This window comes from Colossoma macropomum, unplaced genomic scaffold (genome assembly GCF_904425465.1).
Source record: "Colossoma macropomum unplaced genomic scaffold, Colossoma_macropomum, whole genome shotgun sequence".
Classification (NCBI taxonomy): domain Eukaryota; kingdom Metazoa; phylum Chordata; class Actinopteri; order Characiformes; family Serrasalmidae; genus Colossoma; species Colossoma macropomum.
Window position 1 is genome coordinate 9,035,137 of NW_023494803.1, and position 288,358 is coordinate 9,323,494.

General features: G+C 39.6%; 7 protein-coding genes across 10 annotated transcripts; 3 read left to right on the forward strand and 4 right to left on the reverse strand.

The window, feature by feature from the left end:
• The first annotated feature begins 50,727 nt into the window (after positions 1-50,727).
• On the forward strand, positions 50,728-77,423 carry ccdc6a (coiled-coil domain containing 6a). Its single transcript, XM_036593020.1, has 9 exons — positions 50,728-51,120; positions 54,251-54,400; positions 61,556-61,684; positions 62,645-62,748; positions 63,745-63,905; positions 65,093-65,249; positions 66,476-66,576; positions 69,639-69,760; positions 74,715-77,423. The coding sequence occupies exons 1-9, from the start codon at positions 50,824-50,826 to the stop codon at positions 74,898-74,900; spliced, it is 1,407 nt and encodes a 468-aa protein (XP_036448913.1). The 5' UTR covers positions 50,728-50,823; the 3' UTR covers positions 74,901-77,423.
• Positions 77,424-88,899: 11,476 nt separating this feature from the next.
• On the forward strand, positions 88,900-104,853 carry slc16a9a (solute carrier family 16 member 9a). 3 transcript variants are annotated; one of them, XM_036593060.1, is made up of 6 exons: positions 88,900-89,042; positions 91,546-91,792; positions 97,224-97,367; positions 99,969-100,064; positions 101,539-102,384; positions 102,757-104,853. In XM_036593060.1, exons 2-6 carry the CDS (start codon positions 91,603-91,605, stop codon positions 102,951-102,953), a joined length of 1,473 nt encoding a protein of 490 aa, XP_036448953.1. In that variant the 5' UTR covers positions 88,900-89,042; positions 91,546-91,602; the 3' UTR covers positions 102,954-104,853. The 3 variants fall into 3 exon arrangements, with proteins under 3 accessions (XP_036448953.1, XP_036448952.1, XP_036448955.1); XM_036593059.1 differs by lacking the exon at positions 88,900-89,042 and adding an exon at positions 90,648-90,737; XM_036593062.1 differs by lacking the exons at positions 88,900-89,042; positions 91,546-91,792 and adding an exon at positions 94,148-94,255.
• Positions 104,854-108,076: 3,223 nt separating this feature from the next.
• LOC118823818 (protein FAM13B-like) lies at positions 108,077-132,774 on the forward strand. The gene is made up of 18 exons (XM_036593653.1): positions 108,077-108,388; positions 110,129-110,312; positions 112,403-112,609; positions 113,727-113,907; positions 117,609-117,777; positions 117,866-117,972; positions 118,904-118,969; positions 119,257-119,305; positions 120,715-121,687; positions 124,076-124,193; positions 124,527-124,665; positions 125,718-125,799; positions 126,005-126,177; positions 127,153-127,236; positions 127,397-127,495; positions 129,408-129,562; positions 129,719-129,820; positions 132,079-132,774. The coding sequence occupies exons 1-18, from the start codon at positions 108,359-108,361 to the stop codon at positions 132,203-132,205; spliced, it is 3,045 nt and encodes a 1,014-aa protein (XP_036449546.1). The 5' UTR covers positions 108,077-108,358; the 3' UTR covers positions 132,206-132,774.
• A 1,945-nt stretch (positions 132,775-134,719) lies between these two features.
• On the reverse strand, positions 134,720-160,320 carry phyhipla (phytanoyl-CoA 2-hydroxylase interacting protein-like a). 2 transcript variants are annotated; one of them, XM_036593996.1, is made up of 5 exons: positions 160,218-160,320; positions 140,301-140,491; positions 140,035-140,209; positions 138,743-138,860; positions 134,720-138,601 (listed from the first exon to the last, which is right to left on the reverse strand). In XM_036593996.1, exons 1-5 carry the CDS (start codon positions 160,315-160,317, stop codon positions 138,064-138,066), a joined length of 1,122 nt encoding a protein of 373 aa, XP_036449889.1. In that variant the 5' UTR covers positions 160,318-160,320; the 3' UTR covers positions 134,720-138,063. The 2 variants fall into 2 exon arrangements, with proteins under 2 accessions (XP_036449889.1, XP_036449890.1); XM_036593997.1 differs by lacking the exon at positions 160,218-160,320 and adding an exon at positions 142,791-142,846.
• Positions 160,321-168,755: 8,435 nt separating this feature from the next.
• On the reverse strand, positions 168,756-241,003 carry bicc1a (BicC family RNA binding protein 1a). Its single transcript, XM_036593797.1, has 21 exons — positions 240,506-241,003; positions 219,762-219,808; positions 202,495-202,564; positions 197,943-198,022; positions 197,632-197,790; positions 194,921-194,974; positions 194,645-194,830; positions 191,709-191,978; positions 189,894-190,025; positions 188,114-188,378; positions 183,200-183,424; positions 181,579-181,781; positions 180,685-180,826; positions 180,113-180,254; positions 178,076-178,181; positions 176,483-176,522; positions 175,582-175,736; positions 172,967-173,126; positions 171,683-171,846; positions 171,322-171,421; positions 168,756-169,849 (listed from the first exon to the last, which is right to left on the reverse strand). The coding sequence occupies exons 1-21, from the start codon at positions 240,699-240,701 to the stop codon at positions 169,719-169,721; spliced, it is 3,027 nt and encodes a 1,008-aa protein (XP_036449690.1). The 5' UTR covers positions 240,702-241,003; the 3' UTR covers positions 168,756-169,718.
• A 3,099-nt stretch (positions 241,004-244,102) lies between these two features.
• On the reverse strand, positions 244,103-256,099 carry ube2d1a (ubiquitin-conjugating enzyme E2D 1a). Its single transcript, XM_036594016.1, has 7 exons — positions 256,009-256,099; positions 251,543-251,606; positions 249,762-249,793; positions 249,305-249,382; positions 246,552-246,657; positions 246,157-246,250; positions 244,103-244,566 (listed from the first exon to the last, which is right to left on the reverse strand). The coding sequence occupies exons 1-7, from the start codon at positions 256,030-256,032 to the stop codon at positions 244,521-244,523; spliced, it is 444 nt and encodes a 147-aa protein (XP_036449909.1). The 5' UTR covers positions 256,033-256,099; the 3' UTR covers positions 244,103-244,520.
• A 12,584-nt stretch (positions 256,100-268,683) lies between these two features.
• On the reverse strand, positions 268,684-273,467 carry vsx1 (visual system homeobox 1 homolog, chx10-like). The gene is made up of 5 exons (XM_036593749.1): positions 273,128-273,467; positions 270,917-270,995; positions 270,697-270,820; positions 269,658-269,850; positions 268,684-268,937 (listed from the first exon to the last, which is right to left on the reverse strand). The coding sequence occupies exons 1-5, from the start codon at positions 273,465-273,467 to the stop codon at positions 268,684-268,686; spliced, it is 990 nt and encodes a 329-aa protein (XP_036449642.1).
• Positions 273,468-288,358: the final 14,891 nt, after the last annotated feature.

A 288,358-nucleotide genomic window follows, 5' to 3' on the forward strand; every position in this document is an offset into this window, starting at 1 on the left:
TTTGGACCCACCGGTAGGCCCTGGCTATTTAAGGGGCTAAATGCATGAGACTGTATTCATACATTCATGGTATCACTGTACATGTACATCATAATACTCCCTACCACCTAATGACCTTAAACATAAAAGACATTAAGCAGATTTGTTTCAAGGCTGCATTGCAGGGGGTTGACCTACATCTCAGAAGCAAATCAAAGAGCCTCATGAATTTTCTTCTGTATCTCTGCATATTTCTCACGGTTCAATGTAACTGACACAGACCAATAGTAATGCAGTAGTAACTGACACAGACCAATAGTAATGCAGTAGTAACTGACACAGACCAATAGTAATGCAGTAGTAACTGACACAGACCAATAGTAATGCAGTAGTAACTGAAACCGACCAAAAGTAATGCAGTAGTAACTAACACAGACCAATAGTAATGCAGTAGTAACTAACACAGGCCAATGGTAATACAGTATTAACTGACACAGACCAATAGTAATGCAGTAGTAACTGACACAGACCAATAGTAATGCAGTAGTAACTGACACAGACCATTAGTAATGCAGTAGTAACTAAACCAAACCAATAGTTATGCAGCAGTAACTGACACAGACCAATAGTAATGCAGTAGTAACTAACACAGACCAATAGTAATGCAGTAGTAACTAACACAGACCAATAGTAATGCAGTAGTAACTAACACAGACCAATAGTAATGCAGTATTAACTAAAACAGACCAATAGCAATGCAGTATTAACTAACACAGACCAATAGTAATGCAGTAGTAACTAACACAGACCAATAGTAATGCAGTAGTAACTAACACAGGCAAATAGTAATGCAGTATTAACTAACACAGGCCAATAGTAATGCAGTATTAACTAACACAGACCAATAGTAATGCAGTAGTAACTAACACAGACCAATAGTAATGCAGTAGTAACTGACACAGACCATTAGTAATGCAGTAGTAACTAAACCAAACCAATAGTAATGCAGTAGTAACTAACACAGACCAATAGTAATGCAGTAGTAACTGACACAGACCAATAGTAATGCAGTAGTAACTAACACAGACCAATAGTAATGCAGTATTAACTAACACAGACCAATAGTGATGCAGTAGTAACTAACACAGACAAATAGCAATGCAGTAGTAACTAACACAGGCCAATAGTAATGCAGTAGTAACTAACACAGACCAATAGTAATGCAGTAGTAACTAACACAGACCAATAGTAATGCAGTAGTAACTAACACAGGCCAATAGTAATGCAGTAGTAACTAACACAGACCAATAGTAATGCAGTATTAACTAACACAGACCAATAGTAATGCAGTAGTAACTGACACAGACCAATAGTAATGCAGTAGTAACTAACACAGACCAATAGTAATGCAGTAGTAACTAACACAGGCAAATAGTAATGCAGTAGTAACTAACACAGACCAATAGTACCAGTAACTGCAACAGTAACTAAACCTCCTCCAGTGCACTTGATGCCCTGCACTTATTGCTTAATCATGAAAGTCAATGAGGCAGACAGAATTACACACTCAGAGCACAAAGCAAAATCACCTGGATTAAATGAAACTGCTGAAGAAGAGCTATTAAAATGAGTCAAACTGAACTCAGTGTGTGCACATTTAATGAAGTGTGAGTCCATTTAACACACACTGATTTTCCTACTGTGAAAAGTATGAAGCCTCTACACATCACTACTCTCCAGAAAATCAATATATTTTTGTTATTTGTTGTTTCAAGAAAGCTACTTTACATTACAATACATTTAAGTAAAACTCCAGAGTTTTTGGTAACATCTGTGTTGTATAATTTATTAACACAGGCATTTTTGCAGACATTCTTCCTTGTATTTAGAAAAGAACTAAAAACCTGAGGAACTGAACATAAAGAAACATTGCTGAGTTCCATCAATACAGGAACATAAACATGAAATACGGACATTTCTGTAGAATGACCCTTAAATAAATGAAGGGTGGTCTCTGAATTTTGCACAGTCCTGGATAAACTAAGCCATAAAATGTGCTTTAAAGTGTGTGTCTAACTTGCAAACACCAAAGCTGGGCGGTAAAATTCCATTTACTCTATAGATGCGACTTTTACAGATAAGGCTAAAAGAAAGCTTGAGTATTCCTTCAGGTCTTATAGGGCCACTGACAGTATTTGGGGAGTTTCAGGCTTTAAGGACTTTAGTCATTTTATTATCTCATTGTAAACACTGTAATTAATTACAGTTCTACCACAGTCAATGGCTCTTGATCAATATTGTGATCAATGTTCCTTTCCACAGCAACATATTGAACGTTACAGCACGCTCCAACACTCTACACTAACTCTCTAGGGTAAATCTACCTCCATACAAATCAGTTTTACTTCCCTCTCAGAAGAGAAGGTACTGAACTGTCACTACGGTGGGACCCCTCGTCACTGGGGTGGTACCCTCAGGGGTACATCTTCAGTACCTTTAGTTAGGTAGCATTATTGCACTATAATCCAATGCAGTTATATTTTTTAAGATGTTTTGACTCGATACACCCCGTCTCCTCTCCAGCCTTTTTATTGGATTGTTCTGCTTTAAGAAGTGAATCTGTACCTTTTGCCTGGGAAAAACTTCTTTAAGGTACACAGTCAGGCCTTAAAACCATTGTTGTACCTTTGAGGGGAAACTTACATTGTTTGCAACATGATCAACGTAAAATGTACCTGCACAGTACCTTTTCACTGACAGTGTACACTGATCAGGCATAACATTATGACCACCTCCTTGTTTCTACACTCATTGTCCATTTTATCAGCTCCACTTACTATATAGGAGCACTTTGTAGTTCTACAATTACAGACTGCATACTTTGTTAGCCACCTTTTACCCTGTTCTTCAGTGGTCAGGACCCCCCCATGGACCCTCACAGAGCAGGTACTATTTGGGTGGTGGATCATTCTCAGCAGTAACACTGATGTGGTGGTGGTGTGTTAGCGTGTGTTGTGCTGGTCTGAGTGGATCAGACACAGCAGTGCTGCTGGAGTTTTTAAACACTGTGTCCACTTACTGTCCACTCTGTTAGACACTCCTACCTTGTCAGTCCACCTTGTAGATGTAAAGTCAGAGACAGTAGCTCATCTGCTGCTGCACAGTTCATGTTGGTCATCCTCTAGTCCTTCATCAGTGGTCACAGGACGCTGCCCACAGGATGCTCTTGGCTGGATATTTTTGGTTGGTGGACTATTCTCAGTCCAGCAGTGATACTGAGGTGTTTAAAACTACAGCAGCACTGCTGTGTCTGATCCACTCAGACCAGTGCAACAGACACTAACACACCACCACCACCACGTCAGAGTTACTGCAGTGCTGAGAATGATCCACCACCCAAATTGTACCTGCTCTGTGAGGGTCCATGGAGGTCCTGACCACTGAAGAACAGGGTAAAAGGGGGCTAACAAAGTATGCAGTCTGTAATTGTAGAACTACAAAGTGCTCCTATATAGTAAGTGGAGCTGATAAAATTGACAGTGAGCATAGAAACAACGAGGTGGTCACAATGTTATGCCTGATCGGTGGATATTCAACATTTCTGAAGTGAAATTCAGTCACTGACACCTGCATTTGAAACATTTATCTGCTCTCAGATATTTTCTTCAGCTTTGAACGCCAAGAAATGTGGGATTAATTATTCATGTCTTGCACAGAAAGAGCGGAGGGGGGTTCTTTCATGAAAGAGAATTCAGGCAGAATAAGAACAGTACTTTGATTTATGGCCTTGAAAATAAGCTCCTCAGTTTTACTGTAAGGACTGTTCATGGTACGTCATTAAGAACACCCTGTCGCCATTTTGGTAGGTGAGCTGTAACTCTAACTGTGCTCTGATTGAGCTCAACTTGTTGCCTTTGCTGCAGCTGCAACACTGCAAGTGGATGAAGGCCAAGCGAAATAGACCAGAATGACCACAAAATCCATGAGAAGATATGTGGAGACTTTAGATGCTGAAAGCTCTACAGGCAGAAGCTCAATTGGTGGACTGGATCTCTGGACTTCAGATGTTTCTAGTGCTTGACATTTTACAAAACGAATAAAAAAATGGTGACCAAAAATGCCCAAGGGGTTCTATTTTGAACCATAAGTTCTACAAAGAACCATTTCATGCTTAAATGGTTCTTTACATGGTGATAGTGTTCTTCAGAATGACAGAGAATGTGTTGTGTATGGTTCTATGTTGGTGCTATGCAGAACAATTTTCAAAAAGGTTCTATATAGAACCACATACAAAACGTTCTCTTTCAATCTAAAGAACTATTTCACCATGAAATAGAACCATCAGTGTATATACATGGATATGGATGGATAATTAAAGTTGGCTTCCTATTCACCAGCTTCATTTGAATTTTCTGTTCCACCTTAAACGGTTCTACAGTTGCATTCAAGGTGCCTTAAATGTAGAACGGATTTCAAGTAGAAGCTGGTAAAGCCAACACCAGCTTACCTCATTAAAAGTATTTATTTACCTCAGTAAATACATCCTTAATCAACAAATACAGTAAACATTCACTTGGATAGTTTTAATAAGCAGCTAATGAGCAGCAAAGCACAGCTAATCAGCCAGTGGAGCTACAGGATTGTTGAATGTATCTCACTGGCTGATCTAACACAGCGCCCAAACCACACACTTCTATACTTCACCTACTACACTAATGAGTGCATTTGTAAAGGTATATGTAATATTCATTGCATACTATCCTGTGTGCTGGTATGGTAGGTTCGGAACGTGGCAATAATAACGCAGCTTTCATTTGTCATCACTACAGCAACAAATCAAATAAAATATATCAGTTAAATATAAAATACTGAAACGTATCAATTAATATGCTTCAAAAATTTGTTTTAAACTGAAGTTTTTTTTTTTAAAAAAAAAAGCATGTTTTACTGCCTTCTTAGCATCCGTTTGTTATCTCATGACAAACTGCCACTGTACTGCTGAATGAGCTTGAAGTTGCCTACCCAAGTGGTGGCAGCAATTGCATGATATCATCAGAATACTATGAATTAATTTGTTTAACCCTTAGAATTCATAATCATGGACAGCAATAGCAAAAGCCTGCTGTAATTTTACAGTTTATCAGTTATTTCTCACTCGTAGCTCACTGAAAGAAGTGGAGAAATTTCGTTGATTCTAAACTGTCAATCCATACCACATTTGTTTGTACCATTTTTTTGTCACTTCTTGACATCCAAACTGCCTAAACAGAAAGTAAACAGAATGAAAATGTAATTCGTCATGCAAATAACTGCATAAGTATAACTTTACAGTTAATTACTATGTAATTACTATATAATAATTATGTAACTACACAATTATGTTTTTAAACAGTGCAGCAAAACAATTCCTAACAATGTAATAATATTACATTCCTAAGAGTTGATTCCATGATGCTGCTGTGCTAATATTTTCTGATTTAGGGCTATAAATGCAGTTTTACGTTTAGAAAGTATAATAGTCCTCTTGTTCCCACTCTTTTTCCACCTTTCAGAATGCTGCATGATTCATGTCTGTTTCAGTATAACACATTTTCCCATGGTTTTAAATGCCTGTCACAGTGAGCTACACCGTGCAAACTTGAGCGGCGTTCAGAGTGCCACTTACCCCACTATGGTCACACTAATTTACTGATAACAGGTTCAGCTGAAAAACACATTTACTTTAAGCAGCCTCTGTCTGAGAGATACTGACAGCAAACAGAGTTCATAAAAGAATAATACCTGTTAGAAAGTGTGAACTTGTGTGAGCTTGTGTGAGCTACGATGAGCTAAGTACTTTTAGGGCCAATCCCATTTCTTATTCTTACCCATACCCCTTGTTTTCAAGTGTCACCTTGACCGGAGTTACAAAGGGTAGTGGTGGAAATCTTCCCCTATGAAATGGGACCCTCAAATAAAAAAGAACATTACTTCATTAACAGGCTACTAGCGCAGAACGGTAAAGTTCAGCAGCCTCACTGCTGGGCTTTAGTTACATTTAGGGAATAATATGCCTTCAAATTGGGGAAAGCAATTATTAATTACCACCCACCCCTAATTCCTCAGTGATATGAAGCTGAAGTCAGATATTCACCAGCTTCTTGTTCGAATTTTCTCATTTCACTTTAAATTGTGCAGCGATTACTTTCTGGCGCCTCTGGCATTTAAGGTGGAATGGGGAAATTTAGCTAGCTAGCTTCCGAGACATCAGCAAACTACTAGCAATTTTATGCTTGCTTGAAGAAAAGGAGCATAATACATTGAAACAACATTAAACTAACATAATATAATGGTTATCATACTTTTTTAATAAAGAAAATTCTCACATTTGTGGGTTTCTTTGGTCTCTTGCTCAGCCATCTTGCCCGTTTTTCTTTTTTTCTCATAATTCTATTTGGAGTGTGCCTCTGAAAAACCTCCATTTGGAGGGCCACGTAGCCCTAACACTTCACCCTACCCCTCTATCTCAACAAGAATCAGGACACCCTACCCTTAGACAAGAACACGCAAAACGGAGGGCTAAGGGCTAAGTGGTAGGGACGAGGCATGAAATAGGATTGGTCCTTAGTCTCTAAACCAGTAGTGGTCAGTTCCAGACTTTTACAGCCACTGCAATGCACAGTTTAGTGATTAGTGGACACATTGAATCACTCTAATTGGCTAATTAACTCTTGATAAGTGGAAAAAAAAACAACACCACAATATACTGTGAAGTGAATATAACATATAACTATAACAGAAAGTTTGTGAACAATCTTAATAAAGCTTTCCAAAGCCAGCTTATAACATTCAATTAATAACAAGAATATTGCATTTCCACAATGTGATTGTGCAGTGTAATCAGTTAATAATAGTTTGGTATTGCTATGGAGTTGCTATGGTGTCTCAGATGGTTGCCAAAGGGATTGCTAAGTGGTTGGTATGGTATTGCAGGTGGTTGCTAGGGTGTTGGTAAGTGGTTGCTATGCTATCTCTGGTGGTTCCTAGGTAGTTGATATGGTGTTCAAAGTGGTTGCTAAGGTGTTGCTTGGCCATTGTATTCCAGGTGGTTGCTAAAGTGGTGCTAGACCATGCTGAGTTTTCTTAGGGGGTTGATAATGTTTTTCTATGCTGTTGCTATGGTATTCTGCGTGGCTGCTAAGGTGTTGCTAAGTTGTTGCTTTGTTCTCCTAGATGATTGATAAGGTGTTGGTAAGCCACATCTATGGCCTCCCAGGTGTTTGCCAAGATGTTGCCAGGCTATTGCTAGGCTGTCTCAGGTGATTGTGAATATATATGTGACAGTTAGATTTAAATTTACTAAATATCCTGCAAATTTATTTGTATGGGGACAAAAATAATGTTCTATCATGATTCTAGAATGCAAGTTGTAGGAGGAGTAGTAATAATAATTTGTTGAAAATAAAGAAAAATGTAGCTTCATGATACATTGTATGTCCAATGATATCCAGACATGCCTTCTAATTTGTGAATTCAGTGTGTAGATTAATATGACAATTTTATAAATTGATGGAAAAAATCTGTATAAAAACCAAAGAAGGAATGTTCTGTAAAAAAAACAGAAAAAGTACCAGACATGACCCTGCCAGTACTTTCCGTTTTTTTACAGATTTCTTTTTTTTTTTTTTACAGTGTACGTTAAGGTGTCCCATTGCTGATCCAGCCAGTTGTGCTCTCACAGCTTGTGTAAAAAAGAAAGGAGTGCCCAATAGAATGGGAGGCTCTTGAGCAGCCGCACATGGGCCATCATGCCTAGTGCCAAGTGTGGGCTAGAGGGAATTAAAGTCTGGAGTGATGGAACTCCATCAAATACCTTTGGGATGAGCTGGAGTGATCCAGAACTGACCATGCAACATCAGCACCTGACCTCACTAATGCTCAATCAAATCCTCACAGTAATGTTTCAACATCTACTGTAAAGCCTTCCCAGAAGAGTAGGTGCACAAACTCAGTCCATTGAAAAGAACAGCAGGTGTCTACAGATTTACATATCCTACATGAGATGTGCACTTATGTGGAAGTCTGGTGATCTTTGCTGGATATCTGTTTCAAATCACCATCGCACCTCACACCTGCACTGTAACCATATCAGTTTCAGACGTTCACCTGTTTCCTGTGTGATCACAGCAGATGTCGCTGGGATTTGGAGGAATCTCTAGCTTACAGCTTCTTCACACAGAGCAGGACGTCATTTCAGCTCCTTCACTCATCTCAGATTTCTCTGTCATCTGTATCATCAGTGCCTGACAAAGTGGGCATCTCCAGCACTCCTGATAAAACACTGCTGAAAAAAAGGCACGCTATTATTATGCGCATACAAATGTGTCAACTTACCCCGCAGAGAGCGTAACGAGAGAAAGAGATAGAGAGGAGAAAGAGTAAAATGCATTTAAAGGTTGAATGCCTAATTGTAAAAACGAGTAATTTAAGATGCTCTATGTTATATTTCTCTGTTAAAATTGAAAGAAGTATTATTACTAAAAATCGGGTCAGATTTCGAGAGTTTTTCAGACCCAAAACTGCAAAATCAACTTTATATGGTTCAAATATGATGACAATAGTAGATAATTCACTCTTATCCTCATTCACCAAGTTTTGATTGAGTTCTCTTTGAATTCTCCTTCAAACATCAGCTTCATCCATTCAAGGAAGGAATCCGAAACACCCCACGTTACAAATGTTCTTCTGCATGTTGTGTTCAATTACACATTTCCACCACAGGAAATGTACATAGTGCAGCCTTGAACATGTAATGAATTGTTTTGGTATTATACGTTTTTTTGCAATGGCACAATTTTTCAGAAAATAATTTAAGCTTATTATTAATAATTGACATCAACAAGTATTCCGCCAAGAAATGTAGTTCCTTTAGAGTATGGTATTGTTGCCAAGCAACCATGGACTGCTAAATGAGGAGAACGTTCGGTTGCCCATCGCTGTATATTATGGTCATTTCATGATTTTTTGGTCACCAAATTACCACTGCGAGTCTTATTGAGCAAATGGCTCCCTGCTCCCTACATAGTGCACTATGTTTTTGAATACTGGATCCTGCAGCCCAACAGTGCATAATATAGTTACAAATAGTCATTTGGGACTCTTGTAAACTTTCACAGCTAGCACACTATTTAGGGAGAACGGAGCCATTCGGGTTTCAGCCTGAGTTTAACGTGACTTCTGACTAAAACACGAAGATTTGAAGTCATTCAAGTGACATTCTTTAGTGTTTTATATTGTCCTTTACAATGAATCATATCATAAGTACTTTAAGCCTGTGATATTAACAATGGAGCTGTATAGGCTGTTAGCTATCTTTTAGCCTGTTAGCTAGCTGACCATTCCAGTTCTAGTTAAGAAAATAAGGTGCCAGCTGCTCAGTTTAAACAAAAACCCGGTTCTTACCATACACTCAATGGTCCATGCGAGCGGCATTAAAGTCAAAGATTATTACGACAGATTAACACAACAAGGATTTTTGTGCTGTGAAGCAGTAATGCAGAGTTCAGTCACTGTGAGGCGGTCACAGGTGTGCGTACATTGTGGATTGTACAACGGCTTTGAACGCGGCTCAGCCAATCAGATTTTAGGACCAGAGCTATCCATTTTTCAAGTGTATGTAACTTCTGTAATGTGATGTTCAGTTCATGCTGAGATTAATAAACAGTCCTACACTGTTTAATAGCCTGATTGTTGTCTTGGCATCAATTGCTAGAAAGATTTGTTGTATTGAAAAAACTACAACTGTATTATGAAATACAGTAAAACACTGTAACTGCATAATACGGTATAAGTACTGTAAATAAACAGTAAAACACTGAAGGCTTTGATTCAAGCAGATTATAATAATGTTATACTTTTTTACAGTGTAGATAACAAGGGCACCATAATGCCCCCTCTACACACAATACAATATAATTGAAATAATTTGTATGAAACAATAAGCTTTTATATTGCTAGCAATAAAAAGTGTTTAATCCATACAACATCATTTTGCAGTAAGAATCATGGAGATGTATCAGGTGGCAATTTTTGTATGCCCAACCAGCATAAACCCCTTAAGTGGCCTGGCAGATCCAGTCTGCACAGCTTTAATTTCAGAATAACTCAGCCATTTGACATTGATTTCCATCTAATTACTGAATAATAATCAGTAATAATAAGTATGTTACACGGCTGGAAATTTAAGAGGTTAAACAGCAGCTGGTTATGATCAAAGCAGATGTGTTTTGGGATGGTTGGATTGTAGTTAGCATTCGAAGCGCCTGCTAACTCCACAGCCCTCCAGGCGCGTTGGAGTAGGACAAACCCTGACGAAAGCTGAACCTCTACTGAGCTGTGAATGTGGAATGGAGCAAAATGCACCTTCTGAATTCTGAACTTCACAGAACTGTATCTGAGCCTTTAAGGCCAGTCGAGCTATTACAGTGAGGCTTTTCCTTACAGAACCATATCGAAAAGGACCAGTACGTATTATTCCCCTGTAGGCCTCTCTCTCCCTCTCTCTCTCTATCTCTCTCGCCCTCCTTCCCTCTCTATGTACGGCAGGGATTTAAAACTAATTTGCTCAAATCCCACTGATCTTCAGCCACATGAATGAAACATGCTAGTTATATCTCGCTAACACAGGCTAGCCTCAGAGAGAGGAAATTGCCACGGCTTTCCCTTAGTTTCCTATACATTATTGCCACATTTGGTTCGGTAATATAGGCCCCAGTGGTGAAGGATTTGAGTCACCAATGCACAAATCATAGATAAATGTAATAAACAGGTTGCATGCATATTTTGCGATAGATGGAGAAATTTTATTTAGTTATGTTTGTTAAGTAAAATGAACTTATCCGTACAGATAAGGGCACTATATCTATTTGGCAAATTAAATCAGCCATTATTTTAAACATTTGTCAACATAAGTGTCCCCAGCGTAAACAGCAATATTCAGTAATGGTGTATAATACATTTATTACAAACAACAAATATTTCTCTTTGGTTTAAAATACATATATTTTGTGCACCCCATTGTCTATTAAGTACTGAGTACATTTATATGCAGTTAACAATCCGACAACTGCAGAAAATCTGATTCTGTCAGTAAGCCAATCAATGTGTTTACATGCACTTTGGTATTCAGATTATGGAAAAATTCTTCCTTTTGTCAAGACTGTAGTTGGTTTCAGCATCGCTCCAAAAGTGTTTTGTTGCCATCTCATTGGTTCTTTGTTAAACGCTGGTTAGTATTCGCACATGCACAGACTGATAAAAATGAAAGAAATCAGAGTAAGAGTTTACATGTACTCAGAAATCTGATTACTGAGCTAAAGATTAAAAAATATCAGATGGATTTTAGCTCAGTAATCAGATTTCTCAGTAAACTCTTACTCTGATTTCTTTCATTTTTATCAGTCTGCGCATGTGCGAATACTGACCAGCATTTAACAAAGATTTCTGAATGCTGTTGAATTTGCTGTTGGTGAATTTAATTGTTATATTTATATAATATAATATAATAAATATTTAATTGTGATAGGAAACAGAAAGCTCCAATTCTATGTGCTGATATTTTAAAAACGTAATAATAATAATCTATAATCAGATTTTTACAGTTATCTGATTATGGATTATTACAGATTATTAAGTGCATGTAAATGCACTCACTGTCGAGGTGTGGACCACCTTTCACTATGACTAGTTGAGGTCAATACTGTACTGAAGAAAAAAAAATTCTGAGAAGATTTGATAGATAATAATCCTCCAGATTGTACCTGAGGGCAGAAATATTATTCACAAATGATTCAAAATATTATGTTTTTAAAATATCAGCACATAGAATTGGAGCCTTTTGTTTCCTATCACAATTAAATATTTATTATATTATACAATTATAACAATAAAACTCACCAACAGCATTCAGAAATCACTTTAATAAATCAGAAGAACAGATTAAACAGCATAAAGAGAGTTTTTGTTCGGCCTTAAAAATGTAGTATTTACTGAACTGCTGATTTGCTCTCAGAAGTCGGTGCTGTGAGACTCGAGTAGCTGCAGCTGCTTTAGTTTCTCAGCCCTCTCCTGAGTATTTATTGTGACGTCTATGCTTTGTTTAATGTCTATTACTGTTAAATTCATTACAGTCTTTTGACATATGAGGCACAAGCATTTGCTGTGAGATGGAGACTTTGCTGCACATAAATTTCTGTAATTTCACAAATTTTCTGTTTTTTTACAAATGTGTATTAAAATTTCCAATCTCATCAAATTCACCCATTCTCAATGTTAAGGCTGTAGTCTGGATTAAATGTGGGCCAGTAAATGAAGCTACAGGTCTGGTCAGAAAAAAACAAAACACGAGGATCTTAAACTTTAGGTAACTTCGTTACCACAGTGCAGCGCACTACACTGTGGGTTTACAGCACTGCTGCCACCATCAGATGAAAGAAGGAATTGCAGCATACTGGCTGGCCATAACACACTCTTAAACAGGAGCCACGTGCCAAATAAAATCTGTCCATGGGCATTTGGCCCTGGGGCCAGATTTTGTGCACCTCTGATCTGACACTTTTTACAGTGTAGGAAGACTGATTAATTGAACAACTGATTGATTGATAGTCAGATAGATACAGTACTTTCTTAATCCTTTTGGAGTTTTTAAAGCAGCACATAGGACAATAAACAGAATAAATTGCACTTAAAAATCAGCAGATATAAATAAATCATAAAAAATGAACGCTGAAATGTTTATATTGTCCTATATTGTCAATGACTGCATCTCAATCTCTACCCATACAAACGATCCACTTATTGAGTGTGTATAATTGGAATTAATTGCTCTGAAATTGCATTAATTGCCACTAAGCTGCAGAATCACCGATGGGATTAGTCATTAGGACAATACTGACAGCACTGTGTTTGTTTAATTAGCCTGTTCATTTTCCTCCTCTCTTCCCAACAGGACCAACTCTGACAAGCGAACTATAAAGACAGAGAGGGGATTCATAATTTCACATCATGAATGTAAACCCCCCTGCAATTAGCATTAAGTCAGCTCTCTATTACACTTTCACTCTTTCACTCCTTTGCTTCTCTTTCTGCCATCCATCTCCTCCTTCCTCTCTCTCTCTCCCTCTTATAGCATTAATGGACATTTCCTTTAGAAGTCTGATTGTCATTTTGCCTTACATTTGAGGCACATGTTCTTTATTACATGTAATTACATGATTATTACATATTAAAATACATAAATAATTGTATTTACCATCAGTGTACATTCTGTATAGACATCCTTGAGCTTTTTAATGTCAAACATTGGCAAGACTATATGAACACAAAAGTATAGATAAAGCTAAATCTGTATTAAAGGTGTAGTGTGTAAGATTTAGTGCCATCTAGCGATCTAGCAGTGAGGTTGCAGGTTGCAACCAACTGAATCCCTCTCCCTCACCCCTCCCTTTCCAAGCATGTAGTAGAACCTACAGTGCCTGTCCTGATTTCATGTCTTTAACGACGAGGATTCAACCTCCTTTGCTTTTTCTTGTGCTAAATAATAAGTATGATGCTCTATTTGTCAAAATTTGGCTTCTCAAACTTTTCACAACACAAAATGGTCAGCCAGCACCAGCAGCAACCACTGATTCTACTTTTTTCTACATCTTGAAACTGGTGGTATAGTGCCACCAAATTAAAGACACCCTCCAGAGCCAGTGTAGAAACATAGTGGCGCAACATGGCGGCCTCTATTGGAAGAGGACTCACTCCCTATGTAGATATAAAGAGCTCATTCTAAGCTAACGGAAACACAATGAATCACAGTTACAGGTGATTATACACTAATGACAACATCCTTTTGTATACTATATTCCATGTCTGCAAATAGATCCCCCTAAATCTTACACACTGCACCTTAAACAGAAAAGGTTTCTACCAGCATGTTAGCTTCAGCCTATTGATCCAGAGTGTCTTAACACCTTGACGTTTCTTGAACCTTTTGCCTTTTGAGGCTGGTGTGTACATGACTACAGATTCATATTGACCATGGACAATTACAGTAAACTCAGCAACCCATAACCCAGCCTCAGAGCTGAATCAGTTTAGCTTGGGGCTAAAGGTGAAACTAACCTGCATTCTAATGCGCAATGTGTAAAACATTGGTTAACTCAAGGCTAAAAGCTTCCTTAGCCTAGGGATACCACTGCCTTAGCCCTGAGCCAAACACAGCCTAGAAATCCCCACAGAGTAAAGGCTAAGAGGATAAGACTCGCTCAAAAAGTTGAGGAAAATAAATGAACTATATGTAGACGCATTGCAATCTGCTTTTAATATAACTGGAAATGTTTTAGCACTTTCTTAAAAATGTCCACTCTGAACACACTGTAGGATGGTGGATCATTCTCAGCACTGCAGTGACTGGTGGTGGTGTGTTAGTGTGTATTGTGCTGGTCTGAGTGGATCAGACACAGCAGTGCTGCTGGAGTTTTTAAACACCTCAGTGTCACTGCTGGACTGAGAGTAGTCCACCAACCAAAAATATCCAGCTGACAGCGTCCTGTGACCACTGATGAAGGACTAGAGGATGACCAACATGAACTGTGTAGCAGCAGATGAGCTACTGTCTCTGACTTTACATCTACAAGGTGTGTACAAGGAGTGTCTAATAGAGTGGACAGTGAGTGGACACTGGAAAAACTCCAGCAGCACTGCCATGTCTGATCCACTCAGACCAGCGCAACACACACTAACACACCACCACCACGTCAGTGTTACTGCAGTGCTGAGAATGATCCACCAGCCAAATAGTACCTGCTCTGTGGTGGTCCTGTGGTGGTCCTGACCACTGAAGAACAAGTATCTATCTATCTATCTAGGTTGAAAATAATTTTCTTGCTTTGAACTCGAAGTAGCTGGCCATTTAAGGTGAGAGAGAGAAAGAGAGAGAGAGAGAGAGAGCGAGAGAGGAGGGGGGCCAGCCAGGTTGCTTATCCAGTCTCTTTATAGGTCAGCCAGTGCAATCAGTAGCTCAGCTCTGCGCTCCTGCGTCTCAGAGTCCAGTTGAAAGCGTGGCCTTTGCTGCTCTCTCCAGATTAGAGCGGACAGACGCTCCGCTTCATCTCAAAGCTAAAGCGCTCCAGCGGGCCGCAGCCATGCAACAAGCAAGGAAAACAAGAAAGGATGGGAGAGAGAGGAGGCGAAAGAAGAGGGAGGGATAGGGAGAGATAGTAAGAGGAGAAACTATAAGACAAGTGATTGAAAGAGAGAGTAGATAGAGCGTTACAGGGATTATGAGGCTGTGAGAGGACGGTGGGTGGGACGGCGGTGGGCGCGTTTGAGTCTTATCTGAAATGAAACGAAATGAAATGCGGGGAGCTTGTGCCTTCACACTCTCTTACTCTCTTACAGCCTCTCATACTCACAAACACACACAAGAACTGCATGCAGTAAAGATTAACCCTTAAAGCCACCGGACTTGCTGGGCAACCAGAGGAGAAGATCTGGGGATCAGCCTAATCTTGGGGTGTCCTCCCCTAGATTCTGTTTTTTTCTGTAAAAGTGTGCAATTTAGACATTTTTCTTAACAAATGTTAACAAAACTTGCAGCACTGTTCATTGGTATAAGCATAAAAATTAGAAAAGTGCATATGAGAAGCTTAAGCAAGTCCCAGGTAGTTGTGCAGCTTAAGCAATTCCCAGGTGGTTGCTAGGGTGTCGCCAAAGGTTTACTGTAACATTCCTGCCCTGTCCCGACGCATTTGTTGTCTGTTTTTCATCTCCGCCCTCTTGTTTCTCTCCAGTCTAGTTTCCCTGCCATGTGCCCTGCCTTTTGGTTCCTTTGCTCCTCCATCCTCAGCCCTCGTATTCTCCTCACCTGATGTCTGTTGGTTTCTCCTCCCCTCTGTTATCCATCCCAGCTGTGTCTTGTTCGCTGTATGCTTTGTATACGTCCTGTTTTCAGTCTTGCCTTTGTCGTGCTTTGTTGTTCTCATGATTGGTTTCCCAGCCCTGCTCCATGCCCATCATTTCCCTGTCTCCATGATTCTTTGCTCTGTTCCTGCTCCTGGTCTTTTGTTTCTGGTTTGTCCATGTCACTGTCTGATTTGAACCAGAAGCCCGGTGTGGACCACGCATGCATGAAAAAGTGGGTCATTTACGCCACTGTTTTAAGGCTGAAATGTAATAAATGCTGCCGACTCATACAGTATTCCGAGGCAGTAAGTCAGCCAGTCACGTCCGAACTGAATGTTTATGTATGTTTATGGAAATGTCCTTAAAACCTCTGCTGTACCATTTGAGGGAACATTTACATTGTTTGTATCCTGATGAATGAAAATGTACCTGCACAGAACCTTTAATTCTAACAGTGCACAAATCTAACAAAGGCATCGTGGCTGGGTGTGAAGTCAAGACCCAGACCGTCTAGATGATTCGACAGTGAATGTGGATTCAAAGAACTGTGAAGTGAGGAGGATGCGAGGATGGCAAATTTACAAATGGTTGAAGAGGCTATTAGAATTACAATACAGCAGACATCCTGAGCCTGAGACCTACATCCTTAGTCTAAATAACATATATCTAAATTAAATATATGAAAAATACAGAATCTAACATTACGGTGTTGATGTCTTGGAAACTGGAGTCCACCAGAAATACCACTATGACAATCAGAAGAATAAATTTTGCATTCCTTTGTCTTGTTGGCCTTGTTTTCTATCAACTAATATTGTATATCTGCAGTATATTTTTATAAAAATGTCTCACACTCATGCATTTCTAGTATATAATCTCTATGGTTTCTCTTTTCTCACAAATAAGTTTGTTTAAACTCTAATAAGTCCACATTCCTGAGTTATGAGATCTGGTTTGATTAGAGTCTGTAATTGTATTTTTCATTTTTCAGTTGAAAAGCATGGTAAAAATATGAATGCAGCTTTTTTATTCCACTATGCGAGACACACAGCAATAACTTATTATTAAGACACACAAACACAAATGTAGTGTGGAGTGAAGGTTTAGAATCTGTGCTTTAAACAGTATTTTGTTACTTGTTTCTGTGATCTTTGAGTGAGAATTTATTCATCTAAAACTTTTTTGTTATTGCTATTATAGCTTTTACTATGCAACTTCTATGGGTCACACATTTAAAAGTGCACAGTCAGTGTTTACTATTATTTATTTAGATGATTTTGCTTTCCTTTCTCTCTGTCTTACTGACATCAACCTGTTTCTCTTTTCTCTGATGGCTGGTGTGAGTGTCCAGTGTGCATTGACAGGAGGATGGAGCGCTGAAAGCTAAAAGCTAGAACACACACACACACACACACACACACACATACACACACACATAGTCAGGACGCTCTAGGGATTCACTTTTGATGGTTATAGCCACAGAAACAAGCAGCTGTCAAATTCATCACTCTCTCTCTCCCTCTCTCTCTCTCTCTCTCTCTCTCTCTATATATATATATATATATGCCCTGCGATGGACTAGTGACCTGTCCAGGGTGTATCCTGCCTTCCGCCCAATGACAGCTGGGATAGGCTCCAGCACCCCAACGCAACCCAGAAGGATAAGCGGTTTAGATGATGTATGTATATATATATATATATATATATATATAGAGAGAGAGAGAGAGAGAGAGAGAGAGAGAGTTATAGAGTTATGTATATATATAACTCTCTCTATATTAGGCGTGGGAATCTCTAGACACCTGACGATTCGATTATGATTCAGAGGCTGCACTGCGATTATAAAATGATCATTGATGCATCTTTTTTCTATACAGGATTTCTATTTCCTCACTGTGTGAGGACTTGGAATTTTTAAAGCAAAGTATTTGTAATAATCCATAACGAATTTACTTCCAATATCTTTTATTAATAAATTAAATGGAAGTGATGTGGCAAGTGAACTAGAAGGCTCTCATTCACTGCTCTTGTTTGGAGCACATGAGACGCTGCTGCCACTCATCTGTGATAAAATGTGCAGTTATGGTGAAATAAGATCCTGTGGCAATGGGTGTCCATGCATTACGTTACAGCGATCCCGTTCTCTTTAGAGATTTCATAACTTCTGTTTTGGTCTCGTTGTAGAGTGTGTGGGGGGGTTCGCTGTGCAGTAAAATATCTTCAAGATGGGGCGCTGTATCTCAGCTCCAAAGCGTACAACAAAGCTTGTTCTGAAAGACTAAGAACGGACGCAAATCCTTGGCAGTAAATGTTGTGATAGAGTTTGTAATTCGCTTCGTTCTTTCCGAGTTGGGTGGAAGCTCTGACATCACTTGCTCGATGGTCCTCTGGTTGGCAGCAACTACAACCGGGTGGAAAACAGATGGAAACGTGTAATATGGTTTTCCCCCTCAACTCCATAGAAGCGAAAGTGCTTCCATGCGCTAGCTCAGGGGTCGGCAACCTGCAGCTCTTTTACTCGCCGGTTGTGGGTCCACATCAGAGTTAGATTTCTAGGTCAAAATAAAATAATCCTCCTTTGCTGTAAAATAAAGCTCTGCTGATCATTCAAACACAGTTTTAACAATAAATGGTCTTAAACTCTGGAATTAATGTAGCCTATAACTGCTAGTTCACCTAGCTAGTAGCTAACGAAAAGGCAAGGAGAAAGATTTAAGACCAACATCCATTATTTGAAGAAACTATTCTACTTTTGTGGGAAAGTTTCCAGCTGGTGATGCAAGAAAAGCAGCTACAGCTGAGCTAAAGCTTAAAGGAGAGCAAAGTAAGTCTGTTTTTTTGTTTGTATTATATTTTTACCCTACCCTAGGACATTAGCATGTACTGAGACAGCCAAGTTAATAAAATGGACTCAAACTGTTGTGGCTGTCAAGGTGGTTTGAATTTTATTGAAAGGGCAAAATGACTCTTATTAACATTTGGGTTGCAACCTGCACTAGCTGTTAATGTAGTGTGCGCGTCACAGACTGTCCGTGCGCTGCACTTCCGCACTTTGCAAAGTTCCGCCTTTTGCGTTCCGTCAACAATAAGTTATCAATTAAAATTTAGAAAATTGATTTTTGGCATTCTTCAATCGATTCAAAATTGTCCACATCCGCTAAAAATCGATATAGAGTTGTCCCAATCCTTTTCTCCATATATAACATATAAAGGCTTCCACTCTTCTGGGAAGCTTTCTACAAGATTTTGGAGAGTGTCTGTGGGAATTTTTGCCCATTCGTCCAGAAGAGCATTTATCAGGTCAGACACTGATGTTGGACAAGAAGGCCTGGCTCACAATCTCCGTTCTCACCAAACTCACCCAGCCATGCCTTTATGGACTTTGCTTTGTGCACTGGGGCTCAATCATGCTGGAACAGAAAAGGTTCTTCACCAAACTGTTCCCACAAAGTTGGAAGCATAGAAGTGTCCAAAATGTCTTGGTCAGCTGAAGCGTTAAGATTTCCCTTCACTGGAGCTAAGGGGCCTAGACCAACCCCTGAAAAACAACCTCATAGCATTATCCCTCCTCCACCAGACTTTACAGTTGGCACAGTGCAGTCAGACAGGTATTGTTCTCCTGGCATTGGCCAAACCCAGATTCGTCCATCAGACTGCCAGATAGAGAAGCGTGATTCGTCACTCCACAGAATACTGCTCCAGAGTGCAGTGGTGCTGTGCTTGACTTTATTGTATGTAAGATAATGTAACAAGAGTTACAAGTAATTGTAGAACCACAAAGTGCTCCCATAAGGTAAGTGGAGCTAACAAAATGGACAATGAGTGTTTAAACAAGGAGGTGGGTTTAATGGAGTGTCCAGTCAGTGTGTGTGTGTATATGTCACAGAAAAGTTCTAAAGTTCAGTCTTAGAAGTTGGTTGTGGTTTCTGCTTCTCCTGATCCATGTAACCTCAATTACACAGGTGGGGTCAGTTTTGGATTTGATACCCAGGCTCAGATTTGCTCCACAGAGACTCAAGCCTTGATGTGGACTCACATACTCAAAGACTCGAGATTCAACTCACATATATATGTCTTGCAAGGAACAATGGGCTCCTGCTGGACCTGACCGCACAAACCTCTGACTTTTGACCCTTCAGTCAGGATGAGCGAGAAACTGAGCACTAACAGGACTGCCCTGAGCACACACTCATTTATGTTACAGTGAGAGGGACAGACAGCAGTGACCTTTCGTCTTTGACAGCTCTCAAGACGTCTCTGAAAGACAGGATAAGGAGTGTATGGGTGCGTGCATCACGAGTCACTGTTCTGCTGTACTCTGAATAGCCAAGACCTGGACAGATGCCTTAACAATGCTGCAAAGTGAACTCTGTACAGTAAGACTTCACCCCTTAGGGCCAATTTATAGTCCAGGCAAGTGTAGCTCGACAAAAAAAAAGCTGTGGCATGACCTTGTAGGCTCATAGTCCTGCGCCAGTGACAAAACGTCAGAACGTGTGTAGTTTCTATGAAACTTGTACGTCAACGTAGTTAATAAAACAGCAGTGAAACCACAAAGTACAGCTTTGAAACAGCTGCTACAGTGAAACTGCATGAACGGTAGGGATTATAATCTGCAGGGTCACTACAGCAAGTAGACATACTGCCTGTTTTCCATATGCGTGTTTTACTAACGAGTTTCCGTCACACAAGATTACCAAAACTGGTCAGTCTGAAACTGCAGCGCGAGTGTAATTACACTGTCACAAGGTGCATTTTCTGCTTGGACAACTTCCAGAATTAACCGCAGCTGCAGAAAAAGGTTTGAAAATAAAAACGAATCGACTTCTGAATGTATATTGATCCTAGTTTTAAATAGCTGGCAACCCATTCTATTTTTGCGAGTGGTGACCTGCCTGACCGTTACAGCTTGCACGTGCTGCCCAGCAGTGAAGCAGCAAGAAAGTAAACACAGCCTCACACTGTGACCATGCAAGCACCAGAGCCGGTTTGTGAGGAGCCTGGCCACTTCCTATTTCCCTCGTTATACCAAAAACAGGACTGCAAAACAGCAGAGGGCGCCCATGAGTGAATCCTCAACAAATGGGAGTAAATGGGGCAAAACAGCTAAAAATAAAAAGTTAAAATAGTTTCTAATCACTCGCCCAGAGCTTTCTTTTAAATTTAGAGATTAAAAAGGATGCATTTTACTAAAAAAAGGAAAGAAAACTCACCTGTATGTTTCCTTTTTCTACAGCAAACAGGTTTTGGGCAGTACTGCTACTGAGTGCTGATTGGTTGGTGAGTGGAGCAGCTCATTGGCTGTGTTCAGGATATACATGTATTCTTTTATCTTAAAAGTGTTTAAGCATTTATAAACTATGATTTTACTCAAATGCTCCATATGAACCCATTCATTTTGGACTCGCTCGGGAGCGCCCTCTAGCATCTGAGAAACCCGGAAGACATTACAGAATGGTAATTTTCCTCTCTACAAGTTCTCTGGAAGCACTACAGAATGTAGAACTTTTAACAGCCTCTACTCTTCTGGGAAGGCTTTGCAGGAGATGTTGGAACATTGCTGTGAGGATTTGATTGAGCATTAGTGAGGTCAGGTACTGATGTTGGATAGTCAGTTTTGGATCACTCCAACTCATCCCAGAGGTATTGGATGGAGCGCCCTCACTCCAAAAATCACATTTCCACTGCTTCACAGCCTCTTCACAGTGCTGGGGGGCTTTATATCCCTCTAGCCAATGCTTAGCATTGAGCATGGTGACTCATTTACAGCTCCTCCAGATTGTCCCATTCTACTGGCAAAGCTTTTCTATGCAAGCTGCATGTCAGTGTCACTGCTAGGTTAAGAGCGGACCACCGACCAAAAATATCCAGCCAAGAACAAATCTGTGGTCAGAAACTGACCGCTGATGAAGGGCAAGAGAATGGATAACGCAGTCTCTCCATGAACAGACGGGCCACAGTCTTCAGCTGTAGAGAAAGTACTGGAAATATGACAGCATCCGTGCATTTTCTTTTTCCTGACGTTTGAAAAGATCACAGAAACTTTTCAGATATAATGGGGTTTGCAGGATCCCGAGATGCACTGGGACACATTACCTTGAAGTGTTTGGAACATAATGAGCGTGAACTATGAACTAGTGGTATTCAGTAAGGACTGCACTCCAAGACTCTGAGCTTTTTTTACCCTTACCAGGAAAAGTTTCAGGAGGAGCTGTGGAGTGACTGAGATGGCTTCTGCACAAGCTTGGTGATCATAATCAGACATAATACACTGATCAGGCATAACATTATGACCACCTCCTTGTTTCTGCACTCATTGTCCATTTTATCAGCTCCACTTACTATATAGGTGCACTTTGTAGTTCTACAATTACAGACTGTAGTCCATCTGTTTCTCTGCATACTTTCTCAGCCCCATTTTACCCTGTTCTTCAGTGGTCAGGACCCTCACAGAGCAGGTACTATTTGGCCAGTGGATCATTCTCAGCACTGCAGTAACACTGACGTGGTGGTGGTGTGTTAGTGTGTGTTGTGCTGGTACGAGTGGCTCAGACAGCAGTGCTGCTGGAGTTTTTAAATACTGTGTCCACTCATTGTCCACTCTATTAGACACTCCTACCTTGTCAGTCCACCTTGTAGATGTAAAGTCAGAGACGATAGCTCATCTGCTGCTGCACAGTTTGTTTTGGTCATCCTCTAGTCTTTCATCAGTGGTCACAGGATGCTGGCCACAGGACACTGTTGGCTGGATATTTTTGGTTGGTGGACTATTCTCAGTCCAGCAGTGACACTGAGGTGTTTAAAAACTCCAGCAGCACTGCTGTGTCTGATCCACTCAGACCAGCGCAACACACACTAACACACCACCACCACATCGGTGTTACTAATGATCCACCACCCAAATAGTACCTGCTCTGTGAGGGTCCATGGGGGTCCTGACCACTGAAGAACAGGGTAAAAGGGGGATAACAAAGTATGCAGAGAAACAGATGGACTACAGTCTGTAATTGTAGAACTACAAAGTGCACCTATACAGTAAGTGGAGCTGATAAAATGGACAATGAGCGTAGAAACAAGGAGGTGGTCATAATGTTATGCCTGATCAGTGCATATTCAAAAAGGTATTTCGTTACAGTTACATTAAAAGAATACAGAAAACCAGAGTGACTACTAGGGATTGCATGACTTCAGATATTTAAAAGTTGACAGTTTTGCAATGAAATTAGAGATGATGACAGAAATTAGTATTAGCATAGAGATGTTTTTTCTATTTTTTTTTACATGTATTGCCAAAACTGAAGGCCTAGCAAGCTTCAAACACCAAACACGTCTTAGCTGTAAAACACTGCATTTGGAATAAAGCAGGAATGTTGTGAAAATCTGATTTTGTGCCAAACTATTCCTTTAACATCTGAGAAAAGCTGTATATATACTGTAAATGTTCACTGTTAGCACTAACCCAGTCCATACCAGTCCAAGTCCACTATGTCAGCCAACACAGTTATACATACACAAATAGCTGCAAAAAGCAGAGACAAAAGCTGTCATCCCAAAATCTACTGTTAAAGTGATAATTCTTTTTTTAATTCTGTATAATTAAAGCATTGAGCTGTAAGAAAAGTCATTCAGAGTGGTTTGGTGTGAAATGGTCCATCAACTGAGTCACAGTGTTAGCCTACTCTTAAAAACAGTAGTTCTTCAATTGTTCACAGTGGTGGTGATAGGAACCAGACGTCTGAAGAGTTTAATGCAAAGTTATTACAGTTGTATGCAAAAGATTTTTATGTTTATTTTTTTCCAGTATGCTGAATTCAGCAAATAAACCATAATTGTGTGTTCTCTGTAGAGGATATGTACTTTTTTTCCCACAAAACATGTAACTTGACCAGGGGTGCCCAAACATTTGCATACGACTGTACATGAGATGGTTCTGAACAGCCTGCCTGATGTCTGAAACATCGCTTTATAATAGTTTTGAAACGAGTTTTTGAAATCATTTTGAATGCATTTGGCAGAGAGGTACATGCAGGGTGTTGTAAGGCAAAATAGTCCCCAAAGAAAATGTATATTTTCAGATAGATGACTATTTTACCATCATCACCACTACATATATAACTCAGAAGACATGTGTAGGTTCACTGGTGGTTTTGGATAGTAAATAAACTGGCTATATATGTGTTGTAGTCATGGCGACCCCTGGTTCCTATCACCACCACTGTAACGAAATCGGAGTCTCTACAATCAACCATTTCACACCAACCCACTCCGAATGACTTAGCTTGAAAAATCAGAGGAATTGCCCTTTAAGAGAGCATCTGAGTGGTGTGAAATGATCCGCATGCTATCTGAGCTGGATGCTTCAACCCATCACTGCTAATCCGCGCTAACAAGTTGACTAGCGCTCATCTCGGCCTGCCAGTTCACTCAAACACCACAGAACGATGGAAAGAGAGAGAGAGAGAGAGAGCAGGGTCAGATAGAGGAAGACAGACGAAAGGAGCGGGAACAGAATGAAAGGAAATAGCAGAGAAAGAGAGATGGCGAGAGAAGAGAACAGAAGGAGAGAGAGAGCTAGCGAAGGAAGCTGGAGAGAGGGCTCGAGAAAGAGAGAGAGAGACAGCAGCAAAGAGAACAAAGAGAGAGGAAAGGAACAGAGAGACTGAGAGAGTAAAGGGACTGGGAGTGCAGGAGCCGGTGGGTTGACAGGCGGAGAAAGACAGACTGTTTGAAACGAAGCGTCATATCTTCTCAGCTCCGCTGGTGAGAGACATGCTAACGTAGCACTCACAGTGGAAGTGACTGCACTGCCTGTGTGTGTTTATGGGTTTTTATCTCGTTGTCGGGATGGTGTGCCCTCAGGATGATGAGAAACACAAACATTTTGACAATGTGGGGATATATTTCATACATTTTTTGTACAAAATCTGCAGCTTTTAATAGAAAAAGAGGCCAAAAACTCACTTTGAATTTCTGAGGTTAAACTTTTGGTTGTGCACTCATACTTAAGTACTAACTGCTCAAGTTGTCAGTATTCAAATACACCAGGCAGATGTTGCCTCTCAGTAGAAAATACAGGTTTTTGATCACTGCTGTTCTCCATATTTAGTCTCTTAGCGCATGTATGCTAATGTTAATTCCCAAATTGAGAAACGATGGACATTTTGGAGGAGTGTTTCGACCATTTGCTTGCTCTGGGTGGTGGAATTTTGGCTCCATCTACTCTAATGTTAGGCCTTAGTTCCAGTGAAGGGTGATATAAAGATATTTTAGTCACATATATGCTTCCAACTTTGTGGTAACATTTTGGGGAAGGCTGTTACAGCATGACTGTGTCCGTGTTTACAGAGTAAAGTCCATAAAGACATGGTTTGTGTGGTCTACCGGTTTGTAGCCAAGCTGTTGCTCCTAGACTTTTCCACCTCACAATAATAGCACTTACAGTTGACCAGGGCAGATCTAGCAGGGCAGAAATTTCACAAACTCACTTCTTCCCACTCTACTGCCAGTGTTTGTCTATGGACAATGAATGGCTAAGTGCTTGATTTTATACACTTCTTAGCAATGGTTGTGTCTGAAACACCTGGACTCAATAATTAAAAGGGTGGTCTTCCCACCAAACAGGAACATTTTGACAAAGTGGGGATTTTTGGCTACTTTTTGTACAAAATCTGCAGCTTTTAATAGCAAAACTAAAAACAGGCCGTAGATTAGCCTTAATTTCTGAGGTCAACCCCTTTAAACCCCAGGTTGTTTACATACTAAGGCTTATCATTCAGGGACTTCAAACTGTTTGAGCCATTCGTAGGTTACAGAAGTGTGCAATAAAACTTTGGGCACAGGCCTTTTAGAGGGTTAAGGTTACAGTTGGGCTTAGGAATGTGCACAGATACTCAAGTACTTAGTACAAATGTTGCCACATGTTGGAAAAAAAAGCTTTCTGACCGCTGCTGCTTGCCATACTTAGTCTCCTAGCACATGTATGTTAATGTTAACTTTCCAAACCATGAATCAATGGATGCCTTGGATGAGCCTTTCAACCATTTGCTTACTCTGGGTGGAAGAACGTCAATCAGAAAAGCAAGATTGTGAAGACTTGATTTGATTATAATGGCAGCTACAAATACAACACATTACTTTATAATAACACTATACTGACATATGCACATTGGGCCTCATTCACCAACCTTTCTTAACAAAAAATGTCTTCTTTATACCCACTTACGCAGTTTTCACTATTCATATTGACCAGTTTTTTTTTCTTATTTGAGATTTGTTCTTAGGTAAGAACAGAATCTACACACACTCAAGAGCATAAAGGTGTGAACAATTCTGTGGTTTATGAACACATCATGAATCTGACGTAGACTTTTTCTTAGCAAATTCTCAAGAACAATTTAAGAAAAAACATCGGAAGATAGTGGAGAATAAGGCCCATTGTCGTTAATTTTTAGTCCTCTGCTGAAATTCACTGTTGGCACTACGCACTCTGGTAGGTAGTGTTCTGCTGACATCCATTAAACACTGATTCATTCATCAGACGTTCAGATATTATTATAGCAATATTCAACACTCCAGAGAACACGTTTCCTTTGCTCCACAAACCACTGTTGGCATCCTTTACACCCCTCTAGCCAACGCTTGGCATTGCGCATAGAGATCTTAGGCTTGTGTGCAACAGCTCAGCTGTGAAAACCCATTTCATGAAGCTACCAACACACAGTTCTTGTGCTGATGTTGCTTCCAGAGGCAGTTCTGTAGTGAGTGATGCAACAAAGGACAGACGATTTTTACGTTACGTGCTTCAGCACTCGGCTGCCACACTCTGTGGGTCTACTGCTTTGTGCCTGAGCTGCTGCTGCTCCTAGATGCTTTCATTGCACAATATTAGCACTTTTGGTCAACCGGGGCAGACATTTCACTGACTTGTGATGGAGGTGGCATCCTATGACAGTGCCATGTTTAAAGACTGACCTCTTTAGTGTGACCCTTTCTACTGCCAGTGTCTGTCTGTGGAGATTGCATGGCTATATGCCTGATTACATATATCTATCAGCAATGGATTTTGCTGAAACACCTGAAGTCAATAATCAGGAGGACTGTCCATATACTTTTGGCCATATACAACCCACTTGAAACTTGCTCATTCATTTTATTGCTGTCTGCATGTGGGTGTTATAACTAAGACGATGTATAAACATGTTATTACAGATGTCCCCAGATAAGCCTATGATTGTATTAAATAAAATAAACAAAAATTACAAATATGTATTTTTAGTTCCCAGAAAGCATTGGGAGTCCTCTGACAGCCCACAAGGCCCAAAGAGCTTTACTATGATTGCTACTATAACTAGCTAGGCTAACGTAGACTATTTCTGGCTAGTATTCAAGCTAATGCTAAAGCTTAAAAAAGGTAGTTCTTCAAGGTTGTTTAGTAAAGGGAATAGTTCAGTTTAGAACCAGAAGTACTATGTAGAACCATTTCAAGCTTAAATGGTTCTTTGCATGGTGAAATGGTTCTTCAGACTGATGGAATATGCATTATATATGGTTCTACATAGAATATTTTTGAAAATGGTTCTATATAGCACCGAAAAGGTTCTTCTGTCATTATGATGTCAAGATTGTAACAATAGCAGAACCCTTTTTGGAACCATATTCTCCATCAATCTGAAAAAACATTTCACCATGCAAACAACCATATAAGCATGAACTGGTTGTATATAGAGCTAAGAGGTAAATAAAACCATTCCCTCTACTAAAGAACCCTTGAAGAACCATCTTTTTTAGGAGTGCATGACAAATGCAAATAAGCTTCCATAGATGTTGTTAGTTAAAATTTTAATCGAATATTTGTTCAACTTTATAAATATTTCCACAGACACAGACTTGCACTGGTGTAGGGTTTGACATCTGTTCTGGATGCCGAGTCGATATGTTTTGCACGGTTCTGACGTCTGAATATGAACAGCAAGGAGTGAAATCGTCTCCCTCACCCTTCCTTCCCAGTGACAGCCGCTCGTCTTCCCATGATGCACTGCCATCGACCCCCTCTGTGATGGACAGGAGGGGTGAGAGAGAGGGAGGAAATAGGAGGGGGAGTAATAAAACTCTGGGGAAAGAGAGAGCGAGGGAGGAGGGAAAGATGAATATCTGTCTGTCACTCACACTGTGAGTTATTAGCAGCACCTCTCAGAGAGAAAGAGAGAGAGCAAGAGACAGAGAAAGAGAGGGAGAGAGAGAGAGAGAAAGCAAGAGACTCAGCTATTCTTCTGAAATGTGCTTATTCTCTCAGATAAAATGTTTATTCACAAAATTCAGCATCAGCCCATTGACTTCTATTAGAAGTATGTTTGAATCAATGAGTGTGTTTACGTGCACTCAATAATCCGATCATAATCAGATTTCTGCAGTTATCTGATTTTTCAAATGGTCATGTAAACAGCTCACCCTGATTTCTTACATCAGACTAAGGTCTAGAAATCCGATTAAGAAATCCGACAAAGAGAGCTGGATTTTAGCACAGCAATCAGATTCCTGAGTGCATGTAAACCCTTACTCTGATTTCTTTCATTTTTCTCAGTCTGCGCATGTGCGGATCAGACTGCTGTATCAGAAAAATTGAGCAGTGTTGCCGCAAGACGCAGCAAAACAGCTTTGGAGTGACGCTGAAACCAAATACATGCTTGACGAAATAAAGGATTTAAATATTCTTCATCTTCTAGATGATTTACATTCATATTTTCAGGTAAAGTGGTACGATGTTAAAAAAAAAGGAAAGGCATGACGTTTGAGGTTTACGTTACGCTTATGTCACGTCGTCTTCTGTGAGTTTATTGGCTTGTTGCAAAGCAAAATTTTGGTGACTGTCTGACTCATTTAGACCCAGAGTTTTCGGATTATTAAGTGCATGTAAATGCATTCAATGTGTTTTCTGATCTTCTCTCACAAATATACTGCTAGAAATGTACACAAAATCCATCAAAATTTGTAATTATGTTTATGAATTTGAGAAAAGTGGACTATAAAAGTTTATAGACTCATCTGCTCATCTAACTTCAGAAATCAAGGATATTAAATGAATGGTTTGGTAAAAAAATGAGATTTTCCACTTACCCCAGATGTAGCCGATCAGCCATGACATGTTTGGTGTCCAAATTGCTTTTTTAGTTTAGCACTAAAGCTATGAAGCTAACACTGCTAACAAACACTAGAAGTCAACAGTCACCCAAATTTTCTTTGTAAATATATATTTCTCTCAACTTGCCCAAACCACATCCTGCTCTTCATATAGACTGTGCAGACTCGTTTTGACTTCATGCATGCAAGTCATGCAGGCATATAGACGCTAGACTAAGGCCCAGTCCCATTTCTTATTTTTACTCCTGCCCCTTGGAACTGAGTTACAAGGAGTAGTGGTTGAAATCTTCCCTATGAAATGGGACCCTCAAATAAAGAGAACATTACTTCTAATGCTACTAGCGCTGCTCTGTAGGTGACCCTGCCAGTCTGCAGTGATAGCAGAGGAGGGTAAAGTTCAGCTCCTCACTGCTGGGCTTTAGTTACATTTAGGGCATCATATGACTTCAAAGGCTGGGGGGGGTAATTATTTATTATCGCCCACCCCTAATTCTTCAGTGATATGAAGCTGTAGTCAGCTATTAGCCAGCTTCTTGTTCGGATTTTCCCGTTCCACCTTAAATGGAGCAGCAGTTCTGATGCCTGAGGTGCCAAAATGTAACTGCTGCACCATTTAAGGTGGAATGGGAAATTTAGCTAGCTAGCTACCGAGACATCAGCATAGTACTAGTTTTATGCTTGTTATGAAGAAAAGAACTGTAATACAATGAAACGACATTAAATCATAATATAATGATTACCTTTTTTTTAAAGAGACAATTCTCACATTTGTGGGTTTCTTTGGTCTCTTGCTCAGCCATCTTGCAGGTTTTTCTTTTTTTCTCATAACACTCTGTTTGGAGTGCCTCTGAAAAACTTCCATTTGGAGGGCCATGTAGCTCTACCCCTCTATCTCAACAAGAATCGGGACACCCTACTCCTACTCATGAACATGCAAAACAAAGGGCTAAGGGCTAAGTGGTAGGGGTGAGGGGTGAAATGGGATTGGGCCTAAGTTTGTGGTTTTTGTTGTTTATTTATAGACATTTATTTCTTGATATTTTCTATTTATAGACAAATTTCTTCAGTTATAAATGTGAAATAGAGTCAGCTTCTGAAGGGAGAGTGGAGTTTAGGTTTGTTAAGCTAGATGGGGAAGTTTAGTTTATTTTTATAGCTCGCAGTAAGTTATACTGTGTCCTCAACTACATCCATAAGTCTGAACTACATCAGTGGAGACTTGGATGTAGTTTGAGAGAAGTTTTAGTGATGTATTTTTACGGAAAAGATTTGGGTGACTATTGACTTCTACGGTTTGTTAGCAACTTTAGTCTCATGGCTCCAGTGCTAAACAAAAGAAGCAAAGTTTGGACACCAAACTTGTCTTTGCTGATTGGCTACATCTGGGGTAAGGTGAGAATTATGCAAATTAGATTTTTTACCAACCTGTTCCTTTAAAGTCTACTCTTCCAGAAAGGCTTTACACTAGATGATAGAACATTGCTGTGAGGATTTGACTGCATCAAGCCACATTGCATACAGCGCAAAAGCAAAACAGAGTTGAATTTACTACATTTAATGCATGTCGTTCAGGAACTATACTGAAAAAGTTATTGAAGGGCCAGAACTACTTTAACTGGGATGAAGCGGAATTTTGAAACATTTCGAGGCCAAGAGAATCCTGGAACATTCTTTTCCAGAACTTTCTGCAGTGTTCTAGTTCTCTTGGAGAGAGAGACCTTGAGACACAGAGAGAGAGAGAGAGAGAGAGAGAGAGAGAGAGAGAGAGCGAGAGTGACAGGACAGAAACTGTAATTCACAGGCTGAATCCAAACTCGTGTCTGATACTGGGCCACTATATGTGTGCGCATCTCCAACAATAGCATCCATAACTCGGTTTGCACCCGTGATGCGAAAAAGAAAAAAAAAGGGGGCGGCAGTCAAAACTGGCCGATCGATAGCGTATTTTCCAAAGTCTTTATTTTTAGAGTGAACTTCTCCACAGCAGACAGCCTCAGTCAGGCGAGCCTCAGGCAGCGAGTCCCGGGCCTCTCCCAGGACCCAAAATAACAGCTGCCAACACTCATTACTGTCACCCGGAGCTGGACGATCCTGAAAAAATAAATAAATAAAAAAGCAACAGAGCACAGAGATTTTTCACTCAGATTCGGTCGGAAAACCCTGCCCAAGCTCAGGCGTCTGCGTTCAACAGGCCAGAAATGAATTAAACATCGCAGTTTCCACAAAACTCACCAATTAAAGTACTGAAAACGATTTGTTTGCACAACACAACTTCACTCACTATTTCTGTGTATACTTCTGTATTTGGCCCAAGGGTGAAAGTCATAGGGAAATAGTGTTTTCTCATCAGAACAGGGTGTCCTTATGAAACAGTAATGGCCGGTTAAAGAATCCGCTCCATGCTAAAGTTACAGGACAGATGGAAATCAATTCTCCCATTGATACATCCCACAAAAGCTGAGGAAAAAGATATAGAATATGTTTGCTTCTTTAGTTTTTCATTGAAGATGGGCAGCTAATGTAGTTAGCATGTAATGGAAGCTTATGCACATTTAGCAAACGTTGTCTGGGTTTGTTCTGGCCCAGTACATGGCTGGGTCTTTCATCCAAATTGGGCCCACACACTGCAAAGTGGATAAAACTAGTGGATGTGGCCCAAATCTGGCCCGATTACACTGTTGCTCTACAACACTTGTGCCAGAATTGGCCCACAAATATAGGCATGAGGCAAAAATATATGAAGCTGTCCAGCATTCGGCCCTTTTGTGGCCCGCATGCCTGCCTGCTAGTCCACCACCACTCGCAAAGGAAAGCCAGAATCGGCCCAAAACTGTTTTCTATCTGGGATCAACTACCATAGACTGAGTTTTTTGACTCACCATTTTTGAGGCGTGTCACTCCTACAATACACAAGAAGCCCCTCACAACACAAGGGAGATGAGAAGATGGCAAAGAGTGAATTATTTGGTTCAAATGCACCCTCAGCTAGGTTAGCCTCAGTGAGGTTATTAGCGAGCCTTGTGAACTTTGCAATAAAAGCATTTTTTTGAGAAGATGCGGATACGTTTTGTAAATAATTGCTTTGTCAGGCTCTAAGCTTTGGCTTACAACTGTGGTATACTGACTTTATATTTCGTTAATGCTTGCTGTGTCCCTGCTAAAACAAAAGCTGGTATATGCTAATCTGGTGCTTGTTTAGCTGGTCACCCAGCGTGGTCATGCTGGTTGACCAGCATACCAGCATTCAAAACACAACACATGCTAGTTTTGCTGGTGACCAGCCATGTTGGTCTATGCTGGGTTTTATAGCAGGCTAGCCTTTAGCTTGCTAACACTAGCAAACTAGCAGAAAAAAGTAATGAAACTGCATCAGCAGTTATGTATAGCAGATGGAATAGTTTGCTACATAAAGCCAGTTTGAACACACAGTTTTAAGTAATATTCTGTTAAGTTTTTTTTTATTGCTATGGCTTATAGACAGCTTCTATGCCATTTTGTCCTATTGAAAAAGGTAAATGTGATAAAATAGTCCAACCACATTTCCAAAAAATTTGGGACGCTGCGCAAAATGTTAATAAAAACAAGATGCAATGATGTGCAAATCATTTAAACCCTATATTTCATTGAAAATAGTACAAAGACAACAGAGCAAATGTTAAAACTAAAAAATTTGATTGCTTTTTGAAAAATATATGCCCATTTGAATTTGATGCCAACAACACCATACAAAAAAGAAGGGACGGGGGCAACAAAAGGCTAAGTTGTGTAATGCTAAAAACAAACACCTGGTGGCTAATTGGCAACAGGTCAGTAACATGATTGGGTCTAAAAGCAGCATCCCAGAGAGGCTGGGTCTTTCAGAAGTAAAGATAAGGAGAGGTTCACCACTCTGTGAAAGACTGCACGATCAAATAGTGCAACAATTCAAGAATAACATTTGTCAAAGTAAAATAGCAAAGAACTTTTGCTTTTCATCATCTACGGTACATAATATCATTAAATGATTCAGAGAATCTGGAGAAATATCTGTAGGCAAGGGACAAGGCCAAAAAATAGTATCGGCTGTCCGTGATCTTTGGGCCCTCATACGGCACTGCATTAAAAGCAGACATGATTCTGTAGTGGAAATCACTGCATGGGCTCTGGAACAGTTCTGAAAAACACTGTCTGTGAAAACAGTTTGTCACGGGATCCACAAATGCAAGCTAAAACTCTAAAACGCAAAGAAAAAAAGCATATATAAACAGGATCCAGAAACACTGCCACCTTCTCTGGGCCTGAGCTCATTTAAAATGGACTGAGGTGAAGTAGAAAATTGTTCTGTGGTCCGACAAATCAATATTAGAAATTCTTATGGACACTGCGTCCTCCGGGCTAAAGACCACTCACCTTGTTATCAGTGCACACTTCAAGAGTCAACATTCATGATGGTATAGGGGGCATTAGTGCACATGGCATGGGTGCACATCTGTGAGGCACCATTAATGCTGAACAATATATACAGGTTTTGGCAACATATGCTGCTATCCAGACGACGTCTTTTTCAGGGAAGGCCTTGATTATTTCAGCAAGACAATATAAAACCACATTCTGCATGTATTACAACAGCATGGATCTGTATTAAGATAGCCCAGGTACTGAACTGTCCTGCCTGCAGTCCAGACCTGTCACCACTGAAAACATCTGGCACATTATGAAATGAAAAATACGATAAATGAGACCCTGAACTGTTAAGCAGCTGAAATCCCATATCAAACAAGAATGCAAAAATATTTTACTTTCTAAACTACAGCAATTGGTCTCCTCAGTTCCCAAACGGGTTGTTAAAAGAAGAGGTGATGAAACACAGTGGTAAACATGCCCCCATCCCAACTTTTTTTGGAATGTGTTGTTGGCATCAAATTCAAAAATTTCTCAGTTTTCGATATTTGATATGCTGTCTTTGTAGTATTTTCCTTTTAAAAATATGGTTCACATGATTTGCATATCATTGCATCCTATTTTTATTTACATTCTGCACAGCTTCCCAACTTTTTTGGAAATGAGGTTTTAATAGAACCGCCCTTAAAATGCATCAAATTGCTAAGCAGTTTGACACAGTGAGCCCATATATATTTTGCGTTAACATGCGTTTTTGGTGATCAGATCACATTCAAGATTTCGCTTGAAAAGCCAGCTGTAAACACTCACAGGACACTCTGTAAGCAGATTACAATTGGATCACTCAAACCACATTCGGTGGTCAGAGACAGATCTTGACCGCATTTAACACAAGTGTAAACAGAATGCGTTTTTGTGATCAGTATACAATTACATGAGCGGAAATGCATCTGCTAAGCCAGGCATGTCAAACTGGGGACCTTCCGGGCCAGAGTGCTGCGGAGATTAGTGTTTACCCTCATCTAACGCCCTGAATTCAGTTCATGAAGGCCTTGCTAATTAGCTGATGAGCTGAATCAGGTGTATTTAATGAAGTCTGCAGTGCTTTGGCCTGCGAGGACTGGAGCCTGACACATGTGAGCTAAGCGCTGACAAGCAGGTGAGAGGATTAACCACGAAATGAAAGATGGAGGACATGCAAGGCATTTCAGGCTGATGAAAGTGTCCAGGCCGAGCTTGTCCTCTTGTATCGTAACAGGAAAAAGAGTAAACAAAAGTAAAACGGTAATGACGTATGTGTTTACATGCTTTTTAGGCCGGAAAAGCACAAGTGGATCTTGCATTTTAATGAAAAGTTTAAAAGGAGGTTCCTCCAGATATGGTCTGGACAATAAACACATGTTCATGCAAGGTGTAAACAGGCTCTGTATGACATACTGCGATCTATAAAAATGGATGAAAGTATGTTGTATGACTAAATCTTGAAGCCAGAATTTTCTCCGTAATTGTCTAAGCTTACAGATAACAGTGTGTCATACACTTTCAGAAACCATTTGACCAACTCTATTTAAGATTACTTAGCAACTCATTGCAATTAATATAAATGAGCTTCCATTACTTGTTAGCTATTAGCCTTCTAGCTCCAGAGCACAACTAAGGCAGCAAACTACAGACACCAAACATCTTGGTAGACCTACTAAGAAAGATTGTGCAAATAAGCTTGTTTTAATGAATCTGCTCCACACTAACTTCGCAGCAAAGCTAGAACGTAGCATCTGCTCTCCAGGTGAAGCACTCCGGCGAAGCTGCTGCAGGCCTACAGTCAGCAAATGAGCCTGCATGATGAAAGAGATTTGCAATGTAACCACCGCCAACTGTGCTTCGACTTGAGGAAGCCGAGATTGACTGGACGAGAAACTTTTCGACGTGAGCCAAGAACTGTGGGAGAAACTGATGAACTGCCTGAGGCAATGAGGCCGAGAAACGGACGCAACGCCCTGCCCCCGCTGACCTTCCTCTCTCTGCCCTCTGTCCACCTCCCTCATGGTCCATACTGCTGCATCCTCCTCTCTGTCCTCCATTATTTTTTGCTTTTCCTCTCTCCTTTTCTCTCTCCTCTATCTTTCTCTCGTTCTTCCCTTCCTTCAATTCAATTCAAATCCCCATCATTCTTTCTCTCTCTCTGCCTGTAGGAAGGTACAGAAAGGTGTTGTTAATTAGCTAAGTCCACTTCTATAACTCTGCCCCAGCCCACAGCTAAGTCATTTAATAGAAAATCCATTTAAAATGGTTTTGCTGAGGGAGTCTACTAAAGAAATAGTTCAGCAAAAAATCAAATTTACACTGTTTTCCTCCCCCTTCCTCAAAAGCAGTCGATCAGCCTAGACATTAGCTTAACCTGGAGCTATGATGCGAATGGAGCAAACAAGTCTCAAACTGTGTCAGACTTGCTTTTCCGACACTGGTATCCATAAAAGGTGGATATATAGTACTTTAGGGTGGCTGCTGCTGTTTTTTATGTGATGTACTTTTCTCCATACTTTTTATCCATGTTGATAACAGCATGGAATCTATTACTTCTTAGCTACATTAGCTTTGTAGGCCCAATGCAAAAACAATGAAGGAAACTTCAGACAGCAAATATGTCTTAGCTGATATCTGAAAGTATATTTTGGCCCAATCCCATTTCACCCCTCGCCCCTACCACTTAGCCCTTAGCCCTCTGTTTTGCGCGGTCACGTCTAGGGGTAGGGTGTCCCAATTTTTGTTGAGATAGAGGGGTAGGGCGAAGTGTTAGGGCTACCTGGCCTTCCAAACTGAGGTTTTTCAGAGGCGCCCCCCATATGGAGCGTTATGAGAAAAAAAGAAAAACCTGTAAGATGGTGACCAAAGAAACCCACGAATGGGAGAATTTTCTCTGTTAAAACATTACGATGACCATTGTATTATCTTAGTTTAATGTCGTTTTAATGTATTATGGTCCTTTTCTTCATAACAAGCATAAAAAATTGCTAATAGCGTACTAATACTAATCTCAGTAGCTAGCTAGCTAACTTTCCCATTCCACCTTAAATAGTTCAGCAGTACTGACGACTGAAGCACCAGAATGTAACTGCTGCACAATTTAAGGTGGAACGGGAAAATTCTAACAAGAAGCTGGTGATTAGCTGACTTCAGCTTCATATCACTGAAGAATTAGCGGTGTGTGGTAATAAATAATTGTCTTATCCCCCCTCTTTAAAAGCATTTGATGCCCTAAATGTAACTAAAGCCCAGCAGTGAGGTTGCTGAACTTTACCCTCCTTTGCTGTCACTGCAGACTGGCAGGGTCGCCTGCAGAGTAGCGCTAGTAGCTGTTATTGAAGCAATTTTTTCTTTTTTTTCTTTTGAGGGTCCCATTTCGTATGGGAGGTTTCAATCACTACTCCGTGTAACTCAGTTCCAAGGGGTTAGGGTGACACTCGAAAACAAGGGGTCGGGGTAAAAAGAAAAAATGGGATTGGGCCTTTGGCACCAGACCAAGCATTTAAAAGGGGAATTTTACTGGTGTAAAATTAGCATTAAATACATTATTTGTCATGCTTTGTAATATTCTGTAGCACAGCATTGCATCCCTCGGCCATCTACGTTCTCTCATTATTTTACCCAGTACTTCATGCAACCATTGGCCCCACATATCGCTGCTGTCAGAACAAAACCTCATATCTCCATTTTTATCGTTTTTCAGTTTTTGACAGAATTTGAAAATGCCTGTTGCTCTTTACATTGTGTGTAAATTTCATAGTAAATGAACCAAAAGAAATGGCCCAGAAATACTTGGAAAAACATCTGGTTCCACTGACTTACATTAAAAGTAAAGTATGTTTTTTACTTCTTCTGTAAAGTTCTCATTTTGGAGATACAGGGTTTTGTTCTGACGACAGCGATATACAGCTGGGGTACTAGCTAGCATTAATGGTTTACTACCTAACCTCAGCTGGTTATTTTTTTTTCTTTGTCAAAGAAATAATTCAGTTGAAGAATAAAAAAGGAAAGAAATTAGAGCAGCCCACCCTCAAGTGTCCACCCCAAAGCACTCATAGTCTTTAAAATGTGCTTCCACCTTCCAGATACATCATCAAATGAGGGGTTTCGTAGTCTTTACAGAAGGAAATCTCGCTCCTGAGACTGTAGTGACACAGTGAAAGGAGGTGTGTAGGCATGTCTACAACAGACGTAGTGATGGGTACATTTTTCATTTTGTCCAAAGTGTTTCTTCAAGTCCTTTTAACATTTAAGCCCGTATGGCGAAATTGTAAAAGTCATATATGCATAGTATGGCATCGTTTGATGTCCTGTATTTAAAATAAAGGAGTCATTAAAATGGAAATAAAGCAAGGTTTAACTTTTTAACCCCTTAAAATCCCAGAATTATTACATACTAAGGCTAATTATCCAGTAACTACAAAGGCTTCAAACTAGCTGAACTATTCTATAACTATAAGGTTGTAGAAGTGTGTGATAAAACTTTGGGCCCACCTGCGGACCCTGGGCATGTAAGGGGTTAATGTAAAAGTTTGTACAAAATATAACAGAAGAGAAAGAAATTCCAAAAAAAGGGTGGAATGTTAATGTTTTTTATTGAAGGGGCTCATTTGTTCCCCATGTAGACCAGCATTTTCATCATCCTGGAAACTTTTGGTACCAACTAAGAGCTAAAAATGCTCAGAAACACAAATTGGTTGGAACATTTATTATTCACACAAAGACCTAAAGTCCCAAGAAATGCAAATACGTTTTGTCTGGCTGTAAAATATAAGACTAAATGAATTATTAATTGCACTGTGTGCGGTCTCTGGGATTTTAAACCCCAAATGGGAGCCATATTAAGATTTATCGACACCACAGGATTCTTAACAAAGCTACTCAGAGTTCGGCTAAAAACAGGCCTGCATTAAACTGAACTTAAAGTTACTCCAGCTATCCCCAGTTCAACCCAAACCTAAGCTCGCTGCAAACTGTGCAATAAAAGCAGTGTTATAGGCTTACTGCATGTCACACTATACGAGATGATGCCAATGAAATCTCTGCCAACTCACAGGCAAGGATCATGGTCTCACTAGGCCCCTGGGCGCAAGTGTCTTTGGTGGCCTTCCGTACCTCCACACTTTGTCCATAATGCATAAAATGACAAAAAAAAAACAGGCTTTTAAAGGACCCACAGCGTGGACAATTGGCTTCCCCCACTATTTTGCACCGCTTTTTATTCAACTGTTCAGCATTTTAGGCCCCATTGAGTGTTTCAGTGTTTCTGCTTTTTGAATGAGGCCTAATACATTGTTTATAGTACATATCTATCCATCTATCTATTGCAGCCAATCAGAACACAGGTCATTTGCATATTTCCATCTTAAAGGCACAGTTGCAAAAATAACCTGTTTATTTCTAAGGGATAAAGAGAAGCTGGAAAATGGTGATGTAAAAATGAATTTTGCCTGTTTTTTGTTATTAATCATTAAATAACATGCATATCCTCCTATTTCCTGCAGTTATATTTCTGCACATTTTTGGTGTTGGGGGCTTTCATTTCTATTTACATTTACAGCATTTAGCAGATGATCTTATCCAGAGCGACTTACAAAAAGTGCTTTGTCTACCTAGAGAAAGTATCTTTGGTAGTTACAAATAGGTTAGAGAGAAAGCTCGTCCTGAGCTCAGATACTGCTAGAAACAGAGGTCTATGTTGATACCTAGAGATAAGGAACAGAATTAAACACAGCGCAGTACAATACAATACAATGAACACTTAACTCAGTGCTCATTTAAGTGCTGTATAAAGAGAGAAGTCTTCAGTCTGCGTTTGAAGACCGCGAGAGACTCTGCTGTTCGAACGGCCAGTGGGAGTTCGTTCCACCACCTTAGTGCCAGTGCAGAGAAAAAGTCTTGATGCTTGTCTTCCACGTGTCTTGAAGGATGGCGGGTCAAGTCGAGCTGTATTTGAAGTTCGAAGGGCTCGTGGTACAGTTCAAGTTTTGACCATTGCCGTCAGGTACGGAGGGGCTGGTCCATTTTTGGCTTTGTAGGCATCAGGGTTTTAAATCTGATGCATGAGCCTACAGGAAGCCAGTGAAGGGAGCGCAGCAGTGGAGTGACGTGACTAAACTTTGAAGAAAGATTGAAGACGAGCCGCGCTGCTGCATTCTGGATGAGTTGCAGAGGCTTGATGTGCTGCATAGGAAGACCAGCCAAGAGCGAGTTGTAGTAGTCAAGCCTTGAAATGACAAGAGACTGAACGAGCACCTGGGTGGCTTCTCGAGTGAGAAAGGGTCGGATCCTCCAGATGTTGTACAGGAGAAACCTGCGTGACCAAGTTAGGTTTGCGATATCAGCCGAGAACGATAACTGGCCATCCAGAATCACACCAAGACTTCTTGCCTCTTCAGACGGAACAATCAGAGAGTTCTCGAATGAGATGGCAAGATCATGATGAGGACCTGTAGTTGCAGGGATGAATAGCAGCTCAGTCTTGCTAGGATTGAGGTTCAGGTGCTGAGCTGCCATCCATGAAGAGATGTCAGTCAGACATGCCGAGATGCGACTGGAAACCTGTGTGTCAGAGGGTGAGAAAGAAAGCATTAGTTCATCAGCATAGCAGTAGTTATAACAAATGTAGTGGCAGGGTAAGGGCATTTATTTATAACAGCGCCATATGTTCGTCCAATTTTGGCATTTGCAGTGAACTGTCCCTACACATTTGAAAATGATGTTTCTTCATGGGTTCTATATAGAACCATCTACAGCACATTCTCCACCAGTCTGAAGAACCCTTTCATGATGCCAAAAACCTTTTAATCATGCAACGGGTTCTTTGAGTGTTCATGCTTCCATGTAGTACCATTTTCTTAGTAAAGACCTGAAGACTAAAGAACCCTTGAAGAACCATCATTTTAAGTGCATAGTCTTTGAGGCAGTGGTCTGAGGCTCACAGAGGCCTCTGGCAGTCAGAGGCCCCTGGGCACTGGCCCCACTGGCCCAGTCAGTAATCCATCCCTGAGTCTGCAGCAGACTGACATGATGATATCATCTAAGATCACATGTGCAGCATTGTATAATCCAGATTATACAATAAATATTGTTTGACCATTGGTCTAGGGCGCAAGAAAAGAACCATATCCTGTTTCTGTTGCCATAATTGTAGTTACTGTGAGTTGTACTTCATTCAGTGGGGAACTCTCAGGGCCTTCAGGCTGTCAGACAAGGCCTAATGATTTTTGGGGCACTAAAAAATACATGACAGTGATTTTAATGAATGTTTATTCAATAAAGTTGTAATGCATGTTGCATTTAAACTCTGTGATGATTGTAGTACTCTCATTTTATCATCTGGAAACAAAAGAATTAAAATCTCAGAACGGCAAAAGAAATATTATTCAAGCCAAGATACAGCTGAGATACAGCTCCTCCCATTGGTCAGGCCTTCAGGAGCTGGACTGAAGGCTTTGCACAACAGATTAACTAACAGTATAATCAGGAGTGGACAGAGGAATCGACCAATTATGTTTTGATTTCCAATGGGACCAATTTCATGAGAAAAAAAAGGTCACTTTAGTCCTCATGGAAGCTCCAGATATGTCACTAGCCACATTTACAACAGCCTGGTAATCCATTAATAATCGACTAATAGCTCAGTCGGAATAGAATATGTCCATGTATACACCTCAATCAGTATAAACTAGTCTGATTGAAGCCATTCGGGATACAGTTTCTATCCGATTTAACAAAGTGGGTATTCCTGTAAATAATCTGTTAAATAGAAAAATAATAACCTTGTAAACGCCTGTATCTGATTACATTCCCAATCAGAAAGTTTAAGTACGTTCTGTGCATGTCCGTCGCATCATAGTGAAAGTTTATAACATTCAACATGGCGGGAGCAGAAAAAGTTTATGCTCTGATCTTTAAAAGACGGTGGTGGGACGGGCGTTCATCTTATGTGTCTCAGAACACGACGTCTTCCTCTCGGCCTTCTTTAATAAGTACATGTAAAGGACACAAGCACTGCTCACTGCTGCTCATCTCACTCTGAACGGGCCCACGTGATGCTCGTTGTGATGGTAATGACTGTACTAAGTGGTTCTCTACGCATGCGTATAATTTTGCATTGGATTACTTGTAGTGAGCATGTAAATGGAGATTTTCCATCAGATTGTTGAGTAGAGTGAGCACATAAACACCTCAGTCTTAATCTATAATCGGGATGGATTTAATCGGATTAGCAAAAGTCTTTGCACGTAAACACAGCCACTGATTGTAAATACAAGTTGTTAGGAATGGAAAACAGTGGTGGCAGCTCAATGCAAAGACTCTTTGCTGAAAGAGTCACTGCAAAACTGGTACATACAAGCTCAAATATATGTTAATGGCTGTTACAAGCTTCAGATAAAATATATGGCATGTCTTTTTCAACCTTTAAATATCCAGGTTTAATGTAAGACAGCCAAAATATGTTTATGTGCACCAGCATTAGATTAGCGCTAACATACTATTAGAAACCACATAGAGGTGCTAGCAAAAAGCAGTACAATAGAAGTGGGTTCTTTTCTAGTTATGAGACTAAACATTTATGGGCCGAACTGAAGGCCTCAGTCACTATTTATCATTTGTGATGATTATTGTGACAAAATTCATAGCGTTTGAAGCCTTTAGCACACAAAGTCTACATTGATTCATATTCACCTGGTGTCACAGTGCATCCAGCAATAAAGGCAGCATGGAGCTTCTTTTATGTGATAGGAAACACTCTAGCACACAGAAAGCTCCAATTCCACACGCTGATCCAATTTAGTATGACCAAAGTGGACACACGTGATCACTACGCATGCAAATTTGAATCACTTTTAACCATCTGAAGTCTCTGAATGTGTCGCCAATGTGACGACAGAGTTCAGATAAATGCACTTTCTCCCAGCTGTTGATGCAAAGACTTTGAAAATGATGTGCTGTGTGTACAAAAACGAAGCCTCGGCCCTGATCTCACACTTGATTCCCCCCGTGTCATCTCTCTTTTCAGTCAAAGGCAACAGGACGCCTGACAGCCGCTCTCAAGCACAAGCGTGGCCGCGTTTATTGTGTGCCATAAAACCCAGACTCTTCTCCCCATTGCCCCAATTTGCTCGATTCTGTGGAAAATACTGGAAATACAGAGACAGATCAACAAATAAGCAAGTAAACAAGAAAAAAACAATATAAACAGAGCGTGCTCCAGTTCGCCACAGGTCTCGTTATTTGTAATAAGGCCTCATAAGTGAATTAAATGAAGGAACACGTGACACAAGTCGCACGTGAGTCACGTTTCCACCTTATCTAGAGTAAACACCATACTTCAGAGGTGACAGGGAGAGTTTAAGGGGGAATTTCATAGAATTTTCTGAATTTCAGCATAATTCAATCGTTGCGCTGTCATTCAGAGTAGTTTGATGTGAAATGGTTCATTGTAGAGAAACTGAGTGATTCTGATTTCTTTACAGTGGAGGTGATAGGAATCAGGGGGTGCAACACAAAATAGCCATTTTATATCTGTCCAGATTGACCAGTAAACCTTCATGTGAGTTTTTCATCACTGCTATCAGATCAAAACCTTGTATCCACAAAATCGGAGAGTAACTTTATAGTTACAGGAAAAGGAAAAAAAGGTTCTCAACTTAGAAATTAGAAATTCAGGTACCAAGAAATTTTGTGATAATTCTGGACCATTTCTGTTCTGTTCATAAGAAAACTTTAACAGTAATTTTCACTAGAACGGAACATTTCACATCAGACCAGTCTGAATGATTCTGTTTACATCTTCCCTGCTAGAAAAACCAGTATATCATCACTGTCCAATGAAAACCACGTATCTCCATTTTTGTTGATTTTTTAGTTTTCTAGATCAGTTCAACGCACCAGCCGTCCTTTACATTGTATAGAAATTTCATGATGAATGGACCAATACAAATGCGCTAAAATCACTTGGAACAAAATCTTTTTACATTAACTTACATTGAAAGGTAAGAGTGTTTTTTCCCTCTCCTGTAAAGTTCATTTTTGGAGATACTTGTTTTTCATTGGACAGTGACGATATGTTGTGTTTTGGAGGCTGGTGTGATGGTCAACCAGCATGACCATGCTGGGTGACCAGTTTAACCAACACTAAACCAGCATTAGAACAGCGTAAACCAATGTGGAGTTTTGTTTTTAAAAGAAGAATTTACTTCTAACCTTTTGAACTTCCAGTTATTGTCATTCTGATGTTAAGTCAATTTAATTGACATGATTATTTAAATGCAGTTACATAATTACATAGAAATACACATAATTACACAACTACCATCGTGTGAATTACATGTACTCCTTTTGTTCAGTATCAAAAGTACAAAAGCATGACAAATATGTTGGCTAACATTTTTAACAGTTTTTTCTGGTCACAAAATAAAAAAAAGGACAAAAGTACAGTCAAAAATACAATAATCATGATAACATTATGTCAATATAGATTGAACAGATAGAACAGTATGGTTCACAGTGTGAGAAACTACTCTATTAGTCTATTAGTGATTACTGAACAAGTCAGCACAGTCTGTGATGTTAGCATCATGCTAACTGGTCTACATTAGCAACCGTTTCATGTTAGCAACATTAGCCTCCTGAAGCCAACTTCAGACACCATACACGTTAGCAAAACCAGCATAGGCCAGCATAGCTGGTCACCTGTAAAACCAGCAGCTTGTAGCAAAACTAGCATATGTTGTGTTTTGGATGCTGGTCAACCAGCATGACCATGTGTGACCAGCAAAAACAGCACCAGACCAGCATAAACCAGTTTAGACCAGCATGGGCTAACTGAGTCTAACCAATCCAATGACTCATGAAGATGGAGCTCAAAGTAAGCCTGTTGTTAGCCCATGTAGCATGAATTGGCATGGCTGACTAGCATTTAAGCACACAGATGTGATCCACATGTGCAGGAAACACATAAAATCAAGGAAAAAGCAGCTCTGTTAACTAAGGATAGTGTTTTGCTAGCTAGTTTGTTCTGCTTGAGTTATCCGTTGTACTCCAGGGCACAGACTATCAGAATCTGAGGGGCAGTTTTTAGAGAGCGTACCCTTGTTAGCGGCACAACCCAGCACCAAAACTTTAATGAGTTGTCCCCAGACGTGCATTCTCGTTAGAAGATCACGTCTAGCCCTGTGAGACCACATTAATAGCCCCGATGCTGCCTACTGTTCTACTTCGGAATCCACAGAAGTTCAATTATAGGTTCTAATGAAGAAGCAAATGGCCTCAGATTGCACAGAACCACTCTTGCTGACGCACCAACCTCCGGGTCAATAATGACACGTAAGAGAAAGCGGTCAGAAAACATGATCAGAGATCTATATGGCTTGGTTTACACAGTACTGCACTACAGCACTATTTTGGTGTAGCAATTAAAGGAGCACTACAGTGTTTATTCAACTTAATCTCTATCCGTTGCATCTGTGTCACAGGGTTGATTACCACAGAAAATAAGTTTGATGCGTTTCTCTGGTCGTAAAGAAGAATAAAAAAACGTGTTGACTTGAAACTCACTTATAATAGAAGTCAATGGGCAGTTGTCTTACATAAACTGTTAGGATGTTTTATCTTACTTTTTCCAGCCGCCCAATAGCTTCTAAATGTTCTCCGACAGGTTTTCAGCAGAGAAATGCATCAAAATTACTGTCTGCAGTAGCTGTATGATACAGATAGAGATTAGCCTAACTGTAAATTTGCATTTTCGTTGCAAATATATCTACGTTTAAATAGCAATTGCATGCACAGCATTAACTTGGCATTACAACAGGTCGACGTGTCAGTTCTAAGTGGTCAGAACATAATGGATTGTCTCTGGAAACATTCAGTTCACTCCCAGTCCTCACAAATATCCATCAGATATAGCACACATATACTTTCATGCATGCACCCCCATCCTACCAGCTTTGACGAAATTTTCTCTGGCCTCTCAGCTTTCGCAATGCCCTTCTGTTTTTCAGCCTGCCTGAAAGAACAGGATATGAAAACTGGCCATATCGCACAGCAATAGTCGCCTCAGAACTGATAGCGCACAGACCATCACATGCTTACTTACAGAGGACACTGAATTTACAGCTTCAGTATTTCATTGTGCATCTACACCTTCATAGACAGCCTAGGAACAGCTCTGTAGAGGAATAGGTTTGTGAAACGAGTAATGTTATTGAAGCTAATAGCCATAGATCAATTATTTTACAGCTTGGAACAGTACAAATCATCCTCTCTGACTGTAAACCCAAAGCTCCCTGTGAGAAGGCTGGGCAATTCTCTGTTTGACCTTAAAGATGTTTTAAAGCTAAGAAACAATATTCAGACAGTAAAAATGACTTAAAACAGACGCTGGCTAATCAAGAACAGGTACTGTGTGGTCCAGTGAATGAAGCTGCAAGAGGAGCATTCAAGTACAAATATACTACAGTGCCATCTAGTGGTGACATTGCATCATCACAACATGTGTGAAAGGGGAGCTCCACTGATTGCTCAAATTTTCTGCATAATTAACATGTTAATGTGTCAACAGAGTGATTCAGAGTGGTTTGGTGTGAAATGTTCTGTTCTGTAGAAACTTGAATTGTTCACAGTGGTGGTGATGGGAACCAGACGTCCACCTCTAAAAGCTCCCGCACAGAAAGTTATTACATGAAATGGTTATGAATGCACTGCCTGATGTCTGAGGCATTGTTTTACAGTAGTTTTGTGATAAAGTTTTAATCTAAACATATTTTAATCAATTTATTTTAATCTGTTTATTGCAAAAGGATACAAGAGTGCTGTGATGCAAAATAGTCCCCTGAGGAAAACTTATTTTCTCAGATTGACCACTATTTTAGCATCATAAACATTATATATAAAACGGAGAAGACATGTGTAGGTTCACTGGTGGTTTTGGATAGTAAATAAAATGGCTATATTTGTGTCGTAGTCATGGTGACCCCTGGTTCCTATCATCACCACTGTAAAGAAATGAGTCTCCATAATCATTTTGCACCAAACCACTCTGAATGACTTTGTTTATTTTGTTATTGTTGTTGTTTATCAACCACTGAATTATGCCAAAATTTTGAAAAAGCACTGGAATTTCCTTTAAGAGCTGTTAAAAATACAAAAGACCATACATATTTTTTACATGTGATCTGATATATAATATGTACATTGTGTCTTTAATGGATTGTGGAGTGTCATTCTGAGAGCCTTTTGGGAAATGTAGTTCTGTCAGTTTAAGTGGATGTCGAGTTATCAGTGCCAATCTCAAGGATTGCCTTTAAAGGGGAATTCCACCACTTTTTCAAAATTTCTGCATAATTCAATGGGTAAAATATAAAAGTTTTTCGGGGTGGTTTAATGTGAAATGGTACATTTGCAGGAAAACTTGCACTCAGATTTCTTTACAGTGGTGCTGATAGGAACCAGGAGTCACCATGTCTACCATGTAATAACTTTCTGTGCGGGAGCTTTTAGAGGTGGACGTCTGGTTCCTATCACCACCACTGTGATTCAGTCTGACTCTAGCTTCTCTAGAACAGAGCGTTTCACACCAAACCACTCTGAATGACCCTGTCGACATGTTAACCATTAGTCTTGTGGTGGATTTCAGACTCCAGGAATTGGGTGAGGCCTCGGAGAATGACCAAAATCCAATCCTTGAGGATTTTAAGAAGACATTTGTCACTCTAATTATACGACTTTCTAACAAAGCCTAATGTACATTCACCATGTCAGTGACCACTTCACTCAGCCAATGAAGTGATCAGCTCATCAACCAATCAGTGTTCAGTTGCTGTAATGCTAGCATCCATCTAGCAATTGTGTTTTCTGTAGATACTGGAAGAATTTCATGGATTTCTTTCATGCAATGCCTCCTTTTACTTACCAGCATTAAAGGAAATCTCTGTGTGAAAGACTAGAAAGATATTTAATTAGCATTTTAGGCACTGAGCTTCATAGGACCCCTTTCAGCAGCTAATTTTCCTTTGACTTACTGTGTAACCAACATGTGATAATATAAAAATGTAAAAAAAACTTTACTGTTTGTTCTACGGGGTATGTGAGAGAAATGTGGTACATTACCTTAAAGTTATGCACAAATGATTACATTATATGCATTATTTTTCATGAAAATCCTTCAGATTATAGCAGATTTATAGCAGTTTTAGGTATCGACAAACACATTTTCCACTAATATTAACCAAAAAAATGTTTTGTTGACATTCATACAATAATAGCAACAATGTATGTTTCCATAGTCTAGATCAACAAATATTTGAAGGTTTTTAAATGCTATTGAGGGCTGGCCTCATGTTGATGGTATAGGAATAGGAAGTGGCCAGGCTCCTCTCAAAGGGAAATCCCACCATTTTTTTCAAAATTGCTGTATTATTCAAGGTTTAAGATGCCAACAGAGTCATTCAGAGAGGTTTGGTGTGAAATGTTCTGTTCTAGAGAAACTTACTGAGTCAGAATTGTTCACAGTGGTGGTGTTAGGAACCGGAAGTCCACCTTTAAAAGCTCCCTCACAGAGAGATATTATATGAAATGAATACACTGCCTGTGGTCTGAGACATTGTTTCATGATAGTTTTCAGATATGTGTTTTTTAAAAGCTATTCATGGTGGAGGGATGCATACTTTAGATGTTTTAAGGCCATATAATTCCCAAAGAAAATTTATTTTTTTCAGATTTTTCACTTTTTTCCATCATCAATATTCCATATAGAACTCGTGTAGACACGTGTAGGTTCACTGGTCGTTTTGGATAGTAAATACAATGTCTATATTTGTGTTCTAGTCATGGTGACCCCTGGTTCCTATCACCACCACTGCAAAGAAATCTGAGTCTGTAAGTTTTTCTACAATGAAGCTTTTCAGACCTAAACACTCTGAGTATGTTTACATCTGAAGGATTTAATCATGCAGAGACGTTAAAAAATCAGTGGAATTTCCCTTTAAACTAGCTGTGCCAAGACTTCTTTGCTCCAGTTTTCAGGAAAGGCTGCTTTCAGTGTGGTTTTGTGCAGTAAACTTTTGTGCATTTGGGAAATAGGACACACTTGGATATTTGCACATCAGTTTGTTTTCTAAAAGTATTTTGGTTTTGAGAAAAGAGGACACTGGGGGCAGGAAGACGGCACAGGGCAGGCTGTAGAAAGCAGCTCTTGACAATTTAGAACTTGTTTCTAGGTTGTGAAAACAGGAGCTGAATAAAGAGGATGTGTGGTCACACTGACAACAATGTCTGTAAGCCCATTCCTGCAGCTTCCTTCTGGCACCAGTATGTCAAAATATTGACGTAGCATCTTGCGATATTATATAACATGGGCGGCACAGTGCCACAGTGGGTAGCGCTGTCGCCTCACAGCAAGAAGGGTCTGGGTTCGATTGCTGGTATAGGCTTCAGCTCCCCCCATGACCCAGAAGGATATATAAAAGTGTGTGTGTTATATATCATATGTATACACTGACCAGGCATAACATTATGACCACCTCCTTGTTTTATCAGCTCCACTTACTATATAGGTGCACTTTGTAGTTCTACAGTTACAGACTGTAGTCCATCTGTTTCTCTGCATACTTTGTTAGCCCCCTTTTACCCTGTTCTTCAGTGGTCAGGACCCCCATGGACCCTCACAGAGCAGGTACTATTTGGCTGGTGGATCGTTCTCAGCACTGCAGTGACACTGACGTGGTGGTGGTGTGTTAGTGTGTGTTGTGCTGGTCTGAGTGGATCAGACACAGCAGTGCTGCTGGAGTTTTTAAACACTGTGTCCACTCACTGTCCACTCTATTAGACGCACCTGCGTTGTTGGTCCACCCTGTAGATGTACAGCCAGAGACAGTAGCTCATCTCTTGCTGTACAGTATGAGCTAATCATCCTCTAGTCCTTCACTGGTGGCCACAGGACGCTGTTGACTGGATATTTTTAGTTGGTGGACTATTCTCAGTCCAGCAGTGACACTGAGGTGTTTCCACTCAGACCAGCGCAACACACAATAACACACCACCACCACATCAGTGTTACTGCAGTGCTGAGAATGATCCACCACCCAAATAGTACCTGCTCTGTGAGGGTCCATGGGGGTCCTGACCACTGAAGAACAGGGTAAAAGGGGGCTAACAAAGTATGCAGAGAAACAGATGGACTACAGTCTGTAATTGTAGGACTACAAAGTGCACCTATATAGTAAGTGGAGCTGATAAAATGGACAATGAGCGTAGAAACAAGGAGGTGATCATAATGTTATGCCTGGTTGGTGTACATCAGATATGACATCAGGTCACATTTTCATTGGCTTAGTATGTCAAAATAACTGAAATACTGACTCAATATCTTAAAATAATTACATATTTTCTCTATTTTGAGATACTATGTGAAAATAGTGATACAGTTTCAAGAAAGTAAGCAATTATTTTGTTGTAATATGTCATTATGTATTTATTTTTTCAATACAGCTGTTATGCTTTTGAGTGCCTTTGAACTCCCCATATATAGGACTATTTGTTTATTTATTTTTATTAAAGTTTCATTTTCAATGTATATGTATGTATTTTAAAAACCACATGTATAAAATAAAATGCACATAAGATGCACAAAAATAAACAAAAGAAGGAAAACAAAAAGTACTAGGGGTTAACGTAACTCACAATCAAGTAAAACCTTTAAAAACAGAAAAAAGGGTCTTCAGTGCTGGTTGAAGCAGAAATACTGTCTATGTAGATATTGTTTATTTCCTTAATAAAGAGGTCGTTCGTTGTTAAATTTACTTTTGATAAGTATTAGAAAGCTGATCAGAAAATGTTTGTTTTCCTCCCTTTACACATATTGTAAAACCCAAGTAGTACCCAAGTAGTAGTAGTAAAATAAAGAGAAATCATTTTGGTGTATAAAGGTTTAGAAATTTCAAAATCAATAAAAAAATATAGCTACAGTTTCTACACCAGCATCACAAAATGAACAGCTAACATCATCTAAACGTTTTTAAAAGCTTTGCCAGAAACGTTCAGAATTATAAATTCTGTGCAATAGTTTGTCATTATTTTCTTAATATTATATTTATCATAAAATATCTTCAGCCAATAAACACTCCACAAGATCGAAACTACTTGTTTTCCCCCAACAGGATCGAATCGATTGTCGGTGGTACCGCTCACCCGCCCACCCCTCACTGTCGCGTCACTCCCTCACAGCTCTCGCGCTCGTCGCGCGCTCTTCTCGCGCACACGCACGCTCTCAGCTCGCGCTGGTCGTGTTTTCTCGCACTCACAGACACACTCGGAGACACGCTCTCGGATCGCGCACCCCTCGCGTCCTCCTTGCCCGGCGGCGCGGCCATGGCAGACAGCGCCAGCGAGAGCGACACGGACGGCGCGGGCTGCAGCGCCTCAGTCCCGCCGCTCTCCTCATCGTCCTCTTCGGCCGCCTCAGCGCCCGGTGGCGGCGGCGGCGGTAGCAGCGGCGGCAAGCAGGGCGTCGTCATCTCGCAGTCTCGGCTGGAGGAGCTGACGAACCGCCTGGCCTCGCTGCAGCAGGAGAACAAAGTGCTGAAGATCGAGCTGGAGACGTTCAAGCTGAAGTGCAAGTCCCTGCAGGAGGAGAACCGGGACCTGCGCAAAGCCAGCGTTACCATCGTAGGTTAAGGCTCACACCAAGCTGCAAGTCAGCTTCATATTTTTATTCGCCAGCTTCTTGGTCGAATTTTCCCGTTCCACCTTAAATAGTGCAGCAGTTACCTTCTGGCGCCTGAGGTGCTAGAATGCAACTGCTGCACCATTTAAGGTGGAACGGGGAAATACGAACAAGAAGCTGGCGAATCAGGCTTTTACTTATTTTAGCTTCTCAACTGATGATGACAGGCGTTTCTAATATTAGACTGAACCCCTAGATACAAATGTCACGCATTTTCTTGCAACAGAACGGCTAGGTTTTCAGGTTTTGTCGCCTTTAAAACAACAGCACGTTGGTTGCTAAGCTAGCCCACCCAGGTTAGATGGCTAACACTGTTGCTAAGTGAATAGCAACAGTAGCTAGCTAGCTAACGTTGTTATTATTTATTGATTAGCTAATGCTAAATTTATGTAACATGTTTAGAAATAGTCTCTGAGTTCGGAGAAGAGAAAAAAATGTGATTTGTCACCTTAACGTTAACGTTAGTACTTGTTGTTTTGCGAAGGAGTGAGTAGCATCCCGGCTAGGCTAAGCTAAACTAAGCTAGCTGCCATAACAAAGACAGTTCAGCCCAGTTAGCTGTGTTAACGTTTACATATGTGTTTTAAAATGCTGTGTGGACACGTTAGCTCGTATATAAGCTCATTAAAGTTATTAAATGCGTTTGAGAATCGTTATTGTTGGTGTGCCAAATTCAGCCAAATTGAAAGACCCGTTAAGTTTAGCTAGAGTCTGAGTCATCACTGGCAACTAAATCTCTGCCAGAGCAGCCAGCTGTCTGACCATCCAGCACTTTTAATGGAAAAAATGTGTCGTTTTGGGCGTTTTTGTGTCCCAGTGAGTTATGAGCTAAGCTGCAGTACTCCATCTTTAGGCCTGGATATAGGTTAGAACTGATTTAACACCTGAGCATTCTCTGAGTTGGACAATACCTGGGATGGAGACAAGTAGGAAAAGTTGGAAAGTAGCTACTGCCTTACTTTCAGCTGGTTTCTAAACTAAGCCAGTAATATTACACTTATTTTGTGAGCTTGCTGAGAGGGAAATCTCTAAACTTTATTGCCTTTTAGTGCATTATGCACAGCTGAGAATGATTTAACCCTTTTGTTATGTTAAAAAATACATCCATTATGGCTTGTCAGAAAATTTAGAAAGACAAATATAAGAACAGATGGCATATACGCCATATTTAATAATTCAGTAAACATTTTCCTCACAAACTGTAGCATTTTGATAACATTAATATTATGCAAAGATTTCCAGATTCTTCAAGATGGCCTCACTTACTCTTTCAGCATTTCTGTCAATAATACAGTAAAACAGTGTTGTAGAAAATCACCAAATGACCAAAAATATTGGCCTCTCCTTTTCCTTATTCCATAGACTGGCATTCACTTCTCCGTTTCACATGTATGCATTGATACATGCATGATTCAGTGGCTTCCAGTTCTTACAAAACTTACAATCCAGTGGTTTCCAGTTCTGATGAAACTCACAAAATGGTGGCTTCCAGTTCTGACCAAATTCACGGTCCTGTGACTCTCAATCCATTGGCTTCCAGTTCTTGCAAAACTCTCGATTCGATGGCTTCCAGTTCTTATGAAGTGTCTGATCCGGTGGCTTCCAGTTCTTTTGAAACATACGATCCAGTAGCTTCCAGTTCTTAGGAGACTTACAATCTGATTGCTTCCAGGTCTTAAGAAACTTATGATCCAGTGGCTTCCAAATTTTATGAAACTCTAGATCTGGTGGTTTCCAGTTGTCGTGTGAAGAGGTCAAAAACTGACTGTCATAGACTCAAGTGTCTGGAAATCCTATACGCCCTGGCACCATTTTGATGACATTAGAAGCTGAAAGTCTTTTCCGTGCCTGTGTGTGACGAAATTTTTCGCAGTGCAAACAAGAAATGCGGGGAAGCTTCTTTTCACACCTCCCAGAACATCAGTACACATCAAAGATGTTTTTTATGTTAGGTCTTTGAACCCATCGCTGTTCATAAAAGCATCAAAACATCACCTTTGTGTAGAAATATTTTACAGACTCTCCACAACACATCAGTATGACGACACTTTGCGTGTAAGTTCGTTACCCTAATTAAGGAAAAGTCAAAGAATTTTCTGGAGAAAAAGAGAGGTTGGCCAGTATTTCAGGCACCTGAAAAGTAGAAATGGGTCAGACTGACCTGTCACATAATAGGAAAGTTAAAATTGAGATCTAACTCACTGAATGTCTCACTGTTCTTAGTGTTCGGTAGTACAAAATAATTTTACACTCTAATAAAATGCTAAAACCAAAGGGGTGCTGGAAAATAATCTCTTAATTAGGGCATGACAAATGCCTCTGGCTGGCTCGGAGATGGACTGGAGCTGGTATTTGGGTTTCCAGTGTAGCAAAGAATAGTGCAAAGCTTAGGGCTTTGTCAGGGGCTTACGTTGGTGCCATTGTTTGGTTTAGGTAATTTGGAGCATTTCAGAAAGGCTTGATTTGCAATGGTGATCAGAATTGAACTCCCCATCACCAGATCCAGTATCTTGATTTGGGACACTGCAGGCTACTGTGCAAATTTGGATCTTTAAAACAGATACAATGAGCATCACATATGAACAGATGAACTTTTCAGAAATGGTGCTGTTTGTCTGTTTGAATGTACTCTACGTTTGGCAATATTGTGTCATTATCATAATAAACAGCGCCACAGTATGGTTTTCTGAGCATAGACTTTCATAGATCTTGTAAAGCACTGGTATTAAAGCAACTAGTATTAAAAACGATAGATTTAGATGTATTTTAAAGAGGCTATAAACAAACGTGGTGTATAGTAACTGCAAAAACTGCTTAGTAATAAGTAGCTGATTGGATGTCAGTCTGTTACGCCATTATATTATTTTATTACTTTATTTTTACAAACTCTTATATATGTTTTTGTGAACTCTTCAATAAACAAACAAAAATGACTTTGCCGGCAATATTTCCTAGCCTTTTTTTAAAAAATGTGGCTCTACTGGTGCAAAAACGTACATGTTGTGATGCATATCTTGTGAAAATTTGAGCTTGTGAGCATGATCTAAATTTATGTTTGATCTGTGTCAACAGCAAGCGAGGGCAGAACAAGAAGAGGAGTTCATCTCAAACACCTTGTTTAAGAAGATCCAGGCTCTGCAGAAGGAGAAAGAGACGCTTGCCGTGAACTATGAAAAGGAGGAGGAGTTCCTCACTAACGACCTGTCCCGGAAACTCATGCAGGTGAGACCCCAGACCAGAGAACCGTTAAAAAAAAACTTATGGAAAACATAGGCATGGACTGTGTAACAGATTTTTGAGAGTGGGGCCTTTGAGATGTCAGGTGCATACAGTCACATATTTGATTTGAAGAAATGTACTATTGTTCAGCAGTTCTTCCTGTTTTTGCTCTGTAGCAGTTGTTTACTGTAGTTTATGCTGCTATCAAAGTGTTAATCTGATCCCAGAATCATCTGATTTGTCACTACTTGCAGAGAGCGAGCTGATTGGTTGTATTCAAACTGACACAGATGTAAACCAATTATCTCAAATTCTCAGATTATTTGATTGTGTTGATTGTGATGCAGCTAGACCCAGTAAGTTACAGAATAATATCAGCATAGGCGAGTAAATTTCAAATCATCATTTGATTATGTATTTATTGTACTCCAGAAGAGCAGAATGTTTAGATTACCCCTGAGTACATGTTTATTACTAGCTAGATCTAGTACCAGTGTATAAGTTTTATAATGTATACATTGTATAATGTCTACAATTACAGACTGTAGTCCATCTTTTTCTCTGCATACTTTGTTAGCCTCCTTTTACCCTGTTCTTCAGTGGTCAGGACCCCCATGGCAGTAAAACTGATGTGGTGGTGGTGTGTTAGTGTGTGTTGTGCTGGTCTGAGTGGATCAGATACAGCAGTGCTGCTGGAGTTTTTAAACACCTCAGTGTCACTGCTGGACTGATAATAGTCCACCAACCAAAACATCCAGCCAACAGTGTCCTGTGGGCAGCATCCTGTGACCACTGATGAAGGACTAGAGGATGACCAACACAAACTGTGTAGCAGCAGATGAGCTACTGTCTCTGACTTTACATCTACAAGGTGGACTGACAAGGTAGGAGTGTCTAATAGAGTGGAGAGTGAGTGGACAAAGTGTTTAAAAACTCCAGCAGCACTGCTGTGTCTGATCCACTCAGACCAGCACAACACACACTAACACACCACCACCACGTCAGAGTTACTGCAGTGCTGAGAATGATCCACCACCCGAATAGTCTGCTTTGTAAGGGTCCATGGGGGTCCTGACCACTGAAGAAAAGGTGGCTAACAAAGTATGCAGAGGAACAGATGGGCAGCAGTCTGTAATTGTAGAACTACAAAGTGCATATGTGTGTGTATATGTATGTATATATATATATATATATATATATATAGGTCAGGCCACTATACTTGCTTACAGGTTGGAAACTCCTCTAGATCAGTGGTTCTCAAATGGGGCATCAGGGCTCCCTGTGGACCTGTTTGAGAACTATTGCTGAGAACATGCAGACCAAAGACTGTGGGCCTTCAGAGCCCCCCAGATGGTCCGCATGAATTCCGTCTTTCATACATGTTGTAATTTGGGTTACACAATAAATATGGGCTGTCTGGGGTCCCTGAGGATGAGCTTGAGGATCACTGTCCTAGACAAATCTGTTACCTGTTTAAGTTTTCTGGACCTGTCTTTGGTTTGCATGCATTTTCTAGACTAGTGCTTAGTGTTCTGGATATATGTGAGGTCCATGTCTTGTAACGACTCGCATTATCTAGATAGAGCAGTGCTTCCAAACCCAGTCTTCAGGGCGCCTTAGACGGTCCACATTTTTGCTCTGTCCCTATGTGTTGGAAGCTGAGAGGAAGCAAAAATATGGGCCATCTAGGGGGGCCCTGAGGACCAGGGTGGGTAGCACTGGTCTAGAAAATTCACCTGTCCAGAAATCTGCTCAGGCAATAAACTTGTCTTCAGAAGCATATTTTCCAGAAAGTCTGTGCAGTCTAGAAACCTCCAGGGCATAAACTCTTTCCAGTTCACCCACCTGGCCGATTTGTGCTGTATTCTAAATTTTCATAAGGGTTAACTGTCTGAAGACCTTTTTCACAGAGGGCTGCCTTGAAACTATGCATGTTCTGACTAATTTTAATGTTTGTGTGTCCATAAAAATTAATGAACAAATATTGGGTTAACTACAAGGAAGAAGACAACAAATAACTCTTTGCAGTTAAATCCATAAGTGCAGATCTAGGATCTGTTTCTGCATTGTGCTTTATTGGACAGTAGAGATGCACAATATGTCAGCAGACAGTGTTATTTTCCAGTAAAATAAATTAAATTATTAATAGCAGATTTATCAGATATTGCAATTACAGCTGTGCAGTACAACTGATGACTTCAACTTTTTTGCGTGTGTATGCAGTGGTACAGGTATAGTCACACTCTGCATAGTGAAAATGTCAGTAGTTTTTCTTGGTTATATCAGAGAAATGAAATTGTAGTTTGATAGACATGTTCGGCTGAAGTACAGTGATAAACGAATTTCAGCATTAATCTAAAGTAACTAGTCTTTCAAAGAGTCATGTTTCCAGTGCTATGAGATAGTTAGCATCGTTAAACTTTACCTTACATCATTTTGCATATATAAATGATGTGAGTGCTCTGGGGATAAAAGTCAAACATCTAGGGATGCACCGATATGGCAGTTTTGGGCCAATGCGGTTATCCAATATTTTTCGTGAAAGCATCTGCTGATGCCGATACAAAAACATTTCTAAAATGTGGAAATTAGGACCATATCTACAACCCCATTTCCAAAAAAGTTGGGATGCTGTGCAGAATGTAAATAAAAATAGAATGCAGTGATACGCAAATCATGCAGACCATATTTTTAATAGTAAAAAAATAATAAAAGGACAACATATCAAATGTTGAAACTGAGAAATTTTATTGTTTTTTGAAAAATATATGCTCATTTTGAATTTGATTCCAAAGCACATTCCAAAAAAGTTGGGACGGGGGCCTGTTTACCACTGTGTTTCATCACCTCTTCTTTTAACAAACTCTAAGTGTTTGGGAACTGAGGAGACACTGCTGTGGTTTTGAAAGTAAAATGGTTTCCTGTTCTTGTTTGATACAGGATTTCAGCTGCCCAACAGTTCAAGGTCTCATTTGTCATATTTTTCATTTCATAATGCACCAAATGTTTTCAGTGGTGACAGGTCTGGACTGCAGGCAGGACAGTTCAGCACCTGGACTATCTTAATACAGAGCCATGCTGTTGTAATACATGCAGAATGTGGTTTTATATTGTCTTGCTGAAATAAGCGAGGCCTTCCCTGAAAAAGATGTCGTCTGGATGGCAGCATATTTTGCCCAAACCTGTATATATTGTTCAGCATTAACGGTGCCTTCACAGATGTGCACATCGTCTATGCCATGTGCACTAATGCACCCCTATACCATCATGAATACTGGCCTTTGAACTGTGCACTGATAACAAGGTGAGTGGTCTTTAGCCTGGAGGACAGTGTCCATAAGATTTTCAAAATGAAATTTCAAATGTTGATTCATCGGACCACAGGATACTTTTCTACTTCACCTCAGTCCATTTTAAATGAGCTCAGGCCCAGAGAAGGTGGCAGCTTTTCTGGATCCTGTTTATATATAAGTTCTTCTTTGCGTTTTAGAGGTTTAACTTGCATTTGTGGATGCAGCGACGAACTGTTTTCACAGACAGTGTTCCTGAGCCCTTGCAGTGATTTCCACTACAGAATCATGTCTGCTTTTAACGCTGTGCCACCTGAGGGCCCAAAAATCATGGCCAGCAAATACTGGTTTTTGGCCTTGTCCCTTGCATACAGATATTTCTCCAGATTCTCTTAACCTTTTAATGTTATTATGTACCGTAGATTATGAAAAGCAAAAGTTCTTTGCTATTTTACGTTGAGAATTCTTGAATTGTTGCACCATTTGATCGTGTAGTCTTTCACAGTGACAAACCTCTCCTCATCTTTACTTCTGAAAGACTCAGCCTCTCTGAGATGCTCTTTTTATGCCCAATCATGTTGCTGACCTGTTGACCAGGTGTTTTTTTTTGTTTGTTTGTTTTTTTAAGCATTACACAACTTTACCAGCCTTTTATTGCCCCTGTCCCAACATTTATGGAACGTGTTGTTGGCATCAAATTCAAAATGGGCAAATATTTTTCAGAAAACAATAAAGTTCCTCTATTTCAACATTTGATATGTTGGGGTGTACTTGGATTAGCAGTGCAAAGAAAAGCACCATTTATATCTGTAAAGTTACAAAAGCAGTAAAGTAAATAAAATGCAGATGTTTTAGTGCAGTAACCTAGCTTCACTTAAACATTCTGCTCTTCCAGAGTACAATGTAAGAATCAAATATTTCTTTGAGATATTGGCAAAATCTAAACATCTGTCTGATTCCAATTTTTACAAGCAAGTATCTACCGATAACAGTATGATTCCGATGTTATTGTGCATCTCTTAAAATGCTAATAGTATCAGTATCTGCACAAGGTGTAAATATCGGTTGTTGCACTTTAATACTAGAAGCCGACTGTCCTTCAGCGTTTCTACAGTACAAACCCTGATATTTAGCCTCTTCCACCCACAGTTTGGATGAATCAGTGGAATTGGTGCTGGGAGGCCACGATGGGTTTGGGTTCAGTTCTACAGTGATTTTGAACACCCACAGTTTGTGTGGTTTTGGGCAGGTGCTGTGAGTAAGGAGAGAGTGAGTCAGTCTCCAGTTGATCTGACTAGATGACACATTTTAAGGGGGATGTGTGGGTGTTGTGGGGGGGCGTAACTGGACAGTGCACTCTGTGTATGCGTATGAGTGCGAGTGATTTGCATGTGGTGTATGTACTGTACATGAGACATCATGGCTAAGTGTAAATGTGCATCTTTATCTGTTCCCTTTTGTTTAATGCTAGGCAAAGTGGTAACGAAATGTTGAAAAATCTTATCTTAAAGCCATAGTTTGGTGAAAAAAATAAGATATAGAAAAGTACTCTAACGTAACTTTCAACATTTTATTTCTTTTTTGGTACTTCTGAAAAAAATCCCCCAAAAAAGGCAGCAGTGCTTGTTGGGGCTGGATAACTGCCACATGTTGCTGTCTTAGACACAAAATACATTAAAAAATTTAAAAGGTTTGCAAATACATAGTATAGCTCATAATAAAAAGAAAGAAATTGTAGTCTACAAGGCTACATCTCAAAATTAAATGATCTGAGCTCTACAAGTTCATGTACAGTCAGATTTTGTACATAAAGGTGTGGCTCTTACCTTCTAACTGAAGTGAGTGATGAATGGATTTTCTAACATGGCTCAACCACTCCCAGCAAACTGCGGATTCCCTGACTCTCTGCAACTCATTAGCTATCTTAAGCTGTAACATCTCTGTGGAGTTACTTGTTTGGCCTATTCAGAATTGGCTAAGTGGCTGTTTGAATCCTGTGTTGAGAAGTACCTGCTGCGACTTGTCATTGTTCTGTGCTTTACTTTGTCCACATTTTGTCATTTCAAGCAGTTTGTCTAATCATCCATCCCAGCTGGACAGAGCTGAAGCTTCTTATTCGCCATCTATTTTACTCCGGTGTCAGTGTGTAACTGCTGCACCCTTAAGGTGAAACTTGTATGAAGCTGGCCATAAGAAACAGATTTGTCCAGGGTAGGCTGACCAAACCAGTTTTTTGTCCAGTTCTGGGAGCTTTGCAGCAGAGGTTTTGTTCATGGTAAACTTCTTTAAGAATATCATGGATTGTGAAATGAAAAGTGACATTGACATGTGTCTCAGCCCTAGCTTTCAGGCTTCGAGATGGCTGCTAATGTTTTTAGCTTGAGGCTTTTTAATGGACAAAAGCAAGTTTTTCTTAGTTCATTTGGAAGCAGATGTCCAAGCATTAGCCTTCCAGACTTTGCTTCATACGTTGGTCCCTGTCAATGGTTGCCGACTCTCTCAAATCACACATGGGCGTTTTTATCAGGTGAATGCCATATCTTTATGGCATTTCCCATAGTCCCTCACATTTGCTCTAGTACGCCTACAGCATGCGTAAAGGGGAATTCCAATGATGTTTCATTTGTTGAGAAGTGAATTCAGAGTTATAGAGTGGCTTGATGTGAAATGGTTAATTGTAGGAAATTTCTTTACTGTTGTGGTGATGAGAATCATGGTTTGCAGTGTGTGTACAAACACAAATACAGCTGTTTTATTTACTATCCAAAACAACTAGAGAACCTAAATATGTTTTTATATGTAATATGTAATGGCAAAGTAGTGGTAAAGCTGAAAAAAATAGATTTTAGAGATTGTTTTGCTTTATCTCTGCATGTACCTCTCTGCCAAGAATGGAAAAAATACATGTAAGGCCCAAAGTTAATTTTAAAACCATCATAAAACAAAGTCTCAGGCATCAAGCAGTGCATTCATAACCATTTATTCTGGTTATGGGAGCTTTTAGAGGCATTAAACTCCTCAGACGTCTGGTTTCTATCGCCAGCTGTAAACAAGTTTCTCTTGAACGGAGCATTTCACATCAAACCGTTCTAAATGACTTTGTTTACATCTTAGAGATTTAATTATGCAGAAACTTAGGAATTCCCCTTTAAGAGAGAAGCTCAGATCAGCAGCCTGTAGCAGTTAATGACATGTGAGCTGAAATCAGGAATGTAGGTTCAGTTTATAGTAGCTGGAAGCACATGATCAAATGATACATATTCTCTAAGTTGCCTTCCTTTAGTAAGGCAGTCAGGTGCTCTCTTGTTCAGCTCAAAGTACTACTGTAAAACAGGAGGACATGTGGGAAGCATGGCTGGGTGTTGTGGGGGCATCCGCGCAGGGTAAAGTTCACCGAAATAACAAGGCTTTGTCAGGAATCGGCTGCACTGGGAAGAATGCCGGGCATCTGAGCAGGGTTGTTGAGTCACCACCTCCACCGTATGTGCCTTAGTAGGATGTAGTGACACATTATCTGGACTACAACCAAACCTCCCGTAGAAATAACATGATTGTGTTCATTTCATGCTGTATATTTATTTTAGTTAGTCACTGTGTGGTTTAACCCCTTTTAAATACAAGGAACTTCCATTCTTCACTCTTGGTACATTTTAACTTATTATTAGTTTTATCATAGATTAGGTACTGAATGAATCAGAATAGTTACTGAATAATAGACGGTCAGGTGGAAATTTTTCAGCACATCCTGGAGAACTTAACCACATAAGGAACTCAGTAGAGAGTAGGGAGAGCTGTAAAACTGTTCCTTTGCTCATGTTCATTAATTCGTCCTTACTCAAACGTTATCTCTCCCTTTATCTTCCTCTAGCTCCAGCATGAGAAGGCTGAGCTGGAACAGCACTTGGAGCAGGAGCAGGAGTTTCAGGTTAACAAACTGATGAAGAAGATCAAGAAGCTGGAGAACGACACCATCTCCAAGCAGCTCACCCTAGAACAAGTACGACTGCCACGTTTTTACAGTGTACACAGACCACATGAACCATGGAGTTTGCTTAAGGGTTTTGTACATACTCTTTATAAAACAAATAATATTTGAATGGTGCTGCTTCATCTGGAGACACAAATAGGACTGGGTTTCGAAATTCAATACTTTTATGGTACCACCCAAATTAGTTTAATACTACAGACTATCAAATAATGCATTGTTGTTTAAAAAACTAAATTTAAATACCTAAGTTGTCAGGCGTAGAGGCATAGAGCCCTTAATCATTCCTGTTCAAAATCCAAATTGCTGATTGTCTGTCTAAATTATCTGGACCACAACCAAACCTTATGTAGAAATAACACGTGGCCTGATTGTGTTCATACTGTATATTTATTTTAGTTAGTCTCAGAGTTAATACCATGCATGTAAATGCTCTCTGTAATTACATGTATAGTATTAAAGGGAAAATCCACTATGTTCAAAATATGTGCGTAATTCAGTTGTGACATTAACAAAATTTTTCACACCAGTTTGATGTGAAATGTGTTTTGGAGAAACTTACCAAGTTGGATTTCTCTACAATGGTGGCAGCAGGAACTTTGATGTCCACAGCACAATTGTAGCCATTTTATTTACTATCCAAAACCACCAGTCAACCTACACTTGACTTCAGCATTTTATATGTAATATTGATGGTAAAATAGTGGTAAATCTGAAAAATCAATTATACTATGTTAATTTTCTGACCAAAATCATGTTATTGGTGTAAATATCAAAAGTTGTGTAATGAAAGCCAGCCTTAGGTACAGCTCATGTTGTGACTGCTTTTCTTTCCTCATTATTAACTAGTTTAATTATAGGGCATTTCATGGCTGGTTTGTTACTTAATAGCAGTTCCTTGCAGGCTTGGATCACACACTATAGGCACCTGCTGCAGCCTGGAGTTGAATGTTTTGTTTGTGTGTGTTTCAGCTGCGTCGTGAGAAGATAGACTTGGAGAACACTCTAGAACAGGAGCAGGAGGCGCTGGTTAACCGGCTCTGGAAGCGTATGGACAAGCTGGAGGCTGAGAAAAGGTACTGTTATTTGTTGTCTATTAAGTGTGTTGATAAATTTATTGCAACTTTGAAGAAGATGGGCCACTAGAACTTGTAGCATCCATGTGACATATAATTGAGAGGCTACTCTTAATCAAAGTTTATACTTTAGCTATTATAGTATTACTTTGGTGTAAGTACAGCTTCAAAATCACTTAATTCACATGCATGTTTGGTGAGGGGAAAAGAGGTTTTAAGAGGTTGATATGATGCCAAAGATGTGCATCTCTGAGGGTTCAGAAAGCGCTTTTAGTCTAATGTTATTGTGCCTGGAAAATCAACCAATGATGCTGTTGTTTAGGCTCTAAACTGAAATCCTCTGAAATCCATCCTTGGAAACTTCATGGGAAGATTGGTTGGTTATGTAACATCCCAGAGTAGAACTGCTGATTCACCGTCAGATCCTTCCCCAGGTTATAGTAATCCTAGTCATGTTATCTGACCCTAGATCAAATCTTTTTTTTACACGCTGCATGCTAGTCTGAATGAAACCACAGTCAAGTCTTTGCATACTTAACTAAATAGAATTTTGCTGTTGCTCCAGCTGTAATAAGTCAAGACTTTTAAGTTTTTGTGCTGGAGCAACTAGGCTAATGTAGTTAATAAGTGATGGAAACCTATACTCGGAAGTAGCAGAAGCAGAAACCACATAAGCTGGTTTTATATTATTTAACAACTCAGCATAGCTTAAGGCATTTGATTTAGGCACACAATACTAATACTAAAAGCTGTTAGCCTCATAGCTGCAATGTGAAACTAAAGAAGCAAACTTCACTAAACATGTCTTGGCTGATCAACTACATTTGGACCAAGAGGGAAAATGTGTAACTTACTTTTATTTCCAAACTCCCCCTTTAATGATACAAAGACGCAGATCAGGTTATGCTAATTGAAGCTTATAGAGTACTGGCCCAGATCAGACATCACTGCTGTTTTTTTATTCTGTCCCTGACCTCCTCTTTTTTTGATTGGCAGGATCCTGCAGGAGAAGCTTGACCAGCCTGTGTCGGCCCCACCTTCTCCAAGGGAGGTTTCCATGGAGATCGACTCTCCTGAGAACATGATGCGGCACATTCGCTTCCTGAAGAGCGAGGTGGAGAGGCTCAAACGCAGCCTGCGCACAACCGAGCTACAGCGTGAGCAGCACATACACACAGCTGAGTTGCACCAACAAATGCACGACAACAGAGTAAACATACAGTACTGGGAAAAAGTCAGAGACCACCTTTCTTTTATTAATTTTCAGTCAGTACAGCAGGCTAAGTATAAGTTATTTATTTTTCAGGAGATAGTTCTGATCAGATTAGGGCTGAAATAATCCACTTGCATAAGGAAGAAGAAAGTCAATGAAAAAACAGAAGATCAGAAAAGATTAAAAGAGAAAATGGGCCTCCTCACAACCACCTGGAAGACCTGGTAGACACCAACACTGTCCTCATCAGATAAACAGCACTTAAAAGCTTGCACCTTTGCAAAAGAGGAGAAAATCAAGGTGATGTAGATCTGAAAACATCCACAGGTGTTTCTGTCCATCCTTCCACTGTGAGAAGACAACTCAGCGCTATGGGTCTAAAAGGATGTGTAGCTGTCAAGAAGAACCTCACTGAGAAAAGGAGACACAAACATCAAACAAATAAGCTGGACAATGGACTGATCATAACATCACTGAATTTTGGTACTTGGATGGCATGAAGCAGAAAATGCAAAACCAACTTCTAAGACTGAACTTTAGAGGTGTGGCTGCAGATTTCTTTGAAAAACTGAAAGTCTCTTTAAAAGAATGTATGATGTAATAAAGGTAAAGAGTGGATAAAATACTGAAAATACTGAGAAAAAATAATATATTTAGTTATTGAGGCTTCTGTGCAATTTTCTGTAAAATATTTGTTTTCTGCTTTTTACTGATGCTGAAAAATGTTAGTGGCTGTTTTGGCTGGAAGTTAAATGAATAAAGGGTGGTCTCACTTTTATGCAGTACTGTAGCTGGGCACATACATAGTTCTGTCTGACCTCATGTGATTGATTTACTCAGTCTGCTGTGTTTTTTCATAGTGTGTCTGTGTATGTGTTAGTGGTATTGACCCACTAGAGGGAGCTCTCTGAGCAATGATGTAATAAGTTGAAATAACCTATCTTTTGTAGGCTTATCCTTCAGCTTTTAAAAGGGCAAAGTGATATGTTTTGAAAAACATGTATAAAATTATTCAGGGAGCAGTTCAGCTGATGTACTATGCACTAAAAACATGTTGTTTTTTCTGTATTTTCTGTTTGCTACTCTTTCACACAGCCTTTCTTCCTTTTGTTTGTTCTTTTGTTCTCACAGACACAGAGAAGAGGGCTCAGTACATTGAGGAGGAGCGGCAGATGCGTGAGGAAAACATGCGTCTGCAGAGGAAGCTGCAGAGAGAGATGGAGAGGAGGGAGGCTCTGTGCAGGCAGCTTAGTGAGAGTGAGAGCAGCCTGGAGATGGACGATGAGAGGTACCACCATCTACACATCAAACTCAAAAACACAAGACCGCTTCTGCACAGCCAGACATTATTGTTATAATATTTTCCAGCATGACAGATCTGCAGGATGCTTTATCAGAGTGTTTTAGCAGGTCTGGAAAAATATGGAAAATGCTCAGGTTCAGACCTGAAAAAGTATGTAGATTCTGTTGTTGGTGGGATGTAAACCCTAGAGAAAATCTGAGAGGGAAAACAAAAATCACAGTGGCTGTTATTCATCAGAGTTACTTACGGTCAAATCTAATTGTAAAATGAGTGCACGCAGAGTTCATGGACAGGTTTGCTATTCATGAAATTAATGTCTGTATGATCAAACTCAAACTCGTCTGGCAGGAGTGCGAGTAAATTTGAGAGTAATTGTTTAACAAAAAATGTTTCATATGCAGTTAACTAACCAAAGCTATATTACCTATAATACCAATAATGAGAATAAAAATAGAAAATAACAACACTACTAATACTTTGTGTGCATGGCAGCCCAGTACACAAGTATATATACTTCTTTTACGTGCACATTGGTATAATCAAATGCTGCAACGATTCCATTTTCCATTCACAGACACATTACACTGTGCTTATGTTTTGGGCTTCTGACTCCACCCTAAAAAATAAACAATACAAAACACAGCTAGTGCAGGAGCATCTCATAGACTGCAAAAAAAAAACAACCATTAAATATGACGTTTTGAGAAAATAGTCATACTACACAATCAGATTCTATCATCTAAGATGTTTTATTCTTTCCATTTATGTCATTTTCATTTTAACACTATAAAGTTAGGTCAGTAGGGGGAGACATGCACTCACGGTGCTCAAATCTCCCTTCTTCCACACTGTTTGAAAGTTTCATGAATCAGACACTTTGTGTGTCATTGGAGGCAGTCAAATCTACACTATTTATTATGCAACTTTGATGAATAAAGGCCAAAGTCTGCAGATAATCTCTTTTTCTAGTATAGTCTCAGTAATACATATTACATCAAACCATGTGCCATGGGTTAGTTGATGACTTTTCTAGAAAGAAAGAAAACTATACATAAATTTTGCTAAGCTTACAAAAAAAATGTGGGTAAAGTCTTTCTACACGAGGAAAGGCCAAAAACTGTTACCTTTAATGGTAATGATGTCATTGATGTTACTGTAGAATGTTCAGTTTTATCATTTGTTTCTATCTCTTTCTCTCTGTCTTTCTGTAGGTATTTTAATGAGATGTCTGCTCAGGGATTGAGAGCCCGTACCGTGTCCAGTCCCATACCCTACACCCCCTCGCCCTCCTCCAGCCGCCCTATATCCCCAGGTACGTTACTACGACAAACCTACATCACCTAACCTCACACCAGGCTCACCGGATCTGTCTTTCTGTGTCCAGTGGGCAGTTCTAGCTGGAGGCACTATAAAGCGTTCTCCACGTATAGATTCTGATAAACACCTACTATTATTTAGCCTAGGGCTGTTTAGTTTTTCATATGGTTTGGTATTGAGTATTTCTTCATAATTGTTACATGCGTTTTGTAGCGCTCAGTTTTCATTTTGAGTAGCATTTTGAATCCTAAAGAAAGCTAAAGGCTTATTCTGAGCGCTCTGTGCTGCATCTGACCTCAGAAATCTGAGCCAGTTCCACACTACAGACGTTGTGACCTTTTTTGCCACAGTCTTCTCTTGTTCAGCCACTCTATTCAAATCCACAGCCTTTTTCACTCACTGTAATTTAACACCGAAAATAGCTTGCGACGACCTATTGGTTTGAACTGTTTTGAGTGAATGGCTAGACTTCTTCCTCCCTGTCTAGCAATTAAAAGGCATGTACTGCCACGTAGTGTGCTACTTATTTATTTCCTTTGCTGCTTGGATCAAGGAATGCAGAGGCATAATCATTTAACCAAACACACCTCAAATGTTTATCAATATTGAGTGGAAAAAAACTTAATTCTGATAATATTATTATCACATTATCATTGTTTTATCACACTGGCCTACTGATATCTCTGTGTTCTCCAGTTTCTGAGAAACTGTACAAACTGATCTGTTACCATGGAGGCCAAGGATTAATTGGTTCGTCAAACTGCGTCTTTCAACTTGGACCAGAACATTGGGTGATACAGAAAGTAGGCTAATGATTACAGGAGCGTAAAAGGGCTGCTGGCACTCTGCCAGGTCTCAGCCAAATAAAGAAGTGTCTCCGTTATCTCATTAGCTCTTGTTTGAAGAGTTTAAGGGCCTGTTGCCCCAGCCACAGTCTCTCGCTAAAAAGATTTTTCAGTGGAGAACCACCGTTAAACATCTCGTGTAGTCGAAGATAAGATGTTGTCTACGTGTGGAGGAAGCTGTTACCGAAAGGTCAACACAGAAATTTAGTGCAAACAAGCCTGAATCGTTACTGTAGATGATTGTAAACTAGCCAGTTTATCTCTAACAAGAGTTTGTTTGTTCCCCAGTACAGCATTAAGACAAGGGGATATAAGTTAAGAGTCTGTGGATGGTTTGCATCAACAAGGATTATATTAAGTTTAGAGCTAATCAAGCATTTGTTAACCTAGGTTTTATTTTAAATCAAGTTGTGTTGCAGCACACAATTTTAAATATGGATTAACTAACATTATCAAAGATTTAATCTGCGATTAAAACCTCAACCTGAAATGATTTGATTGTGTTTAGCCAGCTCTCAAAAGGCTGCTTAAAATATACACAAAGCCTGTATATTTCAGCCATTTTCTTCATATAGAACCCGTGTGTCAAACACAAGGCCCGCGGGCCTGATCACATTCCTCTCCGGCCCGCAAAAGGATTTTAATTTTCTATTAATGTTAGCTCGTTTCACAATGCACTGCACTACAATCACCAGCATGCACTGCAATGTAATATGTGCTCCGACTGTCCTACCCCAACAATAGTCTTGGACACCTAAAGGTTTAATTAATAAATTCGCAGCAAAGAGAAGATGCCAGGTGTCTAGTTCCTGGAGACTTTAAAATTTTGAATATTTTAAGTATTCATGTAATATTTTACTGCTGAATTTTTCGCATATTTCGAATAATTAATGGTCAGTTCGGTTTATAGCAAAAAAGTTAAATAAAAATTAAACTTAATTTTTGGCCCACAAATTTGTTGAGATTTTTTATATGGCCCTTTTAGTGCTTGAGTTTGACACCCCTGATATAGACGCAGTTTGTAACTGCAAAGCGAATGTGCCTTAGGCCAGAAACATATTCAAGACAAGTATGCGAACGTAAATGACCGTGCTTGGCCAACTCTTTGGAAACGCTCTGTCCCTATGTACAAACTCAATGTGCTTTCTTACGATGCTGTCGCGGTAAAACCACACAGTGCTCAAGGGGGAGACAGAGGACAAATCAGAGAGGGATCTACCATCATTCCAGCAGCAATAACAACTAAATGTGGACTGTAGAGGAGAGTGAGCTGCGTTACCTGCTCTGTTGGAATGCAAAGGCAAAAACATATCATACATGTTTATGTAATTCATTTTTCCGTGAGACTCAGCTGCTCATCTTCAGTTGGCGGTTCAAGACCACTTGGACAGGCTTGGCTGTTGCTGTAGCGCCCTTTGCTGTATAGCGCTTAGAATACAGCTCGGGCTTGCTTTGCGTTACAGAATACGCCTTTTTTGAACGCAACTATGCGCAAAACCCCGTCTGCGTAGCTCGAAGCATCAGCGTTCGCATCCTTGCGTGAAGTATGTTTTGGGCCTCAGTAAGATCCTGCTGGTGTGTTTTTCTTCTATTTCAGTGATGCGCACAGGAGCTTCTTTAGTGCTGCTAGCTCCCCCTTGTGGGGAGAAAGGTTAACCATCAGTGAGTAAGTGTAAACTACGAGCAGTGTTTCAGAGCTGCTCTATATCCATCGTTTTACAGAGAGATAGAGAAATTTTTCTGTTCTGCATAAAACACTCATTTTCAAACACGCTGTAAATTTAAACTACCTGAGTTGGAAGGTTAAATTTAGTTCCTGAATCAAATTTAAGTCTTGTGTTTAAAGTAATGGTGCAACAGGATTAAATTTAATCTAGATTTACAGTAAAAGTAATCCAGGGTCAAATTAACGGTTTAAATATAAATATTTGCAATAAGGTTTGATACCACGAGATAAATTGATGAGCCTTTATTTTAAAAAGTTTAAGTTGGTGCAACCCACCCTATGTTGTTAATAACTAGATTTACTTATTTTAGCATAGTTTAGGTTTAAAATGAATAATGTGGTGAATTGGGAATTTATTTATTTATTGAGAATTTGTCTTGTGAAAAATGTATTTTGTATAGAGGAAAACATTTGTAACAATGGTTTAACATGATTCAGGTGTCAGTACATGAAGTTGTTGATGACATTTTATCTCGTGTCGTGCAGGTTTGTCGTACGCCAGTCACACGGTGGGCTTCACACCACCAGCCACACTCAGCCGGGCCCCCCTTCCCCACTACACCCCTCCAGGACTGCACATCCACCCAGGACCCTCCCACGGAGTTCAGGTATACATTTGCATATAGGCACAGTACACGTTCACAAGTTTGCATTAATGATTACTCTGTTCAGTGCTGTCTTGTACAGTGTAGATTTAAATGCTGTAAGTTAGACACCAGAAGATGTTTCTGGAATCATTAAAAAGTTATTACATGATAGATAATACTGTTAAAAATTATTTATTTTGCGTCATTGTGTGATGTTATCCGCTGAGATTTCATCACCACATGTCAAATACGTGGCCTTCTTGATGGTGAATTAATTATACCTTATTCTCAATGAGTTTGCAGGTTTGTTGATAGCAGAATTCCTAAACTTTTGAATTCTCGAGGTAACCCAGCACTGCCCCACTCCCACCCTGAAAGAGATTACTTAAAGGTCAGGTGTGGTGTCACACCCCTGACTGACGAAAACATCCACTCAGGATTAGGACAAACCTCTCATCCTCTGTTTCTCTTTTGTTCTCTGCTGTCCTCATGCTATTGAGACTGTATGTGCTAAACGTAATATGCTGCCACGCCTGCCAATTCTCTGGTATAGAGTTTAAGCCGTTGCTCATCTGTAATTATTTTAACGTTCCCATGACTGAGCAGGACATGCCGTTCTCCTGCTCCTTCTTTTGTTTGTTTTTTGTTTTAATTATTTTTTAGACTGCAGTGTCCTCCTTATTTTGCTTTCTCTTTTTTCTTTTTCTTAAGACTATTTTAAGGTCTTTGTCTTCATATAGCAGTTTCAGTATTCCAGTATGCTAACAACGTGGTGTCCATTCTTCCACGAGCACTGTACATATACTGAAAGGACAAACCTGGCAGATCTATTTTAGACACTACACTGTGTGTGTACACACACATGCTCTGTTTTGCTTTGTATCAATATTAGGCATCTTGGAAAAATTGACAGATCAGGACAAAAGTGTTGATAAATATCTGTATTTTCATTTTTTAATGCAGCTTAAGGCGCTTTTGCATTGCATGATACCGACGCAACTCGACTCTACCTGGGTTGGTACCTAGTACCTGGTTCCGAGCGAGCTGAGCTGTTGCCAAAGGGTGACCGAAAAGCACTACAGACTACTGATTGGTCGGAGAGAATCACTGAACACATATGTTAAAGTTAGCTATCAGGTTAGCACGGCCTTTTTTGAGCTACCAGAATCGTCTCGTCATCTGGACTCTGTTTGACAAACTGTCCTTTTTTTTTTTGTTAGCAGTCTTTTGTCTTGCTGCCATCAGGATCTTCTGAACACAGTTTGTCTCCTTCACATCATGGCAGTTTCATTTGGCGTTGCTATGACGACCAGCTACATTAAGGGGGGTACTGTATCTGCAGTGGTAAACAAAGTAGATGGTACCAAAAGCGAGTCAGGCCAAACCAAGTGGAGCTGTACTATGCAGAGGAAAAGCAGCTTTACACTCAGTGTGCTTGGAAAAATTTATCCTGCAAATTGAGGCCATTCAGAATACAGTTTCTGTCCGATTGAATGAGGTGGGTAATCCTGTAAATAATCTGTTAAACAGAATAATAATAGCCGTGTAAACGCCTGTATCAGATTACATTCCCAATCTGAAAGTTTAAGTACGTTCTGATCATGTGCGTCGCGCCATATTGAAAGTTTATACCGGGAGCAGAAACTGGTCTGCAGAGGAGACAAAGTTTATGCTTTAATCTTTAAAAGACGGCGGTGGGACGGGCGTCCAGCTTATGTGTCTCAGAACACGACGTCTTCCTCTCGCCCTTCTTTAATAAGGACATGTGAAGTACGTTTTTCTGAGTCTGACATCATTTTAAAGTAATTAAATACACAAGCACTGCTTACCACTGCTTGTCTCACTCTGACTGGACTCATGTGATGCTCGTTGTCATGGTAACATCTACACTAAGTGGTTCTCTACGCATGTGCATAATTTTGGAGCAGATTACTTACAGAGTACTGTGTATGAAAACGGAGATTTTCCATCAGATTGTTGAGTAGAGTGTTAATAAACACCTCAGTCTTAATCTATAATCAGAATGTATTCAATCGGATTGTCAAAACCTTTGCGTGTGAAGCCAGTGTTTGTGAAAAAGAAGTAAAACCAAGACTGGTGGTTTGGATGATGGATCAGCATGGAAAACGCTAAAAAAGCTCCCTACTAAACGATTTCATAACTGCTGTTAATCGTTATCAATAAATTAGTAAGTGGTCCCAGCCTTAGTTAGAATCCTAAGCCCCCATTAGGACGTTAGGCTAAAAAAAAAAGAGACATTTTTTACATAACATGAAGCTTAAAGAAGAAAATACCCCCCTCACACACACAAAATGTAGCTTTCAATGCATATAGCCAAAATATTTTCTTTAGACATAAGTAGCTACAGTAGTACAGTTTCTCATAAAACAGCAACTTTTTAATATGGTTTTGTGTTTTTATGTCTCTGTGTCCCTTCAGTGGGATTATAACAATGCACTTGGCACATGCTGTACTGCCTGAGTGTCAGCACATTCAGCATGTGAGCACATCAGACTTTGAAAATGCGACAATCCGTCCCATGTCAGAAGTGCATGTTCTTACTGGATTATTCTCGTGACGTTTGCGTTTTCTTTTTTTCTTAAGCTCCTGTAGTTTTTGCTCCTCTCAGAGTGTTTTGGTTCCTTAAAGCTGCTCTCAAAGGCGCTGGATTAAAGCAGAGCTGGTTGCTATGGGGATGAGTGGTTGCCGAGGGATGTTTGTTTTGGCGACGGAAGGTTCAGGTCCTTTGATGTTCTGTCGTGCCCTGGACACTGTCCACTCGCACGGATAAAGCCAGAACAACAGAGGAGCTGGCATCTCTCATATACACAGACGTGGTTATTCACTCAGTCAGTAACTTCACGTCAAAGGCCTGTTCACGTTCACATACTCTGTGTCCGTGTGAATTACAGAGCTGCTCAGAATTGGGGCTGAACGATGTGGGGAAAATATCTAATTGCCAATTTAAATTGCAATGATTTCATATAAATTAAGGACCTTTTTTAACCAAGAAAACCAGATTATCTTTTGTTAGCTTGAGGCTTGACTGCTTCATGTAGTGTGCCAGAAAGCCAGTAAGTTGTGGTTGTGATGGCACAACAAATGGAGGTTTGATTGCCTCTGATTGGTCAGGCTCTACAGACAGTATACAACTCTGTTATTAGGTTAAGGCATTTTTGATAATGTAGACTATAGTGTAAAAAAGTGCAGGTCTTGCGATTTGAAAATTGGACTCTATAAAAAAATTGTGATTTTAATTGTCTAGTAATTATGCTGCCCAATTCAATATGATTTACTAGCTTGTCCCAATCTGATCCAAAGGATCAGAGCAAATCCAGGCATATTTTATTGGATGAGGTATCAGCTGTGTTAAACAGCTTCATTTATGTGTTTTGCATTCTACTTGCACAGCTGTCATAGAGGTGATATAAACGAGCATTATCCACAACCTGTTGCAATGAGGTGTGTTTTCAGAAGTTACCAGAGACCTAAATGTCTGTAGTGTGGAGTTCTTTAACAGTAGACAATGAAAGCATCGTCATCATGTTTAGTCTAAACGGTAACGTGAAAATCTGAGCGAGGGCCTAGTTTGCTTTGACTTTTCTTTCTGCCACTTAGCACAAACAATATGACAGACTCGCATACAAAATACATTCCCACTATGTTTTCACTCGTGAGTCTGTTGAAAATGAAACTACTACTGCTTTTGGTTTTAAACCAGCATTAGTAGAAACACTGTGTACAGCTACTGTGCACACATTAGTGATATGAAATCAGTTGTTCCATGTATGTAGATAACAAAAAAAACAGACATCAGGTCAAAGTGTGTATCGCTGTTCATATCAAAAATGGAACAATTTTACTGCAGAATATTAAAGTAACTAGTAGCCAAATCAAAATTAGGGACAATATACACTGATCACCACCTCCTTGTTTCTGCACTCATTGTCCATTTTATCAGCTCCACTTACTATATAGGTGCACTTTGTAGTTCTACAATTACAGACTGTAGTCCATCTGTTTCTCTGCATACTTTGTTAGCCCCCTTTTACTCTGTGCTTCAGTGGTCAGGTCCTCCATGGACCCTCACAGAGCAGGTACTGTTTGGGTGGTGGATCATTCTCAGCACTGCAGTAACACTGATGTGGTGGTGGTGGTGGTATGTTAGTGTGTGTTGTGCTGGTACGAGTGGATCAGACACAGCAGTGCTGCTGGAGTTTTTAAACACCTCAGTGTCACTGCTGGACTGAGAATAGTCCACCAACCAAAAATATCCAGCCAACAGTGTACTGTGGGCAGCGCCCTGTGACCACTGATGAAGGACTAGAGGATGACCAACACAAACTGTGCAGCAGCAGATGAGCTATCGTCTCTGACTTTACATCTACAAGGTGGACTGACAAGGTAGGAGTGTCTAATAGAGTGGACAGTGAGTGGACATAGTGTTTTTAAAAACTCCAGCAGTACTGCTGTCTGATCCACTCGTACCAGCACAACACACACTAACACACCACCACCACGTCAGTGTTACTGCAGTGCTGAGAATGATCCACCACCCAAATAGTACCTGCTCTGTGAGGGTCCATGGGGGTCCTGACCACTGAAGAAGAGGGTAAAAGGGGGCTAACAAAGTATGCAGAGAAACAGATGGACTACAGTCTGTTATTGTACAACTACAAAGTGCTCCTATATAGTAAGTGGAGCTGAAAAATGGACAATGAGCGTAGAAACAAGGTCATAATGTTATGCCTGATCGGTGTAAAATGTCATTTTAAAGAACTAGGCCCAAAAAACAAAACTAAAAGTGGTGAAATCTTACTGTGGTATTAATTATAGCAAGTATCTAATATTATATGTAGTTTTATATAATAACAATCTAGGATATTCGCTGTTGTCGGAACAAAACCTCGTATCTCCAGTTTTTTAGTTTTGACATCATTGACAGCAATTTTCCTCATTTTTTGTCTCCACACAGAGGCCGTCCCCCAGGAGAAGCAACAGCCCGGACAAGTTCAAGCGCCCCACGCCCCCACCTTCCCCAAACACACACTCCGGGGCGCAGCAACACCCTCCTCCTCCGCCCCCTCCTCCAGCACAGCCAGGGGTCCAGTCCGGTCCCTCCCACTCGGCCATGTCCCAGCATCCCCCTGTCCAGCCTTAATGCATGCGCCGCGCACCATCACACGCTAGGCTAGGCTACAAACCACCAAGAAACCAGGCCATCCTCCACTGGGCCACTGCTAAAGCGGGCAAGAATGGGGCGGCTTTGGACGGACTGGACGAGAGAAAAGTGGACTGTGAGGTTTTAGCAACAGAGAGCTGAGTCGAACGGTGGCCACGTCTTGATTTGGGCTCAAACTCAGCGGTCATGTCACGTGTTTTGCTTTAGAATGGAAGAGATGCTTATGAAAAGCATAGAGATGATTTTGGGTTTTTTTTTTGTTTTGTTTTGTTTTGTTTTTTTTTGTGTTTGGTTTTTTAGGTTCGCTGTCTGGCGCTTCCCAGCCCTGATCCCTCTGGCTAGCACTGTGGCTAGCTCACAGCTAAACTGGGCATAACAAAACACCTGAGACTGTATCCTGCAATATACTGCTTTTAGATTCTAGGATTCAAAACGATCAAATACGTAAGTGGAGAAAATCAAACTACGTGTAGATACGATGGCGAACAGCTCAGCCGGAGGGAAAGCTCCAGAAGGAGTGAAGGGGAATGGGAAGTGCTCTGGATAGCTCAGCTGACATGGGAGAGCTAAACGCAGGTTGGTTTGTTTGTTCGTTTGTTTTTTAGGTTGGTTTAAATCCCATGTAAGGCTGTTAAGCACAGTGTGTAGAGAAGGCAAAGGCAGGACAGTCATGGAAACTTCGACAGCACTTGTTGCCACTTTTGCATGTGTGTATAAAGCTGAAAGAGTGCAGTGTGAGTGTGCGTGAATTGGTGTTGGTGGAAGTTGCTCTTTTACACTGATCTGAGGCCACTTTTGCAGTTTTTCAAACTGTTAAGAGGTTTCAGCCAACTCTAAACATGGCTTTCAGTTCTTAGCAAACAATATGGCCTGGCCAGACGGAGCTGCGGCCATGGAACCGCCCACTCGAGAACACATTAGGGCTGCACGATATGGACAGAATACTAGCACTGCGATGATGTTGCTGTTGAACTATACCTTGCAATGTATTAAAGGGCCTTTATTATATTACCTTCTTTAAAATAAGAGATATGGCATGAAATTGAGTTTTAAAGCAAATCAAACACTCCCCAAACCATACAGGCCACGTATAACAACCAGCCCATTTTGAATTGTGATGTCACAAACAAACATCCATTTAGCCCCGCCCAGTCACGTCAACGTCATAAGAAGTGTTACACCGTGAATTATATTTTGAATTAGGTGCAATACAGGATAGCCTACCAGAACAGAGTTAATTTACATATGTCAGTCTTAAAGGCACAGTAGCAAAAATAGCCTTTTTAATACTAAGGAATGAAGAGAGGTTTAAAATGGTCAAGTAAAAAAGTTTTTTCTTTTGGTACATAAAATAATACAAAGGCTTTAAGGAGAAAAAAAATACAATAACAACTTAGGATATGGGCCCTTTTTTAAAGTGTACAGGTGAATCAGTAATGCGACATTAAATATTTGGATTGCACGAATACCTTAATTCATCAAAATACCTACAGAAACACTAATGTGGTCATTTGCGTATTACATCCTTCTGTGATATCAGTATTGCCAGAGCCAGTGTTGCAATACTAATTAACAAAGAACATATTATGCAGCCCTAATTCAGACACGTCCTTTCCTTCTTGTAAGCTGCAGCAAAGTAAGAAGGTAGGAGTAACCTCCTCCTTTCTGTCTGTGGGATATTTCCCTGTGTTAGCTATTGGACAGTCTTTATTTTAAGCCCAAAGTGAGGATGGTCCAGTAGTATTGTCTTGCACCTCTTCTTGAGGCTAATTTTCGTATTTGAACAGGCTTGATTTGGCGCTTGAAGGAATACTCCATTGTTTTCAGCCTGATATCTCTGCATCTGTAGCATAGTTTGATTACCATGGATAGAAATGTCTGCACTTAACTCAAAACATACTCATATTGGCTTTATTATTATTATTATCATTATTATTATTATTATTTAAAGTTCTTTTACTAAGTGCCAGGAAACCTCCAAGGTAAGCTACTGATGCAGCAGATGGAGATCAGGTTGGGGTACTCCTTTAAATTGCCCAGCTTCAGAATCCCGCTTTGTTAAATCAACTGATTACCAAATCTGTAGAGGTTGTAATTTGGATATTACGACAAAACCAAAACACTAAATGTGCAGTGGTTCCCTTTGGAACAACATAATTGGGAAACAGTGACTTTAGGCCTCCGCATATAGTTGTCAAAGTTCCTCAGAAGTCTTGGGATCCTGATCTCCGCATCGTGGTTCCCAGATCTTCACAGAAGTCTTGAAAAGTCAAAATTGGTCTCAGATCAGCAGGCATGGGCCGCTCCTCCACATCTCCTCTCTATCCACCCCGCCATAAGGCTCTGGAGCAGAACAGAGGGAAGGATGAGGAAGACGAAGTAAGTGCCCTCAACTTAACTGTCACTGTCATAAACAAAATGTACCAACAGCAACAGGTGAGATACAAGGTACTGTTGAACAAATTAACCTTGATACGATTAAAAGCTTGTACAAAAATGTGACTTTGTGCTGTTTATTAAACCTGAAGTGTAAGTGTTTGGTGCTCTGAGCCTTCATACATCTGTGCATTCGACCGCAAAGAGGTGTTCAAGCAACAGCGGTGCAGCGGTGGCTCAGTTTAGCACTAGTAACTAGTTCCCTGCTGTAGTCCTTACATCCAAAATGGCACAAGGGCCCCCGAGTCAATGTTACTCAGGGCTTCCAGATGTTTAGAAACACCTCTGAGTTCAATGTAAGGTTGTGCCGAGTTGTGTCAAACAGCTGAGCTCTACCTTAAGATGTTTTATTCATTAACCACTGAACCTGTGCACCCCCGGCAGAATGGTTGATAAAGCTAATTATCTCTTAGCTAAGATAACTTGAGTTGAACATGACTATTCCTGGTAAACAGGCTTCACGTGTAGCTCATACACTGCGTGTCCAAAAGTTTGTCAACACCAGCGTTTCTTCTGAAATGATGAGTGTTAATAGTGACCTATTATAAAAGCAGGACCTTCCCCCATGCTCTCAATAATCCGATGATAATCGGATTTCTGCAGTTATCTGATTATTCAAATGGTTATGTAAACTGCACACTCCTGATTTCCTACACTGGAATAAGGTCTAGAAATCTGATTAAGAAATCCGATAACGAGAGCTGGTTTTTATCTCAGTAATCAGATTTCTCAGCACATGTGAGCTCTTACTCTGATTTCTTTCGGATTTCTCAGTCTGCACACGTGCGAAACACAGCGGTACTGGAAATAAGCAAACGGCTTTGAAGCATTGATGCAGAGATGCAGCAAAACACTTTTGGAGCAACGCTGAAACCGACTACATGCTTGACGAAGTGAAAGATTGAAATATTCTTTGTAGGTTCATATTTTCAGGTAAAGTGGCACGATGTTTAAAGTCACATCTTCTGTGAGTTTATTGCCTTGTTGCAAAGCAGAAATCAGATTATTGTCTGATTCATGTAGACCTGGAGTTTCCCCATTATCTGATAATAATATTATAAAAAACATTCCTTGAAACATTATATGAACTCCTAACTCAGTTCATATAACATCAGCAAAACGTAGTTTTCTAGCTAGTATGCTGTAAAATTGAAGGCTAACTTATAGCAACTTATAGCACAGGTGCAAATTATGTGGGGAAAAAAAAAGTCAATTTGATGTTCTTATTTTCCGAGCAAAAACCTGCAAAAACAGCAAAACCGTAAACCAAAACAAGTTAAACAGTCATGCCCATGTTCCAACCTATGCCTCTTTCAAAAAGAAGTCCAGGCTGAAACAGTACAATTTCAGCATGAATAGGCAGAGCTAAACTGCTGTATGTTAAAAAGGTAAATATATTGTAAATGTGCTGGTGTGACATCACAAATACTATTTAAAATGGTCGTTTTGCAGTGTAGTTTTCACATATGGAGTGAAAATAATGTGTTGAAACTCTAACAGTATTTACACTACATGAAAGTCTCTAATTTAAAAAGAAAGGTGGGTAAATTTGGTTTTCCCTGATATGTTCCATATGTAGTCTAGACATTGTTGTTACCCTGGACAGATGGCCAATCAGAATCCTCGACCATGGGAGAGTTACAGGCCCGCAGTCCTCAGTGCTGGACTGAACTCTGACTCACCTCCACTGCTTTCCTCACAAAGCTCAGTGATATTCGCTAAATGTGCCCCCCTCACTCACACGCTCACTCCCTGAGCTGTGTAATAATCTCCTCTGAGGTATTTGAGTTTAAGCAATTCGGGGAAAGAAAGGCTCTCTGGCCGCTGCTGGTCCAACCTGGTTCTGACCGGCTTGGACCCGTCCTGACCAGAGTGTGTGACCAACCCAAGCGCTGACTCTGATGTGATGGAGTGTGAAGTGTGCACTGCTAAAAAGTCATTCATACAAAATAGAAGAAATATGTTTAAAATGAGATTTTAGCAAGAAAATCTGCTAATGAGGCCAACAAGTAGTCAAATCTCTTTAAATGGACAAAAATATCAAACCTAATTCCAGCAAAATAAGAATGTATAAAAGAAAAACTGAAAGCAATGATTTGTAAATCGCTTATTTGCTTAAATCTGTATGTACGTAGATAGAGATCTGTATTTAAACAAAAGCAGGACAAGAGATTTAATGTTTAATCTTATCAACTTGATTGTTTTTTGCTAATACATGCACATTCTGAAATTGATGCTGCCAAAATTTTCCTAAAAAATTAGAACAGGACAATTTACGACTAGGAACATTGCTGAATGTTCAGAAAACACTTTTAAAAAGGTAATGTAACCATGCTTGAGCATAATAAGAAGCACCCAGGAAAAGCCTTGAGCGAGGATGGGTCGAGGCTCACCTATAGTCCAGCTGTTTCAGAACAATGTTGCTCAACAAGCGTTTGCAAGGATTTTAGGTATTTCACCCTCAACGGTGCATATCTAACAGATTCAAGGAATCTGGAGAAATCTCTGTGCATAAAAGGCAAGGCCGAAAACCATCTCTGGATGCCCTTTGACCTTCAAACCCTCAGACGGCACTGCATTACAAACCAGCATCCTTCTGAGATGGAGGTCAACGCATGGGCTCGAGAATACTTGTCAGCAAACACCATCCATCGCTGCGTCCTTAAAAGTAAGTTAAGACTGTACTATGCACAGTGGAAGCCAATGCCAATAGTGTCCAGAAATGCCGCCAACTTCTCTGGGCTCAAGCTTATCTCTTGGACAAAGAAGAGAAGGACCATATAGTTTGTTACCAGTATAAAGCTCAAAATCCAGCGCCTGTCATGGTATGAGGGTGTATTAATGGGTTTAAGAATATAAACACATTTTGGAGCACTATGCTGCCTTTTAGATGCTGTCTTTTTCAGGGACATCACTTGTTTCAACATAACAATGCAAGAAAGATTCTGCATGTGTTACACCAGCATGGCTGCATAAGCAGAGAGTGCGGCTGGTAGACGAGAATTTTATATTGAAAATGTATGACGCAATAATGAAGGCCTCATACAGTTGCACAGCGGAAGACTTGTGTAACTGAAGAATGGCAAAAAAATCCAGTTTCAGAATTGGTTCAGTTTGTGTCTTCAGTCCCCAAATGATTCTTAAGTTAAAAAGAAAGTTGATGTAACACAATGCTAAACAAATTTTTTGGAATATGCTGCAGGCATCAAATTTGGAATAAGTGTATATATATATATATATATATATATATATATATATGTGTGTGTGTATATATATATATATATATATATATATATATATATATATATATATATATATATACATATAAAACAATAAATATTGTGTTTTGTACTGTTTTCAATTAATACAGATCAAACTGTATTTAATAATATCTACTTTTTTGTTTTTTTATCACCTTGATTACCTTAAAGTAGACAATATGTAAATATAGCATTTTAAACTTTTATTATTTAAGATATAACCATTAAAGGTCCTTTTTTTATAATCAATAATATGATACAGTGACTTAATGTACTATACATCTGTTTCTCTCATTCGTCTTTTTTTAAAACTGTATTGTTCACAACCTGAGACAAAATAAACGTTACATTTCGTACTCCAAATAAGTCATCATGAGCCAAGCCAAACAACAGAAGATCAGAACTTTATTTCATATTTTACCAACTTCAGATCACATCTGAAGATACTACAACAAGGCAACTTCTAAGAAATCTAGCAAAATCAGTTTAAAGTCCTAAATTCGGTGCTTAACTTTCAAATAGCATCAGAAATCTCAGAATCCTTAAAGTAATACAATGTAAGAACATGAAAAACATTAAAGCTAATGACGCAACCATCACAACCTGGTCCCAAAAGTGTCTTAGTGTTAAGTTAATTTTAACTGGTGGAGAAAGTGTTCAGCCATTTAACAATCACCTTTGTGCTAAGATGCTTTTGGGAGACCCAGTCTGGATCCCTTTGTACTAGTTTTGATTAAAAATAAGGCAAAATATCTGTGCAAGACTGATTAATATAATTATACTTAAAACTAGAAATGTGCATTTCTGGAAGAAAATGAAGAGTGATCGCGCAGCTTAAGCCGTTGCTAGGTGGTTGCGAGGGATGTTGTTAGGGATATTGTTAGGTGGTTGCAATGGTATCCCAGGTGGTTGCCAGGATGTTGCTAGGTGGTTCCTATGGTTCCCCACATAGTTAATAAAGTATTGCTAAAGGACTTGTATAAACATAAGTTAGGTGCGCAAACTTGCGCACCTCATTCATTCCTATGGGAAAAAAAATTGTCATTTAACGATGATTGTAAGAAAACTGCATCTGTTCAAAAAGCTGGAAGGAGTTGGAACAGTGTCGATCTCTCCAAAACTGCGGGATGATTTTGCAAACAGATGTCCAGCAGAAAAATACAGATAATAAGAACAATATTCCATTGGATCACAGGGTGGATCGTACACTCAGGGATTTACAGCCTTGATATGAGATCATTTTACTTGCTAAGACTTTGCTTCTCTGAGAAAATGAATGCGAATGTGTTCCGGGGTTTTCTCGGGCTGTGAAACCTGACGCTCATGAGGAAATCTCTGAGGGGTGAAAGAACAACAGAGAGCGAGAGCCATGCTGAGGTTTTGATTGACATGCTTGTCTTAGGGCCTCCCTGGTGCTGCTGGGAACAGCCTGCGCTTGCAGAATTATGATAGGACACTTCATCTCTCACTGAAAGAAGTCTGAAGTTGAAAGGAGTTCACATGCAAGTCAGCACTATGTGCGAAAAAGCATAGACTGTAAAAAAAAATACTAACAAAAAATCTTATTGAATTTGTGAATAGGCTATTTTACATTGTAACCTGATGTTGTTGTTGGAAGTAATCTGGAAAGCAATCATGATACGAGACATTCGGAATTCTCGACTGTGGGGTTTGACCGGTTTTTACTCTTAAGTCCTTCATCAGTGGCAGGTCAAACATTGTGAGTTTTGTTTTCCTCGAAGGGGATGTGGCCTAATATTATAGTTTATATCGTGTTATATAGTGTTATAGTGTTATTTGTCGTGTTATGCAGTATTCTGTGGTGCAGCATTATATCCTTCGGCCTTTTTGGTTTGACAGATTTTGTGATTTCATTCATCAGTGTTCTCTCACTACAATACCCAGCATGCATTACACAAACACCTCAGCCAACCACTGAGAATTCCCTCCACCTGTGATATTCAGCATTGAAGAAGTAATGCTGGCTAGCTGATTTTCTTCTGCATTAGCAAGCTAGCAAGAGGATATAGCATTTCCAATGTCCCCCAAACATCCACTCCAGCTTTTCAGAAGTTCTTCTCACCTTCAAGATACATCAGAAGGTGTTTTTTCTGTCCTGTAAACTGGAAAAGCTCACTCCTGTGGTTCCACTGCAAGAGGTAAGTAGGTATGTTTACAACTGATGTAGTGATGGTTACAGTTTTCATTTTGACTGAATGCCGAAAGTTTTCTAGCTTTGATGGCACAAAAACAATAACAATAATAGCTTAAGTGCCCCTGAAATGGGGGACCACGTATAAAAATCAGTATACAAGCTTGCCTTTACATTATGGGAACAAACATTCCAAGAGAATTATCCAATTATATGGATAGAAATGAAACTAAGAAATAAAATCCAATTGTCCAATCAGGATTTTTCCCCCTGTGGTATTTAGGCAGATACAACCAAGCAAGCTCTCTCATTGGCGAGGACTTCAGGAGCTGAACAGAAGGCCTAACACTTCAGATGAACCACTAACATAATTATGAAATGACTGACTGCGAATACCAAAGGCAGCCTAATGAATGTGTTTTTGTCTGATGTTAGAAATGGAAAACATCATCAGCTCTTTGCCAACTTTGCTCAAAGAGTCTTTGTGAAACTGTAATAGAAGGTAATATATATGCCTATATGTCTACTACTAACATCAAATAAAACTTATGGAATGTCTTTTATAAGCTTCGAATGTCCACATTTGATCTAGAATGGCCCAAAAAATGGTCATGTGCATTGCTGTTAGCTTAGCACTAACATACTACTTGAATCCCATAGGGATGCTAGCAGGTATTAGCATTATCGAGGTAGGTTTTTCCCTTTTTTGACACTTTTTGCCCTTTTGTCATGTTTTGACAGTTTTGACATTTATGGCCCAAACTGAAGGCCTAGCTGCAATCGTCACGGTTTGCTGCTAGTCAGAAGCCACATAAGCAATTATCTAATTATTTGGACCAGTAGAAATGGTGCAAATTACTAGGAGCAAAATCTCATTACATTAACAACTGTAAAGTTTTGGAAATATAATTATATATAACCACTGTTTCCATATATACATACACCGATCAGGCATAACATTATGACCACCTCCTTGTTTCTACGCTCACTGTCCATTTTATCAACTCCACTTACTATATAGGTGCACTTTGTAGTTCTACAGTTACAGACTGTAGTCCATCTGTTTCTCTGCATACTTTGTTAGCCCCCTTTTACCCTGTTCTTCAGTGGTCAGGACCCCCATGGACCCTTACAGAGCAGGTACTATTTGGATGGTGGACATATATATTTCAATTTAAACCACATAACTACCCTTGGATACCCATAGATAATAAGTGCATGTGCTCAAAGCCTACAGTGTTCATCATCTCACGTTTGTAAACAGGCCCCAGTGCCAACTCATTTGGGCCATCTCCACTGACCCCACTGCTCCAGGCAATGTGTCGTCCGAGAGACAGAATGAAGAATTTTCTAAAATGAGCGCCCTTCACAGACAGATGACGATTTGAACTGTTCCTTTCACAGCATGATTCAAACTGCTGGCAGTGCTCAGATCGTTAGCTTAGCAACCCGGACAACAACCCTAAGCCTGTCTTAATCATCTACATTAGTATTTAAGAACAGCTCATTTGAGGTTTGAGGTTGATTCACTGATTTGAAACTGCGCTCTCCACCCTTCATCTACCATCTCTGACATGTTTCAAACAATCAGGGACCACTAAGGTGTTAAAATCAGCGCGTTCAAAGTGTTCCTTGCTCTGTAATCTTTTAATTACGTGCTAGAAAGATTTGCTGAAATTAATCCCAGCTGCTATTAATGTGCTGCGGCTATCGCTCCAAAAGCTCAGCTTGATCTGATACGTTTGTTGGGTAATTGTTTTTTGGCCAGTTACTGAAGTGAGTGTAATCAGGCAGCTTTTACTCCTTTGGACATCAGTTCTGAAGGGTCAGAAACAGAGGAGAACCCTCAATGCCTTCTCAAGGCCAAGAGGGCCTTCATGGTTCCCCTATGTTTCTGACAGAGGGAAGAACATGTCTATTTATTTAGTCATTTTTATTCAATAGAACCAGGCTTGTATTTAACTCTGCAAGTTTTACAGTACTGTTTTATTAAGTTTTGTTTGGAAACAAAAGGGTTAAATTCTTGAAGCGCCAAACGGAAAATTGTCCAATCAAGATTTTTTTCCCTCCTTAGTATCTAGGTAGATACACCCAGGTGAGCTCTTCCATGAGGAGGACTGAAGTGAGGACTTCAGGAGCTGAACTAAAGGCCTAACACTTCCACTGTCCCTTGGTAATTATGCTAAGGGTTAATCTAAAGTGTGATGCCTTCAGTTCAGCCCCTGAAATCCTCACCAACAAAAAATTGCCCAATCAGGATTTTTCCCCTTCCTTGGTATCCAGGTAGATACAGCCAAGCGAGCTTTCTCATTGGTGAGGACTTCAGGAGCTGAAGTAAAGGCCTAACACTTCAGATTACCCACTAACATAAAATAAAATGACAATGAAATTAATCACATTTTTGATTTGGACCAACTTCTTGAGAAAAAAACATCACTTGAGACTTTCTGGAAGTCTGAGATACGTGGCTAACTGTGAATACCAGAGGCAGCCTAACAAATGCATGTCTGCCAGACTTTAGAAATGTCTGTTACTAGCTTCATACAAAACATGGAATGTCTGTTACGAACTCTAAATGTCCATGATTAATCTAGAACAGTCAAAAAACTGTCATGTGCACTGCCATTAGCTTAGCGCTACTAGAATCCCAAGGGTGCTAACAGAAACTAGCATTATTGTAGAGGTGGGTTGGTTTGTTTTTCAAAGTATGACATCTATATCACAGACTGAAGGCCTAGTTCTAATATTAGAGATTACTTACACACTCAGTATGATTGTGTGATGATTTAAGCCTGCAGTTAGCACTATGCTAATTGGTATTCCTAAGCCTCCATTATTTGTTAGCTGCATTAGCCTTGTAGCTCCATTATAAACCCACAGAAGCAAACTTCAGACACCAGAACATGCCCTGCCTGATCTGCTACTTTTGAGGTAAGGAGGGAAAACTGCGAATGTGATATTTCACCAAGCAATTCATTTAAAGTCACTGCAATGCAGTGGCCAGTAACAGCACACCGGAAGGTTTTTACACAGAAAAAGTGTTTCCATCAGGCATCTATCAAGCTTTTCTCCAATTTATCTCACATTATGGTAGTGCCACAGTGAGTGGACAATGAGGTTATGCAAGCAAGGTCAGCGTTCCTCTACTGAAAGTAATTAACTGTACTGTTTTGTCCTTATACTCTCTCTCTCTCTCTCCCTCTCTCTCTCTCTCTCTCTCTCTCCAGGAGATTAGAGGTGTGTGACGGCCGAGAGCTCTGTGGGAACCGTCCAAAAACTCTCCAAACTCTGACATTCTCACCCAGAGAGGGAATTAAACCGGCCACCCTGGAGAAAAAAAGAGACAGGGTGAGAGACTTGTCGACTGGAGGGAGAGAGTGAAGGAAAGAGTGGAGGAGATGAGACGAAAGGTAGGCTGAATTCCGGCTCCCGCCTGGTAGGGATTAAGTTCATTTTTAAGCATAGCAAGAAAAACCAAACACAAAACCCCCAATGACACTTACTGTTTTTGCAGGTGTGGTGAGTTTCGCAGTAGACCAACATTCCTAATGATCTACATAGCATCACTGTTTAAAACGTATCCGATTTTTATTTTTCTACATCTTTTTGGATCCTTGCAAAGCAGTAATGATCATTTGCTTACTGACAGCCAGGAACAGCACAACGTTTAATCATTTTCCCCACATTATAAATAACCCTCTTCATGGGCGGAGCTATAATTCTGATAGCTGTGGTCATCTTAGTGTACAGTAAATAACAGATGACCTATGTACCTTTGTGTATACTCAAATGTACAATAATGTGTTTTTTTAATGTACAGGAACAGTTTTTATCTTTTATAACCTTGTGAACATGATAACTGCCAAAGTAATCTTATCTTGTGTTATCACTTTGAGACGTCCAAATCAGTGGACAGTGTATTTTTTGCTGATTCATGGCTAGATTGCATCATCACAGTCCGCAGTCCAGTATTATAATGGCTGTTGGCTGGCTTACAGGAGTGTGTGCAGGTTTCAGTTTGCAGAAATGGAGGCGTGGACTGCAGCCCGTGAGAATGATGAACATGCAGGAAAGCCATTATGAGAGACTAGGGATGAATTATTTGTGAAGAGCATGCGTGCGTTTGTGTGTGTGTGTGTGTTAGAGTGGTGCTGAAAGCTGAAATGCTGTGTTTACCAGTGCACCAACACTTGACAATTGCACCACAGCTGCTGCAAGCTTGAACCCAGCCACACGTGTATGTGTACACTCACTGACCGATTTATTAGCTACATCCACCTTGTATCTACTCTTTTTGTCCATTTTATAAGGTCCACTTTTGCTGCCCTGTCAAACTCTGCTTCCACAGTGAAAAGTGTACGGTCCAACTCCATTACCGCATTGAAGAATCTCCTAGCTGTGGCCCAGTCAAACTCTGCAACCACTATGAAAAGTTTTCCAGCCTGTGGCCCAGTCAAACTCCGCTGCTGCGGTGCATAATTGTTTAGGCCCGTGGCTTACACAAATTATGCCACTGCAGTAAAGAACATCCCGGCCCCTGTCCAGTCAAACTGCAACTGGAGTAAAAAGTGTTCTTGCTCGCAGCCCAGTTGAACTCCACAATCATGGCAAAATATGTCCCTTTTACGGTCTAGTCATGTTCCACAACAGCATTGAAAAATGTTCCTTTTATGGCCCAGTCAAATTCCACAACTGCGGTGAAAATTGTCCTGTTTACAGCCCAGTTAGACTCCAGAACCATGGTGAAATGTATCCTGATTCATAGTCCAGTTAAACTCCATAACTGCACTGAAAAGAGTCCTGGCTCATGGCCCAGTCAAATTCCACAATCATGGTAAAAAGTATCCTGCTCACAGCCCAGTTAAACTCCACAGCTGTGGAGCAATGTGTCCTGCTCATGGCCCACTAAGACTCCATAACCATGGTGAAATGTGTCGCGATTCATGGTCCATAACTACAGTGAAAATTGTCCTAGCTCACGGCCCAGTTAAACTTTATAACTGCAGTGAAAAGTGTCCTGGCTCACGGACCAGTCAAATACTACAAATGTGCCCACAGCCCAGTTAAACTCCACAGCTGTGGTAGAATGTTTCCTGCTCATGGCCCAGTTAAACACCATAACCGCAGTGAAAAGTGTCCTGACTCACGGGCCAGTCAAATACTACAAAGGTGGTGAAAAGTTTCCAGCTCACATTTCAGTTACACTCCGCAAGTGCAGTGAAAAGTGTCCACTCATGGCCCAGTCAACCCCTCTATTGCAGTGAAAAGTGTCCTAGCCCAGTCAAGTTCCACCACTGCTGTGATAAGTGTCCCCTCTGCTAAGTTGGTTAAGAATCTCCCAGGCCACGACCCAGTCAAAGTTCACAACTGTGGTAAAAAGGTATTCCAGTTCATGGCCCAGTTGAACTTCATTACTGTGGTGAAAGGTGTCCCAGCTTGCAGCCCAGTCATTTTCAGTACTGCCAAAAAGTACTGAAACCACCAGTGGTGAAAAGTGTCCCAGCTCACGGCCCAGTCAATTCCACAAGTGACCTCACCAGATCATGATAGTCAATGGAAATGTTCCTGGGCCTGTGGGAAAAGTTTGAAACAAAACGAATCAAAAACATACCATAAACAAAAACCTGATGTACAGTGGAAGCTAAAATGATCACACACTAACATGTCACTGCCTTGTCCATGCTGAGAATGATCCACCACCTATATAATACCAGCTCAGTGGTGGTCCTGTGGGGGTCCTGACCACTGATGAGTGCAGTAAATCACACAGAGAAACAGATGGACTACAATCTGTAATAGTAAACCTACAATGTGTACCTGTAAGTAGACCATAACAATGAATGTAGATGTAAGGTAGGAGAACCTAATAAAGTGTCTAGCATGTGTATGTGTTTGTAAATGAGTGTAAGTACTACAGTCTCTGTACAAATCCATGTGAATCATATTCACTGATGTATATTTATGTTTGTATTCTCTACTGTTCCACCACATGCTCCAGTTCAGAAGTGACACCGGCTGATGTTCCGTTGCCTCTCGCACTCAGGACTGCCCCCACCCCACCCCCCTCTGGTAACTGGTTCAAACTGACCGTGTTTCCCCCACACCAGCACCCCACTTCCCTTCACACTCCTTTATTACAAACACTACTGAGAATATCATACACTCATCACCGGCATGAGCTTCAAAGCCTTTGATAAACATTTGTTTTATTGAAAAATTAAAAACCTTTGCAATCCAGAGGACCATAAGGAGCTGGAGGAGCCTGCTTTTGAGGTATGTAGATAAAATAAAGCCCTACTATGTCCTACTATAGAAATGATTACTGTTTTATCAAAATAACATCAGTAACCTGTAAAGAATTGTATTGATCATATTGATTATGAGCTACTTTCAGGGTTGGGATGTAAGGGAATACTGGGAATATGTATTCAGAATATAGAAATGAATGATCTGTATTCAGCCCATATTACATAAAAAAACAGTATTCAGGGTAGTTACTTGTACATATTTAAGAGATTTTTTTTTTTTACAAAATATACTTGATAAATTTAAATAAATGCTTGTTTATTTACTATTATATATATATATGTATATATATTAATAACTGATCGCCACATTGATTTATCAGTCTACTCATATATATATATATATATATATATATATATATATATATATATATATATATATATATATATATATATATGCATGGTGCTTAAGAAGCACACTGGTTAAATGGACTCTAAAGAGGAAACAGATTCTTTGTGAACACTGAGGTTCCTACCAAAGCCTGAGTAGACCGATAAATCAATGTGACGATCATTTATTAATCTCAGTGTTACTGAGCTCTGCTAAAGCCTGAGTAGACCGATAAATCAATGTGACGATCGGTTATTAATCTCATTGTTACTGAGCTCTGCTAAAGCCTGAGTAGACCGATAAATCAATGTGACGATCAGTTATTAATCTCAGTGTTACTGAGCTCTGCTAAAGCCTGAGTAGACTGATAAATCAATGTGACGATCAGTTATTAATCTCAGTGTTACTGAGCTCTGCTAAAGCCTGAGTAGACCGATAAATCAATGTGACGATCAGTTATTAATCTCAGTGTTACTGAGCTCTGCTAAAGCCTGAGTAGACTGATAAATCAATGTGGCGATCAGTTATTAATCTCAGTGTTACAGAGCTCTGCTAAAGCCTGAGTAGACTGATAAATCAATGTGATGATCAGTTATTAATCTCAGTGTTACTCAGCTCTGCTAAAGCCTGAGTAGACTGATAAATCAATGTGGCGATCAGTTATTAATCTCAGTGTTACTCAGCTCTGCTAAAGCCTGAGTAGACTGATAAATCAATGTGATGATCAGTTATTAATCTCAGTGTTACTGAGCTCTGCTAAAGCCTGAGTAGACTAATAAATCAATGATAAATCACTGCAAAGGAGGATTATTTTATTTTTACCTAAAAGTCTAATCCTGCTGTTGAGCCAACAGGGCAAGAAAAGGGCCGCATGCGGCTCCGGAGCTGCATGCTGCCGAACCCTGGTCTACATTCTGAGCTATAACAACATGTACACTCGATAAATCAGCCATGCTTCATAAATCTGTTATTATTTACTAATAACTAGAGACTGAACTGTACGTAAACGACCCCCCACCCCCACCCCTTTCCCCCCACCCCCACCCCTTTCCCCCCACCCCTCCTGGTTCTCATTGCGCGTGCGACAGAGCAACAGCGCGCGAATAAAAACACACTGAGCGCGCGGGGCCGTTTAGCTCGCTCGCTCACAGGCGCGAGAAGGTGACGCAGAGCTTTCGAGGCGGTCCGGTCTGGAGAGAGAGGTGTGGTCTCTGCGCTCTCTGGTCAAAACGCGGTTTGTGAGCGCGCGGAGGTGCAGCGGCGGAGCCCCAGGGCGCAAGACGGAGCCGGAGCGCCACTCCGCCCGGCACGAGAGCAGCGGACACCGCGGAGGTAGCGCGAGACTCCGTTATTACTCTTCTAGGCTATGAGAGAGCTGAGAGATATACAGACTACAGGAGTTACAGTTTGGGTCTTATTGACGTGTAGAAGCATTTAAAGTTACCGTGTTAAAGCATCTCTCTCTCTCTCTCTCTCTCTCTCTCTCTTTCACTCTTTCACTCAGTCACTTCTTTTCTTTCCTCTTCATCCTCTATCTTTCTTTCTTTCTTTCTTTCTTTCTTTCTTTCTTTCTTTCTTTCTTTCTTTTTCTTCTCCTAATTATGGTCCATATTTCTATTTGTATGGCATCTCTCTCTCTCTCTCTTTCTCTCTCTCTTTCACTCAGTCACTTCTTTTCTTTCCTCTTCATCTTCTATCTATCTATCTTTCTTTCTTTCTTTCTTTTTTTTCTCCAAATTATGGTCCATATTTTTTATTTGTATGGCATCTCTCTCTCTCTCTCTCTCTCTCTCTCTCTCTCTCTCTCACTCACTCACTTCTTTCCTCTTCATCTTCTTTCTTTTTTTCTTTCTTTCTTTCTTTCTTTCTTTCTTTCTTTCTGTCTTTTTTTTCTCCAAATTATGGTCCATATTTTTATTTGTATGGCATCTCTCTCTCTCTCTCTCTCTCTCTCTCTCTCTCTGTCTCTCTCTCATTCTCTCTTTCAGACTTTAGATTTTATTCTAAGTACTTTTGTTCAGTCATGTTTGGTCTGTGTATCATATCTACTCATCACTGTTCACACAATGTAAAGAAGATGATAATTTTCTAATGGGCTTTTATTATGATTCATATACACAGTGTGTATTTCTCTCTGCAGGTCCCCGCGTGTGGGTGTGTGTGTTTAATCTAGCCGCTGTGTGGTCCAGCTGTGGTGATGGCCGCGTCTCTGGACGGAGGCTGGTCCTGGGTCATTGTGCTGGCCTCCTTCATGGCCCAGCTGCTGGCGTTCGGCTCGCCCCAGGCGGTGGGCGTCCTGTACCCGGAGTGGCTCAGCGCCTTCCACGAGAGCAAGGGCATGACCGCCTGGGTGGGCTCCATGGTGTCAGGGGTGGCACTCATCGCAAGTGAGTACACAAACACGTGACACAGGGGCGAAGTGAAGGACTGTTACTGACCTCTCAGTGGATCAAACACAGCTCTACACCACACGTGTTCTCAGTGTGAGTTTATTAAAGGGATATTCAGGCCTAAGACTACAGTTTATAGGATATTAGTCTGGGTAATGTAGAATCCCCTCTTCTGTTTGAATGTGAAAATATTTTTTTACTGTATTTAAAATCTCTGAATAGCGACAATTAAAAAAAAAAAAATTATTTTTATAAAATAGTATAATATTTATATTATTTTATTATTTGCAAAGAAGGTACAGTAAATACTGACAAAAAAGAGAATGTTCAAGGAAAGTGGAAAAGCCCAGAAAAGATTTCCCTAAAAAAAATTATTAAATAAAAAAAAAAATAGATATGGTCATTTATTTTCACAAAATATTACCTTAAGATCTCAAAATAATCACTTTTTAAAAATATTGTCTTTAAATGTAAAAAGAAATGTATTTTCACAAAATATTGGCTCAAATTGTTTATTTATTTTTGCAAAAGTTTGACTTGTTATCTTGAAATAATGACTTGTTTTCAAGTCAAGATCTTGAGAAAACTGGTAATTATTTGGGGATTCAGGAGAAGTCAGTATTTTGCAAAAATAGTAAAAAAAAATTGGACAGAAACAGAGGATGAGAAAAAAGTGACTCGCTGGGAATGGGTTTCCTTATGATTATGATACTGCTATCTCACAATAATGACTTATGTTCATGAAATGTTGACTTAATATGTCAAAAAAGACTTATTTTCACAAAACATTGACTTAGTAGCTTAAAATAATTTATTATTTTCTCAAAATATTGACTGAGTATTGTGAAAAAAATTGTCATGAAATATTGACTTAGTATTTTGAAATAATTACCTATTTTCTTATTAATATTAAATATTGAGTTAGTGTCTCAAAATAGTGATTTATTTTCACAAATCATTGACATTTGTAATTATTGTGAACTCTCAATGTGTCCAGTTCACTGTGTTATTGTGTGTATTGTGAGGTTTCTATTGTTATATAATAGTTCACACCTGATGGGGCAGGAGGGGGCAGTGTGTGTATGTGTGTGTGTGTGTGTGTGTGTGTGTGTGTGTGTGTGTGTGTGCGCACAGGCTTTCGGTTACAGGACGTGTTTATTACACTGTGCTTTAAGGCTGGTTTGAACCAGTTGCTGCCATAAAGAGCAGCAGTGAGAGCTGAGCAGGTTTGGGGGGGTTACATTGGTGTTACCGCAGTAAAGTGGGTTTATACGTGTGAAGCTCATCTGAAGCTTACACGGCACCTGATAGTGGAGGTGTGTAAAGTTCAGAGAAAGAGAACAAGAGAGAGGAATGACTGCTGTGAAGCTGTTTACTCCTGTGTTAACCTTTCCTTTAGTTTCAAATGACCGGTCACTGATTGGCTCTAGTGTTAATTAGTTAAGCTGGACCTGATGACCTTCTCTTCTCTGGGACACTGAGCTCTCTGATCTGTCATCTGAGTGTGTTTGATCTGAACATCACACACACACACGGTTCAGCTGTAGTTCAGTGCTGTGTGTGCTCTTACTGAGAAAAAGGAAAGAGCAGAGAGAGAGACAGAGAGAGAGAGCGGGAGAGAGAGAGAGAGAGAGGGAGAGAGAGAGAGAGAGAGAGAGAGAGTGAGAGAGAGAGAGGACCCTCACTTTATTTGTGTGTGAAGAGAAGGAAGACCTGCTGAGTCAGCATCATTTTACAGTGTGATGTAAATCCTCAGTTCAGCTGCGGTCAGTTCAGTTAACTTTAGTTCAATCCAGTTTTCAGTTGCGTTCAGTTTAATACAGTTTATTTCAGTTCAGTTTGATTTTATTTTTATTCAATTCACTAAGTTATTTTAGTTCTTTCATTTCAGTTCCACTTAATTCCATTCATGTTGGTTCAGTTTAATTTTATTCAATTCAGTAAATGTAATTCTATTCAGTTTAAATTCATTTCAGTTTGATTTAATTCAGTATAGTCAATTGAGTTCTTATCTGTTCAATTCAGTTCAGTTCAACATGATCAAATTCATTTCATTTCGATTACATTTGATTTGTTTCTATTTGATTCTGTTGAGTTTAAGCCAATTCAGTTCATTTAAATGACTGTGACTATAAGGTGAACTATTGCTAAGGCTTAGAAAGGAGATGTTTTACAGTGTAAATGTATTCAACAAAAGTAGTAGCAGAGTAGAGTCAATAACAACAACAACAGCAGCAACAAAAACAACTAGAACCACATTATAAGAGAGAAGGAGAGAGAGGACAAGTGTGAGAAAAAAGAGAAATGGAGAGGAAAAGCAAGACGAGTGTATCAGAGGGCAAGAGGGAGAGAGAGAGAGAGAGAGAGAGAGAGAGAGAGAGGGAATAAACAGTAAACAATACAGCATGTTCCAAGAGAAGGGCAGATACAGCAGTTTCATGTTACAGGAGTTAACAGCAGGTGAGTGTGTGTCAGAGTGTGTGTGTGTGTGTGTGTGTGTGTGTGTGTGTGTGAGGTTAATTTCAAATGGAGTTAAATTCTGTCATTGTTCCAAACAGGCTAGAGAAAGGGCATGACTGGAACTGTGTGTGTGTGTGTGTGTGTGTGTGTGTGTGTGACTCTGCAACATTTGTTCACACCAGTACTGATACACACATGCACACACACACACACACTTTGTTCACTGTTGCAGACCTTAAGGCAGGGGTCTTAAACTCAAATAATCTGGGGGCCTCCAGCCTGTTGCCTAGTATATAAAATCTTTTGTGTATATTTCTACATGTGGGTAATGCCCACATGGGAACTAACACAGATGCTGGCTTTTGAACTTCACACTGGTCAAGGTCATCTTTTCTTCTTTAGCCGAAAAGTCAGATCATAATGATAGGCGTTTCCACTGTGCATCAGTCCATTTCAGATGAGCTTGAGCCCAGAGAAGTTGGCGGCGTTTATGGACATATAGCTTCTGCTGTGCTTAGAACAGCCTTAATTTGTATATCATCGCTTTTAAAAAACATGTATCTCCATTGTGTTGATTTTTATTTTTCTGCAGCTGTCCTTTACATCGTGTGAATATTTCATGATAAATGGACCAATTGAAATCACTTGGAATAACATCTCTTCACATTAACTTTCATTGAAAGTTAGGAACGTTTCTGCTTTCTCCTGTAAAGTTGGTATTTTGGAGACGTATGTTTTTCTTTGGACAGTGTATAAAGGAAGACACAGCAACGTTTGTGTTTATTGACAACGGTTTGTCAAAGTATTCTCGAGCCAATGAGGTGGTATCCATCACAGAAGGATGCTGTTTTTTTAATGCAGTGCCTGAGCAGTCGGCCAGTTGTGGTGTTCAGTTTTGCGTCTTTACACACAAATTTCTCCAGATTCCCTGAATCCTTTAAGATATTATGCACTGTAGAGAGTGAAATCTTGTTCAGAAATGTTGTTCTGTTGGGTTATTCACTGGCAAAGTGGCGAGTTTTAACACATCCTTGCTTATAAAGGACTCGGCCTTACCTGGATGCTCCTTTTATACCCAAGCTTGATGGCATCATCTAGTTGAGATGTTTATTTCACCATGTTCCTCATCTTAAGTTGCCAAGTTACAAAAGCAATGGCTCATTATACAGTTTACAAACAGGTCTGAGTGTGTTTACAAATGACTGCTTTATGTATTTCTTCAGTTGTTACAGATGCGTCCAAAGACATTTGTACTCAGGGGCCTCGCAACTCCATGATCTAGTCTGGATATGATATGTCCTTGTGAGCTCACAACACACACACACACACACACACACACACACACACACACACACACACTATTGACGCTTTCTGGACACCATACACCAATACTGCCTTTAGCACAATAGATGACACATATAAAACTAGGACTAGGTAGCACTGGCCTCTAAACACACACACACACACACACCCTTCGACCTAGACAGTGTGGCCTGTATTAACTCTATCTGTGTCAGAATAACTGTGTTATTGTCTCGTATCTACTTTCTCTGAGTCAAAATAACTGTGTTATTAGCCAGCATTTACAAGTTTTGTGTTACAATAAATGTGTTATTACCCTGTATTTACTCTCTGTGTTAGAATAACTGTGTTATTGGACCATATTTACTCTACATGTCAGAATAACTGTATTATCAGACCATATTTACTCTATGTGTCAGAATAACTGTGTTATCAGACCATATTTACTCTACATGTCAGAATAACTGTGTTATTGGACCATATTTACTCTATGTGTCAGAATAACTGTGTTATCGGACCATATTTACTTTATGTGTCAGAATAACTGTGTTATCAGACCATATTTACTCTATGTGTCAGAATAACTGTGTTATCGGACCATATTTACTCTACGTGTCAGAATAACTGTGTTATCAGATCATATTTACTCTTCATGTCAGAATAACTGTGTTATCAGATCATATTTACTCTTCATGTCAGAATAACTGTGTTACTGACCCATGATTACTTTCTCTGTCAACACAACTGTGCCTACATCAATAGTCAAATACATTAATAGTCGGGTCAGTTTGGTAAATATATATCTACCAGTTTGCTGTGCTTAATAAGCCTCTTTGATTTTCTCACTGTCATACATACAATACAAGTTAAAATATGGACAGACTTAATTGATTGTATGTTTTATATTATTTATTAAGACAATTTGATCTAAAGACTTAACACTTAAATACATGAAATTAATTTGAGAGCTAAAGAGTATAGTGATACTGACGCTTATGCATGAATTTATTTCTAAAAGACATAAACATAAACATTTACATAAAGAGACACATTGAAGAGCTCAGTGACTTTTAACATGACACTTCACGACAATTTCCTGATTCCACCTTTCATCAGTTCATCAAATTTCTGCTCTGCTAGAGTTGCCCTGATCAGCTGTAAGTGCCATTATTATGAAGTGGAAATGTCTATTAGCCACATCAGCTCAAACTGAGTTCCAAACTCCTTCTGGTAGCAATGTTAGCACATTTAATAAGCTTTTTGGATTGGGTTGCCATGGTAACCACAGCGGCCGAGCAGCCACACACATGCCTAAGATCAGCGTCAGCTAGAGTGGAAATGTGTTGTCTTGGTTGATGAATCACGCTTCACTGTGGCAGGATGATTCTGAGTTTGGTGGAGGTGAGAGAACACTACCTGCCCAAATAAAGAGGGACAAGAGTATGTATGTTTCTTAAATAAATGACCCCCCTCCAACCCCCCACCCCCGGCAGCATGGTGGCATGTGTGTCTTCTTCAGTCCTGGTCAAAAAGCCCAGGTGGCTCCTCATGAAGCTGCATGAGAGAACGGCAAGAGTGTGTCAAGAATACTGCTCAAGCATGTAATAACCTCTCTCTCTCTCTCTCTCTCTCTCTCTCTCTCTCTCTCTCTCTCTCTCTCTCTCAGGTCCACTTTGCAGTGCATGTGTGGATAATTTTGGTGCCCGGCCGGTCACTATATTCAGTGGTGTGATGGTGGCAGGAGGGCTGATGCTCAGCGCTTTTGCCCCTAACGTCTCCTTCCTCATCTTCTCATATGGCATCGTCGTCGGTAAAACTTTTACAATGTCGTGCTCTCCTCCTCTCAGTGGGCATCTCTTCTCCTGTTTCCTCTTCCCTTCTTTTCTCCTTTCGTCTCTTCCCTTTTCTTTTATTATCTACACCACTTTCCTCTTCTATTTCCTTCTCTTTGCTTCTCTTCTCATCTTCTCCTTTCTTCTCTTTTCTTCTCTTCTCCTCTTTTCTCTTCCCTTCTCTTCTCCTCTATTTCCTCTCTCATCTCTAGACTGGGGTGTTTAATTCTTGAAAGTCAATAATCCTCTTGTTTTACAGAGTCCTTTGCAGTCTGTAATGTAATGCTTGTAGTGCAGATCCAAGCAGGAGAATCCTCTGAGCATGAGGGAGTCAATACTGAATCAATATGTCTGATCTTGACGTTTTACCTTTAAGAACTGATGCTTAAATAAAAGTATCATTACTAACTGTTTTAGCTGTAATGTTTATGCTGAAAAAGTTCTGATGGCACACAAATGCACATACGGTAATCTTCGGCACCTGAGAGAATTATGTTCAATATGCTAATTATCTGGGTAGTAAGCCTTTAATTTGCTCATAAAAACAATGTTGGAACTAGATTTGCATTTCCTGAAGGAAGTACAAAACATATGATAAAAGAATATTTCTGAGAAAAATGTTTACAGAAATCAAATGTAATAAAGAAAGAAAGAAACAAACAAACAAACAACCAAATGTATGTACAACTTCCAGAAGGCCAAGAATGCCAAGACCCATTGTAAATCAAAGCATCTATCTATCTATCTATCTATCTATCTATCTATCTATCTATCTATCTATCTATCTATCAAATCCTTATATATACATTTTTGTTGTTTTCCAGTTTTTGATGTAATTTGAAAATACCTGATGCCCAAAATTATTTGGAAAAACATCTGGTTCCATTGACTTACATTATATATATTGGCATAAGACATAATATAAGTACAAGAGAAGAGTTTGATAAATTCCTGCTCTAACAGGAAATCACCAAGCTGTTTTGACTGCAGCTCTGCAGGACCAGAGCTGGATGTCCCTGGTTTAGAGTGATCATCCAGGGGGATTCTCACATTTTAGTCTGGATTCTCCAGCCTGGCTCTGCTCTACAGGCATTACATTACGCACTTTAAAGAGCTTAAGTGTACTGTGAAACAAGAGGGTTATTGACTGGAGCTATTTCAGGAATAACAAATGTGTGTGTGTGTCTGTGTGTGTGTGTGTGTGTGTGTGTGTGAGAGTGTTTGCGTGTCCACTGAAGTCTGACCTTCAGAAGTTTATTCACAACTTGTGTTTACATAAATCTAATCAAGAACGTCCTGTAGTTATTTATATCACAGCTTATGGTGTTGTTGCCTTATGTTCGTGTATGTAGGTGTGTGTATGTGTGTGTGTGTGTGGATGTGTGGAAAAGTCACTGTATTTATAGTTATGTTCGTGTGTGTGAGATCCACCAGACATTAGTTGTTTTTATCAAACTTGACAGGGACAGCTTGTCCACATAAATCAATCCCCCACCATGACACATTGCTACAACCTGCATAACATACAGTACCCTGCAAAAGTCAGCCTTTCTTTTATGTAATACCCAGTCAAATAACCATTAAAAACAAGTTAGTCATTTTTCAGGAGATGTTTCTAAACAGATTAGATGAAAAATAATCCACTTTTATAATGAAGGAGAAGGTCAAAGATAAATAAGGGAACTTTCCAAAACTGGAGTTCAAAAACTGAACTGAGAAAATGTGTCTCCTAACAACCACCTGGAAGACCTGATAGACCACCAGAACTGCCCCCAGCAGGTAAACAGCACTTAAAGCTTCCATCTTTGAGAGAGAGGAGAAAATCAAGCTGCTTCAGATCTGTCCATCCTACCACTGTGAGAAGACGACTCAGTGCTATGGGTCTGAAAGGATGTGTAGCTGTCAAGAAGACCTCACTGAGAAAAGGAGACGGACACATCAAACAAAGAAGCTCAACAATGGACTGACCACCCCAGAGTCCAGACCTCAACACCACTGAATGTGTTTGATTACTTCAGAAAAGGATCAACCAACTTCTAAGACTGAACTTTGGAGGTGTGTCTGCAGATTTACTTGAGAAACTGAAAGTGAGTCTCCTGAAAAGAATGGAAGCTGGAATAAAGTAGAGTGGACACACAGAATACTGAAAATGAGTATTATATTTAGTTAAATATGTTTTCTGCACTTCCTTGAAATATTAATATCATGTACGATATATAAGAAAATATCAGAACAGTTTGTAACTTTTGCATGATACTGTACACGACACATACATATCTGAATGAGTAATATTAAATGCTCACATTCAGAATGATCCAGTTTTGTCTGTAAGAGACTAATCTTTTTATACCCCTTTAATCAGATAATACAGAGAGTTCTAGAAAGCGTAAACACAAGTTCATTTCTGAACAAACATTAGTCATCAGCTATTAGTCATCGATTACTCATTAAATATCACACATCAGATATTATTCAGTCTGGATTTGCTGATGTGTTTACAGCAGATTGTCTGACATTTGACGTTTGGTAGGCTGTATGTGTGTTTTTGAGTGCTTGTTTGTTTGTTTGTTTGTTGTCAGGTATGGGCTGTGGTCTCGTCTATGCAGCCACACTCACCATCACCTGTCAGTATTTTGACAAGAGGCGTGGCCTCGCCCTGGGCATCGTTACAACAGGTATGGCTCCGCTCCCTTAGCATGCAAACTCCAGGCTAATTATTAACTTAAGACTTATTATCTAGCAACTACAGTAAGTTATATGATAACTACTATGTTATGTAGGTTATGTAAGTTACATCTACACAATTGTATGCAGAAGTCTGAACACTCAGTCAAATTTTATGTTACAAGTGAAAATAAGTTCACAGCTTCAAACTTAAATTTGGCATTTTTCTATAAATTTTGGTGCACAATTTCTATCAATTTGTTTAGCATACAAAATTATATAACATAACTTTTGCACAGGCCACATTTTATGTTTGTTTTTTTCCCAATATATTGAATTCAGCAAATAAATAGTAATTGTGCATTAAAATATGCAGAAGTATGTTTTTTATCTAGGATGTGTCAACTTATTTATTTACTTAGAAAACCAACAACAAAATATATTAATGTGACTAGGGGTGCAATTCAAGTCTATTTTTTTTCTCTGCGGACAAAACATAAAGAATTTTTTTTTCTTTTTCGGCTTCTTCTACGATAACGTTTCTTTGACTTACAAACGCAAATGTGCTGTCAGTCGAAAGTTTAGAATCCACAGTTTCAACAGAATTTCTCTGCTTGTTTCAACAGTCTGTGAGTGAGAATTAATTTGTATTTGTGTTATAAAAAAACATCCTTGTGTTAAAGGAGCACGATACGATTCTGGAGAAAGATTGTTGATATTTGAACGCAGCAGGAAAACAAACACATCCCTCCCTTCAATGCTTCTTCTGAAACTCCGCCCCCCCAAACTTGAGGACATGCATTGTTGAGGCCCACACTCCGTTTTATTATCTTTGTGGCCAAAAAACACTTCACAAACATTGTACACACAAATACCATGATATAACGTTAGAGTGAACCGCAATGCAGCAAGCTAACGTTAGCTCGGTAGTGGGTTAGCAAACTGTCGCTACAGTTGCTGCTGTGAAGCTAACCAGTTGCTAGCATAAACATTTGCAAACAAGACAAGACAATACTGACATATTGTTTCTGTGAAACAGCAAAAATGAGCTAATGTTATCTTCCTGTCCAGCAAGATCGACCTCCTCATCCATTTTCAGGCATTTCAATTCTCAATGAAGCTGAAGTCAGCGGCTTTTTCACCAGTTTCTTGTTCGAATTTTCCCGTTCTGCCCTAAAAGGTGCAGCAGATAGACCATATTCAGTTGCCTTAGTTTCTTATTCGGATTTTGCCGTTCCATCTTGAATTGTGCATGCACACTTTTTGGGCGGTCCCTTTTTGGGGAGGGCAAAACAAAACGTGGGTAGGGCCGACATGTTCACAAAACGGGATAACATGCGTACGGGGAAATGTTCTCTGCTTAGGACGCCATTCCTCTACTATATCTTTACTTAGAAACTAGTTGTTTGCTGCTATATTAATGTCTAAAATGTCAAATATATTATATTTAAAGGCTAATTTCATTATTGTGTGTCTCTTTCTCAGGAACCAGTGTGGGTGGGTTTCTGTACGCAACGGCGCAGAATGAGCTGATTGACCTGTTCGGATTGGACGGCTGCTTGCTGATCATCGGTGCTCTGGCGCTGAACCTGATGGCATGCGCCGGCCCCATGCGACCCTTGAACCTTCCAGGCTATTACCTCAAACAAAAGGCCGCTCTTGCCCACAAAGATGGACCACTCTACGACAAACCAGCTGCCATCATCATCATTGATTCCAGTACCATGAATGGCTCCGCCCACAAGTCCCCCGTGAAGGAGCTCTTGATCTCCATGGAGACCGGAGAGCCGAGGGCAGAGCCTGTGTGCTCCCAAGTGGTGCAGGTCGTCAAAAAGCGCCTCCGACCGCACGTGGATTACCTTCACACGATGGCTGAATATTTCCAGGACCGCAGCTTTACAGCCTTTTGCATCTCCATCTTCCTCTTCAGCCTAGGCGCATTCCCACCTGTCCTGTTTATGGAGGACGTAGCCCAGAGCGAGGGCCTCATCGAGCACGTGGCCCTAATCCCACTCGTCTCCATTGTTGCTGTGGCAACTGGCATGGGCAAGTTGGTCCTGGGTGCCCTGGTTGATGTGCGGTGGGTCAGCGGCCTGCTCCTCTATGCCCTGACGGTGATGGGCTCAGGTGTGGCCCTGCTGTTGGTGCCCGCATGGAAGAGCTACGTGGGACTGCAGGTGCTGTCTGCCACTCTTGGCTTCTTCTCAGGCAACTGGTCACTCACATCCTACATTACCACGCACATCGTAGGCATTGAGCGCCTCAGCCAGGCGCATGGCGTCCTCATGTGCTTTGGAGGCTTCGGGATCATGCTGGGACCTCCTGTTGTAGGTACGGAGACAGAGTCCTCAAATGCACCTGTGTACCAGCTCATACAAATACACACACTAGTGGACAACAGCCAGCAACAAATCTGTTTATCACACACACACACATTGTAACTTTGGAGCATTTCTATTGCTCCATTTAATGATGATCACCCAACAGTGATGATAATATAGAACCAATAAAAGCTGGAACCCTCAGGGTCATTCTGGGACCTGTTATTGTAAGTATGGAGACAGAGTTCTCAGATGCAGCCGTGCACCAACTCACACCAACACATACCAATCCACGTCAATCCTCAGCCACTACCACTTTTACAGACTTTCTAATACAGTTAACAAAGCTTTCTTAGCTAACTCTCTCTTTTCTCCACCTCAGGCTGGTTCTTCGACTGGACCCAGTCATATGACCTGGCGTTCTACTTCAGTGGGTCCTGTGTGGTGTTGGGAGGCGTGGTTCTGTTTCTGGCTGCCTTGCCTTGCTGGGACCGGGAGAAGAAAGAGAAGAACATGTCTGCAATTGATCCAGATAAACAAAGTACATCTGACTGTGACAAAGTGGCTTCAGTGGCCTGAGACACCTTAAAGCAATGGTTCAGCCAAGACACAGTTTTCCATCTACCCCCAAGTGTCGTCAATTAGCCAATACATGTTTGCTTCTTTAGCTTTGCACTGGAGCTAGTGTAGCTAACAAGTAATGGAAGATTCTAGATACTAGTTAAAATACTTGTTTATGTAGTTTTTGACACTGTGTGACATGCTGTATATTACATAGCTAAATCTAGTGGTACCAGCCATCTTGAAGCGAATACATTAAAAAAATTCAGGTATCAAGACTACTACTGTTTGTCCATTACTTGTCAGCTACATTAGCCTCATAGCGCCAGTGCAAGCCAAAGAAGCAAACGTTAGACACCAAACATGTCTTGGTGGATTGACCACATTTTAGGTTAGTGGAATGTACGTATTACCCGTGTGTTGATTCAGCTGTGTAATTTTTACCTAAACCATTGTTTTCGCATAACACTAAGCTGATTGACCTCTCTCCTTAACGCCTTAAAGCTGCCATATATCTACAGGAGTCTATATTGACACTTTCATGCATTAGCTTATCTTTCTTTCTTTCTTTATTTCTTTTTGCTCTCACCAGCTAAGAATAGCTAGTTCTAGCTAGAGGCGTTTCAGTGCCAGATTTGGTCATAAAAAGCGCACAGAAATAGACTTTTTGATTGATTTTGAATGCAATTTTTATGCTTTCTGTATTTCATAGTGATGCACAGTTCTATTTTCTGTATCTTGTAACTGTAATTAATATAATTATTGCCTCATTTCTAGAGGCCTATAAGGTTTATAGTAGACAAGCGTGTATTAGGTTACATTTAGCAGACAGTGGGTTTTGTACAATTCACTCACTTGAAATGAGCCTTTGTTTAGTAACAGGACATGATGTGCAGTCAAAGTACTGTAGCCTGGATTTCAAGGCGTCTAGAATCAAGACTTAATGTGAAACAGTAAAGACAGCCTGGGAATTCTACACTGTAACAGTCAATAATAAGAAAAAGGCATTAGACTGTTCGGATCAGTCACAGAACGCATGGTGTTTGTTTTTAGGCTGTCTCGCTCTACCATCCATGCCAAACTCCAAAGATTTGATGGTGTTCCAGGGAATGTTGACAGGGACTGGAATCACGGAGGGAATCTGTTTTGAAGGCCCAGTCAAGGACTGCAGGGCTAAGTCCTGAGCTCTTTGCTAACCTTTTTGCTAAAGGTTGGAGAAGCTTAAATTTGCCTAGCATGTCCTGACTGGTTCCCGAAATTGCCAAAAATGAAATTTACACAGTTTCCATCCTTACTCCAAATCCATCCCCTCCAGAGCAAAGTCACCAAGGTGCTGCAGAAATCAATGAGGTTACACAATAGGAAAGTACATGAGTTAAATGCTAATTTGTGGTCATTACCACAAGCAAAAAGCACAAGATGTGCTTTCAAAGAGTGGTGCTTTAAAAGAATAACACAATACTATGATTTCACTTTAGGATATTTGAATACTGTTTGTTTTTAAAAATCTATGTCCATGATACACCGTTTACAGTGATCACCTAAATGTTTCAGGCTTTATCAGACATATTAGCGCTATGTAAATTAATTAGTCTTTGTACTATACTACAAGAGCCGTTCAAGTCATGTCGCTGTGATACGTTTGGTGTTCTACGTTTGCTTCTTTTGGTTTGTACTTGGCCTGTACTAGCCAGGCAAACGTAGCTAAGAAGGAACAATTATCCTTGCGCACACTGAACGCTTAAATCATCACCTGCTTTGTTGGAAGACTTGCTTGTGTAGCATAGATACATACAATTATTTTTGTAAAAATGGGCAAAAGTACATCACAGCTAAAAAGAAGTAGGGGACATTTCGAAGCCTAAATTTTGTCGATAATTTTGTCCACATAAGCATGACATCCCTCCCCAAAAAAAAAGCATGACTTGCATGCTAGCCTACAGTAGTTTGTGCTGGCTAATGCTGGTCTGGTCCTGCTTTAGCTGATCACCCAGCATGGTCATGCTGGTTGACCCGCATACGAGCATTCAAAACACAACATATCACTGCTGTCGGAACAAAACCCCAAATCTCCATTTTTGTCATTTTTCTGTTTTTGACATAATTTGAAAATGTCTGTTGCCCTTTACATTGTTTGTAAATTTCATGATGAATGGACCAACAGAAATAGCCCAAAATTACTTGGAAAAAAGTCTGGTTCCATTGACTTACATTAAAGGTAAAGTGTGTTTTTTCCTTCTCCTGTAAAGTTAGCGTTTTTAAGATACAAGGTTTTGTTCTGACAGCAGTGATATGCTGGTTTTGCTGGTGATCAGCCATGTTGGTCAATGCTGCTTTTTCTAGCAGCTCATTTGAACCAAGTGTGCCACTATTTAAGCATGTATTTTGCACAATGCTAACTGGTAACACATAAATTTACATTACTTGTTAGCTAAGCCGTGCTCACACTGGACTGCCGCTTTGTTATTTTCTTCACTAAGGTTTTGGAGCTAACGTTAGCTAGTTCAATAGTTTGTTGTACGCCACAAGTGACGTGGTGTGATTTTGTAGGAAACATATAGTACACTCAGCGGCTAACGTCAGCTAGTTAACTCATTTATGTGGGCAACAAGCAACATGTTAACTAAGTAAATCGAGGAGTTAGCTTGTTTTGCATTGGCTCACATTTCCAAAGTTAGCAAATCCGTGAGAGTAAAGTTGGGCGCCACCAAATTTTAATGCTACTGTTTTTCGCCAGGAAAATATTATTTGCATTCGTTTTAGCCTCGTAGCTTTAGGGCAAAACTTTACCAACTAAGCGAACATAAGACACCAAACATGTCTTGGCCAGTCAACTACATATGAGGTAATGGGGAAACTGTGTAAATTAGATTCTTCAATAAACTCTTCCTAAGCAACACTTCGAGTTGCTTTCATAGCGCATAGATTTTCCTTTCACATTTTCATTGTTTTTATTCATACTTTCCTTCTCTTTGTGATTCCTCCTAGCTTCTTTTCCTTCAGTGTTAAACCAAAGTTGCTGGTGGACTGACCACCCTGGCCACCACACATGCTATGCCTGACCAGAAAATAGCCTTACTGTATAAAAAATGTTATGTTTTTTAAAGGAAGAACCACAACATGTTTGCTGGCCGTTTTGTGCTGTCTACTGGGTGAACAACAGTACAAGACTTTCAAGCAATGCAAACATGCTGTAGAAAAAAAAGACAAAAAATAACAAAAAAGACAAAAATAAATGTTAAAAAAAGGTTCGACTTTCATAACGACGTTGTTCTAGCCACCCGCAGTCCTTCAGCAGGCTGGTCCCTGAATATGGAACTTCTTGTATTTTTGTTTTGTTGTCATTTTTTGTGATAATTACTGTGAATGTAAAAATTGCCCCTAGGAAACGTTTTTTAGACATGCACTGAGCAAAGTGTATTGACATACAGAGTTTGTGTTTGTCACAAAAGTCACATTTTTTTTTTCATGTAATGTTTTTGTCTGCTTGTTTGTTTTTAGGACTAAAGACTTTTTTTGAGTCTGAAAGGTTTTACAAATGTGCAGAAAAGGTTATGCCACTAAATCCTGATGTTGTTTTAGATACCCACTCTGTCTTATTCTCTCCTTTTTTAAATATAAGTGTTACAGTATTTTGTGTGTTTTTTTTAAGTGCCAATAAAAAACAACTTGGTCAAAGTCAGACTCTGGAAACTTCATTTAAACAACTCTTATCAGTGTCTGTGAATGATAAGAGGCGATCGACCTAATTAAGGTTCTTATGGATAGAGTTGACCGAGGAAAATGATGTGAATTTCATTTAAATTATTTATATAGTTTAGCATTTCTGTAAAATATTTAAGGAGAATTACACTTAATATGGATAACTTAGTCATTAAGATGTGGTTTGGTGGTTTGATTGAAATAGTTCATTACAGAGAAACTTACTGACTCAGATTTCTTTACAGTGGTGGTGATAGGAACCAGACGTCACAAGCCATTTCTTTTATTGTCGAAAAAACCCAGTGAACCTACACCTGTCTTCTGAGTTTTATATGTAGTACTGACTGTGGCAAATTTAAAGTGAAAGCTGGACAATAAAAAAGCAGGACAGGAAATATATTGATGCCCTTGAACTTTAAAAATAAATAAATTTCCTTTAACACCCAATACTGCACCATGTGACCACAAACTGCCTCTGATAGGTACAGAACCCCTGAGGTGACATGGTCATTATTGTTTAATAAGGCGTGGCCACAAAAGAATATACTGAGACCACAGTTTACTATATTGAGACCACAAATTACTATATTAAGGCCACAAATTAATATATCGAGGCCACAAATTACTGTATTGAGACTATGAACTATATTGAGGCCACAAATTAATAAATTGAGCCCACCAATTACTATATTCAGGCCAGAAATTAACATATTGCGGCCACAAATTACTGTATTGATGCCACAGTTTACTATATTGAGACCACAGATTACTATATTGAGACAACAAATTAATATATTGAGGCCACAAATTACTGTATTGAGGTCATGAACTATATTGAGGCTACAAATTAATATGTTGAGGCCACAAATTACTATATTGAGGCGACCAGTTACTATATTCAGGCCACAAATTAATAAATTGATGCCACCAATTACCATATTGAAGCCAGAAACATATTGCGGCCACGAATTACTGTACTGACGCCACAGTTTACTATATTGAGACCACCAATTACTATATTAAGGCCACAAATTAATATATCGAGGCCACAAATTACTGTATTGAGACTATGAACTATATTGAGGCCACAAATTAATAAATTGAGCCCACCAATTACTATATTCAGGCCAGAAATTAACATATTGCGGCCACAAATTACTGTATTGATGCCACAGTTTACTATATTGAGACCACTAATTACTATATTAAGGCCACTAATATATGTAAACCACAAATTACTATACTGAGGCCTCAAATTAATGTTGTGAGGCCTCATAACTCGTGGCCTCAATATATTAATTCATGGCCACGCCTTATTGAAACAGGGGCTCCTGGGGGTAGGACTAGTGTTCAAGCAGAGCATCTGTAACCTAGACAACCATCTAAGAGTCACCGTCTCCATGGAAACGTAATTGCGGTCATGTGACTAGCAACTTGTAAACAGCAAGTGTGGGCAGCGAGTTTACAGCTAGCACGGATGCTAACCGCGCACACCACCGAGCCGACACTGAGACGGGAGCTGTCAGTTTTCAATAAAAATTGTATTTTTTATTAAGGAGGTAAAGAATGTGGTCGTACTGGTCAAAACTTCAGAAAATTGCGAAACGGGGGCGACGTTGTTGGCACTGCTAGCTAACGTTAGCTGGCTGGCTAACGCTAAACCCGTCCAGGCTGGATGGCGGCGTTGAGGAGGATGGAGACTGCAGAGCAAGGAGACTAAAATGGGAGCCGGAGCTTCAGTATCACTCTGTGTGAGTAAATAAAGACGAGTTTAAGTCAACTTCTTATTCGCCAGCTTCTTGTTCGAATTTTCTCGTTCCACCTTAAAAGCGCAGCAGTTACATTCTGGCGCCTCAGGCGTTGTCACAATGAACTGATGCACCATTTAAGGTGGAACGGTAAGCTGGGGAATAGAAAGCCAACTTCAGCCTCTTTAACTAAAGTTACTCCAGAGGGTGTGAAAGGACAGCAGACCGCCGGTCAGCTGGTGTTAGCCGCGTAGCTAACTGCACAAGCGGGTGGATGAGACTAGAAAGCGCTGCTACTGTAGTAAAGTAGCAAATGACTGACGAAGCTACCGAAAAATACCGAACTGAAACGTATCCGGTCCAAAACGTACAGAGGTCATTAATTCCTGAAGTGCTGGAGAACTTCTTGGTACATCCAGCATCTGTCAGCATAGAAACCGAAGTTTTTGATAGGCTTTGTTTTTCTCTGTTATTTCTCTCTTACGAAGCCCCTAAGGTGACATGGTGATGATTTTTTTTTAAATAAAGCGAGGCCACAAATTGCTATATTGAGGCCACAAATTAAAATATTAAAGCCACAGGTTAATATATTGAGGCCAAGCGGTATGAGAAGCTTAACTTGTGGCCTCAATTCGCTAATTTGTGGCCTTAAAATTGAAAGTTATACTGAATTGTCACCTTAATATATTAATTTGTGGCCACATCTTATTAAACATTAATCACCATTTAACCATTTCACTTTAGGGCCTCTGTGCTTTTTGGATCTTTCTGGAGTAAAACAATGCTAAAGCTCCGAAGTGAGAGGTGTGAGCAACAGCAAAACCCTCCAGGAGCTCAACCATCCCAACAGAATGAAGTTAAAGGAGAAACCCACCTTTTTCAATTTTTCTGCATAATCAAATGGCTAAGATGTGGTTTCGATATGGTTCAAACTGCTCTGTTTTAGAGAAAACTGGTCAGCATTCTTTACAGTGGTGGTGATAGGAACCAGACGTCTGAAGGGTTTCATGCCTTTAAAAATACCTCACAAAACGTTATTTCATGAAATGGAAATGGATGGTTGAGACATTGTTACATGAGTTTTGAGAAAAGAATTTGGCCAAAAACAGAGTTTTTAAAATTACATTCATAGTGGAAGGGTACATGCAGGGCATTATAGGGTAAAACAGTAGCTAAAGAAAATGTTCTTATTTTTGATTTGCCGTTATTTTACCTTTATCGACATTATATTTAAAACATGCAGGTTCTCAGATTTTGGATAGTAAATAAAAAACGGCTGTATATGTGTAATAGAGACCATGACCCCTGGTTCCTGCCGCCACCACTGTAAAGAAATCAAAGTTGGTAAATTTCTCTACAGTTAATTGTTTCATATCAAACCTTTCACAAACAACTTGTTTATCTCATTTGAATAAATCACACGTTAAACCCTGCCAAAAACGAACCAGGAACTAAGTGTGGAGGACTAAAATTGAACTGAATTGAGTTCATATGACTAGTTACCACCAATTCTGGCTAATTAATGCTTCAAACCAAGTATCTAGTCCTTTTAAATTCACAGCTGCTCAGTTGAACTTAAGTGCTTAGTCTTTTTTGGTGCAAATGAATGCATTGTTAGGGTGTTTGTGTAAGTATGACATATGCAAGTTTCTACTTGCACATGTTAAATTAAGCTTAGAACTAAATCTTACTGTAGTTTGCATTCTACTTGTTTCATCCTTGCTTGTTTTTGCATGATTTTAGCAAACTGCGTCATCAGTGAGGGTGCTGAAGCACAGCGCTCGTGTAGAACCAGAGTCAAGGATCCCAGAGCCAGACCCCGGGGCAGTATTTGGGGTACCACTGTCAAGACTGAGGGATGCTGGAAAGCTGCAGCATGGTGTACCCCTGGTGGTCAAAACCATGGTGGAGTTCCTGGAAAAGTATGGTGAGCATGTTGGGTCTCGAATTGATGCTGAACTGTAGCTATGTTACACAATCTCCCCGTACCGAAAATGCTGTTACACAGCCAAGACGTGGAACTGGAAACCAGAACATTCCTTCACGGGTTAAATTTCCAACTTTTGTAATCAATCAACTGTGGAATAAACCAGATGTTGTTATTTGGGAGCCCATCAAGTCCAGGTGCTCCCAGTATTATACAACAAAAAGTAAAGTACAGAAAACCGTTGACAATGCTAAAGCGTCTGTTAAGCGTTGTTTCAGTGCAAACGTAAATGCAGTGATGCTTTTAAAAATGGGCAAGAGGAATAAATATGTCGCATAGCTAATATACAATAAAACACTCTTTAATGGTAAAAACTGAGAGTTTGTGTAACCTGTTTACCCAAAAGAATTTAACATTTCCTGATTCAAGCCAATAGTAATTAGACAGAAGCAGCAGAGACAGTTATTCAAATAGGATAATTCACCCAACTTGACGTTTTCCTTAGCCAGTGTTGAAAAGATAGTATGGTTAGTTTAAGCCACCGCAAGTGAAATCATTCCTACTAAGATCTGATTGGACAATTGTTTTTGGCCAATTGAAAAACACCCACGTTCCCACAAGATTTTTGTGATTAGGTGGTTGAAAGCCCTCACCCTCTATTCCGAGATTTACATACACATGTGCCCACCCATAGAGAACCAAATGCCAGGCTTAATATTTGGGTCAGGCAACGGGTCTGAAATTACATAACAAACGACACAGTTTGAGGTAGTAGTGGGCGGTACGGTATGATTAAGGTTTCGGTATATCATGGTGTAGTGTATTTATGTACATATTTTTTCAAATAAAACCATTTTGGATGCTTAAGTAAACCTTTTTTTGTTGATTAACTGTACCATATTATTCTGGATGACGTTCACTTTTAAAAAGAAACATATTTAACGACTGAAGTAGCATATTTTTATTGGCCAAAGTAGTAAAAACAGAAATTAACAATGTATAGACATATGTTAAAATTGCTTTCTAACAAGAGGTAAAGAGGTAAGCGGCTTCTCTGAAGGCAGCAAAAATGGTATTAAGCTGAAGTCAGTTTCTTATTCACCAGTTTCTTGTTAAAATTTTCCCATTCCACCTTAAATGCTGCAACTGTTACATACTGGCCTGAGGCACCAGAATGTAACTGAAGCTGACTTCAGCCTCATAAAAACAGTGCTGAATGGTGTTTTATGTCTGAAGGTCATTAGTCTCATATGTGCGTCTCTTACACTTGAGCTTTAATCTAAGACCATCAGGTGCTGCTGAAATTTTGTAAATATTACAAACTGTTCACAGTATCACTTTTAGCTGCAGAGCCTCTTAGCTTGTTGGCCGAGACTGCGGTGTTGGCTGAAGCAGCTGGCTGAGCGAGGAGCGCTGCACACAGACATCTGGCTAGTCCTCATGCTAGTCTAATGGCTAAAAGCTAACTCTAAGAGACTGGCTCTTCCCTCCACTCTCTTTTTACCACGTTAACTCATTAAATTATTACAATCTTATCTGCTCCTTTGACAATAAACTGGAATAACTTACTATACTATAACTTACTATGCTTACTATAATAACTTACTATAATAACTGCAATAACTTCAGGCTGCAACTCACTACACAAGAGTTGAGGGAATCAGCATGTTTTGCTCTGTTTGAACATCATGTTATCTTCATTAACTTGCATACTTAATGACAAAACTAACACGTTAAAAAGAATTTTAATCTGTAAACTGGATGAACTGGTATACTGGATAACTGCACCATGGGTGGAGCCACCGCTGTGACTGGGCTCTTGTACGACCAAGACAAGAGTTCTTATATTTCTTGCACTGATGAAAGTCTGTTGACTGAAACATCTGCTGCGCTGTTTATATTTCACCCTGTGCACTTTGCACTTGAGCACCATGTCTGGCTAATAAAACAAAAGTCGATATGTCAGCTCTTTTTCAATTTGTGGCCTGTTTGGCCTTTTGCTTTGCTGTGCTAGTCACTTGCTTAGTTTTTCCATTTAGAGCACAATAAAACTGCCCTCACGCCCTCATCATATGTGTGTGATGTTACAGGTCTCCAGCAGAGCGGTGTGTTCAGAGTGTGTGGGTCGGCACCGCGCTGCAGGACGTTGCGCGTGTGTTTGGACCGTGGGGAGCGTATGGATCTGGAGAGGGGAGATGTTCCGATTGTGGCCTCTCTGCTCAAACTGTACCTGAGGGAACTGCCCTGTGGACTCATTCCGAACACGCACAGCAAACGCATGCAGCAGGCACTCATGGGTATACAAACAGATACAAAATATAAAAGATATACCCACAAATTTGACACCTGCAGCACATTCCAAAAAGTTTGGGGCAAGAGTTTACCACTGTTATATTAGTTTTTCCTTTGAACAACATTTGGTAATCGTTTGGAGAGTAAAGACACCAAGTGGTCAGTTCTTCCATTATACAAGTCTTCAGTTAAAAAACCATACAGTACCTTTGCTGTCATATTTTGTGCTTCGTATTGCCACACAGTTTCAATGGGAGACACATTTGGACTGCAGGCAGGTTTTTAATTTTGACATGGCTGCACACTGCAGAGTTTTCCCTGTTGTGGGGTTAATAAAAAAAAAAGTGAGCAGTGCGTTTTGAAATTTGAGAAGTTGAAAAGTTTGCTTTTCCAGTCCGGTACAACACTGATGATAAGCTTACCACTCGTGAACAGATCCTCTTTTGAAGAGAATGATCAGTTTTATCATATCTCAAAGGACACTAATAGTAGTAAAGCATTAAGAACTGACTCATTGCATACTAAGATATATATTTAAAGCCAAGATGGTAAAATGGACATAAAATGTTGTGGCTCCCAAGGTGGTTTGATTTTTGTTGAATGGTTTTTAAAGTTTTTTTTTTTGAAAGATTAATAACTGATCATCACATTGATTTATCAGTCTACTCAGGCTTTAGCAGAGCTCAGTAACACTGAGATTAATAACTGATCATCACATTGATTTATTAGTCTACTCAGGCTTTAGCAGAGCTCAGTAACACTGAGATTAATAACTGATCACATTGATTTATCAGTCTATTCAGGCTTTAGCAGAGCTCAGTAACACTGAGATTAATAACTGATCACATTGATTTATCAGTCTATTCAGGCTTTAGCAGAGCTCAGTAACACTGAGATTAGTAACAGATCATCACGTTCATTTAGTATTAAGTAAAAGTATTCTGCAGATGTAAAAAATAATTGTATTCTGAATTCTACCTTAACAAAATGTAACTTAGATACTTCTGTTTTCTGATTACCTACTCCCAATACTCGTATTCCATTACATCCCAACCCTAGATATGAACCCTTTTAAAATGAGACGTTTGTAGGGTGTTTATATGAATGTATTTGTATGCTCAGACTCTACAGACGGGACAGAGCTGTCTGAGGCGCTGAAGCAAATCCTGACCCGTCTCCCTGACGACAATTACAACATCCTGTCCTACCTCCTGCACTTCCTGTCCCGAGTGGCCGCCCACAGCCAGTGGAATCACATGACTTCGGAGAACCTGGCCACAGTGTTTGGGCCTTGCATTTTCCGGTGAGTCTAAAAGAGAGGGTTTATGTGCATGCATGTATTTGTGAATTCTCACAGCGTCGAGCTGAGCATTTTAAGTTTCTGTTAATGTTCTCTCTGGAGTCTTCACTGACAGCTGAGTGTGTTGAGTGAAGCTTTTTTAAAGCAGGGAAAGAGCTTTGGGATCATATTGTCCCCTAGGGAGAGGTGAACAGGGCTAAGTGCTTCACTCTGAGCCAAAGAGACAGTGCTGAGAGCTCAGGCAGCTTAGAGCCTGCAGCCTTGCACTACCAACAGTGCTGTAGCTACTAGCCTGTCTGCCTAACCACTGTTTTAAAGGAGACCCTGTATGACATATTCTTATCTGTAAAAACAGACAAAAGCACAGGCGAGATCCATGCTTCAAGATGACTCCAGCTGCTATTTTTATCCATGCAGTGTGCTTTTGTCCATGTTTATAGACAACAGTGTGTCATACAGTGTCAGAAACCACATAAGGAAGTCTGATTATTTAGCAACTCAGCCCAGCATCAGGCGAATGTTTGATGATATAGGCATGCAACATACTTTTATTCATTTTTATAGATAATATTGTGTAATCTGACAGTGCCAGAAGTAATGGAGTGTAATAAGCCTGCTCGATAGGGCAATAGGGTGACGTAATGTAAACCCATGATGATGTTTCAAAGGCAAAAATCACTGTATTGGGAAAGAGAACTGAAGGAGAACTAGCAGTGACAAATTTAATTTAATTTTTACCAGTTAGATTAAATATGTGCATATTTGCTTTTACTGTTAAAACAGTGGATTATTACAGGGTTTTAATAAGCTGTTGGGTTAAATTCCCCACAGTCTCAGCTTGGGATTTCCCAGAGCACCACATGTGATCAAAACGCACAGCATTTTCTGTACATCTGTACACAGTTGTACCCAATTGTTCAGGTCACTTGTAAAATTATTAAAATATGATATGACATGGTATGACATGGTCATCCCATAGGCAGCTGCACTGTTAGAAATAAAGGGTCTGTGCTGGTACATTCTTCGTTCATCAAGGTACAACAATGTAAACGTTCCCTCAAAGGTACAATTTTTTTAAGGTCCAATGGTTTTAATGGTTTTAAGGTCCAATTAAACATGTTTTTTTCACGTATTTGTACCTTTTCATAACCTAATGCTTTAAAACAGAACAATAAAATAAAAAGCCTGGAGACGAGACGGGGTGTGTGGAATCAACACAACTTAGAAAATTATAATTTTAATGGATTATGGTACATTTATGTTCCCTGACTAAAGGTACTGATATGTATACCACCCCAGTGACATGGAAACCCATTTTGTAAAGCTCCTAACACACATTTCTTATGCTGATGTTGCTTCCAGAGGCAATTTGGAACCCTTTAGTGAGTGATTCAGCAGAGGATAGGCTTGGTGCGCTTCAGCACTCGGCACTCTGTGAGTTTGCATGGTCTAACATGGTCTAACAGCACTTACAGTTGACATGGGCAGATCTAGCAGGACAGGAATTTCACACACTGACTTGTGGCAGAGGTGGCATCCTGTGACAGTGCCATGTTTAAGTCACTGAGCTCTTCAGTGCAGCCCATTCTACTGCCAGTGCTTGTCTATGAAGACTGCAAAGCTATGTGCTTAATTTTATCCACCTGTTAGCGATGAGTGTTGCTAAAACACCTGAACTCAATAATTAGGAGGTGTGTCCCAATACTTTTGTTCATATAGTGTGTGTAATAATCCTGGGATTTTAAGGGGTTAACAAAAATGTGCATAGTGGCACTTTAAATTGAAACTTAAGTTGAAGTACCATGCACTGCACAGGACATCCTGCCCCGCCTTAATCCTCCAGACAGGCCTTGCATGGGCAGGCCGGAAACAGGAGAATGCACGCATCTGTGTTGGCGAGCGCATGTTGAAGCTTCTGTTTACAGAAGCTGTAAGTAAACAGGCATGACCCTGTTTAATTCCTCCCTCTGCCCTTCCAGACGGAAAAAATCTTTATTTATACTTCGGGCACAGTGCTCCGTGTCCCCCCTGCGTGTTGGATTGCTCTGTATGTGTGTCTGGACAGAGCTGTGTCAGTGCGGCTGATCCCAACCCAAACACCACAGGAAATGTGAGAGCAAGAGAGAGAGAGTGAGTGAGAGAGAGACAGAGAGAGAGAGAGAGATCTTCCAGGCTCTTCATTACATAAAAGAAGGACAGTGTGGAAAGAGATGGATGTAGAAGCACTCAGACAAACAGGCACTTGATAGATGAGGGCTTCTCCTTTACATAAGAGAGAGACACAGTGCTTCTTAGATGCCATCACTTCCTAATAAACAGCCCTATTAATATCATTCTGCCATCTTTGGCATGTTGTTTTCCCATGATCCCCTGCTGCGCTCCTCCGCCGCTTCAAACGATGCAACACAAACAACAACAAGAGCACCTGCCACAAACGCACCCACAGACTGACCCCAGGTTAAAAACATAGACATAGACATAGACATCCCCACCCACCCACTCACTCATACATATACATATATAGCAGTGGGCTGTCAGAATGGAAATCTACAGCTTGGCAGTGATGTTGAGATGATGAGCTTGTTTTGATCAGATTCATTCACAATCTAGTCGATATGATCATGTAATTTGGAATTTAGTGCTCCACAGGTTTTGAATTGTATTAACAATGCAATTCAGTTATTTCTGTGGTTTTGCTAAATGTTTATGTCAGTGTTACGTCATTATTTAAGACAATTAATTATACTAGTTTTGGATTACACTATATGTATGTGGACATAGTATGTGGACACCTGTCCTAATTTTTGATTTCAGATGTTTCAGCCATGCAGTATCTGTAGACAAACACAGGCAGTAGAATGGGTCATACTGAAGAGCTCAGTGTCTTTAAATGTGGCACTGTTGTAAGATGCCACCTTTGCTACAAGTCAGTTTATAAAATTTCTGCCCTGCTAGATCTGTCCTGGTCAACTGTAAGAGCTGTTATTGTAAAATTGAACCATTTAGGAGCAACAACAGTTCGGCCACAAAGCGGTAGACGACACAAGTCACCAAGTGCTAAAGTGCGTAGCGCATAAAAATCATCTATCCTCTGTTGCATCACTCACTACTAGAACTGTACATCGGGAGCTTCATGAAATGGGTTTCTATGGCTGAGTTGCTGCACGCAGGCCTTTGATCACCATGTGCAATGGCAAGTGTCGGCTAGAGTGGTGGCACGCTGCCACTGCGCTCACTGGTCATCATTTTACTTCATTTTAATTTTGCTCAAACTATCTTGAGAACACTAACTCATGGACCCAGTATCACAAATCGAATCAAATCATGGGCTAAATGTGGTTACGCCCCTAATAATAACAGTAATATCTGTTCTTCTGCTTACAAACACAAATGTGGAACTGATTGAAAGTTGGTTCTGCGCTTTCAACAGAATTCATCTGGTTGATTCAGTGAGCTACGGGTGAAAAACAATGCATATATAATTACACCTATAAATGACCTCACAAGGGTAACCATGCAGTAGGGGGCTCTCTTGAGCTCATGGGCTTCTTCATAAACAGTGAGACCTGAATGATTTATATACTGTTTAAATATTCTCTATTATCCGTAGCTTAGTATACACTGTACTAAATTATCAGGAAACTTTAATAATCTGTTTTATAAAATATAAAAACATATAATTGCTGTATGATGCATGTGTGCAGTGTCCCTGAGGGTCCCAGGATGCTGGAGGAACAGACAGTGTGCAACACCCTCACACTGTACCTTCTGGAGAAGCATTCACACCTGATCCCAGACACACACACTCACACACACAGCGGGGACTTCGCACTGCCCCTCCCTCTGCTCGCTGATATGACACAGATACAGGAGGTGAGAAAAACTGGTTCTGTGTTTGTATAAATATAAGATTTGTTTACAAGTTTATATGCTTTCATATTCATATTTGCTCATCTCTCAGGAGCAGTCTTGTAATCAGGGCACCATGTGTGGCATTAGTGTGGAAGAAACCAAAGATATGAGGGCCCACCAGCTGACCGCAGCAGAGACGCAACCACTGTCCAGCAGGTGTGTGGACCATAAAACTGGACTTCTTCTTCTTGTCATTTTTCTTCTTATTTTTATGTCAAATTTTTGTCGAAATATTCGGCACCAAACCAGCTTCAGAATGTTTGGTCCAATTGTGAGATGTTGCTTTGTGTATATAGCTTTTTGGGTGTTGTACAGTTTCTGCACGGCAACCATTAACCATAGGAATGAATGGCCAAATGAGCTATGTGGTCAGATGCACCCCTCTTATGTCACCATGAGACAAATACTGTACAGACACCCTAGCAGCCAATAGCATATCAACCTAGCAGATACCATAGCTACCCTTCAGTAATAACCTAGCAACCAACAGAGATATCATATCAACTGGTTGGAATCACCCCAGCCACTACCTGGGATAACTTAACAACTGCTTAGCAACACCCAAGGAACCGCTTAGCAACACCAAAGAAACCACCTGGAATACCATAGCAACCATTTAGCAACACCCTAGCCACCACCTGGGATAACAGAGGAACCGCTTAACAACACCCAAGAAACTGCTTAGCAACACCCAAAAAACCACATGGAATACCATAACAACCATTTAGCAACACCCTAGCCAACATGTGGGATAACATAGGAACCACTTAGCAACACCCAAGAAACTGCTTAGCAACACCCAAGAAACCACCTGGAATACCATAGCAACCATTTAGCAACACCCTAGCCACCACCTGGGATATCTTTGCAAGCAACTAGCAACACCCAAGCAATACTGGAAAATTGCTTAATATGCGCAATGACTCTGCATTTTTTAATGAAATGCCCTTTTCTAGTTCATTTTAAATCATTTTTATTTTGTATGCTAAGATTTAGAATAGATTGAGGGCAGTTTTTGTTGTGTAACTGAGCTTTGTGTGACAGATTTGTCATTGTCATTTCCAACCTGTCTGATTTCTGTGGACAGTGGAGTGGAGAAAGAAAGTGAGGCAAAAAAAGAAGAGAAAGAAGAAGGAATACACCCCAAACAAGAGTGAGTGTTACCCACAACACATTAATCTGTATGTTTTTTTTTACTGTTCTGTACTGTTCTCAAACTGCTCAGTCTGAAAAAACTTTCTCTTTCTGCTCCTGTCTGCTTCTGAATGCTGTTGTGCATTTGTGTTTTTCAGAGCGATATTTAAAGCAACTTAAACAAATCTACAAACTGAGTTACAAATACATGGCATCTATTTGAAGAGTGCATGTAATATTCCTTAAATGAGTAGAGATGGTCAGGGCTGGAGATTGAGTCAGAAACCTTCCCCTCTCTCTCTCTAGATCCTGCATCCTTGAGGAAGATCAGTCCTGCTTCGCTTGCTCAGATACGGTAAATAGCATTATCTATTAAAGGACCAAACTGTGTTTTCCTTTCTATTTTTTACTAAAAGAGTATGATGTGCTGTTAGAACATTTTCAGAGTTTTCGATCTGTACCTTTTACTCCCTAGCTCAAACAATCCATATTTGGAAAGAACATTGCAAAATATGCCTGCATTAAATACATTTACATAAGACTGCCTGTGCATCCTGCAGCAGTTTAGCCCTGTTTATTGATGTTGAAGTAACGTGGACTGTTGTTCCTGCAGACTCAGGATATCAATCCCAATTTAAAGGGGAATTCCAGCAATTTTTCTGTATTTTTGCTAAGTTCAGTCACTAAGGTGTAAGCAAAGTAATTCAGAGTGTTAGAATGTAAAGTAGTTAATTGTGATGAAACGTACAAACTCGGATTTCTTTTCTTTGGATTTCTTGGTGGTGATAGGAACCAGGGGTCACCATGACTACTACACAAATATAGCCATTTTATTTACAATGCAAAACCACCAGTGAAATTAGTTGTTTCCTCTGAGTTTTTATATGTAAATGATGGTAAAATAGTAGCAAATCCAAAAGAAATCTCTTAGTACTGTTTTGCCGTATTGCTCCCCACCACATGTAGGCTTTAAAAATACATTTTAGGCCAAAAATCATAAAACAACTTCAGGCAATGTACAGTATATGGCCAAAAGTACTTGGACAACCCTCCTAATTATTGAGTTCAGGTGTTTCAGCCACACCCAGTGCAACAGTGTATAAAATCGAGACACTGGCAGATTTGGTCGTATTGAAGAGTTCAGTGACTTTGAATATGGCACTGTCATAGGATGCCACCTTTGCCACAAGTCAGTTCATAAAATTTCCGTCCTGCTAGATCTGCCCCAGTCAACTGTAAGTGCTATTATTGTGAAATGGAAATGCCAACAGTTGAGCCACAAAGTGGTAGACCACCAAACTCAGAACAGTGCTGAAGCATGTGGCTTAAAAAATGCCTATTCTCTGCTACATAACTCACTACAGAGTTCCAGACTAGCTCTGGAAGCAACATCAGCACAAGAACTGTGTGGCAGCAGCTTCGTGAAATGGTTTTTCATGGCCAGGTTGCTGCATGCAAGGCTAAGATCACTATGTGCGATACCAAAACATCTGCTGGAGTGGTGTAAAACCTACAGTTGGAATCTGAAGCAGTTGAAACGTTCCCTGGAGTGATGAATGAGTGCTTTTTGACCGGGGCAGCCAATCAGGACAAAGGGCTTTTTTATTTTTTTTATTTTATTTTAATTCTAAAGGATAGAAGAGGTTGGACTACTAGTCAAATACAAAAAAATTGAAATGGAGATTGGACCTTTTAAATGTGACTGCAGTGAATGCGTGACTGTTCAAACACAATTAATCTCTACATCTGTTCTTTTTTTTACAGAGCCCATCTCTGCTGCAGCGCGCTGTGGAGCCCCCGTCCCCAAACAACAACAACAACAACGTTCACTTATATACACACCCGGGTAGCAACAAAGACACTGAGAGTAATAACACTCACTCAGAGACCCGCAACAAAACACACTCCAAGAGCAGAAAGACGCACAGCGGACACACACACACTCCAAACAGCGCACACGTTACAACCATCACACCCTTTAAACCCAGGAACACACACTCTCACAGCTCTGAGTCCAGCCACACACTCTCTGAGAGCAGCATCTTACATCCACAGAGTAACCACACACACTCTGAGTCCAGCCACACACTCTCTGAGGCCAGCCACACACTCTCTGAGAGCAGCATCTCACATCCACAGAGTAACCACACACACTCTGAGTCCAGCCACACACTCTCTGAGAACAGCATCTCACATCCACAGAGTAACCACACACACTCTGAGTCCAGCCACACACTCTCTGAGAGCAGCATCTCACATCCACAGAGTAACCACACACACTCTGATTCCAGCCACACACTCTCTGAGAACAGCATCTCACATCCACAGAGTAACCACACACACCCTGAGTCCAGCCACACACTCTCTGAGAACAGCATCTCACATCCACAGAGTAACCACACACACCCTGAGTCCAGCCACACACTCTCTGAGAACAGCATCTCACACACACAGAGCAACCACACACACTCTGAGTCCAGCCACACACTCTCTGAGAGCAGCATCTCACACACACAGAGCAACCACACACACTCTGAGTCCAGCCACACACTCTCTGAGAACAGCATCTCACACACACAGAGCAACCACACACTTTCTGAGAGCAGCATCTCACACATGCAGAGCAACCACACACACTCTAAGTCCAGCCACACACACACTAATACTGCTTACACACACACTGAGGAAGAACCCAGACCAGCGTCCATCTGTGAACAGTCCAGCCACAACAGCAGGGGTAAAACATCATCATCTTCATCATCTCTGGCCTTCTCTCATCTCGTCTTGTCTTCTGTTCTTTTCTCTTATCTTTTTCCTCTGGCCTTCTCTCATCTCATCTTGCCTCATCTTCTCTTCTTCCTCTGGCCTTCTCTTATCTTCATCATCATCATCATCATCGTTAACCGCTTAGTCCAGATAGGGTCGCGGTAGCAGTTGGGAGAGCAGAGAATCCTAGATGACCCTGTCCCCCGCAACTTCCTCCAGCTCATTCCCGGGGACCCCAAGCCGCTCCCAGGCCAACTTGGAGATATTTATCCCTCCAGCGGGTCCTAGGACGACCCCGGGGTCTTATTCCGGTAGGCCGTGCCTGGTACACCCCCACCGGGAGGCGTCCAGGGGGCATCCGGATCAGATGCCCGAACCACCTCAGCTGGCTCCTCTCAATGCGGAGGAGTAGCGGCTCTACTCCGAGCTCTTCCCGGATGGCCGAGCTCCTCACCCTATCAAATAGAGTGTAGCCCACCACCCTGCGAAGAAAGCTCATTTCTGCCGCTTGTATTCGCGATCTCATTCTTTCGGTCATTACCCACAGCTCATGACCATAGGTGAGGGTCGGGATGTAGACCGATCGGTAAACAGACAAACTCTTCACCACTACAGTCCGGTACAGTGACCGCATTACTGCTGCCGCTTGTCCCAGCCTGCGGTCGATCTCACGATCCTTCTTCCCATCACTCGTGAACAAGACCCCGAGATACTTAAACTCCTCCACCTGGGGCAAGTCCTTTCCCCTTACCTGGAGCGGGCATACCATCCTTTTCCGGGCTAAGACCATGGACTCAGACTTGGAGGTGCTGATCCGCATACCAACCGCTTCACACTCTGCAAACCGCTCCAGTGCACGCTGGAGGCATCCATGTGATCCAGCCAAAAGAACAACATCATCTGCAAATAGCAGAGACGCCACCCTCCGGCCTCCACACATAATGCCCTCCTGACCACGGCTACGCCTTGACACCCTGTCCATGAATATCACAAACAGGAGTGGAGACAGGGCACAACCCTGGCAGAGTCCAACGCTAACACTGAAAGAGTCCAACTTAATGCCGAGTATACGAACACAGCTCTCACTCCGGGCGTACAGAGATTGAATGGCCCGGAGTAGTAACCCCGGCACCCCATACTCCCGGAGGACCTCCCACAAGATATCTCGGGGAACACGGTCGTAAGCCAAATCCACAAAACACATGTAGACTGGGTTGGCAAACTCCCATGCTCCCTCAACAATCCGTGAGAGGGTGAAAAGCTGGTCCATTGTTCCACGGCCAGGACGGAATCCGCATTGTTCCTCCTCAATCTGAGGTTCTCTTATCTTGTCTCATTTAATTTCCTCTTCTCTTCTCTTCTCTGCTCTGCTCTGCTCTTATGTTAAAGTGACTATTCATTTTCCCAGTCATAACAAGTTTGCTTCTTTAGTTTTGGATTGGAGCTCTGAGGCTAATGTAGCTAACAAGTAATAGAAGCTCATAGCCCAACCAGTTAGCAGTGTGCAAACTTCATACCTATATCATCACACACTTGCCTCATTCTACAGGTATGAGGTTGTTAAATTCTACAGGTTTGTCAAGTTGTTAATTAATCTCAAGTATGCTGGATCGCATTATCATCACATTATGATGTTAGGCTATGTTCGCATTACAAGCCTCATTGCTCAAATCCGTTTTCTTGCTCAAATCCGATCTCTCTTGACATGATTGTTCACACTTGTTTATGTAAGTGATTTAAATCTGTTGTTAATGTGAACCGGCGTCCTGAAATGACCCACATGCGCACATCCTACTCAGTAACGTCACATGAATCATCAGCAACAAACTAACGAGCAGAACAAGCCTTCGCTGAGGAGATAATTAACTCTGATCAGCTCTCAGCTGCAAAAAAGGGGGAGATGTGTTGCTTTTCCACCGTTAACAAGCTTTAACTTCTGTTTGGCGCTGCTGCCATAGTAACGCTGAATGATGGCGCAGTGGAAAAAACACATGAATTCCGATCTGAACAAATTGGATACATATCCAATCTTGGACCACATATGAAAGTGGCTCAGGTCAGTTTGAAAAGATCATGTTTATATGTCCACACAGCTCTGAAAACATCAGATCTGTGTCACATTAGGGCAAAAAATCTGATTTGTGCCACTTCAGCCTGATAATGTGAACATGCTTTTCAATGGAACAGTGATGGGAGACTCAGCAACCAGCTGCAGCAGTCAGAGGAACTTTTCATTTACCAACTTTTGCCATCAAGATAGAGTGAATAAAAAAAAAATCAGCCATTCTGTATTTTAACCGGTATAAAGGAATGAGTTAAAGTTTTCAATTGGTTGACACTTTCTTCCTGTTTGTCTCAGCAGCTCCAGTTTTGAAAGCCGCGAGTGCCCAACCCTCTCCTCACTGTCTAATCCTGAGCCAGAATCAGCACATAAGCAGCCAGCAAGACTCTGCCTCCTCCAGCCAATCACACATCATGTAGGAGCATTCATTTTTGCTAACACTTTATTCTGATGGTCTGCTGTAGATGCTTTGTAGACTCACATTGTCTTTAACCTGCATTCAGCTAAATATTTGTGAAATTCACCTCAATTTTATTTGTCCTCAACTGCCTAATTCTAAGCCTAATTTCAGTGCTGTAGATCAGATAATTTGTTAATAAATTGTAGACAAGCCATATGGGATCAGAAAAAAAGTGTGGCTTATTTTTTGCTTTTTTTAAGTCATGTGTTTTAGTGCTGGGATCTAAGTTTTGTTGAGTTCATGTTGTGATACTGAAAGCATGACTAACATGGCTGTTGTTGAGTGTAGGTCTGAGTGTATAAGCAGTGGAAACAGTGCAGACAGTTCAAGTGAGACGTCTATCGCTCTGCTTCAGCGCCATATTCACAGCCTCAAACAAGCAATCAGGAGCTTCGATGACTCCTTCCAGCACAACCACAACTACAAGGTGGGTTTGTAAGAGGCTGGGTGCATCTTATGACTTATTTCTGTTTATTATTCTTTATTCTTATTTTTTTTTCTTTATACACCTACTGGCCACTTCATTAAAACTACGTCCTTGTTTCTACACTCATTGTCCATTTTATCAGCTCCACTGACCATACAGGAGCACTTTGTAGTTCTACAATTACAGACTGTAGTCCAACTATTCTTTGTTAGCCCTTTTTCACCCTGTTCTTCAGTGGTCAGGACCCCCACAGGACCCCCAGTTAGCAGGTATTATTTGGGTGGTAGATCATTCTCAGCACTGCAGTGATACTGACATGGTGGTGGTGTGTTATTGTGTGTTGCACTGGTACGAGTGGATCAGTTTTTAAACACTGTGTCCAATCACTGTCCACTCTTATTAGACACTCCTACCTTGTTGGTCCACCTTGTAGATGTAAAGTCAGAGACTGTAGCTCAGTTTTTGTTGCTCATCCTCTGGTCCTTCATCAGTGGTCACAGGACGCTGTTGGCTGGATATTTTTGGTTCTCAGTCCAGCAGCAACACTGAGGTGTTTAAAAACTCCAGCAACCCTGCTGTGTCTGATCCACTCACACCAGCACAACACACAATAACGCACCACCACCACTTCAGTGTCACTTCAGTGCTGAGAATGACCCACCACCCAAATAATTCCTGCTCTGTGGTGGTCCTGTGGTCCTCTCCATTGAAGAACAGGGCGAAAGTGTATATACTGAACATTGCAAATGCTGAAAGTATATTTAATTGTTAAGGCTTCTGTATAATGTTCTGGTAAATATGATTTGACTGTAAATTAAATAAATGAAGGGTGTTCTGACTTTTGCACAGTGTGAGTGCTGTGGATTCTAATAGACACTCAGAAAACTAGTAGGAAATATTCCGCTACACTGTCGCCCTCTTGTGGCTGTGTGTGAATACAAGAATGGGATCACTCTAAATTCTTAATGTTTTGATACCCACATAAGTATTCTGAATGTGCTGTAATTTGAAGTGTGTAATTATTAATGCGACTGTAATGGTTTCCACTGCAGGCTGGACACAGCGATAAGACGGCTGAATTTAAAGTGGCGAGTCTCAAGATGGATCTCTGCAAAGCCCGCAAGCAGCTCAAAGGTACATGGACACAACAGCTGGAAGAGCCTATAAGCCATATTTTGTAGAACAGTGATGAGGTGATTTGAATAAACAGATTAAAATGTAGACCCACACATTTCCTCACTCTCATGATACAGCACTTCCACCGTTAGTTTCATAGTAACTACTGAATAAGTTGTGTTAGGATTAGCCTTTTCTCATTCTCCTTCGTCTTCTTCTGTAGAGTTAAGATCAAGACAGTGTGCAGATGGACTGAAAAAGTCATGCAGTTCATCTGCTGTCCTGCAGGCGGTCAGTGTGCCTGAGGCTAAACCTGCACTGGAGGACACAGTGAAAACACTAACACAACATCTTAAAGAAAAACGAATGGAGCTAAACCTACCAGATCGCGTACAGGTACGCATGCATGCACATAACATAGTTACTGATCCTATTACACGTGCTGGCCACTTTATTAGAAACCCATCCCTTCTAGCTCCTACAAATGGGTGCACAGTTGTAGCTCATCTGTTGAAGCACAGTTTGTGCTAGCCATCCTCTAGACCATTATCAGTGATCAGTTTCTGACCACAGAGCTGCTATTTTGGTGCGTTGAAAATGTTTTTGTGGTGTACCTAGCAGTGACAATAACATATGTAAAACCTCCAACAACAACACTGTGTCTTATACACTCATACCAGCAACACAAACACTACCATGTCAGAGTCACTGCTGTGCTGAGAGTGGACTATAGCCCAATAATATCTGGACAACAGGAGTCCCATCGTCAGCAAGTGACCAGTGAGGAATGAAGTAGACACAATAGATAGACTACAGTCTGTAACTGAAGGGTTTCATTCCACAATGTGTTATAGGCTACTTTGAAGAATTTCCTATTTTTTTATGATATATATTTTTAGGAGTGAGCATTACACATGAAATTTCACAGCTGTATTATGATAAATTATTTATTTATACTTTTTTTTATTAACTGTTAGTCTTTTTAAAAATGTGTTAAATCCACTGTTATAAATGGCTGGACAACATTTTTGAATGAAACTCTTCAACTGTATCCCTATACCTGGGACGTATAAGATAGGTGGAGCTCATAAAGTGGCCAGTGAGTGGACATACTAAGAATATGTGGTTAATTAAGTGGCCACAAAGTGGACGTACAAGGTTGGTGTTTCTAATAAAGTGGCCTCTGAATGAAAGTAAGTGGAAGCACAAGGTACGTGTTTCTAATAAAGTGGCTAGTGAGTGGAAGCACAGGGTAGGAGTTTCCAATAAAGTGGCCAGTGAGTAGAAGCACAACATAGGATGAAATTTCTGCTAATGCGAATATATATAATCCTCCAGCATCTCATTTTGTTATGTTGTGTGTGAATGTAGGACATGTCTCTGGCTCAGCTGGCTCTGGAGAAGATAACACTGCAGAAGAGTCTGCTTTACTACGAGAGTCTTCATGGCAGACCGGTGGGAGCTTGTTAAACAAATACAACATCAGACATTTGAAATACAAACGAGAAGCACAGCATACAAGCAGCTTGAAGTCTTCCAGTGTCTGAATGTACTTTAAGAGCTGTATGATGCAAGTGTGTGATAAGCTCTCTGAATGTGTGTGTTTTCTCTGCAGAGGTCCAGAGAGGAGCGGAGTGTGATGAGAGAGCTGTATGATCGCTATCGTTCAGTGAAGCAAGCATTCTACACTTTAAACAAACACACCAGTACCACTGTAAGCCCCCCACTCTCTTTTACTCTCGCATCATATACATGCATATTATGAAGCACAAAATAGATTCAGCTTGTTAAGCACGTGTTTAAGAGTTCCCTTTAGAATTAGGGATAGGGTGTTTTCACATATAGTTCTTTGCAGTTTCTGTCCACAGAGCTGCTATTTTGGTCTGTTGAAAATGTTTTTGTGGTCCACCTAGCAGTGACACTAACGTATGTAAAACCTCCTACAACAACACTGTGTCTTATACACTCATACCAGCAACACAAACACTACCATGTCAGTGTCACTGCTGTTCTGAGAACGTACTACACCGATCAGCCGTAACATGAAAACCACCTCCTTGTTTCTACGCTCATTGTCCATTTTATCAGCTCCACTTACTATATAGGTGCACTTTGTAGTTCTACAATTACAGACTGTAGTCCATCTGTTTCTCTGCATACTTTATTAGCCCCCTTTTACCCTGTTCTTCAGTGGTCAGGACCCCCATGGACCCTCACAGAGCAGGTACTATTTGGCCGGTGGATCATTCTCAGCACTGCAGTAACACTAATGTGGTGGTGGTGTGTTATTGTGTGTTGTGCTGGTACGAGTGGATCAGCAGTGCTGCTGGAGTTTTTAAACAGTGTCCACTCACTGTCCACTCTATTAGACACTCCTACCTTGTCAGTCCACCTTGTAGATGTAAAGTCAGAGACGATAGCTCATTGGCTGCTGCACAGTTTGTGTTGGTCATCCTCTAGTCCTTCATCAGTGGTCACAGGACACCGTTGGCTGGATATTTTTGGGTAGTGGACTATTCTTAGTCTAGCGGTGACACTGAAGTGTTTAAAAACTCCAGCAACACTGCTGTGTCTGATCCACTCGTACCAGCACAACACACACTAACACACCACCACCACATTAGTGTTACTGCAGTGCTGAGAATGATCCACCACCCAAATAGTACCTGCTCTGTGAGGGTCCATGGGGGTCCTGACCACTGAAGAAGAGGGTAAAAGGGGGCTAACAAAGTATGCAGAGAAACAGATGGACTACAGTCTGTAATTGTAGAACTACAAAGTGCACCTATATAGTAAGTGGAGCTGATAAAATGGACAATGAGCGTAGAAACAAGGAGGTGGTCATAATGTCATGCCTGATCAGTGTATACATGCATATTATGAAGCACAAAATAGATTCTGCTTGTTAAGCAAATGTGTTTAAGAGTTCCCTTTAGAATTGCTGGGTCACAGAGGGTGTTTTCACATATAGTTCTTTTTTAAGTGAACCGAACTGAGTTCTGTTAAAGTGAACCTGAAAGGGAACCACCTGCAAATGACCTCAGTTCTTTTTGTGTTCACAACTCCATTAGAACTCAGACCTCTTTCAGCTTAAAACTCAGCACTGCATGCCCAGCTCCAGCCTTTAACAGTAAAATCAAACCGCCTCTCGCATCTTATCGCTTTAATATGTCAGGGCTGCTGTCTTGTCGCAGATCATGAGCAGGCTTTATCCTGAGTAGAACCTTATAATGATGCTTGGTGGTTTTACTTGCTGAAGTGCTGGAGGACTGTGACTGTGTGTGTACGGTGAGCCTTGAGGTTTTCACCATAAAGTAAAGCAAAAGCGGACTGGGGCTGTTTTGTCTTCACAAATCAAACGAACCACAAAATGCACAAAAAATGAACCAAGCTTGTTCACAAAAATGATTAAAAGATGCAGAGAAAATGTGACTCCTAACAACCACCTGGAAGAGCTGGTAGACACCAAAACTGCTCCCAGCAGGTAAACAGCACTTATAGCCTTCATCTTTGATAGAGAGGAGAAAATCAAGCTTTTTGAAAGATACATTTAAATACATTTTTTATTATAGGCAGTGACTGTGTATAACTGACTACAGCCCATGTATGTGTGTGTGCTGATGCAGGGAAAGGATGCAGACTCAGACATGTGTATTCAGCAGCCACTTTGCAGCATGGTTTCCATGCCAGCACAAGAGGACAGTAATCCTGCTTTCATCTCCCGGCTGGAGGAGGAAAAGCAGCCAACAGCTCCGACAAATAACACACAAGCAGTCAACAGGTACACACACGCAAACACAGTGCAATGAACACCTGATGCGTATGGTGTATTTTGAAAGTGTTTTCCAGTATCATGGTACATTTTTGCAGTATCAACCATCTTTACACAGACTTGCACATACGGGCCTAACATCTGTGTTTGTGTCTGTGATTCCAGGGCAGAGCTCCTGAGACAGCTGAGAGCAACGAGGGAAGAGAAGAGACGGATGAGGAAGATTCTGAAAGAGTACGAGGAGACGGTTCTCTTAAAGACTGGCAGGTGCGCAGTGTTTTGCCATTTGAATATCTGCGTTTTGAACTAATGTTTTCCAACAGTGCCACAATTTACACTGATCAGGCATGACATTATGACCACCTCCTTGTTTCTGCGCTCGTTGTCCATTTTATCAGCTCCACTTACTATATAGGTGCACTTTGTAGTTCTACAATTACAGACTGTAGTCCATCTGTTTCTCTGCATACTTTGTTAGCCCCCTTTTACCCTGTTCTTCAGTGGTCAGGAGTGGTCAGGCAATAACACTGACGTGGTGGTGGTGTGTTAGTGTGTGTTGTGCTGGTACGAGTGGATCAGACACAGCAGTGCTGCTGGAGTTTTTAAACACTGTGTCCACTCACTGTCCACTCTATTAGACACTCCTACCTTGTCAGTCCACCTTGTAGATGTATAGTCAGAGCCAGTCGGAAACTTAGGGATTGCACCTGGTATTAACACCAATGTTATCACCTCATATCGGAGCTCTAACACAGAGCCTGAGAGGCCAAAGCTGCGAGTCTGTACTATAAAATTAGTACCAAAACAGTGGCTTTGTCAAACATCAACCCTCAGAGACCTGCTGTTGCAAAACAGTTGATTAAAGCGCTCATTTACGCCTACATCTGACTTAATGTCAGCAAAACTTCACTGACCAACAGTTCACACTACGAACTGTATCAGAGCATCACTTGTGGTTATAAAAAAAAAGCAATATTCAGAATTTCACAGCATTACAAAACTTGACATCTTTGCTCTGTTTTATTGCAAATTAAGCAATTTTCCAAGCAAGTATTTGAGCTGTGGTTTATTTTTTACTTATTATTTCTATTAGGTTTAGAGATACAATGATTAAATAAAATGTTAGGTGTTAGGACTACATGGCCCTCAAAACAAAGGTTTTTCAAATGCGTTCTCCAAATGGAGTGTCATGAGAAAAATAGAAAACAGCAAGATGGCTGCCAAAGAAACCCACAAATGTGAGAATTTTCTCCCAAAAAATTACGATAACCATCATATTATCTTTAATGTAGTTTTGGTGCATTATGGTACTTTTCTTCATTACAAGCATAACAAATCGCTAATAGTACGCTAATGTCTCGGTAGCTAGCTAAATGTCCCATTCCACCTTAAATAGTCCAGCAGTTCTGACGCCTAAAGTGCCAGAATGTAACTGCTGCTCCATTTAAAGTGTAACGGGAAAATCCAAACAAGGAGCTGGCGAATAGCTGACTTCTGTTTCATATCACTGAAGAATTAGGGGGGAGTGATAATAAATTGTCCCTCTTTAAAAGCATATGATTCCCCAAATGTAGCTAAAGCCCAGCAGTGAGGTTGCTGAACTTTACCCTCCTCTGCTGTCACTGCAGACTGGCAGGGTCGCCTGCAGAGCAGCACTAGTAGCCTGTTAATGAAGTAATGTTCTTTATTAGAGGGTCCCATTTCATAGAGGAAGATTTCAACCACTACAACTCAATTTCAAGGAGGAAGGTGACACTCGAAAACAAGGGGTAGGGGTAAAAAATAAGAAATATGACTGGGCCTTTGTGTGTTACTAAACAAAAACTCACTAAAATTTGATCAAATGAAATCTTATCAAACGCATTATATTTTTTCTGATGAGAAGCTTCACAAAAAAGGTTTAAAAAGGAAACAAATCATCAATAAAACTAATGCTTGGGTTCCTGAGGATTGAGAGCTGAAACACCTAGTTTTTTAGCTAGAGTTAGATCTCCAAATTGTCTTAATAAAAGACATAAAAGTTGGTTAGTTATTGCATGTATTGTATTGTATTGTATTGTAAAATGTTCATTGCAGTTCAACAAGAGAACAGCCTTGTTTGAATACCCAACCAAGCAAACAGATACTAATATGAGTCTGAAATGGTATTTGAATAACCACACACCTCCCTGAAACAGAAACGCTGAGATGAGGCAGCTCTCATTCAGACGTAGCTTTTATTGAACAGTCACGTTTGGTTTCAGGAACACGTCAAGAAACTCAAAACAGGAAAAGAAAAACATTCACTGAACAGCATCTGCCAAAGGATATGACGGTGTGAAGCCCACCCATAGAGAGAGGAGGGGGGGGTAGACAGATTTAAACAGACTGGGGGGCTTCTCTGTATACATATGTACAGCGTGTTTAAAGGTTCAGTCTGAATGGTCACTGTACACAGCTATCGGAGTAAGGCAATAACGATGAGCGAACGAGTGCTGTTTTAGACCCTTCTCTCTTCTTTTCTTCCGTCCTTTCACTCAATAAAGGAGGGCACAGAAAGAGGACCGGGTGCCCATGGCGGCAGAATACGACCGCTACAAAACTCTGAAAGCCAGGCTGAAGTTGCTGAAAAGCATGCTGGGAAAGACACACACTCAGAAAACAGCCAGGTGAGAGAGGTTTGAGTCACCTGCGGTGGAAATCCTGTGCCACGCTAAAGACCAGAGCATATTGATTTATTACCTGGAAAAATGATAAAATCAGCAGCAGCTGATGTTTTGATACATAGTGCTGAAATATGGATTTGAAATTATTTATGAAATAAATCTGTTATGTGATAAATATGCCATCTAATTGATGAAAAACAAAATGAAAAAATGGACCTTTGTATCAAAATTTCTCGTAATTTTTTTTGTAACCAAAGCTTAAATATTTGCACGTCTCAGGTACATAAGCTATCATTTCACAGTGACCACAACTGGTAGAGAGAGTATTAAAACTGCACTCTCTCTAACCAAATCCGAATTTGATATGAAGGTGAGTTCTGGCGGTGCTGCATAGAGTGCAGTTCTGCTACAGATTGCCTGCTGTTAGCTTGGTGTTGCGGAAATGCAGCAGTAGCTGTTAAAGACAAACTGCACATTTAATTGTTGTTTTTACTGTCATGAGCTTTTTTCTGTGCAATCCTGCTTAATAAGCTGTCTTATTTTTCTGTTTTCTATCACCGAAAAATAAATGTTATGCAAGAAGATGCTGTGGTGAGTTTTTGTACCTAAAATAACTGAAATTTGTAATGACAGTAATAAAAAAGTCTTATTTTGGCCACAAAAAGGAGGATATTCCACAAAAATGAGTGCTCTCAGACAAAAATTGCAGGTTGGATTACACTAAGCAGTTTTGCTTTAGTGCAGCTGTTAGGCCTGCTGATCTTGCATATGGGATAAATATTCAAATCCTAGTTTCAAACTAATACTGATGTCGCTGTTAAAAGGGAAATCAGTGAAAAACTGTTCAAGGTGCTGTGGCCATTCTTTTTGTCTTAATGACTTGTGGGTAATGCTGTACGCGTCGTAGACTTAAAGAAATACTTCACTGGAAAATCAAGTAAACCAATTTCCCATCTTTTCCCCCAAACACAGTCAATCAGTTAAAAGGCATGTTTGGTGTCTGAAGTGCTTTAGTTTTACACTGGAGATACGAGGCTAATGTAGCTAACAAGTAATGGAAGTCTGTTGTCACCCAGAATATAGCCTCCTAGCACACTCCACTGCCAGACTAAAGAAACTTCAGACACCAGACATGTCTTGGCTGATATGTTTGGAGTACAGGGAGAATTGGATACCTTTGATTTTGATCCAACAGATATTAAAATAGCAGTAGTGTGCAAAAGTCTTAAGTAGCCATGAAAACTGTTCAGTCTTGTGCATTTTCACCACTATATTCCATTAAAATACTCACAAGTAGAAATTAACAGTGAGTTGTTCTAAGTAAAGAATATCGCTGCTGTCAGAACAAAACCTCGTATCTCTGATTTTTGCAGTTTTTCAGTTTTTGACATAATTTTAAAATGCCGGTTGCTCTTTACATTGTATGTAAATTTCATGAAGAATGGACCCAAAGAAACTGCCCAAAAATTCTGGTTCCACTGACTTGCATTAAAGGTAAAGTAGGTTTTTTCCTTCTCCTGTAAAGTTACCGTTTTGGAGATACGAGGTTTTGTTCCAACAACAGCAATATGTAGGTTAGAATAACACAAGAACTCCGGTTCAGTTCCTGACTTCTTGCTGCACTCCAGCTATCTCATAGATTTGTTTAATTCCATCAGCAGAACACCTGTTTTAATTTAATGAAATATTAGTTAATGTTAGTGTTTTTTCAATAAATAAACACGTACTGCCAAGAAAAATAGGTTTACATATTGTTTTCTCAGACTTTTGGGCTACGGTTTACTCTTACCGTTAAAAAGATTGTTCTTTAAGGGTTCTTTAGTAAAGAAAATGGCTCTATATAGAACCATGAACACTCAAAACCCTTTGCATGAGTTAAGGGTTAAGGGTTAAGGGAATTAAAGGGTTCTTTGCATCAGAAAGCGTTCTTCAGATTGATGGAAAGTGTGCATGAATGTGCTACAAGCTTGATATTGTAACAATAGAAGAACTCTTTTGTGTGCTATACAGAACCATTTTCACCATATACAGCACTCTCCATCAATCTGAAGACACAAAGGGTTCTTTCAGTGTTCATGGTTCTATATAGAGCAATTTTCTTTACCACAGAACCCTTGAAGAACCATCCTTTTAAAGAGTGTAAATAACATTGACATAACCATACCATAAACATATCAAGACTGATTTTGTCATGTAATATAACCATTAGCGGTAATTGTCAGGACAGCTAACTACTGTAAACATAACGAAAATTATAGTGTGACATAAGCTGTTGCGACATAAAACATATCATCTATAATTATGATGACCAGTAATGGTAATGTGACACTGTAATAAAACATTTGTCATGACAACTTATGACACACAATACATCTACCGTGATATGTTTATGGCATGGTTATGTCAGTGTTATATAACAGGGCTCAAATAAAGTGTTACTGACTTTTGCACAGTACCGTATATCAGTTGATAACCATTATATACATTGACTAAGCTGATCATTCATTTACTACTACTAATAATAATAATAACAATAAATCATTTGTACAGTTTAGGCTTGAAAACACTGAACCCTATTTTGTGCAGCTGTGACATTTAGTAGAAAAGCTGTTGGAGCTGCTGGACCTGTGAATAGCGCTCACCGTTTAAGCTTATCAACAAACGTCTGCGTCCAGACTGGCTTAGGATCAGATACGGTTTCCCCAGCGAATCATGCCTGTGTTGCATTGAATCACCCAGTGTTAGGACTTCTATAACCCCTGTAACGAGGCTGACTCGTGTCATCTCCTTTGTGTTAAGCACAGTTCGGTTAAACGTTTCTCACCGAGACACCTTTGGCATACAATAGCACAGCTTTGAGGGTCAGAAATGTCGAAAAAACGAGACCACGTCAATTTCACGATGAACATGCAGAATAAAGCTGCTGGGCGATCCAGCACAAAATCTCTCTCACACACTCTCACTCACAAATACACGTGCACGGCGTTCCGTTCCCTCCAGGAAAATAACTTTCGTACAAAGTAAAACAGCAATTCTCTTAAAAAAACAAAGCAAAACAAACAAAAAAGTGACAACTGGTTAAAGGAGAACTGCGAATAGATTGTAAAAATAAACAGGTCTCTATGCAAGAGCATAAAGCCAGTGAGGGAAAAGGTGGAACGTTGACAAGCTGCATGGAAAAGTGGAACCTTCAGAGGCACTTTTTCCAAACAAAGATTAAGCCTCGTTTTGAGTAAACTGTCACTGAAAATTCATTTAATTTCTAAACAGGGCTTAATCCTTGCTTGGAAAGCCTGCTAAACTTTCTCAATTCAGAACTTTCCTTAGTATAGAAACTGCTGGAGCAGACGACACAAAGTAGGGTTTGTTAGTTTAAGTCGTTTCTAACGTCAGTTGTGTCATGGTGATGTTTTCCTCAAGCGATAAGATGAACAGGTAAGGCTGTGTGAGTTCATAGGTGTTCTTTCTTCACTCTTTTTGAAGAATATCAGCGGCTTGTGTCAGGACGGGGGCAGATGGAGCACCATGAGCGCACACGGGCTTTGCAGTCGCATTCTTTCTTTCTTTGTCCTTTTTCTTAATTCTTCTTCCCATTTCATTTCCATCTTTGCAGACAAGGATTTTGGTGCCAGGCCAGTTTGCTTTAGTTAATATGTTGGTTTAGGCCTCCGATAATTCAGCCTATTAAGACAAGCAATGTGGGACAAAAGCATCCAGGCATGGTACATGGTGCCCTGCATTCAGTTACTCACGCATACGTTCGGGCTGGAGTTATCCCGTTACGGTTCATTCGGACGTTCTTCAGCACTGGTCGTCATTCCAAACTGAAACAGCTAGCAGGAGAGGGTAGCTGTGGTTGTGGTGGAACTGATGGCTGGAAGGTCAGCATGGTCATGCTAAGTGTGTTTTGTGTGTTTACGTATAAGTGGTCCACATTAATCCGTCCTTGAAGTGTGTGATCTTTAGGACCATGACCACAGTGTCAGCTTAAGTCCTTGCCAGTTAGTATGTCTTGACATTTAATAGGCCTTTAAATGCAAGTGCAATGCTTAGGGTAGGTACAGTACTGTCAAAAGCCAAAGACTATACTTTTGTTTATTTAATTTCCCGTCGAAATGGCTATTAAGTACAGGTTGTTCATTTTTTCAGCGTTGAAAAAAGTACAACACATATAATTACCGACAAAGTACACGAAACTTCAAAACTAAACAGCTTTCATTCTTTTCAGGAGGCTCGCTTTCAGTCTTTCAAAGAAATCTGCAGGGATGTTTTTCCACACGTCCAAAGTTCAGTGTTAGTTGGTTGCATTTTCTGCTTCTCACAATCCAGGTACTCCCAAACACATCCAGCTTTTCTTAGTAAGGGCTTCTTGACAGCTACTTTCAGACCCATAGTGCTGAGATTTTCCATCTAATCTTCTCATAAATATCAGCATCAAAATGTAAACATGAGTAACTTGTACTTTTTGGCCATTTTGAATGGAAATTAAATAAATGAAGGTCTCTGGCTTTTAGACAGTACTGTATATTATCATTGCACAGTTTTAGTGAAATTCAGGTTTAGCATTTGATAGCATCTTATGCTAAAGCTGATGGTATGTTTCAGAAAGGAAAAAATACTCAGGATGCTGCTATTAGAGGGTTGGACACAACTGGTTTAAATCAAAGTTGAATTATAGGTTAATTTTAGGGTGTTTTTATATTCCCAGATTGCGTCAGCATGGATGAGCATCCCACACTAAATTCACAAGTCCCAAGATCCACGTTGATAGTATGTTAAAGGTTGGACCCTGTAGGTTTAGTAGGTTTACAGTGTGATTGTGCGTTTTAGTGTAACTTGCACTAATAAACTCTAATAATGGATAAGTATTAGCTCCCCATGCTAATGTCGTTAGTGTCCCATGCTAACGTTGTAGCTTTTGGGGTGTGTCATCTGATGGGTCATTTCTTAGTCCAGCTTGACTGCTAGTAAACGTTAGTGCCCCAGGCTAATGTTCTTAGCATTCCATGCTAATATTACAGCTCTTGGGGTTTGTGGCTAGTAAGTCTAAGATTAATTTATGTGTGGGTTAGTCCATGTTAGATGTTTTGAGGTGAGAGTATTTTTAAATTTCATCAATTTTCCAAAATTTCTGCATAATTCAATCGTTAAGATGTAAATAAAGTCATGCAGGGTGGTTTGATGTGAAATGCCTTGTTCTAGAGAAATTTACAGGGTAAAAGCTGTTCACAGTGGTGGTGACTGGAACTAGAGGTTCAAAGCATTTGCCCTCTAAAAACTATACTATAAGACGTTACTACATGAAATGGCTGTGAATACATTGCCAAATACCTGAGGCATTGACATTACAAGAGTTTTGCGAGAAGGTTTTGGTTTAAAAACTAGTTTTTGATATCCAGTCATGGCGGAGAGGTACATGCAGGGCAAAATAGTTCCAAAGAAAAAGAATTAGCACTATTGTACTATTATCAGCTTTACTCAGAAGACACGTGTAGGTTCACTGGTCATTTTATATAGTAAGTAAAGCGGCTATTATTTCTATTTCTTATCACCACTGTAAAGGTTTAAATCGGTGAGTTTCTCTACAACGAATCATTTCACGTCAAACACTCTGAATGACTTTGTTTTCATCTCAGTGGCTGAATTATACTAAAATTCCCATTTAGTAAGTCCAGCTTGAGTGTGCATGTGAGAGCCTGCCAGCTTCCCATGTTGCAGCTCTCAGGGTTTGGACACAGATGGTTAGTTTGTTTGGGATGAATCTGTGTTACGATATCTCAGTCCATGCTAATGTTCGAGTTCTTGAGGTGTGTGATCTGAGGGTCGGACACAGTCCAGCCTTGAGCTTGTGCATGAGTGCTAGCGTTAGCGTCCCACGCTAATGTTGCAGGTCTTGCAGCTGGGATCCTTCTTTGCATTGACGGTGGACAGGCTCATGAGCTGATGTCCGCTGATCTGAGCCACGCTGCCCCGAGCCAGCTCCACGGGTTCTGTGTAGATGAGCTCCAGGATGACGTCCTGCGCATGACGGAACTCCACGCGTCCGTCGTGGCCGCACACGCGCGTCAGGAAGCGGTTGTCGGTGACGTCGAGCTCAGGCAGCCTCTCGCTGCAGTAGACGTCTCCCGGCGAGCCTCGCGGCGCCAGCACCAGGATGACGTAGTGGTAGGCCGTGTACATGCAGTAGAAGTCGCCGAAGTAGACGCGCGTGTCTGGGGCGAAGAGCTCCTCGGCCGCGATCTGGAAGCGGTAGCGGCCGTACGGCGAGTCCTGCGGCGGCTGGCCGGTGTTGAACTCAGTGTTGCAGCTGAAAAAGATGCCCTCCAACTTACCGCTCAGGGGAGAGCCATGGCTGCCGCTGTTGTCCTTCACCGAAGGGAGCATTCGGCCACCCTGCACGTTTCTGAGAGAGAAAGACGTTACTGAATGTTAACTGTCAGCTGGGTTTTTTTACTCTTAGGTGTAAATTACATGCACCACATCAATGTCCTTTTGTTGTTCTTTGCTGTACTTATATTTCACAACTCGTGACTGATTCCTTTACCTGCAGTAGTCGAAGTACTCTTGGTTCTGATTGCGGTAGAAAACTGTGAAGGGGAGCATTCTGCCAGCGATGACCTCAGCCTTCTGAAGCAGCTGAGTCAAGTGCACAGTCGAGTAATCTGCAGAGCAGGACAGACAGCTTGCTCACAATGTATGCAAGTGAAATGTGGCTTTAATCTGTATTAAAAGTAGTCATACAAAAAAAAACATCCTAGGAAAATAAATCGTTGCTGTCGGGACAGATCCTTGTATCTGCATTTTTGTTGGTTTTCATTTTTTGACATAATTTGAAAAGGCCAGTTGTCCTTTAGGATGCCTCAAAATTTTGTGATGAACAGACCAACAGAAATTACTTGGAATTTTTTTATCCATTTATTTAAAATGCATTAAAAGTTAAGAATGGAACTTCTAACCTTTTAACTGAATATCCTTTTTGACATTTACCTTTTTGGAGATGCAAGGTTTTGTTCCAACAGCACCAATATGTAGGCACAATTTTCATAAGAATATAAATTTTCACATTTTATTTTTGAAACTTAAAACTGACTCTTTTTAAGTGTTTGTGGTCTAATCTACGTTTAGAGACACCTGCAGTACTGTGCAAAAGTCAGAGACCACTTTTCAGTTATTTAATTTCCAGTCAAAGTGGCCATTAAGTTATTCATTTTTCAGAAGATATGTTTAAGGAAATTAGGTATAAGATAATCCACTTGCATAAGGAAGGATAAAGTCAAGGAAAAAAAAGTGAAAAAACGTTTCGAAAACTGGCGTTCTGACTCCTAACAACCACGTGGAAGACCTGGTAGACACCAAAACTGTCCCCATCAGACAAACAGCACTTAAAGCTTTTCGTTTTTGTGAGGGAGGAGAAAATCAAGCTGCATCAGGCTCCAAGGATCGTGAAAGGCAGAAAAGTAACTTCTAAAACTGAATGTTAGAGCGGAAGAATATCCCTTTAAAAAACTGAAAGAAAGTCTCCTGAAGAGAATGGAAGCTGTAATAAAGAGTAACACTAAATAGTAAAAACTGTAATATTTTGTTTTTGAGGTTTCTGTGTAATTTTCTGTATGCTTTCTACTTTTTTCTGACAGTGAGAAATGAATAACTTCATTTCAACTGGAATCATTCTGCAGAGCCAGAAGCTAAAAAGTTGTTAATAAAAATCACAATGAATTCCTTTATCAGACTGTATCTTCAGGAATGGAATTACATTTCTATTCAGCATTTAATTAAGATAAACCCACAGAGATGGTGTTATTAAATTATGATTATGGTGAGGTAAGTGTGCATTACCTGCAGTGCAAAACTCTACAATATCGCTCCACTCTGAGACGGCGTAGTCTCCATCGCTCTGCTTGGATGCGGTTTGCACGGCAACTGTGTACTCTGTTCTTGGGCTCAGGAACCAATGGCCTCGCACTGTCATCGGCAACGGCACCGCCTTGGCAACAAGCTTAGTGGGAACATCCTGGATACAGAGAGAGAAAGATGTAACATGCGTTTCCCGGCTGCACAGCTGCAGATTTTCAGCAGCATCACAGTATCTCAGTATGCTCTACCTTGTGTTTGAATTTGTTGGAGTTTTTGTTCTCTTTCTTGTTGAGGTCGATGAAGTAGTGAGTGATTTTCTCTTTGGTGCGAGGGTCCATGTCCCAGCAGATCTTGAAGGAGTCACAGGTGATGTTACTGATCCTGATGTTCACAGGCACGGGGAGCTCCATCTCTACCACACCGCTGTCCTCTGCCTTACCTGCAAACACGAAAGAGAGAATATATAGGAGAAGAAAGAAATTAGGTGAATAATGAATAACGTGGCTAACAGTGGATACTGAAGCTATTAGGAACTGTTTAGTATTTAATAATTAAGCAATAGAACACAAGAGAGAGTGTGTTATGGCGAAATAACATCACAGCTGTGATTTGGTCGCTGTAGATCATCACAGCCGTGATGTTATAGCGATAACACACGACCTTGAGTGTTCTATTGCTTTTATACAACAGTTAATAAATAAAGTAATAAATTAATAAACTGGGTCGTGAACGCGGCGTTTAATATGTTTTAATGTTCGCAGTTCCTTCACCAAATTATAGTTCCTTAACAAACAGCTTGTTGCTACGTCAGAGTAACGAGCTCCGCCCACTCGCTGCACAGCCGGCAGTTCGTTCTCCAGCTCCACACAGACCAACTGACAGTTTGGGAATTTAGTGTCGTCTCATCTTCAGAGTCTGACCAAATCGGCTGTCGGTCAAATGTGATCTTGATACAGTGTTTGTGAAAAACCTGTGATGTTATGGCGAAATAACAGCACGGTTAGAACGCTTCTCAACCAATCAGCTTGCGTGGCCGGAACCAACTTGTACAATTACATTTATATAATATATATAACCTGTTGAATAGTAAGGCTGGGGACCAGTTAGTATAATGAAGCTGTGACTGATGTCTATTTTGTTAAATGCTAAGTGTACTAATTAGCCTCTACAGTGTTGAATGCTAAAGCTACTGGGGACCACTTAGCATTTACTAACGTCTATTTTGTGAAGTGCTAAGCTAAAGTTAGAGTACTAGCTAACATGGTTGAATGCTTTAACTAGCTACTGAGGATCTCTTAGCGTTTACTTTACATCTATTTTTTGAACACTAAAGCTGGAGTACTGACTAGCCTCAACACTGCTGAATGCTAAAGCTACCAGTGACCCTTTAACATTTACTGACATCTATTTTGGTGAATGCTAAAGCTAAAGTTAGAGTACTAGCTAAGTAGCCTCTACATTGTTAAATGCTAAAGCTACCAGGGACCACTTAGCATTTACTAACTGACATCTATTTCATTAAGTGCTAAAGCTAAAGCTTAGAGTACTTAATAGCCTTTTCACTGTTAAATGCTAAAGCTATTGGGGACCACTTAGCATTTACTGACATCTATTTGGTTGAATGCTAAAGCTGAAGCTAGGGTACTAGCTAAGTAGTACTACGCTGTTCAATGCTAAAGCTATCAAGGACCACTTAGCATTTACTAACCTCTATTTTGTTGAACGCTAAAGCTACTGGGGAACACTTAGCATTTACTAATTAAAGTCTATTTTGTTGAATGCTAAAGCTAAAGCTAGAGTACTAATTAGCTTCTGCTGGTTTGTGGGGGTCACTTAGTATCTTATTAGTCACATTTTTTCTTTTAGATAATATATTTTTTGACATGATTTTATATATTAAGTGTCAAATCTGTATTTAAGACATAACCAAAGAAAACAGTGCACCTAAAAATGCAGACATGGCTAACAAACACTACTAAACTTAATGTGGACCAAATAGCGTTGTTAAATTGATAAATTTTATTTAAAATTAACAAGCATGCTTTAGTGCTAAACACGGTCAGATGTTGAGTATTTACGTAAAACGTAAAAACGTTAATAAAGTACACTGTGGTGACCGCTGTGGTCCCGCCTGCCGATCTGGTTTGCGCTGATGTCATCATCAGCATATTTAACACCTTATTTTATTTAAGACCTTATTTTACAGAGTGATATTAGGCAGCAGGGAGACCACCAGGGCAACTCCAAATAAAGAGAGTCAAGGGGTGATGCAACCACTGTGTGTCCAATGATGGCCACACTGGTGGAAATGGGGGTCACTGCACATCACACACATGATTGGTTCTCCATGTGTGAGTTCCAGGCTTTCAACTCAAGCCGTGTCCAGAAAACCAGCCCGTTCAAATGACCCCAAGATTTTTACAGTACAGAACAGTTTTGCAATACAGAATTACAAAACAGATCCACTTTTAAAAGCTGTTCTTGCCCTTTGCACAGTTTTCACACATACATTGTGACTTTTTCCGTGAAATAGCCTTGAAGCGATGCTTACATGTTGGTACTACTCACAGTAGTGGCCTTCTGCTCTCATTTTACCCTCCCGTAAGCCCCTCGCAGCCCACTGACAGACTGAACTACATTCATGCAAACATAAGAAGCTCAACAGCTGCACATCATGCACAAACCACCCCCTGTAAGACCCGCGTCTGTAGAAGAAAAGCCTGGTAAATGTTACTCACAAAGCTGATTGAGTTCAAGGGAAAGTCTGTTAGCTGCGTCACTTTCTTCCAAACTGAATAAATGAACCGTTCCTTCACTGCGCGAGTGGGTGTCACCAGGAGATAAAGAGGAGGGAAAATAAAGCACACGAACACACCCACATCCTCACACGGCTTATCAGCAAGATCCTCCCTGACGTCCTTAACTGCCTCCAGCACTCAAAACACCATTCAGGCTGAATCACTTTGGCCTTTTAGGAGCCAAACTTGAAAAACTGACATTTTTGTGTATTTCCATGCATTAATAGGGCTGCACGATGTATCAGCCTTCACAATATTGATATCACAGAAGCCTGGAATATGCTAATGAACATCTAACCAATCACTGAATGTTTTATTGTCAGCTATGAACATCCTGACCAATCACGAAGGCCAGGTTTTAACGCATTGAGTGCTCAGTAATGTTTTCAATATACAATACTGTGCAAAATCACCCTTACATTTCCAGTCAAATCTACTCAGTTATTAATTTTTCAGGGAGATATTTCTGAGGAGATGAAGGACGGACATCTGCACTGGACCTCTGAGATGTGCAGTAAGGTTTTATGGACTGAATCTAGATTTTTAAGTTGGATTCTTTGGATCGTGAGAAGCAGAAAATTCGACAAACTGAACTTGGACTCACTAAATACTAACAAATTTGATATTATATTTTGGTTTTTGAGGCTGTTTTCCTGTCTCTGAAAAGTGAATAACTTGTACTCTTTGGCTGTTTTGTATGGAGAGGAATTTGTGCCAGATTGAAAAGCAATCACTACAGTGGAAAAAAGTGAAATGCAATGCACACACGACACTACTTTTCCATAGTGTAATGCAGAATATGAAGCAAAATGAAACATCTAACAGTACCCATTTGAATGTTTCAGATTACATGGCATTTTCAGGAGTCCCTTGTGACCAAAAGACTACATTTCATATAAATTAAGTGATATAAACTCCCTTTTTAGCCATATACTTTGAATGATTGGTGCCCAGGCAAATCCAGAGAACACAGGCCAAATGAAATGTACCATGTTTTGATAGTAAAAGTGGACATTAAAGGGTTAATGAAGCTGTAATCTAGAATGAGTCGCCACTTCCTAACAGACATTCTGTGTAAAGGCAGACGCCAACATGTATTATAGTATTATAGTTTTGGGCAGCAAAGAGCACTACAGTATTCAATACAGCAACACAGTACAAACGAGCTTTCACCTAAGAGAGCTTGTTAACATACAAAGAGGTTATATGTGGGTTTGGTTGAATACGTTTATTTGCTGCAGCTACACTGTTAGAAATAAAGCTTCTGTGCAGGTACATTTTTCGTTCATTAAGGTACAAACAATGTAAATGTTCCATCAAAGCTACAACAGTGGTTTTAAGGTCCAATTGTCTATCTTACATAAGTATGTATTTGTACCTTTTTATAACCTGATGTTTTAAAACAGAACAATAAAATAAAATTATGGACCATTGATGATCCCTGACTAAAGGTACTTCCCCAGTGACCGTTTACTACCTTTATTTCTGAGAGTGTAGCTGACAAACTGCATATTTAATAGTGATTTTTTTAAACAGCTGGTTGTATCTTCACCAAGCCAGATATAGAAGATCAAAGCCGGTTTTATGAGGAGCCTGGCCACTTCCTACTTCCCCCGTTATGTCAAAAACAGGACTGCAAAACAGCAGAGGGCCCCCATGAGCGAGTCCTCAATGAATGGGAGTAAAAGGAGATCAACGGCTAAAAATGAAAAGTTAAAATAGTTTCTAATCACTTACCCAGACTGCTTCTTTAATTTTAGAAAGCAGAAGTACGTATGTCACTAAAAAAGCAAAGAAATCTCACCTATATGTTTCCTTTTTTCTACAATAAATGGGTTTTGGGCAGCAGAAGGCGGGCATTACTGCTAGTAGGTGCTGATTGGTTGGTGAGCAGAGCAGCTCATTGGCTGTTCGCGCTCACTGACGTCATGAATGTACATGAGGCACCATCTTAAACTTCTATAACTGGAGTTTAAAAGCTCTTAAAAATATAACAGCAGTGTTTAAATGTTTCATGCTGTTCTGTGTTCAGGAAATTATGCATTCTTTTACATTTAAAAATGTTTAAGCATTTATAAACTAGGATTTTGCTCAAATGCTCCATCTTAACCCTTTCATTTTGGACTCACTCAGGAGCGCCCTCTAGCGTTTGAGAAACCTGGAAGACATTACATTACATAGTAATTCTCCTCTCTACAAGTTCTCTGATAGAAGATATAAGAGGCGCCTTATGAGTCTGTCATAGGTACTGCCATCTATAGGTGATAAGTAGGTACTTCATCCACATTTACTGAATTATAGCAATTGATATGACAGATACATACACTAAAAAATAAATATTGATGCAAAGGTTCAAAGTATCAAAACAAAAATGTGACTAATAGAATTATGGTTGCCGTATCATCACAGCTAAAGCTAATGGGGACAAATTCATAACTTATGAATTATGAATTATCCTATAAGGTCGAGTGTTGTCAATATAGGGTCAAGTATTTACTGTCCTGTAAATATGCACCATTATAGCTTCAAGAGCTGCTACACCCAGAACAAGAGAAATGTCTTTGTCACACACACACAGTCCACCCCCCATACACACACACACCGACCAGGCAGTTTCCATGGCAACACAGCAAGCTGGTTCGTCAGTGTATTTCATTCCATTTAAAGAGGAAGTTCTCACTGTGAACACAAATGTGGTGCTTTAAGTAAGGAAAGCAGTGGAGATCACGGAAAATTCCAGCAAAAAGAACCTGCATGGAGAAATTCGAGACCTCCAGCAGCAATTAAACTCTGCTGGAAACACACAATGACAAAGAGTCTCAGTTACCAAGAAAGGAAGCTCTCCTAGCTGGATATTAGCGCTGCACCAACAGGGGAGTGGAGGGCAGACTGTAGATATCTGCTGTTTCCAGTGCGTATATAAAATATATATATATATAAAAGGTACAGCTTTATATACGAAATACAGTATATATGTCTGTAGGGTATTTATGCAGTAGAATGAATCAAATGCAGGTATTTTAGCTCAATATGACAAAATGTTCTGCTCTTTTGGAGTATTATGGATACATCATCAGATATCAGTTTGAAATATCAGCCCAATCTAAACATCTGTTGGATGCCAGTATATACATTTTGCAGTATCTGCCAGTACTGATATGTCTACAATATCATCGCACATCTCTACCTTTTTCAACAAGAATTCTGCCTTAAAGTATTAAAACTAATAAACACAAATACAAACAGATACACATATCACACCATGGGAAAATGAGGGAAACTCCAGACAACCCTGCAGCCTCGTAACATCATATTCTGTAAAATGTGTGATAACGCACCTGCTGTGAGGCTCACACTGTGTGTGTGTGTGTGTGTGTGTGCGTGTGCGTGTGTGCGCGTGTGTGTGTGTGCGTGTGTGTGTGTGTGTGTGTGTGTGTGTGTGTGTGTTGGGGGGGTGGAAGTGTCCTAAAATGACTCGGACCTGCTGCGCATTGAGAAACATTTGAAAAGTCATCTTCACAGGAATTACTGTACAGACACAGCATAACCTACTGAGTCAGGCAGAGAGAGAGAGGGGGGGGGCGGAGAAAGAGGGTACACTGAGAGGGAAAGAGAAAGAGAAAGAAGAAGCAAGAGGGGAAGAGAGAGAGAGAAGAGGAGAGAAAGAAAGAAAGTGTAAGAGAGAAATGAGGAGAGAAGGAAGGACAGACAGACAGAGAGAGAGACCAGATAGAGAAGGAGAAACAGAGAGACAGAAGGGGGATGAAGAGAGAATGAAAGAGAGAAAGGAACAAAGCAAGAGAGAGAAAGCAAGAGAGTGGTAAAGTGAGAAGAGAGAGAAAGGGGAGAGAAGGAGGGAAAGAAAAAAGAAGGAGGCTAAGCAAAGGAGAGAAAGAAAGGATGGGTTGAGAGGGAGAGAGACAGAGGGCGTTAAAGAGAAAGGAGAGAGAAAGAAAAAAGTGGAAAAAAAGGGGAAGAGAGTATGAGAGAAGATGGGGAAAAAGAAACAAAGTGTGTGAGAGAAAAGAGGAGTGAAGGAGGGACAGAAAGAGAAAGAGTGAGAAGGAATACAGGGGAAAGAGATAGAAGGGGGATATAGGAGAGAGGAGAGAGGGGAGAGAAGAAGGAAAGAAAAAGAAAGGGGCAGAGAGAAGGAGGGAAAAAAGAGGGTGGGTTGAGAGAGAAAAAGAGACAGGAGGATAAAGAGAGAAGAGGGAGAAAAAGAGTGTGAGAGAATAAGGACAGAGGGGAGAAAGAGGGAAAGAGCGAGAATAAAGAGAAAGAAAGAGAAATCAAAACAAAGTGATATATATATATATATATATATATATATATATATATATATATATATACATACATACATAAAGTCAGCATCTGATAAACTCATAAACATACTGTTTCCTTAAAACATTAAAGGACTCATATCATAGAAAACTCAAATTTTCTTGTAGTGTCTAAAGATTCATATCGTATGTTCACTTCTCAGTCTAAACAGTCCATCTACGCAATTAAGCTGCAAAAAAACAACCTTAATCGTCTTTGTGACATCACAAAAAACAGCACATTTACATTAGTCCACTTACAAACCTCCACCTAAAGTTGTCGTTCTGTTGTTGTCATCATGTCTGTATTAACAACCGGTATTTCCTGATTTCTCTATGGGGAAAAATGAATGGCGCCCTGTGGTAAACAGAGAATGTTCCAAGCCACTTACATATACTTCCTCCAAATATCACTGGACCCTCTAAAGGCCCTCTTCAGGCGAAATGTCAGTCTGCATTGCTTTTTGAACAAGGCACAGCACAGGGCCAATCAGAACAGAGGTCATTTGCATATATCAGTAAGAAAAACAGCCTGTTTAATTCCAGTGGATAAAGAGATGTATCAGTACAAAGTGTCCCGTCCATCCCCATCATTCACCACAGCGGCGCTGCAAGCTGTAGACACCAAATACCCACACAGCGTCATTTCATCTCTGTTTGAAGAACGAGCTTAATGCACGGAGGAGACGTGCTAACGTGAGGCGAACCCTCCACACCATTCACAGCCTCATACATCACTATCAGCAGGCACTCTACTGCTGCACTGGGAGTAAATACGACGTGGGTTTAACTTCATTACACAGATGTGGATCAGAGATCAGCTCCTCCTGGCCATAAACAAATATAACAGTATTCATCAACACTCTGATTCACTCTGACACATACGAAGGCCCCGATCTGCTGGAGCTGTCATATTCATCTCACTAGGTTTATACGATCACAGTATGGGGTCGAATTGTCTGTAATGGCCATTTTAGTCTTGTACATTTAGGTCTTAGTTTGTCTTTTTTATGTATTTAATTTAATTCTGGGCTGCATCTGCCAATTTTTCAAACTTTCGTCGTAAATAAATGGTAAAGATGTAAACAAATTGGCTCAGAGTGGTTTTGTTGTGAAATGCTCCGTTCTACCTGTTCACAGTGTTGGTGCTAGGAACCAGACGTCCACCTCATAAAGCTCCCTCACAGAAAGTTATTACACAAAATAGTAACGAATGACCTTTTTGCCTGATATCTGAGACTTGCTTTATAATGGTTTTGTGATAATGTTCGTGCCTTTTTAATCCATTCATGTTATAGGGATATGTGCCGGGCACTGTAAGACAAAATAGTCCCCAAAGAAAACTTTTTACCATCATTCACATCACATATAAAACTCAGAAGACCCGTAGGTTCACTGGTGGTTTTGGATAGTAAATAAAATGGCTATATTTGTGTTGTAGACATGGGGAAATCTGCGTCTGTAAGATTCTCTACAATGAACTATATGATATCAAACCTCTCTGAATGACTTTTTTTACATCTCAGTGATGGAATTGTGTAAAAAATTTTGAAAAAACGGTGGAATTCCCCTTTCACTGCACACCACTTCATTAAAAACTAGCCTTACAGCCAAAGACAAAGTCTTTTCACACTGACAACTGATTAAGAAGCTGTGGGAATTACTGTTAAAATGTTAAAGAATAAATGAATAAAGACTAATAAAATAAACAGGAATACAACTGTTTACTGATTAACAGGAGTCTGACTGAAAGAGGCTTAGCCAGCCAGCTAAAGCTAGCAAAACAAGCTAGCTTGTTTAGCATGCTAGCTAACGTGAACCTCAACACTTATTTCATTAGTTTTCGCACCTGCTTCAAATGTGTTAGCGAAACACAGAGAACTGTCCCTGTTAATTAAAATATGCAAAAATTAGCTTTCAGAACAACATAAAAGTGAAAAAAAACCCATAACGTTTTGACGCTTAGCACCATTGGTTAGCACTTGTAGCGTTAGCAACATAGCTAACGCTAGCTAGCTAGAATCAACTAGCTTAGTCATGTAGGTTAACGTTAGCTAAACTACCAACAAGAACATTAGGTTACCTCGAAATATGGTACTATATTACAAAATGCAAAGTAGAATATTTAATAATCTTTATCCTTATTGTGTGAGATACAAATATAATTGGTGTTCTCTTTAGCCTACCTGCTAATTTAGTTCACCCTTGACTTTGTGCTAGCTTGAATCAAAGGGCTTTTTTATTTAAGTAGTTAACCTGTTATTCCTAATTTCTTATTTTAAATAATAACAGATACCTATAAATTCTTTTCCATTAATATCAAACAAAACAGTCTAGCTGCATTAAATGGATTATTTTCTTACTATTGATGTTCTTCGAATACTTGCTTGAAAGCCAGCAAATTAGATCATAAACAACATCTTAAAGGTGGATTTCACAGATGTTTCAAAATTTCTGCATTATTAACCCATTAAGATGTGAGCAAAGTCCTTCAGGCTGGTTTGATGTGAAATGCTCCGTTCTGGAGAAACTGACTGAGTCAGAATTGTTCATAGTGGTGGTGATGGGATCCAGATATCTAGTGCCCTCCCTCACAGGGGTATCATATGAAATGGATATGTTGTCTGATGTTTTAAGAAGGTTTTAGCCTAAAACATATTATTTTTTAAAACAGTTCAAGGTGGTGAGACACATGCAGGGTGTTGCAGGGCAAAATAGTCCCAAAAGAACACTGACTAACTCAGATTTACCACTAATCAACTATTATCAACTTTACGTATAAAAAAGACACGTGTTGGTTCGCTGAGTCAATAAAATGTCTATGTTTGTGTTTTAGACATGGTGAGCCCTGGTTCCTATCACCACCACTGTAAAGAAATCTGAGCATAAAATAAAGCATTAAACATCAAACCACTCTGAATGACAGTGATTGAATTTTAAAACTGGTGGATTTCCACTGTAAGATAGTTCTCCAGTTTTAATTTGTTGCCGATTCAAACTTACTTTCAAATGTTTATGAGCTTTAGAGCTATGAGGACAGCTGTCATATGTCTAGTGATACAAGTTGATATAGAGCCAGCACCAGATTGCTGTAACTTTACACTCTGTCTCTCTCTCTCTCTCTCTCTCTCTCTCTCTCTCTCTCTCTCTCCTTAACAGGTGTTGGGTATTTAGTCTAAGCCGTGAGCTGTAATTATGATTAAATGCCGTACTTCATGTATTTTAATGACACTGTAACCACTGTGGTGTCTAAACCAGCCCCATCGCTCCCAGTTGCCAGGAATTCTGCAGAGGGGATCCAACTGCAGCTTCCGCGCAGGTTCCCAGAAAAACCTGATTGAATGATTTACTGTGCACTTTAGGGCTAACGATCCATCTTTATGCATCTCCTCTGAATGATGTGAGCTCAGTTATGAGCCATTAGTCTTCGTCTAAGAGCAGACGGTGGTCCAACATGGGACCTTAGACTAGATCTTAGGACAAACCTTAAAAGGATAGCTTATTAGAAGAAGCCATATCTAGAACTTAAATGGTTTAGAAATGCACCCATGCATTTATTTAAAGCTGGTGATTCAACTGCATTGAGTTTAGAAATGCTAATTGTTGTTGATAATATTTAAAAATGCATTCTTTATTTGGTCAGAAAGTGAAGAAAGGTGAAAGCCAGCATGTGACATTCCAACACTTATTCTCAAACTGCCACTAATGCAACATAATTGGAGCTCAGTGCGCTTAGAGAGGGATGCTAACTGCTAATTCTGTTAGGTCAGCTATGCAACGTCTTGATACCATAATTTTGACCTCAAAACCGATACCGAGAGTAGGACAATGCTTGATACCAGAACAATACTATGGTAACAAATACAGGCAGGTAAGCACTGAATGTTTTTGGAAAGAACATAGAAATGTATTGTTAGGGTGTATTTAAGCTCTGATATGATTGGTTGTCCTGTATTTTGCCTCAACACTCCTTATAACTTCAGTGTGAGTGGGCGGGGCTAAAATGCTCTAGGCTGAATAGGCAGACATAAGCTCCCAGGAAGAAAAATTAGTCACCTTGCATGCTTAAGGTGGTAGTAATTTTAGGCTCCTGCAGGTGGCGTTGCACGAGAATGATCAGGCTATAAATACCCGACGGGATTCATAGATTGAGAAGAGGTGGTACAGTGCAGTGAATGTCTTGTTGGATGTGTGGAAAATGAGTCGCAAAGCAGATGTTAATGATTGGCATAAAGGAGTGATTTGTGGACTGCGTTCCATTGCAAATCCGTATTGTCTTTGAAATACCCTTTTTAGCCTGGACTAGGCCGGCTCTGCGCATTCGCCGAATGGTTTCTAATCGTATTTCCAATGCAAAGACCAAGACTTCTAATATATACTTGGTTAGTAATGAAAAAAAAATGTGGCAGCGGCTACAGCCCAGCCTCTTTGTGCTTCTACCACAGATCAGACTGCACCTTTGAAACACTGAGCTTTTGTTCTCCCCAGACAGACGTGCCAAAGCCACAGCCTCGTTCATCCCTCATTTTACTCGCTCCATTAGCTGGCGAACGCATGAAAGCAGCTAACCTGCCTCAGCTGCGCAACAAAAAAACTAGCCTGTAAAAGTGATGAGAGAACACATGGTGAGAAAACAAGAGACAGTGTGCAGCCTGTGTGATGACTGACTAATGAGCTCTTACCTGAGGACCATGGACACCTTCCTCATAAAAGAAAAAGGAAGAGAAAAAACCTCATGAGTCATTGTGCTAGCATTAGCATAACTTTAGCAACAGATGGGCCCAAAAGAGCAGCCGCACAGCCTTTCCTTAACAAAGCTACCAGCTTTTACAAACACTACCTGATATTGGCTGATATTTGACTCTTCTTTATGAGAAAAACAGTTATAACAGTTCATGATTTTGCACTGTAACCCTAAGAAAGCACAGTTTGTCCAGGGGTGGAACAGGAAAACACCGTAAACAAGTGAGAGAAGGGAATCTGTCCTCTCTGTGTGAACAAAGAAAACTGCAAGCAGAAACTCTCAGTTATACTAGCACCTACGGCCCACGCTGGCCTTCTGTGACCCAGAGATACATTATGAGGAAGCTGAGTTTTACTGTTATCATCGATTGATTTGACTTTTCCTCTAAAAGTCTGACAGCATTACATCAAGGGATGAACGGTAATGAAAAAGTCATGTTATCAGTGACTAAACTAGTGAGTGTTCAGTATTATCACAATACGGTTTTTGGTATTTTCACATTATTGAATATTGTTGAAATATATTGTACTAGAAAGTATCGATTTTCAGTAGTATTACTGTGTTGCTCTAAATATTACTACTGTATTCTTAAAATATGCTGAAACAGCATTGTTTTCAATTTCATAACATTATTAAAATATTTTGAAATTATTGTTTTTGTTATTATTGCAGTATTTCTAAAATACATTGTAACACAGTATAGGTTTTCAGTATTATTGCATTATTGCTTTTAATATCATTACAGTATTGCTGTAGATGTTATTGCAATATTCTTAAAATACACTGAAACATACAGCAGTTTCAATTTCATAACATTACTAAAATATTTTGAAATATAAATTATTATTGTTGAAATTATTGCAGTATTGTTTTTAGTAGTAAATATATTACTGCTTTTGATATTACAGTATTGTTGACATATACTGAAACATTAATATCATATTGTTTTTTGGTATTTTTAAATATATTTGGAAACCCACGCAGACACGGGGAGAACATGCACACAGTAAGGACCCTGGTCGCCCGGCCGGGGAAACGAACCCAGACCCTTCTTGCTGTGAGGCAACAGCGCTACCCTCTGCGCTTATTCCACCCCCATTATACTAACATTGAACCTCTAATATCAACCAACCATCACCAGCACAAGCACTCTCTACTGTTCAGATTATAGCTACACACTTAAAAATTATGGTTCTTTAAGGGTTCTTTGGTAAAGAAAATGGTTCTATATAGAACTATGAACTTTCAAAGAAGCCTTTCCATGTTTAAAGCGTTCTTTGTATCGTGAAAGGGTTCTATATAGCACCCAAAAGGGTTCACCTATTGTATCAAGCCTGACATGGTAACATTAAAAGAACCCTTTTCAAAAGGGTTCTATATATTGAACCATCTACAGCACATTCTCCATTAATCTGAAAAACGCTTTCACAATGCAAAGAACTCATTAATCATGCAAGGGGTTCTTTGAATGTTCATAGTTCTATATAGAACCATTTCCTTCACTAAAGAACCCTTGAAGAACCATCACTGTTAAGTGTGTACGTAAACCTTTGTCGTCCTGGTTTGTGCTTTGCAGGGAGACTGTAGTTGTCAGTGTTTTACTGGATACAGGAATGTAAAAGTTATAACTGGGTTATAATTATGCTGCTGCATATCAGTGAAACCAAAACCAGTTCTATCCGACTTACAGCGCTGTTTTTTTCTCTCATAGCATTTCAGCAAAGTGGAAGCTTTTTTTGTTGTTAAAAGCAGAAAGTGATGCCGTTCATGGCTTGGAGGAATGAATCTGAGTGTTTTCTCCATCTTCCTTTTTTCTGCTTCACTGCTCAGGCGTGTCGGGGGGTGACAGGGCTGCCGAGCTGGAGCTGCCCGCAGCACTTTGGGATTAAGAAGCTTTCTCAAGGACACAGCAGCAGCGGTCAGACACTGGAGTGCGGGAGCAGACGGACGATACCAAGCCATCGCTCCTGACCATGATTTCAACCCTCCAGGTCCAGGCTGGACTGCACCACTGCCCCCAGACTGACTGCAGGCTTCTGCATGTTTGTGGATTGGCTGTGGAAGGTTCATTATCCTGGAGGGTTTAGGCAGGATTCATATCTTATAGCTGAAGTTGCTGTAAGATTCATACTGTCGAGTAAAGCTGGAAGTGCATCGATATTTTGTATGTATCTGCGAAAAGGATTCAGGTGTTGACACCAGTGTGAAGCGAATAAACTGTTTTCCTGTTTTACTCCTGTTCTGTAATTCTACTCTGCTTTAATATTGTTTTTTTACTCCATTTTCTCCCCAATTCCCACCCAATAGCTGGGTTTCCCCCCAGTCACAAAGGGTGAAGGCTAGCATGTGTTTCCTCCGGACGCACAAAGCTCCACTGCCAATACAACATCACTAATCAGCTCAACACGCTTTGAGGAGAACACTACGCCCATGTTGGCCTGCAGTGCACCTACTTATGGGGGAAAAGGACAATCATGCTCTCTTGGATTCACAGCCATGGATGCCTTTGGCCATCTTCCAACAGTAGGGTCAATGCTTAGACCACTGCCCCACCATAGTGGGTCTGAAACCAACAGTGCCAATGTTTACATTAATAGCCAATATGCATCGTCCCTAACAATTAACAATCACTTTCAAAAAAGATGGTTCTTTAAGAGTTCTTTAGAAAAGAAAATGGTTCTATATAGAACCACGAATACTCAAAGAACCCTTTGCATGATTACAGGGTTCTTTCCATCATGAAGGGGTTTTTCAGATTGATGGAGAGTGTGCTGTAGATGGTTCTAAATAGCACCAAAAAGAGTTCTTCTGTTGTTACAAGCATGACATCATAACAGTAGCACCAGCACCTTTTAAAAATGTTCTATGCACAGCCACCTACAGCACATGGTCCATGAATCTGAAGAACCATTTCATGATGCAAAGAACCCTTTAATCATGCAAAGGGTTCCCTGAGTGTTCATGGCTTTATATAGGACTATTTTCTTTACTATGTGTACTGTTGTTCCAAGAAGAGTAGGTGTTAACTTTAAAGGCTTAAACAGCTGATTCCCTGTTAGCTTTAAACGGGTAGCCAACATAGCTAAAAGGCAATAGAAACTTATGTGCACCTACTCTCAGCCTCAGACACTCCTCCTGAACAAGACATTACATTTGTCTATTATTGTAAATAATATAATGTAACTCCCATTGTTTGCCAAATTGGGTGGTTCATGGCCACATTAAAAAGAAATTCAAATTTCGTGCATAATTAAATAGTTAAGATGTAAACAAAGTCATTCAGAGTGGTTTGGTGTGAAATGCTCTGTTCTAGAGAAACGTACAGAACCGGAATTGTTCACAGTGGTGGTGATGGGAACCAGATGTCCACCTCTAAAAGCTCCCTCACAGAAAGTTATTGCATGAAGTAGTTACTAATACGCTGCTTGATGTCTGAGACATTGTTTAAAGATAGATAGTTTAAAGACTAACCCTTGTGTGGTGTTGGGGTCTGTGGGACAGCATGGACAGGCTGCTTACTGGCTACAGCTGCTAAAGGAGAACCCTTCACTGTACACTTGTGATATTTTATATATCTGATATTTTAAAATAAATTATTATGGCTGTATTGATTTAAAAAACAATAATGCTGTGGGTCCACCAGACCACTGAGTAACAAACACATCAACACCACACAAGGGTTAAATTTTGGACTAAAATATATGTATTTAATCCATTCATGGTGGAGGGGTACATGCAGGGTGTTTTACTGTCATCGACACTCTATATTAAATCTCAGATGACAGGTGTAGGTTCACTGGTGGTTTTGGATAGCAAATAAAATGTCTATATTTGTGTTGTAGTCATGGCAACCCCTGGTTCCTATCACCACCACTGTAAAGAAATCTGAACCATGTCACGCCAAACGTCTCTGAATGACTCTGTTTATATTAAAACTGTACTACACAAGCTCCCGCAGCCTTTCTGTTCAGATAAACAGTGTTACTGAACCTTGTGTAGACTCTAACAGATGCGTTCTGCAGTAAGCAGCACCAAATGTACCGAAACAAATGCTGTGAATGTCTCACATAATGCAAATAACAGTGACCCTGATAGACACGCGTGGACGGGATCTCCAGAGCTGAGATAAAAACACCACTGAGAGCAGCGCAGACTGATGCTGCCTACACTCGTCTATTTTCAGGAGGATGAACGTTTTCTTCAACGAAAAAGAGAATGAAAAGGGGGCGGCGCAAATGTGTGGGTGTGTCAGTACCGTTTTGATGTTTGGAATCACTTGTTATATTAGCAATTTTTGCCTTTTTAAAAGGTATTTTTACATGTTTTATTCAACATTTCAAGCATTTTGGAAGCAACATTTAAAGATAAACAATATGCTGTAATGATCTATTTACATTATTTTTTGCCAAGTTATCACAAACTACATTGTGATTTGATGACGTATCTTGAAATATGAGACATTCTGGTTATTAATTTTATTATAATATCATTCTGGATATTAATTTTATCAGAACATGGGCCCAAAGTTCTGGTTTGTGATTGGCTGAGAGCCAAAAAAGACAAGAGAGTATACAAATAAAGGTATGTTGTTGTCAAAAATGCATTTCATAACATTTTATTACTAAAATTTTTCAAACATAATATTCTAAGAGAAAATTAAGAATCAAATAAGTCATTTACAGTATAAAATTATGTAAGTTCACTCTGGGGAGGGGGGGCTGGGTGACCTTCTGGTAAACATCCTCCCAGGCCATCTATTTTGGGCAGTCCTAGATTAGAACTTTGTCGTGAATATTATTTGAATGTATTTCTGGATAATAATGATTTTCTTATAAATTCATTTTGGATATTACTTTGATCTACAGCTCTGTTAATCACTTTGTATTTTTACTGCTTCCTACTAATTATTTAACCAAAATATTGATTCCAAACTTACAACAGTGTTGTAGGGTCTCTTTTCAAACCTCCCTTATAGTCCTACTGGTTTTTCACTCTTTCATTCTGTCTGTTCTCTCCACACTGCCTGCAGTGCGTGTATATATCCTGGCAGCTCTTCTGGTGTTTCTTCAGATTTCGCCCATTTTCCCAGATCTCATTATTATAATGTGTTCTTGGGTTCATTCCAGTAGGCTGTGTACAGTCTGTGTAGAAAAGTGAAGGATATGAATTCATTCATTTTTTTCTGAGACTTCACTTCACTCTGTGGCTCCGTGATCAGGAGATCAGTCTGTGTTAAAGTGTGGAGGGTTGAGGTTGAACATGTAAATGAGTCTCTTCATCATCAGCTGAATCATCAGGTCTGCAGGACTTTTTTCTGCCAGTCATGAATAATTTAACACTCTTTCCTCTTCAGAGGGTCCTGATGCTGTAAGGTGGGTTTAAAGACAAGGCTGGACAGATGAAGAGGCTCTGCCCACCATACATCCATCCATCCATCCATCCATCTACCTATCTATTGTACTTATCTGTCTATCTATCTATCTATCTATCTATCTGTCTGTCTGTCTGTCTGTCTATCTATCTATCTATCTATCTATCTATCTATCTATCTGTCTACCTCTCTGTCCGTCCATCTGTCCATCCATCCATCCATCCATCCATCCATCCATCCATCCATCGTCTGTCTGTCCGTCCGTCCGTGCATCCATCTATCTATCTATCTATCTATCTATCTATCTATCTATCTATCTGTATTATTCTGGAGCAGAACGAGGAAACACTGCACTACTGTAACACTGAGGAACTGCCTACGCCTCAGCTTTCAGGGGAGGCTGAAAAATAAACGCTAAGTCACTGCCTTATTGCAGCGAATGCGATGGCGGTGGGGCTGATTGACACGCATTCCTGCACCGCAAACAGTGCATTTGAGCTTCATGAACAGGATCTGTTTCTACACTGGAATGCATTTCAGCACTACAGACACCATGAATTCCACTTCTATATCTAGAAATTTCAGCACCAGGGACAGTTCTAATTCAACATCATGGATAGACTGTATTTCAGATCCATTGAGTCTATTTCTACACTAGAATGCATATCAGCACCACATTCCACACTACATGAGCCTCAAGAATAGTGCTTGTTTCTGTAGATAGATAGGTGGAGAGATAGATAGACAGACAGAGACAGTAGATAGACAGATAGATACACTTCTATAGCACCACAATAATAAGTCCATTTAGGATCATTCTACACTAGAAAGCATTTCAGCAGGTCAGTTTGTCTATTAGAGTCTATTTCTATAATACAGCATCATTTACAGATCCATAGCATCCATTTCTAAACTAGAATGCAGGGACAATTTATCTAGAGCAGTGGTTCTCAAACCTGTCCTCAGGGACCTTAGCCGGACCACATTTTTGCTGTATCCTTGGGTTGCATGTTAGGTTGGAGAGAAAATCTGGACAGTCAGGGGGTCCCTGATGACCGGTATAAGAACCTGCTCTAGAGTGTATTTCTATAATATAGCGTCCATTTCAGCACCACAGACAGAGTCCATTTCTACAGTTAATACAGAGCACATTCAGCACCAGAAGTAACTTCAGCACAGTGGAGGTCCAGTTGAGACAGATAGAGTCTATTTCTATTCTAAAGTCTATTTCAGCACCATGGACAGAACCAGCGTTCGCATTATAGTCTATTACTACAAATATCTGTTTCAGCACCATGGACAGAACCCACTCAGCGCTGTACCATAGAGCAGTGTTTCTCAACCCAACTGTCCTGCACGCTGCTTTACTCACCCACTTCAACTCAGTAAGGGGTTGTTAATGGGCGGATTAGCTGGATCAGGTGTGTTGGAGGCAGCAAAAAACGCTAAAAGGTGCAGGGCAGTGGGCCTCCAGGACGGACATGGATAACATCAGTGTACATTTGTTGTTCTACAGCATTAGGACTTATTTGCATTTATAATCACTCCAGATGGTTTCCTGATACATTTAATGCAGTGAGAAACTGTGGAACACTAAAAAGTCACAAAGCTGAAATCAGCTTCTCGTTCACCAGTTTCTTGTTTGAATCACCCCATTACACCTTAAAAGGTGCAACAGTTGCATTCTGGCACCTCAGGAACCATTTAAGGTGGAACGAGTAAATTTGAGCAAGAAGCTGGTGAATGAGAAGCGACTCATGCCTCGTAAGAAGTTGAATGTCGAGAGACATTTTATGAGAGACTGTTCTTCTTTTGCGGAGAAGTTTCCTGCCGGAGATGCGAGAAAAGCGGCTAGAGCTGAGCTACAGCTTTAAGCAGAGCAAAGACAGTTTGTGTTTTCATTTATATTATATTTTTTGGCCTTTACTGGCACATCAGCACGTACTGAGACATATTTACAGCCAAGATGATCAAAGGGACATAAAATGTTGTGGCTCCCAAGGTGGTTTGATTTTTGTTGAAAGGACAAAATGGCTCTTCATAACATTTGGATTGCTGACCCCTGCCCTAGGCAGTGCCTCGTCCAGTTCTGTCCATGGTGCTGAACTGGGCTGTAGCATACAGTACATTAGTGTACATTTGTTGCTCGTTGCTAATGGTATAGAAGCACAGGTTCCACCCCTACACATTTTAGTGCTTTCCTCTTATAACACACCCACCTCATCTCATGGAGGGCTTGTTAATGAACTGATTACTTTGATCAGGTGTGTTGGAAACAGGGGAACACTAACATGTGCAGGGCAGGGGGTCCTCCAGGACCAGGACCACCAATGTAGAGCATCAAAATGTACACCAAGCCTGCTCCTGGAGATCTACCTTGCTCCACCCCAGATGGACCCCACCGGATCCACCTCATTACCGTCAGAAGTCCTTATTTAGGTGAATTAGAGGTGCATCCTGCAGGAATGTAGACCCCCAGGAGGAGACCGCTGGTATGCTGCTGAAATGGACAGCTTGGTGCTGAGAGGGTGAAAGCACGCGCGGCGATTTTTTTCACTTTGGAAAACGCAACGCCCAGCTCGCGCTGCACTCCGTTTACACTGGCATGCTTGGCTGTAAGCGGGGTGTCGTGGATTACAAAGACATTAAAAACCCAGCAGCCCTAAAACGCAACGCCTGCGGCCGAGATGATGATGAAGACGATGATGACGATGACTCGGCATGGTTTACCGCGAAGAGCTCGTGCAAATAAAGCACCACAAAAATGTCCTGTCACGCGCACATGAGCACACAGAGAGGTGCGAGGGCTGCTGTGAGTGAAGTAAATGTCGACTGTAACTCAACAGAACTGCAAAAAAAAATGTAGCGTCACCGGTTTTAGCCGGTAAATGGCGCGGAGCCGCTCGAGCGCGCGCGCCCTCTCCACTTACCGTCTCTCTCGCACAGCTGGAGCGACTCCAGGCTCACGTTCTTCACGAGGCCCTCGCGCGGGCTCGCCGGGACGCCGCGGCCGAGACCCGGAGCCTCCATGTCTGTCCGGCTCGTGCGGTGTCAAAGGGGGGCTCTTTTTTTTTCTTTCGCTTTTTTGGCGCGAGCTGGAGAGGGAAAGAGAGGCACGAGCGGTCCTCACCCTTCTTGGAGTCTCTCTCTCTCTCTCTCTCTCTCTCCCTCTCTGCGTCAGTGAATCGTCACCAGCGCGAGCTCCACCTCCAGCTGTCTGTGGATTCTGACCGCCAGCGTTACAAACTGAACAGAACATCAATACGCAGAACGTTGAACTGAACCTCATATTTGTAACCTCTCTCTTTCTTTCCTCCTCTCTTTCTTTCTTTACTTCTCTCTCACTTTCTTTCCTTGTCTTTCCTCACTCTATTCTCTCATTCTTTCTCCTTTTTTCATTCTCTCCCTCTTTCTCTCCTTCTTTTTCTTCCTCTCCTTCTCTTCACTTTCTTCTTTCTTTTTCTCTCTCCTCCTTTCTCACTTTCTGTCTTTCCTCCGTCTTTCTTCTTCTCTCCTTTTTTCTTTTCATTTCTTTCCTTCTCTCTCTTTCCCTGTCTTCCCTTTTTTTGTTAATTCTCGCTCCTTTTTCTTTCAGTCTTTCTTTTCTTCTCTCCTTTCTTTCTCCTCCCTCTCTCCTTCTCTTTTTTGTCTCTCCTCTCTCTTTCTTGCTCAGTGAATTGTCACCAGCATTTGCTTATAAACTGTGTCTGTCCTTATAAACACCACAACAGTGTTATAAACTGAATAAGATAATAATAAACTGAATGTGGCCGAACTTAATTTCTTTGTACTTCTCATATTCATAATCTCTCTCACTCTCTCTCTCTCTCTCTCTCTCTCTCTCTCTCTCTCTCTCACACACACACACACACACACACACACACACACACTTTCTCTCTGTTCAATTCATGGTGCTTAATTTGCTTTACTACCTTAAACAAATAATGTGCCACCTGTCAAAGCTTTGGTTGTAAAGTCTGGGAATATATTCAAGGAATTCCCTATAATAACCATTTATATTAGCTTCCAGTTTAATAGCCTTTATTGATATGACTATTTTCCAATATTACCAAAGGAATTACAGGACACAAAAGGTGATGCAAAAGTACAGCAAAAAGCAACATTATCTATAAAGATGTTCTGTCATTACTTCTAGTACCATGGCATTGCCTGTTGTGTATACACAGTTAAGCATGTAGCATTTTAGTCATTTTGTGTGAGAACATCCACCGGTCACTTCAGTGTCCATTTTATCAGCTCCACTGCCCATATAGTTTCACTTGGTAGTTCTACAGTTACAGACTGTGGTCCATCTGTTTCTCTGTATACTTTGTTTAGCCTGTTCTTTAATGGTCAGGACCCCCACAGAGCAGGTACTATTTGGGTGGTGGATCATTCTCAGCACTGCAGTAACACTGACGTGGTGGTGGTGTGTTAGTGTGTGTTGTGCTGGTCTGAGTGGATCAGACACAGCAATGCTGCTGGAGTTTTTAAACACCTCAGTGTCACTGCTGGACTGAGAATAGTCCACCAACCAAAAATATCCAGCCAACAGCGTCCTGTGGGCAGCGTCCTGTGACCACTGATGAAGGACTAGAGGATGACCAACACAAACTGTGCAGCAGCAGATGAGCTACAGTCTAGCTTTACATCTACAAGTGGACCAACAAAGTAGGAGTGTCTAATGGAGTGGACAGTGAGTGGACAGTGTTAAAAAACTCCAGCAGCACTGCTGCGTCTGATCCACTCTCTCCCTTTATTTAGCTTCCATTCTTTTCAGGAGACTCACTCTCAGTCTCACTCAAAATCTGCAGACACACCCCCAAAGTTCAGTCTTAGAAGCTGGTTGATCCTTTTCTGAAGTAATCAAACACAGTTAGTGATGTTGAGGTCTGGACTCTGGGGTGGTCAGTCCATTGTTCAGCTTCTTTGTTTGATGTGTCTCTTTTTCTCAGTGAGGTCTTCTTGACAGCTACACATCCTTTCAGACCCACAGCGCTGAGTCGTCTTCTCACAGTGGAAGGATGGACAGAAACACCTGTAGATGTTTTCAGATCTGAAGCAGTTTGATTTTCTCCTCTCTCTTAAAGATGAAAGCTGTAAGTGCTTGTTTATCTGATGGGGGCAGTTTTGGTGTCTACCAGGTCTTCCAGGTGGTCATAACTCAGGCTAGAATATACATATTACAGGACGTTATTGCAGTAAGACAGATATCGTGTCTCAACATCTAGAATTCCTCAGCTTCTGTTAACTGCGATAAACTGGCTATTTTTGTTTATTAATCAATTAAGTGAAGTTTTTCTTTCATCATGAAATGGAGAAGGTGTGGCTCTACCAGTCTTACAGCACCCATCCTCACCTACCTCTCTCTGCTTCTCTCTCTCTCTGTGTTATGTAAGTGAAATTCTGCCCCCCCTCCAGTTAAATCTCGTTGTTTGCCCCTCCTCCTCCTCGCGCTCCCTCCATTTCTCCTTATCCGTTCTCTCTGACGTCACTGTGTCTGGTGCTCATGTCCTTATTTGGTACCAAACGGGTCTCGTGCCTTCACAGCGGTGATGAAGCACGAGACAAACGCTGTGGACCCGCGCGGATGTGGACATTCGTCAGGTAAACACAAACACAGAGAATAACATTATACAAAACAGGAAAACAGCTCAGAGCAGTTATTTTCACAGGGAGGGAGGGAGGGAGAGAGAGGGGGGGGGGAGGGGGGTCAGAGAGGGAGAGGGGATGAGACAGAGGGAAAGGGGGATGAGAGAGAGAGAGGGAGAGGGGGAAAGAAAAAGAAGGGAGGAAGAAGGAGAGAGGGGGAGAGACGAGGACACAGTGAGACAGTGATAGGTAGGTAGATAGATGGATTGGAAGGGTTAGAGAGAGGGAGGGAGAGAGAGAAGAGGGGGAGAGGGAGGGGGGAGGGGGAGAGAGGGGGAGACGGGGAGAGAGAGGGAGAGAAAGAGAAAGGAGGGAGAAGAAGGAGAGAGGGGGACACAGTGAGACAGTCATAGGTAGGTAGGTAGAAAGATGGATTGGGACAGAGAGAGAAGGGAAGAGAGACTGAACGAGTGAGAGTGAGGGACAGAGTAAGAGAATACAGAGAGAGAGAGAGAGAGAAGAGAGGGGGAGAGGGAGGGAGAAGGAGAGAGAGAAGAGAGAGGGGGAGGGGGAGAGAGGGGACACAGAAAGAGAGGATAGAGGGGGAGGGGGCAAGAGATGGAAGAGAGAGGGAAACAGTGAGAGACAGTGATAGGTAGATCGATAGATAGACGGATAGGGACAGAGAAAGAAAGAGAGAGGCGGAGAGAGACTGAAGGAGTGAGAGTGAGGGACAGAGTGAGAGAATAGAGAGAGAGAAGAAGTAGAGAGAAAGGGGAGAGAGAAGAGATAGAGGATAGAGAGGGAAGAGAAGGAACAAGAGGAAGAGAGGGGAGTGAGGTGGGGATAGGTAGGTAGATGGATGGGACTAAGAAGGGGAAACGGACAGAGAGAGAAGAGGAGAAAGACTGAAGGAGTGAGAGAAAGAGAGAGAGAAAGGAAGAGAGAGACTGATACAGTGTGGCTTCAGGAAACAGATGAGAATCAGCAGACGGCCTGAAATATCAGCACATCCGTTATTTTTACTTTAACTTACAAACATAAACACAAACACAAACACCGGATGAAGGTTTATGAAGAGCAGTCTGTGCAGAGTATCAGATCAGAGTGACCCGTTCAGGGCTTTAAATAAACGGTCAGTTCTCTTTTCAAAAAGCACTGCCAAAATCTAGAATGACAAATCAGTTTGAATAGGCCTAAAGGACAGGTGGAGAGCGCTGCCCCCTGCTGGAGGTGAATGGTACTACAGGAAGGGTTCATTCTGTTCTCACTGTGTCCACTGCATAGGACAGACACAGGAGATCTGAAAGGCGAAAAGCTCATTAGGCGAGGTCAAGCTTAGGGTCATGGATAAACAGGATGCATGTGGTTGCACACAGTCATATAACGTCTAGTATTTATTTGTTTTTAAGTATTTTATCAACCTATATCTCATTAAACTCATGTATCACTTCACTACAAGATTCACTACTACTCATTCAACAACGGTATTAATAGTGAATTTGTGCTGCAGTAACAGCCTCTACTCTTCTGGGAAGGCTTTACACTAGATGTTGGAACACTGCTGTGAGGATTTGATTGAGCATTACAGGTACTTATGTTGGATGATCTCAATCACTCCAGAGAACGCAGTTCCACTGCTCCACAGCCCAATGCTAAAAGGGTAGTGGATGGAGAGCACAGACAGCAGTCATAATGCAATGGATGCCCCTTCACTGCACAGTCCAGTGTTTTCTTTCTCTGCCAAGATTGAAACCCACAGAGTATTTGGACATGCATGAACATGTGTTTAAGCATATGGGGATGGAATATATTCCACACTGTATGTAGGAGGATGAAGTGTGGTTGCATAACAGAGCTACTGGAAATTATACATAAGATTACCACAGAAAGAGTGTAAGAACACTGTTTGGCTATAAAACATTTCTAACCATTTCATTTTGACATTTTGACCAGTGTCAAACCGGATTATTTCCTAAATGCTTGGGTCATCAGTGCAACATTACAGTCAGTTAGGCAGCAGCTCTTTTTTAAGCCCATCTCCTTTTCGGATGTGACACTCCTTATCTTCATGGAACTGGCTTTTAACTCACTTGTGTTTTGGAGGCTGAAGGTTCTCCACAAGGGGGCACCTTTAACAGTTAAATAGCTTTTGGTGATTTGCATCAATGACACTGCGCCCTTGTTTCTTAATTTCCTCTTCATACTCACTGCAGACATTGCTTGCCTTTCAGCAGAACTTGGGAGATTTTTGAGTCCTGCACCCACCCCCTCCCGCAAGATTTCATCCCACTCCTACAGAAAATCTGCATCGTTTGTCCAACTCTTGCACAACCTCATCATTTTGGCCTGCTCCTGCCTGCAGCTGCATATAGCTGGTTTCCATCTAGGCTAGTCTTGAGTGAAAATGACTGCCATATGTCAGTTGCCTTTAGTTCTGTTGTTTTCCCCCTCTTTAAGAGCACTTTCCACTGTGGTGGGACTGTCTAAAGCATGGGTGAGAAACTGAGGTCCAGGGTAATTCACCACACTGTTCAGGAACCTGGCTGTCCGGCAGCGGAGTTCCCCACCTCTGGTCTAAAGGTTCCGCTGTGTCTGTAGCCCACAAAAAAGCAGTTCACAAAACTTGTGTGATTGGTTGATTCTATTCAGGACTAGTTTAGAATTTTTATTTCAAATGAGTTTATTACTTTGTTACTTCGATGTTAGATATTTACAGGCACCAATTATTAAGGGATTGTTATCATTTAAGGTATTCATTTTTCTACACTTGGGTTGTCCCACTCCCCCCTGCACTGGGCTGGGTAACAGACCTGCTCCTGCTCACAATGCTGAAAATTAACCTTGTGCCGCAAGACGCTGCAGACCTCTCTTCAAAGGTTAAATGAATGTTTGGCTCCCAATTAGAAAACGTGCTCTCGTTTTCAAGTTGTTTCCTTTTTTAGTCTTGGTTCCTCTCCGTGGTTCTTATTCATGCTCGTAGGAATTTTTCCCTGACTCCGTCTCACTCTGTGACACTCAGTGGGGACTGCACTTGCATTTGTGGAAAGATACTTTGAGACAATGTCTGCTGTTAAAATATATAAGAAAAAATGTGGTTCTGACAATCATACACGACCTGGTAGACACCAAAACTGTCCCCATCTGATAAACAGCACTTAAAGCTTTCATCTTTGAGAGAGGAGAAAATCAAACTACTTCAGATCTGAAAACATCCACAGGTGTTTCTGTCCATCCTTCCACTGTGAGAAGACGACTCAGCGCTATGGGTCTGAAAGGATGTGTAGCTGTCAAGAAGAACCTCACTGAGAAAAAGAGACACATCAAAGAAGCTGAACAATGGACTGACCACCCCAGAGTCCAGACCTCAACACCACTGAATGTGTTTGATCACTTCAGAAAAGGATCAACCAACCTCTAAGACTGAGCTTTGGAGGTGTGTCTGCAGATTTCTTTGAGAAACTGAAAGTGAGTCTCCTGAAAAGAGTGGAAGCTGTAATGGAAGTAAAAAGTAGACACACTAAATATTTATATATAGTTATTAGTGTTTCTGTGTAATTTTCTATTAAGTGTATGTTTTCTTTTTTCCTGCATAATGGCTGCTTTGACAGGTAATTAAATGTATGGTGGTCTCTAACCTTTGCATAGTACTGTATATTTGCATTATAAAGGATAAAATAGTCAATATTCATATCAATGCTCTCTGGTAATGATACACATGATAGTCACAGACTTTAGTGTCCAAATTAAGCCCAGACATCGGCAGTTTTAGTGGCTGAAACACAAGCACACAGTAATTTATTAATAGCCCTATAGTTTCCTGACCAGTGTGGACTCAGACAGTGGTGACATAAAATAAGATTTTGTTTTGCATATATTTATTTTTATTTTGAGACAAAATCACAATCAGCAAACATTATTCCTGAACATTATTACTTGCTTCTTTTGTTTCGGTGGCAGAGAGAAAGCTCTGCAGCACACAGATAGGATCATTCTCACTGTGGTCACTATGACAACATTACAACAGTCAAAGCGGACCAGTTGTTTTCTTCCATTACAAAGACACTGATTTTAAAGGCAAAAACACAAATTCTGTTCCCTTTGTCAAAGAATCCAAAGCAGGGCCTTTTCTAGTGTTTTCTTTGGTGTGGTTTTCTCCCAAAAGAAATCACTACATTTCCCACAAACCTCTGCTTTGGGAGAAAAGACAACAACCGCCAACAGAACAACCCAGTTGTTCCTTCATAAAACACACCCCAGAAATACTGCTGAAACCAGTCAACGTCTGAGTTACTGCTCGAGTCAAACGTGTTTGAGAACACAGTGGAAACAAACTCCATCCAAACTGGCTTGATTTGTCAAACACAAGATCAATTTCAGGTTCAGAATCAACATAAGGCTTCTACAAAGTCGCCTGAATCCTTCACTTAAATTAAATGTATTTAACACATACTGGTTCTCGTATATATGCAAATTTAGACTTCTCAGCCGTTGTGTCTGGCAATTTTTAACCAATCTAGAGTCAGATACAGTAAAGTATGAAAAGAAAATCTGCATATTTAGTATTAACCAGCTACTCAAAATAAGGCTACAATAAAAAAAAGCTACTAGCAAAGGCTACTTATGGTACCTCTTGTGCAACATTTGTAAGATTCTCTCACATAAAACTAACCAGATGTAAAAAAAGTTTTATACAATCAGGATTGTCACAACAATGAGCTAATACACATTTTCAAAGTGGCTTCCCTGCATATCTGAATGCACTACCGTTTACATACAAACAGTTCTTAGAAGAAAATATTCCTACAAAGCATACGCATTATAATCCAGAGGCTATAAGGCATTTGATGGCTAAATTCTGTATACATCCCTTGGTAGACAATACAACACACGACCCTCCAACTTACAAAAATACAAAAAAACAACATATTAAAAGTAAAATGATGTAAAAATGCTACAAAAGAAACTGTAAAGAAATAAAATATGGCCACCAATAAACATGGAAAATACAAAAACGGACACACAAAAACAGTTTCTCCCATCAAATTTGATGTATATACATGTTACCGTCTGGGTGCCTCAAATATATGATGTAAACTGTTCAAATTTATATGAACATCGAGTTTGGACCTGGAATAATCCTCAAAAAAAAAGAGAGAGAGAAAACATTCATTTAAGGATTGCTGGGGGACAATTCATTGAAAACACAAAAAAAACAAAATGCTAGCCTAGACTAGGACTGCAGTAAATCATGAAATGGGGTTTTAATGTGTCTGATTCAATGTAATGTGTTTGTTATTAGTAGAGGAGTAAGATGTATTATTCCTCTTCCATGGGCCAGGAAGCTGGGCCCCATTTTGAAAGTGTAAGATTTCATCACTAATACATCTCTCAGATCAGATTTCGTAGGAGAAAACAGAGACTATCTTGGTATTAAACTAATTTGGAATGGTAAAACTGATTTATGGACTGATGGCATAAGGGGTAAAAGTGGATAAGTCATCTTCTACTGCCCCTAATGGACCCCCTGCGGAAATTTTAGTAACACTCAGTGTTCATAATGCTACACGACACCTACATAAGCTCATGATAACTGATATAAACTGGCATAAACATTTATAAAAGGCTTATTTCAATAGGTATTGTTTGTCATAAAAGGTTGTTTTCGTCAACTCTTATCTGAAGCTGACATAACAGCGGTCAGGTTTATGTCATGACGCTTCATTGGGTGAAATCACATAGCACATTATAACAACTGACTTTGCAACTTAGAATATATGACAGTGAAAAACACTGAGCTACAAAGTCTGTCATTTCACCCCAGAAAGTGTCCTGACAACCTAATTACACGAAAAAACAACGTCATGACTGTCCTGTTGATATTAAAGTTGGCAAATACAACCTTTACGCTCAATGGCACTTAATAAATGAGGTTTTCATAGGTGCATATTAGCTGTCATGAAGTGCCTGTGCAGGAGTCATGCAGCCTTATGAACACTGGCCTACAGTAAAGTGCAGAAATTCTACACTTTATACTGGTAATTCTCAGGCCATAAACCAAACCTTTGACAAAATGGGCTACCATCTGATAAACTCATAGCGGAATGTAAAATAAGTGGCAAACAAAATGTAAACTCATAATGCTTCTTAAGGCAAACATAAAACTAAACTGTTAATACTAAAATAAGCTTTTAAAATATCTGGAATAAGTGCAGCCTTACAACACTAACCACTGCCTGCAGAGCACTTTGAAGAACATGAATATGACCATTCAACTGATCTCAGGCATGAACTCTGAACTCTGCCCAGACACTTAAGGTCAGTAAGTGCTATGGAATCACATCAACACATGCAAACTGCATTGACCGCTCTTGAAAGAACCACAGGTAAAAGCTGTCTTAAAGTGCTTTATGCTGATACTTGCCAGAAACAGCAAGAGTACCAAAGATAATGATGTTTTTTTTTTTTTACCTCTGCTTTTTCCTGCTCCTTCATGGTAAACGCACAAGACTTTACATCCACAACTGCACCCTTTCACTTAATACTGCATCAAATATTCATGATTTTACAAACGTTTAACTCTTGACACGACTGATAAAGTAGCAGCATCATTATCTTTGGACCCTTCATATGTCTAAGGAGATTCTCCTTTTTTGGCACTTGTGAAATGCTTTGTTAACTTGCTGCCATTTTGGTGCATATAAATTAATACTATATTTCTGTAGTATCCACTCTACATACTCAGAAGCACCAGGCTTATGGGGGGGTGGGGCGTGTGCAGCCCAGGCAGAGGCACTGTCAGTAGGTCATTTTTGTCGCAGGGTCCCGAGGGTTGGAGCTCACCAGCGTCCACTTATGCTCGCCATGTCAGTGTGGAACTGGTGTGAGAGACGTCCACTCGCGCCGCCTTCCAGGAAGGAGGAGTGGATGTTTGTTGGCTCAAAGAGTTTCCATCGGCTCTTATTCAGCTCTGTTCAAATGAGAAAAGAAGCGAGATGTGCTTAATGGCAGAACTAACAGTGAAATTAGGGGGGGGGGTGTAAATCTCTTACCTCACAAGAAATCAATTAGATTTAGATTCATTAAGAACTGATTCAGCGATTTGTGATTTTTTTAGTGATTCAAGATTGCTTTAAAAAAAAAACACACACATGTAAATGGAGAAACTACAATATATGGCCAAAAGTATGTAAACACTCCTCCTAATTACTGAGTTCAGATATTTCAGCCACACCCATTGATAAAATCAAGCACATAGCCATGCAACCTCCATAGACAGACACTGGCAGGAGAATGAGTCGTTCTGAAGAGCTCAGTGACTTTGAACATGGCACTGCCACAGGATGCGACCTTTGCCACTAACTCCATATTAATGCTGTATTTTGGAATGGGACGCCCAAAAAGCTTATACAGATGCGATGGTCAGGTGTCCACGTCTTTACATAGAAGTGAAATACAGACAAAAACAACACAGTACCTTCTGTAAAATACAGCATGGAGAGGCATCTTTCAGTTATTATGCTTCTAAACTGTGGAACTTAATTCCACCTTTTATTAGAAAGTTTATTAAAAACGTATCTCGTTAACTTAGCATTCAATTAAAACTCTGCATCTCGTGGTATTCATCTTTTAATTTGATCTGTCATTTTCTTCTGATTCTAAATTAACACTTATTATTTCTTGTATAACTGTTTTATCACCTATGTCTGTAAAGCACTTTGAGCTGCTACCAGCATGAAAAGTGCTATATAAATAACAATTATGATTATTATAATAATAATAATATTATTATTATTACTATTATTAACAGTACATGCTTTAGTTACTATTACACTATACCTCCATGAAATATACATATACAAATGTATGGGAGTCTTGGCTACAGTCTACAGCGAGCAGAGATAGTGACCCCACTCAGCATCATTATATTAAGTCCAGACCACAAATCCATAGGAGGTGAAGTGGCTTTATGTCTATGTTACGAAAGTCTTTAAGATAAACAAATGCTAATCGCCTGTTTTCACTTCCCTTAACATTATTAGCCTAGTTACACCATATTTCACCTATCCTGAAAACAGGGGCTTAGTGAAAATTAGTTAGCTAATAACAAACTCGATAAATGATATTTTATTCAATTAAGTCGATTTGAGTAGTGTGTAAAATGAGCTTGGTGTTTGTCAGCGCTTTCTGTGACACTTCCTATGCTTTGTAACGGTACTTTGTACTACCTGCTATCCAGCATCAAAGACCCTCTGGTCTAGCAGCACAATTTTTCTCATCTGGTGTGCCAAGCGGTTCACATCTACATTCTGCTCTAGACAACAGACACTTGTTAGAAAACTTTCTGGCTTGTGGCCAGAGCACAGCTTCTCTTCACTAACTGGTGGAATGACCTCAACCTCCTGTCATGGCACTGTCAGACAGGAACACCCACAGACCCACCTGAGATGGCCAGCAGCATTTTCCTGCGAGCTCCAAATGTTGAGATTCCCAGTTCCTTTAGATCTGGATCCGTCAGCGTGACAAATGTCTGTAAATCAATCTAAAACACACACGGACACATCTGAACTCTTTATCTAAGTCCATGATTTCAAAGGATCAATAATTTTTTTTTTTTTTTAATAAACAACTATATCCAGTTTACATTCAAACCCTTTTAAATTCAAATCACTGCAGCATGTTCTGTTCTATTCTTACAACATAAGTATCCTATTAACTAGCTGAGCTGAAGGATGAAAAGTGGATATCACTAGCCCAGCATAAGAGCTGGTACGTCCAGTACAATCAATGAGTGTGTGTGTACCTCCTGCTGCTGGAAGACGTCGGTGTATTTGCCCAGTCCCAGAGTGCTGAAGAGCTCTGGCAGGTCTGTCCCTTTCAGAGAGGAGCTCAGAGAGCAGCCCTTACTGCCAGCCATGGAGGAGATACAGTCCATATAGTTACTGCTGCTCAAATACTGATCTACAGCTGTAAAAACATACACACAGAGACAACTTATGAGTTCTGCACTACATAGAGTTACTGCTGCTCAAACACTGATCCATGATTGTAAAACCACACATTCGCAGACACGTGATCAATTGATGTTCCTTCCTCAAATGTGTTTTCATAGCTACTTTTGTCCCGTTTGGACAAGCTTTGAACTAATCACACTTTATACAGCACAAATGCACTACTGTACTACTCTCTAAATGTAGTGTGTATGTGTGCATATAGCATCTGTTTTTGGTGTAATCAAGCAAGCGTTAGCGTAGTTTGGCATTTCCAACCTGCCTAGTTTCATTTATCTACAGTAACACTGCCCAGCTCGGTAGCACAGCAGGTTAAACTTGAAACCTAACATTATGGAGCCACTTTAAGGACTGTAGCCTGATTTAAATAATTTAACAAAACTACGTTTTGTGCTACAGGTTCTCTTTAGGTTAAAGAATTTTTTGCCTGTGATATGTGAAGCTGGTCCAACTGTGCAACAGCAGCAACAAAAAACATTTTGTGGCAGAGCATGGTTGGCCACTTGGGCCCAATCCCATTTCACCCTTTGCCCCTACCACTTAGCCCTTAGCCCGCCGTTTTGCGCATGTATGTCTAGGGGTAGGGTGTCCCGACTGTTGTTGACATAGAGGGGTAGGGCGAAGTGTTAGGGCTACATGGCCTCCTGTCATGGCACTGTCAGACAGGAAGCTTCAAATCACCGAAGAATTAGGGGTGGGTGATAATAAATTGTCCCTCTTTGAAGTCATATGATGCCCTAAATGTAACAAGCCCAGCAGTGAGTTTGCTGAACTTTACCCTCCTCAGCTATCACTGCAGACCGGCATCAACAGTAGCCTGTTAATGAAGTAATGTTCTTTTTTTATTTAAGGGTCCCATTTTGTAGGGAGGATTTTAACCACTACCCCTTGTAACTCAGTTCCAAGGGGCAAAGTGACACTCAAAAACAAGGGGTAGGAGTGAAAATAAGAAATGGGATTGGGCCTTAGTTGTTTCTGCTGTGTGTCTCCGCATCATTAATTAATGCACAAACAAGCTGACAAAAGGTCTAGAGCTTTTTATTCTCTAGATAAAAGGTCTAGAGTTTTTTATTCACCAGTCCTGCTCTTGCTCCTCTCTGGAGGACTGATGGCAGAGGGGAACTCGTTTGCTGCTCCGTTACCGTTGACGATAGCACTTCCGTTTCTCTCTCTCCAGCTCTCCCCGCTGCCATTACTCAGCACCTCCCCACCACCCGCACAAGAAAGAGGAGGACCCTAAAACACACAGATACACAAATGCTCAAGTAAACTAGAGTATTAGCAAATTCCTGTGTGTGTATGCATGTTTATAGTAATCAATAGAGCTGCAACTACCAATTAGTTACCAAAAAGCTCCTTGTTTGAATCGCACAAGGCAAAATAGAACAGTCTACCAAGGTTGCTATGTCACATCATCAGAGAGGAGCTGGCGCACAAAATTTGAGAAAATACTGTTGGTGTGAACAATAAGCTGGCAAGCAAAATGTTGATGGGAATGGTAAATTATGTAGTGGGCACAACAATTTGCTCGCAATTAAATGCAGTCCTGCAACATAAAAACTGTTCTCAATTCACCAAAAGCAGGTTCATTTCACACGCTGCATTCAAATTATACCCTCCTAAACAGATAGACAGCTAAAAAATTGCGTACCCTACATGCTACTATATATTTTACTGGCCTTTTAAAACAACGTGTAGTGGTTCATCTGCCAGCGGTTCTCTTGAACATTTATCGGGGGCAGATGTGTGTGGATGAGTTGAAGGATCTGGCAGTTCAAAATTTGGCAGAATGTAGGCTGCATCAGTTGTATTCGAAAGAGGATCCTTCTGACTGGATCAGCTTCGGATGATGTAAGAGTTTAGAAATGCAGTTTACATGGACTGCAGCCTAGCATTTAGAATTAAAGTTGTTTCTTACTTCTATGAAAGTAATTTGCTCTTTTATGGTGCAGTGAAACGAGAAGCCATTTCGCCCCCTACACCTCTTGTAGTGTATGCATCAGAATGCATGCATGCTTCATATGAACATTACAGAGCACTATCTTACCTGGCGTCACTTTATGATTACACCAGCATCTTTGTGACTGGAAGAATCAAAAATATTCTACATGCTGTTCAGTTTAATATGAAAACAGCCACCAGAGAAATAAAAGAATATACCAAATTTTTTATTTATGTTAGCTAACCGACATCACACTTTAGTGTTTGGCAGGTATACTGATCAACACAATCACCAAACATAACCCTGCAAATGGTCCACACAGTTCAGACGTAATCCTAGTTTAATGAAGTAGTACGATCATTTTTTATTCATAAAAGGTCACACAGTCTCTACATCATTTACATCCAGCTTATTTCTTTCTTGAATTCATTAGTTGCTGACTTTCAGTGACAAAGCTTTCACCGGTGCACTGGGAAAGTGTAATCCACGACACACTAGGATAAAAATCAAAGCCAAAAGAAAAGCCTCTTTTATATGTAACTTATCATTTTATTTATGCTTTTGAATTAATGCAATACTGCTGATGATGCTTCAGAGGTGATAACTGAGAAATTGTGAAAGAGCCATTTTAAATGGCTTAATAAACAATTTAAAATTTTTAGTGTTTGTCATTTAGAGCAATATCTAATAAACACGTGTGTAACTTTCACAACCAGAAACAAAAAAAGTCACCTACCAAAAGACAATGACGTCCTCAGTGTTATTCATGTGATTTCTATTAAAGAATTTCAGTTAATCCTAAAAATCATTGTCAATTATGTCACAGAGCAACAGCTTTACTAGACTGTGTTTGTGTTTCACTGTTTATCAGCTGTAGCTCAAAACGCTTCAACGTCTCTGTGCGAACCACTGCCAGTTTCAACCATTTTCAGTACATACCTAAAATATACAATTTATGTTTTGAAAAATTACATTTAAGTATTTATTTACCAGATGTCTATATATATAGCAATTTAAAATGGTAGGTGAGTGTAGTGTGAGGAGTTGTATAAAACACTACTATAGCAGTGTTTGTGTCTGAAAGAGTCTGTGCTGTTAAAAAATAAATAAATAAATAAATAAATCAGGGAACAAACAAAAACGATTATTTAATTTTTTTTGCAATCACTTTCACACTGACATGGACACTGCAAAGGTCACGAGTCAAACAGACAAATCAGTTTTTTCCTTTTCAGAAACAATGTTGTTCGCTACTAATCAAATTACAGTGCAGCTCTAGTACTCAGGTTGTTGGACTGTTTACTACAATTTCATACTAAACTGGGTTTGTCACTCAAACAATATATTTTAAATTACATTTACTCTGTTACAGAATTAACTGCCGTCAACTAATTTGTTCAATTATCTAATCTTAGAAGCATTTCGCTGCTGTCGGAATACAACCTCATATCTCCAAAATGGTAACTTTACAGGAAAAGGAAAAAACATACTTTAATTTTAGTGCAAGTCAATGGAACCAGACGTTTTTCCAAGTCATTTAGAGTCAGTCCTTTGGGTTCAGTCATCATGAAATTTACACACGATTTAAAGATACAGGCATTTTCAAATTATGTCAAAAAAATTTTAAAATGACAAAATAGAGATACAAGGTTTTGTTCTGACAGCAGCGATGTGTAGAAATCAGGGGGGTTTCCATGCTCCATCGTCAGACCTGTGTAGATGCTCATGTGAGCCTGTGTGCTTAAATACCTCGTACGTAGTTCTGACCGCAGGTTTATAAGCTGCATGACTGGCTCTGCGTAGCTGCTTGATGCTCTCTGCAGGCATAGACTTGGAGAAGCCCAGTCCACTCCAGGTGTTGGTGGGGGTCCGCACCTCCGTCACCACTGGCTTTTTCAGCATGGCTGAGACAGACACAATAGCACCGCATATGTTTTCTCAGCACTAAGCCGTCTCTAACTCATGAGGAATTTGATAACTAGAGAGAACAGTTCATGTTTTAGGGGGAACTCTGTGAACTCTGAAAACTGTGCAGCAAAAGGGTTCATTTGGAACTGTAAAACACTGCTTTAAAACATACCGGGCAGTCTGTAAATAATTAGAGGATTTTTGCTGGTTTTACCATGTACTCCAGTACACTGGATTTGAAATGAAACAATGACTATAAAACAATCACTGTAAGGATAAAGTGCAGAATATCAGCTGTAATTTGAGTGTATGTAAGAATCACAACCTGATCAGTTTATTATTTTAAATCCTTTAAACGTGTTCATTTTAAAATCTGAACTTCAAATAAAATCGGACTCACTTTCATTTGTGGTCCTAGATCAGACACACGTCCAATCTGTAGCCATGCTTGAGAATGATCACACTGGAATGCATGTGTTCCCACTGACCAAGCACCATCATTCAGAGTTAATGTGGCAGCACTGTCTAAGCTGGTGCCAGTAAACACTGCAAAAGCATTATACCTGACTTTTTTCCCTCCTTTTTCTTACTCTTAATAATGAGAGCAGCTGAGAGATGAAAGCAAAATTATCTCTGTGATAAAAGCTTGTTCTGCTTGCTAATTCCGACCAAAAAAATAGTATTGGGCAATGAGGCTTGTAATATGAACATAGCCTAAATGTGTGAAGAAATCAGCACTAACCTTTAGTAGCGAGTAGCTTCTTCTGCTCATAGTCGTAGGCCTGAAGAAAAAAATAAATAAATAAAAAAAAATTAAATAAATAAAAATCAGAGAATCAGGTTAGAGGAGACAACTGCTTGTTTCTGTGTGTATTAGGAGGTCTACTAACTGAACCGAGCCAGACGGGGTCTGACAATATATTTCAGATTGTCATTTTAGTCTATAGCATTCAAAATAGAAAGTTGTTTGTTCTCTCAATGTGTTGTTTTTGTTGCATTTGTATTGTCAAACACATTTTTAATGGGGTGAGGGGGTTCTTACTTACTCTGCAAGGTACAAGCAAGAACTCCACACAAATATACTGATAACTAGTAGTGAACAGTATGACCAAAATTACATTATGGTATAATTAAGGTATTTGATGGCCTCAATATATATAAATTGAACTATTCTGAATACTTAAGTAAAGCTTTTTGGTAAGAAGGTTAACAATGATGTATTGTTATGTGATGTCACTTCACATTTAATAAGAAATATATATATAACAACTAAAGTAAATCTAAAATATTTTTAGGAAAATATATATGCAGACGGATATAGATGGATGTCAATACTGCTTTCTGACCCTAATGAGATAAAGCATGTAAGCACACAGCGGCTTCTCTGACCCTGGCAAAAAGTTGCTAAATAATGCTTTGCGTCTGGTGCGAGCAGAAAGCTGGCTAGTCTCCATGGCAGGCTAAAGGCTAATGACAAGAGAGATTTTCCTTCCACTCTTTCCCCCTCTTAACTCATTACATTCTGATGTCTGCTCCTTCAACAACAAACTGGACTAACTTACCTTGCAAAACACGACATGGGAGGCGAGGGAATTAGCTTGGTTTTTACGCTGTAAATATTGTGTTATTTCAGCTTATTTGCTGCATAATAGTATAACAATGACAAACTTTAAGAAGAATTTCAACTAGTATGCTGGAGGAATCAGTATATCGCCCACTACTACTGATAATAAATACTTATTAGTATCTTAGTGTACTACAGATATGGGTTGGTGACATGCTGAAAAAAAAAAAAAAAAAAACATTTACATGATACGATCACAATACGTATCAAGTAGTCCCACAAGATTTATATTCAATGACCCACACATTGTACTGCACTAAATCCAGTAAAACAGGATTAATTCTGCTCTCTTTGTAATGAAGCATGCAGTTGGTCAGTGTTCTTAGATACTGACAGTATCCACAATATGCTCACAAAAACATTTTATCACAATAACACAACCTATCACAATGTTCAGAAAATATTGTCATATTGCCCATCTCTAATTATAATGTGTAAATGTCAGTTTATTCCAGCATCACATTTTATGTCCATCAACTCTCTTAGTAAAAAAGCAAAGCTCTGTAAAACTAAAAGCTTGTAATCCATCTCTGTTGGTGCACAAAAGCGGGTTCAGGTTATTTTCAGTGTTCATGGCTCTACTGTGAGTCGAGTTCAGGCTTCAATTTCATGCCCATGCAGAACTCTATTTTTATTTGTGAGTCTGGATGTGAAAGACTGTAAGTCAAAGAAAGGATGAAAGGTTATGTCCATACTTGTGTCTGTCTGTACCTGTATATGAGGTGCTAGCCTGTTCCTTTCTGCCGCTCTCTCACTGCCTGGGGCTCTCTTATCAGCTACAGCATCAGCTTCAGAATCAGACAGCAAGCACTCTGAACTGCGCACACACACAAACAGGCACACTTCAGTACTGGACACTTCAGCAGACCAGAAGGAGAGTAATTAACACACAGATGACCTTTCTGACCCCCATTAACATACTGGATTAATAAGAGCTTTAAAGTTAAGCATCAGTTGTATTTATTTTGCTCTCTTTCTGGCTTTCTGGCTAATTGTGGTTTCTGGCTTTAGCACATATCACTGTATTCTACTTTATGTACTTCAACCAATCTTCTGAAACAGCAGAGCACAGTAAATAATTACAGACTGACTTAAACAGCAGCTGCATTTAGTCAAACTGAGCACACCAACCCGTAGAGAGCATTTTTTCTGTATTACATTGCAATAACAGCAGTGCCTCGCTGGCTTTTAGATCTTTAATAACAAAAACATGTTGTAATTTTATATTAATTAAAAGAAATTTGGCAGAACATGTAGATACTTAACTTTCAAGCCACCCTAAGTTTGTGCTTGTAAGTAGATGAGGATATATGTTATTACGATCTGGAGAAGATAAAACTTAGCAGTTAATGTTGTCTGTCTTATTTTGCAAAAAGAAAAAAAACAAACCTTTATAATTTCTGGTTCTATTTTTGACATGAAAAAACACTTAAAAAGGTCTCAACACGAAACTATTAAAACAGAAGATAAATTGAACGCTAATATATTTAGCATTATTATTATATTGTTATTATTATTGCTTGTACTGACAATGTAAATAACCCTGTAGTTCTTTTAATGCAATTAAAAAAATATGCAATCAATTAAATGCACAGCAAAATAAGAATAATAGTGGAATAGAGCCTTAAAGGTGATTCACAGCTGTGTAAGGCTGTAAGGTTATTTTTAGAGATGCACCGATAGCACTTTTTACCTTCTGGTTCCGATCGATACCTGATCCTTCAGCACTGGCCGACACCGAGTACCGATACCGATACTAACTCTATCTAACCTAACTACCATATAAGTCCTGATATTTATACAGCTACATTTAAAAAATATTTTACAATATTTTATTTTGGTAAAATCTATGTTCTGTGTCACAAATAACACACTCAGCTTGGAAAGATGGCATTTATTTGTTAGATTATATTTATTAGATGCTTAAGAACTTTTTTTGTTTATTTACTATATATTATTAGTATTTCCTATAATATAATTAGTAATGGGAACCATGTTTAACTACTTAAGTACATGTAAAATTTCTTTATTGTGCAGAACAGTTAAAAACAGAGCTGGACAGTGTACAGATAAACCTGTGGTGTTTACACATCAGCACACAGCAGCTTCTCTGGCTTAAAAATGGAGCTGAATGTTGTTTCACATCCAAATTTCTCAAGTAATTTGTCTCGTGTGCATCTTGTTCAATCGCGCTTCACCTCTGAGGGTCAGTTCAGTAAATATCACTGTCATTCAAGCTGCATTAGTGAGTTTCAGTGTTTTTTCTGGCTTGGTGGAAGTGACGGGCAGCGAGACCCCACTGCTGAGTGATACAGCTAACCGATGGAGGCGCACCGCAGGCAGGGCTAGTGGACGCACAGGCCTGGCTAGCAGGCTGCTATGCTAAAGGCTAAATCATTACACCGGGGGTCCTTCCACTCTCTCAATAACCTTAACTCAGTCTGTATGTGACCACACAGCAGCAGAGGAGTGATTACTGAAAGAAGCGGCTCTGCCGTTCAGGTAAGTGGCTCAGTTAGCATGTTCTTAACACGAAAAACTGCCATTACAGATTCTGCTATGAGTATTTTTACTGCTGCTTGTCATTCCATACTGCTGACATGTTAAGTTTTGTCTGCTCCCGTGCACGCCCGCGTCAGGAGATGCTTCAGTATGATATAGTATCGGTATCAGTGCAACACTAGTTATTTTAACACTGTGGTATTGTTCGTGTTCACTGTAGTGGTACAGTTTGGGTTTTAAACCTACTGAAGATGGGAATTCTTGGTGTCTTGTAGCAGCTCCACAGTTTGCCGTTTCCCTGACGATGCCAACATCTGCTTTAGGTCCCTGCCATTGGCTGAATGAGATGGGCTTCTGGGCATGCCCACTTCAACAAACGTATCTGAGCCTGGGAAAGAGAATGAAAAGCCATTTTAATTAGTCATAATCATTGAAGACATCTACAGTAATCAATCAAATCTTCTCTCACTGCTCTATTTCTCTTCTTTCACCTCCTGCCTTCTGCTTGCCTTACAGATTTACACCACTTAAAGAAGGTACAATGAACTGTGTCATGAACAATGGGCTAGTATTAAAAGTACTGCTAGGTTGAGAGTGGCCCACCACAAAAAATATCCAACCTAGAGCACCTTTGTGGTCGTAAACCAACCATTCGTGAAGTCCACAGGATGATTAACAGAAACTGCATATCAGCAGATGAGCTACGGTCTAACAGCAAGGTGGAGCTACAAGGCAGAGGGTTTGAGTACATATGTGAGTGAATGAGTATGTGCGAGTATATGACTGTGAATATGTGAATTAGAATGTGTGATTTGTACCTTCATCTGAGCGGGATTTGCTGGAGAGAGCTTCTGATTGGTTGTGTCCGTTAACTTCCTGGACCGGGTCACAGTGGGTGGAGCCAAGCATAGATTCAGTAAGAGAAACTGATGAAATCCCTCTGTACACAGACCCTGGGATCTGCAACACACCCACACACACAAATTATTATCACATAAATATTATTCAGTTTCCAGTCAGCAAAAAAGAACAAGCTCTTTACTTTTCGGTGTCAGAAAAAAAAACAGAAAACTAAATATATCATATTCTTAATCCACTGTTTGCCTTCATTAGTTTCCATTCATTTAGGGACTCGCTTTCAGTTCTGCAGGGATATTTTTCCACACCTCCAAAGTTCAGGTTTAAAAGTTCTCACAATCCAAGTAATCCCAGATCTGAAGCGGCTTGATTTTCTCCTCTCTCTCAAAGATGAAAGCTTTAAGGGCTGTTTATCTGATGGGGGCAGTTTTGATGTCTATCAGGTCTTCCAGGTGGTTGTTAGGAGTCCCATTTACTCTGCTCTCAGTTTTAGAAACTTTCTCCTTCTTTATGCAAATGGATTATTTCATATCTAATCTACTCACAAATATCACCGACAAAACGAATAACTTGGGCTTCATGGCTGTTTTGACTGGAAATTAAAAGAGTAGGACGTTCTGCTTGTTTCACAACAAATACAATAATAAACCTACTGATCTATCTATTGCTCCATCCACAAATGTGTTCCTTTGCAACTGTTGCCAGGTTGGACCGAATACTAGCAAAAATATCCTTTCAGCTAATGAGAAACTTCAGAGTTGCTACATAATGTTGAGTTTCCAGGCCAAGATAAAAAGAATGCATTTGTTGGAGGAGCATGAATAGGTCAGAAGCAATTCTAGACAGACACGTACGTGTGTTTTAAGCTGCTCTGTGGTCACTGGTTTGTGTATAGGTGCGAGTCCTGGCGGAGGGGAGGGTGTGTGTGTATGAACGTGTGTAGGCGAATGTGTGTGATTGTGTGTAGAACTGTGACTGTAACTGTGGACTCCAGACAGCAGCAGACTACTGAGAGATCCCTGAGAGACAGACTGCAGCATCAGAACAGAGGAGAACCCTGAGAGAGAGACAGAGAGAGAGAGAGAGAGAGAGAGAGAGAGAGAGAGAGAGAGAGAGAGAGAGAGAGAAACAAACGGGAGAAAATGAGATTAATGTCAGCCTGTCTATAATAAAATTTAAACAGAGATCACACATACAATGGTATCTCCACCAGAGGGAGCACTGCAGGCAGACAGCATTGTTTATGTGCAGTGCAGAATGTTGCCAGATTACCAGTCAAGTTGCATTTTCGCTTCCAAAGTCCAAACAGCATTTCCAACTATTTTAATGAATGAATGAATGAATGACTTTTTTTTCCATACACAACACACCAAGAGAGCCAGTCAGGAAAGTGCTGGCACAAATACAAGTGCAGTGATGGTCTTATAAATTAAAATAATCTTAAAGGGGCAGTCTGGCCAAAATGACCAATAGAATCACTGCTACATCTGTTGTAAACATGCTTACTCGACTTCTACAGTGGTGCTGCAATAGTCTAAATTTTTCTGATTTAACAAATAGTTATGTTATGTTGATGTATCTTAACAGTGGGACAAACTTTTGGATTTTTGTTTGAAGTTTTTTTGATAGCCTTGGCAGGTGAAAAAAAAAGGATACAAAATTGTGACAAATAACATGACATAAAATTACAAATATAAAATGTGAGTTTTAAGCCAGAATGTCTCTTTAACAATACATTACTGTTGGAGAACTGCGTTTAGTCCTTTGTGAGACTTTAACTATCATATAAGAGAAATTGTATTTTTCTAGTACTTATTTTCCAGTCTTTGTTCACTGAATGGACAGAAGTATCTGAAAAGTTTCTGCATCTGGACTAGGTCTAGGTCCTAATTCTTGTTGAGATAGAGGGGTAGGGTGAAGTGTTAGGGCTACGTGACCCTCCAAACAGAGGTTTTTCAGAGGCACACCCCAAACAGAGTGTTATGAGAAATCAACACACAAAGCAATAAAGTAAACACATTACATACGTATCACAAACAGGTTCATCAAACGTTAACAGAACCCAAAGTCACTAAAGTTATACACGCTAAATAGCAAGTGGCGTAGCTAGGCTAACTACAACAAAACTTGTCTGTAGTCTATCCTACACACCAGAAATCAATCGAGCAGCACTCCCAGGCGTTGAAGACGCTTTGTTTTCTAACATTTCTCCGATTCACTGCAGACAAACGCAAAAGGATGCCTACTGGCATATTGGAAATGTCCAGCAAAACTCATCCTGTCTGTTTATGTAAAAGCCATCAATGACTACTGATGACATGTCAGGTTTTTGAGGGGTTGTTTAATTTTCGTAATAATCTTCACATGATTCCTGTTCATCTGCATTACAGTGCCATCCATTGTCTATGTGCTTCATTAAGCAAGTCTGGAAAAAAGTTTGCTAAATGAACAAATGTACACGAGTCTTATTCTTACCTGCAGTGTTGTCTGCTGTACTAAGAGCACTGGTCCAGAGGGAAGGGCTGTTTAATGGTGTGAGAGTATGTGTGTGTATAGGTGTGTTTGAGTGTGTGTGATTGCTGTTCTGTAGCGTGCTGGTAGCTCCGTTAGGTAAGTTAAGGGCTGAACTGTGTCCAGAAAGAACTGGGTTTGGGCTGGAGGAGCCATTATGAGTGGAAATGCCTGAGGAACCCAAAAGACCTGAAGAAAAGGAGACAGAAACATAAGGAGTTGAATAAACTACACTTTTGGTCCTTCAAAGGTTCTTTAGTAAATAAAGTGGTTCTACGCTCAAAGAACCCTTTGCATGATTAAACGGTTCTTTGCATCATGAAAGATTACTTCAGACTGATAGAGAATGTGCTGTAGATGGTTCTATATAAACCCTTTTTGAAAATGGTTCTATATAGCACCCAGAAATGTTCTTCTATTGTTACAATGTCAAGCTTATAAGCTTATAAGAATGACCCTCTTCCGTGCCATATAGAACACTCTTCAAAAAGGTTCCACATAGAACCATCTATAGCACATTCATGCACATTTTCCACTAATCTGCAGAACCCTTTCATGATGCAAAGAACTGTTTAATCATGCAAAGGACTCTCTGAGTGTTCACGGTTCTATACAGAACCATGTTCTTCACTAAAGAACCCTTGAAGAACCATCTTTTAAGAGCAGAGCTACATAATACACATCAGTCTTTCAAGTTCAATGTTTACTAGATCTTTAAAAACCTGTAGATTACAGTTTAAGGTACTTTACTGTTTCACAGTACTCATACATTGTATTTATTTACTTATTGCTACATGTCCAATAAAACCAATTCTGATTCTAGATACAGTGTGTACACCTTACTGAGAAAACGAAATAAATTTGCAAACATTTGCAATTTGAGAGTACAGACATAAACAGCACTGAATATGTTTGTAATAATGTGGATCATGAGAAGCAAAAAATGCAATTGTTTTCTAAAACTGAACTTTTGAAGTGTGGAAAAATATACCGGCATATTTCTTTGAGAAACCAAAAGCAAAGACCTAAATAAATGGAAGCTGCAATAAAAGCGGATAAAAATTTGATAGAAAGTTTTCTGCTGTAAAGAATAAAAGCTGTTACAAAGGTAAAGAGTAGACACACCAAATACTGACACATTTCATATTACATTTATTTGTTTAGGTTTCTGTGTACTTTTCTGTTAAATACGTGTTCTGATTATTTTCCTGATGCTGAAGAATTAATATCTTGTACATTTGCATGATTAAAAGGTTCTTTGCATCATAAAAGTGTTCTTCAGACTGACTGAGAATGTTGTTGTAGATGGTCCTATCTAGAACATTTATGAAAATGGTTCTTTTTTGCACCCAAAAGGGTTCTTCTGTTACAGTGTCAAGCTTTTAACAATAGAAGAATCCTTCTGGGTGCTATACAGAACCCTTTTCAAAAAGGATCTATATAGAACCACCTACAGCACATTCATGCACATTTTCCATCAATCTGCATCTGTCATGATAAAAGAACTCTGTAATCACGCAAATGCTTCTTTGAGTGTTCATGGTTCTATACAGAACCAGAAAGGGATAGGTGGAGGTGGAGTAGGGGAAAGAGAGAGAGAGAGCGAGAGAGAGAGAGAGAAAGAGAGAGCGAGAGCGAGAGAGCGAGCGAGCGAGCGAGAGAGAGAGAGAGAGAGAGAGAGAGAGAGAGAGAGAGAGAGAGAGAGAGAAAAATGACCAAGGAGAGAAAATGGTCCAACAAATTATTTCAGCATTCATGATACAGCCTAGCATATCGCTGCTTTTGGAACACAACCTCATCTCCATTTTTGTCGTTTTTCAGTTTTTGACATCATTTGAAAATGTCTATTGTTCTTTACATTGTGTGTACATTTCATGATGAATGGTCCAAAAGAAACAGCCCAACTTGGAAAAATGTCTGGTTCCACTGACTTGCACGAAAAAGTAAAGTATGTTTTTTCCTTCTCCTGTCAAGTTACCATTTTGGAGATACAAGGTTTTTATCTGACAACAGTGATATGCAACTTCACTCATGATGTCAACGTAAATTGCATATGGCATGAAAATATGCTCTAAAAAATGCTGCTTGACATAAAGAATCCCAATGCACTCAGGAATAAATGGCAATACAAAATGGCTCAGCCCTCAAAGAAACAGTACCTTCTTATTTAGGTAAGGCCCTGTTCATACCTGGAATTAACATCAGTCTTGAGTGATCTAACCTTAAGTGGACATTTGATAGGTCTTGAATGTGTCTCCAGTGAGCACTTATGATCAGATTTTGTGACTGCAGGAAAGGTACGGTGTGCATTTACTACACAAGCCTCTCACTGCATTTATTTTCAAACAAAAATGGCCACCGAGTCCTTCATTGCTGTCAGGACGCATCAGGATGCTTTCGTACTACAAAGATTATGTGGACATGGGTGTCCTTGAGCACCTCCCAAGTTGGCTCAAGCTATCAGACCACAATGCATCTCCAAGGCCCTGTTTACAACTGGCATTATTTTACATCTTGGGGGATTCAATCATAAGTATGTATCCGGAAATGCCACATGTAAACGGCTATACATCTCGCTGTCCACTTGTGATTTGATCACTTAAGATGGAGGTTAACGACCAAGTGGTAACAGGGCCCTTTCACACCTGTACTTCGCGCTGCGCACTTATAATCAGATCACCCAAGAAGCATGTTAATGCCAGACATGAGTCTAACTAACAGAATTTTCTAAATCTGTAACTCTAAACTACTTTTTTTGATGATGTCTAGTGAAAAAAAATACTATAATAAAACTGAGCTGCCTACTTGGGGTCACACAGTGTTTCATGCTATTCTTAATGTAAAGACTTCTAAAGTCCTGTCGGGTTCCAAAATAACCCACGGTTAAAAAGAACATTTCGGACAAATGGTTTTGACATCTGTACCACATTCAGAAAAAAAAAAACCTTGGAGTGCAGCGTAAGCCAAGGCTTTTCTGTGGGGAACCCTGAGATTTATGCCATAGTATAGAGAGACCTGGGGAGAGAAAAACATCTAAGATACTGAGAATCTCAAATGTACTCCACTGGTGCTAGTAAATACATAAACCAGCATGGGGCAACTGTCCACAGCCCATTTTTCTTTAGCCAGGAGATATACTTGGAATCTACAAATCACTACGTAAAAAAGGAGAGTTTAAAAGGAGAATCGCACACAGATTGACTGTTCTAAACCTGACCATAATTTTAGAGCTGTTGCAATTACTCAATGAAAATTGATAATTTGATTTAAAAATTAATGGTTTACAATTTTGTTATTGATGGATTGGATATGTGATTAGTTGGAAATATAAATGATAATCAGGGTATCTGCAGGTCATTATAAAGAGCAGCATTTAGCAGATTCTCACAAGATCAAGCTATAAGCACTCCAGGCACCTTTGTGGACACCACTTAAAGAGGAAAATTGTACCAGCAGGATCTCACTAATGCAGGTCTGTAGTATGTTTGTACTTACAAATTGCTTGTATATGAAAGTAAAGTTTTAGAAAGTTAAACTATATATATGAAAAACACAGAGAAACACTACATTGCATACACCACCTTGTATCTACACTCACTGTCTAATTTATCAGCTCCACTGACCACATACGAGCACTTTGTAGTTCCACAATTACAGACTGTAGTCCATCTGTTTCTCTGCATACTTCGTTAGCCCCCTTACACCTTGTTCTTCAATGGTCAGGACCTCCCCAGGACCACCAGAGCAGGGCAGGTATTATTTGGGTGGTGGATCATTCTCAACACCACAGTGACACTGACATGGTGGTGGTGTGTTAGTTAGTTGCTGGAGTTTTTTTAAACACCCCAGTGTCGCTGCTGGAGTCAGAACCAAAAATATCCAGCCAACAGCGTCCTGTGACCACTGATAAAGGACTAGAGGATGACCAGCACAAACTGTGCAGCAACTGATGAGCTGTTGTCTCTGACATTCTGGTGTATGAGTGGACACAGTGTTTACCAACTCCAGCAGCACTGCTGTGCCCATGGATACAAGGCGGTGTACTTAATGAAATGTTCACACAGCAAAACATAAAACTGAAGCCATTGGAAATTCTCTGCATAATTTCATTTAATTTATTGTTCCCATAAATCCATTTTTATTCACTGGTTTAAAAAAGATTACTAATATAATCGACAGTGACAGCCCTACTTATGTACATAGAAATAAACTAGCTCTACTGTTATTTGTGCCAGGCACATGAACAAGCAACTATTCAGTGTATAAAGGATTTTTTACCAATACCTATTAAACACACACACGTACACACACACACACACACACACACACACACACACAGAAAGCAGAAGCTAAATTTGGATTTGTTGGCAGCGCAAGCTGTAATCAGCTGACACAGACAGTAGTAATTACAACCCACTGAGATATGGAGCAACACAGAACATTCAGCAGCAACTCTGCTAATGTTACATCCTGAGTATTTGAAGGCTGCTGATGCACAAAGGCTTTGAGTGGGCCTGCTAACACTAATGATACGCTGTGATTAGCTCTGAAGGAGTCTGCTAATGATACTGACTGGGTTTGAATGAGTGTTCCACCGCTAACACTCACAATACAGAGTAAGTTTTGGAGTCTGATGTTGGGGATAATGGCACACAATAGATTCAGTTTGCTAATTCCAATGTTCAAGAACACAAGTACCAAAAACGAGTTAAAAAACCTGGAAAATCCTTTCTCAAATATGCAGGATACACTGTTTGGTGACTTGCCAACAGGAATTAACTGAAAGTGCCATTGATATACATTTTCACTCATACAAAGCAGGCCTAAAGCAGGTCTAACTTCATGTGCGGCTAACAAAGTGTTACAAAACTATATTACCTAGGGTGCTTAGCCCCAGTCCAGCTGAGGCCAAGATATCCAGTCCCACGGGGCTGAGGAGCGGGGAAGAGGAGCTGTGGCCATTAACCGGGACACTGCTGGTACCAGGAGTAAAAGGAGCTCCAGAAGAAACGGGACAAACAGGGGTACTGATGGAAACAGGAGTACCAGGAGAGGCTCCACAGCCACTTTCCAAAGCCAGCAGCAGCCTGCGAGCCTCATACATGTTTTCAGCATTCCTCTCAACACTCTTCACAATCACAGACTGAGAGGGAGAAAAAAGAGGAAAATAGTGAGAAAACCAATTTTGATGCATAGATACTAAATCTGTACGAAACTAATCTGTATGAACTTAGTGTCAGGGAACAAGGCCTGGGTGATGTATTGAATATTTACAACAATTTTTTAACATTAGGCAACATCGCAGTGGTCTTAATGCGCTTTTTATTTAGCCTTCTGATAAGTAATACATATCTGGACTGAACAGAACCCAGGAAGCATGCAATGCTACATACTACAGTTCAAAAGTCTGGACTGTTTTTAATACAATAAAACCAATACAGTTGCAGGTACACATATAAAATGGTTCTAACGTGATAGTCCTGTATAACTTCATCAGTTTCAAACAATTTGCAGGAAAATAGTAATGTTTCAGTGTTTCAGAATGTTGAAGAGTTGGGGGTGATTGCTATGCATTTCACAGCTGTGGATGAAAGCTGCACATCTACAATGAAGTAATAATAACAAGAACATCTAGAAAACTGCTGAAAAACTGACAGAAGCTGTCCCTTGCCCCCACATTAGCTATATAGCTCTACGGACTGACCATTAACGTTACAGTTCTGACACAACCTGATCTGATGCAATGGCAACAAAACAATCTCACAGGGGAAAGTCAAAAGCACTTATTTTGTATGTATTCATGAATGTGTTAAAAGTCAGCTTGGCTGGGGTTTGTTAAAAGGGGAAAAAATGTACAAAAATAAATCGAAGGCAATTGGGCACTTCAGCCACAGCCTCTGCACTATTAGTAGCCAAAACATAAAATGTTGTGGCCAGGGGACTGGGCAACAGGCCCTGTCCACCCCTGAGAAATACACTTTGGTTCTGTTTTCAAGCCTCTTTGTAGACAACGCATCAATATCAAGACATATGCCCGTTTTCATCAAAAGGGCAAGACATGCAGACATACAGTACAGTCGTAGGCACCTAAGCACGTTGTTCAGAATGGTTCATCTTGGCAAGAAGTGTGTTTTGCCAGTAAAATCACCATTTATCATTCGTTTAGATGCAAAAAAAAACAAATACGGTAAAAAGTAGCATTTTTTTATTTTATTTTAAAGAAGTAGTTGATACCTTGTGAGCTAGTTAGAAGAACAAAGTTTGGTTCCAGATTTCTCCTGGATGCCCCCAGGCGTTTGTTCAAACAGCACACCTGACTTAATATAATGAAGGCCTGACTATCTAAACCACATTTTGGAAGATGACAATAAATAATACTGGACTTCTTTGAGGAGAGGTTTGAAAATGGTTAAGTGAACACGACATGTAAAAATCACCATTTACTGTATTCATGTAATTTGTATTTATTCTGCTTTAGTGATTTTTCTGGGCAAATAAACACTCAGTGACCAGAGAGAACTTATTCAGTTCATGTGTCAGTTTATTGTGTCTGTGTCAAAATACTGTGGCATTTTTTTTTCTCCCCCGCCTCTTTTGTATTTCATTTATATGAATGTGAATTTGCAGTTATAAAAAAAAATAATATGAGCTTGTGCACCTTGCTGGGTTGTTTGGGTTTGGGTTTAATGCTGATGAAGACGTCGAGCTGCTCCATGAGAGTTGTGATGCACTGCGTCTCTACCTCCACCTCCTCCTTAATATCGAACATTAAAACCAGCGGCAGGCAGCCCTGATATAGACAGACACACAGAGACACACATATTAAAGCCTGCCACTGCATTTCTCATTGACTTCAGCAAGAACAGACAGCAGACTCGCAGCAAAACCACAGAGCACCACTGGGAAAGAGATCCTCTATAATTTCAGCCATTCTCTCTCTCTCTCTCTCTCTCACACATAGCTGGACGTCCAACTGGCCTACTTAAACCTTTTACTCCACATGTGGACTGATCTGACTGAGGAATCATTTAAAGTTGAGAGATTAGTGTTCTCCAAGTACACTGAGACACTCTAATGAGGCATAGCCGGTAATTTAAAAGAAAGGGCTTTGGGTTCTGTTCTCTGTAAAGCAGATTCATGATGACATTATACAAATAAACCTGAACGCATGAATCTAACTGTACTGAAAAGATGCAGGACAGCCTTCACAGATCACTTAGTTTTAAAGTCAACTTGACCTTTTGTTTGTTTTTTTTGTTTTTTTACCTTGTTAGTTCACGTCCCTGGTCATATTAAACATAATACATCATATGTCATTTGAAAGACAAAATTCCTGCAACCATTCATCGAAATCTAATGACTTTGCTTCTAAAATATCTTCTGATTTTTTATGTCACTGTGCACCAGGGACAGGGAAAAATAATATCAACCAATAACATGTTTTACAACTCACTACCATATCCATGCCTATCAGAAAGAGAAAACACTGTCCTAGTCCAGAGACTAATGTGAGACAATGTGATTTTTCATTTACACTGACTTGAACAGTGAGTCAAATTTAGTTAAAATTGCATTTAAAAACAAATATGTATCAGAGATCACTTAGAAAAATTTACTAGGAAAATGAAAAAAAGCCACTCAACAATAATGAGACATTAAAATAAAAGTAAGTAAAATAAAATGTGGTTAAATATCTACACTATTGATTTTAATAAAGCTGTTAAAAAATAACAATCGAAAAGACTGAAAACACAATACTAACGCTAAAGCAGACTCATAAGCAATAAATATAGTGAGCACCACTCCCTGCCTGATATCCTTTATGAATACCACCCCCGGAAAGCAAATCTAGCAAATCTAGCAAATCGCTGATTCAGAATTCATGAGCTGTTCCCAGATACGTGACATCTGCTTTTGCCAGGTGTTGGATATTTTGCCAGCTGCTAAAATTTCAGCATGCAAGCTCATTCCATTTGGAATATGAAGCTAAACTGGCTCATTCTTGATCCCAGCATCTACACTAACTTTGATACTCCTGAAAGTAATGAACCCTTCTTGGAGCATAAAGGATCCTACATATGACTGTCTAGGGACATTTATGTGTCCAGACAAGACAGAACAAAGGGATATCTAGTTAACTGCAGGTAAAGACAAAAAATAATAATTCAGCCGAAATTAACATATGCTTTGATTTTTAGAGCCTATAAAACAGAGGCACAAAAAAATGGCAGCAGAGAGATGAATAGATTTGAAAGTGTTTTATTATCCCCGAATATGGAGCTAATTAGAGAAGGAACCAAATTCTGCAGAGAATTTTTACTTTCTGGAGTTGAACTACCCACTTTTTTCTTCTATTCCAAACCATGCCAGGTCAAACATGAGTTAAGTAAATTAAGTAAACAAATACTAATAAGAGTTTGTCTATTCATATATAACCATGTCCACTGTTAGAAACCACAGTGCACATCATTACCATGAGCTGCTGTCGGGCGTCACACACGGCTTCCACGCTGCCCTGTATGTAGACGGTGGAGCGGCGCGCGTGGCCCTGTGTGTGAGAGTGCGTGTTGGGGTCGGGGAAGTGGATGTGGGCGCCAGTGCGCTGGGTGATGTGTTTGAGGTTGGCTCCGTTTCGCCCCAACAGGGCCAGGTGGTGCTGCGGCGCGATGTCCAGCTGAGTGCTGACCAAAACAGATCCAGCCATCGAACCAGCCAGGTGGTCCAAGAGCAACGCAGTACCACGCTAGAACACACACATACACATATACACGTTCAATAGGCAAGCAAACACATGCATCGATCACAGGTGTGTACAAATGGATGTGAATGTTGCAATTCAACTACACTGTTTTTGGATTAAATAAATCTGTGATTAATCACATTTTGTGCTGTTGATATTGATTAATCTTCTTTAGATTTTTCTTAAATTTGACTCTAAAGGAAGATTTTCTCTATTTAAAAAGCTCTGTGTGTTGTCAAACCTACAAAAGACAAATAAAGCTTTATCAGAATATATGTATTACTTTTAATAATTCAATCACAATATTTCAGTATGCGAACACAGGGTTCACATGATCCTGAATATGAAAACAACAAAATGAAGACTTTTGCTGCAAAATTATCAAAGATCATTTTCAAAATGTTTCTTTTTTTCATGATATACGTTGTTGGGATTGGGTTTCAAACATACAAGAAATATCAATGCCACATTATGAACAATACCATCTTTATTAGAAATAAAAATGTGTTGTACATCAATTGTTGTTCTTTTCAAAAACTGACTATAAACAAAACTATTTCAAATGGATATACACCATTTTAAAATGAAACCCTTTATATATTGTTGCTGTTGGAACAATATATAATTGTATGTCCATCTTTGTTTTTCTTTTTTGTTTTTTTCAAACATAATATGAAGACACTAGCTGCCCTTTACATTGTGTCAAAAGTTCATAAACAGATCAATACAAATGGTCCAAAATGACTCAGAGCAAAATCTTGTTACACTGAATATTTTAGATACACACACACTCAATGGTTCAACTCCTCCATGATTGTAGCCTCTTGCTTTCATTCATGCAGCTTTGTGATTCTTGTTACAGTGGAGGCTCTCGAGGGAAACTTGAGCTCCACCAAACTGTTGCTTTTGTTAGTTAGTTGCTTGTTGATCCATATTTCGATTACTGTCCGGCATAGTCAGTGTAATCGCTTTAAAGACCACTTAGAAGCTGCATTTTTATGAGAGGGGCTACAATCACAAAATTTATCTTATCAGTGTACAGCTGGGCTTCAGCCTGCACTACTAGATGGTTTAAAGAGTCAATTTAGAGAAATGTGTTAACAAAAATAAAATATGCAACTCTCTTTCAGTAGCGTTTGAGTATTCAGTGTACTTTTAATGATAATTCTGAAATTGCACCAAAGCAACAATGGAGATGCATTGGATCATTCCTTAAAGAATCGTGATCAACAGCTTTATGCCACTAAGGGACCCGTTGTTCAGATCAGGCTAAGCAATTGGTGGCACTCTGTCGTAAAATGTCGTTCACCTCAAGGAAATCATTTGGGATGATCAACACGACCATTGAAACCACAAACTCACAATGCCAGAGGACAAATGACAGACTCGCAGGCTTGTTCTTGAGAGGATAGCTGCTCTGTGAGTGTGTGGTATAATTTCTGGAGACTGCACAGTAAAGCCAGGCTTTCTCCATTTCACATTAACTCACCACACAATGACCTACTTTCTCTCTCTGAACTGAAGGCTGAAAAACTCTCCGCTAAACACAGTGCACTCTTTAAACTCTGCTCCCTTTCCTCATCTCCATTCTGCCTGCATTTTAGTGGGCAATATCACTAATTATATCTCTAAGTTAGAGGTTTATTGATCATTGTTAAAACAAAACATTTTGCCACATAACCAGGAAAAAATATACAAAACCAAGGGATAGAAAACACTGAAATTGTGACATGACCAAAGAAGGCTCACACCTTTGGTCAGTGTAGCTGAACTACTGTAGATGTAGATGAACTACTCCTTTGAATTGAATCAAACAGGTATCAAACACAGTATGCTAGCAACACCTCAGCAGCCACCTGGGCTACCAAAGCAACAGCCTAGCAATGCCTTAGCAACCACCTGGGGCAGTACAGCAACAGCCTAGTGACACCTTTGCAACCCCCTGAGATACCATAGCAACAGTCTAGCAACTACTAAGCAACCACTTGAGATATTATAGCAATGGCCTAGCAACACTCAAGGAACCACCTGGGACACCATTGCAACAGCGTAGCTACACCTTAGGAACCACTTGCAACCACCTAGGTTATGTTAGCAATGGCCTAACATATTAGCAAAAACCTGGGTTACATTAGCAACAGCCTAGCAGCACCTTAACCACCACCTGAGATACCATAGCAACAGCCTAGCACTGCCTTAGCAACCACCATCAAGCAAAGCCCCAACAAGCTGGAATACCACAGCAACCTTGTAGCAACACCATAGCACTTCCTGGAATTACTATATAAACTATCCTAAATAAAAGTATTCATTGTAAAAAGGGCTGTATAAATATGAAGAACTATTTGTTATAAATCAAAAACTAATATTTTGATAAAAACATGAAAATCTAAATACGAAAATCTAAAATGCACGATTGTTGTAATTAGTGCGTTTTCTGTCAGAATTCACCTCTGTAACTCAATTTACAGCTGTAGGTGGTCATTACAGTGAAATGCAGAACAGCTGGCAGAGGCCACTGTGGGGTCTAAACAGTGTTTTGGTCCATTCACCATCAAACATAATGTAAAGGGCAGCTGGTGTTTTCAAGTAATGTTTAAAAAAAAAAAAAGTTATGAAGGTGTGAAATGATTATGGCAACTGGCTGTTTTTCACCCAATTCTGCTCACCTTGACTGCAGCAGCGTTGCTCTGGTTGCCACGGACGACGGCAGTGTTGCCATAGAGATGTGAGGGCGGTTTGCAGGCAATAGAGACGTTGCAGGACTGAGAGATGTGCTGGACGATCGGAGAGTTACAGTCCAGAGGCTCCAGTAGACCACTGCACTCAAACATCAGAGCCAACGGCAACAACTCCTAGAGAGATTTCAGATATCATTTATTTCTTTCTAAAATTTATTTTATTTACTTTTGTATACATTGATTTATATTAAAAGGTAAAATTACCCGTATTTTAGCTCTTGCACCCTCCACCCCTGCTGGCTGCCCTGCTATAGATACCTGAGTGAGAGAAGGGAAGAGAGTGAGAGAAGGGAAGAGAGAGAGAGAGAGAGAGAGAGAGAGAGAGAGAGAGAGAGAGAGAGAGAGAGAGAGAGAGATAGATTAGTGTATACAAAACTCACTGTCAATTTATTGCAGACCTGCAGAACTACAAGGTTTAATATCCACGCTCTGTTCTGTATATGCACATATGTACATATAGTCGCAGTTTGAACACCCCTAAATTACATGTTTTGTTAATTTGCAATTCTCTTTGTGATTCTTTGGCATTTTTCTACAAATTTTAGTCACTTTTTAATTTATTTGCTGAGGTTAACAATATGTTAAATTCAGCACAAAAAAAAACAGTAATTGTGCATTATATTGTGCAGAAGTGTGTTTCCTGTGGAGCATGTGTTTTCACTCATTTTTAATTAGAAAACCAACAAAACAAGGAACTTGACCGGGGCGCCCAAACTTTTACACATGACTGTACTTATCCACACTTTACTTTTCTTCAGTTAAATGGGTCAAAGCTCGAAATGTTCTTAAGAGTGCGTGTCTGTCTGTCATCACATCCTATCAGCATGTCACACAAAACAAGTTCAGAACCAAGAGCCAATCAGATTCAACAGCTCACTAAACGCTCATATCCGCTGGCCCAATAAAAACTTTCCTTCTGTTTCTCTGCCAATAAAAATCACTTAACTGCAGGACCGCCCCCGCTGGGAGCTAACAGTAAGTGTTAATGTTTTTCCAAAGACTTTGATCACAGTGACTATTCGAAATAATGGCGACGTGTTGATTTGAAAATGTTATTTAAATCATAAGCCAGCGATCCTGATCTACTCACACAGGTCTTGATTACAGATTCCAACCAAGAATCAACACAGCCACTGTAGATAAAGTATCAGCAGGTAATTATTGGTTATTTCTCATTCAGCTGAGTGAGATGGAGGCTGAGATGGATTTCATACAGAGAGGTTAGTTCTCATTCCAGTGGTCAGGGGCTGGCCAGCTATTTTTTTAAGGCTTCAACATGTTTGCAGTTCTGAGAGACAGAGTTGGATAAACTGCTTGCTTCTTCATTTATTATTATCTTTTAGAAATGGGTAAAGAAAGAGCTGGAATGTTTAATTTTGGGATTATTTAAGCAATTAAGTTTATGAATGTTCAGTTCTTTCATTTCTGAATCAGGTACTTACATACACTCCCACGACCTTTATCTCTTGTAAAACTGATTCCTTCTAGAATCATGTACAAAACCAAACCTAAAAAATCTAATTTTATAAGGCATCAGCTTTGCCGGCTGTAATCTAGACGTTTTCTGGTGGTGCGCTGGCTTCTGTTCATACGTCAAATTCAAGATCGATTTATGCAGCACGTTTTACAATGGGTGTCGTCATGAAACAGCTTTACAGAACATCTAGGTCCAAGTCTCAAATGAGCATCGCCAAGGGCAACAGTGGATCGAAAAACTACAAGAGCAAGAGGAAGAAACCTTGAGAGGAACACACATATGTGGACATTTTTGTAAATGTAGTCTCTGCCCTGCGTTTTGGCCTCCCGTCCACAGAAACAGCATTTTCAGTCACTGAAAACAGGTTTCTGAAAATTCTGTCTAGTGTTATCAGTGTTTTCATGTAGAGGGAGAAAAACATCAGCGCATGCACGTTTGCAAGTTAATGGTGACTGAATGTCAATGATTCTAAAGATAAACAACTTGATGATCATTAAGCAAAGTCAGATTGGAAATAAATCCTGACTATATAACTCAAACGGGTTGAAAAAACACTCAGCTTATCTGCCTGATTAAGACTGCCCAGACATTTCAGAGACGGTGGCGTAGCCATGGCAACGTAAACAACTTCAAGGCAAGTGGGTTTTTTTCCCTTTTTAAAGCTTTTGTTTTCAAGCAAAAATCGAAGTTTGAATCTGTGTGAAATATTGATTTCTGAACCCATCCTCTTCTTATTGACACCGGATCACAAAACGATAAAACAACAAGAGCAAAGCAATTTGAATAAAGAATAAAGATGACAATGAATATTTAATAGTGAATACAGAAAAAAGAACTGAGTCTGCCAGAACCTGGACAGAATCCTATCAGAGTAACAAATGACGAACAGATCTATGAAAACCAGTGTCTACTTTTAGAAACATATTGCAGTGAAAAGAAAAATAAATCCATGAAAATTAGTGACTTTTAGACGCTGTATAGACGCACTCAGTATAGTGAGACAGGTGAACAATGCATAAGACTGAGCAGTTCTTGTCTGAGTTAATGCAGGCACCAGTCTGATAAGATGAGTGGGGTGAGTAGGCTCATGGTACAGCAGAAGGATGAATAGACATGCAGCAGCCTCCACAGTAGCTGAACTGTTCCTAAGTGCAGGTGCAGGCGGATCTTGTGACCGCACCAGACAGGTCAGCATGGGCAGCTATTTACACATGAGCCCGCCTGGTAATCTCACAGGTATTTTACTAGATCTTGTGCAGGCAAACTGCTGTGTCAGCTCCACCAGGATTTGGCTCATGTTCACACTTAAACCATTCCTGTTTAATTACTGTTAAATTCCTGGCTAAAAGTGTATGTGTGAAAGGGGCTTTAGTCAGGAACTCTGACTTAGCTGAAGGTGCTTTGTGAGTCAGACCCCTGTTGGGGTCTGGGTATGTACCTGATTGCTCTTCTCGCCCTGGCTGTTCCTGTTGGAGTCAGGGAAGTGGATGTGGCAGCCTGTCTCCTCCATCACGCGTTTAATGTTATTCCCTCCCTTCCCGATCACGTGAGAGTGCTCTGTGTGCGACACGTCCATCTTCAGGGTCACACGGTTACTCTGCAGGGGTCAAAAGGTTTTGCAGTAAAAACATTGGGTCAATATGATAAGGAGAATGTCATATTATGGAACATACAGGGAGCACAACAAATTGCTTTGTTAGTGCAAGATATAGAAATCCTACATTTCCTTTTTTTTCCTGCTTGCCTCACCTTTGTGTCGAGGACGGACAGAATTCTCTCTTTGGCTTCTCTCACATCTTCCCTCCTCCCACTGACCTTGATGTGAGGATCTGAAAATAAAATAATGAATAGAGAAAAAGCTCAGAAAATGGCAATTTGTTAGAAGTTGTGAAGATCACTTTAGAAGCTAAATTACTTTATGCAGACTAAAATTATTAGCTAAAATTCACTCATCCCAAAAAAAACAAAAAAACAAATATATCTTATGGCCTATGATAAACAGGAATTAAGGTACACCCATAAACACACATTGTTAAATTCAACTGATTGTAGCTTTAAGGAAAACAGAGTGGAATAAACCACAGCACTTCTTTAGTTACTGCCATTTCACACACGTGCACGCACACACACCAGTGCATACAGATACACACACATTCCAGTGAGAAAATGTTTTTCTCTCACATTCTCCCACACACACACACACAATGTGAAACGTACATGAGATTTATAGTCCTGTTCTAAAAATAGCACTCTCCAGTTGACTGTAAAGAGTGCCTGAATTTGCTCTCTCCTGTGCTGATCCCCGCCCCCCCTACACACACATGCTTGTTTTTATGCTTTGTCAGGATGTAGGGTCATACATGTGCCCCGTATATATATATACACACACACACACAAGGACCTATATGTAATAATAATAGGCCCCACATGTATTATATATTCAAACAACATTTGTCATTTATATTTTTTTTACTATTTGAGAAGGACAACATGCTTTTTATATTTTGTGATGCGTGGGCCAGTGGTACATTAAAACTGAGTTTTTTTTATCTCTTGATAACTCTTAATTTATGAAAAGTTTGAAGAAGGTTTTGATCTGTTTGACCTGACAGCGATGTATTAATATATATATTTGAAAATACTATATACATATAGACATATATAGTATTTTCAAATGCTAATCTTAACCTCAGGAACTAAACAGTTTTACTCTAAACTTGTAAATGTTTTACTTGTAAAAAGCACTTTGTGAAGTAAGGAGCATTTTATTGGTCTCGTAGGTCAGAACTGTTTTCTCTGGTGCTACTACAAAGTCTGGACACTGTCACCCTAAATTTGCACAATCTCTCTCTCTCTCTCAAGTGGGCTGTTTGAGGATTTCTGGAAGAGTTTGTAGACATTTTGAGTTTGGGATTAGACGAGCAGAAGAAGACTGAGCCAGGGGTGATCTGACACGCCCTCACACGTTTGTTGTTATACATTGCTAGAATGTGAAGTCATCTGTATCATCCGTGTTGGGATAAAACCGAATGTCCATGTGGGTCGTTTTAATTTTTTGACATAATTTAAACCGCTGACTGGTGATAAATGTTCCAAAAGAAATGCTCCAAAATAATAATAAAAAAAAATACTTTCATTTAATTAAGATGATTAAATAAAGAATTTTGCCATTTACTTCAATTAAAAGTTACATCTATTTTTCCTTCGACTGTAAATTTACCTTTTGGGGATAGGATTTGTGTGTGTGTGTGTGCGCGTATGTGAGACAAGAAACTAATCCAACTTCTAACCTTTAATTAAACACTTAACATTTTTTCAGTTTATAAGAATATATTATAAAAGTTTATATATTAAAAAAAATTTCATAAAAACCGTTTACAAAGTCAGCAGTTTTAGTCTGGTTCTCCTCCAAAGTCAGTATATTACAGGACGATAACACACACACACACACACACACACACACACACACACACATACACACATACACACATACACACATACACAAACACACACACAGGCACACAGTTGTGGTGAGTTGTAGTTTGGGGGGGTGGGATGTGTTAGGTCTCTTTTCCTGCCATATGGTAATCATCAGCTCTCAGAGTGTGTGTGCGTGTATATACACTAATGTTTATGCATGTTTTAGAATGCTGTTACAGAGAATTAACTTTGTGTGTGTATGTGTGTGTGTGTGTGTGTGTGTGTGTGTGTGTGTGTATACCAATAGTTCAGTCTCGGCAGCCACACACACATTTCATACATTAAAGTTCTGTCTACAGTCACTGTTTATACAGTACACACACACTAAATGACAGGGGATGAAATGTTTCTACACTGGGAGGAATGAGATCTTTCCAAAGTCATTCTACAGCATGAAGATTTAACAAAACGTAGCTTACTTACAAAAACTAAAAAAGCTGAAGAATTTGCTGTTTAGGTGAGGTTTAGCTACAGTAACATATTGGTAGAAAATCCCCTTAAAAGACAGGAATGCAAGCATGTGTGAGGAAGAGTGAGAAACAACTGATTCACTTTTACTTTCTTTTCCTGTTCATGCCGCTTACCCCCACTGACTTTCTCATTAATCCGTCTGTAACTTTACAACACAGCAGGTGTGTATCAACACACAAAATTCCACGTTTAATATGATGTGGTGCAGTGGTGTCTCAAAAAGACACAATCTCTGATGTAACAAAAACTTGCGCCTGAACACGTGCTTTGTGTTCATGTGTTAATGTCCATATTTTAATGATTGCACCACACGCACAGCGCACATGCATGCACACTAGAGGTGTAACAACACACAGGTTCAATATGATCTGAGTGTTGACTCTGAGATTTGATTTTCAATATATTATGGCTTAAAAGTATCTTAATCCTACTGAGCTCAAATTATACTCTAGTAGTTCTGAAAAACTTAGGGAACACATCCAATTTCAATTGGCAATTGCAAATTTTCAGACCATTATTATGATTTCAATGCAATTATTTTATACTGATTAAACTCCAGGGGCCATATTACAGACACCTCTTAAGTCTAAAATCTTATCTTATCTGTTTAGTTACCATAACAACTTTAGTTAGGACTCAATTTAGGACAGCAGCTATTACAGAAGTTAATCTTATCCATTAACTGCAGATAAGAAAACAGTATTACACAAATATCCTAACTAGACTAAATCTCAAATAAATACTGTCCTAACTTTAAGATAAACCCCACGCTGCCTTAACTTCTGTTTTAACTGTCTGTTTCTACTGTTTTATGCAGTGACAGGCAGCATAGTTCACTATAACTAGAATAATGATGTTACATTTATCTACACTGAAAACTGTGCTTTGACCTGTGAGGTTTTTTTTTAAAACCCCAGACACTGCAGAGACAATCTTCACCGGCCACTCTTATTACCTTTGTGTGTTAATGTGGATGAAAACTCGTCAAATACAATATTACAGTGATGGTGGTGAATAATGCGGAGTTAGAGCTGAACGTGTGTCTGTTTATTACGAGGTATTACGTTAGAGCTGTCGGTTAAAGTGTTTGGGAAATGAAACCAAAACTGGAGAATGTTGACACTCTGATAAACAGCACAAAGCGCTGACACGACATTATTGACTTTCAGTTTATCGCGCTTCAGTTTTGTTTGACCTTTTTTATAACGGTAACTAACGTTAGCTGCCTGGCTTATTGCTTGATAACTTTGATTACATGTTTATGTTTCAGCTGTGCGCATCTGGTCAGTTGCTAGGTAACAGACATGACAGTTGACTGTCGACTTTGAGTGAGTTAAGAATTCTTAACTTGAGATAAGATGCTGTAAGATAAGATTCTTAAATCAAAATCTTTTTCTGTAATACGAATTTGTGAAAAATCTTATCTTGACCTGTCAGATCTTAACTTAATACAAAAAGATACAAAATATCTGTAATATGGCCCCAGGTTTGCTTTTTAAGCCAAAAAGAAGCCCACATTTCCCCTCTTAAAACTTGAGACAATATTGAATAATGTACACTATAATCTAAATTGCCGCCTGATGAACACTGGGATAGGCCCCAGCACCCTCCACGACCCACATAGATAAGCACCATAGAAGACGGATGGATAATGTAAATTGCAATATGAAAATTGCATTTTTTGTTTCAAATCAGAATTTCAATATGAAAACAATTAATCATTCAGCCCTATATATTACTTGTTTGGCCCGGATACAAATACAATCCCAACAGAACTTTTTCAATGTCTGCTTCCTGGCTTCCTATCAAAATAAACCCAAAAAAAATAAATAAATAAATCACAGCCTTTATAATTCAGAAGATCTTCAGAAAGACAGCCGATCATTTAAGCGTGGGTGTGTATACTGCATAAGCCCCGTCCCTTCCCTGCCCACTTTACTCTGATAAAACTCACCCAGACGGCTAGATCATCTAATTACTGACTGAGATTTCCGCAAAACATGCTGAATTCAAATTTAAGGCACTTCTGACTCTTCTGGCTCCCTATACTGTGCCACATTCAAAAAGCATTCCCGGCTGAAACACCTGATAATGATAATGGCAGTGTGAGTGGGCGGTTCTGAACTGCTGTGGGCTGATTATGTACATTATTTATTATTTTTTTTTTAATTATGTTTTCATGACTTCACAGAGACAAATAATTACAAACTGGCTGATTTTCATGATGCGGCATCTTAAAATTCCAATACGTTGTTTTGATTTTTCTATACTATTTTGAAATTGTTACACCCTTATAACACCATCTCACAAAAGCACAGATGCACTATGGTGTCCATATGGGTTTTTGGACCTTTTTTGGACTTGGCTCCGATCTTCAGTTTGGAGGGCCAGGCAATCTGAGTGCTCGTTTCATCCATGACCTGCAAAACACACACAGACAGACACACCAGACTGAGAACTCAGCACAAACACGCATTGCATGCAACACAAACTCTCAACAGTCAATCTTGCATGTAAAATTATTAATTTACATGTATAATAAAAGAAACACATTTGTACATATTGTATTTGCAATAACCAAGTGTCCTACAGTATCAAAACAGTCTGTTGCAGCTTTGGACAGGAAATATTTTACATTAATTAGAACATTGTTGTTTTGGTGACCACAGTGGTTCTCCTTGCCAATCTGATCTGCCCAGACATATTGCTATCTTGTTTATGTCATTAGATCAGTAGACAATGTTTAGCTACAGCAATGAGAGCCTCTTGGTGTAACACAAGCTTATTTAACACCTTATTTTACTTAAGCCTTATTTCAGAGTGATATTAGCAACGGGTCGCCAATGGAACAGCATCTACGACACCAAAAAGACCAGTTCGACATGGGGACCACACCATCACACTGCAGTTAACAAATTTAGACAAAATCTGATTTAATGCAATTAGTTTCATCTCTGATCAAACAGGTTTGCTATTCTTAAGTTAAAGTGTGTGATAATATAAGTGCAGGTGAGAACAGCGTCTCAGGCACAATGTGATCTGAAACCACCTTCAGGGGTGGTCAGGGATGCAAATGACCACGTAACATTTGTACTGTGAATGCTAAAGTGTCTGGATGTGTCTCCTACAGCAATGCAGGACTGTCTTAATCAACTGCATTATCGCAGTAGCAGATGTGTAGATGCAATCTACAATCCCATTTCCAAAAAAGTTGGGACACTGTGCAAAATGTGAATAAAAAGTAAGTGCAATGATGTGCAGATCATTTAAACCCTACATTTAATTGAAAATAGTACAAAGAGAACAAATCAAATGTTGAAACTGAGAAATTTTTATTATTTTTTTGAAAAATATATGCCCATTTTGAGTTTGATGGCAACAGCATGTTCCAAAAATGTTGGAACGGGCACAACAAAAGGCTGGTAAAGTTGTGTAATGCTAAAGAAAAACACCTGGTGATTAATTGCCAAACGGTTTAGCAACATGAATGGGTATAAATCAGAGAGGCTGAGTCTTTTAGAAGTCAAGATGAGGAGGTGTTCATCACTCTGTGAAAGACTGCACGATCAAATAGTGCAACAATTCAAAAATAAGGTTTCTCAACGTAAAATAGCAAAGAAATCTCTGTATGCAAGGGACAAGGCCAAAAAACAGTATTTGCTGGCCATGAACTTTGGGCCCTTAGATAGCACTGCATTAAAAACAGACATGATTCTGTTGAGAAAATTAGTGCATGGGCTCAGAAGCACTTCTGAAAACCACTGTCTGTGAAAACAGTTTGCCACTGCATCCACAAATGCAAATTAAATCATTAAAAAGCAAAGAAGAAACCATATATAATCAGAAACCAGAAATGCTGCCACCTTCTCTGGGCCTGAGCTCATTTAAAATGGACTGAGGTGAAGTGGAGAAGTGTCCTGCGGTCCGACGAACATTTGAAATTCTTTTTGGAAATCATGGAGACTGTCCTCCGGGCTATAGACCACTACTGTGGATGGTTGAAAAGGTCAAACGCAGAGTGCTTTAAATCCATCTGCAGGTCAGGTCCTATTTTAAGTGTTATGACATGCATGTGACCAAGAGCTTGCAAGTATGGTGACGAACAAAACAAAAATTAAAGAAGCGCTTACTTTAGCTCCATGAGACAGTTATACAGCACCCTAAAATGACTGTAAAGAGAGCTGTTGTGCACAGAGAAGAGTTTCATGAGGTCATAAATTAGCAGCAAATGCACTTTAAAACTCCCTAAATGTACGGTATGAACACTTTGTGTATCCACATGCACATATGGCACAGGCAAACGAGTGACAAAATACAGATTTGACATTTAACACACGCCCACAACGTCTACCCACACACATAGGTTTCAATTATGCTGAAATGTGCTAAGAAGTCACATCTGACAAATGTGTTCAAGCTGTTCTTAGAGAGTCTGAAAAACATGCACATAGCAACTATCTTCTCTAACACAAGCCTGTCAGCCTGGTATTTGTTCTCTGGTGTGTGTGTGTGTGTGTGTGTGTGTGCATTGCAGCATAGTGGTCAACCAGCTACAATCTACCATAAATGGCAGGGTAACAATGGGAACGGGACATAAGTGGGGTTTCCATTCAAACATTTCACAAATTTAGAGACCGATCAGCGTTTTGTAAGCCCTAATGACGATTGCCAACTGTTCTTTAGCATGAACGGAAGATGACAATTACAATTAAGGATGACATGATAATAAATTACACAGTCAAACACACCAAACATGGTTTTAACTGGTTTAATAATCTTAGCCCTGCAACAATCTCTTGTGAAATAGGTGTGAAAATCATATCAAGGAAAGCGGCACCATTCTGCTGTCGCCACGAGAGGGCGCACTTCTGAGATGACGGGGGGGGGGGGGGGGCAGTGCATCAAATGAAGTAAAATGAGTCACCAAATATACTTTGGCAATGTCTGAATGTGGAGTTACATATTCCCTGTTCAGCAATCGCCGAACTGTTCTCCTGTGACCAAGTGTGAGTGATGGGATAAGTGCCATAGTTAACTATACTGTCCTACAGCGAACTCACCTCTATCCTAACATCCTAACAAGCTTTAGCAGCACTAAATCACGTCTGCTCCTCACAACTACAGCACTGTTACAGCACCAAACAGTCATATTTTAGTATTAGTGCATTAGTTTGTCTGGTGCGAGAGAATCACACTGCAGTTAATGCTTTTACACAGAGAGCGTCAGATATATTGCGGTTCACCTCTCAAATGACTACAATACAATAGAGAGACCCAGATGTCTGCTAGATGGTGTCTGAAAACTGTGATATGCTCTGACATGCATGTGGTAGGAGTGATGGCAGGAAGGCGGTGTGATCCATCACTGACCTACCGTTTGCTGTTCGTACTAAGCTGAAAAAACTAAACGGTTTAGCACTTGTAACCAGGTAGCCTGGCACTCGTCACCACACAACTAAAAGAAAACATATTGTTTTCTTAAACTATGACTATTACAAAAACTGCGGCCGTGCTTTTCTAGCTGGTAACAGCTAACCAGAAACTTTCTCCCACAATCCCATGACAGATTTGTGTAATGTTCCAGTTTTTGGCAAGTGTTTGTCATGTTCTGACCATAAAGGATAGTTTAAAACAGCAACTGACCACTCAGGAGCAAAAATCAGCCTTCAAACCTGAAAGAAATAATGATTTGACATGTATCATGATAGTATCGATATCAACTGATATTAATTTTTTTTATCGTAATAACATTTTTGGCCATATTGCCCAGCTCTAAGCCGGGGACGTGTCAACAAAAAAGCAATGGCAGCCACTGATAGCAGTGTTGTAAACCAGGTGTATTTTAATTGTTCAACAGAAAACAGGACCACTGTAGGCTAAAATGCTGTTATGTCTTACTCCCATCCACACATGAAAGACCCCATGCAAGTGTATGCTATGTGTTGCTTCTAAGCATTGCTCATCAAATGCACATCCTCTGCTCTTCAGTTTGTAATCCAAAATAAACATAAAATAAACTCTCTTCGATGACAGAAGAACAATAGTAAACAAAAAAGGAGCATTCCCAGTGCATCCATCTCGTTTACGACCAAAACCAAGTAAACACATCAGGCTGTACTTACGATCTCCAAAGTCATAAGTAAGAACGTCCGCAGAGGATTTGAAAGGCAACATTATACACCTGAAACCGTTTTTCAGCTGTATTTTCAGACACTAATGACAACAAGATGAACAAATAAACAATTGTTGCAACAAAGCAGGCGAACTTGAATTGTTTTTGGACAAAAAAAATTACTAAGAGTACATCTCATATTTCTGGCATGGCAGTCTGCTTTTCTTGTTCAAGATATTTCAAGCTGTGCTAATCAATCTTTCACCATTTCTGCTCATGCGAGGTGAGGAAAGATGTGCTCAAGAGACTTTGGCTAGTCTAGAAAAGCACTTATTTTCCTCAAGTAGCGAACGTTAGACGAGGAAGCCACTCGTCATCTCCACAGCCAGTTTAGTGCTAGCCAGTGCTAGTTTATTGTCTCTGTCATGTTTTCTTTGCTCGTCTTGCTAACCTCTGTTCTCGGCTGGATGACACACTAATGCTAAAAGTTGATGTACTGATGCTAAAAGTTAAAACGGTGCTCACTTTGCTTCCCTCACGAGTCATGTTAGTTATTACTGTTATAGTTATTGCACATATGCTCACATATTTTGTGTCGTATCTTGGCTCTCACTATCTGCCAAATAGAAGGAATACTGACCGATCACATACAAAAGCCGAAAATCTGCCAATTACAATTTACAGCCAACATTAGCAGAATTAGAATTAAAATTAGCAGATTTTAGAAAATCAGGTAAAAGAAAACGTGAATTAACCATTTTTTTCATCAACTACTGTTTGCATGTGACACAAGGCAAGTGTCTCACTCACTGTACACGATGTGTACAGCATAAAGATTTGAACCCTTATTAGCTTATTATATAGCTTATTATAAAAAAAAAGATCTCCAAATAAATCTTTTTTTTGCTGTCCCACCTCGCCATCGCTCAAACCCCTGCTCTGAGGAAATGTAGTGCCAAAAAATGTTTCCATCACTGTTTTTCTCATTTCTCCTTTATCTATAAACCATCTTTTCCATCTTTTTGTAATATTTAGGCATTTTTTCACATTTCTGGATTATCAATGCAGTTTCTTTTTTTTATGCACATTTTCAACATCTGAGACTTAAATGAATGCTAGCTTGGTTGCATTTATTGACGTGTAGTAGGGGTTGATGGGTATTTATCATTTTTCTCATCTAAATCTGCATTTTAACTTGCTGATAAAAGGCTTTTACATGATAAATATCCATTTCTAACGCAACTGTGACTAAAAGAAACACTTCTGGCTCAATGTCCCTTCCATAGCATTACTGAATAAGACAAAACAGGTCAACATCACATCAAGTGCAATCAATCAGCACATCAGCAGCCTGTCTTAACGTCCCATCCACAGTGTTACTGGACTGGACAAAGGCTGGACCACATGTTCACAACTACTAACGCTCTCCACACAGGGAAATGGGTTGAAGACTTAATGAATCAGTTTTTATGGTTACAGACAAAAAAACTCTGCCACAATAATGAACAGAAATAATGAGCCAAACAACAGATGAACCAGGCTTTGAACCAAGACAAAAGCGTCTGAATACTTGTTTACCCTCGCTGCATGTAGTAATGAGTTCTAATCATCCCATACAAATTAATATCTACAGAATTACAATCATTGCAGAATTTGATGCATTGTAACATCAAAACCTTAGAAACCAACACAAGCAGTACAGAGGAATCCTAATCTCAATAAGAAATAGGAATGCTACTTTGAACTGTGGGCAGGTGATGGTTGAATGCAGAGCTGCTTTGGTTGGTATCTGGAAACATATTAAGCTCAGTCCCGCAGAACCAGAGCAAATTAGGCCTTCACAACAGGAAAGAAAACAAGCGAATAAATAAAGAACATGCTGCATTGTGCACATGAATACAGTGAAGAGACATATGGTTGGTGTAGTGTAGCAGGTAACACCTCTGCCTTCTATGCTGTAGACTGGAGTTCGATCTCCCCACATGGGCAAGCACCCTGCACTATACCAATAAGAGTCCTTGGGCAAGACTCCTAACACTACCGTTGCCTACCTGTGTAAAATGATCAAATTGTAAGTGGCTCTGGATAAGAGCCTCTGCCAAATGTCGTAAATGAAATGTACACAAATAAACACAAACATAAATAAAATGAGAAGACACTTAAATACGTAATAATACACATTATTAGTTTTAGGTTGGATTAGGCTGGTCACAATTATTACATAATAACATTACTGCAGTCATTTGCGCACACAATTATCTTGCACACAATCCTATCTTTATATTGCAGCGAACAATTAAATTGGGTGTGTTTTTATCTGTTGGATTGAGGCAAATTCATGTAAATAAAAGAAAGCAAACAGCACATTAGAGACACCTCAAGGGTTTTACAACAACAACAAAAGTTCAAACGTCTGACTGATGTTACACTCTTAAAAATGATGGTTCTTCAAGGGTTGTTTAGTACAGAAAATTGTTCTATTCAGAACCATAAACACTCAAAGAACCCTTTGCAGGATTAAAAGGATTAAAGAGTTCTTTGCATCATTGAATGGTTCTTCTTCAGATTGACAGAGAATGTGCTGTAACTGGTTCTATATAGAGCCTTTTTGAAAAAGGTTGTCAAGCTTGTAACAACAGAAGAACCCTTTTGGTGCTATATAGAACCCTTTCAAAAAGGTTTTACATAAAACCGTCCACAGCACACTCTCCATTAATTTGAAGAAGCCTTACATGATACAAAGAACCGTTTAATCATGCAAAGGGTTCTTTGAGTGTTCACGGTTCTATATAAAACCATTTTCTTTACTCAAGAAACCCTGAAGAACCATCTTTTTTAAGAGTGTATAACAACTTTTTGGGCAGCAGTGAGTGGTGTTTATTTGATGTTTGTTAACACCTTTAGGGGGCGGCGGTGAGTAACATTTATTTTATGTTCGTTAATGACGCCTTTAGTGAGAAGCAGTGAGTAATGTTTGCTTATCTGAGTTTAAGATGTGCGTCATCATTTGGAAGCATCAACAACAAAAAAAAAGCAGCTTTTCAGCCAACTTGGCCATTTATCTTTCAAAAAAAGAAACTGTTAATTGTCAATTATTCATATGATAACTATAAGCTGTACATGACAACTGTTAATAATTTCATGTAAGGCCTCAGAGGAAATATGATTTTCCATTCTAAGGTCAAGATTGAATTCGAATTTCCATAACAAGCCCCAAAAATCAAAACACCTGGTTTGTGTGGGTTAGAGATGAAACGATATTAAAATTGCATATCACGATTATCATGACCAAAATTATCACGATTATCGGTATTATCGCGATATTGTTCAAATGTGTTGAAAAGTAAAATAAATAAAAAAATAAATACTGATACACAAACTGAAACTCGTTTCACCAACTTTTATATTAACACAAATAGAATTGGCAGCAATATGCACTTTTTGTTTGCATAAACATTAAAAAATAAGGTCAATACAATTTTAGTATTACTTTTGTATTACTTACAATACTTGTAATACTCTGTAAACAAAAGAATAGCAAATGTATTAATATTACTGTTATTATTATTATTACTATTCTTATTCTTATTATTATTACTGTTGTAATTATTATTATTAGTAGTAGTAGTAGTAGTAGTAGTAGTAGTAATAATTACAATAACTAGGGATTTCCCTGCATAGAGAATTAAATCTCAACCAACTCTGAAGTGGGTCTTAATGGAAAATTACTACTTCTAAGAAGTGTTGCACTCGGGGGATTTCTGTCCGAACTGCATTTGCAGCATTATTGTGCCGTTGTGGCGCTGTACCCCTAATCAATACAGTGCACCAGGAAAAACAGCCAAAATCACAGAGGAATTGCGTGACCGCGCTATGAGCTGCAGACAGTGTAGAACTCACACAGTGTGTCCTCACCTGTGGAGCTGCTTCTCTAAAAGCATTTTAAAACTAAAACATAACTTAAAATTAACATGCATCTGAGCTGCGGCAGCAACACTCCTAAAGTTTAATCTCTGAAACTCTGCTTTCCTAAAAGAGGCACACAGCGTTTACTCGCGAGGTCCCGTCTCAAAGCACACTATCTTCCCTACGTAGTGCACTTCGTGGATCATGAAATAGCAAATCCTTCACCCAAAGAGTGCATGAAACGTTCGACTAAGTCATCCATAATCAACATTAACAACAGGCTACAAAGTCCCTATTTAAAACTCAACTGCTTGTTAATGATGATCGTGTTTGTTTGAAAAGTAGCGCACTACGTAGGGGACATTGAGTGATCTGAGACGGTGTTATTCTCCTCTAAGACAGGAAACACTGCACGCGAGACGAGAAAGGGGAGCTGTGCAGATTGAACTTTTGCAGTGTCTCGTTCCGGAGCTTGTGTGACTGTTAACTCAGAGCTCATTTTGGAGACTCTGCTCCACAGAAATGTGTGTTACAAGCTTTAGTTTCGATTCACAGCTGATTCACCGATTGTTTTTTGTTTTTTTTTTTCTTTTTTTGACGCTAAAAGCTTCATTTAACATTATTAATGAACCATAAGCAAAAGTTAAACCACACAAACCGTGACATTTCTTCTATTTCGAAGTCCCCACAGATTTCCCCACATTCTTGCCTGTTCTGTAGACAGGGTGGTCATCTTCAATTAACTTTCCTTCTGCATTCTTATAAAACCCAAAATATGACCAAACGTCAGACTTGGTCTTCTTAGAAGGCTGAAATATCTCTGAATCTCCGAGTTTTTCACATCGCGGTAATCGACCGCGGTTTTAACAGTACTGTAAAGTTCAAACGGTACTACTAACCGTCATTAATTTTACCGCGGTTTACCGTGAAACCGGTAACCGTTTTATCTCTAGTGTGGGTGTGTCAAACATAAGTCCCGCCTCCTCTTCATCCACATAGCCCTGATGGGATACATCCAGATATCCAAGTTTTAATCACCGACAGTGGTTTCTATGAAAGATGGCAAACGAGAGATGCTCTAAAGGGAGCGAGGGGCGGCGACAGCTTTTCATTTCCACACAGTTTCAAATTCTACACTGAATTGATATCAACACAGCCTCAGTACACATCAATTTGGTCTTTCTTCAAATTTTTCAAACTAGATTATAATTCTGGCTTTTCTCTATTAAAAATACTCTGACATTGTTTTGTACAGTCCTCTTCCTTCTCATTCTCTCTCGCTCCCTCTTTCTCCACTCTGAAAAGCTCTTGGCGCAGATCAGGGGATTCATGTGCATCTTGCTCCTCCGGTGCCTGAAGACTGTTTGCCAAACTGCAGTTCTCATGAAAGAGGTTTTGGCTTTAAAGTCTCTTGCAAGCATTACGGCTCCACATGGAACAACTTCAAAAACAATACACGCCGTCTTTTTTATGAATGTTTAAGTGTTTATATGGATCCACGTTAGCTGTGGCTAACAAAACCACTATTCTTCCTGAAGTCCGGAAGATGAACTAAATGTCAATGCTTTGTTGGTCATCAGCAAACAGCCGCACGATATTTTCACCAGAGGTTTTTAATCTAGGCTTCAACCACTGACAGTCAACATTTTTGTTCAATGTGAGACAAACACATTGCCACTGTATTACTAAGACTACTACTACAACTACTAATAATAATAATAACAATAACAATAATAATGCAGCTTATTTACACAGCATCATTAGTAATCTCAGTAGAAAAGATTTGCCAATACAATGGGATTCTCTAAAGCAACTGCGTATGTGTGGCGTGAGCAGCGCAGAACGTCTTGCTTTTCATTTCACTGCTCATAGTAAGAGCCCAGAGCTTTTGCTCAGGCTGCATGAGCAGAGCAGCACAGCATCCCAGACACGGCACTGAAACAGCGCTATTACTTCCTACAAAATACACCAAAATAACCAAAGAAAATCAATGCAAAATGAAACAGAAAACCAAACAAAACTTTTTTAAAAATGAAAAGTGAAAAAATCTTCAATTTATCTTTAATCTTTAATTAACAATCAAATGAAACGAAATACTAGTTACACATTAAATATTCAAATTCCCAACAGGATTTCACCTAAAGCACACAAAATGCCCCAGCTGTCTTTTTTAATGGCCGAATGTTTAAATCCACAGCACATCATGCCAAATCTCACAAGGTTCCAAAGTGAGACATTTAACAAAGTTTCTAGGGAGACCAAGGGCTTTTGGTTCATAAATCATAGACAGTTTAAAGTTGTCAGATAGACCATAATTAGAAACAGGCATAAGAACACTGGATCACAAAACCAAACACAAACCATCCAAAACTGGAATGAGAGTCTAAAAAACGAAGAGAGAAAGAGAGAAACAGGCCTCCTAACAACCACCTGGAAGACCAGGTAGACACCAAAACTATCGTATCAGATAAACAGCACTTAAAGTTTTCTTCTTTGAGAGAGAGGAGAAAATCAAGCTGCTTCAGATCTGAAAACATCCACAGGTGTTTCTGTCCATCCTTCCACTGAACGACTCAGCGCTGTGGGTCTGAAAGGATGTGTAGCTGTCAAGAAGCCTCACTGAGAAAAGGAGATGGACACATCAAACATAGAAGCTGAACAATGGACTGACCACCCCAGAGTCCAGACCTCAACATCACTGAATGTGTTTGATTACTTCAGAAAAGGATCAACCAACTTCTAAGACTGAACTTTGGAGATGTAAAAAAGGAAGATGGAAGCTGTAATAAAGGTAGAGTGACGCCCTGAATACTGATAAATTTGATTTTATATTTACTTGTTCAGGCTTCTGTGTAACTTTGTTACATATATCTTTTCAGCTTTTTCCCCCCCGACACAAAAAAAATGAATAAATTGCCCTTAATGGCTGTTTTAACGGGAAATTAAATAAACAAAGGGTGGTCTGATTTTTTGCCAAGTACTATATTTACACAAATTGCAAAATGTGCAAATTCCCCAAATTAATTCCATGCAACCCTGGATCTGTCTATTCATAAACCAAAGATGAAACACTTCCTATAACCCAGGAACATTCTGTTCTATGTCCCATGGAATTTATTCCTTCTCTTAACTCTAATCAGATCTGGGGGTTTGTGTTACGAGTTCCTGGTTCATGTCACCAAGCCTTTTTTTCCCCCCACCGACTAAAATTGACAAAAATAAAAGGAAACATTCTTCTCTGGGTAGGGAAAGTGTAAGAACGCAGCTGCTGTCTTAAATCACGTGCGCCCAGCTGTTGCAAAGGCTGTAATTTGGATTTCAGACTGCAAATTTCTGTCACGTTTCTGACGGGAAAGAGAGGAATTCCCAGAACTCTGCAACAGCGGGCTGAGGAGTATCACACCACGTTCAAGATGTCTTGAAATTTCCATGATCTGACTAAGGTAAAAGAAGGTATCTGAACCATGACCACAATCAGGGCAAGGAGATGTTTCCTGACTGTTACGCATCAATCATTCCTCACACTGCTAAACGATAAATTATAATAAAAGCTGTATCAGGAGTCAACCTGATGAGCAGAACCCATTTTGACATGGGAAAAGGTTTTAAGTGAATTTATGTGAATAGAAGTTTCTCATTTGGGTTGGCAGATACTGGAATATAATGGTAAATATTGAAATAACCTATTATTACAAAAGCAGTCAGCCCAAACATGCACAAACAATATAGAACAAAAATAAGGGCTTTAAATTTTGGGGGAAAATGAGTTGTCTCATTTAAACCAGGATCATGTCCAGCTCTCATCTCATTTCCCCATGCTTTCTGGACTGACCCACATTGATATTTTCCATAGGTTTTTATTCGCACCCTCCCACCGCCCCCGTTTTACTGCTGTTTTTGGCAGAGCACAGATGGAGGAGATCTCCGGTAGACCACACACATGGCTGAAAGGGTCTACCGTTTGTTTTAGCGACAGACCTAGAACATATCTCTGTCAGACACTTTTACTTATCCCACTTTTAACACGCTTCTTTAGCTCTTCCACTGTGCTTAAATGTGTTCTGTCAAAGAAGGTAAAAACTCGATCATTAAAAACATAGATTTAATATAATAATAACAACAACACACATTAAATTCCCACAGATTTTCGTTATGGCTCGAAGATTTCCGTAATCCGAACATGAGAACAGCTAGCTGAATAATGACTGCATTTTCCATGCCGAATTTCTCTGCTCACTGGATTAAAATTTTCAAAGTTCTGAAGTTTCCTTTTGTTTAGACATCATGGCCAACATCTCCAAATCAATTAAAAGAGATATGCATAAGCTGACACATTTCTGCAGTCCACTATAGGAAATGCTCATGACCATCAAATTCAGTTCCCAAATAGTATTTAATAGGTGTTTTAAATGGCAAAATGAGAAAAACCTATACAAAGCCATTTATTACTAGAATTATATAACTCCAGCCTCAATTACAGACAGCAACACATGATTGTTTAGGCCTAACAGTCCCTCCATCTAAAAGAGCTTAAGACTGTAACAGAGTGATTAAACGTCTGCTTAATTTTAAACGAGGCCACAGCTGTGCTCTCCAGACTTAGGAAATCAAGACACTCTGGCACAGAATAAGAGAGAATGCACTGCACACACACATAAACAAACACACATGTTCTCTCTCTGAGACTAAGAACAGTGACAAGTGTGGCGTATGTAGAGCTGAGCAATATGGCTAGAAAGTAATCTTACAATATTTCAAGAGCTTTTTACAATAAATGACATTTTTTTCTAACATGTGATAAGTTAGTACATCAGATAAGCTGGAGCAGACAAAGTAGTGCCACATTTAAAAAAGTACTTCCAAAACTATGAATCTAATTATTTAACATTTCACATACTGTGCAGCACTAAATCCAATTAAACAGGACAGATTATTGTCACTTTGTTATCAAACAAGCAGTTCTTAAAAGGACAAGAAGTGTTTAAAGGAACAATTAGTAAGATCTTCAGTTTAGAAAATTCCAAAATGAACTAAAATTATCAATACAAAATGAAGACATAACAGTTTTGACGTTATGTCCAAGACGTCTGTGTACCATGTTGCAGAGAGATCTACTGAACTCAGCATGCTAACCAGCTAGGATCGGCTTGTCCTATCTCGTAATACCACTTTGCAAGAGGCAACACTGAGTCACTGTAGCATTAAGTCTGCTATCAGTCCAACATGAGAGGATGAAGAAGTAGCCACCTGCTCCTGGCAAGAAACAACAAAGAAAAGTGGAAGCAAAACAGAAGCAAAACAAAGAGTTAACACTGGCACTGCTTTCCACTGCTGGAGACTGGAGCTCTTGGCGGGTAAAGGGATAAAGTTTGATGCCGAACTCGCAAAATTTCTTCTACACTAGTAAGTAAACAGGGGGAGGACAGGTTGTGTCATCTTACATATTGCTCCATTAAAAACTAACATAATTCACAACATGCTCAAAAAAGCATACGGTGACATATTGTGATTTAATTTATCATAATAATGATAAAGGTCATATTTCCCAGCTCTAAGTGTAACTACCAAAGAAAAGAAGAGAAAAAGTGGACACTGTCAGCACCTTCACGATACGATACACATCACAATATAATACAATGATGAAATACTTCAAGTGCACATATTTTGGTACATTTTTTACCTAAAAACTACAGTAATGAAAACTGAATAAATAAGGTTAGGGAGAATGATAATGACATTTTTTGTTAATGCTTGTTATTTAAAGAATACAGTAAAAATACTGGGCAAGTTTCTAAGTACTACACTATAGCTGTGGTTCACTCTGAGGAGCTGATCATAGCACAAAGAGACAGAAGAGAAAACTTTCGGCACTTTTTATCACAGAGGCAGCAGCAGCCTGCGAGGCAGCAGTCAGTTTGCGGGCACATATGTGTGTTTGAGAGAGGCTGTGGTACTGGTAAAACTACCAGTACAACTAATCACAGATCATATTCCTCACTGTATTGTCATCTGTTACCTTTTTCACAGCGTTAAAACATGAAGCAGCTGCACAAACAAGTAAACAAATTGCTAACTGCTAAGCTCTAATCACAGCACTCACCACAACCACGAACTAAGCCGCATCAGGGAAACTGAAACTAACAAGGATCATACATGCCTTAACAACAGTTAATAAAGGATACTCACTTCATTCACACGCGGCCTACAATAACTTAATAACCAGACCAGACTGGAGCTTTTTACTCCAACGTGGCATCTTATATACATAGCAACAAAAAAAAAATAAAAATAAACCTTTAGTATTAGAAGATGTTTACAGAGGGCTGGATGCCGTAAAACATTGTTCTCTCAGACCTGAATGCAGTATTTCACTTTAGAAATATTGACACAGCCATCACGGAATCGATGTGTGTTTCGCCACAAGTATATTGCTTTATCAATACTTTAAAAAACATTGAATGGTGAAAAACTTTAGGCACACTACAGTCTCATTTTTCTTGGGAGTTCACACTGCATTTTCCACAATATACTCCACTGGCTTATCATCAAAACAAGCAGCTCCTTTTGCTGCTCAGAGACTTTTCAATCTGAACTCTGCCGGCTGCATCTGCATCGTACTGTTGATTAGCACAGACAATTTCTATACTTACTAAGATTTAGAAACAAACTGGAAACTAATTAACATGAAACACATTTATAACAGAAGCCAATAGAAAGCTGCTGAATTTGGTAGTTAAAGGTGTTTGTAAATAATGCTGTAAATCTGCCTAATTTGTTCTTTCAGATCTACAACCCCATTTCCAAAAAAGCTGGGACGCTGTGCAGAATGTAAATAAAAATAGGATGCAATGATGTCCAAATCATGTAAACCATATATATATAAATGAAGCTACTACAAAGACAACATATTAAATGTTGAAATTGAGAAATTTTATTGTTCTTTGAAAAATTTATGCCCATTTTGAATTTGATGCCAACAACACATTGCAAAAGAGTTGGGACGGGGGGCTTATTTACCACTGTGTTTCATCACCTCTTCTTCTAACAACACTCTGTAAGCGTTTGAAAACTGAGGAGACCAATTACTGTAGTTTTGAAAGTGAAAAGTTTTCCCATTCTTGCTTAACATAGGATTTCAGCTGATCAACAGTTCAGGGTCTCCTTTGTTGTATTTTTCATTTCATAATGTGCCAAACGTTATCAGTGGATAACATTCTAGACTACAGGCAGATCAGTTTAGCACCAGGACTCTTTTAATATGGAGTCATGCGGCTGTAATACATGCAGAATGTGGTTTGGCATTGTCTTGCTGTCCATTTTAAATGAGCTCGGGCCCAGAGATGGTGGCAGCATTTCTGGATTCTGTTTATATATGGTTTCTTCTTTGCGTTTTAGAGTTTTAACTTGCATTTGTGGATGCAGTGATGAACTATTTTCACGCTCATACAGTGATTTCCACTGCAGAATCAGGTCTGTTTTTAACGCTGTGCCACCTGAAGGCCTGAAGATCCTGGCCAGCAAATACTGTTTTTTGGCCTTGTCCCTTGCATACAGATATTTCTCCAGATTGTCTGAACCTTTTAATGTTATTATGTACCGTAGATTATGAAAAGCAAAAGTTCTTCGCTGTTTTACGCTGAGAAATGTTATTCTTGAATTGTTGAGTTGATCGTCACAGAGTGGTGAACCCCTCCTTTTCTTTACTTCTGAGATGCTCTTTTTATATCCAATCATGTTACTGACCTGTTGCCAATTAACCACCAGATGCAACTTTACAAGCCTTTTGTTGCCCCCATCCCAACTTTTTTGGAAATGGGGTTGTAATTTTCCACAGGGAGGAATTTACTGTAATGTGTTATACACAGTTGTTATGGATATCAGAAAACACTGGGAAAATGAAAGTAACTGGAACTGTGTTTTTATTGACCATTAGAACAACTCTGGTAAGACAATTTATCAGTATCTCTCCAAGACTCATACTGGTAGAATGTAAAGGCTGTAGCTTTGATTTGAACATTTATTCACAGAATTCAAGTCAAAGGTTTTCAGTTCTATATGCAGGGAAGCATGAACTTCTGTGGTAAGTGACCACGATACAGATGCAACAGATGGAGATTAAGTTGGAATATTCATGAGTGCAATAAACCTCCACGCAATTAAAGAAACGACCACAAAATGAACACAGAATGTATACAACAGTTTAAAAATCTAAGGAAAACGTACATTTTGGTACAACACATTTTTAAGTATAACTAGAAGTAGCTAATATGACTGCTTTTCTGAGCACACCACGGATATCGTCAGTACTTGATGAACACTGAGCAACTGCATGTTTCATTATAAAGAGAGCATAATTAGCCCTGTTTATTTGTATTTGGTGCAGTTTAATATTAAAATACTGAATAAAAATAATTGTACTCTTTTTTATGTATTTTACAAAATGTGAGGGAAATGGTTCTGTTATAACTTATCAAACCTCAGAAAAACTAAATATTGTGATGCATAAGTATTGTGATATTATCTTGTTGCCATATCACAAACTTCCAAGTATAACTCTGCAGCAGTTCTTATAATTTTGAACATGCTCTTGCATCAGTTTATAAAAGTGGATGGCAGCCCATTAAAGTGAAAAAGACCTCCAAAAATGTAATCTTGCATGTAGGGTCAATAATATTTTCCAGTCTTGAGGTATATCTCCGGGAACAAATGCAGCTAAGGAAAGAGAAATGACGTGAGATCTGAAGTGTTGTCTGAAGGTCAGTGCTTGCAATATGGATCAATCCTGGACATTATTGCTCTCTGTCCACATTTAGTGATGTGGAAAGGAAAAAGGAGTGTTTTTCAAATGTGTTTGAGCATCAGATACATCTAAAAAGCTGGCAATAGAATAACAACAGCCTTATTTCAAACAGCCCAGGTTTATTACTGAATGCTGAAAACCATGATTCAGAAATTCCTTTGAATCTTAAGGTTAGACAAGGCAAAGCAGGGGTAAATGTTTTGTCTATGCACCTTGTACACATCCTACACGTCAAACACACATTCGCACGCACTATTCGTCCTCACGAGAGTAGCAATACAAACACACACATGGTTGAGACTGCTTTAGAATGATTTCAGGAACATTTCATCACAATGTCTCCCTCACGTCTCAAACATTTCTAACCGATTGCAGGGCAAGTATAAAAGCAGCCAATAACGGTAACGCAATGAGTCCTAATCAAGGGCTGCATGTGAAGCTAAATTAAAAGTGCAATAAGCCTCATTTCCACACGTTTATTTGCCTATTAACCACATGGCTAGTCAAGGCCAGTGTTGGTGAGTAACGGGACAATATAATGGCAACTTAATATACATTTATGATAGCTTATATAGCATACATAATATAAATATACGGTGGCTTGAATAGTCTTTTTATAGTTATATAATTGCCATTACATTACAGATATCTACTGCAACATACATTTACTACCTGAGGAATCAAGCTGAAATAGTGTAAAGGAGGTAAACGGGACAGGATTGGGATTAAGACTAAAGCAATGTAGCTTGTGTTTCCATAGCTACAATTCAAAACAGAGAAAATAAAGGCAAAATCTTACCTTCTGAAAGAAATCTTCTCCTCCACTTACTCTCCCTTCACTGGCTGCTACAAAATAAGAAGAAGAAGAAAAAGGAGAGAGAGAGAGAGAGAGAGAGAGAGAGAGAGAGAGAGAGAGAGAGAGAGAGAGAGAGAGAGATTAATTTTAATTTTGCTTCATTACATTTTAGCTTAGTATTTGTTTGAACCTCAGAAAATAAAAATATTACATTTACTATACTATATTAGAATGTGTTGGAGTGAGAGCGTTGATAGATGCCAAGTTGAGGCTAGCTTTTACCCTCTGTACTTTACCCTTTGTATAGCTTTATCATGTTTGGCAATTTTTAAATGCTGTGTGTCTGGTAGCCTGTAGATTACAGCTGCAAAGTTTCTGCATAGACTTTTGGCAGTGGAGTGTTTTGCAGGAATGTAAAAAAAAAAAAGTGAGCACACACAAGAAAAGAACACAAATATTGGACCATGTGCACACTGCTGCATGTCGGACAAGACAAGACAGGACAACTCGTATTATCAACATCAGGCACTCAAGAGTGATGAAGTTCGCAGAGCCCTTGCTGACCCACCAGTTCTAATCCTGAAGTGAGGCTGAGCTGAAATGGATCTTTAAGAATGACCACAAAGGGCAAAAGGGCAGAGGGTCAAGCCCCTGTAGGATCTATCTAATTAACATCAGAGTCCTTGTGACCACAATGAGGCAGTAACTGAAAGATACATGTGTACTGATACTGATTAGACTGGAACAAAACAAAACACTCTCCTTAACATCTCAATATGACTGTTTATGACTTTGACTAGCAAAGCCTTCAGACAATGAGCAGTGGTTTAATTAATAAGAGAGAAAAATATGAAAAAAGAGACAAAGAGAAAGAAACAAGGAGACAGAGTAAAAGAGACAATGAAGGAGAGAAACATACAGGAGATGGAGAGACAAAAACAAGGAGACAACTGGGGGAGAGAGAGAGAAAAACAGAGGAGACAGACAGAGAGAGAGAAACAAGGAGAGAGTGAGAAAAATGAAGAGACGTTTTGTCCGCTCCTACACTCTGACCACAAATCACTTTGCCGAAGGCCCATCAGTCCGTTTGGGAATTCCTCTCTGCTGCCAAAGGCGGGATCGGGATCAGGCCCGGTCAGGCCGAAACGAGGAAGACATGATTACACAGATAATCATAAACATGTTTCTCCATATTTCAGCAACACACTGGAGCTCCAGACAGGAAGTGCTGAAGCCCAGAGCTCTCCTCCTAAAACAAATCAAACACGCTGCCCTCTGGAACTGAACCACTCTTTCAGACCACTCAGCAGCGCCTCACTCATCACGGTCAGCACTCATCAGCTGCTCGGTCACTGGCTCTACCGGTGGAACGAGCTGGGTCCGGACAGAGTGATGAAACAACGGAGGAGAAACAGAAAACATACACTGAAAAATATTAAAGGTTGGGGGGAGGCAGAGAGAGAGAGAGAGAGAGAGAGAGAGAGAGAGAGAGAGAGAGAGAGAGAGAGAGAGAGAGAGAGGGAGGGAGAAATAAGAAGAGAGACGAGATGGAGATAAATAAGGAAAGAAACAGAGGGGGAAAACAAAGAGAAAGAGAGAGAGAGAGAGAGAGAGAGAGAGAGAAGAAGAAAGAAGAGAGAAGAGAGAAGAGATGGAGATAAATAAGAAGAAAAAAGGGGGAAAAACAAAGAGAGAAACAACAGAGAGAAGAGAAAGAGAGAGGGAGAGAAAGAGAGAAAGAGACTAAGAGAAACAAAATGAGAGATGAGAAAGAGTGAGAGAAAAAAGAGAGAGATGGAGAGAACTAAAAGGAGAGAAGAGCAAGAGAATGGCAAAGAAACAAAGAGAGAGATGGAGAGAAATAAAAGGAGAGAGGAGAAAGAGTGGGAGAGAAACAGAAACAGATGGAGGAAAATAAAAGAAGAGAAGGAGAGTGGGAGAGAAACAAAGAGAGAGAGAGACAGAGAAAATAAAAGAAGAGAAAGAGAGTGGGAGAGAAACAAAGATAGAGATGGAGAGAAACAAAAGGAGAGAAGAGAAAGAAAGTTGGAGAGAAACAAAGAGAGAGAGATGGAGAGAAACAAAAGGAGAGAAGAGAGTGTGGGAGAGAAACAAAGACAGAAAGTGATGGAGAGAACCAAGAGGAAAGAGCCCTACTATCAAAGTAAACTGACAGCCATCTAAACAAAACTCCAGGACTTTTTTGATATTAAAACAAGCCTTTATGGGTGATGTTTGCTGCAAATGATCTATTTTTATCCTGGGCGTTATGGACGGCGCATGAAGATACTAACATACACTCATGCACTCAACTCTCCATCACTGAGAAATCAGGGAAATCCAGCTGCTTCTGTAAACTGTTGCAACATGTACTGACTGATGTTTCCGGAAACACTTGGACAGTCTGGCATCTAAACAAAAAGACTTCTCACAGAGCCACGAGGTGGGGGTGGGTGAAAACAGCTTCTTACCAACAATGACTTAGGCTTTTCTTTGAAAGCCACAAAGAATAAAACAAACCATCACAAAGAACAGACCATCCCAGAAATTCATGCAGTAATGTTTTTTTAAAAAAAAGCAGCTGTTAAAAGCAGATGAGCCAGTCAGACGAAAAAAATTCCATCAGCAGCATCTGATATAATTTAAGGAAGGACTGATTAGACAATCTGGGTCCTGGATAACAACTGCAATGAAATACTGGGCTTCCACAAGGAGAGGTTTGGTTAAACAAACACATACATAAAACTGCTTATTATTGCATTGAAATGTTTTATATAAAACATAAAAATAAAGGGAAAGACAGGAAACAACTAGTAACGTAATATTTATCATTATGATAATTTACATCACAATATGCTTTGTTCTCAAACACTGACCAACTGCATGTTTCATTAAAAAAAAGCATAATTAGGACTTACTGATTAGTGATTTAGTGCCATGCAGTATGAAATGCTGGATACAAATCCTTTGTGCTCATTGTATTTGACAGTATTTTTAAATGCAGTAATACATGTCCTTTTTCCATCTGTTCCAACTTATCAGATATCAGAAAAAATATTGTGACATGAAAATATTGAATTAAAATACCATAATCACATTTGCCATACTGCCCACACCTCGAAACAAGACCTACATCAAAGCTGGAAAGAATTTGTGCAAAAATGAAAGTATCGCTTCATAAACTGAGGAAACAGTTTTTTGCTTAACCACTGCTGTGCAGAGCTTATCAAATGACCACCTTATCAAATTATGACGCATGAATTATAACTGAATCAACATGCCTTTCTGATTACTTTTGGCGCTGTTAATTAATATGTACTAGCTTTGAAACTGTAGCAGTGTAGCGTAACTCACCAGTTGGCATGATCTCACTTCCAGAACAGCAACAAGCAGCTTTCTTCATTCGTATTAGGGTGAAAAATTAAATTCACATAAATTCTCCACATTATCCCAAATGTAGTCAATCAGCCAAGACATGTTTGTTGTCTAAAGTATGCTTCTTTGATTTGTACTGAAGCTAAGAGGCTAACTTAGCCAACTGGCAATGAAAGCATCAATTACACCATGCTAATTGGTAGGGTGTGTGTGTGGTTAATGGTTTTCATTTAGTAGCTAAGGGGACAGTTACTTTTTCACATAGGGCCAGGTATGGCTGAAAAGCATTTTTCCTTTAATAAACAGCATTTTGTGTTCACTTGGCTTATCAGTGTCTAATATTAAAAGTAGCCTGATGATCTGAAACACTGAAGTGTGACAAATATGCAAAAATAGAACAAACTGGGAAAGGGTCAAATACTTTTTCACAGCACTGTATATATAAATGAAACACCTGGATTTTTAATGAGTAATTCTCTCTGTAGATATTCTCGCACACACAAACAGAGCCTGAAACTGGTATATGACCTTCATATTCACACCAAGCTCCTGTTATTAATAAAACATCCCAGAATATTAAGTCCAATAGACTCAGATACCATCAAAATCCAGACGAAAACCGAGCTAATTAAATTAGGCTCTTTGACGACAGTCATCCGGTCTGAACAGTCCAAACTAAACAGCAGTGAGTTTATCGCCTGATCTCGAGCTGTTCTCTGTAGTAACAGTCGCTGATCACCAAAATCATCAGAATCACATCAGACTACTCTGGAAGAGAAGACCAAACAAAAACAAAAGCAAAACAAAAGTCGAGCCAGGATGGAGAGTACAGTGCAGCGAAGAGAAAGATTAATATCGTGCGCACACACAGACAGGATTAGTTTTGAGGAGGAGGAGTAATGTAATTTTACAACAGGACGTCTGTGATAAGAAATCTCCGGGTAAACTGCCATTATTCCAAACACATTCCATACGCAACACATTCAGCTGCTCACCAGTAGAAAGCACATCCAAACATTTCAGCTCATTGTAATTTTATTCTACCTAGCTGTCTTAAGTGAACGCACTGAGTAGGGCTGGGCGATAAAACAATAACGATAATTATCGCGATATAACTTTCCTTGACAGAACTATAAGAAATGTTTGATAAATGTTTGATATATGTTTGATATAACAGAGCATTCTCACACTTCTACGTTTAGCGACAGCCCTGGTGGCATTTTCTACTGCAAGGAAAGCGGCACTACTCTGCTGTCGCCAGAAGAGGGTGTTTTTTCAACATGATTTGAGGGGGAGGGGCGATGAGTAAAATGAGTCATCAAATATACTTTAGCAATGTCTGAAACGTGGAGTTATATATTCCCTCTTTGAGTGGAGCGATCAGCGATCTGACCTCCTATGACCAAGTGTCAGTGACCAGATAAGTGCCGTAACTGTACTAGCCCAGAGTGAACTCCCCTCTTTCCCAACATCCTAACAAGCTTTAGCAGCGTTAAATCAGCGTAAAATAAACTACAGCACTGTTAAAGCACTCAGACAGTCGTATTTTAGCATTTCTAAGCAACAAAAGTGAAAGAAAGAAGTGGGTTTATGCAAGTTACAGCACTGATTTAAACAAAAGTAAACTGAGGATGATGTGTGGCATTGGAGAGTGGGAGAACGCTAGCTTCCAAGGCTAGTTGTTTTTACCAGCTGGCTAACTTGAAGCAGCGCTCTGTAACTCGCACAACACAGCGAACTGATGTTACTGTAGATCAAACAAGACACAAAAGCATCGATTTCAGTTTAAAAGGAGGTCTCTGTTTGTCTGGTGTTAGATATATTGTGGTTCCCCTCAAACTACCACAGAGAAATACAGACGTCTGCTAGCTGGTATCTGAATACTGTGATATGCTCTGATATGGATGTGGTAGGAGTGATGGCAGTATGGCAGATCCATCACTGACGTACCAAACCAGCGAATATTTGCTGTTCATACTAAGCTGACGTTGTTGAGAAACTAAACCGTTTAAAACTTATAACCAGGTAGCCTAGCACTCGTCACCAGACAGCTAAAATAATTTGTTTTCTTTCTTAAATTATACATGTTACAAAAATTGCGGCCGTGCTTTTCCAGCTGGTAAAAACATCTAATCATACACTTTCTTTCACTCTCCCAAGACAGATTTGTGAATTGTTCCACTGTTTGGCAAGTGTTTGTCATGTTCTGACCATAAAAGATAAATCAAAACAGCAATTAACCACTCAGGAGCAAAATCAGTCTTCAAACTTAAAATAAATAATGATTTGACATTTATCGTGATATGTGTCGATATTGACTGATATGAATTTTATCGCGATGACATTTTTGGCCATATCGCCCGGCTCTAGCATTGTCTCGTTAGCATTGTCATTGGACTGTGAATATACAACCCACTTTCAACATCGCCTCAAAATCGTAAACCTTTTCATAAAATCATGAACTGCTTCAACGAGTAATTTCTTTGTCTCATTGCTACTGCCCATTTTACCGTAGCTAAAAGGTGCCAGACATTTTACTGACACGAGACAGCGTGATCCATAAAAATGTCATGGATCATTCAGATGGGACTAAAATCACTGGCAAACGCCAGTAAAAATGACACTACCCCACCTGCTCATGTAAAACTAAACCTGTCTTAATAGGGCAGGGGTCGGCAACATGTGGCTCTTTTACTGCCCTGTTAAGGCATCCAAAGTAGATAAAACATAAATAGATAAAAAAATAATCATCCTTTGCAGTAAAATTAAGCTCTGCTGATTGTTCAATACAGTTTTAACAATAAATGGTCTTAAACGCTGGAGTTAATGTATCACTGCTAATTCAGCCTTTAACCCTAAAGATCAGCGCAGACTGCTGGTCACTATCGCAACACAGACAACAATCTCACCTAGCTAGTACCTAACGATAAGGCAAAGAGAATGATTTAGGATGAACAGCGATCATTTGGAGATGAATGGACTTATTTGCATTTACAATCACTCCAGCTGGTTTCCTGATGTTTAATCTGCAACAAGAAACTGTCAAACACTAAAAAGTCGCAAAGCTGAAGTCAGCTCCTCCTTTACCAGCTTCTCGTTCAAAAGTTTCCTGTTCCACCCTAAATGGCGCAGCAGTTACATCATGGCACCTCAGGCAACATTTAAAATATAGGAAAATTCTAACAAGAAGCTGATGAATGAGAAGTTGACTTCAGCCTTGTAAAAAGTCAAACGTTGAGAGACATTTTACAAGAAACTGCTCTACTTTTGCGGAAAAGTTTCCTGCTAGAGATGTCAGAAAAGCAGCTATAGCTGAGCTAAAGCCTAAAGCAGAGCAAAGTTAGTCTGCATTTTCATTTATAGGCAATTATATTTGTTAGCCTACGCTAACACATTAGCACATAGTGAGACATTTATACAGCCAGGATGGTAAAACGGACATAAAAAGTAGTGGTTTCATTTTTTTGAAAGGACAAAATGGCTCTTCTTAACATTTGGGCTGCCGAGCCCTGGAATAGGGTTTAAGAACTTTGGCAACGGTAAACTAGAAAACGGTACGAGCTGATGTCTTTGGGGTGTCACATAACCCCAATCACCCATTCATCTATATGAAAATCTGCCACAGAGCATATGTGACCCCCAGGGTAAGACACTTAATGGGTTTAAGTCCTTACCCCCACTGTACTACCTGAAAGGTTTCTGCCTATTGGGAGGACGTAGACGAATCTCTCTTTGACTAAGACATACTTCCCCATGGACCCTGACCTACATTTGCTCAACAATGACTCAAGATTCCCCTTGATGGAAAGATCCCAGAATATATGGCCGGCTGGCTTAACTACAGCAAAAGAGTCAACGTCCAATGTTGGCTACCCCTCATAATCTGTCCATACATCACTGGCTTCATACACTATTGAACATCCTCTAGTTAGAACTACCACCTGCAAGAATTAACAACGCAGCCTCTACAACTCTTCATACATGGAATACAAGTCCCTTTTGCTTAACTGCATGATGTGTTTATGTTGCGAATGGTGAAGCCAATTTTCAAGCGTCCTGTGATCAGCTTCTGATGATATGTCTCATGTGGTTGTGTGTTGGGGATGGAATAGCAGGGGTTGTTTGGCTTTTCTTTAAACAGAAAACAATAAAAAATGAATCAGACAGAGAGAGACACACAAGTAATAATTACCATAATAATTACCCTAATAATAACTTGCTTGCTACACTTGCCATCAAAAGTTTAGGGATACCTGTTCTTCTTATGAAAGAACACTTCAAAAAGTGTTTTATTTTCACTTAACTTTCCAATAAAGTAGGAAAAAATGCAGCTCTGTACTAATCCTTTGTGTATATTTGTGTGTATTTACACTCTTGTTCATCAAAATGTCTAATAAAGATGACAGTTTTCTTTTCTAAACTACTGTTAAAAGCTCATAGTAGCCATGTCTCAAAGCTAAAAATGCAGCTGAGGAAGGATGCATTTCTCAGCTGTTGTTACTGAAGCCTTTTCCATTTTGACCGATCCTTTGAATCCGACCAAGAAATACGCTCTTCAATTCTGAGAAATCTTAGGATTCAATTGGTGTATTCTTCAACACCTTCAGTCACCCACAATCCTTCACATACAGTGCAAAACGTTTGAAAACAGTAGCAAACTGAAAGATGAAGTGGTGCTAGAATTCCTAATGAAATTAAACTTAATACTTTTAAATGCAAGATACAAATGTGAGTGAACACTGAAGAGGAGCCTTCATGTACCAGTGCTAACAAGGTCCCTCCTACCTCATCTGTAGCCTTGACATTGAGACACGTCTACTGAAACTCTTTTCGTCCAAAGGTGGTTTAAATACCTGACAGATTTGAGTGCTGATGAATGTTGACATCACAGCAAAGGAATAAAAGGATTTTGGCTTCATTCCCAAGGTAGTAGCTACTTTCAATTCAGTTTTGCAGTTTTTGCAAAGAAAAAATGGCAACGTCTAAGCAGCTGAAGTTACTGTAAACAAAGAAAACAGGCTCATTTGTTTTCTGCAACGCTGGCTGTCCTGTGTATTTAGTGGTGTATTTAAAATATAGTTCTATTGGAAAGCACAAAAGAACATCTGAACACAGTCATACATAAGGGTTCCCCACGTGCACCAAAATATACAGATAAATATAAAATATAAATATAAAAATATAAAGATAAACTCCTGTAGTGCATCCACACACCTTCAACCCTTCAACCAGCAGAAAAACTAAACTAAAATAGCAAACCAATAAGAAATCACTCACTATGGATGAGTCAGTAAATCAAAATGTTCAATACGCAAATTAGCCTCTTGTTTTAAATTTTCATGTGAACTATGAGACGCCTGAACTCTACACACCACCAGAGGGCAGTGCAGAAACTGTTCAGAGTGTATCTGTTTACACCATTGAAGCATATGGAAGACGGAAACATAGAAAGACTACCACAGCCGGCTAAGGGCTACTGCGCACTGGCCAAGAAGAGGGTCTCTGGCGCATGTGGCAGATACTGAACGTATGTATAACACATTGGTGGAAAAATAAAACTCAAGCTCATTTTTCACTCGACTCGTACAAATGGAATAAAACTTTCAATCATCATGTAGTGAGATCACCACTTTCACAGTGAAATTATTACTGTTGGTATCGGCTAACTAACTTCATAAACTTGCTGTTTTTAAGATAAAAGGTACAATGTGACAATTGCCTAGGCTAGTAACGTTAGCACTTATCTGTTTATCTTGAAGACTTCAGATCGACACCTTTCTCAGTGTAAATATCAAGCCAAAATAAGTTCAAAATAGTCCAGTAATAGAGAGATGCTGAGTGGCTCCTGATGTGTCCAGTGCAGTAGCCTGTAAGCAATATTCCCATACTTTTTATTTCCTTTAAATTTCATGTGGGTGGTGGGTTTTATTAGTACATTTTCCATTTAATGCCTTAAATTTTTGAATATCAAATTTGACTGAAATGCCCATCAGTGGATTTTGTGTGTGTGAGTATGTGTGTGAGAGAGAGAGAGAGAGAGAGAGAGAGAGAGAGAGAGAGAGAGAAGTGGAATAGCAGGCATTGATTTCAGCTCTTTCCTGTTCTGTATGGAATGTGGTTCAGAAGAACCAAACTCAGCTTTTAAATTTCTCTGCTAATGAGACACAGGTTCTCGCCCTCTCCCGTTCCCTCTCTATTATAAGTGAGCTTTTGCAAACTCCATTACACGTGTGTGTGTGTGTGTGTGTTTGTGTGAGAGGAGAGAGAGAGAAAGAGAGGAATGCGTTGAGTAAGCGAGTGAATGAGAGTAACTAATTGCCTCAGTGTGTTGCTCTCGGCTCTGGAGTTTAGGGGAGTTCCACGGTTCTCAGGAACAGAAGAGGGAAGATGAGGAGCCGACAGAAAAAAAAACTGATCTAGGATCAGAATCATCTTCCAAACCTAAATCCTCCCCTAAACCTCTGGTGCCCAATCCTGCTGCTGGAGCTCTACCATCCTGAAGAGCTCAGTTTTAAAGGTCCCATACTGTAGAAAATGTATTCCTTTTTAAAATAAAACAGTTGTTGAAGAATGTAAACATTGTTAAAGTTTCAAAAAGAACAGTTCAGTACAGTTCACTCTCCACTCCATACAGTCCACATATCGTCCCCTTGGAATTATAAGGTTCTATCTGAGATTTTTGTCAAAATTGAGTTAATCACATGTTCTTATTCTGTGACTTCTTAACATTATGTGAGGTGTCTTTTTTGAGTTGTATGCATTTTTAGAACTTTTATCTAGAAAACAAAAACTCCAAAGTCAAACTCTAACTTAGTTCCATTAATTTCTATCTGTGAGCCAATCAGCACTTCGAATACACACAAGAGGAAGTCTGAAGCAAAGTTTAAGAGAAACTTCAAGATGAAGGATTTTACTGATGATCTCATAAACAACATTACAAATGACAGGCAAGTTTAGTCTTTTTTTAATCGTTTTAGATCTTGCTGAGGTGTTTTATTTTCAATGTTAGCTTCTGCACTAGCCTGGTAACGCTGATCCACTCAAATCCAACCTAAGCCACTTTCAATGTGAATCTAGATCGGATACATATCCGATTCGTGACAATGCGACCTTACAGTGAATGCTCAGATCGGAATTCATGTCTTTTTGTTTTACTGCATGTGTGCCACCCTTCTGTGTTAACAAGGCAGCACAACGAACCAGAAGTTAGTGCCAATAAATGCTGCAGAAGCATCTGACCTTTTTTCACCTTCGTCTCGCTCTAATAATGAACAGCTGAGAGCTGCTCACAGCAAATTATCTTCGTGATGAAGGCCTGTTCTGTTGGTCAGTTTGTTTGCAGTTCATCATGCACGTGGTCCATTCACGTGATGTTTGTATGTGGGTCGTTTCAGGACGCAGGTTTGCTCACATTAATAACAGATTTGAGTCACTTACACAAACACGATTCGTTACTTAGAAAGATCAGATTTGAGCAATGATGCTTGTAATGTGAACGCACCATAGAAATCCTCTCATCTGTCTCCATCTCTGAAATAAGCTACTTTAATGGTCAGATCTGAAGAGTCTTGCATGTCACTCACTGCCTAATTAATAACTGCGTTTCTATATTAATCAGTGAACGACATAATAAGGTCCAAAACGTCAGAGACCACTCTAAAAATCAACACTGAAAATTGGGATTTTTTTTCCCCATTTAAACTTGGAAATAAACAAGAGACCATTTCAGAACTTTGAAAATTAAAACAAAAAACGTTTGGACAATTAAAATGAAGAGGAAATATTCAAGGTTCTACTCTAAGTTTAGGTCACTACTCAATCCGCTGCACATTTGGGAAATGCTGAGGCCTTTGTACAAACAGGTCAGTTTTTTTTTTAGTCTTATTACTTCCACTAAAATACGTTTCTACGACCCTTAGGTGGATCTGATGTACTCATCAGAGGGTTTTGCACAAACTTGTGGAGTCCATGCCAGCTTGAGAGCACCCTGTCATTAAAGCAAATGAAGGACATTCCAAATACTAAGGAATTCTGAAATTTATTTTACATTTTCAAAGATTCTACTTTTCGATCAAATTGGTATGCTGATAATAGAATGTGTAAACAAAGTGAATACAAAACAGAAGTATTTTCTAGCAGTCTCAGACTTTTGGACCCCACTGTATCTGCTGTTGATATATTAATACAAATTTACACTGAGACTCGATGGACTAAAACTCTGAACAGAAGTTTCTCTTAAGTTTCCTTCCAAAAGAAGTAAAACTCTTCCTCACTTCGTGTAAAGCTCGTCATTAAAAATCCTCGTTTCACAAATGTGATTCACACAGCCATTGCAAAAGATTACAGCTAGGAATGCTCTTAACTTAGAAGAGGCTGCAAGTGTGGTTGCGTGGAGAGGAAAAAGCTTAACGCTGTTTTAGATCATCTCTACAGCATACCCACAACTTCAAACTGCACCACACCACCACTTCAAACTGCACCACACAACAGTCCTACTCAAACCTCACCAATTAGGAGAAATGTAGCAAAACTGGTCTCTGCGTTAAAACAACTAGTTAGCAAACAGTTACAACTTCAAGGAACGTGAATGAACTGTTCAGCCAACGAAAAACGCTATTAGATGCCAAAGACAATACAGAATCTTCTTATTCCTCTCCAGATGGACTGATTTTACACCAGACAGGCATCACTATGATGTCACCAGCAATATTCAGGTAACTCCTGTTCTGGAAACGTACACCACACTTTACATACAGGTAATTCAGTCTAAGCTTGAAATATCTGCTGATTGTGGACTGCGAGATGCTTTTTTGCAGGAAAAACCACACAACTCAACACAAAAACACAACAACGATCAGCTGGCAATATTCAGAGTGGGAGTCAGGAGCACATTCCCACAACAGACCTCACTTCCTGTAACCATACACACAAAATATCTAACCGCACACATACAGAAACCACAAGATGTGAAACTGCACAGATTTGAGCCCACACAAACACGCATTTTCAGACTGTCTGTGCGTCAATGTGCCCACATGACTCCAAAATGGGGGTGCACGGCATTAGGGGTTGGCAATATGATATGCTACCATCATTGTGATATGCTTTTTTGAGTATGTCATGGGTATCAGTAATTAAAAACAGTGAACAACTGAAAAATAAAAAGATGGATTTAGAGAGGTATAAAAATCTGTACTGTCCATTCAAGCCACCGAGCAAGTGAACCTTATGGCCAAAGTTAAGAATTTGCAACCACAATTATAGAAACATTAACATGAACATGCTTTAGTAACAAAAACTAGTCAGGTAAGGAAGAAGGAAATGCATAGTTGGAAAAAGAGATGATGGAAAAAATGCCAAGAGAGTGTCCAGAGAGGCCACAGACTGAACTTTTAGTGGCTAAAATGTTGTGGACAAGGGCGACGGGCAATGTTTAGACTGTAAACATCAACCTGTAAACATCGACACCCAGGGCATAGTAAGTGGACATTATCTTATTTTTTTTATAAAATTTTACCAATTAATTTTACAGCAAATAAATGGAAAAATAATCATACTCTTAGTTTTTCCCGTGACTTTATTTGGTGTTACTATTCCAACTAATGCCCATTCCAACTTGTATGCAAACCTCAGAAAAGCTAAACATGATGCATATTGTGTATCTTTAAACTATCATGATTAGGGCTTGGTATTGTTAAATATTTTTTATATCAACAACTGAAAAACAGCATTTTATTACACTGAAGTAATTTGGTTGGCACCTTAAGAGAGCCTCCCTGATGCTGCATTTCAGACGGAAATACATCATGCTACATATGGAAAATGCGTTATGATTCATGCTAACACATAGGGATGTGCTAATTCTACTTCTGTAGACCACAGGTATTACCTCAGTAAATCAAAAACACTGAAGATACAAACAAGCGCCGGATCCCTTCCGACAGATCCTGCCTTCTGTTTCACATTTAACACAGAGCGCTCAGCTAATAAAACCTGATATCAGCCGAATCTGCCAGTCAGGCTCCAAATCACAGCCATCTGAGAGTCATTAGCAGGTCTCACACACACCACCTGCGCCAAGGACACAATGAACAACAGAGGAGAGTGTGTGTGTGTGTGCTTGTGAACAAGCATGCATGAAAACTACTGTGAGTTGTTCTTTGGAGCGCTGTTTTGGGTTCCTGCGTGTGGAATGAATCTGTATAAAAGCAGACCTACTGAACTGAGCACAAAGAGGCATGTCCTACAGTTTACGTTCAAATTTCGGTTGTCACACATGCCGTCCGCAGCCAGGAGTCCAATAGGAAGACAGCAGCCTGCATTTTGGGGTGATTTGGGACAATACTACTAACATTAGTAGTGATTTTGAGTACTGAAATACCGAAAATCAAGCAAATACAGAATGAGTGGTTAGATGCTATGGTCCGACCCAGTAGTGTGCTTGTGTCTGGATATGTGGATATACTGTGCCTGCTTAGAGAGCCCCACCCCAAAATTTATGCGTGTATCCACACATTGTAAACATACACCCACTTACCCCATGCACTTCTCTAGCACAGTAATGCATATAGGCAGGAATTAGTGTTAATGTTTGTCTGCTTGTCCAGGACAAGTGAAAGTTTGTGTCAGTCAAGTTGATGATGAATTTACTCATCCTAAACAGGCCAACAAACTCCTTTACAAAACAAAAATGAATGTGTTCTAAAAGGAATGAAAACTTGAAAACGGATCATTTCAGCATATTCCTTAAATGTGTAGACAAATAAGTTGGTCTTCATTAGACCTGAGAGCTTCACTACAGCAGCAGCAGCTAAGCTTATCAGTCAGAATGGTTCTGAAACCTCCAGAACCTGACCACGTGCTAGATAAAGCTCCAAAACAAGTCAGTCCAAGGGCTAATGCTGACATGTACGAGTCTAACAAGGAACAAAAATGTATTCCTACTCAGAGGGATGAATTTTGACTGTGTGATCTACGATGAAGAACAAGGGATACTCTGCGTACCTGCCATGTGTCCCTCACTTAAGTGATAAGTTAGTAACTATGTCAGCTGCAAAAGTAACCATCGAAAGACATAACTTGCTCAAACGCTGTTAAAATTGCTTTTTTTGGTAAGATTAATTTCATACAGAGTTTAAAAACATGACCCAGTTAATGGTAACGTTAGCTATTTAACAAGGAGTCTTTAATTTAATTAATTATTTCACATCAGCACTCCAGCTGGTCACTTAACTGGACAAGTGATTTTGGATTTCAGATAGGGCTGAACCATTTGGGGAAAATATGTAATGAGATTTTTCTGACTAATATTGCAATTTAATCTGCAGTTATTATCTATAAGGTTTTTTATTTTAGCCAAGAAGTTCAGAATATCCACTTGAACCCTGAATGTAGTGTGCAAGTCTGCCAATAAGTTGTGGTTGTGATGTCACAACACATAGAGGTTTGGTTGCCTCTGATTGGTCTAACTTATGTACAAGCAGTTCACAACCTCTGTGTTATTAGGTTAAATTTCCCCTCGTAAAACTTAAGACCAATGTTTTTGATAACGCAGCTTTAAGAAAAATCGCAGCTCTTGTGATTCAAAAATTCACTCCGAGGGTTCATGTAACACGTTTCACTTGAGCTTATACAGTGATGGAACAGCTCTTAAAATGATGCTGGGGAAACCGTGAGACCAACAGGATCAGGGCATTTTAAAACCAGTACAGAATCGGGCAGTAAATATGTCTGCATCTGTGCATTTTTGCTCAACTTTGATTTGACCATGTCCGTGAAGGGCAAAGATATCCATCCCATAGCGAGTCGTATAACCAACACGTGCCTGTATGTGTTGCAGTGTTTTCTGCCGTCACTGTTTTTCCTGCTGTTGGGCTCTACATTCACTGATTCAACTAATATAACGCTAATAACTCATATAATGCTAAATAAGCACTAACAAATATATGACAGCAGAGTAAATTAAATGATTACAACAAACTGCATTATCTGAATTTATGACGACAGTAAAACTAAAAGATGAGAGAATAAAATCACAACCGATCTCAAAACTTCTGTTGGACCATTTTGCTCTTATCATTGCTTAATGAATTTAGTTAATATGTTTAGGTGTGTTCACTTCCTACAATACCAAAGTTGAGTTCAAAATACACAGACACAAACGCATCGCTGGCCATATTTACTTGTGTGCACAGAAGGCAGGGCTGAAAGAATCATTTTTAATACCGAAATCGCAATTTTAAAAAGTGCAATTATCAAATCGCAAGAGCTTTTATCTAGCCTGTATTACCAACAATGGGCCTCAATCTCAACGTTTTTTTCTTAAAATTGCTCGAGAAAGGTCTTAAAAAGTCTATGTCAGATGACGTGTTCTTAAACCACAGAACCGTTCACACCTTTGTGCTCTTGAGTGTGTGTAGATTCTGTTCTTACCTAAGAACAAATCCCAAATAAGAAAACACTGGTGAATATCAGAATCTTCATGAAAACCGTGTAAGTGGGTTTTAAGAAGAAATTTCTTCCTAAGAACAGGTGGTGAACAAGGCCCAATGTTGTCTTAATTTTTAAGTGGGGAAATTAAAACTAATAACATGGATCCTGTGAACTGCCAGTACATAAGTCAGATCAATCCAAAGCAACCAAACATCCATGTGCTTCTCGAGCCAGAAAAACTGTACATGTTGGCCTTCTCTGCCAAAAACAGCCTGGACCTCAATTTGTATAAAATAATCCCAACTGCAATACTGGTCAGAATAATCGCAATAAGATACTCAAATCATTAAAAGTCAGTTTCCTCAGAGGTGGGTATAGGTCATGTGCATTCACATCACTATACTATTAGGACTGAAAGATTAATTGTATTTATATCAAAATCACAATTTAAGAGAGTGCAATTTTCAAATTGTAAGAGCTGCAATTTTTTTAAATTATAGCGTAAATTATCAAAAACGCTGCCTTAAGATTTAAGTGGGGAAATTTAACCTAATAACACAGAGTTTGTGAACTGCCTGTAGATGAGTTAGACCAATCAGAGGCAAACAAACCTCCATGTTTTGTGACATCACAACCACAACTTACTGCCACTTTGACAAACTGTATTCAGAAGTCAAGCCTCAAGCCAGAAAAAGTGGATATTCTGAACTTTTTGGCCAAAAAAAAACAGGCCTGAACCTTTTACCTTACAGATAATAATCGCAATTTAAATTGCGGTTGCAATGTGTGAATACTCTTTAACAGAACTCCAAACACACATTTTGTTCTGAGACCACTCCCCACAACTGGTCCAAATATCACTTGCCTCACTGGAGCAGCTGTTCAATTTCCACAAGTAGAGCACCGTTGTAACTGCTTGTTTGCTGGTGGTTCATTTTTTATCAGATGTTTTCGCATTTGCAGTACATGGTCACCTGAAGGTTCCACAGAAATGTCAGCATTAACAAAGATGCCATCGAGAAAGCCACAATAATGTCTATTTAAATGCAATATTTAGGACGTGATGAATAACAAAACTTGCTCTCAGGTACTGAGGGCTCTAAGGCTACGTTCACATTACCAGGCTGAGGTTGCACAAATCTGATTTTTTTGTCCTAATGTGACTCAGATCTGCTGTTTTCAGGGCTGTGTGCCCACGCAAATCTGATCTTTTCAAACTCGACCTGAGCCACTTTCACATGTGGTCCTAGCTCGGATACATATCCAATTCGTGGCCATGCGACCTTAATGCGAACGCTCAGATCGGAATTCATGTGCTTTTATTCCACTGCGCGTGCACCATCATTCAGCGTTGGCATTCAGCCTGTAAACAGTGGGAAAGCCACACATCTCACATTTTTCACTTTCGTCTCGCTCTAATAATAAACAGCTGAGAGCTGATCAGAGTTAATTATCTTGGCAGCGAAGCTCGTTCTGCTTGTTAGTTTGTTTGCTGATGATGCACGTGATCCATTCACGTGACGTTACTGAGTAGGATGTGTGTATGCGGGGCATTTCAGGACGCCGGTTCGTTCACATTAATGACAGATTTGAATCACTTACCTAAACGAGTGGGAACGATCATGTCAGAGAGATCGGATTTGAGCAAAAAATCAGATTTGAGCAATGAGGCTTGTATTGTGAACACAGCTTAATAACTTGCCAATAAGGAGTTTTTGATTGTGATATGGGAAACTGTGCGGCAAAATGTACAATAACCAAGAACTGTATGCACTGAAATATGATTAAACTAAAATAGTGGGGGGGTATGAAAAGGGACTCCAAGATGTTTGAGATTTTGATCAGATAAACTGTATAAAACTTCAAAAACAATACACATTCGGTTTACTCTACAATGAACCGCCAGCTCAAACAAAAGGGATTCTCCCTCAATCTCCATGAACATGAAGTTTTGGAGCTGCCTAGAGATGCTTTCCTTTTTTCCCCCCGTATCTTTCGTTTCCTGGAAAAAGGGTCTGCCATTTCTTCACATGCAATAAAACACAGCTTCCCACACAATGAACTTCTAATCTCACCCACTCCAGACTCTGACCAACCACAGCACAGAGTCCCAAATAAACATCCCTAGCCAGCCAATCACAACACCACCAGATGTTACACATGCGGGCTGGACAGTGATGCAGGCGGCAGTCAATCACATTGCATGAAAGAGCGAGTCTGTATGTGAGTGGAAGTCACATTCTGGTCCAGTGGAAAAGGTCCGGATCACAAGTTTCACGCTTCCCCCACAATAACTGACCCCAGACTGACCTCTGACCCATGTCAGGGTAAACGTCAAAAGAAGAAAAAAAACAGGACAACTACAACACACACACACACACACACAGAAGAGACCAAAGTTACGAACATTTTCACTCTGCCATTTCAGATGACTTCCATATGCTCTAAATACATTATATTAAAGCAGCATCTTTACAACTAAAAGGAAATGTTATTGATTTCCATTCAACACAAATCAATAATGTGTTTTTTCTAATAATTCAATTTTATGATATTTACTCAAAACCACATTGACATTAGATGATATTTAGGTTATGATTAATAAAGTTAACAAACCCATTTAGTTATCATTAATACAGTCAATAAGCCAGCAATAACAGTTAATGAACACATTGACTGAGCATTAAAACCCATTAAGTTAGTATTAAAAGTGAATAAGTTAGCATTTATAATTAAAGAACACATTAAATTAATTTATTTATCAATTACATTGATAAAGTCAACCAACCCACTTAGCTGGCCCTGAAAGTGAACAACTTAATATTAATAAAGTTACTGCACCCATTAAGTTAGCATTAATAAAGTTGTTAGCATTAAGTACTGAACCCATTAAGTTAGCATTAATAAAGTTGTTAGCATTAAGTAATAAACCCATTAAGTTAGCATTGATAAAGCTGTTAGCATTAAGTAATGAACCCATTAAGTTAGCACTGATAAAGCTGTTAGCATTAAGTACTGAACCCATTAAGTTAGCATTAATAAAGTTGTTAGCATTAAGTACTGGACCCATTAAGTTAGATAAAGTTGTTAGCATTAAGTAATGAACCCATTAGTTAGCATTGATAAAGTTGTTAGCATTTAGTAATGAACCCATTAGGTTAGCATTGATAAAGTGTAGCTTAAGAATGACCCATTAAGTTAGCATTAATAAAGTTGTTAGCATTAAGTACTGAACCCATTAAGTTAGCATTGATCAAGTTGTTAGCATTAAGTAATGAACCCATTAAGTTAGCAGTGATAAAGTTGTTAGCATTAAGTAATGAACACATTAAGTTAGTATTAATAAAGTTAAGCTAATAGGTTATCATTAATAAAGTTAGTGAGCCCATTAAGTTAGCATTAATACAGTTAATATGTTTGCTTTTTAAAAGTAATTAGCACCAATAGGCTAGCATATATCACCCAGCCCTATGTTTCTGTACCACTACCATGTTGCACTTATACAGGCCTGATGCACTGAACTTTATTCATCTATACTCCAATCCGAAACGCTAGATTGTCTGCTTGGAAATGGACAAACTCTGGACAGAACTGTCTCCACAAACCTGTATGCGCATCTCACACCTGGACCAACAGAAGGTACCTCAACCAGAGTATATTCTGATCCAGTGAGTAACTGCAGAGTATTGTAGTAATAAATTAACATACATGTTGGAAACATTCTCGTGTAATTCATAAAGTTTCTGAGAAACAGGATCAGACGTCAGCTGTAGGAGGTGAAGCAGAGTTTGATATTCAACCAGTTTATATATGATCTATGAAAAGAAAATTACAGGTTAATCACAAAGAAGATGCCGGAGTGCACTGGAATGTGAGACCAGTGGGGGGTCACCAGTAAGGTCACTGTTTCATATAACAGCAGATAAATGGACTTGTGTATTTTGGGAGTTACTGCAGCGAGTTAAATCTCCACTGATAACACCGTGTTACCCATCATCCTCTTACACAGAGTCATCCTAATACATATTTTATGATGGAAAAAACTGGAAGCACAAACACATGAAACTCATTAGTGACCCCTGCTGGCTGAGCGGCGCACTGACCAGTCTTACCTGCACAGTAAGGCACAAATACACGAGTTAAAAGTCCTTTAAAGTTTAATACGAAAACTGGACACAATCAGAAAGTTCATCTTGTGGAAAAAAAGACTTCATCCCTGCACTGGGCACGTGACCAGTATGATTACAACTATCCAATTGGCTACCTCCATTTCTACCACAGACTGTTAACAAGTTAAAGGGGAACTCCAAATTTTCAGAAGTAATTAAATGGTTAAGATGCAAAGTCATCCAGAGTGGTTTGGTGTGAAATGCTCCGTTCTAAACAAACTTAAAGAGGCAGAACTGTTCACAGTGGTGGTGATAGGAACTAGACGTCCACCTCCAAAATCTCCCTCACAGAATACACAGCCTAATGCCTGAGACACTGTTTTATGATAAAGTGTTGGCCTAAAACGTGTTGTTATACAATTTATTTCAATCCATTTGTGGCGGAGGGTCACATGCAGGGCGTTGTAAGGCAAAATAGTCCCCAAATAAATTGCATTAAGTTTTTCCACTATTTTATCATGTAAACATTCCATATGAAGCCCAGCAGGTTCACTGGTTGTTGTATTTGGCTGTATTTGTGTTGTAGAGATTATGACCCCAGGTTCCTATCACCACACTTTACAGACATCTTAGTCTCCCACAAAAGCACTCTGAATGGCTCTGTTTACATTCAGACATTTTGAAAAGTCGGTGGAGTTTGTCCTTTAAGTATGATAACACGAATTAAGTAGGCTATTCACATTAAAATGAACTTTTCCCGCATAAAAAGAGTGACGTGTTTCACTTTGTTGTAAAAAGGTTGTGAAGGGCAAGTTACTCATTCATACCTACCGAGTAACATGGTTTCCAGCTTCTTGCGGTCCACCCGAAACCTCTCCTCCGTCCAGGACGGGTCTGGCGGGGAGACGTGGCCGCTGGAGTCGTCCTCGGAGGCGGGCAGCGGAGAGTCAGCGCTCCGCTCGCTGTTGGAGCCCAGCTCCGGCTGAGGGAGAGAGTAGCTGCTCGGAGAGACCAGATGGGCGGCCATGGCGTACAAACACGCCCGCGCTCTGAGGCCACGGTGCTCCACACCAGCAGAAAGACCGAGATTTTCATAGAACGGTAGGCGAAGGCTGGACTCTGCGATGCGGACTCACTTTTTTCTTTTTTAGGTCCGTTTCTTTTCTTTACGAGCCTCCGCTCAGAAAGCCAGTCTAACCGCAGCCATTCTGTCCCTCAGAGAAAACAACCGTTACAGAAAAATAACGAACTTTTTTAGAACGCTCACGTGCCAGAATCAACAATTCTTTTCAAAAGTTCTGCGCGCGCCTCCACTCACTGGCGTTCTACTCTAACGATGGGGAGGGGAGGGGGCTTGGCACGCGGGTGCGCGCGCGCGCGCGTGCAAGGCTGCGTGGGCGTGTGTGCCGTGCGCGCGCACATTTTCATCCATAGCCAGCGGCTATTTTATTTTAGCCATTAAAAATAAAAAAAAAAATAGAAATGATACGATGTGAAATTGTTTAACAATAGATTAATAAAATATTATATGTTACTACCTTCTGAGTATTGTTCTAAATATGGTGAATAATTAGGCACAAAATCAGTACAAAATAATACAACTTTAAAGGGGCTTAAAAAGAGGGTCTCTTTAAGGGCTCTAAAGTGAAGACAGTGGTTCTATTTGGAACCATATGCATGGTTAAAATGTTCTCTGCATGGCGAAATTTTTCTTCAGATTGATGGAGAATGTGTTGTATATGGTTCTGCATAGAACCTTCTTGAAAATGGTTCTATATAGCACCAAAAAGGGTTTTGCGATTGTGACATGCTTGACATTGTAACAGTGAAAGAACCCTTTTTACAACACATTCTCCATCAATCTGAAGAGCCATTTCACCATGCAAAGAACTTAAAGCATGCAAATGGATCTTTGAGTGTTCAGGGTTCTAAATCGAAGCATTGCCTTTACTAAAGAACTTTTGAAGAACCATCTTTTTTAAGAGTGGCTAAGGTAATTCCTCTAATAACCTTGTACAATTATGGTGAACAGAAAAGCATCTCAGAATGCACAGCACGTCGAACCTCAAGGCGGATGGGCTACAACAGCAGAAGACCACGTCAGGTTCCACTACTGTCAGCCAAGAACAGAAAGCTGAGGCTGCAGTGGGCACAGACCCACCAGAACTGGACAGTTGAAGACTGGAAACATGTAGCGTGGACTGATGAACCTTGATTTCTGCTGAGGTACACAAATAGTAAAGTCAGAATTTGCACCAGCTACATGAATCTATGGACCCAACCTGCCTTGTATCAGCAGTCCAGGCTGGTGGAGGTGGTGTAATGGTGTGGGGAATGTTTGCTTGGCACACTTTGGGCCTGTTGATACCAACCAAACATTGTGTGAACGCCACAGCCCATTTGAGTATTGTTGCCAAGCATGTGCAACACTTCATGACCACAATTTACCATCTTCTAATGGCTACTTCCAGTATGACAAAGCACCACGTCACTAAGTAAAAGTCATCTCAAACTTGTCTTATGAATGTGATAGCGAGTTCAGTGTTCTTCAGTGACCCTCCCAGTCACCAAATCTGAATCCAGTAGAGATGTGGTAGAACAGATTCACAGAATGAAACATCTGCAGGAATTACATGATGCAATCATGTCAACATGGACCAGATTTTTTATGGAATCTGTGCCACAAAGAATTGAGGCTGTTCCTAATAAGGTTCTCTGTGAGAGTATACAAAACAGCCAAAGTGCTCTTACTCTTTTGAAAGTCCGTCCTAACTTTACATCATCTGAAGTTACATCATGTGAAGGGAGTTCTGCTCATCTTTAAGCCAGAAAATCTCTATTCTGTACTGATTTCATACTTACTTCTTCTATATAGTTATTCACTATAGTGTGATTCAAAAAGATTCATCCAATTTCAAAATGATTTATTTCACTTGTAAATCATTAGAGAACAATGCAGTAAACTGTAAATGGTTAAATGAGCATAAAGTTTATTATGTAAACTCTATATGCTCTATATGACGTCCTCAAGCTGTACGGACAGCATCAATTCTAATATATCCCATTCTCGATTGAGCATGTCTACTGTCACTGTACTCACAGCTCTTTCAATGTGATTTCAGAGATCATCCAGTGTTGTTGGGAGTGGTGGCACATAAACAGAATCCTCAACGCCCCCCCCCCCCAAAAAAAAAGTCCTACAGTGTGAGATCTGGCGATGCTGGTGACCTTTTTTGTGGAACTGTTGGTCACCAATGACGAATGCTCTGAGCTGTTCACTGCCATACTGACAGTCAGAAACTCTATGACCCCCTCTTTCAATTGGTATGTGATTGGTTCCTAGGTGCCTCATGGTTGTAAAAAGTTGGCACTTTTAAATCGGATATATCTTTTTGAATCACACTGTAACCTGTACATATGAATTATTTTTCCATTTAGTAAATAATAATGTACAAACAAGTGCAAAAACTGGTGAAATTCTCCTACAGAAGTCTGTTTTTTGTGTTCAAGCTTGTGTTCACACAGAAGGACTGCACTGAAGAATTATTGTTTGGAATAATGTCTCTTTTGTGTCCCTCAAACCAGTAAAAATAACACATGGGCTAATGTTATGTGTCATGTTATTACAGTATTCTGTAGTATTATTACACCAGCATTGCCCATCATCCTCCTCGGTTAAACAGAATTTACACTTGTATATTCTTTTCATGTTTTCGTTCTGACTGCTGGCCACTGATTTATAAACTAATAAATACTAAATAGCATTAGTGTTAACTAAAAGCCAACATTAGTGTTGTTCTTACCTCAGTTGTTAAACAAAATTGCAAAGAAAACAGTGATTCTATCGTTATTTAGCACAAAATGGATAGGTTCTTACCCTTTCAGTCAGAGAAAAGAAGCCACACTGAGGTAAGTTATATACACAGTAACATTAGCTCTTATTCATTAGTTGGAATTCATCAGGAAAAAACACATTTCCAAATAGCCCAACCATAAAAATCCACCCTAAAACAGCTGTAGTTTTTCCACAAATCCCTTCCACCTTCAAGATACATGAACAGAAGGTGTTTCTAGTCTTTAAACAGGAAAATCTCACTGTAGAGACTCCTGCAGTAAGCATGGATATAGCAATGGTTACATTTTTCATATTGGCTGGAGTCCCTATAAGGCTTTTAAAGAATTCAGTCCAGTGTCCTGGACGTTTAAGTATATCATTTTCACAGCAGGAAAAAAAACTCTTTTTGGGGGGAAAAGACTGCAAGGCCAGACTCGGACTGTATGAAAAAAGTTAGAAACTCATTAAAACCTTCAAAACTGACTAGTGATAAAATCCAAGAAGTGTTTTTGCCTCTTGTTATTCTGTTCTGCCTCCGTTACGTGAAATACGTCAGCATTGCCATAAAACAAACAAACGGCTGGTGATTTGCATTCTTTTGTCACCTTTTTAATGCAAATAATAAAAATAGTTCCAGTATAGCTTTTAATACTATACAATAAAACATCTAAAAGAAAAGTGTATCTAAAAGAAAAAGAAACATTTTTCATGATAATCTGTTTTTTTATGTTCTTATAGTTGCTGTGGCTACTCCCAAGCTCTCTTCAGCAGTAGCCAGCTGATGATGACTCCTGCATTTCTTCACACTTCTGTAAACAAAACTAAAGTGAGAGGCCTCACTGCATAACGCAGTTTCAGTTTTAGCTACAGGATATCCTCTGTAAAGAAAGGGGGGAAAAAAAACGAGAACCAAAAACACTCCACCGGCTCTGATCAAGGCGGTTTACAGTACATCTGCATTCATCGTCCACGTGCAACTCTTTGAAATTCTGCATGTGCAGTCCACGCCAGTTACATGGCGTATTTCTGAGTCCATTCTCTGGCCAGTCTGTTGTACCTGAGAGAGAAAGACAGACAGAGAACGTTAAGCATTGAAATTAACATTATGTATTAACATTCTGTGAGGGAGGTTTTAGAGATGGACATCTGGTTCCTATCACCACTACTGTGAACAATTCTGACTCGGTAAGTTTCTGTGGAACGGAGCATTTCACACCAAACCACTCTGAATGACTTCTTAACCATTTAATAATGCAGAAATTTTGAAAAAAAAATTGTGGAATTCCCCTTTAACATTTCAAATATGTGATGATTTCAGCATGCAGTTTCCATCATGCTAATTGGTGAGGTGTAAGCATCTGTTACTGTAATTTTACCATTACTACATGCAATTAAAGCCATATTGAGAGCAGAAAAAGCCCCAGTAGATCACATTTAGCTTAAAAGTTACATAGAGAAAAGAAGCTAATTCTTTTAGACAAATGCTAATGATAAGTTACCTCAGCGAATGTTGCTAGCCTAGCCTTTTTAAGCTCCTTCAGCTTGTAAACAACCAGATTGTGAAGAGGTTGGAAACTGATGCCAAGCGTGATAAGTGATGCTCAACACTTTACTCACACCTTACTCACACTTTATTTCAGTACCAATATACACACATATTTGTTCAACATTGTCATTATATGCCGTTACCTACGCCTCCTTGTACTGTGGATAGGTTTTTGGTATATATTCTTCTTTTTATATTGTATCACCCTTATTATTATAACTGTCTTGTGTTGTGTAACTGCTACTGGCTGCTGAATGTCCTTCGGGATCAATGAAGTATCTATCCATCTAAAAAAGTATCTATAGAAAGGCAGTCGGTCTTTTAGACAAATGCTAATGGCAAGTTACCTCAGCTAATGTTACTAGCCTAGCCGTTTTCAGCTCCTATCTTTCAGCTCGAAAACAGCACGTTGGTGAAGAGGTAGTTAGTAAACTGATGTCAAGTGTGATAAGTAATGCTCAACGCTTTATTGATCACGTGGCTGGAAATTTACACAGAGAAAGGCAGTCAAATGATAACAGTAATTTACCTCAGCTAATGTTACTAGCCTAGCCTTTTTCAGCTCCTATCTATAAGCTCGAAAAGATGTACTAAACTGATGCCAAGCATGATACGTAATCCTCCACATTTTATCGATCACACAGCTTGAAATTTACAGAGAAAGCCAGTGAGACAAATGATAACGATAATTTACCTCAGCTAATGTTACTAGCCTAGTCTTTAAGCTCCTATCTTTCAGCTTGGAAAACAACCAGTTTGTGAGAAGGTAGTAAACTGATGCCAAGTGTGATAGTGATGCTTAATGCTTTATTAATCACATGTGGCTTGAAATTTACACAGAGAAAGGCAATCAGTCTTTTAGACACATGCTAATGGTAACATTAAGTGATGCTCAATGCTTTATTTCATTCAATTTATACAAGCAGACTTGAACCGAGCTTTTATTGGCTTTCCCTCCCAGCATTCTATAGCAGTGCTCTGCCACATGGCGCATCCGGTGTGCAGTGGCCTTAACAGTAAATAAAATCACCTTAAAAATGTTAAAGAAAAAAATGTTTTTCTAAATATTTTAGTTAATTCAGCCCTGGGACTAGTCCTTACTTGTCTTTGTCCGATTTGTAGATGTGCGCTATATCCGGGACTAAAGGGTCATCTGGGTTTGGGTCACACAGCAGCGAGCATATGGATAACAACACTGGAAGACAACAAAAACAAACATCAGGGGCTGGATGCAAGAAACCACTAATCAGGAATCATCTGCATTTGCATTTCTTTCTTACTCTTTTGCTGCTACATGACCAACTGGAAACTTCCAAGTGGGCATTTGAACTCAAATTCCCACTCAGATGGTCATGAGCTGAGGCACTTCAACATGGCAACGAGTTTTATATTCACTCAGCAGTCAAACGAGCACTAGTTCACTGTGTAATTTTAATTTGAACCCTTTAAAAACTTCTGCTTGAAGAGATTGGGCAGGGAGTTTGTGGTACCCTCACCTTTAGACACGGTGAGGGCGGGACTCCACTGAGAGCGAAGAATGTCCAGACATATACTGCCATTACTGTTGATGTTCGGGTGGTAGATTTTTGTTGTGAAGGCAACCTGAGGGAGAAACAAAAGCTGAATTTTGTGTCTGGGATGAATCTTATGCCCATCCTGCTTACCAAACTGTACATATTTGATGAGGACGATAATGATGATCGATTTCACCACTTGCTGATACCGATTCTGATACCACTCTGAGTAACCTACTCAGAATTAAGTACATGTATTGTTTTTTGAAAAATATATGCCCATTTAGAATTTGATGCCAAAAAAAAAACACCTGGTGGTTGATCAGCAACAGGTCAGTGACACGATTGGGTAAAAAAAATAAATAAAACAAACAAAAAAAAACATCCCAGAGAGGCTGAATCTTTCAGAAGTAAAGATGGGAGGGGTTCACCACTCTGTGAAAGACTGCACAATCAAACAGTGCAACAGTTCAAGAATAATGTTATTCACTGTAAAACAGCAAAGAACATTTGCCTTTCATCATCTACGGTACATAATAACATTAAAAGATTCAGAGAACCTGGAGAAATCTCTGTACACAAGGGCCAAAAAACAGTATTTGCTGGTCATGACCTTCAGGCCCTCAGACAGCACTGCATTAAAAAGAGACATGATTTTCTAGTGGAAATCACTGCACGGGTTCTGAAACACTTCTGAAAGCCACTGTCTGTGAAAACAGTTTGTCGCTGCATCCACAAATGCAAGTTAAAACGCAATGAAGAAACCATATATAAACAGGACCCAGAAATGTTGCCACCTTCTCTGGGCCCGAGCTCATTTAAAATGGACTGAGGGGAAGTGGAAAAGTGTCCTGTGGTCCGACAAATCCATCCATCCATCCATCATCTAAACCGCTTATCCTTCTGGGTCGCGGTGGGGTGCTGGAGCCTATCCCAGCTGTCATTGGGTGGAAGGCAGGATACACCCTGGACAGGTCGCCAGGGTCCGACAAATCAAGATTTAAAATTTTTTTTGAACACATCATGGACACTGCGTCCTCTGGGCTAAAGACCACTCAGCTTGTTATCAGTGCACAGTTCATAAGCCACTATTAGTACATTAGTACATTAGTGCACATGGCATGGGTGACATGCACATCTGTGAAGGCACCATTAATGCTAAACGATATATACATGTTTTGGCAACATACGCTGCCATCCAGACAATGTCTGCTTACTTTCAGCAAGACAATGCCAAACCGCATTCTGCATGTATTACAACAGCATTGCTCCATATTAAAAGGGTTTGGGTGCTAAATTGACCTGCCTGCAGTCCAGACCTGTCACCACTGATAACATTTGCCACATTACGAAAGGAAAAGTCCGAGAAAGGAGACCCCAAACTGTTGAGAAGCTGAAATCTTATATCAAACAAGAATGGGAAACATTTCACTTTCAAAACTACAGCAGTCAGTCTCCTCTGTTCCCAAACACTTAGAGTGTTGTTAAAGAAGAAGTGATGAAAACACAGTGGTAAATATGCCCCGTCCCAACTTTTTTGGAGCATGTTGTCAGCATCAAATTCAAAATGGGCATATATTTTTCAAAAACCTATACAATTTCTCAGTTTCAACATTTGATATGTTGTCTTTGTAGTAATTTTCCTTTAAAATATGGTTCACATGATTTGCAAATCGTTGCATTCTGTTTTTATTTACATTCTGCACAGCGTCCCAACTTTTTTGGAAATGGGGTTGTATTTCAACAACAGTCTCTGTAGCTCAGTGACAGGAGAAATCACATCCCAGGCTAATCCAATGACCTCATATTTCATATTGTTGGAGTCTTTTGATTGGCTGGTTGAGCTGTAGCTGAATGTCCTCTAAAGCCAGACATACACTACGTTCTTTGGTGACTCACACTGTACATTTGAATAGACCACCGTGTACGGACAAAGCCTATGATTTATATACTTACCCTGTACAAAACACGCTGAGAGACTGAGCTATAGCAGCTCTGCTAACTTGAACCACAACCAGGTGGTGATGTACACAGAAGGACAATATGATCTCCCCTAATTTGAACACTGACTACATTAAAGTTCATACTTTGTAATTTTATTTAGCCAAACAGAGTAAACTAGGCACACACAGACTGCAGATGATGACTTTTTTACCTCAATTTTGTCAGCCTATGTGTCTCCACCAATAACGGGGAAGCGGTTGTGTTTGTATTTGTGTGTATTTAAAAACATCTCACAGTGAATGTCTGGCGGGAAAATGCCAAGGCAGAATGTTTAAAGTGATGAAGGACTTTGTGTCCAATCTCCACGGAGTTAGTAACACTTAACTGTGTGAGCAGATCTTTCATCACTACAAGCCTGAGTCGTTTGTTTATTAGTGCCGCAGTGTAAGGTCAGCTTACGTCACATGGTATCAGCTGGGATGGGAATGTTGGTATTGGTGCATCTGTATGAGGTCAAGTGTGAGTAAATGAGCACAGTATCGGACCGATACCAGTATCACTATCAATGCGTCCCTAATTATTAATATTGTAAGTAGTGATATTTAAACTAGTGGTACTCTTTCCATTACTACAAATACCATTATTAATTTTCAACTACTACTTTTACTACTACTACTACTACTACTACTACTAATAATAATAATAATAGTAATAATAATAATAATGTTTTGTACTGTAAATTTTACATTTAGAATACACTGCAGATCATAGTTTCTGAGACCTCTGCTTACCTTTGGAGGTTTGAAGGGGTAGTCTGTGGGGAAGTGAATAGTGAGGAAGAAAACACCGCCCTGATATGGACTGTCACCCTGAGAGGAGGAGAGATGAAGAAAGGTTAATGTATCTAACAAGTAACAACAGTTTATTCTGCTCCAGTTAGAAAACTGGAGGCCTAAATCATCTCAGAGTCAAGTTGTTACATAATCTCTAACAATCTTGTCTGTGTAGTTTCTAATAATGTACTTTTGTTCATTTTTAATAGATAATATTGTTACAGATAACTAAACAAGCAAATGTCAGACACCAAACATATTTTGACCCATGAACTACATTTAACTTGGAGAACAACTACTTTTGATTGGGCAAAAATACAATTTTAAAAGTTTTAAATTGAAACAGTACACATCACATAGTCGTATACCAATAAAACAACGTAAAAGAAATACATGAGAGCAACGCTGTACTTACTGGTCCCATTATGGTAGCCTGCCAGTGAAACACTGAAATACAACAAACAGCAGGATGAGCAAAACTTCATTTCATTGCACAGTTAAATCTGACAAATGTGTCAGTGTTGATACTAAATTTGAGTGATATGGTTAAAACATTATGCCTATATGCTGATTTTTTTGATGATAAATTATATATACAGACATACTAACGAATAAAACCTACTTAAAACAATTAAGTACACAAACCTTAGTTATTTACATGGATTATGTTATGGCCTATTTAAACCCAAGACATTAATAGAGATAGTAATAAGCTAACTATATACAAAATCATACTGCATAGGGTACTTTATATCGGGAGGTGTCTGTCCCTAATCCCTAAATTTACATTTGTGAAAATAGTATGTAAAAAAAAAGGTGTTTTTTTCAATGTTGTTTTTAAAAAGATCTTTTGCCTTCTTTTAAAGTGAAGCTGAAAGATTCAAATTTACAATGAGTCAAATTTTTTGTTTATTTAAAAAAAAAACTTCATTCAAAAAATGCTGTCCCACATTTTAAGGTCACTATCGAAATACAGAGTTTGAGTCTGTAGGCGGAGCCTTATTTTAGCCACGCCCCTGCATTTTAGAGCAGGAAGTGAAGCTGCATCCCTGTCCCCTATGGCCACATGCCCACTGTTTTGAAGTTAATGTCTGCCAACGTCTGAAAATCAGTGTGGAACCTTAAAGGTGCCATAGAACGAAAAACATTACATTGGCATAGTTTAACAAGGAAAGTTCGGTACATGGAACTGACACATATCATGAACCTCGAACACTGTCGTCTCCTTCAAAACGAAATGATGGTTATGTGTGTATAACTGTTCAAAGCCGTTTTTGCTACACACTTAAAAATGATGGTTCTTTAAGGGTTCTTTAGTAAAGAAAATGGGTCTGTATAGAACCATGAACATTCAAAGAACTTGATTAAAGGGTTCTAAAGATTGATGGAGAATGTGCTGTAGAAGGTTCTATATAGACCCTTTTTAAAAAAGGGTTTATGTGGCACCAAAAAGGGTTCTTCTATTGTAAGCCTGAAATCGTAACCCTTTTCAAAAAGGTTCTAAATAGAACCATCTACAGCACATTCTCCATCAATCTGAAGAACACTTTCACGATGCAAGGAACCTTTTGATCATGCAAAGAGTTCTTTAAGTGTTCATGGTTCTATAAAGAACCATTTTCTTTACTAAAGAACTCCTGAATTCCTGAAACATTTGGTAAAGTTTTGGTAGTGTTATGATTCTTTTGGTGGTGAATAAACATTTTAATAAAATAAACAAAGAGCTCTTTGAGTGTTCATGGTTCTATACAGAACCATTTTCCTTACTAAAGAACCCTTGAAAAGCCATCATTTTTATGAGTGTAGTATTTTTGAGTTAAAACTGTCACGCCTGAAATATTTGGCAAGTGCTATGGTTCTTTTGGTGGTGAAAAAACAGAACGTTCGCTCATCTATATTAATAAAATAAACATAACTAAGGTACAGGGTCACTCAATGCAAAAGGATTTTAGTCTAAAGTCCAAGTCAGTTAAAAGTCCGAAATGTGTTTTCAGCTCTGACTTTGAATCGGTTCAGTACAATGATCCACATGATCTCTTTGAAAAGGCTTAAAATGGTAATTTCTCAATCAGAAGAGCCACATTTTGTTTCTTCTTATTATATTGTTTATGTCCAAATTTGCGTATAATTGCATGTTTGCTGAGGCTGTTTAGTCCAGATGTGAGACAGGAAGCAGAAACATGATGAAGCACTCACAGTCCTCGCCCATTGGTCCTGCCGAACATTGTGAAGGGGGGTCTCGCTGCAAGTCCTGTAACTCCTGCGCACACAAACACGCACAGACATTTAGAACAGCCTTTCAACTTGTCGTAGAGAGAGGACTGCTCCTGCAGCATTTCCAAATGTTTCTGCATACTGTAATGGAATATTCCATGGAAAAATCCATAATTCAAAATGCTCGTCCTTTAGCGTGAAGTCAGTTTGGAGGAATTTAGCCAGCAGGCACACTGCAGCTTGACAGCATTAGCATCTTTATCCCCAAGTCACTGCTGACTCAGTCGGGGCAGATCCAGAGAGCTGGAGGAATGGTGGATAAAAGGGCAGTTCTGTCGATTTTTCAAAATTTCCACAAACTTTAACTTTTAAAGGGCTCCTATCAGGCAAATCCAATTTCTCATGCAGTTTTTAAGCAAAAAGAGTATGATGAAGGGTGTCAAAATGAATCGTTTACCCCCAAGTCCATGTTTGGAAACACAGGCCTCAAAAACAGCCCATTTGGAATTTAAAGCTTTTGTCAAGTTCTACCCAACCAAATAATTTACATATGTCCGCCCATTCATGCTGAAGTTATGAGTGTTTCCGCCTGGAGTGCTTTTTGAATGAGGCACAAATGCAGGGCAGCCAATCAGAATAAAGCTCATTTACATAAATCTGTCTTAAAGGTAAAATAACCTCTTTAATCCCAAGGGATAAAGAGAGGTTGGAAAATGGTCATATAAAAATGAACACAACTTGCTGAGTCAGGATTGTTCACACTGGTGGTGACAGGAACCAGACGTCTGAGGAGTTTAATAAATCTCCCTCACGAAAAGTTATTAAATATAATGGTTATGAATACGCTGCCTGATGTCTGACACACTGTTTTACTTTAGATTTAAGTTCTATAAGTTTTATAATCCAAATGGTGGAGGAGTACATGCAGGGTGTTGTAAGGTAAAACAGTCCCCGAAGAAAACTCTTTGTTTTTTAATTTTATCACTATTTTACCATCATCAACATTCCATATAAAAACTCAGAAGACACGTGTAGGTTCACTGGAGGTTTTGGATAATAAAGATAATGTGTTGTGTTCACGCTGACCCCTGTGGCATATTACAGATTTTTGTCTTAAATTAAGATCTGACAGGTAAAGATCTTTTTTTTTTTTTACAAATTCGTATTACAGAAGCAAATCTTATCTTAATTTAAGAATCTTATCTTATCATACAGCATCTTTTCAAGTTAAGAAATCGTAACTTACTCGATTGAAGTCGACAATCAACTGTTGTGTCTGTTTCCTAGCAACCGACCATACGTGCACAGCTGAAATGTAAACACGTAATCAAGTTAGTTAGCCAAACAGCTAACGTTAGCTAGTTACCGAAGTAAAAAGGTCAAATAAAACCAAATCGCGATAAACTGTAAGTTAATAATGTTGTGTCAGCGCTTCATGCTGTTTATCAGAGCGTCACCGCTCCACAGTTTCAGTTTCATTTCCCAAAAGCTTTAGCTGAGCGCTCTCCTCATTATTCACTACCATCACTGTAATATTTTATCTGACGAGTTTTCATCAAATATTAACACCCGAAGGTAAAAAGAGGGGACGGTGGAGATCGTGTGTGAGCGAGTTTTTAACAAACGCTGTTTAAAAAAAAACTCACAAGTCAAAGAACCGTTTTCAGTGCAGATAAATGAAGCGTCAGTATCCTGGTTATAGTGAAATATGCTGCCTGTCACTGCATAAAACAATAGAAACAGACGATTAAAACAGAGTTAAGACAGATCTGGGGTTTGTCTTAAAGTTAAGAAAATATTTAGGATATTTTGGCAACTTAGGATGTTTCTGTAATACCGTTTTCTTATCTAGAAATAAGATAAGATTATAGACTTTAGAACCGATGTTCTGTAATGGCTTCTGTCCTAATTCAGTCTTGAAGCTGCCATGACAACAAAGCAGATCTCAGACTTAAGAATTTTCTGTAATACAGCCCCTGGTTCCTATCAGCACTACTGTAAAGAAATCAAAAGAGTCAATTAAAGAGTCTCTACAATGAACGATTTCCATACCAAACCACTCTGAGTGACTGTTTACATCGCAACAACGGAATTATGCAAACGTTCAAAAATCTGTGGAATTCCCCTTTAAGAGGCTGAATGTTGAAAACATCAATACAGCACGCATTTAAATAAAGCTTTAGACAACACTGGAATGTCTTTAACGAAACATCTCAACACAAAGGGTCTTCTGAGAGAAATACCTATTCTGAGACCGCATTTGGGCCTAATTTATGTCTGGAAAAGCAGCCCTGTGTTTGTCAGTGGCATGACAACTGGTGGCATAGCTGCACAAACACTTTGGACTAAGCCATGTAATTACAACTGTCTCTAAACATCTGCACACAACACGTAGCCTGCACTTTGATAGCTGAAGTCAACACTGCAAAAATACCTCATTTAGGCCGAAACGCACCAGCCTTATCAGTTCAACATGCAAGGCCTAAAACCTCCTGGTAGGACCAGTTTTGAGTAAAGTACCTATAAATCTAATAGTAATAAACTATATTAATGTATAAATATTCATTATGCAAAATAGAAAATTAAAAGCATCCAACAAAGTGTCAGAAAGAACATTATGGGCTGAGTTTCAGGTAATAACCATCAGGTTCTTGTTAGGGAGGCACAATGAAGTTGGAATTACGGTGTATCAGCAAATAATTGGAAAAAAATGAACAGATTTTCAGACCAATATTTCAGACATTTCACACACACACACACACACACACACACGACCCCCAGTGAACCTACATGTGTCTAAGTTTTTTTATATGTAATGTAATGGTAAAACTGCAGAAAATATTAAACAAAAATACATTTTCTTTGGATACTACTTTGCCTTACAATGCTCTGCATGTATCCTTCTTTCAGCCAAAAAATGATCGCAAAAATATAGTACAACAATGTTGAGACGTCTGGTTCCCATCACCACCACTGTGAAGTACCAAAAACAACCCAATGTGAACTTGTGGCCTAGTACCCATGCAGCCTGATAATGATAGAGCACAGCATCCAGACTGCCGTAACACTGCTGATGTAGTTCTTAAACCACTATTCCTAACCGTCTGTACATGGATTACAATCCAGTAATGACAAAACAAATGTGACAGCTGTTCTAGAAAATGCAGCTCTGAGACAAGTACAACCACTTAGTTCATTCAAATTAGCTGTCTTTAACTGGTCATTCTAATTAGCTCACTTTAATTAAGTCCATTTCAAAAAGCCAGGTAACTTTAACTACGTAAGTTTGTGTGGAAAATCTATGAACAACTACTCAAACTGTGATTTAGAAATAGGATGGTTCACTGTGATTAAAAAAAAGGTCATATCATTCTAACACTAAAGGGGAACTCCACCGATTTTTTTGAAAGTCTACATAATTAATGGTTAAACAAAGTCATTCAGAGTGGTTTGGTGTGAACTGCTCAGGTCTAGAGAAACTTACAGAGTCAGGATTGTTGACAGTTGTGGTGATAGGAACCAGACGTCCACCTCTAAAAGCTCCCTCACAGTAAATTACTACATGAAATGGTTGTGAATACACTGTCTGATGACTAAGACATTGTTTTACAATAGTTTAGTGACAAAGACTTACTTAAAATGTATTTGTAATACATTTAATCGAATCCATTCATGGCACAGGGGCAGATCTACTTTTCAGATCACTATTTTACCATCATCAGCACATAAAAGCTAGGAAGACACGTGTAGGTTCCCTGGTGGTTTTGGATAATAAATAAACTGGCTATATGTGTTGTAGTCGTGGTGACCCCTGGTTCCCCTGGAAAAAGAGTCTCTACAATAAAACTACTCTGAATGACTGTTTACATCTCAGCCACTGAATAAAGCAGACATTTTTTAAAAAATCGGTGGAATTCCCCTTTAACTACAAATCACTGCTTTCAGACTGTAATGGAGCATCATCACACACCAACACACCAGGAAATTCAGATATTAAGAAAACACACAGTTTTAAACGTCTAAGAAGGACAATAACTTTGACCTTCGCAGCAGAAACGAGCACATATTCATTAAAACGGCACTGAATATTCGCACTGTCCAGCTTTCTCGCCAGTCTAAGCCGGAATTCGCCAGCTTCTCGCTCGAATTTCCCCGTTCCACCTTAAACGGCTGTAGTACAGCAGTTACATTCTGGCGCCTAGGCGTTCTAATAGACACCGCTGCACCATTTAAGGTGGAACGGGCAATTCGCCTAGGAAGACAACTACAGCCTCGTCAGAGCCGGCTTTGTTCTCGCCATCCAGCTGATAAGAACGTTAAAAACATCCATTAGATGACATTACACGGTCTTTCACTGCCAACAGGGGTCAGATTAACGAGCTTTCGGTTTACTTCGTTCACTGTCGGCGTGGAGACACGAAGTTAAGATAAAAAAGAAGGACATTTACCTTCTGAATTCTTTTCAGAGCCATCACACCCACCAATCTACCTCTCTCTGTATCTCTCTCTATCTATCTCTCTCACTCGCTTTAGTGATGGCCGCTGTGAGGTTTTATTTACTTCAAAATAAAAGTCCAAACAAACTTTGGCATAAAGTAGCTTCAGTGATTTCCTCTCGGAAGGCCAAAGTGAAATGATTTTTGACAAAACGAAGGTAGCAAATTTTCAGTTTTTAAAATGTATTTTATTACTAAACCAATAAAAAATATAATTACATTAGGAATTTAATTACATATATAATAAAAAACGTTTGCTCTTTCTCTGGGTGACGAGGTGGGTTGTGCTTGACTTTATGGCAGGCCAAATCACTCACCACTCACTTTATTTAAATCTTCTTAGTCTTGTACTTTAACTAACTGGCCACTTCACTTTAGAGCTCCATCACTCTCTCTCTCTCTCTCTCTCTCTCTCTCTCTCTGTACATACACGCAGATCAGTCATAACATTATGACCAACTCCTTGTTTTTACGCTCATTGTCCATTTTATCAGCTCCACTTACTATATAGGTGCACTTTGTAGTTCTACAATTACAGACTGTAGTCCATCTGTTTCTCTGCATATTTTGTTAGCCACCTTTTACCCTGTTCTTCAGTGGTCAGGACCCCCACACCCCCTTACAAAGCAGGTACTATTTGGGTGGTGAATCATTCTCTGCACTGCAGTAACACTGATGTGATGGTGTTGTTTTAGTGTGTGTTGCACTGGTCTGAGTGGATCAGACACAGCAGTGCTGCTGGAGTTTTTAAACACCTCAGTGTCACTGCTGGACTGAGAATAGTCCACCAACCAAAACTATCCAGCCAACAGCGTCCTGTTGGCAGCATCCTGTGACCACTGCTAAAGGACTAGAGGATGACCAACACAAACTGTGCAGCAGCAGATGAGCTATCGTCTCTGACTTTACATCTACAAGGTGGACTGACAAGGTAGGAGTGTCTAATAGAGTGGACGGTGAGTGGACACAGTGTTTAAAAACTCCAGCAGCACTGCTGTGTCTGATCCACTCGTTCCAGCACAACACACTCTAAAACACCACCACCACATCAGTGTTAATGCAGTGCTAAGAATGATCCACCACCAAAATAGCACCTGCTCTGTGAGGGTCCGTGGGGGTCCTGACCACTGAAGAACAGGGTAGAAGGTGGCTGACAAAATATGCAGAGAAACAGATGGACTACAGTCTGTAACTGTAGAACTACAAAGTGCACCTATATAGTAAGTGGAGCTGATAAAATGGACAATGAGCGTAAAAACAAGGAGGTGATCATAATGTTATGCCTGATCGGTGTATATTTGAGATTACTGAACAACTCAACATGTTCAGTTAACATGCATTTAGCAACATGCTAATTTGGCAGTGTGTAAGGTTCTATTCCTTGTTAGCTACATTAGCTTCGTAGCTCCAGTACAAAACTAAATAACATGTTTTGACTGATTGACAAGAGAGAAGATGTTTCCTCAAGAAGCAGAGCAGGCGTGGCCCAGTTTATTCTTTTCGTAGGCCTCCGTCTGTTCAGATTAGGTTCTACACACTTGCTCATCTTATTCACAAAAACAGTTCTTTAAAGAACCATTCACTGAAAGGTTGGCATTGCTCCAAAGCCTCCTTTATTTCGAAGTGTATGGCTTTTGCTGGCTCATTGCTGCTCATATTGGAACCTGATTTATAGCTGCGCTCTCCTGACATCTTAGATTCACGACCGTACTACTAAGAGTTGTGTTTTTCCAACAGAAAAGAAGCTGTTATGTATGTTGATGTGTGATGAGCAGGATTACCGTGATTCATTTTCATGCAGAACATGCAGATGTTCTGACTGCTAATCGCAAATTAGAGCTAATCCACTAACAAACAGAGTATCAGACAGAATTACAGCCTCCATCTACATTCACAGCAGCATGGAAACAAGCCCCTGCTCCTGTTTGTTTGCTGGTTCGGAGGTAATCAGCTTGGGCTTTGTGTGATTTGGTGTAAAGCTGCCAGATTCCATAGTCTACCTTCCCAGAGCCCAGTGGCATCAGATGGGCATGGCCTTTGGAAAACGTCAGTGGCTGGTAATTATTCCAAATCTGGTCATGGTGGTCACTGTAAACACACAGTAGTGCACACAGTCCTATTATATTGATGAAATGTGACATTATTTTAGGCCCATTTAGGAAATTTGCTTGCAAGTAAGTTGCCTTTGTTGACTGATGAGTGATGGTTTGTGGAAGCCAGCAGCTGCGTTGTGTTTCCACTAGAGGGCACCACCCCCCTAGCCACCATTAAATATCTTTCAGGACAAATACTTTCTCAGTGGGCAAGACCTTTTCCCTCACGCCAAATCCTAATTTTAATCGTTAGAGAAAGAATAGAAAACAGGTCTCAGATCAGTGTAAAAAAGTCATGCACCATGTAATTGTGATGTAATTGTCCCACTTTAAAATTCACAGTGTTATAAGGATGTTTCAAAATCCATTTCTAGACTGACTGACCAAACCAAATCCATTATTTTGACCTTAGGTAGTGTCATCCTAGGAACAGCACAAGGTAGAGTGATCTAAAAAAGACTTGTAGGCTCATGAGACATTCAAATGACCACTAACGTCTGTGGTGTTTCTACGCTGACCGGTTCATTGCATCGCTTTAAAGGTGTCGTTTCACGTTTTGCCCTGTAAGTCATATTGTTGAGTCATTACTCAGAGATCACCTCATACTGTGAACCGCAGAGACAGAGTTACTGTACAATGCGCAAAAGTATGAACACCGCATGAGCAAAAATAAGTGAACACATCCTCTACAGGAAACACACTTTTTGGCAAATATTAGTTTACAATTTCTATTTATTAACACATAAAATGTGCCAAAACTTTTGCCCAGGCCACATTTAGTACCCTCCCCCAGTGTCATATTCAGCAAATAAACAGTAATTGTGTATTAAAATGTGTAGACATGTATCCTCTGTAGAGGATGTGTTAATTTATTTACACTTCAACAAAAAATCAACAAAACACATTGACCAGTGGTGCCCAAACTTTTGCACACAACCATGCAAAGGTTAAATAATTAATGAAATAATGTCAGAATCTTTGAAAGGTTCTGCACAGTATGTTATTGTTCAGCTGAGCCCATTTTTATTGTTTGGCCCTAAAAACATCAGATAACTTAATTATTAGTCTAAATTATCCGTAGATTTCTTGATTATTAATAAACCAGGATAAAACTTGGTTAACTTCATTTGCTTTTGTAGCAATACAGGTTTCTTTGGTCACTTCCCCATCTGTTTCAGGAGCTAACCCTAGTTAGCATGGTGCTAATTGCAGGCCTAAATCATCACATACTTGCCTAAAACTGTGTGGAGCTGTTAAGTCATCTCAAATAGACTTTATTATGTGTTTTCTGACACTGTGTGACACACTTAATCTATAAACATGGACTAAAGTACATTAGCATAGCTAAAAACAGCACTGGCAGTAGAATAGTTCTGTCTATGACTTGTTAGCTCGTAGCCTATAAGCAAACTTCAGACACCAAACATGTCTTGGCTGATCGTCTACGTCGATGTCTTGTTTTAATGTAATGTTTCATAATAAACCTTTAAAATTCCCCATTGCTATGGCGATATAGGTTTCTTTGGCAGGTTTCCCGGACTTCCCCATCCATTTCATCAGCGAGCAGGCCAAGGCCAAATCAAATGAGCTTGTGTTTTGCTCAGGCCGCATTGCCAGGGGGCAGCAGGGTGAGTCCATGTTTGTGGCTTCTCTGAGCTGTTAAGCTACTTACAAATTAGCACATCTCTCTTTTTCTGCTAGTCATTATAACAAACATCACCACACGTGGCTTTCGCTGCGGCCAATCCCTCCTGTCCACGCACACGCATTTCCTTTCCCTCACGCACACTCACCAGATGTTGCAATGCATCCAACAAACATGGCTAATTTAGCCACAGTTTATGCCTCCTACTAAAGCCGCTAACAACAATCTCCTTTGTGGCCCAAAACAGGCCCATCGTACTGAAACATATGGCAGTTTGGAAGCTGGTCAAGCACTATTGTGATGCCAGCCAGTATAGTCCACACTCTTTGTTTACTTTATTAGAAACACCTACCTCGTATTTCCACTCAGTGGTCACTTTATTAGAAACACCTACCTCGTGCTTCCACTGAGTGGCCATTTTATTAGAAACACGTACCTCGTATTTCCACTCAGTGGCCACTTTATTAAGAAATACCTTCCTTGTGCTTCCACTGAGTGGCCACTTTATTAGAAACACCTACCTTGTGTTTCCACTCAACGGCCACTTTATTAGAAACACCTGCCTTGTGCTTCCACTCACTGGCCACTTTATTAGAAACACCTACACTCAAAAAAATGAAGTGTTGGTTTTAGTTAAACATGTTATATCAAGTGGTTCCACACAAGTAGCTTGTAAGATGTTTAGTTGAGTGATATGTGCTAATTAAAGTAGAAAAAGGACAAACTTAACAGGTTGAAGTTAAATCTACATGTTTTTTATTTGTTATTGTGCTACTGAGCTGTCATAGGACAACAATGTATGCTAGGCAGTTAACAGTGGAGCATAAAAAAGATGCGCATAGTGCAGGCAGGCCACTTTAGCACCTGGACTCTTTTACTACAGAGCCACGCTGTTGTAATACATGCAGAATATGGTTTGACATTGTTTTGCTGAAATAAGCAGGACCTTCCCTGAAAAAGACATTATCTGGATGGCAGCATATGTTGCCAAATCATGTATATATCATTCAGCATTAATGGTGCCTTCGCAGGTGTGCAAGTCACAAAGCCATGTGCAGTAATGAACCCTCGTACCATCACAAATGGTGGCTTTTGAACTGTGTGCTGATAACAAGCCAGATGGTCCCTCTTCTCTTTAGCCCGGAGGACACAGTGTCCATGATTTCCAAAAGGAATTTCAAATTTTGATTTATCAGAACACAGGACACTTTTCCACTTCGCCTCAGTCCATCTTAAATGAGCTTGGGCCCAGAGAAGGTGGCAGCGTTTCTAGATCCTGTTTATATATGCTTTCTTCTTTTCATGGTAGAGTTTTAACTTGCATTTGTGGATGCAGCTATGATCTATTTTCACAGACAGTGGATTTGGGAAGTGTTCCAGAACCCATGTAGTGATCTCCTTTACAGAATCGTGTCTGTTTTTTATGCAGCGCCGCCTGAGGGCCCAAAGATCACGGCCAGCCAATATTGGGCCTTGCCCTTTGCATACAGAGATTTCTCCAGATTCTCTTAATCTTGTAATGATATTATGTACTGTTGATGAAGAAATCTTCAAATTCTTTGCTATTTTATGTTGAGAAACGTTATTCTTTAATTGTTGCACTATTTGCTGGTGCATTCTTTCACAGTCTTTCAGTGGTGAACCCCTCCTCACTTTTGAAAGCCTGTCTGAGATGCTCTTTTTATACCCCATCATGTTACTGACTTGTTCATACTTAACCTAATTAGTTGTGAGATGTCCCACCAGGTGTTTTTTTTAGAATTATACAACTTTCCCAGTCTTTGTTGCCTCTGTAACAACTTTTTTTTTAAACATATTGCTGCCACCAAATTTAAAATGTGCATATATTTTTCAAAAAACAATCAAATTTCTGAATTTCGACATTTGATATGTTGTCTTTGTACTATTTTCAGTTACATACAGGGTTTAAATGGTTTGCAATCAATAGCATTATGTTTTTATTTACATCTCGCACAGCGTTTCTTTGGGCTGTTGTCCAGATATTGTTGGGATGGTGGGTCAATCTCAGTACAGCAGTCACTAGAGGAGAGCTAACATAAACTGTGCATCAACAGATGGACTACAGTCTGTAACTGTATGCCAGCAAGATATTGTTACTGATATTTATTTTTCAAATTATAGTTATATAACCTGTTTATCCAACTTAGTAAGTAATAAGTATCCAAAAAAAACAAGCCATCTGAAGCAGAGTGAACCAGAATCATCTCTCTCGTGCTAATAATCTGAAAAGCACTGTAGAATTCTTTGCATTTTTTTTTCTTTCAGACAAATCAGGTTATTATTTATTGTTGTTGTTTTTTTTGTTTTGTTTTATTGTGCCACTCCAACAATAGGCAGGATTACGTGCTCTGAGTAAGAGCTTAAAGTGGGCCCATAATCTATAATTGTTATTTGTTAAGGGCAGCGGAGGAGAGACTGAGGGATTATTGGGATAAGTAGTGATTGATGATATTTTAATAGATTTAATTCCCGTGGCGGGAGTGGTCACGTCTCGGGATCAAGTGTTTTTAATCCCTGTTTTTATGCTCTTCACTTCTGCTAATCTGTTTTTTCCTCCCTCTCTCTCTCTCTTTCTCTCTCTCTCTCTCTCTCTCTTTATAAGCCCCTCAGAAAAACAATTACTCTCGTAATGTTGACGCAAATCTACTTTGAAATTACCTTTAAAACACAGCCAGTGCCACCTAATGCCTTTAGGTCTATTAACAAATGAAGCCTGTAGATAACAGGACTGAAGCAAATGAGATGATACATTTATTGATTAGATTGTGATGTGATTGGTGTGTTTAATCTGTGATCAGTCATATTATCCAGTGCCATTTAAATAAAATGAAGTCTATAGAAATCATCAGCACTTCCAGTGATGGAGTTTTTGGTATTAAAATTGCATAATTTGCTCTTTATTTTGAACGGGAGCTATGAGGCTAAGCTAGCTAACATCTAATGGAAGCACATACCCCCATGTATCAAGTTGTTAAAGGGGAATTCCACTTATTTTTCAAAATGTCTTCATAATTAAATGGTTAAGATGTTAACAGAGTCATTCAGAGTGGTTTGGTGTAAAATGCTCCATTCTTGAGAAATTTACCGAGTCAGATTTGTTCACAGTGGTGGTGATAGGAACCAGACAGCCACCTTTAAAAGCTCCCTCAAAGAAAGTTATTTACAGGAAATGGTTATGAATTCACTGCCTGATGCCTGAGACACTGTTTTCCGACAAACTTTTGGCCTAAAATGTATTTTTAAAAGCCATTTATGGTGGAGAGGGAACATGCAGAGTGTTGTAAGTCAAAACAGTCCCAAACATATTTTTTTCAGATTTATCAGTATTTTACCATCATCAACATTCCATATAAAGCTCAGAAGACACATGTAGGTTCACTGGTGGTTTTGGATAGTAAATAAAAAGGTTATATTTGTATCACCACCACTGTGAAAAGTCTCAGCAATGAACAATTTCACATCAAACCACTCTGAATGACTTTACATCTGAGTCACTAAATTATGCACAAATTTTGAATTATTGGTGGAATTCCCCTTTCAGTAATCTCTAATAGACTTGCTTATATCAAATCAAATCAAATCAAATTTATTTGTATAGCGCTTTTTACAACTGATGTTGTCACAAAGCAGCTTCACAGAAATCCGTTTAGAACAAAGTTTCAACATGAAATGTAAATCCTCCAGGTGAGCAAGCCAGGGGCGACAGTGGCAAGGAAAAACTCCCTCAGAGCTGAGGAAGAAACCTTGGGAGGAACCAAGGCTCACATGGGGGGACCCATCCTCCTCTGGTCAAACTACGTACAAAATTATTATTCTACTAATATTAATAGTAATAGTAGTAATAGTTAGGAGACTTCAGTGTAGAGTGGGCAGCCAGTCCAAGGCAGGTGGCGGTGACTGTGTTGTGGGTAACTGGTCTGAAGCGGGTAGCCGGAGAGCTCTACAAACAATCATCCAGCAGTGTCCGGCCGGACAGGTGGGCAGTCGTTTTCTCGGAAGAAAGGTAGGGAAATGGAGTTAGTTTAGTTCTGTATGGGTGTATGTATAGTAGTATGTAAAACATTTCCAGAGTGTGGCTAACGACTCCGGCAGATCTGACTATAACAGCTTAACTAAAAGGATAGAACCAAAAGGGCACACAGACACGGGAGCACCCTGAAACAATTTGGCATCCCTCCGCTCCACCGTCCACAAACCTGAGTGTTCGCGTGCGAGCGGCGGGACGACAGCACCAGTCTCAGTTTACTATAATTCCCTGCGTCCATGGACCCCTGGATCTGCTGCCTTTATCTAAGGGGGGACATTAACTACCAAAAGCTAAAACTAAACAAGTGAGTTTTCAGCCTAGATTTGAATATTGCGACTGAGTCTGAGTCCCGAACATTTTCTGGAAGATCATTCCAGAGTTTGGGGGCTTTATAAGAAAAGGCTCTTCCCCCAGATGAAACCTTCTGAATTCTGGGAACTATTAAAAAGCCAGCACTCTGTGATCTGAGTAATCGTGGTGGCTCGTAATGGGAAATAAGGTCTTGCAGGTACTCAGGAGCGAGCCCATGTAGGGCTTTATATGTCAATAAAAGAATTTTGTAATCTATACGGAATTTAACAGGCAGCCAATGGAGTGATGATAGAACTGGACTGATATGATCAAATTTTCTAGTTTTAGTGAGAACCCTGGCTGCAGCATTTTGTACTAGTTGAAGTTTACTTAAATTCCTGCTGGTGCATCCTGACAGTAATGCGTTACAGTAATCTAGCCTTGAGGTAATAAAGGCATGTACTAATGTTTCTGCATCGTGCAGCGGTAAGGCATTTCTTATTCTGGCGATATTGCGAAGATGTACAAAAGCTGTCCTAGTGATACTGCCTATGTGTTGATTGAATGATAAATCTGGATCGAGTATTACACCAAGATTTTTTGCTGCTGAACCTGGTATAACTGGAAAGTCAGCGAGATTTAAAGTTAAATCTGATAATTTATTTCTTGCCACTTTTGGACCCAGAAGGAGAACCTCTGTTTTGTTATATGGTTTCAGGCCCTGGATGACATACAATGTCCTAAAAAAGTATCTTTTTCTGTACTGTTGTCCAATTTGTCTGATGCTAACTGGTGGGATATAAGCTTCCATTACTTGTTAGCGACATTAGCTTCATACCTCCAGTTCAAAACTAAAGAAACAAACTTCAGACAACGAATCGTGGCTGAATGAGTATCATCACAATTGAATCTTATTGCATGTATCAGAGCTTCCTCCCACGGCCTCAAGAATAAACGCAATGTCATTTCTGTCACTGCTGTTTGTGTTAGAGACCAGATGACTGTCTGACGGGCACTAGCTGAAGTCCAGGCTACAATAAGAAAAACAAGGTCAGAGAGCAATTACGTGATTTCGGAGCCACTGAGTGGGAATTACAGATGATTATGTGGGGGAGGTTTAAAGCTTAGCCTCGACGTTAAAGCACAACTGGATATTAATGCGCTTCTTAAAGGCCACCGAGCAAAACCCACCGCAGCTCGCTGTGCCTATTACATGTTGAACACTTGGTGTGCTTTAATGACAAAGTTGAACTGAATTGAGCCTGTGATTCTCAGACAGTGGAGTCTATGAGACAATAACTAAATTGGATGCTAATTTCAGTATTTAGTGTGCTCTACTTTTCCCTTTGTTTGACTTGCTTTCAGGTTATTTCAGTATATTTTTCCACATTTCCAAAGTCCAGTCTTAGACGTTTTCTGCTTCTCACAAACCAAGTAATCCTAAACCCTTCTGGATGCTCTAGATAAGCCACTGACTGTGAATACAAGCAGTAGTCCAACCAGGTTTTGGTTAGTTGTTAGGAATGGAAAACAGCTCTATGGCAGGACTCTTTACTTAAAATGCTACATACAAGGTAAAACATATGTTAATGTCTGTTACATATTACATTATTTACACAAATAAGACATATGGAATGTCTTTTATAAGCATCAAATTTCCATGTTTAATCTAGCACAGGCAAAAAATGTTTATCCCAATCACAGTTATCTTAACGCTAACATACTAATAGAATGCCATAGGGGTGCTAGCAGAAATAAGCATCATTATAGAAGTGTTGTTTCGCTAGTTTTGACATTTATTGGCTGAACTGAAGGCCAAGCTCTAATAATCCTAGTTTGCCAGTGGTTTAGCATTAAATGTTTATCTTTTGTCTATAATCTGGTACAGGTGTCTATATGTCCTGAACCATTAAAGATCAAAAACAGTAAGTTGGATTACAAGGTTTTGCACTCTAAGTTAGAAATATAACAATAATTGTACAATAGAACACACATCTGCAGATTCCTAGGAACTAAAAAATGCACGTCTGTAATATTTTTAGTTCATTTTTATTCAATAGAATCATGCTTATATTTAATCTCTGCAAGGATTACAGTACTGCTGTTGTTTCATTGTTAAGTTATAGAGGGAAACAAATGATTACATTTTTCAAACGCTGAGCCATTCAGGAATTACTTTTCTCCATGGTATCTAGACAGATATAGCTAAGCAAACTGTCCTACTAGTTAGGACTTCAGGAGCTGAAGAGAAGGCCTAACCGGTTAGATTAACCATCAGCATTATTATTAAGTGACAAAGGGACCAATTTTGTGCAAAAAAGGTCACTTCTGGACGTTCTAGATATGTCACTGACTGTAAATATGAGCGGCAGCCTAATTAGTGGGTTGTCAGAAATGGAAAACAGTGATGGGAGGTCTATATTATAGCTTAGTACTGAAAGAGTCACTGTGAAACTACAAGTTAAAATATATGCTATATGTCTGTCACAAGCTTCAAGTAAAACATGGTATGTCTTTTAGAAGATTGGTATGTCTGTATTTAACCTACATTGACTAAAAAATCTTCATGTGAATTGCTGTCAGCTTAGCGTAAACAAACTAATAGAATTCCTTAGGGATGCTAGCAGCAATTAACATTATCATAAAGGTGGGTTTTTGACATTTATGGCTCAAATTTAAGGCCTGGCTCCAATAGTCACAACTCAGCACTGCCTATTAGCCTACCTCCTTTTTCTGCATAGGAATATAAAAAAGTCCCTAATTAATAACAGCTAGTTCCATATGTTTTATTACAGATTTTTCTGATGCCAGTGGTGGAGCTAGAACTTTTAGGATGGGGTGGGCAGATAAGACTTTGTTGGGGTGGCACACTGCAAGGAAAAAAATGAATTAAAGTGGCATTTCTGTATTAAAATCATATTAAAATATTGTGTTGGTTTTGCTCTGTGTATAATTAAGGCCCAATCCCATTTCACCACTCACCCCTACTACTTAGCCCTACCCTTCCATTCTGCGCGTTCATGTCTAGGTGTAGGGTGTGTTTTTGTTGAAATAGAGGGGTAGGATGAAGTGTTAGGGCTACATGGGCCTCCAAACAGAGGTTTTTCAGAGACACACGGCAAGACGGAGCACAAGCAACCAAAGAAACCCACAAACGTGAGAATTTTCTCCAAAAAAATTACGATTATCATTGTATTATCTTAGTTTAATGTCATTTCAATGTATTATGGTCCTTTTCTTCATAACAAGCATAAAAATCACTAGTAGTGCTGATGTCTCTGTAGCTAGCTAAATTTCCCGTTCCACCTTAAATGGTGCAGCAGTTACATTCTGTCAGCAGTCAAAACTGCTGCTGCATTTAAGGTGGAACTGAAAAATTTTAACAAGAAGCTGGCGAATATCTGGCTTTAGCTTCACATCACTGAAGAATTAGGGGTGGGCGATAATAAATCATTTTAGTCATTCATGAGGAAATAATGTATTTAAATCAGGTAAATTAAATTAAAATCACCTTTTTCAGTGCATGATATTAACTTCAAGAAAAACATTTAATATAGAGAGAACATAGATGCTACACCTGAGTCTAATGATGAGAGAGGCAGCCAGACAGCACACTAAAATACAGCCATCAGACACTTATAACTGGTTGGTAGCTATCCTGATGGCAGATTTTCACCATATAACATAATTAAGGCTTTAGTGATTATGCCTTACTGATACTTTCCATAACTTGCCACCCCTTGCTGTCCTTAAGTAAGAGTAAACAAGGTCCAATCAGGTCCAAAACCTTCTTAAGGAGTTTCTTATAGAAATGCAGGTAAACTTCTTAGTCTGTTAAGCAACTATTAGCATAGAAACTGAAGTTTTTAAGGCTCTGTTCTTCTCTTTTTGGAACATTTTGGTCTAAATTAAAACAATAAAGATGCAAAATGAGAGGTGAGCAACAGTAAAGCAGAACAAGAGCCAACTCAACAGAGTGATATTAACCCCCCAAAAAAGCAATGTTAATGATTAAAACGGATCAAATCTATCAAAACAGTCCTTATTGAATGGAATAAAGGTACTAGTTACTAGTTACTGCATTTGCAGTTGTAAAAGGAAAGAAATCATTTGAACCAAATGCACAAACTAGTCATTTATTTCGTCGAAAAGTGGGTTTGTTGATGTTGCATCACATTGCTTCGCTGCAGACAGAGATTGATCAGATCTTGACATTCAGCATTAACACAGATAAAGTGCTTCGTAAATGTGTGCTTTATTTCCAATAAAAATAAATAGCCTGTTCTGATTTTTAGCTTAACTTTGTGGACGATGCTGGACTCTAGTCGCCGTCTCCTTCCCCGAGTAGCATCACATAAAAATAGTTACGAATAAAACATTTAAAAATGAAAACAAATAGACACAAACAAAAGCATCTCTGATGAGGACAGAGCAGGGACACTGGCGCTGATGTTCAAAAGAGAGGTCCATATTGTTTAGGCCAAGAGCACCAGTGGTCCGCGAAGCCCTCCTCCATCCCCTCAGACTGTACAGCATGATTAAGATTGTTTTCAGTTCTCGTTCTCTGAGTCGCTGTTGGGCTCAGTGTGGATCGGCGATGTTTTCAAAGTGCTCTTGGTCTCCTGCTTGGCCGTGCTGGACAAATCTATGGCCATGTCCTCCGGGTCGTCAACTGCAGTAGGACCTCCTGACCACAAGAGGTCGCTGTTCTTCCCTTTCACGTCTTCTGAGTACGAGTCGGAACGTGTGGAATCGGGTGTGCCGGGGGACTTCTTGGTCATTTCTAAGGACTTTTTGTGCATTCCTGGTTCATGAGAAGAAGAATACAGGAGTTTAGAACTCAAAACTACTGACCAATAGAGCTTGAAATGTTTAAATTGTCCATCATTGTTTAACCCATTAAATGCCAAGGAACTGTCAGCAGGTCCAGACTAGACTCTTGTAACTACATACTTTAAATGTTAATTTAGCAGATAATGGATAATTCATAATAGTTAACGGAAAATTCAGGGGAATTACTGAATAATTCATAGTGATAACTGAATAATTCATAAGAGTTAGGGAATATTCATAGTAGTAACTGAATAATTCATAGCAGTTACTGAAAAAATCATAATAGTTACTGAATTATTCAAGTGGTAACTAAATAATTTATAGTAGTAACTGAATAATTTATAGCAGTTACTGAATAATTTATAGCAGTTACTGAATAATTCATGGTAGTTACTGAATAATTTATAGCAGTTGCTGAATAATTAATAGTAGTTGCTGAATAATTCATAGTGGTAACTGAATGATTTGTAGCAGCTACTGAAAGTTTAAACATAAAAGTGCAAAGAAGAGCACTGCCATGATGTAAAGGTTCTATACCACTGTACATTCTATACATCCTATACTATGTTCAGTCTAGTTTAGTGGTCAGCAGCTCTGTTCCTGGCACAGTACTTCATTTCACAAGACGACTCAGCTATGTATTCAAGTGATCAAATACATATTTGAGTTTTGATAGAATAAGTTAGACCACCTGCTGGCTCACCTAGCAGCCAGGGAGCGCAGGAGCTCATCATGCCGTTCTTGGCGGAGTTGATGATGGACTCTGGTAGAGGGATGGAGTGACGGACCATGGCGCCGTAGAGTCCGTACTCGGCCATCACGCTGCTGCGGCCCCAGCACTTTTCCCGCTTCCTCCACTTAGCCCGTCGGTTCTGGAACCACACCTGGAGAAAGCAAGCATGTGATTTAGTGTCTGTGTTCACAGTGTGATCATAGTGTGCTCACTGAATGTTCATAGTGTGCTCACTGAGTGCTCAGAGAGTACTCACTGAGTGCTCATAGTGTGCTCATTGAGTGCTCATAGTGTGCTTATTGAGCGCCCGTAGTGTGCTTACTGAGCGCCCATAGTGTGCTCACTGAGTGCTCATAGTGTGCTCACTGAGTGCTCATAGTGTGCTCATTGACTACTCATAATATACTACCTGACTACTCATAGTGTGCTTATTTAGCACCCATAGTGTGCTTACTGAGTGTTCTTAGTGTGCTCACTGAGTGCTCATAGTGTGCTCACTAAGTTCTCATAGTGTGCTCACTGAGTGCTCATAGTATGCTCATTGAGTGCTCATAGTGTGCTACCTGACTGTTCATAGTGTGCTCCCTGAGTGCTCATCGTGTGCTCACTAAGTGCTCATAGTGTGCTCACTGAGTGTTCATTGAGTGCAGTATTCTTAGTGTGCTCATAGTGTGCTCACTGGGTGCTCACTGTGTGCTCACTAGGTTCCTATAGTGTGCTCAGTGAGTTCTCCTAATGCGCTCATGAAGTGCTCATAATGTGCTCATGAACTGCTTATAATGTGTTCAGTCTCCTAGACTGCTTATTGAGTGTACATAAGTGCTCAGTGTGTGCTCATAGAGTGCTCATAGTGTGCTCATTGAGTGCTCACTGAGTGTGCATAGTGCACTTGTTGAATACTCATAGTCCACTCATGGTGAGGTCCTTGTGCGCTCACTGAGTGCTCAGTAAGTGCTTTAAAGCACTTTTAGGGTGCTCACATAATAAGAAAACTGACCTGTATTCTGTCCTCTGGTAACTCTGTCTTCATGGCCAGCATTTCCCGCGCATAAACGTCCGGATAGTGGGCTTCATTAAAGGCCTTCTCCAGCTCCTCCAGCTGGTGAGACGTGAACACTGTCCTGAAACCAGAGCGAGAGACAGTTAAGCTTCATCACAGTCATCACGGTGAGAAAGCTCTGACTGTGAACGAGCAGGTTTCTCTGCACCAGCCTCACCTGTGTCTCCTCTTCTTCCTCTTCTGTGAGCTGCCAGAGCTTTTCCCATCGTTACGGTCACCAGACAGACAGTCGTCATCTGAACAGAACCACGAAACGTCAATTCACAGCCCTTAAATATGGTTCTTCAAGGGTTCTTTAGTAAACATGAGTTCTATATGGAATCATTTGCATGCTTGCACGGTTCTTCACATGGTGAAATGGTTCCTTTAGACTGATGGAGAATGTGTTGGTTGTATGGTTCTATATAGCACCAAAAAGGGTTCTGCTATTGTTACGATGACAAGCTTGTGACAGTAGAAGAACCCTTTTTGGTGCTATATAGAACCTTTTTTCAAGAATGTTCTATACAAAACTCATGGTTCTAAATAGAACCATTGCCTTTACTAAAGAACCCTTGAAGAACCATGTTTTTTAAGAGTGTACATTTAATTAAAAAACTACAGTCAGGGTTCTTGTATGAAACCATCTAAGCTGATGGTTAAAAACAGTAGAACGTGCACTCGGTCTGTTTCGGAAAATGTTTAATTTAACATTAATATATTTAATAATTAATAAATATTTAATAACTAATAAATTCAGCCAAGTTTATGAACATGCAGTGAATTGAATGTATCCCGTAGTAAAAGCTGTGTAGTGGTCATTTCAGCACCAGTGCCTGTGGACAGCACCCGGACGCTAAAATGGGGCGGTTCACGTGAATGCGCGTTTAATATGCGAGAACGCGCCTCTAAGTTAAAGATAATCATTAAAATACCATCAAAGCGCGATGATACTATTCCTGTCAGTGATTGATATGATTGATTCAGTGTCTATCCGACTCCTTAGGAATCGATATATTCATCAGAGCCGATGTATCGTTCCACCCCTACACTTTAAAAAAGACTGTTCTTTAGTAAAGGCAATGGTGCTAATTAGAACCATTCTATATAGAACTATTTGATGCTTAAGGCATGGTGCAATTGTTCTTTAGATTCATGGAGACCTTTTTGAAAAGCACCAAAAAGGGTTCTTCCGTTGTTATATACCCTTTTTGGTGCTCTATAGAACCTTTTTCAAAACGGTTCTGTATAGAACCACATACAACACGTTCTCCGTCAATCTGAAGACGCATGTCACCGTGCAAAGAACGATTTCAGCATGAACTCATGGTTCTAAAGAGAACGATTCCCTTTACTAAAGAACCCTTGGAGAGCCGTCTTTTTAAACAGGGTTTCTGCTGGACCCGCTTTTCTGAGCGGTTTTATATTCGGTTTTAAAGCTGCAGTGTGAACAGCTGAGCTATAAAAACCACTTCAAACGTTTCTGTTCTCGCAGATTCTGAACACACAGTAGATCAGACTGTTAAAGCGCTCAGCGAAGAAGTGTTGATTTAAAGAGCCACAGACTGTAAAGTATCATCAGTCAGTTCGTTCAAACATTCAAACGAGTTGAAAATCTGATTAAAGAGTGATAAAATGAAAGTGATTCGAATAAGGTCAACACAGTCTTTAGGTAAACGGTTAGTTGTTTTATTTTTATTTACTATTATTTTATTGTTATTTCTTATTGTTATTTTTATAGATTTGTTTATTTCAATGAAACTGGTCATTTTATTTATGTATTTACTCTGTACCCAATATGCAACTCAACTGGGACATGTAAACCTTCTAAGTATATTTTATTTATTTTTTAGCCAAATTTATTTATTTATTTATTTATTTAATGTTTTATTTACTAAGATTTAATATTTAAAACACCACGTATTTTTATTTTTGTTTTATTTCATGCATGACTTAAATAATTACCCTTTTAATATAACTATATATATACAATTACCCTTTTAATATAACTATATATATATAATTACCCTTTTAATATAACTATATTATATATAATAATATTTAAATAAATTTTTAAAATACTTTAGTTACTGTGTGCTCTGCAATGCGTAAATATTTGTATATATTTTATTTATTTATTAATAAAATTAATTAATCATTTATTTTCATTCTATATTTATTTTCTCTGATTCAATTTTAAAAATGTAAAACTTTTTAACGAGGCTACATTTTTTATTTCGTGCATCACTTAAATATTTAAAACTTTTTAATATAATATAATATAATATAATATAATATATAATATAGTATAATATAATATAATAAAACATAATATAATATAATATGTTGTTATTTACGGCTGAACGGAAAACTTCGCGCGCGCTCTTACCGGAGAACTCCTCGCGCTGCTCGACGTAGGGCGGCTCGGCTCGCGCCTGCAGCAGAGGCACGTGAGCCGGTATGAAGCCGCGCGCGCTCTGCTGCTGGTGCTGCTGCTGCTGCTGTTGCGCCGCGAGGCTGCACAGGAAGCCCAGACCGAGCGGGAACGGGAACGCGCCCACCGCGCCCACGCCGCCGCCCGGGCACGCGCCTGCCACCGCGCTCGGGCACGCGCCCCCGATCCCGCCGCCGCCGCCGCTCGCGCCGTCCGCGTCCAGCCCCAGCAAGTCCGTGATGGCGAAACCTTTCGCGCGCAGCCCTCCGGGCCCGTGCGTTCGCGTCTTCTCCATTATCCGCTCCTGTGTGCGCGCGCTCTGCTGTCTCTCACACTTAGGGGCGGCCCGGGCCAGGGGGGCTCAATATATACCCCCCCACCAGAGGGACAGCAGCCAATCAGAGACCAGCATTTATTTATTTATTTATTTACTTACTTATTTATTTATTTCTTCAATCCCGCCGGATTAATTGCCACCAATTTCTGCTGTAAATCCGATAAAGATTTTCTCCTCCTGTCTGATTTTCATTTTCCGTTTTCTTTTTTCTTCTGTTCCTGTCACCCCGTTAGGAGCGTTTTATTACTGTAACGATTTAATTCATTAATAACTGTCAATCAAAGGTGGCTGTTTGTATTCGTTCATTCATAATGTAGAGTTTGAAAACCAAGAAAGTTTTAACTGTGATTATAAACACTGAATATTATTATCATTATTATTAAAGGTAATGATGAGGGTTTGGTGGTTCAGTCAGCGCGCGCATTTGTGCCTTTTTTAGTTGTTGTATTTATTGTAATTAAACTCACAACTGATATATTTATGATGTTATTATTATTATTATTATTATTATTATTATTGTTGTTGTTGTTGTTGTTGTTGTTGTGGTTATTGTTATTGTTGTTGTTTGCTTTGTTGTTATTATTATTTTCAGTATTATTTTTTAGATGTATTTATTTATTCATTTATTCATTCATTTATTTATATACACAGTGGTTTCCAAAAATCAGATATGATGATGATGATGGTGATGATGATGATGATGATTATTATTATTATTATTATTATTATTATTATAGTTGTTGCTTTGTTTTTATTTATTTTGTTTGTTTATTTACACCCAATGAGTGCCAAAAAGTCCGATATTATTATTATTTTTATTATTATTATTATTTTTATTATTATTATTATTATACTTCCTGGGTGTTTGTTTGTTTGTTTATCAGAAAGTTTTCGAATTCTGACGCATTTAGGCGTTTATTAATAGAGCATTTCATCCACTCTATTAATGATGAGAAAACACTCAAATGGTTCAAATTCACACAGAATAGAAATTAAATAGAAATTAAAACAAAACGATTAGAGACAACAGATTTAAGAGAGAAACTAATCATTAAATTAAAAATCTGATTAAAATGAAATGAGGCTGACAGAGCGGCGTTAGAGGAGAGCAGAGCGGACAGTGTTTAACCTGAGAGCTGCTCAGTCCGGATTTACAGAGTCCTCTATGCTTCTGCGTGTTCAGTCTTCATGCAGTACTGACTGACTGACTGACTGACTGACTGAGCGGGTGATGATGGTCCTGATGATCTCATATCTCTGCCGGTCAGATAAACACAGTCCGTCTCTGTACAGACAGATCAGACTGGTCTCCTCTCTTCACTGAAGCGCGCGCTCTGAGCAGTTCTTGAGAGAGTCCATCTCGAGCGCACGCGCTCATTAGAGCAACAGATAAACACCAGACACGTGCTGACAGTGATGTAAAGGCTGGGGGTTCTGCGCTCCTCTCGGATGGTTCTGCTGCTCTGATCTGTATGAAGTCAGAACAGAGCGGAGATCAGGAGTGTCTGCGCTTCGGTCTCCCTCTGAGGGGCCATTTCAGCGGTTCTGCGCTGTGTTTACTGCAGCATAAACATCCAGGACAAACAGTGAAGTCTGAAAAATAAATAGTAATAATAATGACTGCGTCACACCTCATGACGTCAAATTGAACCAATTGTGTTACAGCACATAAAACACCAATAATCATAATAGTAATAACAGTACTATTATTACTGATAATAATAATAATAATAATAATAATAATAATAATAATAATCAGATCTTCATCATTTGGGTCAGTTGGACTCCAGATGTTTAACCCTCCATAAAATTATTATAATTAAAAGTGTTAAGCAGGTTTATGTGTTTCTTTGTATAAAAAGTCATTTATTTAGAGACATTAAACATTGAATGGGATCAAATTGACCACAAAGATAATAGGGCGGATAAAAGTCAGATTACAGCCCTCACTCACTCACTCACTCACTCACTCACTCACTCACTCATTCACTCACTCACTCACTCACTCACTCACTCATTCACTCACTCACTCATTCATTCACTCTTTCACTCAGTCACTTACTCATTCACTCACTCACTCACTCACTCACTCACTCACTGCATTTTAATGGTTCTATGAGTGTTCATGGTTCTGTATAGAACCATTTCCTTTTCATAAAGAACCCATTAAAAACTCTTTTATACTACAGAAAAGTCTGTGCAATTTCTAACAATAACATCAATGATGATAATAACAACAACAACAACAACAACAACAATAATAATAATAATAATAATAATAATAATAATTATGTTAAACTAACTCAGGTAAGCTAGAAAACTTTATACACCCTTAGCAAAAAGGGTTCTATATAGTACCAAAATGAAAGGTTCTTTGATTTTTAACAACAATGGAACTATTTTTGGCGCTATAAAGGTCAATGAAGAACATTCTTTATGTTTTCAAATATTTCTTTGAGTGTTTATGTTTCTACAAAGAACAATTCCTTTTAATAAAGAACCCTTGGAGAACGTAATTGAAAATGTAATTTCTAAGCAACAGCATCAAAAACAATAATAGCAATAGTTATAATGTCGTATGTTGTGTTCCTACATTATTATTATTATGATCTGGACTATTTTAGACTATGAGTCACATTTTATATTTCTATGCGTTTATTAAAAACTCATGCTTCGTTGTGTATCTGAGGGCTTGCAGAGTGCACACACTTTCACTGGTGCAAACTAAAAGCGATTTAGGAGTGATTTGTCCAAATTAGGAGCAAATTAAGATCAGATTAAGAGCAGATTGGGGTTTCTGGCCAGCAGCCTCTTCAGGTGAAGGAGTGCCAAATGAAAAGTTTTCATCAATAAACACAGTAAACGAACAGAGTAAGCACAGTAAACAGAGTGAGGAGTGGAGACTGGCTCACCTCTCAGCCATTTTGACTTAAAGAGCAATTACACAAATCGTCTTACACAAGATAATTAAAGCAAATACATTCAATTCCTTTTAGCCCATTAATCTATCAGCGCTGAGTGAAAGCTGCTTTCAGGGCCTGTTTCCATCCTCACTTCTGCAGGAAGCTCTACTGTAATCCACATTAACCGCACTAATGCAGCGCACTGTAACTAACTATGAGAACACAACCTGCAGAGGAAGAGCAGAAACATCACTGAATCATCACCGAAGAGACACATCTCTGAGGAGAATCATCTCTGAATCATCACTGAGGAAAATCATCACAAAATCATCACTGAGGAGAATCGTTATTGAATAATCTCTGAGAAGAAAGATCAATAAATAATCTCTGAGGAGAATCATCTCTGAGCAGAATCATCTCTGAGTAGAAACATCACTGAATCATCACTGAGGAGAATCATCTCTGAAGAGAAGCATCTCTAAGGAGTATCATCTCTGAGCAGAATCATCATTGAATCATCTCTGAGCAGAATCATCACTGAATCATCTCTGAGGAGAATCATCACTGAGTAGAATAATCACTAAGAAGAATCATCTCTGGGGAGAATCAACTTTGAGGAAAATCATCTCAGAAGAGAATCATCACTGAATCATCTCTGAGGAGAATCATCACTGAGTAGAATAATCACTAAGAAGAATCATCTCTGGGGAGAATCATCTCTGAGGAGAATCATCTCTGAAGAGAATCATCACTGAATCATCTCTGCGGAGAATCATCTCTGAGGAGAATCATCACTGAGGAGAATCATCTCTGAGGAGAATCATCACTGAGGAGAATGATCACTGAGGAGAATCATCACTGAGGAGAATCATGACTGAGGAGAATCATCTCTGAGGAGAATCATCACTGAGGAGAATCATCTCTGCGGAGAATCATCACTGAGGAGCATCATCACTGAATCATCTCTGAGGAGAATCATCACTGAATCATCTCTGTGGAGAATCATCACTGTTATCCATGATGAATCTCTGCCTCTTAAAACAAATCTAGGCTACATTTACATCTCCAATAAGCATTTAATCTGAAATCATCTCCCATTAGCATAAATAGCTATTAGCCTCTTACTTCTAAAACCCAACTACATCCATGCTTTATGCTTCATAATACATAAACACACACGTCACTATATGATCATATTCAGCTCATCATGATTTTCATATTTATATTGTATTTAATCGTAAAAAATTGATAGAAAATTTGTTGTTTTTCCAAAAGTATCATCAAAGAAGGCTTAAGTAAGTTATTATTATTATTATTATTATTATTAATAATATTTTCATGGTGGAGACGAATCATCGTGGTGGAGAAGAATCATCACTGAGGAGAATCATCACTGAGGAGAATCATCTCTGAGGAGAATCATCACTGAGGAAAGTCATCACTGAACCATCTCTGAGGAGAATCATCACTGAGGAGCATCATCACTGAATCATCTCTGCGGAGAATCATCACTGAGGAGCATCATCACTGAATCATCTCTGCGGAGAATCATCACTGAGGAGCATCATCACTGAATCATCTCTGCGGAGAATCATCACTGAATCATCTCTGTGGAGAATCATCACTGTTATCCATGATGAATCTCTGCCTCTTAAAACAAATCTAGGCTACATTTACATCTCCAATAAGCATTTAATCTGAAATCATCTCCCATTAGCATAAATAGCTATTAGCCTCTTACTTCTAAAACCCAACTACATCCATGCTTTATGCTTCATAATACATAAACACACACGTCACTATATGATCATATTCAGCTCATCATGATTTTCATATTTATATTGTATTTAATCGTAAAAAATTGATGTTTTTCCAAAAGTATCATCAAAGAAGGCTTAAGTAAATTATTATTATTATTATTATTATTATTATTATTATTATTATTATTATAATAATAATATTTTCATGGTGGAGACATAGATCAATACAAATGTTGTGCGCATCTACATGTCTGCTTGCATCAAATTAACATAAAATCTGCACTATGAATATGAATGTGAATATATTCCTGCCTGCAAACATATGTACAAAATGATAAAAACAAATATAATCACAGCCATCAGATGCTTAAACTGGTGAGAAGCTGAATATTTATTTAATATTCATTCACATTTAGACCTGGAGAACCTGCTAAAGAAAACAAGCCAAATAAGCCAAACAAACCAAAAAAACTAGCCAGACAAACCTAACAAACCAAAACAATTAAACCAACCAAACCAAATAAACCAATTGACCTAAATAAACCAAATAAACAATCCAAACAAACCAAAAGCTAAACAAACCAAATAAACCAAACAAACCAAACAAACCAAAAACTAAATAAACCAAACAAAATAAACAAGCCAATTACACCAAACAAACTAAACAAACTAATCGAGCCAAATAAACCAAACAAACCTAAACAAATGAAATAAACCAAATCAGCTAAACAAACCAAATAAACCAAATAAACAAAACAAATTTAACAACTTAATCAATTAAACCAACCAAACCAAATAAACCGAACCAAATAAACCAAATAAACCAAACAAACTAAACAAATGAAATAAACCAAATCTGCTAAACAAACCAAATAAACCAAACAAACCAAACAAATGAAATAAACCAAATCAGCTAAACAAACCAAATAAAACAAACAAACCAAATAAACCAAACAAACTAAACAAATGAAATAATCCAAATCAGCTAAACAAACCAAATAAAACAAACAAACCAACAAAACCAAATAAACAAAATAAACCAACAAAACCAAACAAACCAAGCAAACTAAATAAACCAAACAATCTAAAGCCTCATGCCGTTAACTAAGCGACTGAAGCTGCTGGTGCTCTGAACTCTCCCCCCCGTCTCCACTGTAAGTGTGCGGAGACCCGAGCTGGGGAATAGATTGTTATTTTAAGGGCCAGATTACAAGGTTGGGTTTCATGGTGTCATCAGATTGGATAATCCCGGATTAAACTAATCAGTAAATGTTTCTCTGCTCATTATTTTCCAGAGAAGATTGTCAGTGGGTTCTCCAAACCACCAAGATTATTAATCTCTTAAAGAGCGGAACATCAGGGGGTGGAAAATCGCGTTTTGCTCTAATTTTCTCGTGAACACTGAAAGCGAATTCGCTCTCTTGAAATGTGGTTCATTTCAGCGCTTATGTTCTAATCTGCGTACTAATATTCTAGAACATGCAGTTTGTGTGCAGAATCCACTGCTAAAGTGGTGCTAGTATTCAAGAACATTAGCTAGTGCATATACTTCTGTTCAGCATCGCTTGTGTTCCCAAATATGTGTTCTAGATTGCTTAGCCAGTGCTTACAATTCTATCATATATAATCCGTGAGTAAGTGTTCTAGAATGCTTAGCTAGTGCCTAGAATTCTGGTCAGCTTCTGTGTTCTAGTACACAATATTCATGTTCTAGAATGTTTAGCTTGTGTGTAGAATAGCTGCCAATACTAATGTGTTTCTCTGTGTGTAGTAATGTTCTAGAATGCTTAGCTAGTGCACAACATTCTGTTTACCACTCTCGTGTATTCTAGTTAGTGTTCTAAACCACTTAGCTAGTGCATGCATTTCTTGGCAATATCTCTTGGGTGTTCTAATGTACATATTTGTGTTCTAGAATACTTTCCTTGTGAGTAGAATCACTGCCATTACTTGTGCGTTCCGATATGTGTACTAGTGTTCTAGAATGCTCAGCTACTGCACATAATTCTTGTCACCATTTCTTGTATTCCAGCATGCATATACATGTTCTAGAATGCTTAGCTAGTGCAAAACAATCTGTCTGCCGTATCTTGTGTCTTCCAATATGCTGACTTGTGTTCTAGAATGCTTAGCTAGTGCGCAGAATGGCTGCTGTCAGTGAGTTTCAATATGCATACTATTGTTCTAGAATGCTTAGCTGGTGTTTAGAGGCTAGAGGGTTCCAATATATGTACTAGTGTTCTAGAATGCATGGATTGTGTGAGGAATAGTAACATTGCTGTTTTTTTTACAATATGTGTACTAATGTTCTAGAATGCTACTGCTTACTGTTCTATTTACCTCCGAAATGCTGAATAGTGCTGGCTAGTGTTCTAGAATGTCAGTATATGTATGTGTTCCAATTTGTGTACTAGTGTTCTAGAATGCTTAGCTAGTGCACAATATTTTTGCCACCATTTCTTATGTGTTCCAACATTTTTGGTTGTGTTCTAGAATGCTTAGCTTGTGGGTAGAATGGCTGTCATCATTAACATGTTCCAATATGTGTACTAGTGTTCTAGAATGCTCAGCTAGTGCACAAAATTCTTGTCACCATTTCTTGTGTGCCAGTTTTCATATTTGTGTTCTAGAACGCTTAGCTAGTGCACAACAATCTGTTTGCCATATCTTGTATCCTCCAATATGCTGACTATTGTTCTAGAATGCCAGTATGTGTGTGTTTGAATATGTGTACTACTGTTCTATCTGTTCTATCATGGTCCAGTGTTCCAATTTGTATATTAGTGTTCTAGAGTGCTTAGGTAGTGCAGATCATTCTTGGCACCACTGCTCGTGTCTTCCAATATGCAAACAAATGTTGTAGAATGCCTAGCTTGTGCATAGAACCCTAGCTGCAACTGCTAGTGTGGTACCATATGCAGATTAGTGTTCTAGACAGCTTTCTGGAATTTTGCCAGCCACTGCTCGTGTTCTACGACACCAAATCCTCGATCCTGTGGTAGCTGTGAGGAAACTGTTTGTATGTGTAAGTCGGTTAAGTTCGAGGTCTTGCTTGTATCCCTTTGTTGGGTAAACATCTGGGCTCGCTGCTGTCCAGATGTTTTCGCCTTATCTATTAAGACAGCGGCTGAGTTGTAATCATCAGGAACATGTCGCACCAGAGCCGACAGAGCGATGCGCCTCTCCCACCGCCAATCAGCGAGACCCCAGTTACTAGGTCAGCTTTTGATTTTGCATCACACACACGATTCCCTGACAGTCCGTGTACTTGTTTTCACCCTTAAAACATGAGGAGGTCATTTGGTCATCTAAGAAAATAAGGCCCCAATAATCTGGACGCTGGAAGAGCAGTAGAAGAGAGCAGGGCCCAAACTAACATGGGGTGAAATACTGTAAAAAACAGGCTTAATTGTATTGTGGATGTTCGGAATTCAGTTCTGTAAAATTACAGTAAAATTTTTACTGTAAAACATTGATTTTTGTGTAGCTAAACAGGTTCAGGGACAGTGTGCTTTTGGTCTTCTCATATCTTCCGATATTTGAGAGATTTTTCAATGAAAACTGTTTTTATATATATATATAATGTATATATATACAGGATCATACTGTTTTTACAGTTATTAATATATATATATATTGCACAAATATATTGGCTGACAGTATGGAACTGTAAATTCATATTTATTTCATATTTATTTATTATTTGCTACTTATTAGAACTACGAATCCCAGTATTATCTGTGAAAAGTCATTACACAAACAAAAAAATACAGTAAAATTTACAGTAAATGACTTGCCAGTAAGGTTAAATCAACAGTACTCTAATTATTTTATTATTTTCCTGTAACTTTACTAAATTTTGAACATCTACAATAAAATTAAACCTGTTTTCACAGCTAAAGGGTACAATAAGTGTTAAATTACAGTAAAACTATTGTAAATTTACTGTGGATATGTATAATCAAGGTTACAGTAATTGTATACAAATATAATCTACAATTACAGTACTTATAAAATTTAATTGTAAACAATTACAGGTGACTTACAGTTGGCATGAAAGTGCATTGCTACACTTAATTAACTAATTACATACTTAACATGAAATTACACAGCTTAATATTACATGCATTAAATGCAACCCATTAAAATTGACATGCATGCACCATAAAGTACTTCTAACCTATAAACAACGGAACATTAAAAACATGTGGCCAAATTTACAAATACAATAAACACTCAAATTTGCAAGAAAAAAGCCTTGAATGACTTTATTTACAGTTTAATGATTGGATTAGGCAGAAATTTTGAAAAAAAAGCAGTGAAATTCCCCTTAAAACCTTTTTTGCATTTATATTTTCTGTTCTATAACAAAATTGGCATAGGCCATTTTCATTAGTCATTTATGCAACAGATATTTGGTTTGTCTGGATCAAACAACATAGAATTGTATTGAATATTTATATTTTGCATCAATTTACCAGATATTTGGTGATTTTAAGATGTAAGATTTGTGCTGCTTTTGTCTGAATTCCTCACAAATGGTAAGTTCACCTGTAGCAGAAACATGTCGGTTTGCTCATATAAAACAGTGATTAATCTTCCTCAGATACTAATGTAGCTAACAAGCTATGGAAGCTTATAGCCCACCAATTAGCATTGTGCTAACTGCAGGCCTAAACCATCAAACACTCACCTCCAACTGTGTGGAGCTGTTCAGTAATTTAGTAAACATACTTGATTATGTGGTTTCTGACACTGTATAACACACCATTATCTATTAATATAGACTAAAGGTTAAGAGAAACAGAGTCAGGGTTGATGGAAAAATTTTGATTCTTCACCAACTTGATCATCAAGTATCTGCCAATACCAAGTACTGATACCAATTGATACCAGTACTAACTCTATCCAACTACTCAATAGGTACCTATCTTGATATTTCTACCATTCCATGGTGTAGAATTAATGGTTTAGATATTTTGTATTGTCGATACCGATAATATATTTAATTGCCACAGCTGGTACCGGTATGATATTGGCGTTGGTACAACACTACTAAAAACAGCTCAGCATTCATATTATATCCTGAATCTTATTCTTACTTTTGTCCATTTCTAAAGCTTTTTGTAGAAGTTTGGCACAAAATTACATATTTAGTTTTTTTCTGTAAATGTTCATGCAGAATTGCTTTATGTCTGATTAACTTAAAACATTTATTAAAAATAAAATAGTAATTGTTGCACGTGCAAAAGTTTCAGAACTTATTTGACAATTACTATTTTTTTCTATGTTTTTAAGTTAATTAAACATAAAGTAACTGTACTTTATTTGTAGAAACAAATGTTATTTTTTTAAAAATAGTTCACTGCAAAGATTGTTATTAGTTCTTTTCACTTCAAAAATCAGCAGCCAGGTGCCCAAACTGTAACTTCAGGCACCTAACATGCCTTGATTGATTTCTTACATGTATGTTAAGAGGGAAAACGGTGTAAATCAGGTTTTGTCAAACTATCGCTAATCAAAAATTAAACACGCTTTAAGTTCTTCAGCCGAGTTCACATCCCTTTTGGAGCGTTTGTGGGTCCAGGATGATTCTGGCAGGTGACGACAGGTTCTCTACACCCCAACAGGGCACAGATATGAACAGAAATGAATGAATCAATGAATCCATTAGCAGACACTTGTCTTTGTTCTCCTTAAAGCCAGTCAGTTACACAGCAAAGGGACTTTAAGGGGGGGCTGGGACACATTGAATCAGTTTCAGATCTCAGAGGGTCATACAGCCACACACACACACATGCACGTGCACACAATGACTGGTGTGTGTGTGTGGGAGTGTGCGAGAGAGAGTGTGTGAGGCGTTGGGACGCGGTTTTTCTCTCTCTCTGGAGAATAAAGACAAAGGAAGTGAAAAGCCCACCTGGGACTCAGCGAAATGGGTTAATTAAACACACGCGCTCATAAACACATTCAGAACACAAACACACACACACACGCACACACACACACACACACTGAAATCAGGGAGAAGACATGGTCCATTTTACTTCTAGGCCTAAAGGCCTAAACTCCACAAACACATTGAACATGTACATACAGTGCTGCTCAAAAGTCTGAGACCACCCTTTATTTACTTAAACTCCAGTCTAAAGTACAAGTTATTCCTTTTTCAGGACATATTTCTATGGATATTAGATATAAGATGATCCACTTGCATAACAGGAGATGATAAAACTCCCCATATCTTACATGTTTATGGCATTTGTGATCCACTTATGACCTTTGTGTGGTTTTACTCACCAAAAACAGTCAGAACTAATTTTTACATGGCTATTTTTCAGCCTCTCTGCATCCCAGCTGGTTGTGCTGTTAAGACTGATATATGTAAATGAGCCCTGTTATGATTGGCTTTAGTATATTATGCTTACTTCAAAAAGCAGGGCTGAAACACTCCATATAACGTCATTGTGAGTGGGCGGAGCCAAAGTGCTGTAGGCCGAACAGGCGGATATATGCACATGATTTGTTTTTTTGTAATGTCACAAAACAATGAATTCAAAACAGGTCGTTTTTGCAGCACAGTTTTTTGTTCAAAATTTGTATTTTGAAAACAAATATTTACATAATACATTAAACTCTTATTCCACAGAAAAAAGCATGGAAAATTTGGTTTAGGATGATGTGGGATTCCTAACAACCACCTGGAAGACCTGGTAGACCACCAGAACTGCCCCATCAGATAAACAGCAATTAAAGCTTTCATCTTTGAGAGAGAGGAGAAAATCAAGCTGCTTCAGATCTGAAAACATCCACAGGTGTTTCTGTCCATCCTTCCACTGAACGACTCAGCGCTATGGGTCTGAAAGGATGTGTAGCTGTCAAGAAGACCTCACTGAGAAAGGGAGACACATCAAACAAAGAAGCTGAACAATGGACTGACCACCCCAGAGTCCAGATCTCAACATCACTGAATGTGTTTGATTACTTCAGAAAATGATCAACCAGCTTCTGAGACTGAACTTTGGAGGTGTGGAAGAGAACGAAAGCTGAAATTAAGGTCAATGATTGACGCAGATAAAATTAAAAATGTGATATTTAGTTTGGAGTCATTTTCAGCTTTTTCCTGAATCTGAATATTGAATAACCTGTACTTAATGTCTATTAAAGAAAATTAAATAAGAGGTCTATGATTTTTGATTTTCTTAATGGTTAATTGAGATAAAAGCTAAATCAGTCAATAACTGGAGCCGATTTATCCCCTATGTGATGTAAGAAAACCAAACAATGCAAGCTTTGCCTTATTTCTTAGCTGGCATTCACACAAGGCAGAACTTTTTGATAGACGCTTATAAAGGGCACCAACAGCACCCGGCATTAAAGCAGCTAGGGTAATTGGGCAGATGGGGCTGTAGCTGTTTGTTAACGCGTGTCCTGCATGTTGGTGGTGAGCCTGCGATTGTTAGCGCTGTAAGTGATAGCAGCAATTGCAAGGCTGTAATTCCGCATCCAGACGGGCGATTATGTCCCGGGTCATCTCTGACAAAGCCCACCAAACACCAGGCCCAACAGGGTTTTGTTGTTAATTGTTTTGCTGGTCCATTGTTTATGTATGATCGGGGGCAACAATAGTCTGGCCACGCGTCACCCCCCACACAACCCCCCCCACCACCAATCAATCTCATACCCCGCCTCTGCCCCACTAATTATTCAAAAATGCACATTTATGCAAATAGGCTCCTGCTAGATTAACCTAATTCGGCCATGTAAACAACTCGTAGGCCCGGGATTAAAGTTTTTTTTTTTTGGTAAATTAGACGGGGGGCCACTAATGACCTGCGATGTCTACAAGGCTCCGTAATCTCACTTCCAAAGTGGAGGCCACGCCGCATCAAGACACACTTCAAATCTGTCGCAAACACAAACAATATAACGTACGGTGGGGCCGCATTAGCGATAGATTATGATTAAAGATGAATGCGGAGGATGCAGAAGGCCAAAGCCGCTCCTTAGACGGTGCTAAAGCGCTATTGGTGACCCTGAGTGATTAGGCATTGCACTTGCATGCATATGAGTCCCGTGCCACATTGAGCGTTTCTGGGCCTTATGCCGTCGCCTGGGATGGACTTTGTACAATATGATATTTCATAAAAGCATTGTTCAGAAAGGCGCGTAACTTATTATTCTATTATTATGTTAGCATAGCCGCTGCCATTAACCATAACACATGGGCCATAATAAGATTGATATGAGCACAGGATGACATACTAAGGTCCCAACTGACAGTTATTAACTATAGACTCTATTTTTAATGCCTTGTTCTATACAATCAGTACAATACACAGCATTTTCGTGTTTTGGTTTACAGTTCTATGTTTCACAGTGAACCCAATGTTATAGAAACCAAAGACATGGCCCTATTACTATCCTGGTTCCATGTCACTCTCATCACCAATCCTGTTAGATCATATTTATTTCCAAAATATTCCCTAAGTCCACTTCTCTTTGCTGCTTTACAAATGGGCAAGGTTTTCAGTTATGGCCACAGTTGTAATCCTTTGACCCATGACCTACTGGTCAAACATCCCCCTCGAACACTTTCCCTTTAAGAGGCAGTGGACAGCCTGCTCCATCTGAGATGACTCGCACGCAGCTAACTAGCCTTCTGGCCGCTCATCTGACCAGCTCATACTTCAGTTAATAAGACAAGACACTAACACATACAGGCACGTAACTACTTATGTTAGACTGAATGATAAAATACTGGAGAATATTATTTTGATGTGCAAAATAGGGTCATGTTGATTTAGGCCCCGTTGTTTATACCTCTTGAAATAATTTCCTTTTTATGAAAAGTTGTTGTTGTGTGTTCAGTCTCGATTTGCAGAAAAAACAGTACATTTACAATTAAGTTTTTGCAAAAAATTAAGTTTTTGTAAAAGGAAAAAGACTTGAACTGTAAACAGAATGTAAATTGAATGTAAATGTACATCATTAAAAAACAATGTTATTAATGTTTTAATACAATTGCATTTAAATAATGTAAGCACCTCCAAGTCTGAGTCCATGGTCCTCACCTGGAAAAGGATGACATGTCCACTCAAGGTAAAGGGAGAGGACCAGCCCCAGGTGGAGGAGTTTAGGTACCTCAGGGTCTTGTACACAAGTGATGGGAAGAGGGACTGTGAGATCAGCTACAGGCTGCGACAGGCGGCAGCAGTAATGCAGTCGCTGTACTGGACTATAGTTGGAGGTGTACCAGGCATGGACATCTGGGACAAGGCCCCAACATCGTCCTAGGATCGCTGGAGGGATTATATCTCCAAGTTGGCCTGGGAGCGGCCTGGGATCGAGCTGGAGGAAGTTGCAGGGGACAGAGTCGTCTGGGATTCTCTGCTTTCCCAACTGCTACCGTGACCCTATCTGGATCAATCAGTTTAAGAAGATGAGTGAGTGAATGAATAGATGGTTGCTATGGTGTTTTCCAGGTGGTTGCTAAGGTGTTGCTTTATGGTTACTGCAGTGTTGGAGGGGATTGCTACGGTGTTGTTAGGTGGTTGCTATGGTATCTCCGATGGTGGCTGGGGAGTTGCTTTGATGTTCCAGGTGGATACTAGTGTATTGCTGGGTGGTTGGTATGGTATTCCAGGTGGTTGCTTGGGTGTTGCTAGGTGGTTGCTGTGGTACTAGAGATAATTACTATAGTATTGCTAGGTGGTTACTATGGTATCTGTCATGGTTGCTAAGTGGTTGCTTTGTTATCCTAGGTGGTCACTATGACATCCCAGGCAGTTGCTAGTGTACTTGTATAATGTGACATAAGAGGGGAGTACAAACTTTTGCACAACCATTCTGCCACTTCTTACGGGGAAAAATCAAAATCAAAATTTGAATGGTAAGAAAATCATTCACGGACAAAATCCATCAGAAAAAGAAAACGATATAAATAAACAATAGCACAGTCACTAACTGAGTAAAGTGAATAGCACAGTGTCATTAATAACTCTAGACTTCTGGGAAATTTGATGCACAAGTCTGCCCTTAAAGAGGAAGACAGAAAGAGTAAGAGAGAAAGGAGGGTGGCAACAAAGAAGCAAGGAAGAGAGAGAGCGAAAGGAGAGGCAACTGCTTGCTCACAAACGGCACGACAATAAACGCCCTCTGTCCACTTGAGTTAGCTCAACCAACA

What these genes read in the sequence shown, in the direction of transcription:
- bicc1a (XM_036593797.1), bottom strand. Translation starts at nt 240,701, where the DNA reads ATGGCCGCCCATCTGGTCTCTCCGAGCAGCTACTCTCTCCCTCAGCCG. An exon ending in ACTGGGGCTAAGCACCCTAG is followed by an intron (nt 183,425 to 188,113) that starts GTAATATAGTTT and finishes CCTTTTCTTCAG; the next exon opens with GTCTTTTGGGTTCCTCAGGC. An exon ending in AATGCTGCTGGCCATCTCAG is followed by an intron (nt 169,850 to 171,321) that starts GTGGGTCTGTGG and finishes TCATTTGAACAG; the next exon opens with AGCTGAATAAGAGCCGATGG.
- phyhipla (XM_036593996.1), bottom strand. Translation starts at nt 160,317, where the DNA reads ATGGAGGCTCCGGGTCTCGGCCGCGGCGTCCCGGCGAGCCCGCGCGAG. An exon ending in CCAACAAATTCAAACACAAG is followed by an intron (nt 140,210 to 140,300) that starts GTAGAGCATACT and finishes CTCTGTATCCAG; the next exon opens with GATGTTCCCACTAAGCTTGT. An exon ending in GAGTACTTCGACTACTGCAG is followed by an intron (nt 138,602 to 138,742) that starts GTAAAGGAATCA and finishes TTTCTCTCTCAG; the next exon opens with AAACGTGCAGGGTGGCCGAA.
- slc16a9a (XM_036593060.1), top strand. Translation starts at nt 91,603, where the DNA reads ATGGCCGCGTCTCTGGACGGAGGCTGGTCCTGGGTCATTGTGCTGGCC. An exon ending in AGGGGTGGCACTCATCGCAA is followed by an intron (nt 91,793 to 97,223) that starts GTGAGTACACAA and finishes TCTCTCTCTCAG; the next exon opens with GTCCACTTTGCAGTGCATGT. An exon ending in CTCATATGGCATCGTCGTCG is followed by an intron (nt 97,368 to 99,968) that starts GTAAAACTTTTA and finishes GTTTGTTGTCAG; the next exon opens with GTATGGGCTGTGGTCTCGTC.
- ccdc6a (XM_036593020.1), top strand. Translation starts at nt 50,824, where the DNA reads ATGGCAGACAGCGCCAGCGAGAGCGACACGGACGGCGCGGGCTGCAGC. An exon ending in TGTCCCGGAAACTCATGCAG is followed by an intron (nt 54,401 to 61,555) that starts GTGAGACCCCAG and finishes ATCTTCCTCTAG; the next exon opens with CTCCAGCATGAGAAGGCTGA. An exon ending in GCGCACAACCGAGCTACAGC is followed by an intron (nt 63,906 to 65,092) that starts GTGAGCAGCACA and finishes TTGTTCTCACAG; the next exon opens with ACACAGAGAAGAGGGCTCAG.
- vsx1 (XM_036593749.1), bottom strand. Translation starts at nt 273,467, where the DNA reads ATGGAGAAGACGCGAACGCACGGGCCCGGAGGGCTGCGCGCGAAAGGT. An exon ending in AGGAAGAAGAGGAGACACAG is followed by an intron (nt 270,821 to 270,916) that starts GTGAGGCTGGTG and finishes CTCTGGTTTCAG; the next exon opens with GACAGTGTTCACGTCTCACC. An exon ending in GCTGCTAGGTGAGCCAGCAG is followed by an intron (nt 268,938 to 269,657) that starts GTGGTCTAACTT and finishes CTCATGAACCAG; the next exon opens with GAATGCACAAAAAGTCCTTA.
- LOC118823818 (XM_036593653.1), top strand. Translation starts at nt 108,359, where the DNA reads ATGGGAGCCGGAGCTTCAGTATCACTCTGT. An exon ending in GGAATACACCCCAAACAAGA is followed by an intron (nt 118,970 to 119,256) that starts GTGAGTGTTACC and finishes CTCTCTCTCTAG; the next exon opens with ATCCTGCATCCTTGAGGAAG. An exon ending in AGCCCGCAAGCAGCTCAAAG is followed by an intron (nt 125,800 to 126,004) that starts GTACATGGACAC and finishes CTTCTTCTGTAG; the next exon opens with AGTTAAGATCAAGACAGTGT.
- ube2d1a (XM_036594016.1), bottom strand. Translation starts at nt 256,032, where the DNA reads ATGGCTCTGAAAAGAATTCAGAAG. An exon ending in ACCCCTTCAAACCTCCAAAG is followed by an intron (nt 246,658 to 249,304) that starts GTAAGCAGAGGT and finishes TTTCTCCCTCAG; the next exon opens with GTTGCCTTCACAACAAAAAT. An exon ending in TACAAATCGGACAAAGACAA is followed by an intron (nt 244,567 to 246,156) that starts GTAAGGACTAGT and finishes TTTCTCTCTCAG; the next exon opens with GTACAACAGACTGGCCAGAG.